The 288,358-nt window shown below is 38.2% G+C and overlaps 13 protein-coding genes across 17 annotated transcripts in view; 7 read left to right on the forward strand and 6 right to left on the reverse strand.

Moving 5' to 3' along the window:
• Positions 1-1,403: 1,403 nt before the first annotated feature.
• Positions 1,404-9,064, reverse strand: rnf41 (ring finger protein 41). Its single transcript, XM_028453241.1, has 7 exons — positions 8,940-9,064; positions 6,342-6,417; positions 5,074-5,183; positions 4,711-4,982; positions 4,378-4,513; positions 3,214-3,317; positions 1,404-2,000 (listed from the first exon to the last, which is right to left on the reverse strand). Exons 3-7 carry the CDS (start codon positions 5,161-5,163, stop codon positions 1,769-1,771), a joined length of 834 nt encoding a protein of 277 aa, XP_028309042.1. The 5' UTR covers positions 5,164-5,183; positions 6,342-6,417; positions 8,940-9,064; the 3' UTR covers positions 1,404-1,768.
• A 963-nt stretch (positions 9,065-10,027) lies between these two features.
• ankrd52a (ankyrin repeat domain 52a) lies at positions 10,028-37,907 on the reverse strand. 2 transcript variants are annotated; one of them, XM_028451894.1, is made up of 28 exons: positions 37,698-37,907; positions 37,093-37,176; positions 36,138-36,216; positions 33,346-33,416; positions 32,914-33,114; positions 31,906-31,993; positions 31,314-31,456; positions 31,010-31,222; positions 30,269-30,347; positions 30,079-30,193; positions 29,414-29,496; positions 29,203-29,320; positions 27,713-27,781; positions 27,432-27,632; positions 26,764-26,826; positions 26,571-26,682; positions 24,414-24,485; positions 24,140-24,341; positions 23,966-24,053; positions 22,577-22,694; positions 22,144-22,363; positions 21,984-22,071; positions 21,818-21,901; positions 20,638-20,783; positions 20,467-20,549; positions 19,440-19,522; positions 19,237-19,328; positions 10,028-18,648 (listed from the first exon to the last, which is right to left on the reverse strand). In XM_028451894.1, exons 1-28 carry the CDS (start codon positions 37,722-37,724, stop codon positions 18,377-18,379), a joined length of 3,294 nt encoding a protein of 1,097 aa, XP_028307695.1. In that variant the 5' UTR covers positions 37,725-37,907; the 3' UTR covers positions 10,028-18,376. The 2 variants fall into 2 exon arrangements, with proteins under 2 accessions (XP_028307695.1, XP_028307696.1); XM_028451895.1 differs by having other exon boundaries at positions 27,492-27,632; positions 37,698-37,906.
• Positions 37,908-40,308: 2,401 nt separating this feature from the next.
• On the forward strand, positions 40,309-44,881 carry coq10a (coenzyme Q10A). The gene is made up of 5 exons (XM_028453949.1): positions 40,309-40,445; positions 41,471-41,617; positions 41,721-41,913; positions 42,875-42,976; positions 43,722-44,881. The coding sequence occupies exons 1-5, from the start codon at positions 40,309-40,311 to the stop codon at positions 43,887-43,889; spliced, it is 747 nt and encodes a 248-aa protein (XP_028309750.1). The 3' UTR covers positions 43,890-44,881.
• A 2,103-nt stretch (positions 44,882-46,984) lies between these two features.
• On the reverse strand, positions 46,985-62,102 carry cs (citrate synthase). Its single transcript, XM_028452469.1, has 11 exons — positions 61,909-62,102; positions 54,891-54,941; positions 54,584-54,691; positions 54,130-54,195; positions 53,527-53,658; positions 52,314-52,502; positions 51,698-51,897; positions 51,218-51,347; positions 49,645-49,746; positions 49,366-49,575; positions 46,985-48,428 (listed from the first exon to the last, which is right to left on the reverse strand). Exons 1-11 carry the CDS (start codon positions 61,957-61,959, stop codon positions 48,258-48,260), a joined length of 1,410 nt encoding a protein of 469 aa, XP_028308270.1. The 5' UTR covers positions 61,960-62,102; the 3' UTR covers positions 46,985-48,257.
• A 1,386-nt stretch (positions 62,103-63,488) lies between these two features.
• Positions 63,489-105,272, reverse strand: LOC114466750 (inactive dipeptidyl peptidase 10). Its single transcript, XM_028452460.1, has 25 exons — positions 105,101-105,272; positions 93,313-93,427; positions 90,912-91,007; positions 89,891-89,985; positions 88,370-88,441; positions 80,861-80,913; positions 80,348-80,429; positions 79,707-79,827; positions 78,959-79,113; positions 77,564-77,661; positions 76,623-76,746; positions 74,838-74,879; positions 74,634-74,738; positions 72,647-72,738; positions 72,164-72,211; positions 71,739-71,857; positions 71,591-71,638; positions 70,681-70,779; positions 70,205-70,271; positions 69,914-70,123; positions 69,773-69,827; positions 67,552-67,651; positions 66,553-66,611; positions 66,400-66,472; positions 63,489-65,786 (listed from the first exon to the last, which is right to left on the reverse strand). Exons 1-25 carry the CDS (start codon positions 105,137-105,139, stop codon positions 65,563-65,565), a joined length of 2,391 nt encoding a protein of 796 aa, XP_028308261.1. The 5' UTR covers positions 105,140-105,272; the 3' UTR covers positions 63,489-65,562.
• Positions 105,273-106,297: 1,025 nt separating this feature from the next.
• On the forward strand, positions 106,298-121,803 carry racgap1 (Rac GTPase activating protein 1). The gene is made up of 17 exons (XM_028452462.1): positions 106,298-106,493; positions 106,661-106,760; positions 110,034-110,236; positions 111,919-112,067; positions 112,886-112,958; positions 113,041-113,094; positions 113,174-113,248; positions 114,306-114,426; positions 116,492-116,628; positions 117,456-117,620; positions 117,707-117,802; positions 118,726-118,924; positions 119,010-119,115; positions 119,801-119,933; positions 120,012-120,129; positions 120,502-120,595; positions 121,193-121,803. Exons 2-17 carry the CDS (start codon positions 106,676-106,678, stop codon positions 121,266-121,268), a joined length of 1,884 nt encoding a protein of 627 aa, XP_028308263.1. The 5' UTR covers positions 106,298-106,493; positions 106,661-106,675; the 3' UTR covers positions 121,269-121,803.
• A 620-nt stretch (positions 121,804-122,423) lies between these two features.
• Positions 122,424-128,243, reverse strand: LOC114466758 (uncharacterized). Its single transcript, XM_028452471.1, has 5 exons — positions 128,024-128,243; positions 126,581-126,686; positions 125,718-125,824; positions 124,200-124,372; positions 122,424-122,766 (listed from the first exon to the last, which is right to left on the reverse strand). Exons 1-5 carry the CDS (start codon positions 128,193-128,195, stop codon positions 122,488-122,490), a joined length of 837 nt encoding a protein of 278 aa, XP_028308272.1. The 5' UTR covers positions 128,196-128,243; the 3' UTR covers positions 122,424-122,487.
• bin2a (bridging integrator 2a) lies at positions 126,782-138,422 on the forward strand. Its single transcript, XM_028452470.1, has 13 exons — positions 126,782-126,937; positions 129,627-129,721; positions 132,357-132,437; positions 132,511-132,565; positions 132,639-132,733; positions 134,077-134,172; positions 134,262-134,369; positions 135,157-135,242; positions 135,310-135,385; positions 135,454-135,536; positions 136,375-136,948; positions 138,039-138,074; positions 138,155-138,422. Exons 2-13 carry the CDS (start codon positions 129,647-129,649, stop codon positions 138,173-138,175), a joined length of 1,386 nt encoding a protein of 461 aa, XP_028308271.1. The 5' UTR covers positions 126,782-126,937; positions 129,627-129,646; the 3' UTR covers positions 138,176-138,422.
• A 9,204-nt stretch (positions 138,423-147,626) lies between these two features.
• On the reverse strand, positions 147,627-152,517 carry dazap2 (DAZ associated protein 2). The gene is made up of 4 exons (XM_028452472.1): positions 152,362-152,517; positions 150,445-150,563; positions 150,128-150,376; positions 147,627-149,799 (listed from the first exon to the last, which is right to left on the reverse strand). The coding sequence occupies exons 1-4, from the start codon at positions 152,372-152,374 to the stop codon at positions 149,671-149,673; spliced, it is 510 nt and encodes a 169-aa protein (XP_028308273.1). The 5' UTR covers positions 152,375-152,517; the 3' UTR covers positions 147,627-149,670.
• A 1,143-nt stretch (positions 152,518-153,660) lies between these two features.
• On the forward strand, positions 153,661-166,590 carry pou6f1 (POU class 6 homeobox 1). 3 transcript variants are annotated; one of them, XM_028452464.1, is made up of 13 exons: positions 153,661-153,814; positions 153,890-154,013; positions 155,688-155,781; positions 157,069-157,132; positions 157,304-157,481; positions 159,394-159,500; positions 160,279-160,492; positions 162,330-162,532; positions 162,617-162,745; positions 163,935-164,174; positions 164,250-164,373; positions 164,444-164,618; positions 165,591-166,590. In XM_028452464.1, the coding sequence occupies exons 5-13, from the start codon at positions 157,313-157,315 to the stop codon at positions 165,931-165,933; spliced, it is 1,704 nt and encodes a 567-aa protein (XP_028308265.1). In that variant the 5' UTR covers positions 153,661-153,814; positions 153,890-154,013; positions 155,688-155,781; positions 157,069-157,132; positions 157,304-157,312; the 3' UTR covers positions 165,934-166,590. The 3 variants fall into 3 exon arrangements, with proteins under 3 accessions (XP_028308265.1, XP_028308264.1, XP_028308266.1); XM_028452463.1 differs by lacking the exon at positions 157,069-157,132; XM_028452465.1 differs by lacking the exons at positions 153,661-153,814; positions 153,890-154,013; positions 155,688-155,781 and having other exon boundaries at positions 156,308-157,132.
• Positions 166,591-169,048: 2,458 nt separating this feature from the next.
• tfcp2 (transcription factor CP2) lies at positions 169,049-180,373 on the forward strand. 2 transcript variants are annotated; one of them, XM_028452466.1, is made up of 16 exons: positions 169,049-169,355; positions 170,476-170,676; positions 170,758-170,909; positions 172,034-172,110; positions 172,186-172,291; positions 173,011-173,117; positions 174,091-174,243; positions 175,294-175,404; positions 175,473-175,594; positions 175,676-175,724; positions 176,741-176,849; positions 178,330-178,420; positions 178,498-178,610; positions 178,706-178,848; positions 179,772-179,823; positions 179,908-180,373. In XM_028452466.1, exons 2-16 carry the CDS (start codon positions 170,555-170,557, stop codon positions 179,943-179,945), a joined length of 1,545 nt encoding a protein of 514 aa, XP_028308267.1. In that variant the 5' UTR covers positions 169,049-169,355; positions 170,476-170,554; the 3' UTR covers positions 179,946-180,373. The 2 variants fall into 2 exon arrangements, with proteins under 2 accessions (XP_028308267.1, XP_028308268.1); XM_028452467.1 differs by having other exon boundaries at positions 175,473-175,561.
• Positions 180,374-181,403: 1,030 nt separating this feature from the next.
• On the forward strand, positions 181,404-190,137 carry csrnp2 (cysteine-serine-rich nuclear protein 2). The gene is made up of 5 exons (XM_028452468.1): positions 181,404-181,991; positions 184,671-184,843; positions 184,916-185,178; positions 186,487-186,777; positions 187,641-190,137. Exons 2-5 carry the CDS (start codon positions 184,684-184,686, stop codon positions 188,442-188,444), a joined length of 1,518 nt encoding a protein of 505 aa, XP_028308269.1. The 5' UTR covers positions 181,404-181,991; positions 184,671-184,683; the 3' UTR covers positions 188,445-190,137.
• Positions 190,138-224,664: 34,527 nt separating this feature from the next.
• The window catches only part of itga5 (integrin, alpha 5 (fibronectin receptor, alpha polypeptide)), a 66,864-nt gene continuing 3,170 nt past the window's right edge, over positions 224,665-288,358 (forward strand). Inside the window, 29 exon segments of the mRNA XM_028452458.1 lie at positions 224,665-224,984; positions 237,611-237,735; positions 249,307-249,407; positions 252,024-252,147; positions 254,901-254,962; positions 255,036-255,081; positions 255,150-255,275; positions 256,259-256,303; positions 256,652-256,695; positions 256,925-256,981; positions 259,569-259,621; positions 259,685-259,803; positions 259,806-259,854; positions 259,856-259,890; positions 260,803-260,994; positions 261,079-261,124; positions 262,921-263,034; positions 265,541-265,596; positions 265,887-266,044; positions 269,042-269,179; positions 278,925-278,992; positions 281,004-281,151; positions 281,241-281,333; positions 282,036-282,115; positions 282,369-282,449; positions 282,527-282,632; positions 282,750-282,908; positions 284,068-284,175; positions 287,016-287,129. Coding sequence (XP_028308259.1) covers positions 224,770-224,984; positions 237,611-237,735; positions 249,307-249,407; positions 252,024-252,147; positions 254,901-254,962; positions 255,036-255,081; positions 255,150-255,275; positions 256,259-256,303; positions 256,652-256,695; positions 256,925-256,981; positions 259,569-259,621; positions 259,685-259,803; positions 259,806-259,854; positions 259,856-259,890; positions 260,803-260,994; positions 261,079-261,124; positions 262,921-263,034; positions 265,541-265,596; positions 265,887-266,044; positions 269,042-269,179; positions 278,925-278,992; positions 281,004-281,151; positions 281,241-281,333; positions 282,036-282,115; positions 282,369-282,449; positions 282,527-282,632; positions 282,750-282,908; positions 284,068-284,175; positions 287,016-287,129 — 2,862 coding nt within the window. The 5' untranslated portion in view covers positions 224,665-224,769.

The following is a 288,358-nucleotide window of genomic DNA, read 5'->3' on the forward strand; positions in this document are numbered from 1 at the left end:
GGCCTAAACAATGTCATTAAAAATTAACAGACATTTGTCAAACACGTTCGTAACACTAGTTAATGAACCACTTAAACTAGTTTTTAACTTTTAGAGTAAAGCATTCAGCCAGATTTTCACATCATTTAGCAGCTTTTTCGGGCAAAAACACAACTTGTGCAGCTTTTGTTTGCTCTAAAGATCCAGAAAAAGTTAAAGATGATCCGTTTTGGTTTTCCTATTCAATAAAAACACACAAAATGACTTTAAATAAAAACGCACAAAAAAAACTAAAAAAAATACACAAAATAACAGAAAATCACAAATAAAATAAAAAATCAAAGATGACAAAAAATACAGGAGAGACCACTGACATAATTAAAATCAGTCCAATAACACAAGACGACAAAAAATAGAAAATATACACAAAATTGCAAACAAAAATACATAAAATGACTCAAAAGCACACAAAACATCAAATACAGACAAAACGAGAAACATTATAAAATATTGTAATGAAAAAAGAAAATAAATAAATGAAATATAATAAAGAAAATAATATTTCTCATTTTGTTCATGTTGTTCTGTATATTATAGAGAACATGAAACACAAAACAAAAAGTAGACAATGACTCCAACAAAATACAAAAACATTTGTCTGTTATTTCTTGTCACACACACACACTTCATAAAACTAATAAATGAAAATCTAAATGATAAATAAAATCTTTATGATCTTAGACATTTACCATGAATACTTTTTTTCACTACAAAGCAGGAAACAAGGGGGCGGGGCTTCAAATGTTTCAGTCTGTTGGTATAAAATAAAATGTGCTTTTTTAGGTTTGACGTTTTATTTCCTTCTGGTCGGTTCAACACGATACAAACAGAAAAAAAAAAAACAGTAACAGTGAAGCTTGTGAAGCGCACGTGTCGTCTTTCTGTCTGCTCATAAAAACTCCTTCACACAAACCATAAAAGAGTGATTTTGAAACGGGCGTCGGATACAATCTCTAAGCTGTGTCGTCGAAAAACTCCTTTAACGTCCACATATCCACGTGTCACTGAACGCCACATGGAGACTGAAAGAGTGAACGTTGACAAACGTAAAGCACAGAATGTTGGTTCCAAAGGCAGAAACACAAACATCTTCAACATGTCCGTGTAAAAAAGGCAACACAATAAATAAAAGCCATGGCACAGACGGCGAAACGAGCTCCAACGCAGGAAATATTCACAGGAACGTAAACGCTGAGGCAAGTCCGTGCGGCCACACACACACACACACACACACACACACACACACACACACACACACACACACACACACACACACACACACACACACACACACACACACACACACACACACACACACACACACACACACACACACACACACACAAAACGTGAGGCGTAAACCATTATATTCAATATAGTTTTAGTATTTACAGACGTTTGTATGTACACTCCCATCTATCAAGTCACATGATTCCACGGCACGCCGTCACTTTAAGGCAAAGGTTTCCCACAAGGTTCATTTAGTCCGAGAAGGAAAGAACGACGTTAAAAGATCTCCTCCACGCCGTGGTTATAAGATCTTCTCCACGCCGTGGTTATAAGATCTCCTCCACGCCGTGGTTATAAGATCTCCTCCACGCCGTGTTATAAGATCTCCTCCACGCCGTGGGCAAAGATCATGACGAGGCCCGGCTCCAGGATCATGTCCTCTCCCATGTGCTGGTTCTCACAGGCCATCACCACCACCGCCTGCTTGCCGGGGATGCGTTTAGCCACGTAGTTCTCGTAGTAGCGGCGGTTCATCTGGCGCGTCTCCAGCGTGGCGAGGCCCTGAGGCCAGTTGCGTTCGTGCGCGTTCTCGATCAGGTCGTTGACGATGGACAGAGGGCAGCCGCTGTCGATCAGGGAGCGCTTGATGACGGCCTGGAGGACGGCGTCCGGCGTGGAGATCATTCCGCCCCAACGTGTGACCCGCGCCGGCTGCATGGAGTTTCACCCACCTGATGAGACACAGAGGGAAAGGGGCGGAGCCTCAGCATCAGTCAACAGGAAAAACACGACAAACACAACCTGGCCACGGTTACATGATGTTTTTAAATTTGGAATAAATCATTCTTAATGAAATAATACTGAATTAAAGTGTTGCGTTTACATGGAAATAGTAATTCTGAATTGAGGTTTTGTTTATTAGCCTTTAATGAAATCCACTTTAGGTCTGTGGGTTGGGAAGGCTCTGATTGGACGGGGGGGAGAACGTGATTTATTCACATCTATCAGAAGAAAACATCGAATTTTTTCTTTTCAATTACAACATAGAAAAGCACATAATTCATATTTATTTTGATTGTAGTTTTGAAGCAGCAGCTGGACGATAACATATGGTTTATAGAAGATCGTACATAAATGTTTACAAGATCAAGGAATTATTTAATTCAGAATTAAAATCAGAATAAACCAGCCATTTACTACGAATTCATGTTTCATTCAGAAAATCCATTTTCATTCAGAATTAAGTGTTTACAAGGTCATCTTAAAGAGGATTGAATTTTTATTCTGAATTAAATGGAAATTAAAGGTTTCATGTAAACGTGGCCGAGATCTCGGAAAACAGACGGAAACTCACTTCCTGAAAGTTTCACTTCCAATACAAAATCAATACTTTAGCCTTGAGTGTCGACCAATATCGATACAATATCCACAGGAATCAAACATATTTTTCTGATTTAATTTGTGGTGATCAATAATCAGCAACAGTCGTAGGGATGAGAAAAAGTCACCCATTGATTATTAACCAATGAGTTACAGATTTTAACCTTAAAAAGCAGAATATTCTACAATTGAATAAAACAAATAAATAAATACATTATTTTACATTTTTAATGTATTGATTGTGATCTGAGTGGATCTGATATCTGATGGGGACGACATTAACACAAATGGCAATATTTTAATTATTATTTTAATTTGACAAAGACTGAATAAAACCTCACATGCATGTTCGTGATTTAATTAATGATGATTATAATCGATTCTTAAAATCATAAAGTTTGATTATTTAAATTTTTCCTCCTAATTCCAATAATTCTGCAGCCGACTGATGTTAAACAGAAGATTTATAATCAGCAGAAACCCATAATAATCGGTTTGTAATGGAATGAGGATATCGGGGCTGATTGAGCAGCCCTAATAGACATAGATGAATGAGTGACTCACTCCAGGATCTCGTTGTACTCGATGCTCTCCTCCAGGTTCTGCAGGTTTGGGTTTGCGCTGCGGATCGCCCTCATATAGGCCTTCAACAGCTGGATGTCTCGCTTCTGACAACGGAAAGCAATGACGTTAGAAATCTGAGCTCCCGATAAGCATCGTCATGGCAACGATCATCAGGAAAGGACGGCACACTGTAGACATTTCACTCCAGCACTTCAAAGCATCCAATAAATGATGAAATATTTCACAAATTAATTGCAATTTGTTGCCAAAAAAACACACAAATTTTCTAAAATCCTGCAATTTTCCTCAAATTATTCCACAAAACGTCCCCAAAATGAATTCAAAATGAAGGATGTTTAAGTTCAGCTCCTGCAGGGACAGAAATCTGTCTCTGATTGATGGATATTATCTGTCTCATACTTTTCATCTCATTAATACGTGTTTGTCCCACAAACGGAATGATTTTGACGGCGCTGCTTTACACCTTTATTTTCATTTCTTGGTTATTTTGTTTCTCCTTTTCCTGAAAAAATAAATAAAATAAAAAGCCGTGTTAAAGGTGGTGAAAAAAAAAAACATACTCGTAATGTAAGGATAAATCCTAAATCAGCTAAATTAAAATGAATACAGCACAGTATGTGCATCAATACTCTGTTTAAACAATACGGGGTTCAGGGACTGTTTTAGTGACACTTGTTTAGACGTCACGGTCTAAAAAGTCACCTCTATTTTTCCACTGTATTTATGATTTGAAAACTTGAATTATATTTTTAGTTTATATGTTTTTTAAAAATATATTTTGTGTTTATCTTTGCATGGTGATAATTTTTTTACGCATAACAGTTTGTAAAAGAAGAAAATATATTAGTTGAAGAAATTCTTGACAATTTCAATAAAAGAATAAGAATCTGTATGTTCACTAATCTGTTATTTTCTCCAAAATATGATCCATCATGTATTCAAATTCCAAAAAGTTAAAGTGCATCATTACAATATGATGTTTTTCATTTATTTTTTTAATAAATCATAATTCGTGTATCCTCACAGCCCTAATATTTTCAGTCTGATTAATGACATCATTTTCTGTGATTCACTCACTATGAATTGCATTGTAAACATGTAGTAAGTGTGTTGTCGTGATGTGGGTGAGTTGCATGTTCTCACTTGTTCTCCCAGCTGGTGTTTATGTTCTGCAGCGGTTTTCTCCAGCTCTGAGATCTTACTCTGCTGCAGCTGGACCACGCTGCGCAGATGTTTGACGCAGTTGTGGTTGGGGAGCTCGTCTTTGGGCATTTCCAGCCTGAGAGCGACACACACACACACACACACACACACACACACACACACACACACACACACACACACACACACACACACACACACACACACACACACACACACAACACACACACACACACACACACACACACACACACACACACGTCAAACGCACGTCTCACACACTGAACGTAGGCCACGCCCCTTTTTGTCGCTCACCCGCAGCCGTCCTCACAGTTGACGGGGCGTTTGGGGTTGTGCTCACAGTACTTGAGGTGCGACTGCAGCTGGTCCAGACGCAGCGTGGCAGCGCAGCCGAAGCCCGCGTTGTCGCAGCTGATCTGCAGCTTGGACAGCATGTTGCGCATGATGCGGGGCACGGGCCGGAGGTGGGCCAGCGTCACCACCGTCCGGTCCACGGGGCAGATCTGCTGCTGGGCGAACCACTGCGTGATGCAGGCGTTGCAGAAGGCGTGCTCGCAGTGCGGCGCCTGCCATTACAGAGTACAACCAGCGCTCGCTGAGTCTAACCAAACGTGGTTGCAGTGATCCACCAATCAGAATCAAAGTAAATAAACTCACCTGGACCGGTTCCTCCAGCACGCCGCTACAGATCGGGCACAGCAGGTCTTCATCAACCTCCCCTTGAAACCGTGTAACGTCGTACCCCATGGTACATTACACACAACCTCCTGACGAACACACACGCGTAGAAACACACGTCAGATCGCACAACAAACAGCTGGAGCTTCACAGCCACACCGTCCACTTCACTGCAACTCAATGTCCTTCAGACTTAAAGACGAGGTAAGTAATTTTCAAAACCTAGCATCATTTTAAAAGTTTTTACCCGCCCCCTCCCCTCTGTGCTCCTTCTAAAGCCACGCCCCTTACTCACATGCATGAGCGCCAGTGCTCCAATAGCGGACCTCAGCTCATCACTTGTATTGTGTAGAAACTACATTGTCTCATTCAGAGCTAAGTAAACACTAAACTTTATCATTATATATGTTAAAAAACGTGATTAAAAACTCAGTTTTAACTCTGTCACTGGTGACACGCTTTGAGTGTGGGCTCGTGCACGCGAGGGGTGGAGAACGAGCAGGGAGACGTGATTGGCTAAAAAAACGAACTGTCTTTTTTCATTGGTCAAAGATTTTACAGGCTCCGAGAGTAGTTAAGACACGCCCAGGCACAGCAGCTCCGCCCACACAGCGCTGCACAGTTCCACATGGAGCTGTCAATCAATGCTCACTGAGGAAAACAGTCCCTCCTCCCTTATTTTATAGGAGGGGCGGGGCCAACAGTGACAGCTCTAATCTCAGCCAATAGAAACATTCTACTGTAATAGCAGCGTTCAACCCATAGAGGGCAGTAATTTAATAACTAAAACATTATATTTAGATACTTGGACTAAAATGTGAAGAGTGGGACTAGGATCAATAAACTACATTACTTTATACATAATCATATATGGATTCAGCAGAAAAAAGTGGTTTTAATTAAAGTATACTTACACTTTAATTTAAAAGTGTTTTTTTTTTACACGCACAGGGCCTCTGATTTAATCGCAAATACCGAATTGACTTCCTGAATTTGAAACTGTAATATTGAATATTTTTTAATTATTATCAGCATTATCTTTAAAAACAAAATTACACAGAAATTGTAACATGAGACTAAATATAATCTAACAACGCATGTTTGGGGAAAATATTGCACATTTACATGTAATTTCTTTCCTGGAAAAGGGGGACAAATTGAATTGAAAAATGTGCTCGAATAACATCTCACATTTCACATGTTGCTGCGTTTGGTGATGATGTCACATCCTGTTCATTTTAACCTACCTTACTCACAAAAGGCCTCAAATGCTTCCATTCAGCTCCTGCTGTGCAGATGTTGTTCCGCTCACACACACAGACCCTTTTAAAATAAACATGTATTAGTACACAGATTATTCTGCTTTTAATGCAATGTAAACACATGTAAACAATGTCCGTTCGCTGCTTAAATTCAACACTGATGTAATCAGATAAAAAACAAGTCGAGGAAAATACGTCCCTCCAGCTCTTCATTTTCAAGCCCTGAGGTTTTATATTTGTCGCATATGTTGGAAACGTGTCGGAGCTAAAATAATAGCCCGTCATCTTTGTTGAACGTCATTTATAAACGTCAAGAGGTGATTTTTTCTTTTCTCTGTCATTTTTTTACTCAAGGAAACATCTTCATTCTTCAGGATGGATTGGATGCTTAGCGACAGGAAACTTCTATCACATTGGGCGGGGCCACAAACATGTGATTGTATCCAATGTGAGGGCCACATGATCAACATTCATGTCAGCATTAGAATAACTAGTGCAGTGCCCGTATGAAGTATGTGTTGCTATAGAAAAGTGGGAGGTTCAGTAGCTTTTTCATGGATGGTTTACATAGGAGCTTTAATTCCTCTATAAACTGACCTTGTAAACACTCAATTCCTAATGCAAATTTAATTCTGACTTACACATCCTGAGTTACCATGACTACCTGTCAACATTGAGCTGTTCTGCAAAGCTGCATTTAAGACAATTTTATAAAATAATTAGTTAACGGCATCATTGCGCCCAAACAAATCCAACGTTGCACACCCTTGAACCAAGCAGCAGCCATGTTGAAAGTCTCTGGTCAAATTGAGCCTGATTCACAGAGATATTTGAGGAAACACATACACACAGACACAAAGGTTCCCTGCTTTATAGATATAGATGACCAACCTGAGCATTACCACAGGAAACAGGTTTTTTTAAGTCATTTTTGTTGTCCTTTTAGAGTTTTTTTTTTTCTGTCATTTTGAGTGATTATTTTTGTTGTTGTTTTTTTGTCATTCTGTGCCTTTGCTTTGGGGCCGTATGTGAACCCCATGTCTGATCTAAAGCAACAGTAATGAGGAATTTAAAGCATTGTTATGGCAATTTTTATATTCATCATAATATCGTCAAATGTGTGTTCATGTGTACAATTGTCATGTTTTAATACATGATGACTCCATTACTCGTTGCACTTTTGAACAGCTGAGTCATGTTAGATTAAACAGTGCAGATCGTATTGTACATAGATAGCGTGGCGCCCAATCTTACTCATAATATACACGTCTTCATCATCCTCAAACGTTTTCCACTGTTGGGCATCTGATTCCCTCCCTTCTCCTCACCTCAGAGTGGAACTTTTTCTGTTATCTGTATAAAAGCTAAAGCTGTGAAACTGTTAGTGGGTCTTGCCTTTTTGCTCTGCCATGAGCCTTTTGCTTTTCATTCTTTCAGGATGGAAGCTTCTTTTTTACTCCTTTTTTAATAAATTTTATAGTAAATTTTTTTTTAAAAAAAATCATCAATGCTCCGACTGGACTCCATCATTCAACCAGAGCAATAAATCACGTCTCCAAATGAGGTCAACCGCAAATTTGCCGTGACAGCATTTATTTATATTTAATGGATAAAAGGATAAAAGCGTTATGCTCTACTGAACTGTCGCCTAAAAAATCACCAGAGCAAATGGCAAGGTTTAGAAGGAATATAAAACGGCTACTGAACATTATTTTTTTTAGATGTGGAGGGAGGAAACGTTTCATTAAAGGCAGTTCACATTTTTACATTAAACAGATGCATGTAAAATGTACCTTTATGGATTATTTGGTTCTACTCTGTAGATTTATTGTAGATTATTTCGATCATGTAAAAGACAACATAAAAACTGTTATAAAATAATAAAATAAATCAACATCAAGAAATAACAACAAAACAGTATCTTTTATCATTAATTTCTTATGCATCACAGTTTTACATAAACAAAAAGGAGTAGGGAGATGTATTAACTCATCTATTCTTACTCCTTTATTTGTTTTCTTTTAACAAAGTCTTAATTTACTAACAATTTGAAAACTATAATGTGAAGAAACAATCAATTATTTATATGTCTGTCAACAAAGTATAGAACAAAAGTAATGTTTGAAAAAGATGCTTAATCAGTGATGCACTTGGCTTTGTTTGTTTTTGGATGTTTGCCTCAATGTAGAAATATAAAAATCCAGATATATCCCCACATTTTGTGTGTGTGTGTGTGTGTGTGTCAGACAGTGATCGTTTCCTAACCTGATCATAACACCGCAGCTAAACAGTGATGATGTTCTACCATCACCATGTTTCCATACAAAGATCAGAAATACGATTTTAAATCCGATACTTTTCAGTTTTCACTAAAAATTCCATCACAACCTGTGAGTCACGATTGTTAAATGACGTTTTAGCGCGTTTTAGCCGCGTTAGCATCCGAGCTCCCGTTGCTTTGCCCTGTACATTAGCCACAGTGCTAACCCAGGCAAGCTCACCCTGAGCACATTGTTACGAGCTAAGGACGCTCACAGCCGTCAGAGTGAGACCGAAAACATCACAACAGGTTCATAAACTTACTCAAAACATATGGTTTTAAACCGATCTTTATGGTGGTTTCTGCCTTTTTTTTGGGGCGTCTCGCTCCAACTAGCGGCTCGTTTTTCCACGTCCAGCTTACGTCCTACGTTTACAGGGACGTCCTTACGCCGGAGCGCGATGACGTCATTCCGCACGGCTCATCAAATATTGAACAATTAAATAATAAAAAAAATAATTTAAAAAAAAATAAATAAATAAATAAAATGAACAATTAAATAAAATAAAATGAATATAATTATACATCTTTTTCTTGGTCTGAATACTTTCACTTCACATTTTAAATACATTGTGAGGACAAAAAAAGAGGCACTTTAAACTATTTTTAGACAATGGACATTCATAAAAATGCTGTTTTATTTGTTTCTTATGTTTAATAATCCTATCCACCTATAAGCTAATGTTTACCCCAATCCTTTGATACTACAGCATTTTAATTAAACATGATTAACGTAAACCCCATATCAAAAGGTTTCAACTTCAATAAGTCAGAAGGATGTATGTTTTATTATATGAAAGTAGATTTGTGTCTTTAAAAAAAAAAACTTTTTAAATCAAAAAATATTTATTTGAATAAAAAAAAATTCAATCAAAGAAAAGTGGTCAAATGCAAAAAACTATTTACGACTCAAATAATTGCATTTGGACACTTTTTTCTTTAATTGGAAATATATTTTTGATTGAATAATAAATACACAAACATAGTACCCAAACACAAAAAAGATGACTTCAATAAAAAAAGTCACTTAAATTTTTATTGAAGGGATTTTTTTTTCATTTAAGTAAAATACATTTAAAAATAAAACTTCCATCATCATTTATTTCTTTCAGCACCTTCCCATTAAAGTGTTTGTTGCACATGTTGAAACCATCCATGCTACAGTATCTGAGGTCTGTAATGACTTCCTGTTTGTTGGAATAAAAACCTTGGTGGTTCTCTCTCTTTTTTCATCTTTTGCAGTGTTTCACATCTTCTTATTTGACAGTTTTCTTGTACTTTGGGTTGAGTGACAGTTGGAGTAAAATAATCTCTGGTATCAGATATGAAACAAAACTCCACACACAGGAAGTATTTAGCAATAGCACTTTATTGAACACAAACAACCCTAAGCCACAATACTGAATGACAAGACCAATTGGCTGCAGCAAACATTTTATAAAATAGATTCAGGTTCGATGTCACTAAACAGTTTATTTTTTTTTTTTCATTTTTCCGTTTTTCTTTAACGTCAGAAAGACAGATGCAGGTTTTTCCAAAAAACAGTGAATGATCTTTTTTTACGTATTGAACATTCTGTAACAAATCATCATTCACGAGTTCACACAAAGGAATAACAAGGCAAAGTGCTTTCAGGATTGCATTGTTGAAAAACAAACAGAAATGAATGGCTTGAGGTTTTTGGTGAGACGGTAGCGAGCGTGTGTGTGTGTGTGTGTGTGTGTGTGTGTGTGTGTGTGTGTGTGTGTGTGAATCTTGGTCAGAAAACCTCAAACCTTTCACCTTGTCCTGCTCCCCCTGTGGTCTGAGTGTGAGATGTCGGGGCAGTGTTGAAGACGGACGCTGAGGAGCAGCGTTGGTTTGGGTGGTCGGATGGATTCAAAAGGCAACATTACAAATCCATCGTCATTTTCCACGTGACAATCTGTGATATCCAATAAACCTGCACGGCGATGACTCGCTGAGCCAGAATGAAGCTGGACACGTTTGACTAACGGAAACTACAAAGGTGTGAAAACGCAGGGTTGTTCCTTCTCTAATGGACAGTCGTGTGAGCGTTCGCCCGCTGAATGTTAAAGGGGAAAGACTATCATCATAATCTGCATTACAACATTTGTCTGGCTTCACATTCCAGTGGTATTTAGTCGTATAAATGCTTCTCATAAATAATTTTTTTACCCCCAAAACGTCAAAATAGACAAATACAAACACAGCACAACCAACCAAGCATACGTCATGTATCACTACCATTGCTTATGATAACTCTGTATTCCTGCAATGCGATACGTCACTTAAAAAGTCCAAACAGGTGGAGACGAACGAGACTCAGGCTGTAAACAAGGAGGTAGGAGAATGCTACGAAGAGACGGAAAGTGATGTCACGTTAAACTGAGAAAGTCCAGTTTAGTTTTTCAAAGCTGCTGCTGTCCCAGTCAGCGATTTGCATCAACATAATAAATGTTAAATCTGTAACGTGTGCACGAGCGATGAGGTGGAGTTTCGGTAGTAGTATGCGAACATTCCTGATATATCTTTATTGTGCGACTGGGACAGCAGCAGGTGCGGTGATTTACTAACTGCAGGTTTGTGTTCCTAAGAGGCCGATCGGGCCTGGAAAACGGTTCCCAACCCTTTCTTTCCCTTTTTGTCTGTATCAGATACATTTCAGCTTCCTTGGTCCTGTAGAAGTCACAGGTCTGAAGACTGCGCTGCTGGTGATGGCGTTGACTCCTTTGACACACAGTAGAGTAGTATATTTGCAGATTTGTAAATGAGGTAATCGGCATATAGGATAAATAGGGGAACCCCTGTCATTGACACGCCCACTTCAGACACGACCGAAAAAGGAAAGAAGAGACAAAAGAAAGTGAACGAGAACGAAGTCCTCCATCAGGACTGTGAACGATTCAATCAACTTTGGAATGTCGGCCTAACTTTTCCTTTTTCTCTTTATTTTCCCCACAAAGGTCCACGGTGAAACAGTTCGATTGCAACTCCTCACACGCCCTGATCCGACTCAGAGTCGAACATTAACAGACAAATCCATAATCTAAACATCGCTTCTTCTTACGCGCTTTGCAAAGACTTAATGTCGCGGCAGCGCCGGCTTTAAGTCCAGTCGTGAGAGGATTGTTTAATAGCTATTTGAGTCGCGATGAGGTGGCAGCGTCTACAGTGAAGCGGACTAAACGTAAACACATGAGAAGAAAACAAAAAATAAAACTAGCGCTACTAAAAAAAAAAAAAAAAAAAAAAAAAAAAAAAAAAAAAAAAACTTACCGAACATGCAATTTACATCCTTTAATTCTATTAGCACATTCAAAGGGGTATCCTAGCGGGAAAATTCTCGGATATGGCTCTGCTTTGGAGTAATCGAGCTCGGTGAGAGTCGACGTCCGCGGCGGTCGATAAGGTGCCTCCATCAGAAGGATCGTGCCTTTTGCATGACCTGTGCCGCGGAAATTACACATTTTCCCCCCTACTTTTCACCGACTTTTCTCCTGCTGGTGAAAAACAAGCGGCACTTCCAAGGGGAATGTTTCTCTAAAAACCACAATCACGGGGACCGCCGAGTAACAAAGTCTTAAAACACACACACAGGCTAATATACAGTAGATAGAAATCTCATGAGTTTTACCGAACTGTACAAGCTTTATTTAGGCTACACGCTGAAAAAGAGCGGGACACATATGAACCCTTCACGCTCAACATGGAACACAAATATAAGGCATTTTCATTTTTCCTTTTATCCGCACAGGCCGACTGACAGCAGGTCTAAGTATTATCGCAGAAAAACGTTTCATTCGAGGAAGAAGAAGAGAGAGGATGCATATACACATCTACACATGCAAATGAACACAACTAAGTCCAAACTACAACACCATTGGGGAAACGAAAAAAATTAAAACGCATCCCCCGCCGACTCAGATCCATCAGCCCACGCTTCAGAGTCGCACGCAGTCCATCACAGTTTTATAAGAGAAAAAAAGCCACTCGCTCCGACATCTAACGCCTTCAATCCATTCGCTCCAGACGAGTAACTTCGTGTCAGAATGCACACAAACACACGATAAAAACAAAGGGTGCGTTAGTTTCAAAACCGAGGAAGCAAAAATGAAAAAAGAAAAAGAAAAAAAAAAAGAGGTTATTGCACTTTTCATCTTTTGTCGAACGAGGGTCGGCTCCAGATAAGAAGATGAGTCATGCCTCAAAGCCGTGGCGAGACGAGGAAACGTCAACGTCACGTCTATAGAGTATAATCACACCGTTATTTAACACTGCACACAGCTACTACGTGTAGTCAGCCTAGCCTAGCCTACACAACACGGTCACAACAAACAGGTTCGCTAAGTTAAAAGTGGAACGCTGCAGGGTTTCTCCACCATTCAGAAGCAGCTCGGAACTTCCAGACAACGTTTTTGTGTGGTTTTTTTCTACAGTTGATGTGTTATTGACAATCGGGTGGTTTTTCAAACACTTCTTTGCCTAAAAACTGGTGGAAAGGCTTTTTTCATTTCGAGGAGTCAGCTGAGCCCTGGGTGCCTTCTTTGGATTTGTGCTTTCGTACTTATAATCCTCTGCAAGTTCATTAACGTCTGTATATCTTTATTCTGCCGCCTTAAGGGATAGCAATGGAGAGAAATGCTAATTTTTATATTTAGTTATAAAAAAAGAAAAGAATAAAGACCTCAGAGGGGAAGAATGAGTTTGTCTATTGTGGTGGTCACTTGTTGGGCGTAATTACTCGTTCCCATTGTAAGGCTTCTGGGAAATAAAATGGAAGACCGTACCTTTCGGCAGTAACAAAAAAGGCACCATGCCGCCACTGTGCTCCAGCCTGCAGGCAGGGACGGGGGTCGGGGGGTGGTTCCTATCCTAACCGAGATCTCAAGCAGAATCAGAAGCGGTCAAGTCGCGTGAGTCCGCACAGCGATGTCGTATTGTTTCCACTTAGAACGAGGTAAAGTCTTATAGCTACCTTCATCTCCAAACCCTTCACTTCACATGGCTGGATTCAAGACCGACGGTGATGATGATGATGATGAAACACATCTACTTCACTTTGTGCATGTTTAGTCTCCTTGAGTCTCACACACACACAAATAAACACACACGCAGTCACAAGATACTGGCATCAAGAAACGACAACAGGAGAATCAGTGCTAAAGTTCACTGATGAGGTAAAACTGCAGGTCCAATGAAAGGTGCAGACGGACGTTAGCGAGACGTCAGCCACTTCTACGCACACGTCTGATTCAGGCTTTTTTTTCTTTAACTTATTTTCAGCGCTCTATGCGGATCTAAAGACTGTATAAGTCGCGCTGCTTTTGAAAACCCCTCAGTGTCGTCTGGCTCTGGATCGCAGACAGCCCAAGTTGATTGTTTACGAGTGAATTTTGAATTAATTCATTCATTCACAGTGGAAAAAAAATCTATGGCGATATCCCAACAATCTCTGCACCATGGCAACCTTTGAGCTATGTGCTACCTCCTCTTTTTTTTTTGTTTAAACGTGTGCTTGTGGATGGCCCACTGAAGACAGAAATCAGCCAATTGGGTGTGTGTTTTCAGTAGCGACCCAAGCGTAGCATGAACGTATCAGGTAGTGCCAGCTATCGTCTCCTTAACTCAGCTTGTTTATTTTGTTTTTTTAAGGCAAAAGGCTCAACAGTGGATCAGACAGTTGAATTGAAATTTGCCATTTACTTCAAGTAAGAACCGAGACATCCATTGTGGCAAATCAATTCTAGTCTGTATACCATGATTTTTAAAAATTGTTATTTTTTTGGACATCAAAAGTTTTTTGTTTTTTTTTGGTTACACACACACACACGTACACAAACACACGCACGGAAATAAGTTACAAAGCTAGGGATTGCTCTGCAAAGGGTCCAACTATGTTCTTCAAAAAATTTCCCAATTACAAAATAGACTTCCTCTAACAGCTAATCATAACTGAATACTTGGATTAAGTTATATTTCCCATGCAAATATGTATGTTGTTTTTTCCTCTCTGGTGAGAGGACATGCAGCTCCAAACACAATAATAACAACTGTAGTAATCCTGCTTTATGAGTCGATGTGGTTCGTGTCTAAAGGCAAATCAAGGTTTCTATGGCACTAAATGGGCGTAGCTTAGGTGCATTTTTAGTCAAATATAGGCTTTTTAATGCGTGATGATAACCCCACCCAGACTGTAGAACTACTTTGTCCCTCATGAGTTGAACTGCGCTGTAAGGCAATCTCAATGGAATGAATGGTAACGTCCTCTGTCCACCACGTTAGGCTACGCTCTCTGCCGACAGAGAGAAAGAAAAGCGGAATAAACGAAGCCAGACCTTTGACGCAGGAAGACTACAATGCACTACATGCTACCTGTGTAATCGCATCTGCGCACCACAAATGAAGAGCAACGCTTTAGAGGCGACTCTAAAGCGACCCTACATTCATTTCAGTCAGAAAAAATCATGGCTCAGATTTGACGGTCAGACTGTAAACTTGCTCCAACGTTATGCATAAATCCATTTGTTGCTTTACTACGAGGAGTTTCCTCCTCAACACGTTTTGGCAAACAGGCCTTTTGTGTGTGTGTTTGTTGTGATGACATCTGACCCGCATCTTTTCAATCCTCCATTGGCATCTATGCTGTGGTTTACTAACTGAATTGGCCTGAATGGATGGCAGTGCAATATTTGTGCTGCACATTATTACACACTCACCACCGTATTGCTACAAATTGGACCTTTCATTGCTTTCCCGCTGCAAGTGTGTTTTTTTTTTTTTTTTTTTAATGGTCGCTCCATGCACACTCACAGGTTATTACTGGTACGCACAGTTTTTGTAAAGAGAAAGAAAAAAAAAAAAGCTTGTTTATAGGAATACTGTGAGAAAACACGAGGGATCTCAGGGTGAGAGCTCAGACCTGACTGTGGTCACTGCGCCGAGGTTTGGTTAACAGTTAGACTCGGTGATGTCACCTTTTTTTTTTTTTTAATTCTTTGAATTATGAAACCTTTAAAAAGTACAATTTTTGCTCATCTTTTACGACCCTTTTCTTCCCGTGCATTCAGCAGCAACACACACATGCATGTAACACAAGTACATACTTACATCTGCTCAATTTCGCACACTTAGAACCTGAACGTACTAAAGTGCGAGCTCGACTAGCTAATCATTAAGTGCTGTGGGATTTGAGTTGAAAAGGAAAATAAATCGAACAACGGAGCGTCTATTCATGATTGGATTAGTAAATTCCACCTGCTGTGTCAGGGCACGAATCCTGAGATTACAAATGAAATGCCAGCTTTCTCAGTCAGATATGATTTTTAAATGAAATGCAGACAACGATGAAGTGAGTGAGTAATAATAACTCCTCTGAAATGGTTCCGTTTCAAGTTTAAATACAACACTACGAGGAATAAGTCTCATCTAAGGGGAAAGTGACCAACACATCCTAAAGTAATAAGTCCTCTGCTCTCATCCAGTCGACTAATGTGTGCAATAGTGCCACTTCATTACCAGCCGATATGAAGTCCCCACGTCAATGATAACAATCTGACTCAGTGTAATATACCCACCACCGGCAAGCGGGCAGGTGGTTTCCCAAAGACGAAAAAATAGCATAGATAGAACATCGAAAAGTCACAAACAGCTCTAGTGGTCCGATACAATCATCTTTAGTATGCTTAGTACCAGGAAATGGAAAAGGAGATGATGAAACCAACAGCAAAAAGCACTTCTTTGTTCTTTTAATGATCTCTAAACGACAGGAAGTGGCCAAAGCAAAGATTTCTCCTTTTCCTTTTAGCCCTATTCCGCCCATCAGAGGTGCATGCTGGGACCAGTTTTAGTCGACACGGGCCGAATGTGGTTCAACGAAGCAGAAATATCGTCTTTTTGAAGTGAAACGATGTGTTTTGCGGAAGGCATGGGTCAAAAAAGGCATTTCATGAGTTGCCGCGAAGGGCAATCCAGTGCATTTGATTCCACACTGACAGTTGAATGCCCGGCGCACACAGAACCATTCGTTAAGTCTTTAGGTAATTTATCATGAAAGAATCAATAAAACACAAGAAAAAAAAAACCCAGGAGAACTCAAAACACATTCTAGGGAAACAAAAGCCCTTGTGACAGTGATGTCTATTCAATAACATTAAAACAAAAACCAAACCGGGAGGAAAAAGAAAAGGCCCAAAGAAAGAAAATATTGCTTGAAAACTGCCCGATAAAAACAGCAGACAATGCTCGTCATGTGAATACGAGCCGTTAGATGCTTTAAGACTAGTTTAGCAGCTCCTGAAAACACTCCTGTAGTAAGAGCTCATTTAAAACCACAACACTGAGGCCGCTTCGACATCAGAAACATACCACACAACATCATTAGTGCCGACAAAACCACAACTGATTGCTCTCTGTCGATAATCGGGCCATTTGGATTCTGTGATCTGTTTTTTTACCCTAACAAAAACAAAATAAACACTGGTAAAAAGATGGGAAACCAATTGAAATGGCTTGTTCATTTATGTGCTCAGATATATGATGCTTTGATGAGGTGTTTGTTGGCAGATATTACTAGTAAAGCCTTCATCTAGAAATGAACAAGGCCTCAGTCTCAGTCGCTATCCTACAGTGGTTCTCCTGTCCTACAGACAGAGAACGTCAGGCCTACGGACCCTGGGTGAAGATGAAGCAGCTGCTAAACGAGTTGACGAGGTATATCGAGATCTATTGTCTTTCTCTATACAGTACAGTTCATCTCAAATAAATAATTTATAGCCATAGTAGTGTCGATCAACTTTGGTCATAACTTATATGCTTAGAAACATTCTAGCTTAACAAACACGTATTTAGCATCGTTTAAAAAACATGAAGTCGGCGTCTGAGGCGCTGGCCCCGACCTGGCCGTCCTTTGGAAGGAGACATGCTAAAGTTTTTCAGCAGCGTCGCCAAATTATCGATAAAACGCCGACTGATTCGAGGCCGTACATTTAAAGTACACTAATGGAATTAACACTCGTCGTGACCCTTTTCCAGATTTCGGATTGTACTGTAGTACACACGCATTGCACTTAGCAAAAGAATTTAAACTTTTTTTTTTCCCTTGTGTGGTTCCTTCATAAAAATCTACACTTAACTGACAGTTAAACACAAACAGGGAAAAGGAGAGAGAGAAAGAAAAGGATATTTTTCTTTTTTTTTTTAAAAAAAAGGTGAAACTCTTTGATCATTCTTTTGGGAAGGTCGTACGTTCCTCTACAAGGTCACCGTCCCGCAGCAGCTTCACGTGATATGACTGCTGCACACACACACTTTCCATGCTCGTAACTGAATAATCAACATGGTTCTTAAAGGGTTAAATGGTTGAACGTCCAGATTGCTTGGTGTGGCTATGAATGCTGCGCGTTGTCATGGTGACCTTGTAGAGCAACGCGCCTGAGGATTGAGCACTACTAGGAGATGGAGGAATGGGATCTAATTGCATATTAGGTTTGACTGCACCTCGAGAGAAGACCGAACACTCATGCACGCACACACTCTCACGTGGACATGCCAACGCGCACACACACACACAGGAAAACAGACGTGTGGGTGGGTGGGTGCTCTCCTGGTTCTCAGGGCCACGTTAAAGGGAGGCGTCCCCCCTTCCCCTCCCCTTCCCGCTTCTGGTGGCGCTGCTGGTTGGATGCGTGCGTGCGACGCCTCACTCAGACAGGCAGCCGTCCAGGCCGACGGGCGCGCCGTGGCGGTCTTTGACATAGCCGTTGTGGAGGCCGTTGCTGGGCCGCGGGGCGCAGGTGGCCGTGATGCCGCAGTGCTTCAGCAGGTTGAGAGCCGGGGAGGCGGAGACTGAGGGAGGGGAGGCTGAGCAGGAGGAGGGGTCCCGCTGCGGGAAAGGCTTCATGGTAGAGAGGATTAGAGCCAGGCAGTCCGCCACGTCTTTGTTAGGAGCACAGGCCAGAGCCGGGGTGTGGCCTGTAGGACAACAACACAAACACACACGTGCGTGTAGGAGGTGCAGGAAACACACACTGCTGTTTTTCAGCTTTTTTTTCCTACCAAAAAGGATTGAGTTTTTGACAAGTACCAACCTGGAACCATGATAAACCTGATCAAGACCATTTGAAGACGAGCAATGAGTGGGTAACGATCTATGTAACCGCTGCTCTATGGTGCACCTACGTTACTCTTGCTTTACACCTTTTTGCACCTCCATCCTCATCACTATATTTATTATAAGGCTAAATGATAAAGTTCTACCTTTTCAGATGTTTTTAAGCCGTCATGTCAAGTGTTTCCTTCAGGGAGATGTTACAGATCAAATAAAAACAAAACAGGTCATTACCAGCTCTCCTTCCTCCTGCTCATCATTAGAATAAGGTTTAATTATTTAAGGTTTTGTTAAACTGCAGATGATTTAGTGACTGAAATAATTTTCATTATGTTTCATGTCCCACCTTTTCACACCAATACAAAGAGGATGTTCATATCTAATTGGAAACAAAAGCCTCTCTTCCGCTTCTGGAGGTGATGACGTCACAAAATGAAGAGAAAGAGTCTCACCTTCCTCATCCACAGCCAGCACCGTGGCTCCTCTGCTCAGCAGCGCCTGGACTACTGTGGCCAAACCGTTACGAGCTGCCAGATGGAGTGGCCTGGAGAGCAGAGCAGACGTTAGCACACACGTATCGTCTACCAGAGAAGGTAAACTAGAGAAAGCATGTGTATCATTGAGGACATTTATTTGTGGAGGGGCGGACTCTTACATTTGCAAAGCGCTGTTGGTGGCGTTTATCAGAGTCGGACTGTGGATCTCGCCCAAAATCAAGAGGGCGCACATCTCATGGGCCTGGGGAGGAGAAGGAAAAAACACTGTATTGGTACATCATCTGAGCTCAGGCTGTAGAAGGCAGTATAATTATTATTTACAATAAATACTCTGGCTTCAGCTCCACCAGGAGATATCTGACTCTAAATGTGGACTTAGAATAACGGTGTGAGGAAAAAAACATTGATTCAGCGATATATCACAATATTTCATTGCGTTATCATATCAATCCATAAAAAAATGTCCAAATTGATTTCTTTAAAGAAAAAAAACATGTAACTGTGCCAACATCTGTAGAGCACGTAAAGGCCCAGTCACTAGGTGTCCGTGAACGCACCATCAGACCTTGTTAAACTACCACACTCCTCAATGCATTTTAGCTGGGAGTTGATTGCACTTTATTTTCATAAAACATACTGGACACACATAGATGTATTTAGGTACTTAAAAAAAAAAAAAAAAAAAAAAAACAACTTACGAACTTAATCAGAATCTGTTGTAGAAGCGAAAGTTAAACTTTTTTGAAAAATGTAATTTGACAGTTTGATAAACATACCACTTGTTTTTAAAATTGGTGCTTGAATTACAAAAATATAATCTTTTACTTTTTTCATTAATGATATCACAATATATCATGATGTATCCCGTATTGTTTAGTCTTGAGATAAATCGTATTGTCAGATTCATTGCAATGCAAACCCCTAATTAGGACACCAGAAATTACACCAGTGTATGAATACTGTAGATACAGTATGTGTTTGTGATTCTGTAGCTGGACAAAAAGGTGTCTCCAGCCGTTTTAAATAAGGAAACTCCATTAGCAGAAGTCTTCTTACATTGAGCTGCTACACAGTATAGACGCATCTTTGTAATGATAATAAGGCATCATCAGTGTGAGCGATCAAGGAGCCTGTGCTGCTACTTTCCTCGTGCATCCCGTGTGTGAACATGCGAGGCGGCATTACCTTGCTGCAGGCTAAGTGCAGAGCAGTGTTTCTGTTCTCATCCAGCAGAGTGAGGTCAGCCTTGGCCCGGTGAAGGAGGATGGCTAAACAAAAAAAATATCCCATTCATTCTAATCACTGTAAACAAAGACGACAGCCTGGCGCGCAGCCATTGGCGTTCCTCGCACTCACCCACGGTGCCGCTGTGTCCCTTATCAGCAGCCACCATCAGAGCGGAGCGCCCGCTCTCGTCCACTGAGTTTATGTCTGCACCGTGACGAAGCACCAGCTGGAGTCCAGCCACATCCTCAGCAAACGCAGCAGCGTGCAGCGGGGTCCTACAGGCACCACAAAGACAGCTCAGCCAGTGAAGGGACGCACACTTCATGAAGAGCTTGATTACAAACATTTACACTATCATTAACGAGCACAGCTGTCAAAAATAACACAGCTGGAAATAAAAACACGCTTCAACCCATAGGCGACGAACCTCCCCAGGGCAGCCCGACCCCTCCCCTCTGTGTGCATCGTTCTGTATAAACGGTTGTAAAATAGAAACTACAGCAGCTAGAATATCATTCTTTTTGCTACAGAAAGCTAAAGACTTTTGCCTCCATCGTACGTTTCAAAATTACGCTAGTGATGTCATTACGTAAAGTCTACATACAGTGAAAAACACGTAACCTGCTGAGTAGCGGTTATAGCATGTAACAGCAGGTCATGCAGTGACAGCTTAAATACTGAAAGTATGTGTACTCAATGTACATTATATATGAATATGTTTAGAATTCATATATACATTTTATCTTAAAGTTGAAACAATATAATTGATGAGGAATATTTTGTTCAGGTTTCTATATTGGATTAGCAGTAGTGATCAAACCTCTGCACTCTGTTCATTAAAATGATCATATCTCAAAATCTCAACAGGTACATTGTTCAAATCACTACTGGAGTGTTCTGAAATGTCCGTTTCATTTTCTACATTCATTTTCGATCAATGTGTTTTGTGTGTTTATTTACTAAATATATTGGAAAAAAACATTTAAAATTTTTGTATTTTCCCATTTATAACACAATTTTAATACAACTACTGTTTATATGTATAATATGAATTCTAGGGGTGTAAAGTATTTGAAGATACTCCAATGAATGGCATCAGAATGAGCAAAAAATTACCCAAACCCTTATTAATGCAGTCTTGAGAAGGCTAAACTATTCATTTATTAAAAATAGTGTTTTAAAATGTATATAAAATATTAAAACAAAACTAAAACTAACACTAATGATGATTAAAAAACTAACTTCTCTGATTCAGAACGAAACGTCATCAGTTTCGTGTAAAACAAAGCTGTTACTAGTGAGCTCTTACCTTCCTTTGGCATCTCTGGTGTTGATCATGTGAATCCCAGCAGACTCCAGCAGCCTCTCTGCAGAAGCACTGTGACCATTCATCCTACAGCACAGAGCACAGGGTTAATAAACCACAGCCTCTGCAAGTTTTCACTCAGATTAAGACACAAAGGGTTAATACTCACAGAGCACAGTGCAGGGGTGTGAATGGGTTTCCATCTTCATGGATAAATGTTTTGAATTCAAGTAAAACCTCCAAACAGTCTTCGTGTCCTGCCAACAAAACACACGCAGCGTCACCGACAGCACTCGCTCTCAGAGGAACTCCAGCGGACTAAAACCCACCTTTGCAAGCAGCCCAGTGAAACGGGGTGTATAGTTTGTTGTCCAGCAGTTTGTCCTGTGGGTCGATCGCCATGGCGCCCTGCAGCAAGCTGGCCAGGATCTCTGTGTGACCTCTGGACGCAGCACAGTGCAGTGGAGTCCTACCCTGGGCGTCCCGACTTAAAGCGGAGGCTTTGTGCTGCAGTAGCGCTGCCACGCAGTCGTCGTGGCCCAACACCGCCTGTGCACCGTGGGTTGAGACAACAACACAATTTAGGACTTTGAGTTGTTCCACTTTTAGAACAGACTGCTGCAGACAGAACATAAAACACTTAATAATCATCCAATTGGTTCACTTCACCTATAAATCCCCCTTAATCTTGTTATTTAGAGGCTGCTCCAGCTTTCATGCGTTGGCTGTTTTGAGCGATGAATACTTGGTTTTTTCACTTACCCCTCTGTGCAAAGCCGTGCTGCCTCGCTTGTCCTTGTTATCGGGCAAGGCACCTTTCTCCAGCAGGAAGTGGACAGAGTCAGTGTGACCTCCTACGACAGCCAACATCAGAGGAGTCCTGAAAGTGACCCCAGCACACGCACGTTTATCAGAGAGAGAAATACGAAAAGATGGAGAGATATAGTTAAAGAAACATAGATGTATAGAAATGAAGAAAGCAATAAATAATAGGTAGACTGTATACAGACTATGTAGAGAGGAGTGATAAAAATGGATATCTATACAGTGATAGGGCGAGATAAGATGATACATACAGAATGATAGAGAGATCAAGTTAAAGCAATACATTTATAGTTAGAGTAAGAGAGATGGCATGATAGAGAAATAGAAAGAGAAAAAGAGGGACAGAGATGTAGATAGTGATGAAAGGAAATAAAAAAAGAAGGAAAGAGATAAAAATGAGTTAGAGATTAGGCATTACACCAATCTGATCAGCTATATTGGATCGGCCAATATTTTGCATTTTATACAATTAATGTGATCAGCTGTACTGTCTTAATTTGCCGATCTGATCAATGACGTCATTGTCGTGATGAAACTTTCTGTAGATGCCCCCATTGCATTGTTTTATCTATCTCATTGACACCGAAGAGTTGTTTGCTTTATGTGACACACGATTTTTTACTTCACAGCAGTCATTGAGTATGACATGGAACTCTGATTTAATTCAACAGCTGCAACGTTTATTCTGCCAATCATTCAAAACACATACAAACAAATACAGTTTATGATGGACCTGCTCCGATCACACACGCTCTCTCACTCCACACATGGTCGAGCGACTAGGGCATTCATTCGCAGTTAAAGGGCCACACACACACAGACAACAAATGTTATGTTCTGTTCCTGCATGGAAATTCTTCAACTCTGCCACTCCCTCACAGTCACAAGGCTCCATTTAGGTCCCAAAATATGGTACCGTTTGATTTTCCGTGAATCTGTATCAGGTAGTACCAAAAGAATTTGGTCGGTACCTTAAAAAAACAACCTGAATCCATATGATCGGATCAGTGATTGTTTCTTTTTTTTTTAAACTCACTGATCGGTGATCGGCCCAAAGATCCTGATCATGTAAAGCCTAATAGAGATAGATAAAGTGAGAGTGATAGATAGATTTTGAGCCTCACTGGTTGACATAAATGGTAAAGAATTAACTTTGCTCTGTATTCTGAATCTTTGGCACAACGTGAAAAAGAAAAAACTTTAAACTCAATCACAATGTTTACCTGTTTAAATAACAAGAATGTAAAATAAAACAGAATAAATACAAAAGTTTTTTAAAAAAAGAATAAATTAGGATTACTGAAGAGAACGCAGTGAACAACTCACTGGCTAAATTTGTCCACCACGTTGGTGAGATCTCCTTCCTCCCCGTAGTCGATCATCATGCGGAGGCAGTCTGAGTGTCCGTTGGCAGCTGGAGCGAACAAAGAGTGCGTTCAGGATGTATTCTCCCACATTGAGACTCAATGCCTCACGTTTTGTTTGTCTGCTGTGGTTTACCTGCCACGTGGATCGGGGTCCACATGAGGCGGTTGTCGTTGAGGAGACAGGAGGCGCCCTGAGCCAAAAGCACTTCCACGCAGCGCACGTAGCCTTTCTGCGCCGCCAGGTAGAGCACAGAGCGGCCGGCGGCATCCTGCATGTCCACATAGGCCGCCGTCTCTGTGAGGACTCGCAGTGCCTGCCAGTGGCCTCCGTCAGCCTGAAAGGGTGCAGGAAAATCTGTGAATACTTGAATCGTGTGAAAAGGTGAGAAACGTTGAGCAACACTTACAGCGAGGTGCAGCGGACTGACTGGAATACTGCTTTCTATGTCTCCTAGTGCATTAAAGGACATCTCCAGGAGCTGAAAGTGAAGGAGCACAGCTTGGCTTCAATGCAGTGGAAAAACAATTCAGACAATGAAGTTCTAATTTCATTAAAGCTTAAGAAAAACAAATTAACGTCTTAGTCCGATTGGGTTTTTAAATGGAAGTAAACAGGTTAGTTAGACTGGAATCAGACTACCTGGAGCTTGATTAACACACGCAGATAATGTGATTGACATCAGCTCGACGAGGTTTCGACACGGCACTCTGCGCATGCACCACTTTTTTCTCCAACAAAGAAGGAGATTGAAGGCATGCGAGAAGCAGAAGATGCACTTTTAAGAAGTGCGAAGAAACCAATTTAATGTTGCTAAAGCTAAATTAAATAAACATCTTAAGATACATGTATGAGAGAAAAACGCAAAACCCATTATTTTAAATGGTAACCAGTTGAACTGAAACATGAATGCAAACTGAGCTACTTTGAAGTAGCTAAATATTTAGACATGCCACTTACATTTCAGAGTGGCTCAGGAGTGAATATTGTCATAAAAAACGTTATGTTCACAGGAAGCGACCGAAAAGCTGATGCAATGTGTGGTCCTTTGAAGACAGAAGTTATTTTTTATTCTGTCATCTCTAAGATCAAAGTAATGGTGGGACTCAATTAAAGCTTTTGTAATTAATTAAACTTCATTAATCTAAATGAAAGCCCGAACTATTTGACACGAGAAGCAACCTTTTTTAAATTTAAGTGGATTTTGGTATATGACTGAATCAATTAACAATAAATGGGCTTCAACAACAAAATTGTGTTTATTTTTATCATTGTTCACAAGGCACAAAATTTAATTTAACTAAGCTATATTAATTTTAGGATTTTTCTAAACTTTCTAAAACAAATGCGTTTCTGAAAATAAAATAAAAAACAGCCACTTAGTCCAGAACATTCCAGAGAAGTGTAAACTGAACAGTGTAAAATAGTTAAAATATCTGTGGATATCATGAAATAAACAGAGCAACTGATGAAGATGATGAATTTAGTTTGAAATAGTTTTTCTAGATAGCAGTTGATAAGTTGGGTCAGATGATGCTATCTATAGCAGCGCTTCTAGCCCCGCCCACATCCTCTAACACCGAGAGTGGTCGACTGTCCATTACAATAATTTATCCACTGAAAGTAATTATTGTGACTCACCACTTGATCCAAAAAGAAACTGAGTTAGTAATTTAATTACACTATAATAAAAGTAACTCATTACCAAGGAAAGTAACTATTTGCATTACTGTAACAAAAAAAAAGTTGCTATATGTCAAAGCATTCAGATTTTTTTTAGATGCGTGTCGTTGTGAGGTGCTTCATTAAATTTGAGTTACTTACAACAGATGTGGACAAAGTCTTCACTCCTGGATATAATGAACACTTCACATGTACGTTCTTGTCTTTGACCATAATTAATATAAAGTAGTGTTTGCATCGCCACCTCAAAAATGACAACTTTTCATCGGACTACTCCACGCTCGCCATGTGTGCTATGTGTGTGTTGGCGCATGTGCTGGCACATGTGTAAAAACACTGTCTCTGATTGGCTACCATGAAACATGACGCTGCCTTAGCCAATCATAATCTCTCACCTTGTTTTTAACCCACCTCCTCACTACAGCTGTGTATGAAGCCAGGGGTGCTTTCAGATAACAGTTTATTCAATCAATGCATGTAACGCACCGCATTTAACGTTCAGTAACGGTAACGTCGTTGTAATTAGTTAGATTACCCCGTGACCAGAAAAAAACGCCATTACCTAACACCGTACCCAACTACAATTAACGCTCACAAAACACAGGAATGACTTCTCCGAGAACTCGTGAAATGAAAAAGGTTTCATGCTGTTTGAAGTGAGAAAAAAAAGAAGAAATTTACTGCGCAATTTTTCAATGCGTTATTCTTCTGTAATTAATTAATCACAAATAACTCGATAAAGTATCAACCCTAATAAAAAGGTGATTTCTCTTTATGTTCAACACTTTCTTTCATTGGTCTCGCCACTTTTAAACATCCATTATAGACACACATGCTAAGAAAAGAGTTCAAGGTAAATGGTAGTAATCGGTGCAGATCTCACCAGCTCGAGGTTCTGCTTGTTGCCATGATAAGCTGCATAGTGAACAGCACTGTAACCCTTTGAGTTGACCATTGATGGATCAGCGCCGTTATCCAGAAGATGCTCCAAGCAGCTGAAGCATAATGAACACACGTTTATTAACAACACTCAAGGATAAACAGTCCAGTCCATTAGAGACGAGAGGAAGACTCACAAGTACGATTCCTTCACTTCATCTTCTTCGTTCTGATGGTTCCCAGAATTATGACGATCAACTCTGCAAAATAACAAAAGCTCATATTTAAAATAACACCATCGTTTCACTGAAAGCAGAGACATAGGCCATCTCGTCAGATAATCCTAGAATTAATAAGCAAATATGCTCACTTCTTGGCTAACAGATGGGGAAAAAAAATCCTTCCTCCCAATGTTGTTTCCAAAAATGAAAAAAACAAAAAGGAAAGAAAGAAAAATCTAAATTTTTAGAAAAAAAAAACAAAAGAAAAGAAGAAGAAAAGAAAAAATTAAAGGGATACATTTATTAAAAGAAATAATAATTAAGAAAAAAGTTTTTTGTTTTTTTTAATGAATGGGAAAAAAGAAGAAAAAAGTATTAGACCAGACAGCAACATATAAAAGAGAAATAAAAGATAAAGAGATGAGAAAGAAAACAGAAAGAAAGAAGGAGAGGCTAAGAAAGATGTAAACAGAATATATATTACATATATAATAAAACTATAACTAAGTAGCTCTCACTGACAGTTACACCAATGGACTGTAGATGAACGATGATTAAAACAGGCTCAATGATAACAGTGCTCATAATGACATTAGTAATAACAGCATCATTATTCGTATTAAGTGCAGTGTAATGAGAGTAACCTGTGATTCTGAATTATCTGGACATTTGCCGTATATGGAAAAGAGAAGTCCTTCTCCGACCTGCTGAAGGCTTGGGAGGCAGCGGAGTAGTGCAAAGGCGTGCAGCCCATTTGGTCGGGCTCGTTAACCTCGGCGCCGGCGCTCACCAGGGTCACAGTGCACTGGTACCTCCCGTTAGCAGCCGCGTAGTGCAACGGTGTCCTGAAGAGGGTGACAAAACGGCGTTTACCAACACACGGAGCAGGGACACCCACTACAGAGCAACAAGGAGCGACACTCACCTTCCTATATTGTCCCTTTTATTCAAGTCAGTACCGCTGCTCAGAAGCAAGTTCAGACATTCAACATTTCTGTGGACAAAAGAGTGGATGATAATCCCATTATTGTTATTTAACTTTCAAATTATCCTTTTATAATGTATGATTTGTCACCAATCACAGCTTGTTTTACATCTAAATTTAAAAAAAGTAAAAATCTTCAGATGCAACAGTATAACAATTCTGTTTGGATAAATGAGTCGCACGTTAAATTAATACCTAAAAAAAAACTAATCAAGCTACTTATTTATCATATCTACACATGTTAGACAGTCATATAAATATAATGTATTCACATTTCCCAAACAAGTCTGTTTTAGTCTTCTATTATAGTTTAAAGAGTTTTGTGTTGGTAATAGTTACAACAAGTCTTTAAAAAAGAAAACAGGTAAAAGAAATATAACTTCATTAAAAATACATTAAAATAAAACAAAACTGGTAAATATATATACCACCACGGTAAAAGTAAACTAAAATGTCTAAAATGTCGTATAAAATCTGATTTTGTGCATTTCAATAAAAGAAGAAATTGCTTTTGTTAGGCTTTTTTTTTACACTACAAAAATGTATGAATTTCTTTTTCATTTGTTTTTATTTTTCAAAACTTTCTCTTCGGTGAAATATTTGCTTAATCCATAAACGTCACAATTCTGAGAGGATAGATACAAATTTGACACGTAAAAAATAAAAAACAAATTTGACAGTTAATAATTATTTTCTAGGCTAAAATTTCTTTTATCCAAAGTTTATTTCTAGGTTTTGCTTGAATTATCTATTTTTTGACATTTAAACACATACAACACCTGTTTTTTTTTTTAAGAAAAAGAAAAATGAGTAAATAAATGAGAACAGCATTTTTCAACCACAGTGCCATGACAGATCGTCAGATGTACCGTGGGAAATTATTAAATTTCACCTAATTGTTCTTGCAACGTAGCGCTGTAAGCACCTCGTCACATCCCTACACTACTGAAGGCGTACATGTAAAACCATGTGATGTGGAGTGAACTATTTTCCAAATGTTGATGTAACTATATGATTTATTTGTGCTATTTAGATTTAATTTAAGTGGCATGAAGAGTTTTTGTTCTATTATGTTTCTGTTATTTTATGTACCATGATGTGTATTTTTAAAGAATTTATCATTTTTTTTGTTGTTGTTCATTTGAATCCTATTAAAAACACAAAAATTACTGCAGATTGTTAATTTCACTTTTTATTAGAAAAAAGAAATATGAAATAACATCAAAACTTTTTTCTGTGTGTTTATTTGATTGCTTTTCAACATACTTTGATAAGAATTACTGTATATTGTTAATATAGGCTACAAAGTTTTATTTTTTTTTACATTTTCGGTTGGCGGTGTGCCTTGGGATTTTTTTTTCGATGAGAAGATGTACCTTGGCTAAAAAAAAAGGTTGAAAAACACTGATTAGTGTAAAGATTAGTCTCACCCTCCAGAGGCAGCAGCATGTAGACAGGTCCTCCCAAAGTTGTCTGGGGTGTTTATGTCAAACCCAGCTGATAGTACGTGCTCTTTACTCATGGATGAAACTATACTATACAGCTGACCTGCAAACACAAGCACAAACACTGGACAGTGAGGATCACTGGTCTGTGTGGACACGAGAGACGAACACTGTGTGAGAGAAAAAACAAACTAACCTGAGGAGAGTAACTTGCGACAACAGTCTGAAAACCCGTAGAGCACAGCTAAGTGCAAAGGGAACATTCCGTGAATTCCACGTCTGGAAAACAACATAACTCCATCAAAACTTTGACACATTAGGATTAAATCAGATGGTCACAGGCAGGAATTGGTTACTTCTGTGTTTTTGGGGGGAGCCTTTTTCTTAACGCTTTAATAAACGTGAGGGTGAACACCATACGGAAAAGGATTAAAATAAATATTCTGACTTTAATCTCAAAACATTCATAATAAAAAAAGAATTGGACCTTGTTTTTTTTTCCAGGGGCCCTAATCCTCTTCCGTACAAAAATGTACATTTTAGATATACATCAGAAATAATGTCAGAAACAGCAGATGCAGAGGCATGAAGAGAAAAGTCATGAGATCCAAAATATACAAAGTGCACGGCAAAAGATATTATAATATTTAATACAATATTTGGTTTTCCTTATTTTAAAGGTGATCAGAAGAAAATCAGGGATGTCCAGAAGCGTAGGTGGAGGATGGAATCACCTACTATTCTCTTTCTGGTTGCATTCTACTCTTAACATGTTCATAAATGATTCCATACCCCCTTTAGCACTGAAAGAATATCTCTAGCGAGTCCTGAAACGCTAGCGCTAAAGCCTCTGTGCCGAACCTGGCCGTGTCTGCTCCATTGGTCATCAGAGTGCTGATCAGCAGTTCATGGCCGTACTTAGCAGCAACATGGAGGGGAGTATTGCCATACTTATCCACGCAATCAATCTCACCACCTGACGGAGGACGAGAAAAGAGGTGTTAGTAGGAGAGAGAGTGAGAGAGACCGAGAGGCTGCTCTGCGTCATTACCGTTCTGGATGAGGATCTGAGAGCGTGTGAAGCGTCCGTGAATGGCTGCCATGTGCAGAGGGCTCTTTCCTTCTTTGCTCTACAGAAAATTATTACACAAAACTATGAAGCCGTATGTTGTACAGTCAGAGTCAACATTTGATTGAAATGACTAGAGCTTAAGGGGTTCTCCACTGTTTTTACAAATTTAGCCTAAAATCTTTTAAATGTACTTATTAGAAGATTTATATCTAACAACATTATTTAGCACCATATTTGTTTTACTGCCTTTTAAAAATGGGACTACTTTACAGTTTTAGAGCCTGTGTAAACCTCTTGTTTACAGAAAGAAAATAAAAACAGTTGTGACCCGAAAATAATCTGTGACCGCAGGGGGCGGTTTGGTAGTAGACAATGAAGCAGAGAAGAAGAGCTCTCCTGACATGCTTCTGTAAACAAAAGAGGTTTACATCAACATCTTTAACCTTTCCTGTTTTTATAGAGCATCCACACAAGTTGTTATTTTGACTGAAAAACCTGCTGTAGTCCCATCTTTAAAAGGAAATGTAATTATGATGGTGCAAAATAATGCGTTTTGTTAGACATAGATCTTCTAATAGGTACATTTCAATGGTTTTAGGCCCTATTTGTAAAAGCAGCGGAGGATCCCTTTAAAAGATTTGTGACAATATCTAAAATAGGGCCAACAAATGACCAACTTGTCCATTAAAGAGAAGGAAGGAGCAGCAGCTTTTTTCATACCTGCTGGTTGACATCTGCCCCGTTGTTGACCAGCAACTCCAGACAGAGGGCACCGTTGGTGGAGACGGCGGCGAGGTGCAAAGGCGTGTAGCCGCACCTGTTGGGCTGATTGACGTTGGCTCCGTGATTCACCAGCTCTGTGGCTACAGCCTCCTGACCCATGTAGCACGCCACGTGCAGCGCGGTGTTTCCAAAGCCATTGGGCTCATCGATCTGACGGACGAGCACAAAAAAAAAAAAAACCGCAATGGAACAAAGCATAAACAAGGTTTGACCGTTAATAATCAGCCAATTAATTCCTCACCTCTGCTCCCATCCTAAGGAGATACTTCACGATGTCTATGTGACCGCTCGCAGCAGCAGCATGCAGTGGTGTGTAGCCCTGCTTATCCTTGCAGCATTTGTCGGCACTGCGGGAAACTAGCAGCTTCACCACCTCCACGTGTCCTGTGGGAAATAACAGCAAACAAAAGTAAAAAAAATAAATAAATCAGTAAACAAAGGTAAAACTTTACTAAACAAAGGTAAAACATCAGTAAACAAAGGTAATACAAGGGAAATGTGTAAAAGAAAAAAAAAAAGAAAAAAAAAAGGAGTAAACAAAACAGAAAAAAGGTTTTGAAATAAAATAGAAAAGTTAAACGGGGGTAAACAAACAAACACACACAAAAAAGAACAGAAACAATGTGACAGAAGGAAACCAAGGTGAAAAACAGGGTTAAACCAGCGAGACCAACACACTCACTCGTTCATTCATTGAAGGACTGTAGTGTCCTCTACTCAAACACACACAAACGGTGAAAGTCACTGCTGTCTGTAATTGAGGAGCTTTAGCCGAGCGCTAACAGTGGATGTTTGTTATGAGCTGCAGAAACAGAGGAAGGACATGTGCTCACCCAAGTAAGCAGCACAATGGATGGGCTGTCTCTCCTTTTTGTCGATGGCACTGAGGTTTGCCCCTTTGTTCAGCAGCAGCTTCACCATCTGAACAACAATCCACAGAACAAACTTTAAACATACTGCATTAAAATGTTTCTAACATATGAAGCATGACTAAGAACATTTACAAGGCTCAGAACGCAAATAATCACTGTCCACTATATTTAAACTACATTAACTACCTATGCCAAACGCAAAGTGCAGAAGCCTTTGTGTGACGTGAAGAGCGGTAAGGTTTTGTTTTACCATCATTCTGTCTGACAGTTAGCAAGATAACTTGAAAAGTTATGAACGGTTTTGGATGAAATTTTCAGGGGAATTGATAAATGGGTCAAGAACAGGTGATAAAATTTTGGTGATGTTCTGGCTACCAAAAGAAAATGTATAAATATATCCCATCCACACTGTGGAAATTCTTGTTGATGATGTCATAGGCTCTCTCAGAACACGCTTCGCTGATGATGTCAGTGTTCCAATTAGAAAAAGAAAGAACAAAAAAATACAACTGGCCCTCACAGAGCATGATTTGTAGGGAATTAATTTATTTAAAAAGCGCTTTTTGCAAATAAAAATCACAAAGTGCTGTACAGAGCAGTGGAGAAATTAATACAACAGTTGCAACATCATAAAAGAATAATAAAACATGGGTGCATTTAAACCACAGGAGCAGCATCATAGAAGGATAATAAATTAAAATCCAGTTAACTAAAAGCTTTTCTGAAAAGTGAAGTCTTCAACAGTTTCTGTAACTAGGTTTCAATATTTTGATAACTATTTGACAATTAACATCATTGTTATTTCAAGGTATGTTTTGATTATCAATGAATCTAATAGTGTAAATAAAATCAATGTAGGACTACAACATAAGGTAAAAATCACAACATGAGTGGAAATGAGCTGCATGGCAGAGGTCTGCGCTCTCTCAGTGCTTTTCCAGTTAATGTCTAAAATGATTTTACACTGACCTCCTGGAAGCCGCTCTGCGCCGCGTGGTGCAGGGCGGTCCTGCCGGTGCGATCTGCCATGTTCAGGTTGCTGAGCTGGGCCAGCAGAGACTCAGCGCAGCGCGTGGCTCTGTTGGCGGCGGCCACGTGCAGCGGCGTCTGCCAGAACTTGTCGCGTGCGTTGGCTTCTGCTCCTCGTCGGAGGAGCAGGCCGACGGCTCTCTGAGGAGGATTCAGATCATTGATCAGCACGTTCTCAGCTTCTCATTCCAAGCGGATCCATCTGGATATGCTGCTGAATTTTACCTCCCAACTGTATTTATCTCTATCTGCTAAAATGCTGCAACTATGTGGCATCTTTTTAAACTAATATTTACATCAATGCACGTTGCCATTTTAGATGAAACAAATAAATACATTTAGAAATTAAAAATTAAATAAAAACAAACTTACCTCATTCCTGCAAGCAGCCGCTCTGTGCAACGGGGTTAACCATACATGGTCTTTAGCGTTCACACTGGCACCTAGAACACAAAAACACCAATAATTAGGAAAAACTTTCAGAATCTTTATTACAACAATGGAATTCGGGAAAAGCAATCTGACCACCACCACTGTAAACTGTTAACCCCAACCCCAAAGGGCGCCCTTCAGGTAAAAAATATTTTAAATGAAATGTAAGTAAAATAAATTATAGAAACTTTATGTGAGAGAAGAAGCTCAGTAGCTAAATGAGGCTCTTAGGATTTTTCCAAAGTGTGCCAACCTTTTTGAGCTGTCAGGTTTTAATGTATTCATTCTCTAGTCGAGCTTTGGGTGTACAGTTTGAAAATAGAGGATTCAGATACAAAGCTTTACGTGTTTTGGATAATTAGATCCAGACACTCTTTTTTAGGGATGTAACGATTCACTCAACTCCCGATACGATTCGATTCACGATACGATTCTCTCACGATTTATTTTACAAAATATGAACGTAGACAGATATTCCCTTATTTTTTGGGGGAAAAATACTCTACTATTTTCCTTTAATATTTAATTGTCAAAAGAATCCCTTGATAAACTATTCAAAACAATGCAATTTAACTAAAAATAAATCTTGAATGAAATAAAGGAATTACACAAATGAAGAAGAAGCCTATTAATTTAAATTCTGGTTCTATAGTAAACAATGCAAAACTACATAACAGTTCCTTTTCTTTTTAAAAGTGCAACTGAAAATGTATTTTGTGCCTTAACAATTGGACTTTAAAAAAAAAAAAACAGTCTGCATTGTATTTACGTCAGATATTTGTTTGAACCAGCAGAGGGCGCTGGTAACCCAGTGGTCGGCTGTCATGCAGCTTGAAGAAGAGATGCTATGCTAGCAGACAGAGCTAATAGAAAAACCTGACTTTTACAGATATTCACATAATATTACAGATATTCTTTCGGTGTTAAAGGGGTAAAGAATCATTTATGAACATGTTTAAAAGTAGATGGCGTCCAGAAAGAAAGTAGTAGCAGATTCCGCCCGCCGCCTACACTTTTAGACGAGAAGGATATGTAGCGCCCTCTGCTGTTTAAAAAAGTACTGCGATTCAATTGTCAGAGCATCGATGTGAACCGTGATACCTATGAATCGTTACATCCCTATTAATCATTACATCCCTACTCTTTTTAGAAGACAACAAAGTCTAATGCTACCAGACGTCTGGACAAGACCAACGATGCCAGGGATTGTAATATTCTTCTAATATTGTAAAATATTGTGGCCCCTAGTGGTGAAATAAGTGATGGATCCATTTATTTTTGTCTAATTATTACGATCTGGAATGATGTCATCAGGAGCATTTAAATTAAGTTGATTTAAATTGAATTGATCAAAACTTAATCAACATCAGATTCAGCAAACCATTGATCCCTGAGGGGAAATTAGGTGACATCAATGCTGCTCTCGTACATATTTATGACATAACTTATTAGTAACCCATGTCAGTACAACTTATATCTACCTTTGAATTGTAGCTTACACATTATTCTAATTTACATTTTTATTTTCTTTTTTTATTATTCCTCACAGGAGTTAAAAAACAAATACTTTTTGAAAAAATGTATAAAGGGCGGTGCACTTAATAAGCGGTCCCAGGAAACATTTTGAAATGAAATCCGCGTTAACTGGCTAGTTGGCTAAACTAGCATGTACTCAAGGGGATCATGTCTGCGCTGAGTTAATGCGTAAAGGGGTCCGCTGATGGCTAGGATTGTTTTGCTAGTTACTGTGATTTTAAACATAAGTTGTTGTTCACAATGTGTTGTTTTTCATGGGAAAAATGAGGCACGTCCCTGGGACGCATGGATAGTAAATTTACTGCGTCCTTTTAGATTTTTATGCGTCAGGGACGCAAGACGCGTACCTAGCAACATCACTGGACATAAAGAAAATGTATGTGCAAAACAAAGAATTTGAAAATAAATAAAATAGATTTTACAAATGATTTTTGATTATTGGATGTATGAGGCTTCCAATGTGTCTCTATCTAATAATAACAGTCTCCTGCACCTTTAAGAAGCTGAGAAAAAGATGACAAAATTCAAAGACCAGTAAAAACAAACCTCTGTCATGTTTGAAGCTGACAGTAGTGCACGCGTTCATTTGATCACTCAGTGTTTATTAGGAATAGTGAGATTTGTTCTTTAATGACGTGTTTCTCCTGCTGCTGCTCTGGTGTACACATATGCTACGTTCACACCAAACACATTCTGGGCTGGTCACCAGCGTCGAAGATGCTCTGGACACGCGTCCAAACAAGTTGGAAAGAGAGCGCGTTGAGCGCATTTAGGGGAGGGGCTTCTCTGTTGTCAGTGGTGTTCATACAATGGATGATATTGTGGCGATCAGTTACATTCATAATTCACCCAGTGACTGTGAAGCATCGACCGTGTTGTAGGCACTGGACTAACGTCAAAAGCTTGAAATCTCAAAAAGCGCCACACAGGAGGAGCGGGATGCGCAGCAGGACCTCTCGACGCTCCTAGAAGCACGTCCACCATATGTAAACCTGACGCTTTCAACACATTTGGTGTGAATGTGCCATAACTCTGAGACGTCAAGAGTGTGATTGGATTGCACACACGGGCAGGTATCTTTCAAACGTTTTTACGCACATATTCACCCCAAATTCACTCTTTCCTGAACTCAGCCTTTAGCCATCAAATAATCCTTTGGATTAAGTTATGATTTGAGGCGTGTCTCTGTCACTCACCCGATTCGATGAGGAGGTCCATCACATGGACGTCACCGACACAGGCAGCAGCATGAAGAGGCGTGCGGCGCTCTTGGTCCTGTCGGAAAACAAAACAACTAATTTATAGATCTTTAATTTTTAAAGCCCAAAGGAGCTGCTGGAAGTTATGATCAAAGCTACATGCTAATATCTTTATCTTAGTGTAGTTTTAGTCTCATTTCACACTGAAAACACATTTTGCAGCAGCCACACCCTCTTCGTCCTCCCTCCACTGCAGCTCACTCAAAGCTTTATTTAAAGGGACGAAATGATAAAATCAGATGAAAGTGCGTGATCATTATGCATTAAGCAAACCCACAGCACTGTGCGCTGTGTTTAGTGTAATGCAGTTGTAACATTTCATAGCAGCAGCTCGATAGGAGCGTTATTTTTAAAGCAGCGGATTAATCAAAAGGTCACTAACCTTCCTGGTAAGACTGAGTTGAAAATATTAAGATTTAAATTGTATAACACCTATTTTAAGAAAAAAATATTGAGATCTGAATTTCAGTCCATATCGCCCAGCCCTACTTTGAAATGTATCTGTCACAAACTGTGTAGAAAGCGAAGTGTGACAGCTGGTTATGTTTTTCAATCTGCCTTTAATTATGTTATTGATACACAATGTTCAGCTAAAGTCCAATTATTTAAAATATGATGTATTGCCTCACATATGTTTCACATTATACGTTCATGTATATGTATATGTATATATATATATATATATATATATATATATATATGAATGAACATTTAAATAAACACGGTAATTAATACATATATATATAACCTGTAAAATGTATAAAACAATAACTATCAAAAACATTTTAATCAGTAAATAATTCGATACCATTCACAGGTAAGACTAATTAAACGTTGTTTAGTGAAGATAAATTAGAATACATGTTATTAAACCTTTATGTCTTACACCTACCAGTGCGTTGACATCCTCCTTTTTGTGCAAAAGTAGTTGAACCTCTTCAGCATTTCGGTTGAAGATGGCCTGGACCAGAGGAGGCTGCGAATGCAGGGACATCAGTTAGCTTAGCTTGATTTAGCTAGCGATGCAGAGACTACGTTACGTTGCCCCGGACTAACAAAAAATATCACGTTCACGATAAAACAGCGAGACCTAAATCCCAAATGAAGTCCTTAAATATACAGAAACACGCAAACAGACACTGCAAAGATGAGAAAATAGTATTTTGAACGTTAACTGTAGCCAGCTGGGTGCATCTTTCCAGGAAATAAACGGAGCCTCAGCTGAGGCCTACAGGCCTGTTTCTCACTATCTACGTCAGCTCGTCCGGGTTTATTCCAAGTGCACAGCTTGGCTCTGCATTGCCAACACCAACTTAATCCTCACATAGCATTGCATTTACAAATAAATGCGTTTATTACAAAATTACACAATAGTAGCAACTCAAATGCACAGTAACCCCGAACAGAAAAAGGAAAAGAAACGTAATACACTGCGCACAACAGGGACGCCCTGCCAGGAAGTAGACGGAGACGCGGAGCGCTTTCTTCGAGCCGTACCTGGTCTGCGATGTTGAGGACTCCCATCTCCCAAACTCAGCCCGGACGGAGCTCCTTCATGAGGATCAAACTCGGAGGTATACTGCGGTACTGTGTCCGGCTCAGACTGCAGCCATGACGGCTGCTCGCAGACAAAAATGCGGTGTGGATGTGAGGCTGTTGTTGTCTGATCTGCCGTTGGTCCGCCTACAGGCGTGGCGGTCCGCGGTCCCCGGTACACCCGCCGAGAGAGAGAGAGAGAGAGAGAGAGAGAGAGAGAGAGAGAGAGAGAGAGAGAGAGAGAGAGAGAGAGAGATAGGGCGACACCGTGCGACAGAGACACGCAACTGCATGAGTTGGTTTGTCCTTTTTTGACGACTGTACTACAGGGGTTCTCAACCTTGGGGTCAGGACCCCATTTAAGATAGCTAGACACTGGGAGTGGGTCGCCAGATGCATTCAAGAAACTAAGAATATGTTTTGACCAATTTGAGCCCATTTCTGCTTATTTTTTTACCCTTTTTCTGCAGTTACACCAAACTTGCCACATTTGAACCTATTTTCATCTCTTTTTCTGTCATGCATTTTTGCTACATTACTCCCATTTTTTCCACTTCTACAACAAATTCCAATGCCTTTACTGGACTTTTTTTTTTCCACTTTCAAGACATTTCTGGCACTTATAAACCATTTCCACCACTTTTTCCACCATAAGTTTGGATTTCTATTTATTTATTTATCTCAGGCATTACAAAATGAAAATACAGCAATCATTGCTGACTTTTAAAAAAAAAAGAGCCTCAGCAATGTAATGATAATAATAATAGCAATAACGCTTATATAGCCCTGCCCCTACTTTCAAGCTATTTCACAATGAACAAAAGAAATCTGACATTTGAGCAAATGCGTGTATATACATATATATAAATACTAGGGTGGCAAAACACTTTTTCAAGGAAAGCCCCTCCCTGGGTGAAATGGTGTTCCTTTTGGGGTAAAGAAGCATGACAATTTTTTTCAGATTTTTAAAAAGATTCTCTAGGGTCCCACATGGCACTCAAATCTGACATATGTAACTGTTCATTACATAATAATATACGCATATGGATAACATTCATTTATGTCAGTTGAAATAACATTTAAATCATGCAGAATGTAAGAATTAGGTGAAACTCAAACATGTGGGACATGTTTTACAACGTTTTTTATTCACTTTTATTGCTGTCATTGTGTTCTGTAATAGTTGTAGTTTTTACATGAAAATTGTGAAATATGACAGTGTTAACACAATTAATTGTTTGCCTGTACTGGTTAGTGACATCAGGTGATAACTTTCCAATGACTTCAATAATAATAATAATAATAATAATAATAATAATATATATATATATATATATATATATATATATATATATATATATATATATTTGTCATTTTGTACATATTTCTGTGTTTTATGCTGTTGAACTGTTTTGTCTTTTTCTTGTCATTTTGTGTCTTTTTCTCCCTGAAGCAGTGAGTAGTGGTAAAGCATGTTTACAGTTGTTGCTAAACGCCAATAAACACAACAGAAGAAGATGAAGAAGAAGAAGAAGAAAAATAAAGAAGTATGCAAAGCATGTCATATTTTGTCTATGTTCACGAACAGCATTATTTGAATGAAAAATGCTGGCATTATGGAAAATAGAAATATTTATTTATAGTGAAGTATGGGCAGTGAAAGCGATTGTGTAACTTTTTGTTATAACTAACTCGACTCCCTGGCACACGGACACTTTTATTTTATTCATTTATTTTTGAACATGTAAAAACAAAAACGATACAAATCAAATAAAAGGAATGTCACAAAAAACAAAACTACTTATATACACACACACACACATATATATATATATATATATATATATATAGTATATACCGATGTATACATACATACATTAATATACATAAACAATAAAAAAAATATGAATTGTGTATAATTAAAGAAAGCAAAAGATAAATTGCATTGCAAAAAAGAAATGACCTACCTAGCTGGGTGAAATGAGATCAAAATGTTCTTCTTTTTATTCATTATAATCTTTCAAATGTTGCTAATAATCAATCAACGCACAAACAGTCATTAGCCACTTCGTGATCCAGTTGGAGGGCGTGGCCAGCCGGTGAGTCTTTTACGTCACAGCATACGTCATTGATGTTAATTTATTGATACGAAACGGCACATCACTACCCTCCAGGCCGCAGGGGAGCGCTGTTTCCCCGCAGAGATCAACTGAATCTACGGAGAGGAACGGTTTGTCCCACCGGCGCTTAATTTAGCCACAGAAGGTCGTCCGCAGCTGTGTGGAATTTAACCACAGATTTAAGATAAAAGTAAATAAATAACGGAGCTTTGGTGTGAGTTGAGCGGCGGTGTCCTGTAGTGATGTGAGTCTTACTAAAACGCTCCCTCAAAACGCGGCTTTCCATCGTGTTGATTGGCTGTTATGAAACCGTGCTAGCCACCGCTAGCCGATACACTGACGCTGGTTACCGTCGGAGACCATTGCCGGTAGATCTGCTGCGGACTTCGCTTCTTAAAGCCCCGCGGTGTGAAACAGGTCAGCGGTAGCAGCGGTGCTCGGTGCCCGGGTTGATGGCAGCCGCGGCCGGTGCCCGGAGGTTGCCCATGGGTGTTCGGACGTTCAGCGACTTCCTGCAAATCGCCACCGGCGGATCTCCACGGACGTGTCGCCCCGCGGTGCCTCGAGGATGTTTGCGGCAAAACATCAGGTGAGTTGAGTGTGTGTTCAGGTCAGAGTGTGTGTGTGTGTGTGTGTTCACCCACAGAAGGTCACAATGTTACACCCCAAACACATAATACATTATTATGATTCCCTTTAAACATGAACAATAACATCTGTGACTCACAGTCTTGAGACGTGTCGGTTTGTAGTTCGACAACAGCAGGAATTTAGTTCACTGAGCAAGACAAACGACTTTACAAGACGAGATTTTATTGTTTATAACAAATCTATCAATAGATTTCATGTCAGTTGTAGGACTGGGCGATATGGACCAAAACTCATATCTCGATATTTCTTCTCAAAATGGCGATATATGATATACATCTCTAATTTTAAATCAAATGAAGTCTTACCAGAAAAACAATTCAGGGTTAAATTTACAGATGTAAAATTCCACACAGGGACTTAAACATTAATGTATATGATGACCACTGACAGTAGACCATAGTAAAAGCCTAGTTAAGGGATTCTTCACATTTCAAAAGAATGATACATAAACATAAATTTCTCCAACCAGAGAATCAGCCTCTGTGACGTCACCAGATAAACTGATCACCAGTTCAGCTACTACACCATCAGCTTAACCCTTCTTTGTACCTTTTCACATTTGAATGCAGTCATAAAATAATGTGAACCAACACTTCAGAATGATGAAGCTTTTCAGAGGATCACAAGATTTTCACCTGATTATGAGCAGAGTTTGACATGTTTGTCTTAAATATGATAAATTGTTTGTCAATGTGTGATTTTGTCCCAAAACATGTATGTGAATGTGAGGCATTTCTGTGTCATGTTGGAGCCTATTTTTTGATATTTTATTGGCGTTATAATGACAGACAGTTTAAAAAGACCAGTTGTGTGTCTGATGTTGGATGTGTCACTGATGTTTCCAGCTGTTTTAACGAGCTTGTGTTTGACTAAAAGCAGCAGAGAAAGCTCCAGTGCTTTATGGAGATCCCTCTGGGACACTATATGTTGTTGTTGAGCTGTGTGTGTGTGTGTGTGTGTCAGACATCTGTCGTCATGTGGCATTCTGATGACCAGGACTCCCAGATTGCTCTGCCATCAGGAATGGGACACAATGGCCTCCTCTGCCCAGAGCAGGAGGTTCATCAGCTTCAACAAGAGGAAGGAGTATTCTGAGCGTCGGATCCTGGGGTCAGTTTCTCTTCTCTCTTCTCTCTCTCTCTCTCTCCCCCTCAGCGTTTCACAACCTGAGTGGGCGGAGTCACTCACTCACTCACACTGTTTGCTGTGGCAGGTATTCGATGCAGGAGATGTACGAGGTGGTGGCCAACGTGGACGACTACAAGCTTTTTGTGCCGTGGTGTAAAAAGTCCCAGATCATCATGAAGAGGGCGGGGCATGCCAAAGCTCAGCTGGAGGTGGGATTCCCTCCAGTGGTGGAGAGATACACATCTATGATCACCAACGTCAGGCCACATTTAGTCAAAGTAAGCACCAGGATGGGATTTCAGTCAGTGTGATGCAGAAGTGCTGACTCAGCGTCTACATAGATGGGGGATTAGATTAATTAATATAAATATCTATAATTATCAGTGTTGAAGCTTCACTGTGAGCAGGAAGACTGTTATAAATGTCACACTAACGTACTACACACTACAAGCTCAATGAGTATATACTGTTTACTATATACTATAGTACAGAGGTTCTCAACTGGTGGGTCAGGACCCAAAAGTGGGTCGCGTACATGTACTGGGTAAATACTTGATATCTATCATGTTGGAAAATATATAGAATTATATTTAAAAAAAAATTGGCTGGTTGAATTCTACAACAAAAAAAGTGGGTCACGATTTAATGACCGTAGCAAAATGTGGGTCCCAGGGTGAGACTCCTGGTATAGTGTATACTGTTTACTACAGTATACTACACCCTACTGTTAGGATGATCAGCGTTCCCACTGAAGTATACTTCCAAATTTCCCAAGATGCATCTGGAACCTACAGCGTTAAAAACCTTGTTCACACTGAGGCTAAATATCTCCTTTGATTCTCCACCTTTACTTTGAAAGTTCTGAAAACCTTTGAAGTGAGAAAGTGACAAAGTAGAATATCAACATGTGCTCATTTGATCCATAAAACTCACGTAGACACATTTCACACATTTTCAGAGACCCTCCATTGTGCTACTGGCTACACTTCCTGTTAACTTCAAAATAAGAACCCTATTTACAAAATAGTTTAAAAACTTATGGAAGGCAAGAAGAGATGCTTTTATTTTGAAAAGTGGATGTTTGACTTTTAGCTCGAATCCGGTCCCAGGACCATTTTACAATCTGCTCGCAATGCATCATGGGACGGTTTAATATGACTAGTGTGTCCACCGTGCATACTTAAAAAAATGTCCCCATATAGTGTGTTCTAATGTGTGTGTGTGTGTCGTCTCTTCGAGGCTGTGTGTACCAACGGAAAGCTGTTCAATCACCTGGAGACGATATGGCGCTTCAGTCCTGGCATTCCTGGATACCCTCGGACCTGCACCGTAGACTTTTCTGTAAGTGATGCTTTAGATGATGGTGTAAAACTGTGTGAGCACATGAAACTTTACACGTGAGCGTATTAAATTTACACAAATGTTCAACCTCTGAAGCTGTGAAGGTTTTACAAACATGTGTAAAGTTTCATAAGCTCGTCCGTCATTTTCCTGCGTGTGCGTTTAATGAAACGTACGAGAGTATTACATTAAGTTTGTAAAGTTTCATACGTGTTGAGCGCGCACACGTACAATTTACATAAAACTATGTTAATGCTGGTGTAAAAACGCGCTTCACTACAATGTTTAAAGTTATTCATTGAATAGATTTTTAGATTTCAGCAAATAAAATAACGAGTTTTAATACACAAGTATTAATGCTCACATTAACAAGTGTTTTTTGTTCTTTGTTTTTCTTGTTTTGTTGTGTCATTGGTCATTTTATGTGTTTATTTTATACATTTTTGTGGGCATTTTTTTGTGACTTTTTCTAGTCTTTTGTTTTTGTTTTTGTAATTTTGCGTATTTTTCTGTCACTTCTCTGGGGGCCGTAGATAATCAGACACGGGGCCACGTGCTCATGTCTGCTGTAAACTTTAAGTGAGCACATAAAGATAAAATGAAGAAACAGTGTACTTGTAAAGAGTCGTTGAAATGTTTTTAATTCAATTCCTCGTCACATTTTCATTTTTCTCCCGCGCTCTGTGGAAGCGTCTTTACGGTTGTGCTTCCTTTAGTGTTTTTCTGACTCCTCCTCCTCCCACAGATTTCCTTTGAGTTCCGCTCGTTCCTCCATTCTCAGTTAGCCACCATGTTCTTTGACGAAGTCGTCAAGCAGAACGTCGCTGCCTTCGAGCGGAGAGCCTGTAAACTTTACGGCCCAGAGACTCGAATCCCCCGAGAGCTGATGTTCCACGAGGTGCACCAGACGTGATCCTGGACACGCCCCCTTCCCCATACCCCCCTCATACCCCACAGAGCTGCATGACTACGCTGAGGATGAAGGACCTCCATTTACTTCACAAATGGCTGCCGCTTGGAACCAATCAATACGCTGTATTTACGCCGACTTTGTTCAACACAAAGTGAAGTAGAAAAACACCTCCTTTGCCTTTAGTTTGAAGCTTTTATTCTGTTTGTTTGACCTCCATCACTGACGTCCCTCTATAAGTTATTATTAAGCAGTGGTTTGTTGCACGTTTTACTGGAGATGATGATGATGATGGACTGACTGGAGCTCGTTGGGTTTATTTTCCTGCTGTGGATCAGTTTGACCTGCTCGTCTTGACCAATGCCTTATTTTACAGCCCAGGAGGAGAAATCACCATCTAAACCAGTGACCACAGCGCTCACAACACTGAAGCCATTCGCTGTTTGTTGTCCATTGTGGGGCTGTAGAATAAACCAAAATAAACCAGTGACATCATGGCTTTCATGTGTTGACGTGAGCTTTTATTGACGTCAAGACGAACGGATTTATTTCAAACATCTGGGCGTGTATGACTAAAGCTGATGTTGCACAAAGGGCTTCAGAGATTGTATATTTTTATGCTCCAGTAAAAAAAAAGCTGAACTTTAGCTTTGATTGACATTGTGTGAGATGGAGAAAGTTACAGGTGAAACTGTAGGTCAATCATTGATAACAGCTCTTTATTTAATGATCTACACTGTAATGGGATTATTTTTCTTTTAAGGAAATGTATTTTTATGCTAATACATTTATTTTTCTCGGTTCAGCTTCTAGAATGGTGTTGACATTTTAAGTTTTGAAAATGTCAGTTTTTTGGCTGTTTTAAATAAAACTAGAAAAGTTAATTGTTTGCGCTATAGCAGCAAAGTATCCACATCTGATTTAGGGGTTTAAATAAGCAAAAAGCATGAATCTGATTGTATTTTAGGTGCCAATAAAAAAAACCCTGTTCTTCACACTGCTTTCTTTGATGAAATTTTCAATCATTTACTGGATCTGACCCAACTGTGGAGGTCTGTCCTTCACCTGAGTCTCGTCTCCTGGAGCAGCAGTTGTTGCCCTGTGGAGCAGAAACCAGAGTGGCTGCTGGTATTTGGGGCACTTATTAATAACTCTGAGGTGTGTGCACGTGGTGAAAGGAACTCTTACGTGCACAGTTTGTGGTTCAAGTTCAAAGTGTAAAACTCCTTCAAATGACCCGAAACCTTTTCGAACATTAATAAAAAAAAAATTCTCAGGCAGAGTCTCAGCATTCAAAGATGTTTTACTCTTATTCAATTTCACCTTCAAATCCCATATTTAGCAATTGTTTTAGATTTTGTTCTTATTTCGATTGTCATTGCACAATATCGTATCAATACAAAAAATGTCCAAATTGTATTTTGCAATCATGTTTTATAAAAATGTTTACTTGCAGTAATCATAGCACAAACGCCAGGTCACTAGGTGTCAGTAAACGCATCATCAGCCCTTGTTAAACTACCATCACTCAGTGCATTTTTGCTTTATTTACATAAATCATACTTGGTACTTTTATAGGTGGATGAGGTTACTTTGTAAAAAGAATTTAAGAGCTTAATCTAGATTTGTTGTAGAAGCAAAAGTTAAACACTTTTGCTTCAGAATAAACATACCACTCGTTTCTGATGTTGGTGTTTGAATTATAATTACCATTTCCTTGTTCTTGCAAGTTTAAAAAAAAATGTATTGTAAACTGTATTGAATATAATTTTGTAAAGGTGAAATGGGTATACGATATATCGTATTGTCTAGTATCGTGACATGCAATTGGTGAACCGTAACGTCAGATTCATGGCAATGCCAATGTATTGTGATGTCTGATATCAGAATTGACCTAAAATAGACAAAAATATAAAATCAGAATGGGAAAAGTCATTTTATTTTTAACTTAAAATTGTAGATTTTAAACACCTTTTTGCAAATTTAGTAAAAACAAATGAGCACATGTTGATATTCTACTTGGTGACTTTCTCACTTCAAATGTTTTCAGAACTTTCAAAGTAAAGGTGGAAAATCAGAGATATTTAGCCTCAGTGTGAACAAGGTTTTTAACGCTGGAGGTTCTAAATGCAGCTTGAGAAATTTGGGAGTATAGTTCAGTGGGAACGCTCACCATCCTATCATACTATAGTCCAGGGGTCTGGAGCCTCATGTGGCTCCCTATAGCTTTAAAAAAAACCTATTGAAATAAAGAGTTGTTATTTTCCAACAGAGGCTATTATTGATTAATGACAAATAAAATCAAGATACAACAATTTGTTAACCTAAAAATAAATCACATTGTGCAATGACTCAGCACCTTCCTACTTCACTTCCTGCAACATCTACAGATCAACTTTCCTGCACCTGTGACTAACCTCAAGTTTTAAATCCCTGATAAAATAACTAAACCAACAAAAACACTATTCTGGAAGAAAACAGAGATTTTAATAATGTGGGGACAGATTCATTTAACCACCAATGTACAGGTTAAATATGTATGTTTTATGTGTGGAAAGAAATGAGAAATTAGCATGTGTTGATCACATGATCATGTGTTATCAAACTTCAAGTTACTATTTGTAGCCCTTTAAATACATTAACTAAAAATCATTTTCTTTATATAACATTGTGTTCATGTAAACTGAGATGTGTAAGAATTTGAAGATGCAAGATACTGTTTAGTTGTTATTTCTTGATGTTAATTTATTTCATTTTATTTTAATCTGTTTTTAAGTTGCCATTTACATGATCAATATAAATCAAATCATGAAATCAAACATTCTATGTCATTTTAACTGTATAGAATTTCATTCACTGTATTGTCTTCATTGAGAAGGTTTTTTTTTCCGGCTCCAGGAGGACTTTAATCCAGGTGAGATGAGGCAAAATGGCTCCTTTGAGAGTAAAGGTTGCAGATCACTGCTATAGTCTATAGTAGACAGTGTACACTCAGAGTTTGTAGTAGATAGTACGTTAGTGGCCTGTGTGAAGTTTCTGAACAGATCATCCACTACATGCGCAGTTCAAATTCCAACCAAAGAAAGAGACTAAACAGCTGTTATTAAAAACCTTTATTTTTCCGTTTTTTCTTAAGGTTTTCCAGTAATTCTCAGGCTTTTTTTTTGCCCTTTCGACCCATCCAGCCCCTTCATTTCCCATGAACTCAGAGTACGATCTTCACCCGCCTCTACGATCAAAACACCAGTCACTCACGGTCTAACCCACACGTTCACACCAAACTAAAGACACCTGAAGAAGAAAGACAAAATCAAACAGATGACAAAGAAAGGGGGAAAAAATGGAGTGCAGAGCCGACGGCGTCTTGAGAGCGAGCGTTAACGGTTGAAGCTAAAGAGCTACAAAAAAGAATAAAAAGAGCCCAGAGCCAGGCGACCATTGGTGCATGTACACGAGATAGCTGCAGCTCTTTGTTCAGTGGTCAAACTGCGAAACCTTTGTGGTTATTACAGGTGTGTGATCGCACGCCGCTCCTACATTCAACCTATACAGATATATATATATACCTATATACACAACGTATAAATAAAAGCACAACATCAGAAGCTAAGTATTATACGTTTTTATACAAAATACAAACAAAAACAAACAAACTCAGCCAACCAGGGAGGGGGATTCTACAGCTACTACTGATCAGGGAACGCAATCGAGCAAGTGCTTTGTCGGAGTAGTTGATGTTTTTTGGTGCCACCCAGTGGATGGAACCAGTACAATCTCAAAAAGACAAAAACAAATCTAACACAAAGCTTTCACCCTAATGTCCCATGCTTTTCCGTTTAAGCTCGCTCTCCAGGATGGATGGAAACGCCACTGCCCGTTGCTCTACACATTAGCGCGCACACACACACACACTGATTGTTTACTGTTCAGAAGAAAAAACAGGATGAAAACAGTTGTTTGATCGTAGAGATGTTTCAGGTCGACTCTGGACAGAAAAAAAATGTTAGAAAATAAAGATTTAAAGGGGCAGCATCTTTTAACAGTTTTTTTGGGTAGTTACTGGTTTAACTGGTGTGGACCTTCATTAGTCTAAAGTGGAGTGTTCGTTAGTGGGAGTGACAGTCAAACACTAAACATCTCCTGTTCACTCCCACATTTCCCTTTGGATGAGAGACTGACAGCTGGGAATACTGGGCCTACGATGGGGAACGTGTGTGTGTGTGTGTGTGTGTGTGTGTGTGTGTGTGTGTGTGAGAAAGGCCCTTCTCGTGTCAAACCACATTAAAAGCGTACTGTCTCTTTGAATCCCGGGTGCTTATGGAGGACAGGAGGGTGGACTTTGGCCGACTCCGCCTCCTGTGGGCATCGGCCTCAGCCCGACTTGGCCCCCACCAGCGTCATCAGTCCGTCCGTGCTCATGGACTTGGGGCGCTCCAGGGGGAACCCCAGCGCTCTGCTCCACACCAGCTGGGCCAACACGCCCAGAGCGCGGGAAACGCCAAACAGAACAGTGTAGTAGTTCATCTCCGTCATCCCATAATACTGCAACATAGAGCAAAAAACTATAGCTTCCTCCTTTCATCACCTATGATTCTCATGGATTGTGGAAAATGGACAGAAAAAAACATTCTGACACTAAAAATTAAATTTGATGTTTTTTTCTCTCTCTTTATTTAAAACAAGCCCAAAATGACACAGAAATGCCTCACATGCATGTTTTAGGACAATATCAATCATTTACACAGAAAGTGTGATAAATGGACAAATCCACCAATAATCTCGTTCAAAACTTCATGTTACGTGTTTAGGTTCAACTAGTGATCATGTTATCCTGTGACTGTAAATTAATGCAAAAGTGTGTTTTTAATGTGTTGGTTCACATTATTAAGACTGCATTCAAATGTCAGGTTTAGCTGAAGGTGTATTAGCTGAACTGGTGATCAGTTTACCTGGTGACTCGGTGCAGCAGAAGCATTAAATCACATGAGGGTAATTATCTGGTTGGCGGTAATTAAAAGGTTTCACAAATAAATGTTTTTGGACAAAATTTATTTAAATTGGATTTTTCAAGTTGAACAGGTGGCTGAAAGGTAAGCATTGTGGCTAACGGAATCCCACGTGATTTCAGCGTAACCATCCCAATTTTGTAAATCATCGAAAACAAATAAATGTATAATAATATAACAATAGTCGACTCTTCTCTATTTAGCATATTTGTTACGATTTCAGAGGTTAAATGGCAATGTTTCTAAAAAGGCAGAAATGATAAAATAGAGGAGTCAACTCTGAAATGGGATTTGGGAAATTCGTCATCCCAGTGTCATATTTTTCAAAATTAAAATCAACTACATCCAAACATAGTTGGAAATCTAAATTGTTCCTTCATCTGAGGCTAAAAAGCCTAATCATCCTGATTATGTAAATGTTTTTAAAGAAAGGCAGAAAAGCGTGACTTGCACAGATGTGTGCGTGCACTAACCTGCAGCAGCACGCCGCTGTGGGCGTCCACGTTGGGCCACGGGTTCTTGGCCTTTCCCTGCTCCAGCAGCACGTTGGGGACGATCTTGTAAAGCTGAGCCACCATCTTGAACATGGGATCGTTGGGCAGATGTTTGAGGGCGAAATCGCGCTGGCACGTGTAACGAGGGTCAGTCTTCCTCAGGACGGCGTGGCCGTATCCGGGAACCACCTACGACAGGAGGACATCGTCATCCTGCTCCATCAGGAGGAAACAGCAGCAGCTCAGATCCATCCTTACCCGTCCTGACTTCAGTGTGTTCCAGATGTAATCCCTCATCTTCTCGTCAGACACCTCCCCTCCCAGCTCCTTCTGCAGAGACGTGAGCCACACCAGCACCTCCTGCACCACGAAGCACAAACAACATGTGAATGCTCAACAGGTTCTCGGTGTTTTTGTTTATCCAGTACGACCTTTAAACTGGTGTGAAAGTGACCCTTAAACCAGAATGAGTTTGACACCCCTGAATTATTACAACAGTGCACGACAATGAGCCTCGTTGCTCATATCTTTAAGATAAAAAACAAAATCCTTTGTTACGTAAGAGCATTAGGGTTCAAAGTGTCATATCTGCTGCGCAGCAACATAGCGCAGCGTTTAAAAGACAATTCATGATTTTTTGGCTTCGTCAGAAGAACTAATGTTTCAAAATATTATTTTTACATTGATTTGTTTGTATGAAAGCAAAATTCAGCAAAAATGCTGTAAATTTTTTTATTTTGAGATAAAAATTTTATATTTTCCAATCATAATCTACCAAGAATTTTGTCATTATTTTTAATGAACATTGAAAGAGCTGATGGGATTATAGATGAACAGGTAGTGTGTCCTGTTTCCTTCACATGCACCGACTACATTCTTTGAGTCTGGGTGTTTTGTCTTCCCCCCACACCCCCCAACAGAAAAGTTTCAGAGCTTCAAACTCTCAATTTCTCTTTAAGCGAAGCCTTTTAACCTCAATCCTATTCCTGCTATATTTTTGTTATCATTTTGTGTATTTTTGTCGTTATGTATACTCATTTTGTGTTTTGAGGATAGAATGAAATACACCTCAGATATTCACATGTTGTAGCAACACAACAGAATAGCAGACAATAAATACAAAAAAAAAATATCCACATAGCATAATAGCGCAAAATGTACGACTGTAGGTCAGACATAAATGAGAAAAATAAATAAATATTCATTAAAAAACAACAACAGCAAATGTGCAAATGACAACTGAAGGAATTTGGTTAGTTTTGTTGTTATTTTCTACATTTTCCTGTATTTGTAAAGTGTTTTTTTCTTCTGTTTTGATTATTTTTCTAATACTTCTAGAATGTATTTATTTTTTGTTACTTTGCGTATTTGGAGTCACTATTTGCCACCAGTTGCCCATGCCTGGTTCAGGTGATCAACAAGAAGACGATTGAAGAGTCAAATTTTGCCTTTTTAGCCTCAAACTTCTGAAATAAAGTCATAACTAGAGAAAGCTGCAAGTGTCCCACATTAGCTGCTGTTGTAGTGACACTGTTAGCTCTTTTGGGACTAACAACACATCTGCGTAGCTTTGCTGTCAAACACTGTGTAAAAACCTGCTGCTGTTTAATGTCTGATCTATGATGAGCTGCTAACCAAACAGATGGAGCATTTCCTCTGAGGAAAGTGTGACAGTTTGAAGAACCAACGAGGCTGAAAAACAGTCATTAATACTTTAAAGAACCAGCAGTGAAGTGGAAACACTGAGGACTGTAAACTGGTCTTTGTAGATCAAACATGTCACCAGTATGTGTCATAATGGCCTCAGAATCTTGTAAATAAAAACACTAACCTGATTGGCCAGGCCGTGCAGGGGGCCGGCCAGGCCGTTCATGGCGGCGCTGAAGGACAGGTAGGGGTCGGACAGGGCGCTGCCCACCAGGTGACTAGTGTGAGCGCTGACATTTCCTCCTTCGTGATCACTGAAGGCGACAAAAACAAAAACACATTAACATCAAAAACTAATCTGTTAAACGTTTCAAAATGTTAGCTTTGATTTCAGTCAGAACAAATGTACGACTGGAGCTACAGTGAGACTCTTTGGACGCTGAACAAGTTTGGTTTAATCAAAGTGTTGCGACTACATTGATTAGAAATAAGGAATCATTAAGTTTGGCATTTGTAAGACCTTCATTTTCCATTAACGTATATATTATAAAGTGCTTATACCCTACAAATGTGAAATGTGGTCAGTTTCCGAGTTTGTAAAATTGTGTAAATACATTAATGGATTTTCTTTAAAGTCGTTTCGGGCTGTGGTCAGAAAGCAGACCTGTGGATGGTGAGGTAGAGACGCATCAGCTCGGTGAACTGGGCGTCGCTGTAGCCCAGCATGTTGGTGAAGTTGTGGGACCAGTCCAGGTTGGAGTCGATGGCGCCGATGCTGCTGCCTTCGCGGTAAAGGTTGCGGTAGATCTTGGCGGCGATGCAGGGCAGCTTAGCGATCAAGTCCATAGAGTCTTCATACACAAACTGAAAAAAGTGTACAAGAAAAAGTGCAAAGTCAGCACGACTTTAACCATTAGCAGGAGTTTAATACGATTAACATTCTTTCCTTAATTTTGGATTTATTAAATAGTGACGCTCGTTTTTTCTTGACAGTTTGTTGTTGACACTAATGTGGACTTTACACATTAATATTGTGGTTTTTCTATTTATTTTATGTATTTTCCAAGGCGTTCTATGTGTTTAAGACTCATTTCTTGTATTTTTGTTGAGTTGTGTGTTTGTGCGAGTCATTTTCTGTGTTTGTGTGTTTTCTGTGTATTTTTATGTACTTTCTTGGTGTTTGGGAGTCATTTTCTGTGTTTTTGGAGTTATTTTGTGTATATTTCTAGTTCTAGATGTTTGGGAGTCTATAAGGTCTCAGGTCTCTGATGAACACTCACCTCCCAGTACTTGGTCTTGTGGACTCCCTCTGAATAGGCCCGCGCGAAGCTGCTCTCGCTGTTCAGAGCTGTGATTGCAGCACTGAACTGAGACATCGGGTGCAGGTTTGTGGGAAAGTTGTCCAACATGGTGACAACGTGGGAGGGCAGGGCTGCTCGTTTGGCCCACTCTTTGGAAACCCAGTTCACCTACAGGGCAGGGACAGGAAGAACTCAATGAGGGCATGAAATCAGCTGAATGAAGAAAAGCAGCATCCAGTCGAAGCACGTGTGTGTGAAAAAAATGTTTTAAGAAGCAGAATCAGACTGTCCTCTAATGACCTGACAGAAAAACAACAAGCAGCAGTAAAAATGTCGCAGACACTTTGTCTTAGTCATAAAAGCATAAAAGTGGACATTAATCTGGAGTCACGTCCTCCAGCAGACACTGCCACAGTGTGGAGTTTATTACATTAAATGACACACCTTTATAAACTGTTGTTGCAGTTTTCAAACTGTCCACCCACTAAACATGTTGAAACCTCATTATTCCTGCTAATTTCATGACATCAACAAACAATCTTTTTCTAAATGTCGGCACGTTTTCTTTCTGCGATGTAAAGTGGGGCACAGACAGACAGACAGACAGACAGACAGACAGACAGACAGACAGACAGAGCTATGAGAGTTTGGGGAAATGGGGCGGGTGGGCTGTGATAACACCAACACTATTTTTGTCCTCATTTTCCTCCTCCTCAAACAAGGACGACAAATGTCATTATTTTATGTCTCATAAGTTTGTTATGAGATGATTCTGTGGTATGAGGTGTGATATCGTGGAATGGAGCCAATCAGTGCAGTTTCCCTCAACTTTCAGGTGTGTGAACACCAATGTACTGTGAAACAGTATATTGTGTATATTCAGGTGTGTTCATAATATCCTACATTGTTTACTAGACAAATGGCTCTTTTCTGTCGTATGCTTAGTGATTCTAAGGTGGTTTTGTAGGTGTTTAAAGACATTTCACAAAAAAAATTGTATAATCCAATATGGCGACCTTTTCGTGACATCACATTGTGCAAATTAGATGAATACATTTACCACATTCACCACTTTGTGTCTGAATAAATGTTTTCTTATTTACAGTACGAGTTCATATCCAACCACTATGTAGCTACACACCGTTTAAAATCTTCATATAATACTTGAACTTATGCTCGTCCTCCGTCTCACCTGCTCCTCAGTGGGAATCTGTCCTGTGACCAGCAGCCAGAAGAGGCCTTCAGGCAGAGGCTCCTCCCCTCCCGGCACCTTAGGCAGCAGCTTCTGACACTCAGGGATGCTGTAACCTCTGAAGCGAATGCCCTGTGAGTCCAAAAGAGGGGCAAAAAAACCCACAAAATGTAATGATGCAGAGCTGCTGATTTACCTTCTGTTAACATTTTTGCTGTGCCAGCAAGATGAAACAAACTGAAAGCAATCAAGCGAAGTGCTTCTCAAACTGGATCCCATCGAGCGTTTCAGCCAGGGGTGTCGCACATAAATGTGAACACATTATGTGTAATTATTCAATCAAAATAACTGCAATTATTCATTTTCCTTGGATTAGTAAGACTATAACGCAACAAAAAATTAACAGCAGATAGCAGAAAACTTACAAATCATTTAAATATAAATGGTGTAATTTAAAAGTTGTTGGATTAAAAGGTTTGGGGGGGAGGTTCCCGTAGGTCGACTCAATGGCCTCTGATCTACTCACTTACACTCACAATCTGCTGACATGGCGTAAAAAGCAGCAATAAAGTGAAGTCATATCAGTTTAGCTCCAACACTCACCTCGTCAGGATCCAACACAGAGGTTTCATACACCAGGCCTTTCATTCCTCTCATTCCTCCATAAACCTGCAGCACAGGAACAAGACAAGCACTCTGAAAACTGGCCCACAGGAAGTGTGTGCAGGGAAACAGGAATAGTGCAATCCTTTATATGCTAAAAAGCCACATTACCTTCTGAAATAACTTTTTCTCTTTCCCCCCAAAAAATACAAATTTTTGGGGGGGATAAGAAGGCAGTGATCTATACAGTGTTTACTGTGTGTGTGTGTGTGTGTGTGTGTGTGTGTGTGTGTGTGTGTGCGTGTGCGTGTGCGTGTGTGTGTGTCCATATTGTGACCTCACAGTAAGTTGACCCGGGAAAACAAAGCCAGACAGGCTGAGACGGATCGTTTGTGACTGATTAGCGTTAGTATGGATCGATGACTCAGAGTGAATTTATGACAAACGCACTCACCATGTCCACGTTGATCTGCCCTATGTTGGTTTTCCCGTACTGCTGTTTGAAGTTCTTGATCCTGGTCTGTTCTTTGGGGATAAGATCTGCCAAAATATCCTTAAGATTCTGTCAAAAAATATGAAATATTGTATCAGTTGAGCATTATTTCATATCAAGCACAGGTAAAGAGTTTCTAGTGTAAACATGTTCTGTCAGTAGAAAGGACAGAATCTTCACATTTGATCTCTAACGTAACGGTGTGGTAGAATGGGCCATTAGACAGAACAATACTTTATTGATTTATGATTTATTTTCATGTACTCACTGTTGTGGATGCGCTGGCACTTCGACTTGCCACAAAAAAGCAAGTGGCACTCTGTGGAATAAAAGCAGACACATAATAAGATCAGTCAATGTTTATTTTATTGTCTTCACATAAAATTTAAAGGAACGCAAAAAGAAAAAAAAAAAAAAAAAAAACATAATAGTAAGTAAGTAAGTAAGTAGCTAAGTAGTTTATTTATAAAGCGCTTTTTGCAGATAAAATCACAAAGTGCTGTACAGAGTCGTGGTAAAAGTACAAGTGCAACACAATAGAATAATAAAACAAGAGTGCATAAACATCATAAGAACAGCAACATTTAAGGATAAATATAAATTAAAATCCAGTAACTAAAAGCTTTACTGTAAAGTATAGTCTTCAGCAGTTTTTTTAAAAGTGTCCACACAGTTGAGCTCCCTGAAAGTCTGGGAGCTACAGCCTGGAACGCCAGGTCTCCTCTGGTTTTAAATTTAGTTTTTAATAATACACATAAACACACTAAAATAAGATACATCCTGTGGAAGGAACACAAAGGAAGTGCTGTGAAAGGGAGTTTTTGTTGTGATAACACTGATGTAATAATTGGTCCATTATCAGCCCAAAAAAATAAATAATTATCAATCTGCATTTAAAACATTATTTTATTTTATTTTTTAATTTAAGGGTCTTTTCATTTATTTATTTTTTCATTCATTCTATTTAATTGTAGAATATTATTCTGTTTAAGGTTAAAAGTATGAAAAGACGTAGAAGTAAAATCCTTTGATCAAAACTTACCAACATTCCACATGTCAAATAAGTGATAAAAGTATGTATGATTCACACTGCTATCGAATCAGATCATTATTAGTCATGGCCAATAATCAAGGCTGCAGTATTGATATGGTATTGGAAGTGTTACTTAAAGTGATTTTCACCGTAACGTGACCTCTGTTGGAGTCACTCCATGTGATAAACTGACTCCATTAGCTGCTGAAGAAATAAAACTGAACTTTCACAAGTCGTGGAAGTTCGTCACGGCTCATATAAACACTTAACTGGTGTGCCAGAGACACACAACCATTCCAGTTCTTGTCAAAGCACAAGTTTGCACAACGAGCCACTCCTGGCCTGTGCTGTTGCGGCATTCCTCATGACCACATCATCTTTGTCCAATGTATGCTTTTAACCGTCACTTACAGCTAATTTAAAACTGAAAATCTAAAAATTAACAGTTGTTAAGGGACACATTTTTCCTTTAACTCATGCCACTAAACTAATATTTTGTGTTATGCAACAAATTCTTCCTCCTTCCTTTATGTGATCATGTTTAGAGTTTTTTTTCTTCTCACTTTATCAAGTTCCTACAAAACGGAAATAAAAAATCTTTAACCAAATCCCAGTTGTAAGTTATTGCTTTTTGAAATATTTCATTTTACCCCATAAAGGTCTATCAGGCCTGTGATTAAATCAATGTTGGATTTCTCCCTGTTAAAAGGAAGTCGTTTCTTCCCACTGTCACTAAATTCTTGTTCATGTGGATGTTGTTGGGGTTTTTTTCCATCTTATTATGAATTTTATATTTTGATAGTGCTTTGAGATGACTGTTGTAATTTGCGCTATATGAATAAAGTTGAATTGAAATTAATAAAAAAAAGAAAAATCACTCAGTGTGTCACAGTGACTCCTCAGCCTGGGATTGGCGGGTAAACTGGGAGAAGACGATGGGATGTACCAGATTACAAAACCTCTGGCTCAGGTTCTGTCAGTGGAGGATGGTAATCTTAATGAGAGCTCAGACGCAGCAGCTACTGTCACAGAAAGAAGACTTCAGTGCAAAAATGTAATCTGAACAGATGCCTGAGAGCCTCGCCCGCCAAAACCACCACTGTGTTGAGTAAAAAATAAAAAACGACTACAGGGTTATAAAGACAAAAGGTAAAGGCTTGTGTCATTAGATGCAGCAGAGGGAGTGATTATGTAACAGCTCAGGGTTTAAATATAGTCAGACTTTAGCAGCAGTTAGCACGCAAAACCCATTGAGACGCAGCTAAAGCAAACAAACATTAAAATGATCAAATACCGGAGAATCACCCTCTCGTTTTACATTAAATCCCACACTGTATGAGATTTAATGCATCTGCTGTGACGTGTCACCATCTAAACTGGTCACCAGTTCAGCTAACACACCAGCAGCTAAACCCGTCTTTGCACCAGAGCCTTTTCACATTTGAACGCAGTCAGAATAATCTGAACCAACACAATAAAAACACACTTCAAATGAAGCTCTGCATGTATTTTCCGTCACAGGACAACACGATCACTAGTCGATCCGTTACACATAGTGAGAGATTTTTGAACGGGATTATTGGCAGAATTTGAGAATTGGACTTTTTTCAATTGTCATTTGCACATTTGTTGCTTTCTTTCTGCTGTTGTTTTTCTAATTTATATACCACATTTTACACTATTATCCTATGTTAGCATTTATTTTTGTTCTTATGCTCTGCTTATATTGTGTTGCTGCAAATGTCAATTTCCCCTCTGGGGATCAATAAAGGTGTTTGGGATGTCCCGATACAACTTTTTCATTTCCGATATGATACCAATATTGCAGCCTTGCGTATCGGCCAATATCAATATTGATCCAATACGATATCAGCATGAATATACATACTTTTATTACTTTTTTTTTAATACAAAAAAAATTGACTTATTTTGTAGTGTGGAATGTTAGAAAAGCCTTGATCAAGTGATGTTAGTCAAACAGAGAACAGTCAGCAACAGTAAGTATGAGAAAAACTGACCTATTTATTATTAACCAATTGAGTACATATACTGTATTTTAACCTTCAGCATAATAGCTACGGTATTCTACAATTACAATACAATAGAAAATATATAATAAATGAATTGGGGGGGAAAACGGACATTTTAATCCGATATCTGTTTTCAGGCTGATATGAAATCAATATTAATATCGAATCGTATTCTATTCTATATTTGTGTCACTTTCTAAACATTTTGTCACCAGTTTTCCGCTTCTAATGTAATATTGTCATATATCGTCATGTTGGGGTCGATTTTAAATAAAGAAAAATGTTTCAGAACATGAATTATTTAGTTTGTTTTACTTGATCAGAGGCCCTATACTTGATTTAGTTTAAAAAAATAATTTTATTATATTGCCATTCTGGTTTTTCCAAGTGAATTCTGTAATTTCCGAGATCACTGAAAATCTGAGGCCCTACAGATAAAATATGATTAATTACAAAACATTCATCTTAGTTTTCTTGGATTTTTTCTTAGTTTTGCATAAACACACCCCTGAGTTAAATCAATAAAAGAATGATTTTACAGTGAAACTACATTCAAGCAATTCTGTCCATCATATGATGCTGTTGTAAAAAAAATAAACGGTGAGATTTTACCAAGTTTCCAAACGGACATAATTCAAATGTAAACCCTATATTGACTGACAAAGCCAACACCATAGGTTTGTATCCCATGATCCTCAGCTGTAGCTGGGAGACAAACTTGTTGTAAAAACACAAAAACTGCTTAGTTAGAAGTCTGTGGAGCCAGTTTGATCACAAGGTGAGTGTGACACTTAAGTACAATAGCCCGCAGTCAGAAGTTCAAACGAGTACAATATATATTCCTCATATTGGCTCACCTTCAACATGATTATTAACACCAAAAAAAAGAACAAACCTCTCAATATTATCAGAAAATAAACTGTTAACTCTAAATTAACTTTTACAGAGAAGACTTTTCTTAATGTTCATGCAAACAAGGCAGTCAACAGAACTCCTATATGCACTATTATATTTAGATATGCTCTACTTTTTTTACAATAGTTTAGCTGTTTGCTTTTAAACTACCATTACACAGCTTAAATTTTCAATTAAATGACCTTTTCCTCTAAATATTGTATATTCCCAGTTTCTTTTATTTATCGTCTATGCTTTGCCAACTTCACTTCTTTATTATTATTTTTGAGTTTTCCTAAACAGATTTAAAGCACAGAGCTGAAGATCTCCTGCCCTCCCCCCACAAGCTCCAAACACACAAATCTGTCCTATAAACACATGCACAGACTTGCAGTTATTGATTTGACTAAACTGACAGGATTGAACACAGCACAGAATACAAGCTGCTTCCTTTATGTGTTTATTAGTATTATCTGATATTCAATGGTACATCTAAAGGTGATAGCAAGTAAAACTTATTTCAATCTTTTAAAAAAAAGTTTGTCTAAAAGATAATTATTGGGAAACAAAAACTGAGGATCATTAAATATGTCCTGACTTTTGACCAACAACCTCACAGTTTATCTACACTATTTTCTTTGTGTATTTATTTTACATATTCTAAATTAATTGCCTACTTCATACCTGAATATCTTAGCCAATTATATATATATATATATATATATATATATATATATATATATATTTTTTTTTTTTAAACATATTGTCTTACTACATTTATTCTTTGTCTTTTCGACTGTTTCTAGAATCCTCATAAATATTTGATTGTTTGAAAAGCAATGCACATTTATATTATATAAACTTGTAACTGAAACTAAAGTACATTCTACTAGTCTCTTTTGGCTAAATCTGGCTCATTTACAGTGTGTCTGTTCATTAATGTGCATTGTCCCTTTTAATTATAATCAATAAATTCAAATTCAAGATATACCTAAAGCAAAATAAGATACAACTACAAAAATGAAAGGACACAATGAAACAACTTTATCCAAGCAAAAGTTTTCACAAATACATTTTAACTAAATTATTTTTGCAGCACATGATTAAGATAGCACCGATCTCTTTGTTTCTAAGTAAAAACAATCTTATCTTCCAAAAATAGCTACCTCAAATAGATTTCTTTGTTTGTAGATGTGATTTAAAAAGGATATTGTTATTTTTAAGAGGCTCAGTGTTTCTATGGAGCGAACAATACCCAGCAGTGGGTCAAAGGTCAGCTGAGTGTGACTCATCCATTCAGAGGTCACAGGAGTAAGACAATGGGTCAGAGAAAGGTCAACAACAACAACAAGCACAAGAAACTATTCACGCTCTTCAATAACCGTAAAAAACAACCAAATTCACATAAAGTAGCCGGGATTCAAATTAAACATTTACTTGTATGACAAGATCTGAGCTAAAGCAATTAATGGGCGATATCGCAATATGAGAAAATGTATTCATTTCATTCACTATTATTATTTATATATTATTAAAAATAATCACATTAAATTGCAATATTGGGATGGAGGAATCCAATCTGATTATTTTCCAAAATAATTCAGTCTTTATTTGAGCCAGTAGGAATATTTCAGGACTTTGGTCAACAAATAATGGTTATAAAATAAGCACAAGGCATAATAAAACAATTACATGAATTTATATTAAATATAATATGCGTCTTTGTTTATTGACACCTTTTTTGACAAAGTTGATCTAATATGCCTTCGGACATTTAAACCACGTCATGTCAGGGAATATTTAGCAATATTAATTCAAAATAATAAAAAAAATACCTTAAAATAAATCAGCTTTTAAAAAAAAAAGAAAAATAAGTGTCAACAATATTCCCATCAGAGTGAAGATCCTGTTCAACAGAACATCTGTGGTACTGTTTGTTCAATGGATTATTCATGTCGTCTAATGTTATGGCTGCCAACTAGATGTGTCGCCGTCGTCGACTTATGTTTAAAAAAATAAACAAAATAAAATTAACAGCTGCTATAATTACAAATTGAATCAAATGATTAATACATTTTTGTATATTTATCTTAGAAGAAATTACACAAATAGAAGCAGAATTTGTCGGTAATTGTATATACTTCTGTATAAAAGCATTCACTAATTGTATTTAATTTGAACTACAATATTCATGTTGTCTTTAATTGCACGAGTGATGTAATGATGCAAAATAAACATTTTAGAAGGCAAACAACTGATTGTGCTAAACATTTATACTATATATTAGAAAATCCAGGTACATATATGAAGGCAAAGATTCAGAAAAAGTGTCCACTGTCATAACAACACGTGCAAGTGTTATAAGGCTTGATTTAGATGTTAATAACTAAAGAAGAAATTACCATTTTTATCCTAACGGGAAATATTTTATTGCATATTGTGTAACACAAAACTAAATTTGTTGAATAAATGATGCCAAAGAAAGAATTGATCAACTTGATTAGGATTGTTTAGTTCATATGTCTCTATGCTATTTTGGGAATATTGTGATAAAACACTTTAATTATTGCCAAATGCAAAAAAAAAAAAAAAAAAAAAAAACTATGAACTTACATTATTACTAAGGGCTTAAAATTTGTTGTGTTCACTTGATTAAATTGATATGACACTATCATGAAGTGCATAATAAGTTTAAAATTATTACATTTCTTAAAATATTGGGTTTTTGTTTGGTTTCTTGACTTCATCTGTCTGTAATTTTATGAATAATATTTAATATTGAACTCAAACTTTAATATATGTTAAATACACGTTGTGGAACAAGATGTTAGACTAAATTAATCTGTACTTTAGGATGAAGGGCCCAGCTGGGACGGAGATAATCGAGGGTGAGCCGGTTTCTTTGGGTGAAGGTCAACAGTGGAGGTGAATTAATGCAACGCTGGGTGAAGATGTCTGGGAACCCTCATGGTGTCTCTGTACAGTAGAACAATGTCGATGTTCACAGAAGCACACCAGACATGTTCGTCTGAACAACTAAAACCAGCGTGGACGACAACACGCACAAGTGAAGACAAAACCCAGGGTGACATGAGCCCAACGTGTCCCCCATTGACAACAGAAAACACCAAACAGCACATAAATAACATGTGTACAAAAATAAAGAAACAACATAATTAAAATGCAGTTTATTGTGTCATTGTAAAGTTTTAGCTGGGCCGTACGAGCTAACGTCACTAACTAACAAACTAGCATACTGTTAGCCAGCTAGCATAAAGTTAGCCTAGACCGGGAAACGTCAACGTCTTGAAGCGCAGAAAACGCCTTACCTTTGAATTTAAGAGTTTGGGCGCTAGCCTGCTGACGGTCAGGAACGACATGGTGTCTGTGTGGGGCGCTGGGTGCACTGGTAGCGGTGAGAGGCCGTAGTTAGCGGCTGGTGACGGGCTGAAGGGTTGAAGGGTTGAAGGTGCCCCTCCGAAGGAAGAAGGTTGAAGAGGGATTCAGGCCTGTAGCAATCCTCTGTGCTGATTGGCCGATAGGCCCGATGATACTGCGACGTCATCAAAGAGGCGCGGTCTGTCCAGGAGCTTTATATATCCACAGCGTCAATAATAAAAAAAAATGTATATTGTATAAACAATAGATAATTATTACTAAATAATAATAATAATCATAATTAGGATAAGAAGAAAGAAGACAAATATAAGATATACCTTTGTTTATTTTATTTTGGTGAAACATTTGTTATTATAGCAGCAAAAGTGCTTCACATAAATGACACTTAATTAATAATAACAGACAAAAAGGGTTAAAAAATAATATTCAATAACAATAATAATGATTATTCTAGTCTACTTCTGGCTTCTGAATAACAAAATGTTTGATACTCCTGCTTTACAGTGCTGTTTGCTACGTTAAATATAACATTCAGGGTTGTTTATAAAAAAAAAAAAACATTGCACAAACAAATGTATTACTTTGTAGTATAAAATTTCATGAATATACAAAACAGCCGTAAATCTTTGAGCTGTGGTTTTTACCAAGTCCTTAATGTTGTTTTGCTATCGGACACCACAAAGGACACACATACAGTACTGTATAATAAAGTAAGAACCATACCCCAACTACACTCCTTTTCCATTTATTTACTCATTTACTGATTCTCTACATGAAAAACAAGTTAACGTTTAATGATGATTCAATCCATTTAATATCTTTTTCTTAATATGAGGTGTACACAAATGAACTCCAATGCTTTAATGACAGGCAGAGGCAGCTTATCACTCCACAATGACTGTGGGAACAGATCACAGGCTTTGTATTTATCTACTCTGTACTTTGATGCACAGGCTGTTCCTGGATTTTGCCCCTTTGTCAACTCCATGCTAGATAAACCCGGCATAAGTTGGTGAATTTTTATAGATCAGATGTTTTCATCACGCTTATTTTGTGTTTACTTCTCCCCTGTGACCCTATTAGGACATTTCATCTCACACAGAGATCATAACACATTAAAAATGTGTTTACAATTCAAGCCTTTCATGATTTCCTGTTGAGCTTCTGAAAAATCCCTGTCTGTAGTCAACTTATATCTGTGTACTCGTGATTTTTTTGTTGTTGCTAATTTTGCACCTCTTTATTTACCCTTGTTCAATAATATGTTACCTATTTGTGTGCACTGTTAACATTGTGCATTTGCATTATTTTTCAGTTTTACTGCTAAATTTTAGCTTCTGGGAAATGTTTGTCAAATGAATTTTATTGTAATTTGAGTCCAAAATTTCACAAACACACACAAAATGACTACAAATGTACACAAAATGACTCATAAGACACAAAGCATCCATTTAATACACACAAAATAACATACAAAAATACAAAATGATGGATTCATTTCTGCCCCAAATATCTGTGCATTATTAAAGTAAAACTGACTGATCAGATTGTGTCTGTTTATTGTCTGATTAATTATTAATGTATAATATCTTGAATTTACACATTAACAAACTTTGCAAGCTTTTCCTACAAAAATGTGCGATACAAATACACGTGCCCTGCCTTGGTGACACTATTGAAGAATAAGGAGCTCAACCTGATCGATGGTTTGAAATTAAATTCTGAAAAAATGTCTGAGACGTTTGTCCAAAGAAATCATTTAATTCACAGCAAATGCTGACAATGTCAAGATGTGTAAAACAAACACACACCACGTCCAGCTTTAATATTCACAGCGGCTGGTGCTAATATTGTTGTGTACTTTGATCGTCCGAGGTGTGAGTAGCAATCCAAGTTGCATATTTTTAATTACATTCTGCAAATGAAAACATAAAAAAATCCATGTATTTGGCACATTTAGACACATTTTTTTGCCTACTTTATTTCACCGTTTTAAAGCCGAAAACACACCATTAGGAGGTAAAATGAACAATTTGAGCCATGGGAGTTAGAAGTGTGCGTGAAATGTGGCTTCACAAGTTTTGGCAATGCCTAAATCTGTCATTCTGAATAAATTATTGTAGTCATTTCATTTAGAAAGCAGCTCAAACTCTAATAACTCTATACTGAGTGTTCCAAAAAAGCCTGAAAGTGTGATTCCGGCTCATCACAGTCATAGTTCCAAGCGTATAAAAAAAAACACAGAATGTGATGTAAACAAACTCACCTCATGCAGCCATGACGACATGCATGATTCAGATTATTGTTATTTTTTGTAAACTTTTAGGCAGAGTCTGCAGCTTTCTAAGCTCAGGTGTAAACAAACGTGGCAGCAGGATGCAGTGACGTGCAGTGAAGTTCACAGCTATGAAGAGCCTGTGCTTTTATTTTGAAGGGGATATGTTAATGTGGCCAAGTGCATCTGTAATCTCTGTATAAAATCTGTACTAAAATGGGGAAAAAATATGCTTTACTGATACATACACTGAAATAAAAGCCTGAGTAAGTGATTATGGCATTTATTAAATTATATATATATATTAGGCAACTTGAGAGTTCTCTCAAATAACTCATGAGGACACATAAAAACAATTTGTAGATGTCTCTGATGCCTCTGAGGAAGACTGACAGTTGGCAGTCTAAACATGTCAGGAAATCAAAGTAAATTTCTTGAAAAATGTTGTCGGAAGCCCTGAATATATCATAATATATATTATGACATATTATTTAACAAAGAAGACAAAATTAACTTCGACATCGACTTGACCAGTGTTTCTCAAATGGGGGTACGGGATGGCACTACAGGGGGTACTTAAGAAAGAGAGAGTGGTCAATTTACAAATAAAAGCATGAAAAATATGGGTCTTTTAAAATGTATATTCTCAGTTTAAAATGGCAATCATAATAATAATGATTAAGATGATCTTGAGTAGAACATGAACTAACAATACAAGTGGAAATTAAATGGTAAACGGATTAAAACTAATCTATTCATGAGGCACTAAATACTGGTTCTTTACACTTATTCACAAAGTTAGGTTCTTTAAAATGTGTCATTCCTACCATTATTATGCTTATGGTTGTTGTTTTTATAGTATTCTGAGCAAAATGTTGTAGTTGGACAAAGGGGGGACTTGGATTTAGAAACAAGAGAACAGGGGTACTTCATACTTGAGCCAAAAAAGTTTGAGAAACACTGAATTAGACTTAGGAAAGTGAGGGAACAAGATAAAGTATTCAAAATATTATATATGTTTATGTGTCTTGCCTCCATATTTGAAAAGGAAATGAAAAAAGATGCAATTCTTAAATAAAGAAAACAATGTAATAAAATAAAATAAATAGCTGAGTAGACAAATGTCAACATTTGATGATTATATGTATTTTCTTCTGACCACACGTCACTGCCTGATGTGTGCAAACTGCTCTACAGTACGTGGATGGTTCCAGATGTTGGGGTGTGCTCCTGTGCCTGCTGGGAGGGGGTGGGATGGATGAGACGTCCTTCAGTCCCAGTTAGAGTCCTTCATCAGAAGAGTCTCAGCTCAGTCGTCTTCATCCTCGTCCTCCTCCTCCTCCTCCAGGTACAGGAGGGCGCTGTGCTTCAGGCAGCTTTGGAGGTAGTTGACCACAGTTCTCTGGAAGTGTTGCACGCTGCGTGGCTCCCTCAGCTCGTGGCCTTCGTCTGGATACAGCTGTAGGGAGTAGTTCGCCTCCACCTTCACCAGCCGGCTCAGCAGCTCAGCGCTGTGCTGGAAATGAACCCTGGCTGTGGACCAACACACACACACACAAGTGTTAACCCTCAGACAGCTTCCACATGTTCTCCCCAACTCAAAACATCCTTATTTTACACATACCTGAACTAATGTGTTAAAAAATCTGATGATCATTTATAATATTGATGGAATTTTAGACAGACACATGTTGTCGTGTTTATGACACAAACATAGAAAATTAACACAAGTTATTCACTGTCAGCAGGAGGTTGGGGTCCATAAAGTGGAGTACAGATCTATTTTCAGTGGGACGCAATGACCACAAATTCAAGAAAAAGATTCAGCGCTTTTATTGTGAAGGGAATTTGGGTTTCTTGTTGAAATTTCAGAACTAGGGTTTTTTCAGAACATGATGATTTTAGTATTTGCAAACACACGACTACTTTATTCTCTAAATTTCACATTTGGATGAATAATAGAAATAAATATGTGTGGCACAGTTATGAACAAAATATGATGTTCATTAGATTTCCATCCAAACGTTTGTTCTAAGTGGATGATTTTCTTGGTTTGGGTTAACAGCTCGTTTATCAGGTGTCGATGGTGAATCCTGGAGCCAAACCAAGTGAGAAGCGCTAATATTGACGTGAACTAAAAACGCACCGTCAGCAGTTCCGTGAAGAATCAGGAAGTTCTCATCCTTCAGCTTGTTCACCTCCTCCAGCAGTGAAGCCGTCTGAGGAGACATGAAGCCTTCTTTTTATGAACTAATCACAGAGTACGTGGACATTGGGTCATAAAGCTTCAGAGTCTTACTGAGTATGCGTGTTCCTCCTTCCCTGGTAAACCCAGGAATCGCTCTGCAAATGCAGCGGCTATAAAAAAAAGGAAATAATGATCTCTATCTATACACTATTGTTAATGAACTTGTTAATTGAGGTGTAAAATCTTATCCTTCTGTTTTTAGAGTTTGTTGCTGATTGTGCGATTGTGTAAATCTAAATTCTTGCAATTTTATCTGCGTTGAGCACTTTACTTTCTTACTAACGTGCAATATAGTCCGGAGCAGACATGAACAACTGGCGGCCGTGGGCCTCTGTTTAATTTTGTGCAGCCCCCACAAAACTAAACACACAGAATTACAGAAAAAATATACAACAAAATGGCAAAAAAATACCCCAAGTTACTACAAAAACACAAAAGATGATCACAAAAATACAGAAAATTCCACAAAAAGACAACAAAGATAAATAAAATCACCCCCAGAACAAAAAAGATGACTATACAAATACAGAAAAATAGAAAAGGACAAAAAAAAATACACAAGGACAACAAAATTACACTATTTGAGAATAAAATATACAAAAATTCATCAAAAAACACACAAGAAGAAAAAGAAAAACAACAGAAATATATACAACAAAAATAAAGTAAATGATCCATAACACAAACTCTTTGTTGTTCCCTGTATTAATCATCTGATTGGTCGTTATTATAAATGTTGACATTAAAGTTGATCATGTGACCCTCAGATCAGAGACAATCACATCTAGAGACTGAAGCAATGATTTGATGACTATTAAAAAACAGACAAAATGAATCTCGCTGGAACAACTGAAGCAATGATTGGTCACGATGCAATTAAATTTAGGAAGCCTCATAGGCATGATGATACCTCCTCCATACTGAACTGTGGACTAGCTAGCTGCTAGCACATTAGCTTCTGTGTGTGAGCACCGATGTTCAAGACAAACAAACCCTCTCTAAAGAAATAAAAAATTCAGTGAAATGTGTCAAAGCGCAATATGAACTCACTGTAAAGCCTGAAGTCAGTAATGGGTGCGACGGCGGCCGTGCACTGAAAGAGTTTATCGGTCGCTGCTACCATCTTTAGAGCCAGATAACCACCAAATGCCTGAAAGAGAAGAAACGACTGATGTCAACGTGTGCTTCAGATTTTCTCTGGGACTTTAATAAAGTGGTGTTTGTTATAAAAACTGTAGCGTAGCTATGAAGCCACTGGAGAACGCCAACAGCAATGGCTCCACGTTAGCCGTCATTATAGCAGAGATTGTACATAGCAGCTAACTATTGACTGTATAATCAGGATAACTATCACATCCATCCATTTATACAGACCACTACATGTGGCCTTTACAAGACAAAACCTCGTCTGACGTGGTCGCATTTCAGAGCATGGTGGAGGTCGCACAATGTTTAATATTAATATTAAACTAACCACTAGGAACGAGTGTATCATAGTGTATCATTTTTTTTCCTGCAGTCTGTGTCTTCTCCTCGCCCTCTGCTCTCTTTTCTGTTTCAGGTGTCTTGATGCTGGAGCTAGAGATTCCTGATCAATGGTTCACGGCTCAACTAAGTCTGGAACACTCTGATGGTCTATCCTTCTATTCTATTCTGTTTGTCCTTCTGTTCACTAACCCAACCAGTGGAAGCAGATGTTCTCCACCTCTGAACTTGGTTCCGCTGGAGATTTCTTCCTATGAAAAAGAGGGAGTTTTTTCTTCCCACTGTCGCTAAATGCTTGTTCATGTGGATCTTGTTGGGTTCTTTCTTTCTTTTTTTCTATGGACATTATATTTTGTTTAGCACTCTGTGATGACTTTGTTGTGTTTTGCACTCTATAAATAATAATGTTGAATTGAGAGTTGAGTAGAACAATGTGCAAGTCTTCCAGCATGTTAGTAAATATTATAGTGCAAACTATGAACAAGCTGTGAGTCTAAATGTCACAAAAATGTCTCTTTAATGTGATGAATGTGAAAGTTCGTCCTGGTGATTTACATGGGCAGAAGCTACGATGTGCAGTTAGCCCCAGGTTAGATGGCGTCCATTTTCTTAAAGGGATACTCCACTGTTTTTACAAATGTGGCCTAAAACCTTCTAAATGTCCTTATTAGTAGATCTATGCCTAACAAAATGCATTATTTTGCACCATATTCGTTTTATTAGCTTATAAAAATTAGACTAGTTTACTGTTGTAGAGCCTGTGCGCCGCCATGTTGAAATGATGTCATTGATGACGTAAATCGCCCCTCTTAGTCCATTGAGTTCTACAGGAGGTGAAGCACTCAGGATCATTTTTCAGTCAAAATTACAACTTCAAATCAGTAAAAGTTTAAAAAAAGTCGATGTAAACCTCATTTGTTTACCAAAATTTGATAAACAAAATCTGTACCCCGAAAAAATCTGTGACCACAGGGGGCGACAGTTCCATCTCTGCTGTTTCGTAGTTGTCATTTTGACTGAAAAAGCTGCTAAATGATCCTGAATGCTTCACCTCCTATAGAACTCAATGGACTAAGAGGGGCGATTTACATCATCATTGATGTCATTTCAACATGGCGGCACACAGGCTCTTAAATGGTAAACTAGTCTAATTTTTAAAAGGTAATCGAACAAATATTGCATTTTGTTAGACAGAAATCTACGAATAAGGACATTTCAAGGATTTTAGGCCACATTTGTAAAAAAAAGTGGAGAATCCCTTTAACATTTCGGAGCAATGACCAAACACAGTACGTGTCCGAAACTTTCATTTGAGACAGAAATTCATGTAAAATAGCATGTTCTATATCATTGTTAAAAAAGTGTACACATGACAAATAAATGTAAATGTTAAATCTAAATGTAAATGTTGAATCTAAATGTAAATGCCATCCATCCATCCATCCATCTTCTTGCGCTTTTATCCGAGGCCGGGTCGCGGAGGCAGCAGTCTCAGCAGAGATTTACATTTGTAAATATAGATTCAACATTTATAAATGTAAATGTTAAATTGAAATGTTAAATCGGTCAACATGTGTAAAGCTAAATGTTTAGGAATTATGCAAAGTGGGCAGGTCAGTGCCTGTCGTTCACACGGCACATTTAGATTTAACTTTTACATTTAGATTTCACATTTAAATTATACCTTCTACATTTAGAGGATTTAAGGAAGTTAAACCTGAAGCACGTCCAGGGGCCTCAGCTAAGCTACGCTAACAAACAGGATGTAGGTTGAGGAGACGCTAACCTTTCCGTAGAGCGCCATCCGACGATCATCGATGTAAGGCAGCTGCATCAACAGCCTGTGGAGACACCACCCAGGGCTTAGTGAGCTCCCACTGACACGTTACCATGACACACATGCTGAGCTGAGTGATGCTGCACTGACTCCACCACGCCCAGGTAGTCCTTCACCCTCAGAGAGACCAGTTTACGTGAATCCACAGGGGTGACCCGCTGCTGCCCTCGCCCGGCTCCGCCCCCAGCTCCGCCCCCAGCGTCCACCCAGGCCAGGGCCACACTGTGCATGCTGGACAGGACTTCAGGCCATCCCAGGTTAAACTCCTCAGTGACCGACTGAGAGCCAGGGAGGCCATCACTGTGGCAGGAGGAAGGAAAGGCAGTGTTTGAGGAGGAAAGAGGGTTAAAGAAATGACCTTAGATAGGCTCCGCCCCTTACACAAAGATCAGGAGAGGATGTAAGTTAGCCTCGTAGTTCTGAGGGAGAGACAGTCTCAGATGAAGATCTGAAAAAAGAGGAAAAATAAACGATCAGAGATAAAGATCATGAAAACACGTGTCATGGTTTAGATTTAATGCCCTTCTATTTTCTTATTTTCTTATTTTCTATGATATAGATTCTATATTATAGATTCTATATTATAGAAAATAAAAAAAGTGTATAACAATTCCTATACAACAATATAAAATCCATATTGTCGTATAGGAATGGTTTTACACATTTCATAGTGTTGGTTATTCCTACATCATATTGTTCTTTAAGGCTGTGCCATAAATCAGGGGTTCTCAATCTTGGGCTCATGACCCCATTTGTGTCGCGAGACACACTGAGATGGGGTCGTCAGATGCATGTGTGTGTGTGTGCATTACACACCCTCATACTTCTGTGTACATGCACAGTGGTGTGTGTGGTACCGTAGTTTTCTCCTGGAAGAGTCCTGAACAAAGTCTCTGGGAGTCTCTTGTCGTCCAGAGCTTTGGACAAAGGGCTGTTGTCCTCCAACGTGACGTATCCTGCCGGAGGAAAAACATCAATAAATATTATTTTATTGTTCTTTAAAACCAGCCAATGCACAGAGCCACAGACAGAGGGCAGTGTTCACAACATCTCTGCTACGAACGGAACCCGAATGGGCAACTTTTACCACAGCAGTGACTGTATCTGATCTGAGCAACATTTAGAATAACAACCAACTAGAGCATTCTCACAGGAAACAACAAAATATTTGTGTTTTTGTTGACCTTTTGCATATTTTTCTCTCATTTTGTCTGGGTTTATCATTGTTTAGTGTTTCTGGATTAATTTTGCACATTTTTATAGTCATGTTGCATTTTTTTTTTTTTTTTGTCATTTTGGACATTTTTTTAATTTTTGCTGAGGTTTCATGAGTTTTTGGAGCCATTATGTATATTTTTACTTTTGTTTTGTGTACATCATTTTGTGTATTTTTCTGTTATTTTTGCTGTCTTGTGTATTTTTCTATTATTTCTGTGTATTTTTGGGTTATTTTGTGTCATTTTGCCATTGTTTTGTGTATTTTGGTTGTAATTTTATATGTTTCCACTGTTGTTTGTGTATTTTCCTGTCAATTGGTGTATTTTTCTATTATTTTTTTGTGTATTTTTCTGTTATTTTGTGTAGTTTTTGCATTGTTTTATGTGTTTTGAAATCATTTTGTGTATTTTTACTTTTTGTTTTGTGTATTTTCCTGTTATATTGTGTGTATTTATGCTGTTGGATTTGTGGCTCTCTGCAGTTGTTGACAGCTGCTGTTTACGTGTGTTTTACTGTATATCATTCGTCACACACTGATGTAACACTCACTGGAAGGATCCTTTGTGCTGTGAACCGTCACTCTGGGGATTCCTGGACCTGAGGATTTAGTTTTCAAACAAGAAAAACACGAGAAAAGTCCACTTGGCTTCAAAGTGAGGTGAGTGTGTGTGTGTGTGTGTGTGTGTGTGTGTGTTACCAAGGCAGTAGAGGGTGAAGTGGGTCTGATTGGGGCTGAACAGAGCCTTCAGGTACTGGCATCCATCGATGAGGTTACAGGAGACACAGTGACGCTGGAACACGCCGTCCAGGTCCACGCTGACAAAGAAACAAAGAAACAGAATGAAGTTATTGACTGGAAGTGGAACTGGGTCGGACAGGTTGGAGATTTAGTTCCAAACATTTGTGCTGATCTGCAGCTGAAATGTTTGTCTCAGGAGGAAAGTGTTCAGGTTTGGGAAACCAACAAGCTTTAGTTCACTTATAGAAAGACGTGATACAATCCTAACTGTTCACAGCTTCAACACAACATACCAATAACTCACAATGTCAGACACAAAACACTGTATTGTATATTTTTGGACTGGTTTGACACTTTGTAAGCAGTTAAAGATGAGTTGTTACCTGAAGAGATGTCTGCTCTGTCTGGATTCCTCCGTGCTCAGGAAGTATCTGATACAGACAACAATGAGTCACACACACAGTATATTAGAGACGCACTGCATTTCAAGTTCAGTCTGCTTCTGCCGCACATCAATTATTCATGGTAAGACTTTTTCTTTTTTTTACATCTATTAACATATTCCAGTGCGGTAATTAAATCAGCTGGATTCACATGCTCAGCATCAGAAGAAGACGGATCAGACGTGATCACAATTTTAAAGAAACACACACACACACACAAACCGGCTGTAAGAGCCATAAACAGACATGTGCAACTGGTGGCTCGCAGGCACACCCCACCCTCCTTCAAAATAAAGACACAAAAGGACAAAAAAAGCAGAGAAACACACAGAATGACTCCAAAAAACAGACAAAACAACAACAGAACAACAACAAACAAAAAAAACACAGATACATCATCATATATGAAACACTTATACATACATTTTGCTAGCCTGCTCGTCCAGAGCACAGAGCGAGACGACGTCAAAGCTCCCTGATGTGAGGAAACGAGGAGGAACGGAGGGCACGGCTGACTGCTGCCACACAAGTAGAAGAGCAGAATAAACACAAAATATGTTTCAGGTGCAGGAAGGGAGAAAATAATTATTCAGAAGAAAAGACGAGATTATAAAGTAATAAAGGCTCTGCCTCTGTGACAACCTTAAAGCTGACATCTGGAGTTTCTCAGAAATCTATGTTTATGTATCATTCTTTTGAAACTCATAAAAATCCCTAACTAGTCTTTTACTATGGTCTACTGCTGGTGGTCATTCATATACATTAATGTTAATAAGTCCCTCCTTCATCCTATAGAACCCTATACACATGGAAATGATCGCTGACTGCACCCAGCCAATAGGCTTCCACTTCCTGTTTTTGAGACTGTCAATCAAAGTGAATGTGGAACTGTGCACGGAAACAAGGCAAACAGGTAAATATGAATTTGGCTCTTACATGACCCATAGACATATATCAATGTGACTTTGTTATGTTCTGCGATGTGCGTGCAGAAAAGCAGAGGCAGTGGTAGAAAATTTGTCAGAAAAGTAACTTTTTTGTCAGAAATATTTGTTGTAAAATATTCCAAAATATATGGAATTTCCCATTTTAATCTATAAATATAAGTAACGTGTGTGTGTGCGCGTGTGTGGAACGTATATATCTCCCTGACGCGATATCTGATGGAGCTGAAACAGCGTGCGCGAGGCCCGAGTGCATCCATTATTTTGGACTTATTTGGTGCTGCAAAACGTTTATTTTCATTTTATTTTTAAATCAACGCAGACGGACATGAGAGAGAGAGAGAGAGAGAGAGAGAGAGAGGGGGATGAGGCCGCAGCGTGGATAAAGTTGTTAAATCACCGCGTTAGGTTTGTTCAGGATCAATCGATGCTCTGGACTCTGAGGCTAATGGAGACGCTTCCGTAAGGAGGACGGACAGACGGAGCGGATAGTTCACGGTAAGAAGAGCTGGTTCCAGTACAAAGTGACCATAAAATGCTGTAAATGGACTGATATGTAGAAGTGGGGCAGTGAGGAGAGACTTCATGTAGTAAAGGAAACATCGGTTGAAACATGGACATTTCTGTGAAACCTAAGTTGAGTACAGCAGCCCGCCCCCCTGTCCATTCTGATTGGCTGAGTTGTCTGAAGGGCACTCTTTGGCAATAGGGTGCGGCCTATGTTAGGCTGCGGCATTTGTGTGGCTTTTTCTTAGAAAATTGCAAAATTATTGGAATGCGGCCAATAAAACAGTGCGCTTTATAATTACAGTATATCTCACGCAGAAATATTTCCAGAGATGTGTCGAGCTTGAATGTGTTTTTCGCTGGAGCCTGTGACAGGGGAGAGAGAGGGCTCTGCAGACACACACACACACACACACACACACACACACACACACACTCTCAAAACTTCAGAGCCCTTTACTACTATTACTACGACTATAACGTACAGGGAAAGATATGTAATTTTTATTTACCTTTGATGTAGAATTAAAAATTCAGTTTTAAATTTATTTTCACATTTTATTCCTTTTTTGTTTCATTTCACTTTTATTGTGTATTTTTCTTGATTTATTTCGTTTTCCATTCTAATTTTAAAATGTCTATTTATTCTTCTTTATCGTTTGTATTATATTTAATTGTTATTTCTTTTATTATATATTATGTTGTATTGTATTGTATTATATATTCATTTATTTATTTATTTATCTATCTATTTATTTATTCTGGGATGTTTGCAGTCGGGCGGTCCTCGGACAGATGTGTAGAAACTTTGACTCCGAGCTATAAAATTGTCATAAATATGTCCACTTCTTTTCTCTAAGGTGTTTGCATGTTCTCACTGGGCTCCCAGGTTTCTTCCCACAATAATAGAAAAATGAAAGTGTAATTCCCTGCAGCAGAGGGAGGTGATATAACCTGACCTGAGCTGTGAGAGCAGCGATGTGATGAAACTCTCCTCGAGCTCCTTGTTTGGCGGGAACGATGGTGTAAAACACAGAACCGTCACCTGAAAACAGCGGAACGTCCTGGCAACCAGAGACAAGAGGTTTATTAATTAAAATGGTCACAAAATAAAAGAACAACAACAGTAAGCAACAGATTGGAGGTAATGGGATAAAACAGACCTGACGTCTGTTCTGCATGATGTCCAACGCTGCTTTGTGTTTCTGGAAAAATCATTCACACACAATACAAACAAAAACACAACACACGGATTATAGCACAATTTTATTAGAAATCAACAATACAAGAAAGTAACAGAATATTTAAATTTTGGAGAAAAAAAATATAAAAATGGATATATCACATGACTATGTTCCAATAAAATTAGAAATTATCGGAAAAGGGGTCTCCGAGAGGCTCTTGACATCCACTCATAGAATATCGATGTGAAATTACAGCCTGATTCAACAAGCATTAACGGAGGAGTAGTCATTTGAACAATGGGGCCCCCGGGGGCCTGCTAGTGCCCCCGTGGAACATACGGCGTAATGGGCCCCATTCCAATATTAGTATGAGTCAATGTTTCAGTAACACCAACTGTCGCAATATTTGACTCACAAATAAATGACAAAGCAAGTTTAATGGAAAAGGGGCCCCTAATCGAATTGTGAGAGAATCACCTTTGAAACAATATATCACACGAATATGTTCCGATACATTTGGAAAAGACCGGAAATGGGGTCTGGGCCCCAAATCAAAAATTGGGCTCCGAGCGCCGATGCGTACACATCCATAATTTATAGCTACCAAATTTCAGACCGATCCGTTCACGAATAACAGAGGAGTGATTTTAACTAGTGTACACAACAACAACAGCAGCAACAACAACAACAACAACAACAACAACAACAACAACAACAACAACAACCACAACAACCACAACAGCAACAACAACAACAACAACAACAACAACAAAGTGAGAGCGTCTTTTGTCAGATTTTTTTTTACATATATATATATATAAATAATTAGAGCAGCCAATGATTATTGTAGAATAGTAATGTAGACTATAAAGTTTGGGAAATAAAATGAAATAATGTTGTTTAAGTCATAAAATAGAATAGTGAAAACCACTATCTAAAATGTTCTGTCATCTTAAATATACAAAAAGCACATTTAAATAAAGTTATAAGGAACGAAAAAATAAATAAATAAAATAATAATGAGAGGATTTTTTACTGACGCAAATCCACAATGACAACAAAAATAAAATGAACAAAATAAATACAATTTTAAATAATTCAATTACATTTAAACAGTAAAACATTAAAAAAGAACAATTTAGAATTTAATTAATGATATTAAAATGAAATAAAATTCAATAATACTTCGATTTTACAATAATGGTGAAAAACATATATATAAAACTGTGCAAAACTACTAACATTACCAACTAAGGAGATTTAATATGACATTAAAGAAATGGGTGGATCTTTTTAAGAAGGAAAACAGTCATAAATATATACAAAATCACGCAGCAGATTGGATAAAGATTGAATAATAATAATAATGACTTAGATTGATCAGAATCAGAATCATAAGTCCTTTATTTATTCTTTATCCTTTGTCCTTTATTTGTCTTTTATTTATCCCAGGGGGAATATACTGTATACATACAGTATATAGTGCTTTTTTCAAGGAGACTCAACGTGCGTACAGAAACCATTATTCACTCCAACCAATCATACCGGTGGTGGGAAGCTACAATGTAGCCACAGCTGCCCTGGGGCGTACTGACAAAAGCGACAATGACTTGGATAGAGCGGGATTTGAACCCCCAACCCTTTAGTTATTGTGTGAACAGGTTAAGATGATAGTGTGTGTGTGTGTGTGTGTGTGTGTGTGTGTGTGTGTGTGTGTGTGTGTGTGTGTGTGTGTGTGTGTGTGTGAGATTGATGACTTCTGACCTCTGAGCACGCGCCCGTTGTGGCCTCGCACACGCACAGCACTGATTGGTTCTGGGAGCGATTCAGCCAACGAACCGCGAGCCTGGTGCTGCTGATCCACGTTACCATGGAGACGTAGCCATCTCTGGAAAGAACAAAGGACAAATGCTTGTTTATTATTACCATTAAAGACTAGTTAGTAGTAGTTTGTGGCATGTGATCATCAGAGTTTCTATTAACGTTGTAAAGCAGACATGAAAGTCTTAACCTACACATAATATCACACACACAGCTGATTATTTCTACATTAATACACGTCTTTCACACGTACATATTTAAAGCAGGGGTCTGCAAACTGTGGCTCTCGAGCCTCATGTGTCTCTTTAACTCTTTAGCAGTGGCTCTCTACGGCTTTAAAATATACATTAAAATAATTAATTGCTATTTCTTACAGAGGGTATTGATGATTAATGACATTAACTTCAAATAAAATTATGATAAAACTATGTGCTAACCTTAAAATAAATCATATTGTGCAATAACTCTGCCACCTCCCTACTTCACCTCCTGCAACATCTACAAACCATCAGCTTTTCTTGCACCTGAACCTAAACTAACAGAAAGACTATTCTAGAAGAAAATACAGATTTCATTTTTAAGGAGAAGGATTTATTTGACTGCCAACATGCTGTCTTAATATGCATGCTTGATACGTTGCAAGGAATTATCAATTAACATATGTTGACCAACATTATCAAATTCAAGTAGTTTTTTGTAGCCCATCAAATCCATTAACTCATAAAATTATTTGGTATTTTTTCGGCTCTGGAAATACTTTAATCCCAGTGAGATTAAGCAAAATGGCTCCTTTGAAAGTAAAGGTTGTAGACCCCTGATCTATAGCATGTATCTATGTATAAATGAGTAAAGAATGTTCTTATATGTGAGCAGTAGAAGTTCACCTTCCTCTGAAGGATTCTGGAGGATTCATCTCCAGCGTGTGAGTCGGACCATAGAGGTTCACCACCAACAGAATGACCGACGGGATACTGGAGCCAGCCTGGGAACAGATGTGACTGTTAGAGCTAGTTTACATTATCCAGATGTGACTGTCAATTGTTAGCTTACATTATCCAGATGTGACTGTCAATTGTTAGCTTACATTATCCAGATGTGACTGTTAGAGCTAGTTTACATTATCCAGATGTGACTGTTAGAGCTAGTTTACATTATCTAGATGTGACTGTTAGAGCTAGCTTACATTATCCAGATGTGACTGTTAGAGCTAGTTTACAATATCTAGATGTGACTGTTAGAGCTATCTTACATTATACAGATGTGACTGTTAGAGCTAGCTTACATTATCCAGATGTGACTGTTAGAGCTAGTTTACATTATCCAGATGTGACTGTCAATTGTTAGCTTACATTATCCAGATGTGACTGTTAGAGCTAGTTTACATTATCCAGATGTGACTGTCAATTGTTAGCTTACATTATCTAGATGTGACTGTTAGAGCTAGCTTACATTATCCAGATGTGACTGTTAGAGCTAGCTTACATTATACAGATGTGACTGTTAGAGCTAGCTTACATTATCCAGATGTGACTGTTAGAGCTAGCTTACATTATACAGATGTGACTGTTAGAGCTAGCTTACATTATCCAGATGTGACTGCTAGAGCTAGCTTACATTATCCAGATGTGACTGTCAGAGTTAGCTTACATTATCCAGATGTGACTGTCAATTGTTAGCTTACATTATCTAGATGTGACTGTTAGAGCTAGCTTACATTATCCGGATGTGACTGTTAGAGCTAGCTTACATTATACAGATGTGACTGTCAGAGCTAGCTTACATTATCCAGATGTGACTGTCAGAGCTAGCTTACATTATCCAGATGTGACTGTTAGAGCTAGCTTACGTTATCCAGATGTGACTGTTAGAGCTAGCTTACATTATCCTGATGTGACTGTCAGAGCTAGCTTACATTATCCAGATGTGACTGTCAATTGTTAGCTTACATTATCCAGATGTGACTGATAAAGCTAGCTTACATTATCCGGATGTGACTGTCAGAGCTAGCTTACATTATCCCGATGTGACTGTCAGAGCTAGCTTACATTATCCAGATGTGACTGTCAGAGCTAGCTTACATTATCCAGATGTGACTGTTAGAGCTAGCTTACATTATCCAGATGTGACTGATAGAGCTAGCTTACATTATCCGGATGTGACTGTCAGAGCTAGCTTACATTATCCAGATGTGACTGTCAGAGCTAGCTTACATTATCCAGATGTGACTGTCAGAGCTAGCTTACATTATCCAGATGTTGCTGTATTTAGTCAGGGCTCACCTTTGGGTAAGGGAAAAACACGTTGGAGGGATAGACTCCGCCCAGGAAGTGAGGTATCTCCATGACGGGTGTGGCTGAGTTGTTGATGCTCAGGTAGGCGAGTCGAGCTCCGTCCATCGACCACCAGTGAGCAGAATATTCACCTAGAATCTCCTCTATTCACAGCACAGTGAGTGAGTGAGTGAGTGAGTGAGTGAACGAGTGAGTGAGTGAACGAGTGAGTGAGTGAACGAGTGAACGAGTGAGTGACAGAGTGAACGAGAGAGTGAACAAGTGAGTGAGTGAGTGAGTGAGTGAGTGAGTGAGTGAGTGAGTGAACGAGTGAGTGAGTGAGTGAGTGAGTGAACGAGAGAGTGAACAAGTGAGTGAGTGAGTGAGTGAGTGAGTGAGTGAGTGAGTGAGTGAGTGAACGAGTGAGTGAGTGAGTGAGTGAGTGAGTGAACGAGAGAGTGAACGAGAGAGTGAACAAGTGAGTGAGTGAGTGAGTGAGTGAGTGAACGAGAGAGTGAACGAGAGAGTGAACAAGTGAGTGAGTGAGTGAGTGAACAAGTGAGTGAGTGAGTGAGTGAGTGAACGAGAGAGTGAACGAGAGAGTGAACAAGTGAGTGAGTGAGTGAGTGAGTGAGTGAACGAGTGAGTGAACGAGTGAGTGAGTGAGTGAGTGAGTGAGTGAGTGAGTGAACGAGAGAGTGAACAAGTGAGTGAGTGAGTGAGTGAGTGAGTGAGTGAGTGAGTGAGTGAGTGTTACCTTCATACGTCCAATCAGAGAGTCCGTTGATCACGTGCTGCTGCTGCTCAGTGACAGTGAGACGTAGAGTTCTGCTGCTCACACTAGATCTATAGTAGATATCACTATGGTACACAAAGGCCTGGAACACACACACATTATACACACACACAAAACACACGTACGCACATGAAATATTTAAACAGAATAGAAAAATAAAATGAAATTAACTAAAATCTCTTCGGCAGAGGTAATAAATGAAACCAAATGAAATATATAAAAAATCAAGTAAATGAATTTGAAAATAAAAAAACAGAGTATAACAATAAAATAAAATGTGTTTCAGATATAGTCGATATATATAATATAAAGCATAAAGGTTTAAGCGTTTTCTAAAGCTTCAATAAGCATTGATCAGCCTGATATTGTTCTGCCTTCCACGCAACAAAGTAGTTTTGATTGGATACTTTCCTAAAAAAGGAACTTATTTCTGATTTTGTCGATTAGTCAATGAAAATATTAATGTATTTTGATTTAGTTTTCATTCACATGTATTTTAAAAAATATAAAGTCAACGAACACTATTACGAAAACTTATAGTCAACAAATGTATGCAACGAACTACTTTAAGAGCCAATCCTGTGCAGTAAAGGCTCACTCACCAGCTGGTTCCCCTGAGGTCCCCAAGCAGCAAACTGCAGCGTGGCCTTGTCACTGTCTGGAGGGTTGAGCTCCTGCAGATCCCTGAAAAACACACAAACACCCGGATATTAAAGATCAAAGCACTAGGGATGGGCGCTCAGATCCCTTTGAAGTCCATCCATGCCCTGCAAGGACAAAAGAACAAGATGCAAAGAGGGGAAACAAAAAGGGGGCTAATTCATGCAAGAATGCAACTTTTGTTTGTCATATTTTAGTCGCTCCGACACGTCGTCCACTCCAACAATAAAGTTCACTCAAGTTCAAAGGTCAGGCCTCCTAAACGCTGGCACTGGGCGTTTCCACGGATACATCATGGATCTCAGGCAGTGACGTCTGGAGCTGAGAAATAAACACTGACGAATGATGGCATGACAGGGGAAAGGGGGCGGTTTTCAACCCGCAACTCTGCTTGCATTGGTCACGCTCATGCCCGGTGCAGCCCATGCATGGTTGTCATTCAGGGTTTCACCTACCCATTAGCCACAGTGTAGATAGCATAGGAGGCTGTGAAGGACTGAGAGAACACCTGCAAGAGGAGGAGCACGTCATGCACACACCTGTTTTGTTATGTATGTTGTCAATTTTTGTATTTTTTTTTTTTTTTGCTGTTTATGTTTGAAGTTGTCAGGTGTATTTCTCTGTCATTTTGTGTGCTTTTGAAATTATTTTGTGTATTTCTTGTGTGTTTTTGTTGTAATTTTGTGTTTTTTTCTTGCTGTTTTGTGTGTTTCATTGATTTGGATTTTTGCTGTAATGTTGTGGTTGTTTGTTGTGTTTTGTGATTCATTTTGTTTCTTGAAACCATTTTGTGTATTTTTCAGTCACTGTGTATTTTTGTAGATATTTAGTGTGTTTTTGTTGTTGTTTTGTGTGTTTTTGTGGTTGTTTTGTGTATTTTTTGTGTTTTTTTGAAACCATTTTGTGTATTTTTCAGTCACTGTGTATTTTTGTAGATAATTTGTGTGTTTTTGTTGTTGTTTTGTGTGTTTTTGTTGTCATTTTGCATTATTTTATTGTTGTTTGGTATGCATCTCAAACATGAAGAACCAGACTTGGTGTTAGTGAGCGAAAACAACCAGAAGAAAGGAAATCAGAAGTGTTGGCGTTCCCATAACATTTTATTGGTTCATATATATTTATTGTCATTCTCTCCCAAACCGAGACAGAAACTGTTTGTGTAGCAGCTCTGATAGATTTGTCCAGATTTTCTCTATTATAACGCAGCCAATCGGAGCTAAGCCTGTTATAAACACTAAAATTACACCAATCATTAAACGTCATGGCTTTCAGCACTTGGTGCTGAGTCACCAAAGAAGTGGTAAAGTAGCAGAAACGCAGAGAGGGATTTTCCTATTAGAAAGCATCATTAGAACTAATGTCCTTCAGCTCACACAGGCGTCAGCAGCTCTGAATAATTCAATCAACACGTAGAAGAAGAAGAAGAGCGAGAGTTCTCCACCAAAACTGACGATGGATTCCAGCTCCTACATCCATCCAACATCCGATGGAAAAAGCCGCCACAAACACTGCAGCCGCCGCCGGGAAAAGCAGTCCCTGAAGAAATTAAATGTCACTTCCTCCGTATGGCACACTTAGCAGGGAAATTGGATTTCTCCTCGATGCTGTTGGTCGTTGTTGGGGGAACGAAAGGATGGAGTGGCAGAGCCGGGGTTAAAGCTGCAGGGGAATAAATTCCATCTGAACCAAATCACAATCTGATGGAAGTCAGAGCGAGAGAACGCTTTTTGTTTTTAACGACACCAGAAGGAACGATTGGAGTGGTTTAAAGTTAAGAGAAAGAGAGAGAGAGAAGAATTAAAGAGAATGAATGGTGGTCGTACGTCTTAGTCAGAGAATTGAAGCAGGAACTGCATCAGACCAACGCACTCAAAACTAACGAAAAGATCTGATATCATTCATTCATCAGTTCATATTTCATATTATGAAAAGTTATCCACATTAATTATTATCCATTCTGCCTTAATGTCGTCCATTTCTTCCTTCCTTACTTCTGTCCATCTTCCATTTTTTCAGCCCTTTTCTTCCTATTTTCTCTTTATCTTTCCATTTTTCTTTTTGTCCTTCTTTCTTTTCTTGCTTCCAACTTCCTATTCTTTTATCAATTTCTTCTTCATTTCTTCGCATCTTTCCTTATTTTCTTCTTTCCTTTTTCCATCATTTTTTTTCTCGTCATTCCTTCCTTCTTCTATCCTTTTTGTCCTTATTCTTGCTTCCATCTTCCCTTTTTTATCCTTTTCTTCTTTTTTAATTGCATCTTTCCTAATTTTCTCCATCATTGTATTTGAGTCTTTCCTTTCTTCTTTCTTTCCTTTCTTCCTCATTTTCTTTTGTCCTTTTTTCATTTTGTACTTCTATCTTTTCTTATTCCTTCCTATCTTCTGTTTGTAGAGTTTGTTAGTTTTTATGTTTATGTTTGACATTGATTTGAGTGTTTTTTTTCCTTCTTCTTTTTTTAGTGGTTATTATGGAACTTTGGTTCCCTTATTATTATGTTATTTTAATGAAATGTGGTTTGGAAACCAGAAACTGAGGAAAACAGAAAATGGAAAGAAGAAAACTACTAAATGTAACATCGTTATGTTTGTCTTCATCGTAATAGAAAAAAACAAACTCAATTGTTCCCATACTGGGCATGATTTCTTCTTTCTTTTGGGTTGCGTTCTAACCACAGTAACCTTTTGAAATGTGCACCAAATCTTTTCATGATGAAGAATGAATCTGGTACTGCTGGTTCACAATCAACCTGTGTGTGTTCCCCTCCCTCATAACCACAGGCTTCTCATCAGCACCACCTTCAATCTGCTGCTGATCATTTAGTCCATGAGGAACCAGAGGATGTTCTCTGTAATTTCATGTTGTGAAGCCGCCGGCGACGCTGTGTGTGTCTGAGTGATAACAAACAGAAGAGCAGGACGAGCACATCTGTCACAGTGAGGCAGAGTGAATTCTGCTCCTGACACAAAACGGATCATAAATCCTCCACATGTGCCACTCGCTCCTCAATCCTCAATCCTCCCACTCACAGATCAGCAACAAACACATCCAGAAACACAGAGCAGGTCATAAAACACATGGAGCACTTCCCTGTGCTGTAGGAATATTGATTTTTTTTTTCATTATTTTTATGGTTTTTCTGCAACTACACCAAACTTTCAATATTTCAACCTATTTTTTTATCACTTTTTCTTGCAATAATTTTGCTCCTTTTTATGCATTTTTGCTACATTACTCCCATTTCTGCCACTTCTTTATCAAATTTCAATGCCTTTTCTACACATTTTTTCCACTTTCAAGACATTTACAACATTTATTAACCCTTTCCACCACTTTTCCACCCAATGTCGCACATGTTGACCCATTATTTCATGCTTAGTTTTTGCCAATCTAACCACATTCACAATTTGTCATGCTTATTATTTGTCAGTTTAAACAAATTGTTCCAACTGCGTTTGTTTGCACTTCCACGTATAAATGAGATGTAAAGTATGTAAAGCATCGACATTATCCAATTTTGATTTTGTGAGCATTTTTTATTTCATTTGAGGACATTTTGTCGAATAGTTTGAGGAGTTTCACTGACTTTGTGTATTTGGAGAGACTGAGATATCTACAACTGATTCATGTTTATAGGTTCTGCTGTGGGACACGTTGGAAGCTCTCAAGGCCTGGATTTGGCCCTCAGACCTTATGTTTGACACCTTTGATATTCTGTGGCTGCGTCAGAATCCATAACAGTCGAATAGAAACTAAGTTCCAAAGGATCATTTTAAATTTAATAAAGAACATAATAGGTTGTGTACTTTCATCTCAACAACTCGCTTTGAATACAAAGAAACGGTTTGAAAACCCTCAGCTTTTAATCCTCTTCATCAACCGGAACATAATCATTGTTACGGCTGTAACAATCATACAAACAGGATTTAGAGGAACACATTTTACAGTAAGAAATCAGCGTTTCCTTCTTCAATGAGGCCAAATCCCCAACTTCAGGTCTCTGTGTTTGGTCTCATCAAAAAGCATTTATTTCCACGTCCATGAGCCTCGGCCTCACTGCAGAGCCCTCACACAAACCTTAATACATTCCAACCACTGCTGCTGCTCGGCTCCTTCCACCATCCAGCCATTCTCTGCTAATCATTCCGATTGATTCCAGTGTATCTGAGGGAAAGTGGTGCATATCTCATTATTCAAGCTACATGTGTGTGTGTGTGTTTGCTCATCGCTCTCTGACACTCTCTGCAGAGCGCAGCAGAAAACTGCTCCAGTCAGCAGAAATCCTCCTGAGAGGGACGACAAAATCTGAGCGAGGAGAACAACGCTCCCACGCATCAGGATAAGGATCAGGATAAAGATAGATCAGGATCAGGATTAGGATCAGGGATGAATAAAGTGATTGATCACAGGCTGTGTTTGAAATCACATACGAACGTAGTACACACACAATGAGTATATACTGTCTACTATATACTATTAGTATGATTAGTATGATGAGCATTCCCACCAGGGTTAGGGTTTATTATCATTGTAAGTACGTAATGGATGATTAATAACAATTATGGCGTTATTGTAATTGTAGTTGCAATTGAGCTCAGACAATTGACTTTGTACTTGTAATTGCCATGGAAAATCTATAGAAACTACAATTTGATTAAACGCAAAACTGTGGAATCATGTCACAGCTCTCTGTCTTAAACACGTGTATTTCACACTTATCAAATATGTAAATGTTTCATATCAAGAAGATTTCCCACTACATTTCATTATTTTTTAAAATATTGAATTCTTTGGGTATAGTGACAGAAAAAAGGCTCAGCAAAAATATTAATACCATTATTGTCATTGATTAGCAAGCCTAACAAGGTAACCAAGAAATAAAAAAACTAATTAAATAATAATATTTCACAGCTGATTGAAGACATGGGTCAAAACTGACCCGTTATCATAAGAGATGCTAACAGAAAGCTAACACAAGAAGAAGGTTATGTTAACCTCGCCCATCCCCGCCTCCTCTCTCCCACGCCACCTGGAACTTTGTTCTGAACTGGATCTATTCAAGGTCGTCACGTGTCATCAGACTGTAAGAAACAGAACTTAAGCAAAGGGATTATATTTCAACACCTCACAAGCCCTAAGTCCGCCCCCCCTCCCCTCCAGAAGAGGCTGCACGCCCTCGCCCCCCAGCGGCTGGAAATTAGTTTCCTCTTCTCCACGCTGGACCCAACCCCAAACACCCCTCCCCTCTTTTGTGACTGTTTTTTTTTGTTGGTGCATGTACGCTGAGGAGCATTTTTCCTAGTTTTATGCTGTCCTCAATAGGGAACTTAGTTTAAAACCTGCCTTTCCCCCTCACCTCTCTTTCGGTTGTTCTCATATTTTTCATCTAAATACGGGGCGCCGCCCTTGTGGCGAACCACAGTTCTCCCGCTCCTGTCCTCCCATGTTGTTGTGTTATATGTGATTTTCTTGGACGGGATGAAACTGAAATGAAATTTTGTTGCTCTGTAACATGAGCAATGACAAATAAAGCTATTCTATTCTATTCTATTCTATTCTATTCTATTCTATTCTATTCAACACACACAGATAAGACAGGGTGTGTAGAATCTGTGACATTTAGAATTTCTAAACAATACTAAAACATGACGAAAGAAGAGACTCACACTTCTCAACATCAGTACGAGGAATAAAGGACACAGTGTGAATACATGTCCTTCAAAATAAAAGCATGGGTTAACCCACTTATGGTTCTCCTCCCACCAGTGTAGAATCTCAGATCATAGGGAACATCAGGGCGTCTAATCAAAGACTTTAGAAACATTATGTGGGCGACACTCGCTCTGATTTCATCACATGCAGCACAGATTGTGAGAGATGTTCAAACTTCTCCTGACCACAAAAACTGATGTACAAAGGCAGACAGAGCACACACACACACACACACACACATACAGCTGTTGTCCAGCAGTTGATGCCTGAGTTACACGTTGAGCATACAGATGAGAGCACACATCTGATATCTATGCTAATGACACCAGCACACGCTGCACATCTGATTCCCACGAGATGATTGAACACGCACCAAAAACATTCAATAATTCACTCAGAATAGAGACGGTGTGTGTGTTTCACAGCAGCAGGATCTGCCATTAAACACACACAGTTACTCATAATCCACTGCAGAGATGGACAGATGTTATCATAGCGAGTCACAAACATGTGACTGTATCTGATCTGAGGGTCACATGATCAACATTCATGTCAGCATTAGAATAATGACCAATCAGAGCATGAACACAGGACACAACAAAAGCGTTGTGTGTTTATGGAGTATTTTTATTGTTTTGTATACTTGTATGTGTTTTTGTTGCCATTTTCTGTTATTTGTTGTCATTTTGTTTATTTCTGTTGTGGTTTTTGTATATTTTTCTGTTGTTCTTTTAGTCACCTTATGTGTTTTTGGAGTCAGTTTGATTATTTTAGTTGCCTTTTGTGTATTTTTCTGTAATTTTGTACATTTTTATAGTCATTTTGTGTATTTTTGGAGTCAATTTGTGTAGTTTTCTACCGTTTTGTGTATTTATGCAGTTATTTTGTGGTCACCTTGTGTGTTTTTGGAGTATTTTGGGTATTTTTTGAGTAATTTAAGCTGCCTTTTGTATATTTTTGCGTATTTTTCTGTGGTTTTGTAAGTTTTTAACGTCATTTAGTGTATTTCTCTAGTCATTTTTGTGTATTTTTGTACTTTGGGAGCTGCACAAAATTAGTCCGAGGACTGCATGTGGCCTTTGGACCGCCAGTTGACCATTTCTACTCAACAGTGATTGTTTGTCAACTTTGTCAAATACAACCCTTTTGTCTGAACATGATATTTAGTTCACTGAGATGTAGTTTTTGTCAAAGTCTATGTGTTATTTGTGGTGTAGTTTTTGTCTAGGGAAATTTTTTGTTTTACTGTTTTCCTTGCACGTAAATGTTCCAGCTGAGCCCAGGATAATGTAAAACAATGTTTTTTTAGCCTTTAAAAGTATTCTCCATTAATAAGTAAAGCTGGATTTGAGTGAGCATTAAGAACTTCATGTAACTGTATCTTCCAAGAGAACATGTGAAACTGTTCAAGGCGAGCACACAAATGTTTTGATTCTAGGGATGTTATATTTATAAAAGTAAACACATAGAGCACCGTACATAGAAGTGATGCTATTTGATAACATCAGACGGTTGAAATGTGTTTACAGCTCCTGAGTGACAGTGAAAAGCAGCTGAAAAATAGAAAATCATCAAAAATAGAGAGGAATAAGAATAGAGAATAAAAATATAGTAGAATACCAGACAATAAACCATGGCAACTCTTTCAGATCTCTGTATGAAACCTCATTATTTCCTGCTGTTTGATTTGTTGCATATTAAACAACCTGCACGTCCTTTGAGGGCAGAGTCAACACTTTATTAATGATGCAGGTGTTTGGCTAGAGAAACATGGATAGCTGCTGTTCTGAGCCGCAAGCCTTTCCTTAAACCAGCAGTGACTGTGATTCCTCTCAGAGTCTCTTTAAAATTCACCGCTGATGTGATTACTGCATCGTCTCCTCCTCCTCCCTCTCTTCTTCTCTTCTTCTCCCCATCCACACTCTTTCACTCCATTGGGAAAACTCACTCCAGGCTTTCCCTCAACATCTCACACTTTAAATATTCAACTCCTCATATGTTATGTTATCCTGGGCATTTGGCAGCAGCAACGCTATGTAGCTGAGGAGTGCTGCTGTAGCAGAAATATAGCACACACACACACACACACACTCCTATTCTCCCTGCGTCTCCACACGCTGAGGTTTGTGAGCAGTAATGGCCTGTCCTGCGTGTTTATTGGTCAGTTTTTTTTTAATCCTGGTCATTTTTTGAACGTTCTTGTGGGTTTTCTGGGGGTAAAAATAATGCTGCGCTGATGCGTCAGATGAACTCACCGGCTGGATGTTGTACGCCAGCAGGACAAACATCTTGTCCGCAGAGACGCTGAACCTGGTCTTGCTCAGATCCTGGAATAAACATAGAACAATAAATCATAATTAAACCTACTGCACTCTTATTACATATTGAAAGAGTGACTGAAATCTGACACCTTATGATAACCCTCCATGAATATCATATCAAGAAACACATACAGTAAAATGACTCCAATAACAAGAAAAATAAACAAAACTAATCCTATAACCGGCACACGGTGGCTTAGTGGTTAGCACGTCCGCCTCACAGCAAGAAGGTCTGGGGTTCAAGCCCTGGGGTGGACACTTGGGTCCTTTCTGTGTGGAGTTTGCATGTTCTCCCCGTGCTGCGTGGGTTTCCTCCGGGTACTCCGGCTTCCTCCGACAATCCAAAAACATGACTGTAAAGTTGATTGGAGTCTCTAAATTGCCCATAGGAGTGAATGAGTGGTTGTCTGTCTGTGTTGCCCTGTGATGGACTGGTGCCCTGTCCAGGTTGTACCCCCGCCCAGCGCCCTATGAGAGCCGGAAATTGGTACTGGCTCCCTGATAAACGGGAATAAGCGGGTATGAAGATGGATGGATGGATAATCCCATAACCGAAAACATAACAAGAAAAATGCACAAAATGACTCCAAAAACACACAAAACTGCTAAAAAAATATAAAACAAAAGCACAAAAAAACATAAAATAACATATGTATTTATCTCAATGTGTGCCGTGCTATTTTATTTTACTCTTCTCTCTGCTGTAACAAACCAAATTCCCCAATGTGGGATAAATAACGATTAATCTTATCTTATTTCTCTCAAAAATACACAAAACGATAACTAACACACAAAGCGATGCAAAAATACTAAAAACAACAAGAAAAATATACACAATGACAAAATACACAAAATGACTTAAATAACACACAGAATGACTAAAAAAACACACAAAATGACTCCAAAAACACTGACACTGAAACAGGTCCCGGGACTGAGCCCTGGAGAACTCCAAAGAAAAGCATCACCAAAAGCACAAACTAAACCGTGTTGTAAAATGATTCAGATGTTAGTTATGTTATAAATCTAAACTAAAGTTTCTGTAATATAAGGTATAGTATAAAGTAAAGTTTTGATTTTATTGGGTAAATATGGCTGAGATTGTCTCCTCACTTTGTTTATTTGAAGAAATCCCACTTCCTTTGTCTGTGAAACAATATTTGTTTGTGAATTTGAAGCGGGACCAGAGGTAATAAATTACATCCATCTTTCAGCTGCACAGCGGTGACCCACATTAGTGTGTCAGTGTGTGCAGAAGCGGCGTTCACCATCGAGCCTTGGCTGTGGAAAAGACACAAGATAGCGGCTCAGAGAGGAAGAGGAGGAGGAAGAGGAGGAGGAAGAGAACATTTCCTCTTTCATGGTCGTCTAACACTTTATTTCTCCAGTGCTCACACTAAGCCCAGCTGTCGAAGGAAATGGATAAATCAATAGATGTGTTACTACTGCACTCACCAGGGAGCTGTTGTCCAGCAGAGCCACGCTCACGTTGTTTGTCAGACTGAACGACAGGACGTGACCTTCTCTGGAGCGCAGAGCCACCTCGTTTTCTAGCAAAGACAATAAATCACACAAGCTTTTAAAAAGATGACCGAGGGTGCTCCGATCGAACGGGAGCCAACGTGATGATGTGATGGTTCGATCACCATAAAAACAAGATCCATGGAAGCCAATCACCCACGTTACGATGACTTGTATATAAGCTTTTAATTCAGCTGTCCGGTCACAGTACATAAAAAAGACAGGAAACTAATTAAGTGCAGCCCCAACGTAAATAAACAACATGACATAAATGAACAAAAAACACAAAAAATAGCAGAAGAAATATAAAGAAAGACAGAAAAAATGGAGAAATGTACAAAATTACAACAAAAATACACAAAATGACTTAAAACATACGACATTGCCAAAAAAGAAAAAGAACAAAAAAAGAAAAGGACAACAAAAATGTACAAAAATAACAAAATAATATTAAAAAAATAACAGAAATACACAAAATTAACCAAACATTGCACAAAACTTTACAAAACCACTACAAAAATACACAAAATGACAAAGCCTTTGTTCTTTCCTGTATTAATGCTCAAAATGATCATTAATGCTGACATGAATGTTGATCATGTGACCCTCAGATCAGATCTTTCTAAAGCAGCTTATACCCGACACACACACTGAACATTTTACTTCCCAGTGATGCACAAACTATGTCAAAGATATTGAAAATAAACACCAAAACAATATTTCAGACTCCATTATGAGCCTGCCGCTGACAGAAAACATACATTTTATGCTTGAAGATGCAGATTTGTGGAAAACTAAATGTTAAATTACAACTATAGATGTTTTTTTTATCTTAAGTTAAAAGTAATTTTTTGATCTTAGTGTTTTTTTTAATTATTATTCATGTGATCAGTAATCAATGATCGGCCATATAAAAACCCTGATCAGTTGTCTGACACAGTGTGTGATTCCTTACCGTTGAGCCACACCACGCTGGGGTCGTGCACTTTGAAATCCTCGCTCTCCAGATCGTCCATGGTGAGATGAGAGCGCAGCAACAAGTGAGACTCGTCTTTGAAAGGAGAACAGACAAAGACAAAGACTTATGGGAGTTTCATGATAAAACTTAAAAAATACGTTAAAGAAATCCCTCAAGATTTATGTAAAAAAGACTAAAAATCAAACACAAAACGTGCACACATACAGAATATAAACACTGATTCAATGCAATTAGTTTCTCGCCATTATTGTCTGATTAGGGCTTGATATGTCAAGATAAGATAATTCAAGATGTTTCAAGATCAGATAAGTCAAGATATGTAAAGACGTGTCAAGGTAAGTCAAGTGAAGATATGTTAGAATACATTAAGATAAGTCAAGATAAGATAAGTCAAGTTAAGATAAGGCAAGATGTGTTAAGATACATTAAGATAAGCCAAGATAAGACAAGATAAGATATGTCAAGATATTTCAAGGTAAGTTGAGATGTGATATATCAATTATGATAATTCAACATGTGTCAAGATAAATCAAGATCAGATAAGTTAAGATAAGATTTGTCAAGATAAGTCAAGATACGATATGTCAAAATGTGTTGAAATAAGATCAATCAAGATATGTGAAGATAAAGTTATGCTGAGATAAGTTAAGATATGTCAAGATAACACACTAAGATAAATTATGTTGAGATAATATAAGTCATAATAGGTTGAATAAAAACTGAGATGAGTCATGAAGCGTTAAGATAAGATACTGTAAGTAACGGTAAGATAATAGATTATAAGAAGTCTGTGTTTCCAGCAGCAAAGATTGATATGAAATAAGAAGAAAAGTCGTAAAAGAGGAAAGAAAGTGACATAGATGAGTGGAATGGGTTTTAGAGGTCACATTATTACACACCATGATCCTTCAACAATAAAGTAGTATTATTAGTATATTTACACATCGACATTAATAAATAGGTCAACATGTGAAAGCTAAGTGGCTAAACCAGTGTGTCTAATGTTGGGTGGTTTTCCTAAACACTGGAACCAAACGTTAGAAATAAAGTCCAGTGTTTGGTGGGTTTTATGATCTCTATGAGACCATTTCGCAGCCTGGTATCAACGCCCGTTGCCTGGCAACAGATCAGCGCCATAGCACAGGTTTTAACCTCGTAAAATGGGCACAGGTTGGATTTGTGTTTTTCTCTGATTATTGTTTTTGCTCCATAATAAACAAACACATTGAAAAGTGTCTCCTCGTTTCTTTTCCAGGTTTCTGTTTATATTTCTTTGTTGGATTTGCCTCATCCATTGGGTTTCTGCAGCATCTGCATCGTATCAGTCAAACATCTGTAGAACCTGCAGATGTTCTACTGGCACATTAAATACTTCAAAGCATTTGTTTGTAAAATTTTAACCAGGAAAACTCAGAACTTCCATTGAAATGAGCAGAGCACGAGTTACAATTACAAGTGTTGTGGTTCGACTGGTCGACATGTCATCTGGTGACAGGTTTCTCAGTATAATGACAGATTTTATATCAAACTAATGACAAATCAAAGCCATTATCTGAAGTGTGCTTTTTTCACTTCAGCTGTGATGAGTCACCAGTTATAACGATCACCAGTTGAACTATTACACCCGTAACACGTAAACTGCTCTTTTCATGCGCTCTATTTCCCTTTTCTTCCTTCTTATTTAAAGGTTGTTTCCACACGTTCTGACATGACGACCAAAGAGATGATGGTCACGGATTAACACAGCGGTGATTCCGATGCACTTCCTGTTCCAGGGTGTCGTTTGTTGGTCAGTCAGCATACTGTGTATCTGCACGCAGAATGAATGGCGTGATCGGAACTACATTGCTTATTTTTACCCTTTTTCTACATCTACACCAAAGGTGGTTAAATTGAAATGTAAGCATGAAAAATGGTGAAAAGAGGGTAAAAGTGACAATAATGGGTCAACATATGTGACATTAGGTGGAAAAGTGGTGGAAAGGGTTCATAAGTGCTGAAAATGTCTTGAAAGTGGAAAAAATAGCAGAAAATGGATTTAAATTCGATGGAGAAGTGTCAGAAATGGGAGTAATGTAGCAATGGGGCTTTGTATGTGCCACTGGGGCGCCAGGGGGGCCACATTTTTCAAATGACTACTCCTCTGTTAATGCTCGTTGAATCGGGCTGTAATTTGACATGGATATTCTATGAGCGGATGTCAAGAGCCTCTCAGAGACCTTTTGTTACTGGGTGGAACCGAGTCATTTGACTGAATTCTCGGGAACGTGGGACGTGCTATTCGGCGTGGAGACGTTTTGCAGGCCTGGCCATAGTTCATCTGAACTTGTTTAATAGGAAACCAATCAAAGTTTCTGTTCTGGTGACTTTTTCTTACCGGGCGTGAGGAGGACGACTGACAGAATGACCAGGGACATGACGGCCAGGATCACCACCATGGCGATCCCGATGCCCTTCCAGTTCCTGGGGGGTCCATCTGTGCTCCCCAGGTCCTGATGAAGAGGAGAAGCAGTGATGAAGAGCAGCAGGACATTAATGAAGCTCCATTCCCACATTCTCCCTCAAACAGCCCATAATAGTCATCCTGTGGTAATGAGAGCGAGCAGCCTGCTGCATCACAGAAACGTGGCTAAATTACAAAAAACACACAGTGCATGAAATTGCAGCGCTGGAAGAATCTGGGTTTAATCACGGTGACATCCGGAATCGTTTGTGATGTGAAACATGCACGTGTTCTTGTAAAAACACAGTGTGATGAGGAATGAGCACAGAATCACTCTGGGTTTCTTCATCCACTTTCATTTATCTCTCTACACCAAGGATGGTCGTATGCGGTTTCGTTTTGTGTGACCCATAATATACTAAAACCACACAAACTGAATCCAAAATCACACAATAAGACAGAGAACCAAAAAAAGTTATTAAAAAACACTCAAAATGAATAAAAAAAACACACAAAATGAATTCAAAACCACACAATGAGACAAAGAAATACACAAAATGTATCAAAAAATGCTCAGATTTAATTAAAAACCAAACAAAATGAATTAAAAAAAAGGCACAGATTGAATCCAAAATCTCACAAAACAAATAGAAACACACAAAATGACTAAAAAAATGCACAAATGTAAATTAAAACCACACAATAAGACAGAGAAATACATGAAATGAATAAAAACATGCTTGGATTTCATTAAAAACCAAACAAAATGAATAAAAAAATGCTCAGATTTAATTAAAAAACACAAATTGAATCCAAACCTACTTTGATTCCATCTGAAGTGAAACGTGTTAACGTAAAAACACAGAGTGATGATGGCTCAGGAATCAGCACAGAATAACTCACAACTCTGGGTTTCCTTATCAGAATCAGAATCAGAATCAGAATCAGCTTTATTGACCAGGTACAGTTTAGAACAATACGAGGAATTTGACTTGGTAGTTGCAGTGAAAGAAGACACATCAACACACCGGAGCAGCCTTTTGCGGCGCCCATACATATCCATACATTTTAATTTCTCTGTGTGTCAGGATTTATTCAGGATGAAGCCATAAGGGAAGAAGACGTCTGTTACGCTCCACACCACATCCTCTGAGGCAGCAGAACTTCCTGATGGAATGATTCTGCTCCTATCATTAATATATATCCAGTCTTTCCTGGATTCACCTCACACCGTGTCACACGTCCACACATCCTCCTGCTGTGAGGAGCTCAGATTAAAACAGATTGTAACGTTTCCTCCTGAGGTGACACCAGCTGCACCCTGCACTCCTATTGGACTGTTTACTGCTCACAGAAGAAGAGAGTTTGACTCACTGTTGTTTAGTTCACGTAGAACTGCTCTGGGTTCATTGTTTCTCTGAATTAGTGACTGCAGAGCTTTACTCTTATTTCATTCTGTCGGACCAATTTAAATGGGATGTATCTGTTTTTCACAAGATCAGAATAAAAGCCCCCTAATGCTGGGACTTTTTATTTTACCACTGCTGTAACATGTTGTTTTTAAAAGCAAACTCTTGGTCTCCACCAAAGATGGACACATGCAGTTTAGTTTGTACGGCCCCCAAAACAAATACCACACAAAATCATCAAATAAAGTACACATTTAATTAAAAACCAAGCAAAATTTATCTAAAAACACACAATAAGACAGAGAAATACACAAAATGAATAAAAAAATGCTCAGATTTATTTAAAAACCAAACCAAATTATTCAAAAACCAGATAATACGACAAAAAAATACACAAAATGAATCCAAAATTACATTTAATTAAAAACCAAACAAAATTAATTTAAAAATGCACAAATTGTATATCCAAAAGTACACAAAATGTCAACAAATACACACACTTCTATTTTAAAGTTGATTTGTGTTTTTTCTGCATTTGTTGTTATAAATAGCAAGTAGAAAAAGCGCTAACAGAAATATATTGATTTGAAAACAGCAAATATCAAGTTTAATTATCAGGTTTGTGCAATTTCTCCTATAATAAATAATTTAAATAGTTTATCCTTTTATTTAGAAAGGACATTGTTTATGGAGCAACTGTACATTTATTTTTTACTTCATCTGGCACTAGTTTTATTTTTATTTTTTTAAACAATCAAGGTGTTTTTTTCTGTCCATCTGCAGTACTGGAAATCATTGTTATTGGTACTTGTTTGTAAACTTACCATACATTAAAAAAATATTGATTGAAAGATGTGCTTTTATATTGCATAATTAGATTAAAACGTGTGATTTTCAACAAGTGTTTCTTGATATCAGTGAGTTTTTAATCTGCACAAACACTCAGTGGTTTTCCGTGTGTGTAATGTTGTTGATGATGCACATTTCACATGTTGTCACCTCCTACTGTAAGCGAGCAGCTTTAATTTATCCTGAAGGCCAGTTTGAAACGTCCAAGGACTGGAGAGCTCGACTCAGCCAAGGTCTCATGTTTAAAACATGATGAAAAATCACATGTTCACATTAAAGATGGACCAGCGAGGAACCCCTGTTTGAACCAAGCCAAGGCTGTGTGTGTGTGTGTGTGTGTGTGTGTCCACAAAATACAAATTAATATTAATTAATCATGGAGATGAAGGCATTAGACCAGGGGTTCTCAACCTTGAGGTCAGGCCCTCATTTGGGGCTGGAAAACACTGGGAGGGGGTCGCCAGATCCCTTCAAGAAACTATCATTTTTGAACAATTTGAGCTCATTTTTGCTCATTTTTACTTTTTTTCTGCAACTACACCAAACTTTCCATATTTTAACCTATTTTCATCACTTTTTCTTGCCATATTTTTGCTCCTTTTAATGCATTTTTGCTACATTTTTCCCATTTCTGACACTTCTACATCACATTTCAATGACATTTCTGCATATTTTTTTCACCATAAAGACATTTTTAGCACTTTTGTCATGCCCATTATTTGCCAGTTTAAACTAATTGTTCCTACTTTTTTAAATGACATTGGGCCTCAAAAATCTCTCCCCTTTATTCCCCCTTATAGATGGTCCTGTCTCCACATGACTGCTCTTCAGTGTTGTTCATGTCTGTGTTCAACCACCTTCAGCTACAGTGCGGGTCCCCGCTCTCTGGGACCTTTATTTTGGGGGTCATGAGCTGAAAAGGTTAAGAACCACTGGGTTAGAAGAACTAAAGTCACATGATGGACACAGACGGTGTGATTGAATCTGATTTAAATGATCAAAGATATTCTGAACAGTCGTTATTACTGAGAGACATGAAGACAGAATAGGCTGCTTTACGTGCATGTCATTGCTAATTAGTTTATTATTTTTATTTCATGTATGCCTTCACGCTGCTGATTGGTGGGATTCACTAAATAATGTTACTCTTCATCTTTACGGTCTGTACAGGAAACCAAGCCCAGCAGATTATGTGCAAATTGTTCCCTCGTAGCTATTAAATAGACCTTAAAGGTAACTTTATATCTTCAGAGGAACACTGTTATCGTAGCTTTATTACATTTATGATGATCAGCGGTCTTTTAAACAAGGTTTAATGTCCTCACAAAGGAAGGCCAGAAGTTATTTATGTCCGTCAAATGTGTTAATGTGTCAATTTTTCATCCTCAGCTCTGATAAAGTGTTTATTTAGTCACGCAGCATCGCTGCAGTGATGGTGGTAACATCGTTCTCAGCAGGAGAGCGTGGCTGCTGGAAAACACCACGTTATTACTGCTCACATTTGAACTTTGCATCACAGAGATGTGTGTGTGTGTGTGTGTCCTCTTTCCCCTCAGTGGACACACAGAGGAAAAGCTCCCTCGTCCCTTTTTCTCTCGCTGCTGATGAACGACATGAAAAGCTTTTGCTGCATTGTGTGCCAACGGCCTGAAGGAATGAGAAATCCAGCCTCACAGTGTCTGTAGCAACCAGTGCTGCTTGAAGATAAAACACACACAAAGAGAGCTTTGTGCTGCAGCGAGGACAGCCACAGACATTCCTCTGTGATGTCACCATGTAAGGAGTCAACAGTAGAGCTGTGGTGGTGACTCTTTCACTAAAGTTACAGTTACACTAATGATTTCTAATGAAGCGCTAAGAAATATCAACAAAGCAAAACACACGTGTGTTACTGGATAATCTATAGCTTTTCCCTTGTGAGCAATTACAGTGAGTCGTTAGAATGAGGGGCGCAGGGGTTCAATGGAGACTGTTTGTGTCTAATTTAGGAAAAAAACTGTCATTGGAACAAGGAAGGGAAGTTTGGAGAAATGCAAACCTACAACCAGGATCTGCCAAACAAAACAGCATCACGTCCCTCTGCTTCTGCTTCTATCTGAGGATTTAGGAACGAGGTCTCCTGAGTCTCATTTATAGATCTAAACAGTGTGTCTGATAAAATGCACATCCTGGATAAACTTATTCCCAAGTCGGTTCAACATTTTTCTACATGTTCTTCATCCAACTATTACAACAAGTCATTTCATTTGTCAGTTGACTTTTGGTTTTAATATTTTTTATTATAATAGTTTATATAAACATATAATATAAACAAAAATAACACATAATAAGACAATATTTGACCAATGAAAGTGAGAAGGCAGATGTTTATTAGGAATATTTTCCTTATTATTAAAACACTAAAAAGGTAAATAAAAAAAAAGTCTGAACTTGCTCATTATGACTGCACTGTAAGTTTTTTTTTGAAATACACAAAAAGACAAAGAATGACAGAAAAATGCAAAAAAGACCAACAGAAATTACAGACAAATATACAAAAAGTACAGTAAAATACATAAAATGACTCATAATGCACACCCCAACAACAAAAAAACACAAAATTACAGAAACATATACATAATAACAAAAAAAACACACAAAAAGACAACAAAAACTACACTTAAAACACACAAAACAACAAATAAAGCAAGATCCAGAACACATCAAATGACTACAGATCCATGCATTTACATTTGGTACTTAATTAAAATTAAATTTAAAAAGCTGTAATTTTGACAAGTTTGTAAAAAATAATAATAATAATAATACTGTGAGACTTCAGTAAAATAACTAAAAATCAAATGATCTATTAGCTACTTCAGGTCATATTCTACCAGGTGACTGATAGTGTGACAAGATTCTATTAGTTTATAAAATCTTCTGCTGGTTTTTAGTGACACACGCTGTTCCTCCTGCTGCTGCTCAGGTTAATAACATTCACTAAGTAAAGCCAGTCTGCTGCGTATTCTCTTTTAGTACCTCACTGATGCTGCAGGAGGAAAATCTCATCAGATTCTCATCTTTTCTCCCGATGCCACCAGCAGCCAATCAACTTCCATCACATCCCAGCAGCAGCATCAGCAGCATGAGCATCATAGCGTTGTCGTCCCGTGGGACGGCCTCTGTAACATCTGCAGGTGTGACAACCCAAGCCTCCCACATACAGTCTTCTCCATGTCTGATTTAACAGCAATGTGACCTTAAACGTGCTGGTGGCTGGTGACGTGCTGACGTATCGATCATTTCCTGTTTACGCTCCACTACTGTGTTCTGCTAACTCTAATCAAACTTGTTGTCATTGATATTTTAGCCTTGAAAACACTTGTTTTAATTTTTTACCATACAGTTAAACGTACGAAGGTTAAGTAAAAAGCAATCTCGCCTCTTATAGGCAGTACAATCTCCTTTAAACTTCCTTTTGTCCTTAGCTTAGCTTAGCACCTATGGCTTCTCTCTCCTCCCCTCCGCTCTCCTGCCCGGTGTGTCAGATGTTTAGTTACTCCTCGTCCTCCTTTAGGGACAATGGTAGTTGCATAAAGTGTAGCGTACTGTTAGATATGGAGGTGAGGATCAACAATCTGGAGAAGCTGTTCCGCACCCCTGATACCAAAACCGAAGCTAGCAAGCAGTACCTAGCCGGTGCGGACCGTGCTAGCTCTAGCTTAGCTTCCCCCCCGGCCAGCAATGATTGGGTTACTGTCCGTGGTAAGCATAGTCGAAGGTCAAAAATCGCTCGGGACACCACCATGTTCACGTCTCAAACAGGTTCTCCCCCCTCCGTGAGGACAACACACTCACCGGGGAACAAACTCTGATAATTGGCGACTCCATAGTGAGAAACGCGAAGCTAGCGAAGTCAGCGGACATCGTGAGGTGCATCCCAGGGGCCAGAGAGATTAGATTCTTCTTCTCACTTATAAAGCCCTAAATGGACAGGCACCAGTCTATCTCAAGGAGATTGTAGTGCCATACAATCCCCCCAGAACACTACGCTCTCAAAATGCTGGACTACTCGTTGTTCCATTCATCTCTAAAAGTAGTATAGGAGGAAGAGCTTTCAGTTATCAGGCCCCACTTCTCTGGAACCATCTACCAACCACGGTTCAGGGGGCAGACACCCTCTCTACCTTTAAGGTTAGGCTCAAAACATTCCTCTTTGGTAAAGCTTTTAGTTAGGAACCAGCTCATAGTTCATAATTAAGATGCAATAGGCATAGACTGCCGGGGGGGGGTCTGGCATGCTCGGTTGGAGAGAGGTTGGAGAGGGCGTTAAGAGAGAGGTCATTTAGGCTAGAGAGGGACCGGAGAGGGTCCCATTCCTCTTTCAAATACTCCCTCTATGTCTGCTTCTTCCCTTGTGTGTTTGCTCCTGTTCTCCTTCTGGCTTTTGTCTTGCAGGTCCGTGGGATCCTCAGTGTGGAGTTACAGAGACTCAACAACTCTGTCTCCACCCTTTCCTCTGCACACACCCAACACAGCATAACGTGGATGGCTGTTCATCATAGGAATGGGATCCACACAAGGTTCCTGCTGCTTAACAGAAGGTTTTCCTTGCCGCCATGATGAATTCATGTTGGGTGTGGGATACATATGTATGTGTATATACGTATATATGCATATGTGTGTATCCATAAAATGAAAAGTCCGTCCTTAAGACTGCTCTACTGTAAAGTGTCTTGAGATACCATTGGTTATGATTTGGCGCTATACAAATAAAAGATTGATTGATTGATTGATTGAATTGGAAGTTATACTCATATCTGCGCTCAGGGGAACGCCACGAGCGCTTCTTCCTATCAGGAAGGGATTCCTGGTACGTTCTCAGCTAATTAGAGCAGTGGTTCTCAACCTTTTCAGCCCACGACCCCCAAAATAAAGGTGCCAGAGACCGAGGACCCCCAGTGTACATGAAGGTGGTTGAAAACACAAATTCAGAAAACACACAATCGGGAAAAAAATGAGTTAAAAGTGACCAAAAAAGTTGGAAAAGGTGGTGAAAAGGGATTTGAAAAACCAAAGAAACTGAAATGTGATGTAGAAGTGTCAGAAATGGTAGAAATGTAGCAAAAATACATTAAAAGGAGCTAAAATATGGCAAGAAAAAGTGATGAAATAGGTTAAAATATGGTGAGTTTGGTGTAGATGCAGAAAAATGGTAAAAATAAGCAATCTGATGACCTCATCCCAGTGTCTCACAATCCCAAATGGGGTCTTGACCACAAGGTTGAGAACCCCTAAGTTAGGGGAAGGACTCGGAAAGGAAAACTCTGCTTTGGAACAAGTCGAGTTCGGGCCATTCTTAGGGCTGCTCCGATTGCGGTTTATATCACTGATTACAGTGATCACTTGATAAAGACATTGTTATAGCAATTATTATATTAATCACATCATCAAATGTGTGTTTATGTTGTCATATGTTTATACACAATGACTGCATTATATCGTTGTACTTTTGAACAGAGACGTTGCTCCTTTGCTGAGTCATGTTAGATTAGATTATCCGCAGTACAGACAGATTGTGCTGTATTCACAGTGCCAGCAACAAACAGTCTCTGCTGAAGGTCTCATACCAAAGCTCTGATAAACAGAGCTCTGTAACAGATTCTTGTTTTATGCCTTTCACAGGGTTTAGATGCTGACTCACATTCTTTCACTTCTTTCAATAGTGTTTAATGTTTCACCATCAGACAAAAGGCGTCCATGTTCATACATATATACATATATCAATACAAAAAGCACTTTTCCGAACATCTTTACAACTTGAAAAACAATGGACGGAGCTGCCGTTTGTGACCGTGTTGTATCCAGGGTTAGCTCCACCTTCTGTCTTTTAAATCCATCTTAATTTAGGTTTGGTAAGTTTTTCTACACATTTTCTTTAATATGTTTTCTTGAGTCCATTTCATTTCTGTTCATTGGCTTTGAGGACGTTTAGGAGTTTTTACCAGCTGTTTGCTAGCTAACATTAGACCATCCGTTTTACAGAGAAATATATGGTGGAAATGTGTGATATTGTCCTGAAATGTGTCGGTAAACAAGTCATATAACTCTTTCCATTTCAGAAGGTGAAGTCAATATTATGTGGTGAGAGTTTGTAGCAAAATTTTGAGCGGGATTTAACACTTAAACTCTCTTTTACTGGGAAAATTCCATATCAATGTGTAAAATCTTCCTGTGAGGGTATAATTAGTGTTATGTTGCAATTTCTGCTTGATTTGGTTTAAAAAGAATAATCAAAATAATAATAAATCAAATATTGCCATTTGATTTATTTACTTTGATTAAAAGAGTCATTTTGAGTATTTTTGTACACTTGTTACTTTTTGCGTTTTTGTTGTTCTATACATTTTTCTGTCATTTTATATATTTGTTTACATTTTATATGTTATAACTTTATAGATTGTAATTTTTTGTATTATTATTATTTTTATCATTTTCAATCATTTTGTGTATTTTTATTTGTTGTTTTTCTGTCATTTAGTGTAATTTTTTGTAATTGTATATATTTTTGTCTGTCATTTTGTGGGTTTTTTTGGTGGTATTCTCATATATTTTTCTATCATTTGTGTATTTTTGTACGCTTCTTTTGCGTTTCTGGAGTTCTTATTTTGTCATTTTGTCACTATGTGAAGTGTATCCATCATGGCTCTGCTCTGGGACATGTTGGTACAGGTTGTATTTAAAAGCTAGCGATTAGGGTTTGTTTGATCAGATTAATACAAAGAGCTTAACGATCAGGATGACACCTAACATCCAACATCTTTTACCGCAGTCGTTTGCACCAATTAGATGCCATTAAAGCTCTTCGTCTTCTCTCTTCTGCTCCGTCTCACCAGGGCAGCTTTGCAGTAACTACCCAATGATTGAATCTCGTTCCCAAAGAGGCCGACAGCTTGATCAGTAAATCACTTAAGCTACGAAGGTTATAAAGTGTTCAATATAGAAAGGAACGGGTTCAGAATCACATTCATGTTCTCTTAAATGTCACATAGTAATAAAGAACTAAGCGTGTAAAGCATGTTTTTTCACACCAGCCAGAACACATAATAAGTTATAAAAAGATTTCAGTGAGAATAAAACAAAAAAACACATTATGCATTCGTCTAAAGCAGTGGTTCTCAACTTTTTCAGCCCACAACCCCCAAAATAAATGTTCCAGAGAGCGGGGACCCTAGCTGAAGGTGGTTGAACACAGACATGAACATTGAAGAACAGTCATGTGGAGACAGGACCATCGAAAAGGGGGAATAAAGGGGAGAGATTTTTGGGGTCCATCCATAAAGTCAGTAAAATGATGGTCCATTGTTCTATGAATCTGTGATAATCACATTTATTTATTCATCTGAATAATTTCCACTGTTATCCAGGAACGTTTGTTATTATTATAGTCATCTTAAAGATGGAAATCATTGTGTTAATCACAAATAAAATGGGTTAAAAATGGTGGAAAAGGTGGTAAAATTGGATTTTAAAAACCACAGAAATTGGTTAAAGTTGCAAATTAGAGTGGATAAAAACAGACAGAAAAAGAGCTCAAAGTGTAAATAATGGCTTAAAAGTGTCAGAAATGAGGGGGTTTAGGTAATGTAATTTTGAAAATGAGGAAGAATTAGTTTAAACTAGCCAATAATGTGCATGACAAATACCATATTTCATAAGCATGAAAAGAGGTTAAAAGTGACAATAATGGGTCAACATATGTGACAATAGATGGAAAAGTGGTGGAAAAGGTTTAGAGGGCTGAATATGTGTTGAAAGAGGAAAAAAGGTGCAGAAAAGGCATTGAAATGTTTTGATTTGATTTATTTATTTATCTAAAAAATGAACCAATATAAACCAATCATTGCTCACTTAAAAGAGCCCCAGCATTGTTTGAGAAGGGGCAGAAGGAAGCGTAACACTTATCCAGTCCTGTCCTACTTCCAAGCTATTTCACAAAGAACAACATAACTGAATGTGATGTAGAAGTGTCAGAAATAAGAGTAATGTAGCAAAAATACATTAAAAGGAGCAAAAATATGGCAAGAAAAAGTGATGAGAAATGGTAAAAACAAGTAAAAATAGGCTCAAAGTGGCATCTGGCAACCCCCTCCTAGTGTCTCATGACCCCAAATGGGGTTTTGACCACAAGGTTGAAAAAGGGACTCCAAATCCCACAATGCAATGCATCAAACCTTTCCGACAATGGCAACGAACCGAGTGTTTACAGTGGAGAACAAAATATACAATACTTTCACCCTTTTAAATTTTTAGAGAAATGATTTATTGATCTATGATTAAAACATATGATCGACCAAAAAACATTCTTTCATTTATTCGCAGAGCAATACACACACACACACACACACACACACACACACACACACACACACAAACATGTTTTTGGGTACGGGGAGAACATGCAAACTCCACACAGAGCCATAAACAATGGACCAATGGTCACACACGCCTTAAATAGTGGAGGGAGGAAATCAGGGCCTTAGGCACACCTGAGTGGAGACATTTCTCACAGAAACATGATTTGTTTAACAGACAGGAATCCATTACTCACAGACACAGAATCAACTGACAGAACAGAATCAATGTACCAAAATAAGAGCAACTAAAGCAAATAAACAGAATAAGGACCAAAGGCTAACAGAAGATAAACAGGGAGACAAAACATTCTATCTTTTTTTTTGTTATTGTCAAGGTTTAAATTACATTATTTATTGTGTAATTAAGTGTTTTGTGTATTTTTAAATCAACTTTAACTAAATGAAGAGTTTTACAATAATGTAAATATTGGATAGACAGACAGACAGACAGACAGACAGATAGATAGATAGATAGATAGATAGATAGATAGATAGATAGATAGATAGATAGATAGATAGATAGATAGATAGATGGATAGATAGATGGATAGATAGATAGATATCTAATAGTGTGTAAATATGAATCAGGCTGTGGATCATTGACAGTGTGGCTCTCTGCGGCAGAGGATAATCCATCACACACTGCACTCTGTCACTGTGTGTGTGTGTGTGTGTGTGTGTGTGTGTGTGTGTGTGTGTGTGTGTGTGTGTGTATATGCATGGAGGGAATCATTCATTCATGGTCAAACCCTGCTGTGCATGAGGGTCTCTGCATGGGACGGAGAGGGAGACCCTCATCATCATTATCATCACCACCATCATCATCATCCTTCAGCACCGCAGTGCACGGAAACAAAGTGTGCACGCGCTGCACAATAGTCGACACACACACACACACACACACACGCGCACACACACACACACACACACACGCGCACACACACACACACACACACACACACACACACACACACACACACACACACACACACACACACACACACACACACACACACCTGCTGTGCATTAATAAGTGGTGATAACGCTGAGCGGGATTCACGCACTCACCAGCTCTGTGGTCATATTCTGCTGAGTTGTTGCGATCATCGTGAAGAAGAAAAAGAAGCTGCACGAGGCTCCACCGCGTCCGAAGATTCCAGAACCGAACCGAAGACGATCTGATGTAGCTCTGCTCTGCCTCCTCCAAGTTTACCTCTCTCTCTCTCTCTCTCTCGCTCTCTCTCTCTCTCTCGTCTATTGATCCTCCTCAAACTGATCATGACAAGGTGTCTCCTTTATAGATATACGATCAATGAGTGTCTGTAGTTTCAAATTAAATCTTATTTTAAATAAATTGGATCATCACAATTATTATTATTTATAAATACTGAGGTTTATCTTTGCCACTGTTTAAAAATATAATAATCTAGACATATTACATGGCCGATTATATATTTATTTGGTTTCATTAAATGTATTTATTTAGTTTTTTTTATAATAATTTTTATGTATTTATTGATTTGTTTAACCGTTGTTTAATTCAGGGGTTCTCAACCTTGGAGTCACGAGACATTGGAAGGGGGTCGCCAGATGGTTTGAGTTTTCTATTAGAAAAATTAGCTAGCAATATACATGTTTAGATATTTTATAGAAACATTTTATTACAGAAAAATTGTAGTATCTTTAGGTTATCATAGTTTTTATTTTAACTAATCAACCGGTCACAGATATGTTTTTGTTTGCTTTGTTTTCTTTACTTTTTTCTGGTTGTTTTCATTTAATCTTTGAAAGACATGGAGGAAGACGATGTAGACAACAGCATGGCATTTTTTCTCACGGTTGCTATTTGTATATATTATGTGTATATGTAAAGAAAATCTTATATGAGTATGTGGCAAGATGGGGGAGGAAAATAATTATTTTCTGCATATAATTGTTTGGTATCACCTACACCGGGTGATAATCTGTTTATAAATTAGTTCTTGTTAAAACACGTGTATTTATTCAAAAAAGCAGAACAAACTTCCACACAGCACATTGAGCTATATTTTCTTACACTGTAATTTTAATAAGAAGTCCAATATATTTTGCATCTCCCAAACCTATTTTTTTCTTAAAGAAACAAACGCTTATTACTTTAAAAGTCATAATATCCACCTGAACTTGTCATTTGTATTGTTACTTTGAAAGAACTGTGTTGTTTCCGCATTGGTTTCACTGCGTTTACCCTGACCGTTACAATGCTTTTATTTTGAAGGTAACACATCCCGTTTCCTTGACAACCCGCGGAGAGCTCTTCGCTGATTGGCCAGCGGGGAAGTTTGAATTCTAACGCGCTCACAGCGGTTTGGCTGCGGAAGAATGAGGACGAAGCTTCGCTGAGGTCGGAACCAAACAATTAAACCAAAAACAAGGGTTAAAAGCCGAAACAAATCACTACAAGGCGACTTTTCTTCAACGGGTAAGCGACTGTGCCCGGTTTAATGAAACAATATTCAACTTTAGGAGCTAAAAAGACGAGCGTGTTTATACAAATGCGGATTGTGTGGGACGTAAAACGATGAATTGAGGCAACTTCTGCTGCTATAACTGTTTGTATGTCGTTAACTAACCGTGTTTGTTTTATAGACTTCTTGGGACATCATGGACACTGCGGTGATGAACCTCCAGAGTTTATACGATAAAATGCGTCTGCAAGTTCACAGCCTGAACGACACCGTCGAACCCAGTGAGTATTAACTAGTTTAACTCTGCAGAGACAATGGAAGCGTTACATTCAGAGTTTAGAGGAGGAATAACTGACTAAACTGGGCCAAAAAGCAAAGATAATACACTTTTATCCCAGCCACAAAAATGTGTTTGTCTGGTTTGAGGGTCACGTGATCGACATTCATTGTTGTATTGTATTGGTTTATTTGAAAGGGGACAGTGCAATTTCATATAACCCATGAACAAACATGGTTAAAAAAAAAGCCAGAATTAGCCAGGAGGCTATTTTTCATCTGTAGTCATCTGGCCAAGATGTAAAAAGGCATTAATATAAAAGCATGACAATACATGTACAAGTCAATAACAACAATAACAGCACCTATTACAATATTAAAACACACAAGAAGCACGTGTTCAAAAGGCTACGTTATCTAGTACAATACAATGCAGCGCAGCATGCTCGACTTTTAATGTTGGCAGACGTACATGTTAATAAGACAAATTTTAAATTTTTTTGTAAAAGCGTTGTAAGTCGTTAGCGGTTTAACCTCCTCAGGTATTGAGTTCCACTCAGCAGCGCCCCTAACTGACCAGGCTGAGCGACTGAAAGCACTCCTGCGCAGAGGGATGACACAATCGCCTCTTACAGAACCTTAGAGCTGTTTCTTTGGCTGACAAACTCTGCCAGAGGAGCTGGGGCCAAATCATGTGTTACTTTGTATATGACACTCAGATCTGCAAATCTATGGAGACTGTCCCAATTTAAAACTCATATACAAACTATTACAAACAAAATTTCTTATCGCTTAAAATTGCTTTATCAATCAGTTAATTGTTTTAGTTACTCAGTTAGAAAAAGGATAATTTTACAATTGATTCTTCCCATTATTGATTACAGTGATATTATTTATCAAAACACCACTGCCACGATTCTCCAACCACTTAATGTCACTTACAATAGTCTGTGTAGATTTATCCTCCACTGTCCCTTCAGAACTCACCACTGCCAAATGTATGAACATTTGTCATGATTCTCTCTGGCATCTAGACGACAGCTTCACTGGCTATTATTTATATTTAAATGTATTAATTTAAGTTTTCCTGATTATTTAAAACAATATATAATTCCTTTCAGATCGTCATACAGTTTGCGTCATGCTGATCAACCATATCTAGTAGTCCCTAGAGTCAAAAAAGTAGTCGGTAAATTTTCATTCAAATATAAAGCTCCATTTGACTGGAACATTCTCCCATTACCGATCCGCTCTCTAACCTCTGTCTCTGTTTAAAAATGCTCTTATCCTCCATCTCCAGAATATCTGTCAGTGTTTTTGATTATAGGCTATGTAACCGAAACCTTTTTATTCATTTCATCTAATGAAAGTTTTTACTATCATTAGATAGCTACTATTAATGATATCACTATTATTACTTATTTATTTTTGTTTAAAATATTTACTGTTTTGAGCAACTGTTAAATGTATACTGTGTGTGTGTGTGGGTGTGTATGTGTGTGTGTCTATTTATATTTTGTTGTATTTATTATGTTTGAAATATTGAATTTTTGTATTGTCTGCTCTGCTGAAGCTGTCATTTTATGTAAGTTGAGGACCCCCTCGAAAACGAGATGTTCCATCTCAAGGGGCATATCCTCCAATAAATAAAATTTGAAAAATTTAAAAAGTGGTACTTTTTTAGGATTGCACAGTGATGATAGTGCCTTGGTTTTCTAGCCAAGACTTTAATGGCTTGTTTGTATAATGTTTCCAAAGGTCTTTTTGCACTCTGACTTGCCTGAGACAAACTTGTTAGGCAGTAGTTAAAGTGGCTGAAAATCATGGAATGTAGAAAAATTATTGCAGGTACGGTTGACATTTCATTTTGGATTGAGCGGAAATTTGCTAGATTAAACTTGATATTTTTACAGAATTTGCCAATATGGGCTTTAAAGGAGAGGTGAGAATCTATTACTAACCCAAGGTATTTGTATTGATTTACAATTTGTAATTTCTCTCCAGCAACTAGTATGTCAGGATTAGATGAGGCTCTATTGGTTTTACTGAAAAACATACCTACAGTTTTCGAAGTATTTAGCTGCAGGCAGTTCTCCTGCAGCCAGGATGTGACAAGAGTCATTGCTTTGGTAAGTTTATCTGCAACAATGTCCTTGGAGCGACCGTGAACATGTCATCATTTATAATTTATATTATCCACTGCCTTATAATAATGACCAATCTGAGGATTAATACTGAATAGAACATAGGATTTGTGTATTTTTGATTGTCATTTCATTATTTTTAGTCGTTTAATTGTTATTTTTATTTTATTTTTGTAATTTTCTTTTCTTATGCAGGCAATTTGTGTCTTTGTCAAGTCGTTTTGTGTGTTTTAGTGGTTCTTTGTCTCTTTGGGGTCTTTTTGTATGTTTTTCTTTAGTGTTTTTAGTGTATTTTGGTTGTTCTGTTTTCAGTCTATTTGTGTATTGTTTTATTTTTGTATGTTTGTTGTCATTTTATATATTTGTTTTAATTTGATATATAGTTGTAGCCTTATATATTTAATTTTAAGTATTTTCTTTTTTATATAAATTTTCTGTCATTTTCTGCATTTATGTTGTATATGTTTTTGTTTGATTTGTTGTTGTTTTGTAAACTGTTTTGTGGGGTTTTTTTGTATTTTCCCCTATCATTTGTATATATTTGTACTTTTCTTGTGTGTCTCTGGTGTACTTAGTATTTTTGTTGTCACTTTGTATGATTTTTCTGTAAGTGCCATGTATCATGTCATTTTCTGTAATTTTGTGTTTTTATCATTTTCTATTTTTTTCCTGTAATTTTATATATTTATTATGTATGTTTTTGTGTCATGTTGTCAATTTTTGTTTTGTTTTGTATGCTTTTTGTCATTTTGTGTTTTACTGTTTTTTGTTGTATATAATTTTCCGTCATTTTATGTATGCATTGTAAATGTATATATTGTAATGTGTGGTATTATTTTCCTGTTTTATAATTTCCTACCATTTCGTGGTCTTTTTTTGTGTATTTTTCTGCGATTTTGTGTAATTTATTCCCGTTTTGTATATTTATTTCTTTTTTGTATTTTTTTTCTTGGCGTGGACACATGAAAGCAATCGATAGAAGCGTTGATGCTTTCCTTATAAAATAATTTATAGCCGGGATAGGATTTATTGTTCAACAGATTTTTGAATGCTTACAGAGTCCTCTATAAATAGACCTTTTCAAACATAGCTTCAGGTTAGTTTATCGCGTTAATGGTGTCTTTTCTTACTCAGATTTTATCCGGATGGCTCAAAACTTTGACGACTGCCGTCAGAAGTGGCTGCGGGTAGAGCAGGAACTCGGTTCGTGCAAAGAGACCCTCACAAAGGCTGAGACGGAGAGAGGAGCGCTGGAGGTCAAACTGAAACATGCACGCAACCAAGTGGAGGTGGAGATTCGCCGCAGACAGAAGGCAGAGGAGGAGTGTGAGAAGCTGGTGAGTGTGAGAACGAAGCTTTGTTTGTATAAATACTCAACTGTCACGTTCTGGATTTTTCCTGGAGAAGTAGTGAATTAATGAAAATTTGACTGTATTTAAACACAGTGACTACATCACGTCTTTAGCAGTGAGTTGTCGATATCGTATTTGTGCTTGTTTGTCAGAAACATACATGTACACTTAATAATGAGAGACAATCGTTTGTCCTAAAAACACATAGTTTAGGGCAATATTCAATTTTTTTCCCAAATTCCGTGTTTTACACCTTTTTAATTCCCTCTTTTTAAGAAATATATATAAATCAATTTTTTTTAGAAAATATTGTCTTTCAACTCCTGTGAGGAAAGAAAATATATAATAATCAAACCATCTTGTATGTCAAAATAAAAGTGTAATTTAAAAACGTGTTAGCTCCCATTCAAAGGTAGATTTAACTTATAGTGATTATTGTGACTGCTCCTTTTTTATTATTTTCTAATATGTCATATAAAGATGTGTGAGAGCAGCATTAATGTCACCAAATTTCCTCTCAGTGATCAATGGTTTGTTGAATCTGATCAGGTTTATTGATTAAGTTTGGATCAACTTAATTTAAATGTCATCATTCCAGACAGTGATGATTAGACAAAATTAAATGAATTGGTTGATTCCATGATTCCGTCCACTATTTTGTTAATGTGCAAATTGTAGTGCCCTATAAAATCCACGTTAACGTCGAACAATGAAAATGGTTAAACGCGGAAATGGACAAAATTGGCATGAAACGCTGTCGCCGTGAAGCAAGGAAGGTTTTTTTGGGGTGAAATGTTTCCGAACACTTATTCAGTGCCCCGCCTGCCCCCTCCCATCCTGGCTGCATTAAACACTGCCTAAAACACCCCAAACAACATCTAAACTGCCAAAAAAAAAAAACTACGCAAATCATCACTGACTCCTAAAATCAGAGCTGACCAGTGCCCGCTTAACTTTGCTGTGTCTGTGAAGCTCCATCCGTTTATCGTCAAACGCTGCATCGCTCCATGAAAACATGAGTCAGCTTTAATCAGCTTCACCTGCTCAGAGCGTTTAAACATCTCATCAGAGCTACAGAAGATCTGTGGATAAAGTTCTGTTGTTGTGGATGAGATCATCGATACCAGAGATTGTAGAGTCTGAAACATCGTAGATTATTGATCACTTCTGATACTTTAAAATATTCTGACCCCTAGTGGTGAAATAACTAATGCATTCTTGTCTCTATTTGTTTTTGTTTAATTATTACGGTCTGGAATGGTGTCATCAGGATCATTTAAATTAGGTTCATTTAAATTAAGTTGATCAAAACTTAATCAATCAACCTGATCAGATTCAGTAAACCATTGAACCCTGAGGGGAAATATGGTGACATTATGCTGTTCTCATAAATATTTACGTGACATATAAATAATTAAAAGGAAGCAGTCAGAATAATCCATGTCACTACAACAAAACTAATATTTTATGAAAAAAAATGACTAATATTTCTAAAAAAAAATAATAGAATTTTAAAAAAAGTGGAAAACAAGGAATTTCTGAAAAAATTAAACGGAATTTGGAAAAAAATAAAACGGATTTTATAGGGCCCTACTAGTACTGGTTAAAGAACTCTGCACAGATGTTTTTAGATATGAAGGAACACCTCTTGTATTTCTGTGCTGCAGGACCGTCAGATCCAGTTGATGCGAGACCTTCTGACCAGTGAAGGATCCAGTAACAGCATCCAGCTGAGTGCAGAGCAGCGCTCCGCTTTGGCTTTCCTCAACACCAACTACAGAGCAGCACCAGCAACCAGTGGGAACACCAGCCAGAGGTATATTCTGCTCAGTTAGAAATAAAACTTATTCCAAGATTAAATGTTATATATACTGTATGTGATTGAATGCAAATGTTGAAATCCTCTTTATCCTAGGTTCTCAAGTTGTCATAGGGGGTACGTAAATAGAAATTAAAAACAGCGTGACAACATTGGAACCTAGAATATGAATAGACCAGCAGTCAGGAGCCTTCATGCATTGCCACAAATGACACATTGGAGTATGTAAGCCTGCCCTCTAGTGGTGACGTAAACTATGTGAGCTACATTCCTTTGTGCTAGCAAAACGTGCTATTAAGACTTTGATGCCTTTTGTCACCACGTAAGTGGATTTTCAGCTTTGACAAACATTATAAATAAAATACCGAACAAGACTTTGCCTGGAAAAAGATTGAAGACTCTTAAATTTAGCTAAACATTGCCGAGTTCTGTTTGTCTTCTCAACCTCACCTGTCTCTAGTTTACAGTGTCAGGGTGATGAAAAAAAAAAAAGATTTTTTCCAAACTGAAAATGCCATTTAATTAATCAAGTGATAATTCTAAATAATGTTTTCTTGTGTGCTTACAGATTTTTATTCATCTTTTATAATATATCATTTGTAAACAGGACAGGTAAAATTTAGCGACAAATTTCACTGTAGGGATGCATTGTATGTGACATTACATTTTTGTTTTTTAATTGTGCAGGAGTAGGGGGTTCATGGCTTCAGGTTAAATGTCTGAAGGGATACGGGATGTGGAAACTTTGAGAACAACTGCTATTATGTTTAAAATTCTGTTTTTGGTTTTAATAAAACTTTCTTTTTGCTGCACAGACTAAAGACCATCGATGAGTCTTTAGGCTCCATCCTGTCAGATATCAGCTACGATAAAACTGATGATTCTCTGGTGAGTTCTCCTCTCGTCTGTCTTAAACAGAGCTGCACTTTGATCATTTCGCTAAGTAAAACTCCTTTGATCATCTGGACAGGATTGGGACACCTCCGCTGTGAGGACGCTGCGTCTCAAGAAAAGACAGAAGCGGGTACGTGCACCAAAACTTTGAAGCTGAAGAAGTGAAAATGCAACACTGCAGATTTTTAAAGTTTCTTTTCTTATTCCAGCGTTCATCGAGGAACTGCGTGGATGGGCCTCCGTCCGCCTCCAAGAGGACTCGATCTACGGGGCTCATAGAGAGGGTGAGGAATGGATCACACCAGGACGACAACATTAAAGAACGTCACACACTAAAGCTTCTAGTGCACGTATTCACGGAGCTTCTCAGAGTCCCCTCAAAAAGCTCCTAATTTAGCCTAAAAATTCCTAGCAAGGAATCTTAGCTTAAAAGTGGTTCAGGAAGTTTCTGTGAGCAACTCTGAGCATGTGATTAATATATTGATTTAATTATAATAATAACGCATTAGATTTTATATAGCTGCTTTGCATTGATGTGCATTATTCTTTCATTCCATACACGGTGGTGGTAAGCTACTATTGTAGCCACAGCTGCCCTGGGGCAGACGTAGTGGCGAGGCTGCCATGGTGCGCCATCGGTCCCTCCGACCACCACCAACACATACGAGGTAATGTAGGTGAAGTGCTTTGCCCAAGGACACAATGACTTGGCTAGCGCGGGATTCGAACCCCCAACCTTTCGGTTATTGGACGACCCACTCTACCACTGATTCACGGTCGCCCCGAACTTATTGGTGTTATCAGTCCATGTTGGTAATTTTACCGCTTATGTATTTGATATTAATGATGGACACAGATGCAGCTGTCAGTGATTACTGGTGCTGTTTTAAAATGTGAAATACAAGTATTAAGAGGGAAACTGGGTCCTGTTCACGGCAGAGCTGGGAGCTCATTGCCCTGATAATCAATGTCGTTCCCTCTGTGTGCATAAGAAGTTACGAGTGTGAAGCACTGTTACCTGTTGGAATCAAATAAAGAGAAGGGAGCAAACAAATCATGCAGCAATACAAGGCTGTTATTACGTTACCACACTGTGAAAAAAGTCAATAGTTTTATTGCCAATTAGAGTTTAAAACATAAGCTGTGTCTGTTTAATACACTTTTATGGTTTTTAAAAGTCCTCCTCACTAATCCATTAGGAGCTCTCTTATCTTAGGCCTGAAGATGCTTTGTTAATTACTTTTATCCTAACAAGTATAAATTCTAAGAGTGATGTCACTAAGTGCTACTTTTAGCACTGAATACAGGCTCAGATCTTTAACTTTTCTTTATTTCTTGTAGCCAGCGAACGAGAGCCTGGTGACCACCACCACGGTGACGGTTCCTGCTAACGGAGGACCCGTGGAAGCTGTTTCTACCATTGAGTCGATTCCTTACTGGACCCGCAGCAGGAGGAAAACTGGTGAGAGTAACACAGTGAGCATCCATCATTTAATCACATGGGAGCAGATACAATACAAGAGCTTTTATATCTTCTTATTTTTGATTATCTGCATGAATTTGTTAATTTAATAAGGAAGTCAGGGTAACTGTCTTGATCCCTCTTTCAGAATACAGTAAATATATATACAAACATTTAAATTTGTAACATGACTGCATTGTTAACACTTTTATTTTCAAAATTTGAAGCTATTGTTTTATGAAATGAATATTTATTGTAACTGTTGAAATGAAAATCTATCAGAAAAATCCTCCATCTCAGCTCCATCAGGCCCATTAACTCCAACACATAATCAATCACATTCAGCCCTGAAGGCTTCTGTAAGCTTTCCCATCAGGATTTATAGGCAGATGTAATAAAAAACCACTTAAACCTCAAACATGTTTGTCCAACTGTGACGTAGTGTTGACTGGAGCACGGTTCTCACCAGGAATTTTTCACAGCATAGGGCGATCGCGTGGCACACGAGCGAGTGCCACCGGTGTGGAAATTTAAATTTTGAATTCTCTGAGGGCCAAATTTGGTGAAGTAAAGCTAAAGTTTGTTTGTTTTTATCGTTGTTCCCGCCTTACTTTAAAGCTATAAATTATTTGTGGAATTGGTGATGATGCATGAAGTTAGTTACTCATCCTTGGCATAGTTCCTCCACTAATAAATAATCACATACACTGTAGACAACACATAACATTTAATTCTAACACGCGCTTTTCAAATTTAAATCAGTTCAGTTTATTAGCCATTTGTAGTATAAAAACAACATTGGAAAAAATGTGCATGGAGCTCAAAGTGCACTGTCAACATTTAAAATGACATTTCACGACAGAATCATGTATAGTAATAGGCAATTGATTCCTTTTGTGACAAAAATAACAAGTTCATGTTTTTGACATGTTCAAAAGCAAGTTGTTTTTCTTACTCCATTGAACAACATTTTCTACCTCAGATAGTGTGATTGATCTTTTGAGCTGATAAGCCCATGATGGTTGTATCATCTGCATATTTAATTATCACATTACTTTCATGAGATGCTACAAGGTCGTGAGTATGCAACATGAACAACGGGGGGCTCAAAATACATCCCTGTGGGGAACCAGTGCTAGCACACAGCTCATCAGTAACACAACCATTGATTTTGATACTTTGTGGTCGGAAAAATAAATAATTCATTTACAAATGGCATCATCAAGTCCAAGGTATTTGAGTTTGAGAATAAGCTTTGTTGGGACCAATGAGGTATTATGTGGGACCTGCAGTAACATTGGAATACACACACGCGCAAATGACACACGTCTCTTTAAGCCTGAACACGTTTCAACTCGACGGTTTTCACATCCTTGCGCGACTGCGTGCATGTAGAATGATCCGTTGCAAGTTATAAACATGACTAACAAGCAGCTTCATGTGTCGCTACGTCTGGTTGAAGTACTGTTTATATTGGATGGTGCGCACAGGCAGCCTTGGGGCAACTAAAGGGCTGCAGGGGTCCTCAGGTAAAGGCTGGAGCATCCGAGCAGATGGCCTGTATTAAGTAGACGATGCAGTTGATGAATGAGTTTCTGGGTTATTTGGATTAAAAAAGAGTTAAAACAACCCGTGCACATCTGGATGTTCCTTTTGTGTCCAAGTATGCAACAATTATTACGATGGCACTGATTAAAACAGGAAAACAAGAGAAAATCCCCCCTACGTTGCTGAAAACCGTTGTGCCATTGCTCAGTAGGGGAGAAAAATGACAATGTCGGGGGCCCCTTCGCTCAACAGCACTGGCGAGAACCTTGCTCAAGGAAACGCGACTTCATGCAAGTCCGTTATCTTTTTTTCCTGTAGGGTTAGGGTTTGGGTACTGTAATGTTGATGACCTTATTAATAAGTTGTTATAACAAAACTTGGAGGCATTTTTTCAAGAATCTGATGCATTAAAGGAGTTTTCACACATTTCCAGTAGTTTATGCAAGTATTAGATTTCCCTATAGCTGCACTGTATTCCCGGTGTGAACCAGACGTGTGGTTTCTGTCTCCTGTTCAGCTGCCATGGAGTGGGACTCTGAATCCGTGAAGTCGGACGACATCTTTAAAGTTCCCGTGGAGCCAGAGCTCAAAGCTCAGCCCAGCACTCCACAGAACTACGGCACCGCTCGTCTCCACGACTTTATCTCCAAAACTGTAAGAACGCGCTCAGCACTGATGTTTGAGCTGGATTACAACTGGTAGCGATAAATGTGGCCTTCACACACAAACTAGATTTTCATGCTTGCTCACGATCAGTGTTGTTCCCCATGTCTCCATCAATGTAGTCATTTTACAACATTGGCCACTGACGAGTCCAAACCTTGGATTTGTGTCGTTCTGTGTGCAGAGCATCAAACCCAGTGTGTCTGAGTTTGTCACTGCTTTATTACCAACAGATGGTCCAACATAAAAATTTTACTGCTTGATTTTTGCAACAAGAAATAATTACTGTGAAAACTAGTGCCTGTAAAACTCAAGTGTTTGTTTTTTGGATAAAGTATCTGTGACTAAATGCTGAGCAGCTCACTTTAACTGCTGCTTAGTGATCAGGAAAAGCACATTTTCTAATGCCAGAAAGATAGAGTAGGTGTAATATTAGCCATATATCGCAGTTAATCAAAGAAACGGATGTAAAATGAAATATTTAGTTTGTTTTGGGCAGAAATGTCCAATTCATAAAGAAATAAGTTGTTTTTTCAGCAGATACATATGAATTAACATCCCCGACTATAAAAAGTAATTGAAGTGTAAGTGTCAGAATAAATTACGAGCACAAATTTTATGCCACATGCAAAAGAACCATAGAGCAACTATTGAGAACCTCTAGATTTGGAGTATAGTCCTGTTGTCTGTTTGATTCAATCATTTTATTGAGATTTCAGGCATGCGTGTGTGTGTGTGTAGATATTTATTTATATTTTACAAAATGATGAAGAATCATGATGAACTCTATTTGAGCCCATTCTGCTGCTGTTGTCTAGGTCATCAAGCCTGAGTCCTGCGTTCCTTGTGGAAAAAGGATCAAGTTTGGAAAGCTGTCCATGAAGTGCCGTGACTGTAGGGTGGTGTCCCACCCAGAATGTAGGGAGCGCTGCCCCCTGCCCTGCATCCCCAACCCCATCGGCACCCCAATTAAGATCGGAGAGGTGTGTGTGTGTGTGTGCGTGCGTGCGTGCGTGCGTGCGTGTGTGTCCTTCCTGCTGTTTAACTGTCCTCCGTCTCGTCTCCTCAGGGCGTACTGGCAGATTACGCCCCCGACTCGTCCCCCAGGATTCCTCCTCTGGTGGTTCGCTGTGTGAATGAGATCGAGCAGCGCGGCCTGCGTGAGGTGAGAATTGATCATTGCTGCAGTTGTTTGTTTTTTTCTTTTCTCCTGCAGACACGGAGCTGTAACTAAAACTTAACAATGTGTTCCTCAGAGATTGTGTGTGTGTGTGCGTGTGTGTGTTGAATGAGCTGCTCCCTCTTCTGTCCTTCACGTTTATCACCACATGCTTTGTTTGTGCTGCTTTCTGCTGAGCTAAACACATCAGACACACACAGGGTTTATGTTTGGAGATGAAATGACGACTCGCATCCTTTTAAAGGACAATATTTTGATGAAAATGCTGAGGTTTGTTTTGCAGCTTTCAGCCTCTAAACTTTGTGGTGTCAATAACATTATGATTACTGACAACTTCTTTTCACATTTCAGTGGGCTTGACAAGGCCGCTCAGATTGTATTTATCTACTATAAATATCTTTATTAATCACATGTATGTAACATTTATTTAAATAACAATGAAAATGATATTTTAACTGTAAGAATAACCACTTGACCCCACAGTGGGCGAAGCCCTGTTTATGAACAGTATCACATAATGTAATAATTATTATTATAATAATTACTTCATGTTTTTGTTCACTTTTAGACTCGTATTAAAAGCACAAGCTAATACAACAAACTAAATGGAGCTTTCCCTAACATTCACAGCAAAAACTGCCAAATATGAAGGTCAAGATGATACATGGAATAGAAGTGTTAGAAAATTCACTTTTTTTCTGCTTATTTGATCAGAAAGTGACCATTTACTGCCCTCTACTGTTAAATGTGTGATAGAGCAGCATGTTCCTTCAAAATAAGAGACTTGGACTTCATGTTATTGATCATGAGGTCCTGCAGCATCACAGAGAATATGAACATATTGAATTATTGTAAGCACACTATTATTATTATTACTAATGTTAGATTATTTGTTTACGCTCCTCCAGGCCGGACTCTACCGTCTGTCCGGCTCCGACCGCGTGGTGAAGGAACTGAAGGAGAAGTTCCTCCGCAGTAAAACCGTCCCCGTCCTCAGTAAGGTGGACGACATCCACTGTGTGACGGGGCTCCTCAAGGACTTCCTGAGGAACCTGAAGGAGCCGCTGCTCACATTCCGCCTCAACCAGGCCTTCATGGACGCAGCAGGTCTACTTCCTGTCAACGTTGGATCTATTTCTGTGTTTCTCAGCTTTAATTCCTCACAGTTTCTTTTTTTCCCTTTCATTCTCAGAGGTTGGTGATGATGATAACAGCTTGGCTTTGATGTACCAGAGCATCAGTGACCTGCCCAAAGCCAACAGAGACACGTTAGCCTTCCTGGTTCTGCATCTGCAGCGGTTAGCAGCTTCCCTCACCACACCTCATAAAGCTCATCGTGGAAAAAAAACTCCAGGCCCGGGGGCCAAATCTGGCCCTTTAAAACATTCAAATCGGCCCACACGGGAAAGTAAAAATGCCTGAGAAAACAGTGTAAATGACCAAATAATGTAGTTGTGGATACATCGGTAGGGTTACAAAGGGGCGTCGAATATCTGGCAGATTTTCACAGGAATTATATTATTTATTGAAATTAAGCAGAAATTGGGAGTAATTTTAAATCACTATATCATAACCAAACATAAGTATTGGCATCCATGCAAAATAAAACTTATATATAACATTTCAAAAGATTTATTTGGAAGTAGAACTTTATAATTATTTAACTCCACAATATTTGCAGGGGTTTGTAGTTTTTCTGTGTTTGTAGAAGACGATGGAAGTCATTTTTAGTCTCAAATTGTCGAAAGAAAATAATTATTTTTTCCAAAATCCTTCTCAATCCTCAAATCATTTGACAAGAATTCTTCAAATTAAATAAATATAGCCACTAACTGTCACCTATTGCTTGGATATTGTTGTAAACTAAACTAAAAATGTTGTAATTGTTCGATTCCCCACATCTGTGGCCCAGTTGAGATCAAACGTATCCATATTGTGCTTTAACAGACCAGTGATTTAAATAGCTGTGGTTTCCTCTCTCAGAGTGGCTGGAAGCCTGGAAACCAGGATGGACGTAAACAACCTGGCTCGTGTTTTTGGCCCGACCATCGTCGGCCACGCCGTCGCCAACCCAGACCCCATGACCATCCTGGGGGACACCAAACGCCAGCCCAAGGTCAGTCTGAGCCTCAAACAAACACAAACTCCAGCTGCGTTAGTTTTTCCCTCCGGTCTGATAGCGCTGTGTGTCCAGGTGGTGGAGCGCCTGCTGACCCTACCCACTAATTACTGGGACCAGTTTGTGACGGAGCAGCACAACTTTGATCACCTGGTCATTGAAAACGCAAACTGCTACGTGACTCCAGAGAGAGGTGAACCAATTAACTACATCACATCCTAGAGAGATCCTGTCCCGCATGTTCTAGACGCTCCCCTGGTCAACACATCCGTAGATCATCACTGAAACATGCAGGACAGCGGCTCTCCAGTACACATCATTTATTATATTGTCATGTCTTGAAAAATTGTATATTTGTTTTTACTCCCCAATTTATTGAATATTTAGAGATATTATTCATTGATTAGATATTTCAAACATGTCTATATTATAAATACAATGTTTGATTATTTATGTAGTATATATAATTATTATATTTTTTAGTTCATAAATTATTTTTGTACATTTCTACATGAATAAATATATTTATTTAGTGTGCGTTTATTTTATTTAAATGTTTGTGCAGTGAGTATGTTTGGACCTCTGACGACTCCAGAGTTCAACAAAACGCCCTCATCCAGCTCCTTAACGCAACGCATGAAGTCTACTCTGACACCGAGGTACACACACACACACACACACACACAGTCCACTTCCTCTTTAATAATCCTGTAATTTCAATATGTTTGTGATTATTGATACTTTCTTAAAAATTTAACTTTTTGTGGTTTTGAAAAAAAATTGTCATCAAATTTGAGCTGATTTGACTTTTCGCTGCTTCAAAAATTGAATTAACTGTTCAGCATTAGGCTTGAAAATATAAACCAAAAATCATATCTCCATATTTTTCTCAAAATAGATACATAAGATATATATAAAACTGTTATTGTTTGTTTTTTCCAATAAACTCTCACCAAAAAGAGGAATGTGGGCCAAAAGGGGTGGAAAAAAGTAGTTTAACACAAATAAGGTTTAAAATAAAATAATATAGTTTTAGGTGAGATTTAAATTTTCTATATCTCCTTAAATAGAATTCTAAATGCACCACCCAGGCTAAGTTTAACTAATTCTTTATCTTTCCACATTCTGCAGACTTTGTGCTTCTGTTGCTTTCCTTCATTCAAACTTTTTCAGCCTCATTTCCTCAGAAAATGCATCTTAAAAATAAAAAAGTATTTTAGTTTCTTAATGTTTGTGCTTCTTTGTCTCTGTTGCAGATTTGGGAGCAAAAGTAAATCGGCGGTGAACGTGGCTCCTCGTGGAAAGTTCTTTGCCTCTCCGTTGCTGAAGTAACGCCTGAAGTCGCTATATTTCACCGTTTACTCCAAACATGAAACCTAATATTGGCCAAAAAAAGCCTTTGTCATAAAAATCATTTATTTAGTTTTTTTTTTCTTTTTTGTAGTTGCATGTTTTATTTTGAAAAACCCAGCTGTGGGTTTCCCAATTGCTTCACATTCTATGTAGGCTGTGCTTTTATTGTGATGGTTTTTCAGCTCATGTGTCACTCAGCAGTTGAAGAACAGAAGGTTTGATCATTTTCTTGAACGTTTATGCTTTTATTTAGTGACTCATTTAAATGTTTTAACAACCGTACGTGTTTCTTTTGTTTTGATTTCTTCTCAAAGTTAAGTTAAAAACGGATTTTCAGGCTCCGTCCAACACCTGAACCGTTTCAAATCCTTTGTGTCTATGCTCATTAGAATTCTTGTTTGTCTTTTATTTGTCACAGCTTGAAGTGTGTTTGTACTTTGACAAATTTAGAGGAAGAATTCTCATAAGAGTTCATTTTGTACTTTAACTCTTCTATAAAATACATTCAACACGACGAGAACGTCTGCTTTGTCTGTTGAACTTGTGTTGCTGAGTGCATCCTAACCCAGACCTTCACCTAGCCGCACTACTGTATATCACCATTTTGAGAAAAAATATTGAATTTTATTTCATTCCTCCTGAAGAAATAATCCTTATGTTGCATTTCTCAACCTCCTGAGCAAGCTGATGGCTTCCTCAACAGTCGTTCTCCAAGGTCCATCAGTCAGGCCCACAGCGGCTCTAACAGGAAAGTTCCTGGATATTCTACTCAGAGGAGCTGAAGATACAAGGAGGTTCATAAAGTTCAGTACAACCAAGCTAAAATGACTTTATTCTACATCTTCTAACTGGATTTGATCCTTGTTTTTTGGCTCCTCTAGAATGTCAGTGTCCTTATGTAAAGTGATTCCGTCCCGAGTGTCTCTCCTAGAACAATAAGATGAAGAAAATGCAGAGCATGTCCTAGAAACTCCACCTCTTTAAACTCTTACCATAGTACACTTAAAAACAATCAGTATTATTTAATGTGACAGTCATCCTCAGTGGAGGTGTTTTACACCTTCAGCTACAGTGGGGGTCCCCGCCCTCTGGAACCGTGTTTGTTGATGTGTAATAATAATAAAACAGTAAAGATCTTGAAAGTAAACAATTTATTCATTAGACTAATAAATCAGCTGTGGCTTTCACCAAAGAACTATTAAAACTTGGGGAGGGGCCACAAGAGGGGGGTGGTCCTGACATAATCCTGGAATGCGGGGTCGGACCCCCACTTCTTCAGCGCCTGTTTCTCCAGGATGGGGATCCCACTGACGTAACGTAGCAGGAACCAGACAAACAGAGGAGACACTACGCTCACATACTGAGAACCTGTCATCACTGAGGAGGCGGAGAGCCAGAGTCCGGCCCACTGGAGGACCTCCCCCAGGTAGTTAGGATGTCTGCTGTAGGCCCACAGCCCGCTCTGGATGAACCTCCCCTGGAGAAGAGGAAATGAGGTTTGCATCTTAAAAAACAGGACCAATGAGAGTGAAGCCCCGCCCCCCTCAACAGCCAGGGTGCTGGTGCTCAGAAGTCAGTCATCAGTTAAAATGGACACCAGTTTCCCTAAAACACTGGTGAAGTGATTAATTTTCTTCTCAACCTTGGGGCCAGGGGTCCCCAGATGCCTTAAAGAAACTAAATATATTTTTTAAACCATTTTTGCTTATTTTTACCCATTTTCAGCAATTACACCAAACTAACCATATTTTAACCTATGGCCATTGAGAACATGTTAACATCACAACATGGTACACAGCGTGCTCAGCTGCAGACACATCATCACTACAGAAGACAATAACAACAGAAAACATCATTGGCTTCCATCACTAAGATATTGCAAACAACTGATATCACAGGAGAGCAAAAAAACATCGTCACAGAAACTTCTCACCCCAGTCATCACATGTTCACCCTTCTGCCCTCAGGGAGGCGATATAGGACAATCAGATCACACACACCACCAGACTCATCAACAGTTTCTTCCCTAAAGCATTCCACCAGCATCATATAGCACCTATAGAATAACAAATACTGTCTCTTTCTCAACTTGTGTGTGTACTGTATGTTTTATACACCAATGCACTTTTATTCTAATTAACTTTTATACTAATGAACCTTTTATTCTGAGAGACTTTTACCATACCTTTCTTTTTAATAATAACTGTCTGTTCTGGCTTGAATCTTTAAGTGTACTTTAATGTTTTGTGGGGGCATTTGCAATTTTGTTGTACTTTGTACAAAGACAATAAAAAACAATTCTGATTCTGATTTTCTTGCCATATTTTTGCTCCTTTTGATGTATTTTTGCTACATTACTCCTATTTCTGACACTTCTACATCACATTTCCATGTTTTTTCTGCACATTTTTTCCCACTTTCAAGACCTTTCCACCACTTTTCCACCTAATGTCACATATGTTGACCCATTATTGTCATTTTTTACCTCTTTTCATCATATTTCATGCTTATTTTTGCTAATTTAACCACACCATTCACAATTTGTCAACCCTATTATTTGCCAGTTTAAACTAATTGTTCTAATATTGACACTTCTAACCCTTTTTACCACTTTTTCTGCCTGTTTTCATTTAATGTGGTTTTTTAAAATCACATTTCATCACCTTTTTCGGTCACTTTTAACCCATTTTATTTCAGATTAAAACAATGATTTACATCTTTAAGATGACTATATACTATTTCACAAATAATGTCGATGGATCATAGAAGTGTTTTTACTTCATTCCTACTGAGATTTATTGTGTTTGCCCCCAAAAAACTTCCAGTAAAAGAAACTCACACTTTGTCTTTATCTGATAAAAAATATTGTCTCCAGCAGCTTTAAATACATTGTGGCATCCGTTAACTTACAGTATTTTCTGGGTCACGCTTGAAAACCCATTTCTGCTGATCAGCGATGGCCTCCGTGGCGAATCCCAGGCCCCAGATCGTCCATCCAATGTAGTCTCTGGTTCCCAGGGGAACGTCCCGCCTCTCGCCGTTCAGCATGAGCGTCGGCAGGAGAGTCATAAACACCCACACCGCTGACACACACACACACACACACAGAGTTAATCAAACACTCAGCTACACTGGGTGTGACCAGCAGAGAGCAGACAAATAACGGTGATTTATAGTGTGAGCTGCTCAGAATCTGTGTGTGTGTGGTTAGATTTGTAAGACAATCTTATTACACGAGGAAAGATAATTTGTGCTCAAGCAAGGATTAAACATGATGGAGGAATAAGAAAATCTGCATGAGCAAAAACAAAGAATATGTGCGAAAAACCTGAAATTTTGTGCAGCAACACATTCTGCACGAGCAAAGAATCTGTGCAGGTTAAGAAAAGTTGGTGTAAACTGTGCAAAAAGAAAGAAACTAGGGTAATTAATCTATGTAAACCAGTAGTTCTCAGTCATTTCAGCCCCTGACCCCCACAAAAGGACCATCTATAAGGGGGAATAAAGGGGAGAGATTTTTGGGGTCCATCCATAAAGTCAGTAAAATGATGGTCCATTGTTCTATGAATCTGTGATAAACACATTTATTTATTCATCTGAATAATATCCACTGTTATCCAGGAACGTTTATTATTATTATTATTATTATAGTCATCTTAAAGATGGAAATCCTGGTTTTAATCACGAATAAAATGGTTCAAAGTCACCAAAAATGGTGGAAAAGGTGGTGAAATTGGTCAAAAGTTGAAAATTAGAGTGACAAAAAATGGACAGAAAAAGTGGCAAAAAGTGTTTAAAGTGTCAATATTGGAACAATTTGTTTAAACTGGCAAATAATAGGCATGACAATCCGTGAATGTGGTTAAATTGGCCAAAAAAAGCATGAAATATGGTGAAAAGCAGTTAAATGTGACAATAATGGGTCAATATATGTGACATTAGGTGGAAAAGTGATGGAAAAGGTTTATAAGTGATCAAAATGTCTGGAAAGTGGAAAAAATGTGCAGAAAAGTCGTTGAAATGTGATGTAGAAGTGTCAGAAATGGGAGAAATGTAGCAAAAATACATTAAAAGGAGCAAAAATATGGCAAGAAAAAGTGATTAAAAATGTAACAAAATATGTTCTTAGTTTCTTGAAAGTATCTGGCGACGCCCGCCCAGTGTCTCATGACCGCAAATGGGGTACCGACCCCAAGGTTGGGAACCCCTGTAAATGCAAAAACCATAATGTGAGACTAATGTAGGAAAGAGGGAAAAAATGTTTAGATTTTTTATTTTCAGTCAATTTTACAAGATTGTAAAAAGAGACGCTTTAGGTTTATGTTTGTTCTACTTCATCACTCGTACAGTTTGTTTTCCTGGTTTGGATGTAATTGGACACCGGTGCAGGTTTATGTTAGGATTTAACGCCCTCGGACCACTGAGTACCTTGAATGGTCCAATACACAAAGAAGGTTCCGGGGCTGTCTCTGACGTTGTTGAACCTGCGATCGTGGCCGTCCTTCAAGATCCTCATGAAGAGAAAAGTTCCCAGTCTGCAGAAAAAGAGAGAGAGAGTCGTTAACGTTTACGCTCATTAACCACAGCGTTACTCATTAACTGTTGGTTACTGAGCAGCGGATCAGGCATTCCTCACCCAGGTCCCCACAATGTCACCAATCCTGGCCATAAAGGTTTTAAATCAATGAAAATAGATTCATTTTTAAAATGTGGAGGAAAAAAAACATCTATGATGAGAAACAAAATAGAAAACTTTAATTATATAAATATATAAAAACACTCCATGCTTTAGTTTTACATAAAATAAATAATAAAATAACTTTATCTTCATAAATAAACCCCACCACCCCAACAACAAATAAACAAGATATGAGAAAATAAAATTAAACCTCAAAACATGAGCCATAAATAATATACATAAACATATTTTAAAAATGTGAAAAATATTGTCATCTTTATTAAAAAAATAAATAAATAAATTGTAAACATAATTTAGAAAAATTAAGTCAACATTTTAAAAATGGAAAATAAATAAAATGTAAATAAATAGATAAATCAAATAAATTAAAAATAACAATATAAAATAATTACAAATAAAAATAAAACCCTAAAACATGCACCTTAAATATTATAAATATATAAATAAATAAATACAAATATTGTTATCTTTATTTAAAAAATTGTAAATATAATTTAGAAAAATTAAATCCACATTTTTTAAATGGAAAAAAAGGATTAGTGCACATAAATAAATAATTAAATAAATAATAATAAATCAAATAAATGTAGACCTGAGTCCCCATGCTGTCACCAATCCTGTCTGAACCTTCTGACGTGTGTGATCGGCTCCGCCCCACATCCGACTCAAATGTGCCAGTAGGATGAACGTCCCAGAGCCTGGAGAGAGAGAGAGAGAGAGAGAGAGAGAGAGAGCGAGAGATAAAGAAAGAGTGAAAGGAGGATGTGGGACTTGGAGCAACGTGACAGAACAAGGCGTGTCTAATAAATCTTTGACCAGGATCCTGCAGACGATTGGTTTCAAAGTTCAAGGTTAAAAACTAACCAGAGCTCAGAGCGAGGAACGAAGGACGAGTTCAGAACCAGAGCTCAGGACTTTTTACTTTGGAGATTAAAAAAGGTGTCGGCAGGTGAGCCACAGGTGAATTTAATCGTTAACGTGTGTTTTATTAATCACATGAACTTTTCCTTTAACTGAGACTGTGCAGGAAATCTGTAGAGTTTATGCAACATTTATTTAAAGTTTGAAAGTGTTTCATGCATTTTTGTTCTTCGTGTGTGTCAAGTTTCACAAAACAGAAATGGGTAAAAAGTTCAATCAGAGCCTAAATATTGTTTAATATATACTTTATACACACACACACACACACACGCACACACAATATTTTTTTCTTTTTTTTTTTAAAGCAGATTAAATACAAAATACCACAGTACCAGTGTATAACAATAAACTTTTTAAACCTGCAAAACCTGTACCATAAAAAAGAAAAATGTATTGCATTGTTAAATGAAACTAAATAGTTAAAATAAATAATCAAATTATATTAAAAACTCATAAAGTGTTTTATAGAAATACAAAAAAATTATTCATGATTTAAAAAAATGTGAAAATGCATGAGGTGGACTTAGAATTAAATAATAAAAAAATAAAACATTTAAATAAATAACTTAAATACTGTTGTCAAGCCAAAATAATATTCATAAAATAAAATAACTTAAAAGCCAATTCAAAATGAGTACAAAGTTAATACTAATATTAAAATAAAACGGAATATTTTAAATACCTTTAGATTTAAAGGCATCACAAAATGTAATTAAAGTTGTAAAAATAGATAAAAAGTCGACATATGAATTTTAATCTGTATTATTGAAAAAATAAAATAAAATGATAGTTGTCTTTTATTGAGAGGGAATTAATAAAGTGAGGCACCCGGAAATGCTCTGAGCGCTCCTGCTGACCCGTGCTCTGATTGGCTGCATTTTAATCTGAAGGCGGGGCTTATCTGGAGTTTCACAACAAACTCGTTTAGATAATAAAAGCTTTCATAACACCTTAGAGTTGCTATTTAACACAAAAAAAAAACAACAACGATAAAACTATCATTTACGTTAATTGCGTAAAGACCCACAGAGACGCCGTTCGCGAAACTTTACGCAGAAAAATCGGAGCTAAAGATGATAATGAGGAAGGATTTGTAGTATTTGTAGTTCTTTACCCATCAGGTCGTAGAACTTCTCGGTTCTCAGCGCAGCGGCCACGGCCCAGCCGCCCCACTGCAGCAGCAGGTCGGTGAGGGCGGACTTCACCAGCACGCTGCCCATCATGAGCTCCTTCAGCTCGGCTAACAGCTCAAAGAGAACCGCCCGGAGCTCCGGAGACTCGCTCATAGATATATTATTCACGCACAGGCTGAAGTTCAGCCAGATACGCCCACCCGCGGAACTCTGGGTAATGTAGTCACCTGGAGATCAGGAAGGAATGAGAAAATCTGCCCACAGAAATACAATTAAATATGATAAAAGGTACTGGAAAATATAATTAAAAATGTAATAATGATAATAACGCGCATTTAAACATGTATTAAAAAAGTATATATATATAAAGAACATTAAGAAATATGAAATAATTATTGAAACGAAAATAGACATTTGAAAATATAATTAGAAAAATGTAATAATAATAAATGACGTTTAAGCATTTATTAAAAAAACACAAACAAGCATTGAGAATTATAAAATGTTAATGAAACTATAATAAAAGGCATTTGAAAATGTAATAAAAAACATAATAATAATAATAATAATAATAATAATAATAATAATAAAACTAATAATAATAATAACTTGCACTAAAGAAATTATTAAAAATAAATATTTAAAAAGCATTTAAAATTATGAAATAATAATAATGAAACTATAATAAAAGGCATTTGAAGATATAATTTAGAAAATGTAATAATGAGAAAAGGCTTCTATTTAATATTGATTAAAAAAATAAAATATAAAGACAATAGAAGCATAATATAACAAGATCATCCAAGCTCCAAATCTCCTCTTTTTCAGGTAATGTCATGTATCTGGATCAATGATCCTGATCATGGAACCATGATCAATCACACTTTAAAGGCTTGGAAGAAAATTGTATTCTCAATAACCATAACCATACAGTAGGTTACAATGTACGGACACCCTATAACTAAAAAATAATAATAATAATAATAATAATAATAATAATAATCAAAATTTCAGATTGTAAAAATATAACAAATGTATTTAAAGTATCTTTTTTTAAAAATATATCTTAAATGCATTTTATTTTTACATTTTGACATGTTTTTCATTATTATTTTATAATCTTAAATGCCTTCTTATTTTTTTTAATATTTTTTTACATTTTCAAATGCAATTTCCTTAAATTTTTATATTTCTTATGAAATATAAAATGCAATTTTTCTATTTAAAAAAACTTAAATTGAAGAAAATTGTAATTGAAAATATAAAAATTGCGTTTAGAATTATAAAATAATGATAATGAAACTAATTGAAGGCATTTCAGAATGTAGACATAATAAATGGTCCAGGGGCCACGTGCAGCCTAATTTATGGGGCTCCCAAAGTAAATACACAAAACATACAAAATTAGAAACAACTCTTTGTTGTTTCCTATGTTATTGCTCTGATTGGTCAATATTGAATGTGGATCATGTGACCCTCAGATAAGACAGTCACAGTTTTGTGGCCCCGCTGTGATAAAAGATACCCATCTCTGCTGTAACTAAAACTTAATGTGTTTTAATGTTTCCGTTTTTTTCTTCTCAGGGATAAACACAGAGACAAAGATGTCAGACAGTCCCAAAGGATCCAATGAGTTCACCAGAAGAGTTCAAAGGCAGCTGAGCCGCGGCAAAGAGCGGGTAACACAAACTAACTCTGTTACCAACATTTGCATCACTCAGTGCAGAGTATTATCAAGTTTAAAATAACAGTAAACACCTGGTACAGTCACTCAACATGTTCATGATCCATAAGGTACGAGGAGAAGGACGTGGAGTGGGAAAAAGCACTTTTATCTGTTCAGTGTAACAGTTGAAGTAGTGACCATTATAAATGGTGGCACAGTAACCATGGTTACATAATGTTTTTTAATTCAGAATTAGTTATTCCAAATTAAATCATTCGGAATTAAAGTGTTCTGCTTCGTGTTTACATGGAAATAGTAATTCCCGAATTGAGGTTTCCATGGAAAACCTGTTTATTTGGCTTTATTTAATTCCACTTTAGGCCTGGGGGTTGGGAAGGCTCTGATTGGACAGGGGGAAAACGTGACGTATCACATCTATATGGAAAAACACACAACAAACCTTTTATTGTCGGCTATAACACAGAAGACCACACATGAGAACTGTTTTCACCTTTATTTCACCTGTTCCGTCTGCCGATGTCCGTGTGTCCGTGTGAATGTCTGCATTTTTATGCTTCCGTCCATCCACTCTTTTCATTATATCCATGTCTTCTAAGGCTGTTATTAAATAAATACTCTCGGCTGTATTCCGGCCCGCCATCTTAGATTGTGTCATCACCAGCGCGTCATCGTGGCAAGTTGCGCATGCGCAGAATAACCGGAATTAACTTAAAGTGGAATTAAGTGTTTACAAGAAACATGAATTATTTAATTCAGGATTAAAATCGGTATATACCAGCCAAATAATTTGGTTTTAAATTTTATTCTGAATTAAATTAGCATTAGGAATTGAGGGGCAGATTCACAAAAGGTTTAGGGGTATTAAAACGTATGCAAATGTCACTCCAAGCGCTAATAAGGAATACAAAGCCCAGGGAATCAGGACTGCGCAACTTCAGCACGTCAGAATACGCCCTCATTCCATTTAGCGCAATAATATGGGCGGAGGAAATGCAAATAAATTAATGCAGGGGACGCAATGCGATTCATGAAATCTGGAACTGTTTGCGGTGATTGTTTTAGTACGGAAAAATAGTACGACTGAGAAGCAGTTGACAGAAAACACAGTGGAGATGGAATAAAAGGCTCCAGTTGTGTGTGTGTGTGTGTGTGTGTGTGTGTGTGTGTGTGTGTGTGTGTGTGTGTGTGTGTGTGTGTGTGTGTGTGTGTGTGTGTGTGTGTGTGTGTGTGTGTGTGTGTGTGAGAGAGAGAGAGAGAAAAAAGAGGGTCCCTGTGCTCAGAGATGGTCTGCTCCACTGATCTCCTTTCTCTCCATGTTTTAACCGTCAAAGTCTCGTGTCGTGTTGATGTCAGGCCAGAATCAGCAGATCAGACCGTAACTTACGCATGATCACTAATAGCACAGTGGTGACATATGAGAGTGTGCGTGACATAGCTCTGCTCAGACCTACTGGATGATGGTCAGTAGATCATCTTCAAATAATACAGACTGATTGACAGACTGTGTAGCTGCATTAACTCAGATCAATGGTAGATCAATAGTACGGTTTATTTCCTAATCTGACTATTTTTCGTGCACTGATCAGAGCAAAGCTACAGGACCGGACGGAGCACCCCCAATAAATGAGGGAGAAAAATATCATTAGGTTTTAAAGTTGTAGTTTAAAAAAAACCCAAAAAAAAAACAAATTAAATTGAACTTCCTCAAATGTGAGCAAAACGCTAATTGAAATAGGGGTGGTCTGCACCAGTTCTGCACGTGCACTAATCATTGCTGCAATCATAGTGAATTCTGCGCAGCAGGTGAAGAAACTTTCACTAAAGGATTTAGGGAAGCAACTGAATTACCTCCTTTTATTTCAGATCTTAGTGAATCCGCCCCTAAGTGTTTACAAGGAATTAACTTTTATTCTGCTTTAAAGAGGAATCAAAGCTGCCATGTAAACGCGGCCATTTATTATGATATAAGTGAGGCTTTAACGCCGTCACTCAATTCACAGTACAATGAAAACACAGCTATGCATTCACTTACTGTTTGCCTTAGAATCAGTCACAAGATAACATGATCCCCAGTCCACCTGTGACACCAGCTGGTTTTAAGGGCTCAGAGTGATCCAGTTTCAGCTTTTTTCAGGCTCCAGAACGTACGCACGAAGAGCAAAGAAAGAAGAAAATCAGTTTATGTGTTGGATGTAAAAATTCAACTGGTGATCGTTATAACTGGTGACACATGACTCCAGAAGCGAGGCTTCAAAGCTGTTGTTCAGTGTCTAAAACTGCATGGACACAATTATTATGACAACCACGCGTTTATTTTCTGGTTCTTTAGAAATCAGTGGACATGATCAGTGGTGATGTCACAAGATAACATGATCACTAGTCAAAGCGTTACACCTGTGGGTACGAACTCTCAACGTGATCAAAGTTTCAGATTTTCTTGATTCAAAGGATGCCGGAGAAGGATGGGGTCACACATTTGAACTACCTAATGAACACTGTGTGCGTTAGATCACGCCGTTCATTCAGTGCGCACACACATTGACCGGGGGGGGGGCGGGACAGGAACAGCCCAAACTGTTCTCTGATTGGTTTAGAAGTTTTTAAAAAGTATTTCTTATTCCCTGCAGATGATGCAAAGGCTGGGGAAGAGCTCGGAGACGAGAGACGAGCACTTTGAACGTTGTCTCCAGATGTTTAATGACCAGCAGGTGACGTCAGAGCAAACATCTGTCATCGTCATGGTAACAAACATGTACTGACGCTGTGCTGCTGTTTCCGCAGACTGACGGGAGCCGGATCTACAAGGACATGAGGAACTACGTGGACGCAGTGCGAGGTCAAGTCCTCCACACACTGTGGTGCAGTTTGCAGGTTCTCACTGATGATGATGACTCTGCTCTTCCTCACAGACATGAGGGAAGCCTCCAGGCGTCTCTTCCAGTCTCTGTTTGACGGTTATGAAAGTGACTGGGTTGGAGAGGAGGATCTGGGAGCCATCGTAGAGGTCTGGGAAAACTGGAAAACTCTGGCATTCTCAGTTTAGATTCACATGCTATGAATCTAAACTAGATTTAACGTCACAAACTCAACGTTAAAGACTTTAAGTGCAACAAATCCTTTAGCCAACACTCAATCCTTACTTTTATCTGCGTTTAACTTAATCTGTGACAGACTGAGATATATACAGTATCTAAACTGACCATAACCAGAATCCTTTATTATTTTGAGTTTTGATAGATATTAGTTAGTGGATAATAGGTTTTTTTTGGTCTAAATTTAACTTCCTCTTTAAGCAACTTTATTAATTACTTGCTTCCTCTCTTCCTAAAACAAATAATAATAAATAAATAAATTCTCCTCCAATGTCTAAACATTTATTAGAGCAGAGGTTCCCAAACTTTTTCTTGTCGTATAATCACACATTTTCCTCTCAAACTAGTTTTTTGATCCTGTTTGTTATAATACGTTACAAATACAGAGGAGCCAGTATTAGTGCACAAACTGACAATAAGCGTCAGCTCAAATATTTTTATATTGCATTTTATTTTAACTATATTTATAATTGAAAAAGTGAAAGTATAGAAAAACAATCGTGCTGTTTTAATTTGAAAATATGAGCTGTCTTCCTCTTCCTGCACTGTATAATATTTTTTTTCAAAAATTTGTAAATAATATTAATGAGTAATTATTTTATTTTTATTAGAACATTTCAGAGGTCACAACCCCAAGGTTGAAAAACTCTCTATTAGAGTTATTTTTGTGTGTTTCTAGAGTGATTTGGGGTATTTTGGTTCTAATTTTCTGTAATTTTGTGCTTTTACTTTGAAGGGCTGCACTAAATTAGACTGAAAGCCACGTGTGGCCCCCTAACTGCCCAATTCTGCCTTAGAGTATTTTCTGGTAGTTATTTATTAAAACAATTACAAGTAACGGCATCAATGAAATGCCAAATTACAATTTGAGGTCAGTCAGTCTTACTTTTCTCTGCATTTAATAAAACTCTAATAGATTCTGATTATTAACTTAGTCTACTTAGAAAGTAGTAATTAGTATATTAGTAAATTACCACTTAGTATTGTTAGAAGTGTAACAGTAATCCAGTTAACTACCAGATGAATAAATCCCCTTCATAATAAAAGCACAGAATATGTACTGAACTCTTTTACTCTGAAAATACCACTGAAAACAGGCCCAAGACACACTTAAAGGCACTGACCCAGCTGTTGAGAACCTTTTCTGTGATGTTTCCACCTTCATCATGCACTGATTGATGATGATGATGATGATGATGATGATGATGATGATGATGATGATGGTTTTTCTCTGGTTGACCTTTGACCTTTGGAGGGTGAAGATCTTCTGTGGAACGACTACGAGGTGAAGCTGGTGGATCAGGCCGTTCGTACCATGGAGTCGTACGTGGCTCAGTTTCCTGATGTGAGGGTGAGTGGACACACACACACACACACACACACACACACACACACACACACACACACACACACACTGAAGCATTTCCTTTAACGCCGCAGGAGAAAATTGCAAAGCGAGGCCGTAAACTAGTGGACTACGACTGTTCTCTCCATCACTTGGAAGCTCTGAGGAACGCCAAGAAGAGGGACGATGTTAAAATACTCAAGGTACACACACACACACCTACACACACACCTGTAACACACGCATACACACAAACTCTCCGACCAGATTGCCAAACTACATTAAAGACAAAGAGCAAATTGAGTTTTTCCACTTTTTTCCCTCAAAGTTTATCACAAAAATAAACTTCATTTAACAATAACCTATTGTAACAAAATAATTCCAAATATTAATAAATTGTAACAAAAAGATTGAAAATATTAATAAATTGTAACAAAATAATTCCAAATACTAATAAATTGTGACAAAAATAAGTCAAAAATATGACTAAATTGTAACAGAATAATTCCAAATATTAACGAATACTAACAAGAACAAGTCAAAATATTATTAAATTGTATTTAATTGATTTGAGTTACTAAGATTGTTTTATTTGGTTTAAAAGATATTTAAATTAGTGAATACTTTGGTTTAATTATTAAAAGTTGTTATTAAGTTATTTAAGATGCAGATAAAAATGTAAAATAATTTCCAGGGCAGGGGTTCACTTGCTTTATAAACACAGTGGGTATGCTGGAAGGGTTATACTGACTCCGAGGGGGTATACTAACATATAACTGAGAGTTCTGAAAGTTATACTGACTCTGTACAACCCCTCAGAGTCACTATAACCCTCAGATTGTGTGACAGTTTCAGCATATTATATTCTCACTTACATTTTCTCCAGAAATGCCTTCATTCTTGTTAAATTGAGAACCCTAATAACTGAGATATTTCATGAGAACTTCAGGTCCTGGTGAGACGAGATGATGATGTGTTTGTGCTCCACAGGCGGAGGAGGAGAGAAACGCTGCTAAAAGTGTTTATGAAGGGATCAACAATGAGCTAAAGGAGGAACTTCCTGTTCTCTTTGATAAGTAAGAGTTAAAGTTCTGCTCCACAAACATTCACTGGATTTTAAAACCACTTCTTCTTCCCCTGCAGTCGCGTTGGCTGCTACGTGGGCGTTTTCTCTGCCATGTCCAACCTACGGGACATCTTCTACAAGGAGATGAGCACGGTAAGGACGCTCAGTGTGATGAAACACATCGTCATTGGATAACTCTGTGACCATCTTTCTTCTCTCAGCTCAACCTGGATCTGCAGAACGTGATCAAGGAGCTTCAGGCTCAGCACCCAGACAAAGTGTTCGCTGTGAGGGGGATGCATCGGTGAGTTCAGGCTCCATAAGGGAAAGTTCAGCTCATAAAAACTAAGAAAAAACAGACAGAAATGTGTTATTAGAAAGAAATGGATGAAAGAAGCACTGGTTCTAATCATCTTCACATCTCATGTTCAAAACTTCATGGATTTCCGTTATGTATCTCCTGTATTTCTGTATTTTTATTACTTCATCTTGTTTCCCTCCCCCTTTAAAATGTTTTTTTTGTTTTGTTTCGACTTATTTAGACATTGACTTATGTTATATTGTCTGGTCTTTTTTTATATTTGATTTGTCTTGTGTTGCCTCTCTTGTCTTGTTTGGTTTTCTTTTCTTTTCTTGTCATGTTTTGTTTCGACTTATTTAGACTTAGTTTAACTTATCTTGTATTGCCTGGATTTGATTTGTCTTATATTGATTTTTTTGTATTGCTAGTCCTGTCCTATTCATCTGGTCTTATTATGACTCGTCTGGTCTACTTTTGTTGGTTCTTATCTTTTCTTTACTTGTCTTAACTTTTTTGTTTCTAGTCTACTTAGGTTGACTTGTCTGGTCTGGTCGTGCCTGAATTGGATTTCTTTTGTCTTGGCTAGTCCTGTCCTTTTTATCTGGTCTTATTTTGCCTTGTCTTGTCATGGCTCGTGTTAATGTTTTTCTCATGTCTTGTCTTGTCTGGTCTTTTTTTATTGAGTCTATCTTTTATTTTCTTGTCTTTTTTTCATCTTAATTTGTCTTTTCTTGCATCTTTTCTTGACTTCATGTCTTGTCGTGTCTCATCTCCCTCTCTTTTCCTCTGAGTTCTCGTCTCGTTCATGATGAAGGTCACATGTTCTTTTCTGATTTTCCAGGTATGGATCACTGAAGCGACGGACGCTCTTGTCTCCAAAGGCCTGGAAGTCCAGTTTTTCTGACTTCCATCGTAGCTACAGTCCCAGAGTGGGTCAGCGCTCCAGTTTTAAAGCTAGAAACAGCAGCAGCAGCAGCTTGTCCAGGGACAACACCACCAGATCTGGCTCCTCCCAGTCCGTACCTCTGGAGAACCTGCTCTCTGAGTCCAGGGATGAGGAGGAGGAGGACCAGAGCTCTGCTCCTCCAGAAGATCCTCCATCAGGAGGAGCCAAGTTGGAGGAAGAGAAGGAAGATGAAGGCCTGAAGGAGAAGGAGAAGGAGGATGGTGATGGTGATGAGGATAAAGATGGAGGAGAAAAAGCTCTACAGAGCGACAGCAGCTCTGAACTGAACCAGTCATGTGACTCAGAGAGTCTGGAGATGCAGCTTTCTGCTGTGGACACGCTGCACATCGATGAAGACGAGGACCAGAGCCTCACAGAGCTTCATCACACCCACAGGTCAGAGGTGATGGAGAACGGGGACGTCTCCGCCCTCAGCTCTGACATCACAGACCAGGCGCTTCCTCTCAAGGTTAGTCCCACAACGTAAAACATAAATAAAAATAATAATAAAGGTTAGTCCCACAATGTAAAACATAAATAAAAATAATAATAAAGGTTTGTCCCACAACGTAAAACATAAATAAAAATAATAATAAAGGTTTGTCCCACAACGTAAAACATAAATAAAAATAATAATAAAGGTTTGTCCCAAAATGTAAAAATTAAATAAATAAAAAGATATAATAATAAAGGTTAGTCCCACAACGTAAAAATAAAAATAATAATAAAGGTTTGTCTCAAAACGTAAAAATGAATAATAGATAAAATAAAATAATAAAAGTTAGTCCCACAATGTAAAGATAAATCAATAAAATAAAAATAAAAGTTAGTCCTGGCTTTTTTCTGACTATTTTTTTTTAATTTTTTTTACTTTGGCTTATTATCTATTTTCCGTCATTTACTTTTTTCTTTTTTTCACCTCAAACATGTAATTTGTTTTCAATTTGTGTTTATTCTTTGTTTCGATGCAATTAGAATCTTATTTATAACTGCAATCATATTTTTTTCTTTTTAAAATGTATTTATTTATTTACTTTTTATTTTTACTTATCTTTTTTTTCATTTTTTAATTTTAAATGTTGAATTTTATTTTTTAAATTTTATTTATTTGCCCTTATTTACTTGTTTTGTTTTTTCAACCCAAACATGTTTGTCCTTTACTTGTTTTCAGTTAGAGTTTCTCCTTCATTTTGATGCCCTTAGAATCCTATATTCATGTTTGCAATCACTTTTTTAATTCTATTTCACATGTATTTATGTATTTTATTTGTTTTATTTATTTTACTTTTTATTTTTTTGCTTTTTTAATTTAAGTTATTTTTTAAACTTTTTTTTTCATAAGAACTTTATTTTTATTACATCTGTATATAGTCCATCCTCGTCCATTGATTTTTTGAATTTAAAATTTTTGTGTGAGTTATTGATTGTTTATGTATTTTGATTGACTTACTCTTCATCATGTTTTTGTGTTACTCTGAATGGATGATGATGATGATGATGATGATGATGATGATGATGATGATGATGATGATGATGATATCTTTCCTCTCCTGTTAAAGGCGGTTCCTGCTGATCTGGATCCAAAGGGAACGATGGTGTGAGACGTCCTGGTTGGTGTCACAGTTTTTATTCATCACTTCTTTCTACAACTCACATTTATTTCTTTAAATATCAGGACGAGTCGCACAGAAACTGATGGACTGATGTCACCTGGAGGGAAAAACGCTCTTTATTCACTCATTTATACACTGTAACCCCCCCCCCCCCCCCCCCCCCCCGAATGATATCATTACCACAATGAAGGTCTGTTGTGGATAAATAAACTTTGATGTATCCTTCACTCACTGATTCACGTAAAGATTCAAGTTTGTGTAAATTTTGTGTTTTAAAAACAGGTTTTCATGTTTCAAATCAAATGTAATAAACTTTCTTGTTCACATCTTTGAGAGAATCTGATATTTTGCTCATTCAACATCTGTAAGAAACTTATACAGATGTCAAGGCACTTTAATATGAATATTTGATGATTATAAACGTGTGCTTTTATTATCTTTATTCTTCTTTGTTTACTCTTTGTTTTTTTATTGTTGATTGAATGCAGTGTGACGGTTTCACTTAATATAAGATCAATAAAACACTAAATGATCGTTTCTTAGCTTACTTTAACTTATCTTACTTTATCTAATTATTTTATCTTAGCTTATCTCTTATTTTAACTAATCCTAACTTATCTTATTTAACTTGGTCTTAGCTCATTGAAACTTATTTTAATATCTGTATTATCTTGTCTTTTTTTGCCGTGTCTTGGCTTATTTATACTTTATTTAATACATTTTATCTTAACTTAGTTTGTATCTAATCTTAAGGGCTAACCTTGTATCTTATCTTAGACTGTCTTACTTGGTCTTATCTAATGTAAACACATTTTGTTTGAACAATTCTTACTTTTCAATCTTATTTTAACTTATCCTAGCTTTTCTTATCTTATCTTGTCTTATCTTACTTAAACTTGATTTAATAAAATCTATTTTATATCTAAGCTTTATGGCTAAGTTAACCCCGAAATTAAGATATCTTAGCTTATTTTGTATCTTATCTTCAACTAGCTAATCCTATCTTATCTTGTCTTTTTTTACTTGGTCTTATCAAATTAAAACATTAAAATATTTTAAAATCTAACTTTAACTTATTTCATCTGAACAATTCTTACTTTTCAAAATAAAAGCTAATTTGTAATTTTTTTATTTTTTACTTTGTGAATTTCCATCTTTGCTTATAAAGTTTGTTTTTCTTGATGGACCCTGTTAGTTAAACACCGGGCCGCACGTGGCCCGCGGGCCGCCGTTTGCAGACCAGCTTTGCGCCACACCGTACCGTGTCACGCGATGCGCGCTGACGTCACAGACGGGAGGGTCGGAAACACGCTGCGTGGGTTCACGGCAACTGGGAATCAAACCATAGACCTTATTATTAGTTTTATTATTCATGTTTTAGAGATTTAAAGTTTTATTCACGCGACCTTTGACGTCACAGCCGTAAAAACAAAGCCTCGTTTTCCTCGTGGGGGAAAGTTCCGGTGAGTCTGTGACAAACAATCACTGAAATCGATCAGCTGTTGCTTTAAAAGTGCGGAAAGTTTCCTCACATTTAATATTCTTCACTTCTGCTGTAATAGTTTTAATCTGATATCTTTAAATAGTTAATAAAAGCAGTCAGAAGTGTCCGTGTAACCGGTTTATTCCCGTTTGTGTCCGTGGTGGGTAAACGGACCGGATGCTGCGTTTGTTCTGAAAACTCTTTATTTCCAGGTTTCCGGTTCTGGAACCACTGGAACCAGCATGAACTGTGAGTAAGTCCGGCTTTAGTTAGCCAGGATCTGTGTGTGCTTAGCTAATCATCACCAGATATAGACATTAAACTCAACATTTAGATTAATCTGAACTTTAATACAGGGAACAACAAAGTTTTAGTTGTTTTTCTTGTCGTTTTGTGGCTTTTTGGAGTGATTTTGTGTAATTTATTCAACTTTTGTTGTCACTGTGTATTCCTTACTTTTATTTGTTAGTGGTTTTGTGTGTTTCAAGTCATTTTAAAGTATTTTTCTGTGTTTTTGGTGTCATATGTATAATTTTGTAAGTCCTTGTAGTCATTTTTGTGTGTATTTTAAGTTATTTCTGTAAATTTTTCTTTTCTTTTACAAGTTCTTTCTGTCGTTTTGTTTGTGAAGTTTTTTTTTTTTTGTATTTTTCTGTTGTCCTTAAAATTATTTTTGTACATTTTCTGATCACTTTGTAAGTCCTTATAGTCGTTTTTGTGTGTTTTGTCTACGTATATATTTTACTTTTATTTTGTACGTTTTTGTAGTCGTTTTGTGTGTTTCTGAAGTAATTTTATGTATTTTTCTTTGTTTGCGCGCGTTTGTTTTTTTTTTTTGTATTTTTCTGTTGCTTTGTGTGTTTTTGTTGTCATTGTGTGTATTTTAGTTTCTTTTTATAAGTTTTTGTAGTCACTTTGTATGTTTGCGAAGTCATTTTAGTGTGTTTTTGGTGTTATGTATACTTAAACGAAATACAAATACATATATAACAACAATACATAATGACTCAAAACAACAACAAAAATAATGAAATGAACTATAACGGATGGAACCCTTTGTTTTTTCTTGTTTTAATGTTCCAGATCATTATTTTCTGTTACATTTGTGTGTCAGTCACTGTTTATTTGTTAACGGATATAAAACACTGCCTCTCTGAATGTTATGGTGTGAATAGTCAGAACTCTGAGTTAATTTACTGAGTATGTGATTCCTGCAGCTGATCTGCATTAGTTTAATCAACTCTGAGTTTGGGCTCGACAATATGGACCAAAACTTATACCTTGATAATGTTTCTCGAATTAGAAATATACGATATACATCTCAATAACTTTGACCAGAAAAGACAAATATGGGTTACATTTGATAATCCAAACGCCACACAGGCACATTTATTAACAAACAGCTGTATAATATGTGGCACTTTAGTCCTTTTCTCCTCTAAGGGACAGCACGTGTGAGTGAGTTCTGTGGTGTGGCTTGTTTAGAGGAAGGTTTGGGATAGGACACACTCAGCTATCCATCAAACTGTGTTTTTATTGTTGTTCTGAGAAATATTGATAGCAGTGAACAAGTATTTTAAAACAAAAATAAGTTATATAAAAAATATATATATATACCGATATAGGCGATATTGTAAGTTTTCATATCCCCAAAGTAGAAAACTTGATATATCGCTCGGCTCTGAGTATGTTTATCGTAAGTTGCGCGTGCACAAACAATCTAAAGTTAATTTTTTTTAAAGAGGACATATTGTGTTATTTTTCACTCATCTGTATCTGTTCTCAGAACCCTAAAAACATACTATGTAGGTTTATTTTACCAAACTCACCTGTTTTCCAGACTTTTAGCCTCTGAAAAGTCGCTTTCTGAGCATTTCTGAAATCAGTCTGTTTTGGGGCCCACTTATGCATATTAATGAGTGGGTGTGTCTATAGATGCTCACTCATTCATCACCAAAGCCATTTTATTTTTGCTATCGACACACTGTTGTTATTGTTTTCAGCTAAAAAACTTCACATTACAGTAAAACAGTGTAAGTGAGTCCTTCTCAGCGCTTAGGGTCACAGCAGCCACGGCCATTTAAACTGCTGAGTCACTTTCTCCTCCTCTGCTCTTCTAACTACATGTGCATTTAATATGATAATCATTTGTTTTCTTCAACCGCTGCGTCGCACGATACATCAGATCAACAATACGAGGCGATAGAACAGGTTGTTGTGCTCCGAACCACAGAGTGGAGTCCACCTCCGCATGAACAAATAGTGCTGACGCTACAGTGTACGTCCACTGTGGAGGCGTGGCACCGGCAGCAGGACAGTTCTGTATTTAGTTTTACCGGTAGCCATCACTCCTTCGCTAGTGAGAAAAACAATGGTGGACTTTCTCAACAGTTTTCATGGGTGGAGTTACCAGTGGAGGGGAGGGTATTTTCTTTCTCGATTTCACTTGTGATGTCACAAATGTGTAAAATTTGAAACGGAGCAATAGACCCTTTGATTGTTTGTAAACATTATGAGGCAAACCACCATAGATATATATATATATATATATATGAACACTAGATGACTTACCCGCGCTGTTAGACAATAGGTAGCGACGTAGCAATGTGGCGGCCATCTCATTACAATGGTGCATGTACTATTTAAATAACCATAACTTGCTCAATTTTCAACCAATTTTCACACGGTAAGCAGCAATTTTAACATGTACAAGCATCCTATGTCATCCCTACGTATAATAAGGCAAACGTTAGTAATCAATATTTCATCGAGTTAAGAGTATTTTTGTTTAAGCTGATCACTCACCTTCTAACAGCTACCATAGAGCATGTCAGAACGTCAGTTGTCTGAGGTAAGATGGCCGCCGTTGAGCTACGCTGGTGAATCCTGCTTGTCATCGTGTTTATATATATCTATGCTTTAGTCAGCGGCGTTTCCTGTTTCTGCCTCCAGCCACGTCACTCTTGACGTGGGCCATTAAGGGATCAATTTTCTCTGTGTTGTAAGACTTAAACAGACCACAGACAAACGACTGGATGGATTTATTTCATATTTCTGTGCCGTGTGGACACGAGTTACCTCATTTAGGTTAAAAAAGACTGCAATAGTGGATTTTTTATAATATGTCCCCTTTAAATTATTATTTTCATTTAATTCTCTTTTTTTTCCCTCTCTTTGATGAATTTTATTTTGTATGTATGTATTAGGGCTTTTTAAGGCATTTAAAAATGACTGCAGACATCAGATCAGTGGCCGCTGCTGGTCTTTCATCCAGGGGAAGCTCATTTTCTGCCTACTTCAGAAAATGTATCTGTTTATTTAAATGTGAATTCTAGTAGAATTCACATTTTGTTGTCAACAACTATTTGTAGATTATCACACACGCACGCACGCGCGTAACTGCTGCGCGCTGGAGTGTGAGTGTTTGGTCAAAAGTCTCAACACAAGCAGTAACAGTCTCCACAAACACCAAAAACAGACACTAGGTTTGTCAGAAGTTGATGAAAACAAAGACAAATTCGCTATGAGAGGATCAGCAAAGTCTCCGTGTCAACACAGAGCAACGGACTGAAATATTTGAAAAACCCGCCTGTGTGCTTACAACGTCATACTCTCTGATTGGCTCATTTCGCTGTCAATCAAAATTGAATTAGCCTGAGACAGATCATCCAATCATCATCCATTATTCCAGCGTCCGGAACAGACAGATCCAGCCCACTGCTCCATAGACCTCCTGTGAAGCCCGGCGTCCGATGGGCGGGACTAAGTGCGTCATAACCGAGCATTTATCCAATGAGCGTCTAGTTTGACTGCAGTGGATCAACCACTAAATCCTCTCCCATTGAAGTCAATTGAAGCTGAACTTCACCACTGTTTATTAACACTGTGACGCTGCGGTAATGAATGAAGAACGTCACGCTGTCACTGTCAGTTTCCTGTTATAAGAAGCTGATTCTGAACTAAACATACATGTGTTCTGTCATATATTTAGTCAATGAAATGTACACACAACACTACATATTTGACCACTGATTTTAGGGGAAGCTGAGGTTCCCTTGTAGTCTTAAAGCATCCGCCACTGCATCAGATATATTGTCAAAAGTGCAACTTCATTGCTGTGATTGTCCTCAAGAGTGAAAATACATAGAATAATCCCAAAATAAAAAGTAAATGATTCTCTGTCATTCAACATGTTCAAGCTTTAATGCAGGTTTAAGCAAAAGTGCAACAGCAACTTCACAGTAGCTTAAATTTTCTGATAAAGAAATCATATAACTCCATATTTTATTACATTACAATTTAAAAAAAAAAACTCTTCCCTTCGCATCTCAGCATAGTGCGAATAAAAGATTAAATATGCCTGTGGCACACATATAGCTACTCAAAGGGTAAACACAAGTAAACAAAGAGGGGGCGGGCTAACATCGCGACGGTAACCCACAAGGACCAGCCCTAGTATGTATGTATATATATATATAAATATTTATATATTGTTCCTTTTCCCCACATATTTGACTATTAATAACCCTCTAATAGCACAATATCATTTTTATCCCCCGCCACAAAGTGTAGAAGAGTGATATACTGTCGGTTTGAGCTCCATCTGTTCATTCGTCCGTTAAAGTGGACGACTTTTCTCAGAAACCGTTTAAGATACGATAACCATATTTTGTGTGTGGCTTCAGCGTATCAATACTTTGATGGAGTTCGAAAATGAGAAGCGTGCAGTTATTTTTTCCGGAGGTATTGGCCTTGTTCCGTCTTTGGACTCAGTTGGACCTATCTTCAAAGGGGACAGCTTTTCTCAGAAACCGTTTAAGATAGTTAGTCATTTTATATTCTGATGTCATAATATTTTCTTATGTATACATCTAGGTTAGATTTAGGACATGTATGAAAAGGTTGTGAGTTATAATGAGAACCAATCACACACATGCACCCACAAGAAAATGAATTAATAAATAGATAAATTAATAAATATATACAATTCATCATCAATAACACCAGTCACCATGACAACAGAGAATAAAATATATCTAGTTTCTGTGTAAATGTAACGCTGCTGCAGCTGTAAAGGAAAGAGAACATTTCTACCCGAGTCATCGCGTATTGGAATAGATGAATATATACCTGAGTTTTCCCATAACCCTCTTTGTGGAACCCCCGTCCCCCTCCCAGTCAGATGTCAGATTATCTCCTGCCGTTGTGCAGCTGCACACGTGTCTGAGAGCTGAAGATAGAGCGCCACCACATTTCTCACATGCTTTCTGTCTCGCAGACACTGACATGTCTCCTGGGTCTGAGCTCGGAGCCAGGACCAACATCACAGAGGGTGAGCACACTGAGCGGGGGAGCCTCGTGTGGGTTGGGGGTTCAGGTCCCACCACTAACGAACCCGTTTGTTCTCCTTTTAGCTCCGGCTGCAGCGTCGCCCTCAGACGGCCCCACTCAGGCTGCAACCACCGCCATTCAGGGTGAGAACTGCAGATGTTTGATTGATCCGTGAGCTCAGATCATCCAATATCAGTAACTGATCAAATAATGGAATATGAAAACAAGAAGAAACAATACGCTCGTCTGCATTTTCCAAAATAATCGTAACTTTTATTTTACTTTTTAATTTTTTTTACAGTGTATCATTTTTATTATATATATATATTATTTTTTAACTAGAATTTACATTATTACATTTCCAAAAATATTCAGCATAAATTTTTCTTAAAATGAGGGGAAAACTTGTAAGTGTAAATATTTTTTCATTTATCTTTTTATTTAGAAAAAGAAAGGAAAAATGTTTAAAGTAAAAATTTTATTTTTTTTTATTAGAATTTACATTATTAAACATTACCCAAAAATATCCAGCATATAGTTTTTTTATTTTAATTGATCTAGAATAAAGAAAAAATAAGTTTTTATTTTTGTATAAGAAAAATGAAAAATGTTTTGTTTTTATTTTACCGTATTAATTTACATATTTATTTATTTTAAAATAAACACTCAAAAGGATTTTGTGGTTTTTAAATGTTTGTATAACCAAGAACATTTTAAAATAATTATCCGTTTTTTCCCCAACTTGTCTTATTTTTTAATAACAAAGATCAAATGTCCTTAGTGAGTATTTACTTTGTGTTTCTTCTTTTGTCAGTGCTGACAACAGCTGCTTCCTCCTCCTCGGTTACTGCGTTACATGCAGGTAAATGCCACGCCCACTTTGACCACACCCATTTAGCTGCCTTCATCACTGATGGCATCTATTTCCTTCCTTCCAGTGGTGATCGTAGTCTTCCTCCTGACCGTGGCGGTCGCACTCTTCCTCGCTTATCGATACTTCTGCCACGACAAAGGCGACTACCGGCTATCGGGGGAGGTGACGCCGTGGGAGGAGCCTGTCGACCCTGACTTTACCAAGTCCAGCAGTGAGAAGAAGGAGTATTTCATATGAAGGGGAGGCAGGGGCGTGGCCTATGTATGATGTAGGACTTGTTTTTATTTACTATTCTGAAGGAAGTCACTGTGCACTGAGCAGGAAAAACAGTCCGTTACTTTTATACCCAATGAAAGCTTTTATAAGGAAGTTAACTTTAATGCAGGGCAGCTCAACATCACAATCAGCTGTAGCGTTAGCATTAGCGCTTTCAGTCGCCAAAATAAGGCGCTATATAAATCCAATTCATTATTATTCTAATGCTGCAGCTCGTTTTCATTACCTCTGAGTTTGTGAAAGCAGAATTAAAGATGGATTAAAGCTGCCAATGTGTGAAGTACATGACTAAGTTTGTCCCTCACTGAGCTGTTAGCATCTTAGAAAACATGTTGGATCAGTGAAAAGTCCAACAAAAACACTACTGGGCTTGTTTTTAAAGTTTATTAATCCATCTTTGACTTTGTGTAAGTCAAAAAAATAAAAGAATACAACGTGACTGGTTAAATCAGATGTAAACAGTGCAGCTTTTTAGTTGCTTGTGAATGTGTTGAATAAAAACCTGCAGGACTGCAGCCCTCAAGGACCAAGTTACAACTCCAATCATGTTTGAATTCATCAGTCTGACACCGATCAGCCATAAGTTTACTGTAAAACACGCCATACATGGAGCGTTACCACGTTTCAACTAGGTTGTTTTTCAGCTTTATAGTAATCATCTAAAGCTTGGCTTTAGGATGAACAATCAATTTCAGCCCATTTTTTTACCCTTTTTCTGCAACTACACCAAACTTGCCATATTTTAACCTTTTTTCATCACTTTTTCTAACCAAATTTTTGCTCTTTAATATATTTTTGTTACATTACTCCCATTTCTGACACTTCTCCAAATTTAAATGCTTTTTCTACACATTTTTCCCACTTTGAAGATATTTTCAGCACTTTCTGTATAAACCCTTTCCACCTAATGTTACATATGTTGACCCATTGTCACCTTTTACCTCTTTTCACCATATTTCATGCTTATTTTTTTCTAATTTAGCCACATTCAGGATTTGTCATGCCCATTATTTGACACTTCGAACTATTTTTTTTTTTACCACTGTCTTTTTTTGTCCACTCTATTTTGCAACTTTTTAACAAATTTCTGTGGTTTTTAAAATCCCATTTCACCACCGTTTCCACCATTTTTGGTCATTTTTAACCCATTTGATTTGTGATTAAAACAATGATTTCCATCTTTAAGATGACTATAATAATAAACGTTCCTGGATAACAGTGGATATTATTCAGATGAATAAATAAATGTGGTTATCACAGATTCATAGAACAATAGACCATCATTTTACTGACTTTATGGATGGACCCCAAAAATCTCTCCCCTTTATTCCCCCTTATAGATGGTCCTGTCTCCACATGACTGTTCTTCAATGTTCATGTCTGTGTTCACCTTCAGCTACAGTGGGGGTCCCCGCTCTCTGGAACATTTATTTTGGGGGGTGGGGGGCTGAAAAAGTTGAGAACCACTGGCTATAAGAGCATTCATTAGATGGATTGAGTATTGCTCAAATAACGTGTGTATTCAAAGTTAAAATACCTGAAGAAAAAGAAAAAAAAAACAAGACACAAGTTTGAAATTTCCAAAATAACCTTTATTCTAAACTTACATTTTAAATTTTAAGTTTAGTATAAAAAAGTTAAGTGCACCTAAGTTCATTTTTTTTCACCTTTGACACTTAATCAGCAAACTGCAGTGACACTCACCTCCTTTAGTAATCTTAAAAGATAGAATGTGTACCAAAGCCCGTCACATCACTTTAGTACTAACAATCCATTTTTTTTACAAAACATTGTAAAGAGAATCCCTGAACTATGAGTGTCCATAATCCTTCAAACAAAGTGTGATGCGTTGGCCAGGCTGTGGTTGGGATTCTGTCCGCTGGTCCGTTTGGAACCACAGCTTTAGAATCTGCTGCTGATTCCAACCAGACCAGAGACGCAAAGAAAGGAAAACGATTGCCTTAAAGAAGGTGAAGTTCTGAGAGCTGTGGCCTTTTTTTGCTGATGAAACAAAGAACATTTCCTTAACTTCTGATTGGTTGTTCAGTCACGTGTGTTTGAGTTTAATAATAACACTGAAATGAAACGTTCCTCACGGCCACAGCTGTTAAAACTTGTCGGATACCCAGTGACACGCAGACGCTCGTTTTGTGTGTGTGTGTGTGAAGTGAACGAGCTGCGATCGCGCTGACAGTCATTGAGCCTCTTTGCCAAAGGTGCATTCAAACAACACGTCTAAAAAAAGAAAAACAACAAAATCAACCCAACGACGTTTAAAAATGTCACAGCTTCAAAGACGGAATCGTACAAAAAAAAAAAACAAAACCCTGGTGAGTTTTGTGCAGCAGTGCATTTCAGATCGAATGTCCCCAAAAACAAAAAGAAAAGAAAAACAACAACTTCTACGCAGCAAAAAGGTGCAAAACGACCGAAAAGTGACGCTAATGAACCCGTGAGACAGTGACACGACGACTTGTTTTTGATATGTTTGCTTTTAAATTGTGACGTCACAACCAAACATGAGTGCATCGCAGACCAGATCTTTGGTACAACCAGCTCATTGGTTATACTGACCAACATGTGACCAACCAGCTCATTGGTTGTACTGACCAACATGTGACGAGGTGAGAGGACGTCTTCCTACATTAGATTATGAAAACTCTGGGTATCCGACGACAAGAGGAAAAACAAAGACAAAAGCCTTAAAGTGACACCAACCACATCTTCCCACTCGTCTTCACTATTTGGATTAACTTTAAGTCTTTCCTTTAAGTTTACTGAAGTTAATTTGCTTGATTTTCGGGCTAAACCCCAGTGCTCTTTGGCACTTGACTATGTTCGTCTACAAGTCGCCCAACAAGGTACAGTAAACCACTTTAAATATTGCATTTTTATTAATTTTACTCTTTAAAATCAGCTTTTTTCCATTTACATGATTTTAAAAATCCAACACTGATCACTGTGCAACAGCTCTGCTGCGGGACTTTTACCCTCGATACTGTGCAAAAGACGAGACGTTTCTAGCTAAAAAGCATCCAGGACGCTGACTTGTTTTCCATGTTTGACTATTTGAGATCATGTCCTTTAATCTTATTTACACGGCGCTATCACACATCTACGCGTTGAACTACACTAAAAAGTTTCAAAAAAGACAAGTGGAGACTCTTTATCTTGTGTTGCTGCGTTTCACTTTCACCGTAAAGCTGCTAAACTAGGACGCACATCTGAGGGGGTCAACAAATACGTTTCAGGAGAATAAAAAGTGACCACAATGGGGGCGGGGTCTAAGCTAGCAAATACAGATGCCTGTAGGAGTTCAATCTGGAATGAGCAAAGGAGGTTCGACCCGATGAGGAATTGAGGATTTTTTTCAGATCCATTTTGAAGGTTTAGTTTTCCTCTGGCGTCGCTGGATTTTCAGGTTACAAGTGGAGTACTGTACCTTTCACAGGGGCTCTAGAGTATTACATTCTGTTAGGTGATATCAGTATTTGTGGCGTGGCCGGGCAGCCTGGAAGAGGGAGGGGGGGGGGGGGGGGCTTTGGGGCCAATGGGGAAGCATCGGGGCGTTACCAGGGCGATGGAGGGATGTCGGAGGAGTGCAGGAGTCGCTGTTACCAGATGGTGTAACCGCCGTTGGAGCCGCCCAGGAAGAAGTTGTTCTTACGCTGCGTCATTACTATGTTGGCGCCCTGCATGGCTGCCAGCTGGGCCGCGTTGGGGGGGTGACCAGGAGGAGGGGGCTGTGGGGGGCAGAGGTGACGATGTCAACCTTTACATTTCAAAATAAATCTTAACATCCAAACACATGGTGATAACTGTTTTATTGCTAACTGTATAATGCTAACAGTGAATACTCACAGGGATGGATGCTAATGCTAACTATATAATGCTAACAGTGAATACTCACAGGGATGGATGCTAATGCTAACTATATAATGCTAACAGTGAATACTCACAGGGATGGATGCTAATTCTAACAGTGAATACAATGATGGATGTTAATGCTAACTGTGTAATGCAGTGATGGATGCTAATGCTAACTGTGTAATGCTAACAGTGAATACTCACAGGGATGGAGACACTGCTGCCGGCTGTGAATCGAGCCCCGGCGTCAAACCCTCCTTCCATCATGACCGTTGAGCCCGGTGGGTAAACGGCGCCCATGGGGTAGTACGCCATGGGGACGTTCTGACCCATGTGGCCCACTGGCATGGTGGGCTGCATGGGCATGAACACCTGAGCGCCGGCGTAGGGTGAGGACATCTGAGGAACCTGCCCGGGCACCTGAGGTGGAAGCACGTATCTGGGCTGGTAGATCTGAGGAGGAAGAGGAGAATGAAGAGGTGGACTCAGGTGCTATCAGACGTCTGATTGGTCGGTGTTACCTCAGAGTATGCAGGTGGAGTGTCTGAGTAGGGAGGAGCCTGAGGAGACATTTGCATAGCCGGGGAGTAAACAGGAGCACTGCTCTGCTGAGGGTAGACGGCCTGCTGCGGATACGAACCTGAAAAACAACGTTTTACCTTCAAAACAAACACTTATCACCATAACCTGCCTCAGGTACTAGTTTACATGTTCTAATAATCAACTGGTTTTACTCGTCAAACATCCATCTTTATCAAAACATGGACTGTGATGAAACATCACAGCGACATTCTTTGTTTAAACTTAGGGCTGGGCAATATGGACCAAAATTCATATCTCGATATACGATATAAATCTCAATATTTTTAACTTAATCAAGTCTGACCAAAAAAACTATTCTGGGTCAAATTTCCTGATGAAAATACAATGTTTATTAACAAACAGCTGCACATTTGTGTATTGTTGTTGCCTTAACACATTTTTGTGGTCATTATGTGTATTGAAATTTTGTCTCTTGTATTTTTGGTAATTGTCTGTCTATATTTGGAGTAATTTTGTGACTGTTGTTTTTTTTGTAGTCCCTTTGTCATTTTGTGTTTTTTTTTTACTGGTGTAAAGTTCATTCACAGTCCCAGTGAAAAACAGCATTCCCTCACCTAAACACACGTCCAAAAATAATTAAAGGAATAGATAACAGTCAGTGCACAGACTGTTCTCATCTTTTACCGTTAAACAGCAGCAGGTCAAAAGTGCCCAAATTATTTGTGAATTTCATCATTTAACTTTCACAGTTACAGATCTATTCTTGATACGTCTTTGAATTAAGTAAAGGTTAATGTAATTTGAGAGGCACTTATTAAATGCATAATTAATAAATTAAATAAAAGACAGATTATAATATCTCACATTTTATTATGTAAAGAGTGAAGTGGAAATAATTTGTTTTTAAAGGATAAATATGGGGTGGAGGAGAAAAAGTTTTTATTGGCTCTTGAAGTTCAATATTATGAATTATCGTACTGATTAGAAAAATCTGTCACAGCATTGATAGCGAATATAAATAAATTGGCTACAAGTTGATAGAAATTATTACAAAGACATTCATTACAACAATCAGTAATACAAGTTGTATTATTTAGCTTTAGACCGATCATTTAAAGTACATTCATGTGATGGGTTGTTGGTATCACTTCAAATTTAAATTATGTCATTAATTTAGGAGGTTAAACTAGGCTACATGTCATGTACATTTAATTTAAAATTAGCTTTAAAAAAAAAAAAAAGATATTTACAGTTAGATGGAGGCTGTTTTATATTTTTAAATGCATTTCTGGAATAAAATATGGCTTTATTTTCGTTTAGAATGAGAATAGCTTGCGGTAAAACTCTGCTTTTTAAATGGCGTTCGGTTTGGGGAACGCGAACCTCGGGTTAGGAATCACTGGTGAGTTTGTCCCTGTGAAGCCCCGCCCCCTAAAGACATGAACCGCATGCCTGTAGGCGGACAGCGTCATGGCCCAATTACAATCTTTATACTATCAATGAATTAGTAAACATTAATAAAGGTATACGTTTATAACAGATGTTGTACGTTTTCCAGACGTTTCCATTGATTTCCGGTGAATAGCTTGTATTTAAAGGCGTTTTTGAGCGGAAGACAACAATAAAAAATGATGATTTCGCCGTAAATCCACCTGATAGTAGTTAAAATGAGTGATTTCGTGGCTAAAATGAGCAATTTGTGTGTTATTATGTAAGCGCAGAGCTAAATTTGCGAGGCCCGAGTGTGTCTGAGCGGTGAGTGAGTGCTGCACTGTCCCGGTTATTGTTATGTACGCAGCTCCAAAGGAGCCGTTAACCGAAGCCCGTCATGTCTGCCCCGAGAACCGCCGTCCGTCCACGGACAGACGAGCCGAGCTGAGCCGGGTTATCGCTACCTTTGTTGTTCATGGCTGCTGTGGATGCGAAGGCTGGAGGATTGTGTCCGTGTGCTGAGGCCTTTATGCTGCTATGCTCTGCTGCTGCTGCTGCTGCTTCACTGTCCGACACTTCCTTGTTTTTCCAAGCTTCTTGTTGTTGTGGAAGTGGTGACGTCACTCAGACGACGTAGCCGCACGACGTCCTGACGCTTTCATACGTGCACGCGCCCGTCTCCTTTAATCGCGGGATTAAAAGAAGAAGAAAACTAAACTCCTCATTAAAATCTTTTTTTTTTTTTTTGGGGTATTCTTATTTTTAAATTGTTACTTAAAAAATGTACAATAAAATTTTACAATTAAAACATTATAATAAAAATCCCATAAATCCGAGGCAACAACATCTCAATAGGTTGGTGAATTTTCACAGCAGCAGCACACAATACTTTTTGAATGTCTTTAATTTATTAAGAACATTTACAAAACAAATTTTAGATATCTGCACTTAGAAAATTGGCAAACTTAGGGTTGAATTATTCAGCTCTAAAATATATATTTAATATATAAATACAATTTTATTAATAATAATAATAATAATAATAATATATAATAATATAATATCTAATTTATAAATTTCAACCATTTATATATTCAGACTTTCATATATATATATATATATATATATTACAATTTGTATTTTGTATATTCAAACTTCCATATATATACACTTGTTGTTCTATCCTAAAAGTGTGCTAAAATAGTATATATATATAAATGAAATAGGAATTAATACAAGTACAAATATGGATGGAAATATACAAGAACAAAATATATAATGTCAATGTTAAATCTAAGATTTGAAGAATAAATCTAAATCTAAATGTTAATCTAATGCAATTACTCAGTCTGAATAGACCCCGGATAGCGCTTGTTCACGGAAATGAAATTTTATTTTGTTACTTTTGGCAAATTTGCATATTCACTAAATATTTTAGTTTTACCGTGACATTTAGATTTAACATTGACATTGTATTTTTACAAGTAAAGTAAATATCACCATTTTAACAAACATCGTTGTAAATCTGGTCAGAAGTAACATGAAAAAAATCACATACGATTTTTAAACGCAGTTTGTTGCTAAATGTTGCTGTTCATTTTAGCATGCGCATCTCTACAATCAGTGCAAGTACAAAAATATAATACAATATAAAGAGAGTCTAAATATTTGTAAATAAAGAAATAAAAGAGTTTTTATTCTAGACATTCTTCCAGCTTTAAATGTGCTGCGGTCCCTTTAAGAGCAGCTCGGCTCCTCTCATGTCCAGGCAGACATTTTTCAATGCAAGATTTTTCCTTTGCATAAATTATGTTCATGACGTAGTGCAAAAAGGCCAATTTTCGGGCTGATTTTGGCTCTTGTTTTCCCGCTGAGGGCTCGCTGGTGTCCGTGGAGCTCAGGTGTGACTGGCCTCAGGTATAGAAGACCTCCGTCATTAAATATTCACTCTCAGCCGCTTCTTATCAATGCAAATCCCTCTTTTGTGTGCAGTCACAGCGGCTGTCTGGAGCTGAGCTGAATATATAATGATGTGACTGACACACACACGCACACACGGTGTGACACACGGGGCTTTCCAGGAGCGCAGCGCCGCAGAAAAAGCCACATTTGGTCGGTAAGTTGTGAGCAGAAAACCCGGCGTGTGTCGCTTCGTGTTTGGCAGCGAAATGGCGAAAAGGAAATGAGTTTCAGTTTAATATGCAATGCTCGTAATTAGCATAATTTATATATTTATGATAAAGAGAAGGAAATACATAATGTTCTGTCTCTGCGGTTCTCCGTCGGAGGGGCGGCTCGTCCTGTAAAAAGTGGCCGGGCATGAGAGACTTTTATCGGGTAGGATGGGGGTGGGGAGCCCCGCTGAAGTTTGTGACAGATCCGTGTTTTTTAACCGGGGTTCAGGGCAGGACAGACACAGGCAAAGGTCTCACACACAACAACACACATTTGTTACACAACTTTTGTGTCTATTTGCATGTTTTATTTCATATAAAAGCCCCCAAACTGTGGCCTGTTTCTGGGCCCTTCACAAATATAATCACAACCTCATTACATTACACATGATTTTTAACCTGAAATAAAACTCTCCTTTATACTTAGATTATGGGAAAACATGATTTCTATGAAACTCCAACACTGTCTGTTGTCGAGACATTGACCTGTTATTAGTTCACTCAGTTTATTACAAATACCTGCATTTATTTATACAATGTTTAAACGTCATGTTTTAGTGTTTTTACATGATTTCACACAGTTCATACAAGGATACAGAAGCAGATCCACAACCCCAGATATTACAGACTACATGACATGTTTTTAATACCATTTTTTAATACATCTGCACGTGTTATTCACCATAAAAGGCAAAAAAAGCAGTAATAACACGGCTTCAAACCCTGCAAGGATAATGATGGTTAATAACAGGGAAAACAATGTATTAAAACATTTTATTTATTTATTTATTTTTTTAAGTTGAAGAGACATTGGCAACTGGTGGCCCAGGGCCACTTGATTACAAAAAAATTGTAATTCCAGACGTTCATTTGACATAAGAGAGAACAACAAAAAATGAAAATGACGACAAAAAGGCAACAGCAACCAGGGGTGTCCCGATCCGATAATGATATCAGATATCGGTCCGATATCTGCTAAAAAAAGAATATTGGATTTTGTCCCCGCCCTCAGTTGTTCCCGCCATATACTGACAGTAAAAACTAACTGAAGTGAACTTGAATTGTTGACTATTGTTCTTTGTTTGAGTAACATCACTTGATCAAGCCTTTTCTAACATTCCGCACTACAATATAAGTCAGAAAAGTATGTATGATTCGTGCGTATATATCGCACCGGATCTTTATCGGCATCGGTCAATACTCAAAGCTGCAATATCGGTATTGTATCGGAAGTGAAAAAGTTGTATCGGGACATCCCTAACAACAACATACAGAATGACTTTAAAAACACAAAAGACTAAAAAAAAAAACTAAATGAGAAGGAAAATTAACACAATTTGTGGCCTGTTTTTTCAGACACAGGCAACTGGCGGCCTGGGGCCCACATGCGGCCCTTAGTCTGATTTTGTGTGTCCCCAAACTGATTCCCCCAAAAAATGTAGTTAAAGGAGTTCATTTGACACATGACAGAAAAACAGAAAATGAAAGTAAAATGACAAGAAAAACATAGAAAACACTTTGGTTTTTCTAAATGCTGACATCAAATACAATCACACTTTTTGTGGCTCCTCCTCTGATTAAAGTTGCAAAGAGATTTGGTGTATTTGTGTCCCCAGAATGACAGGAAGTCCGTGACGGCAGCAGTGCTGAGCCATGACGTCACAGGATGTTCCTACATCCAAAGATGCTCCGCTCACCGTCAACGAGCAGGTAACGTAACCATGTTCACCTGTTGGTGGAAGAACCACAGCCGATGGAGGGGCCTGTACTACCAAGATACACACACACACACACACACACACCCAAAGTGTGTTTCATATCATAACTTTTTCTTGCCATATTTTTGCTCCTTTTGTTGCATTTTTTTTACATTACTCCCATTTCTGACACTTCTACATAAAATTTCAATGTCTTTTTTGCACATTTTTTACACATTCAATACATTTTCATCATTTTTTCACCAAATGTCACATATGTTGACCCACTTTTAACCTTTTGTCACCATATTTCATGCTTATTTTTGCCAATTTAACCATATACACTGTAATAATGATAAACATTCCTGGATAACAGTGGATATTATTCAGATGAATAAATAAATGTGGTTATCACAGATTCATAGAACAATAGACCATCATTTTACTGACTTTATGGATGGACCCCAAAAATCTCTCCCCTTTATCCCCCTTATAGATGGTCGTGTCTCTACATGACTGTTCTTCAATGTTCATGTCTGTGTTCACCTTCAGCTACAGTGGGGGTCCCTGCTCTCTGGGACCTTTATTTTGGAGGGTCAGTGCTCTCTGGGACCTTTATTTTGGGGGTCGTGGGATGAAAAGGTTCAGAACCCTTGCTTTAGAGCATCCATTTTGGACCACGGGAAAAGTAAAAATGACAGAAAACATGAATCAATTTGTTAATGACCAAATAATTCACTTGCACATCTCTCAGTCCCTTCAAATACACAAATGCAATTAAACTCCACAGTTTTACCATGCTTATATCACATGATGGAACTGAAATTGCTGAATGAATTCAACATTTTTACAAAAACCTGCAATTTTCCTGAAATTCTTTCACACAATTACCCAACAATAAATAAAGATCTGTCACAAAAATCAAGTAAAGTTTAATACATTGACCTTGTTATTAGCAGGAGTTACCATGGTAACGTGAGTAAAGTATCTAGCTAGCTAACAGTGTAGCTTGGTCTTGCAGGCCCCTCGTCCCACACCGTGCATGTGTTTGTTCCACTGCTTTGATAAACTCGTGCTTCTCTGCGTTTGTGAGGATGTTTGTAAGTACGACTCTGTTGTTGTGTTAATATTGTGTGGATGACATCATCCCAAAACTGAACCGACGCTCCTCACAGACGCTGGAGCTGCTTTTGTGATCACTTCCCGCTTCCTTCTCATCCGTGTCTCTTCTGTTTGTGCTTTGTGGTTTGTTTTGAGTGTTGGTGTCCTAACATGTGCTCGGCTTCTCTGTTTTTCTCAGCCATTCACTGTCTGACTGCAGAAGTGTTTTTTCAGCCATTTAAATCCCGCCCAAAGACGACCAGGTACGCATCCTCCTCTGTCCCAACCCCGGGTCGTCCCGCTGCGTCGCCGCATTCCATCAATCACCCCCGGAATTCTGTAGCGCGCATGCAGCATTATGTTTGATGATATCCTGTCAATCATTTACAATAAGAGCAAAGTGAGGAGTCACTTCAGTGCTGATCCCTGTGCAGGTGATCGTGATGTCAGGCCATGAGACTATCCGTGTGCTGGAGGTGGAGGTGGATTCATCTCAGACGTCGTCGACGCTGGAATCAAACGCTGAGGAAGGATCGACTCACACCACGAGTGACCCTGAAACTAACAACTTCCAGGAAAGTTCTGGAGGGTCCCAGAGCGGCCGGAGAACAGGTAAACCACCTCATTTTATCACTACGCCAAAAAAAATTCTAATTTATAAAACCGTGCTGAGCTCACCTGCACACACTTTTACCTTTAAAAATCACAGCCCAGCTAGATGTTCAAGTCATGTTACGCCCTCGACATGCCCACATTCTACCATAAATGGTCAAAGGAGCTCATTTAATTGAGCAGTGACCAATGGGATGCTACGAGAAGTGACAAGGAAAAGGAATTTCAGAACGAGATGCGTGTGAGTGATGAAGGCCAGAATAAAAAGGGATGTATTTGGTGGTCACAGTAAAGGCATAAATAAATGAAAACAAAATCATTTACAGCAGGCGTCACTGCAGTAAATGTGACAGAGGTGCCGCGTGTCAGGATTCATGGATCAGGTGCTGATGTCAGTATGAACCAAGTTTGTCTGATTGTGTTCACATTTTATGGTTCATGTAGCGGTACTATCTAATGTCTCACTGTTCACATCTATAACACAGCAGGCTTGGGTATGATTATGTGGATCTATAACTCTGATATGTTAGCATATTAAATTAAATTCAACTTTATTTATATAGCTTATATTACTACCAAAGTCATCTCAGAGTGCTTTCAAAATATTAAATTCTTAATAACAAATTCACATGAACAAGAATTTAGCGACAGTGGGAAGAAACAACTCCCATTTAACAGGTAGAAATCTCTGTTAGAACCAGGTTCAGAGGTGGCAGCCATCTGCGTGGACTGGTTAGGGTTAGTGGACAGAAGGACCAACAGAACAGGATAGAGAGATAGAACATCAGAGTGTTCCAGACTAGTTGAGCCGTCAACCACAGATCAGGAAGTGACATCATCAGCTTCACGACACCTGAAACAGAGCAGAGAGAGAAGGACGAGGAGAAGACACTGACTGCAGAAAAACATGATACATTATTATCATGTTGCCTGCATGTTGTTGGGCTTTGTTCCTAGTGGTTAGGTTAACGTTTGTTATAAAAGCGACAAATCTCTTCCCGTAGATTATTAGTAAGCTAGCGGCGACTCCATGGTCTGTAAAGAGGACCGTTACAGATGAGCCCATGTGCGCTCTAGTGGTTAGGTTAACGCTATTATACGGTATATGCTTTACAAAATAAGTAGGTTTTGAGTTTAGCCTTAAAGGTGGAGAGAGTAGCAGCCTCCCATACTAGGACTAGAAGCTGGTTCCAAAGGGGAGGAGCCTGGTAGCTGAGTGCTCTGCTTCCTGTTCTACTTCTAGACATGTTTGAAACTTCCAGAAGACCAGCAGACTGAGAGCGTAGTGTTCTGCCTGGAAGATACACAGGAGCTTGATCATGTAGAGCTTTGTATGCTAACAGGAGGATTTTAAACTCTATTCTAGATTTTATAGGAAGCCAATGAAGGGAAGCCATTACTGTAGAAATATGTTCTCTCCTGTTAGTACCTGTTAGTATTCTAGCTGCAGCATTCTGAATTAACTGAGATTAATCTGTGTTCCCACGTCTCCAAAGTGTCCGTGCGCCAGGTTCAGAGTTGGAGCTCCAGTGCACACATTCTTACGCTTACGTTTATTTTTATAAATCACAAACTTTGCTTGGAAAGTGGGGGACGCCAAGCTTTTTAAATGAGGCCCCTGATCTGCTTGGAACGCAGCATTAGATGACGTTAGATATCGTTTGATCATGTGAGGGACAGAATGATTCCGTGTGTGTGTGCTGAGATTATCAGAGCACACACACACACACTACGATCAAAGCTGTTTTATCCCTCATACTTTAATTCATTGTGTGTTTATCCATAGATTCTCTATGGTTGTCTTGAAGTGAGCACAACATGTAACGTTAATGATTTTGAAGAAATGTTAGTGTGTTAACCTGTTTGTTTGTGTGTCTCCCAGTTCATGGTGATCAGTCTCTCCTGTGTGCAGATGTTCCTGCTCCAACGCTCCAAACCGTCTCTCCTGCTGTTTCCAACAGTGTGTCCGTGTCCCAGCCACAGGCCGCCATTCCCATCTCTGTGCAGAGCTGTCCACAGGTACGCCCCCCCTCCCCCCACCACCTCTGTACCTCCCTCATTTATTTATTTTGTTTCTATTTTTGTTTCCAAAACATTCCATATTCACACGGCAACGTTTTCTAAACTATTTCTGTTTACATGAGACCGCGGGAAACAAAAAATAATGTAATAAACATGCCAGTGGTTTTTTCCCGTATTTTTGTGTGTTCATTTTGTGTACCACTTTTGGTTTGCTCACATTATCTAATCTATTGTCAGTGTTTAGAATAATGACCAATCTGAGCTTTAATATAAGGAAAAACAAAGGGTTTGATCTGTCATTTTGTGTTTTTTTTTTTAGTCATTCTGTGTATTTGTGTTGTTTTGTGTGTTTTCTATATTTCTGTTACTTTTGCATGTTTTTAAAGTCATCTTTTGAGTTTTTGGACTACATTTGTGTATTTTTGAAGTTGTTTTGTATGTTTTCGTAGTCATTTTTCACATTTTTGTTGCAATTTTGTGTGTTTTTGTTATCCCCTTGTGGATTGTTGTTGTCATTTCATATATTTGTGTTATTTTGTGTACCTGTTGTGTATTTTTGTTGGCATTTTGTATATTTTCCTGTAATTTTATATGGGTTTTTGGAGTCATTATTTGTATTTTTTAATGCATTTTTTGTATTTTTAATGCATTTTTTGTATTTTTAATGCATTTTTTGTATTTTTAATGCATTTTTTGTATTTTTTAAAAAAATAATTTGACTTTCTTAGAAGCATCAAGTGGTTCTCTGACTGATGTGACCTTTGACCCCCACTAGGTGCTGACCCAGGAGAGCCTGGCGTCCCTGATGACAGGTATGATGGCTCAGACGGGTTCTCTGGGCCAGCCGCTGCTCATCCCCCTCAGCGTGGGGAACCAGGGGGGTTTAGCGGTTCTCACTCTGCCCACCACCAACGTGGCCACTCTGCCCGCCTTCGCAGCCGCAAACTCAGCAGGAAACCTCCTGAAGCTGCCCTTCACCGGCCTGCAAGGTACCAGGCCCCCAAAGTGCTCCGATCACTGAGAGGATAAAACATTACCAAATGTTATTAATAATAATCTTTGACCCAAACTAAAGAGGAAAATTTGTTAAAAACTGAAATGAAGCAGAAGTTTATCAGAAATCTGAAACACATTTTATCACAGCAGGGACGACAAATGGGTCACATGATCATTTTGTCTACTTTTTAGTCTGTTTTTGTTTTGTTTTCTGGGTTTTAATGTCATTTTCAAGTATTTTTGTTTTTTTCATTTTGTGTGATTTTGTTGTTAGTAAGCGTGTTTTTTGGGGGATTTATAGTTATTTTGAGTGCTTTAGTTTTTTTTTTTGCGTAATTTAATATCATTTTGAATGTTTTTGTGTTTTTACAATAATTTTCAGTGTCATTTTTAAAAATTGTTTTTTGTATTTGTTGTAATTCTTATGTTTTTGTTGTTATTCTGTATGTTTTTGTTGTTATTCTGTATGTTTTTGTTGTCATTCTGTATGTTTTTGTTGTCATTTTGTGTTATTTTTTTTTGTTTTTCTCTGTTATTTTGTGCTTTTTCTTGCTGTTTTGTGTGTTTAAAGCTATTTTTGTGGGGGGGTTTGGAGTCACTTTGTGTGTAATAAACAGTACAAAAAAATGGTTCAGTAGAAAAACTCTTATTCATGCCTTAACTTCTGTAATTTACTGAAACAACTTTTCATCTTTTGTCCTTTAGGGGGTACACTACAAATCTAGATGTGATTAATCTACGTTAGCTGGCTTCAACTAACCAAACATTCCTTCTCAGTCACAAGCTGTACTACGAACGTCGATCACCTATGATCACAACACGCTAATATACGTATGCTAAGTGATTACAGCCTCGCTACGTGTGCGTGCACATGAAAGGGGTGGAGCTTGCAGCGTCTGACCAATCAATGGAGAGAACTGTCTGATTGAGCGTCTTTACAATGAATGAAGGAACAGCTTATGATCTTAAACATATATAATGAATATAAATCCATGATGACAGTGAAAAGCAACAGTGTTAGTGCAGCGCTCAGCAGGAGGCGGAGCTTTTATACTCTGTCAGATCTGATCCACTTCATAACTTTGTATCGACCAGGTTGCTGAAGTTTAAAATGATGATTAATTAAAATCCATAATTCAGACCAAAGACAACACTGTTGTTACAGAAAAGGCAGGAATAATAGAACTCAGACAGGAAGCTGCTGATACTGTGAATATGAGATTATTTATGATCCATTGGATGATAAACGGACAGCGCTCTGCAGTTAAACTTTATTACAGCACACACGTGTTTCTATTCAGGTAGACCTCTATCACACACTGGGATGAGAACACATTGTGGATGTTCCTGCTGATAATGTCAGCCCCAGCATATAAATTAATTAATTATTGATTTCAGCCGTCCACGCACACAGATCAACACACAGGCTTCATTAGCTGACTGTAAATCAGTCCATCAGAAATCTTTCCTAAAGGATGTCATTGGTAAATGAAAGGATTGCATTTATAAGTCATAATCTTTTTAATAAACTCAGCTGTCAGATTTGCACCAACCAGGATCATCTATCTATAGGAAGGTTGTTTTCTAAGAGATCTGATTGGTCAGTAGGCGGGGCTTTAGGCCTCGTTAACATCCAAACCATGGCCAAACTTGGTTGCAAACGGGTTAGCTGTTCAGCAATAGTTGCCATAGTGATTAAGCTCCAGCGAGCTTTGTAGACCAGCACACACTGATTAAATCCTGGAAGTTGGTGCGATAAGAGGTAATGTAGACTCGTAGCTTACCCCCTTAAAGTCATTATTTGTGCTGCTGTGGTGTGATGTGCTATAGCTGCTACGCTGCTGAACTCCATCCAGCCTCAGCTTCAGACCAACACGCAGACGTTGCTGCAGCCGGTGCAGACGGCCATGCAGCAGATGCAGACGCAGGTTTCCGCGGCGACGCCGGCCAACACCATCACCACATCGGCCTCTCAGACCAGCATCTCCCTAGCTGCTCTGCAGACGGCAGGACTGTCCATCAACCCCGCCATCGTAAGCACCGCTATCAGCCACATCAGTCACTTCCTGTTGGAACGTTTTCAACAGGAAATGTTTGTTTTTTTCTTCTAAACTCAGATCAATGCGGCATCTTTTGGAGCTCAGCCTCAGTTCCTCAGCTCGCTGATGTCCACGCCCATCATCAGCAGCGCCATGTCCAGCATGGCCGGCATCACCAGCCAGATCATCACCAACGCCCAGGGACAGGTGAGACCTGATCAATAACGACCAATCAGAGCATAACACAGGAAACAACAAACTTTGTGTGTTTTTGTTGTTCTTTTTTTGTATTTTTATGTCCTTCAGTTGGTTTTCTAGTGATTTTGTGTATTTTTGTTGTTTTGTGTATTTTTGGAGTTGTTTTATGTGTTTTTATCCTTATTTGCAGTATTTTGTCATTTTTTTATCTGTATTATTGTGCTTTTTATTGTTGTTTTGGGTATTTTTGTGGTCTTATTTTTTTTTATGTCTTTCTGTCATTTTGTCTATTTTTGTTGTCATTCTGTGGTTTTAGTTTCATTTACTTGGTTTTTGAGTAATTTTCTGTGTATTTTTGTTGTTTTGTGTTTTTAACCTTATTTACTGTATTTTGTCATTTATTTATTTTTGTTAATTCATCATTGCGCATTTTATTGTTGCTTATGTGCACCTTTGTTGTTCTGTGTGTTTTTCTTTTGTGTATTTTTACTGTTGAACATTGTGTTTTTGTTGTGTGTATTTTGGAGTCTTTTTGTGTATTTTTCGGCCGGGCTACCAGACTTAAAACGCCCTCATTTTGTTCTTCTTCTTGTTGTTGTTATTGTGTACACTAGTTAAAATCACTACTCTGTTATTCGTGAGCAGATCGGGATAAAATTTGGTAGCTATAATCTATGGACGTGTACGCATCGACTCTCAGAGCCCGATTTTCAATTTGGGGCCCCAAAAGAAGAAAAAATACTAAAGTGGATTTCTCATTTATTTGAGTCAAATATTACGACGGTTGGTGGTATTGAATCATTGACACATACCAATATATGAATGAGGACCTTTACTCCGTATGTGCCACGGGGGCATTTTTCAAATGACTTATTCTCCGTTAATGCTGGTTGAATCGGGCTGTAATTTGACATGGATATTCCATGAGCGTGTGTCTACAGCCTCTCGGAGACCTTTTTTTACTCTGTGGAACCGAGTAATTTCACTTAATTCTCTGGAACATGGTACGTGCTATTCGGCGTGGAGACGTTCCGCGGGCCCGGCCGTAGTTCATCCGAACATGTTATTGTTGTTCTGTCACTTATTTTGTTGTAAATGTTTGCGTTTCTAGGTTTTTGTGTATTTGACCGTGTGAGGAGCTGCTCTCTTTTATTTAGGCTCCTCCTCTTTCTCCTCTGATTGACTTCCTGTCCTACAGGTGATAGGAACGCTGCCCCTGCTGTTAAACCCCGCCTCTCTGACGGGGGCGGGGTCGTCACCTTCCCTCCCCCTCCAGGGTCTCCAGGTACAGACCGTGTCTCCTCAGCTGCTGCTCAACGCCCAGGGTCAGCTGCTGACGGTGGGAAACGGGCCGTCTGTGGCCTTGCCCTCGGCCTCAGTGCTGCCCAAAGCTGCTGCTGGGGCGGCGCCAGCCACGCCCACTAAACCCAACTCACCGGTACGATGGGCCAGCGTCACACGCTTTGATCTGTTTTTGATCAATAAAACACCAGAGTTTTGACTTTTCTTCCAGGCTTCGTTAGCGGCCGTGACTCAGTCACCGGTCGTCATCGCCCCACAGCCGCCCGCCATGAAGACGCCGCCTACTGGACCAATCACATGTGGCGAACTGGCCAAAGTGGGCCAGCTGGTCAGCAGTATGTGTCCCCACACACACGGCTCTAGTTTGTGTTTGTGTGTTTCTAACGCACCTCCTATGGGTTGCAGAGCCGCAGCACGGTGTCGCCATCGGCGCCGATGCAGGAATCAACCTGGAGGAAATCCGAGAGTTTGCCAAGAACTTCAAGATCCGCCGACTCTCGCTGGGACTGACGCAGACGCAAGTAGGACAAGCTCTGACAGCGACGGAGGGCCCCGCCTACAGCCAGTCAGCCATCTGCAGGTAGGACACGACCTTTGACCTACAGTAACCATGGCTCATTATGTCATTTAAACTAATTTTCAGGACATCCCATGCACTTCGTTCCCAGAAAATTCTGACTTTTTTTTACCAATTGATCCATGATTATTCAATAGGATGAATACCTTTTGAGATATGGACAATTTATTGAGGGGGGGTAAAAACAGACAGAAAAAGTGGTAAAAAGGATTCAAAGAGTCAATATTGGAACAGTTGATTTAAGCTTGCAAAAAATGGGCATGACAAATGGTTAATGAGGTTAAATTGGCAAAAAATGGGCATGAAATATGGCGAAAAGAGGTTAAAAGTGTCAATAATGGCTCAACATATGTGACTTTAAAGTGGAAAAAAATAGCAAAAAAAGGCATTGAAATGTGATGGAGTAGTGGGAGTAATGTATCAAAAATGGATTAAAAGGAGCAAAAAAAATGGCAAGAAAAAGTGATGAAAATAGGTTAAAATATGGCAAGTTTGGTGTAGTTGCAGAAAAAAGGTACAAAATAAGCAATAAAAAGGGTTCAAAGTGTCAATATTAGATCAATTAGTAGGAACAATAAGTTTAAACTGGCTAATAATGGGCATGACAAATTATGAATATCATGAAATTGGCAAAAATAAGCATGAAATATGGTAAAAAGAGACAATAATAGGTCAACATATGAGACATTTGGTGGAAAAGTGGTGGAAAGGGTTTATAAGTGTTGATAATGTCTGGAAAGTGGAAAAAAATGTGGAAAAAATGCATTGAAATTTGATGTAGAAGTGTTAGAAAGGTTGACCCCAAGGTTGAGAACCCCTGGCTTAACACATAGCAGCACTAACTGCATCAAACGATAAAGGGGCGGGTCCATTGGTTAAAATAGTTTTATTTCTACAATAAAAAATAATTGTGGATATTTTGGCGCAGCGATATTTGTTGTTCGTCACTAATAGAAACGTTTGTGTGTGCGTCAGGTTTGAGAAACTGGACATCACCCCTAAAAGTGCTCAGAAGCTGAAGCCGGTGCTGGAGAAGTGGTTGGCCGAGGCCGAGCACTGGAACCAGAAAGGTCAGCAGAACCTGATGGAGTTCGTGGGCGGAGAACCGTCCAAAAAACGCAAGCGACGCACCAGCTTCACGCCGCAGGCCATCGAGGTTCTCAACTCGTACTTTGAGAAGAATGCACTGCCCACGGGCCAGGAGATCACGGAGATCGCACGGGAACTCAACTACGACCGGGAGGTGGTCCGGGTTTGGTTCTGTAACCGCAGACAGACGCTGAAGAACACCAGCAAGATCAACATCTTCCAGGTTTAGTTAGGAGCTTTTATACATGAACTATCTGATTGTTTCTCATTTTCTGAGAAGAAGAAGAAGAGGAGGAGGCGGAGCTAATGCAGCAGCACTGACTGACGCGAGTCGCTGCTGATGCAAAAGAAAACTTTGTCAGCGATGAAGCTGAAAACTTGTTACATTTTAATCTGCATGAACCTCTTATTAGCAGTGAAAACATGTACGACACGTGTCACTTTGACCACGAGTTTATATATAGAATGAAGCGAGGGTTAATAATTAATATACACACAGATCAGCCATAACATTAAGACCACCTGCATTATTCTGTTTCTCTTAAACTAAATCTGCTTTAGACGTTCAATATTTGTGAGAACGAGAATAACACAAACTGCAAAAATAGTCCAGTTAATGTTTTTCTGATTTCCCTTCAAAATAAAATACATAGTGTAGCTCTATGATACGTTAGGGCAGACATGGGCAGCTGGTGGCCCGGGCCCACATTTGGCTCTTGGTCTAATTTTGTGTGGCCTCCAAAAGTAATTGTTTTACTGCAAAAAACACGGTCAAAAATACACAAAATAATACAAAAATATACAAATGAGTCAGCACACTAAAAAACTAAATTCATAAAAAGGCTCCAAAAAAAACAAAATATAAAAAAAACGTACAAAACAACAACAAAATACACAATACAAACAGTGAAAACCACAAAAATATACAAAACAAATAGTGAAAACAACTAAAATACACAAAGTACCACACACACAAAACAAAAGACTCCAAAGACAGATTAAACAAAAAACACAAAACAAACAAAAAAACACACTTATACAGTTTTCTAGCCACTCCCACTCAGTTTGAGTCATCATTAGGTTTTACATCTGTAAGGGATTTTACAGTATGTTTCATGCACTTAGTGGTAAAATTATGGCTCAGATTTGTTGAAAACTTCTTCGTGGTCCACGTGTGGCCCCTGAACCTAAGTGATTCTGACACTTTGTGGAATCTTTCTCGTTCCCATTTCTAGCAGGTTTCTACTGGAGCTAACTGACGTATCTCACCTGTGGGTGGTCCTAATGTTACGGCTGATCTGTGTGTTCATTCATGAGCAGCCGCAAAAACGCTCGATGGGTTTTATAACGAAGAGCTAGTGCTGATGTTTTCTTTGGTCTCTTCAGTGTTTGGAGACAATCTTCCTTTTGATAATCACAAATATTGACTATAAACATTTATTAATGAGAAAATGTCATTAACGACAAACTGTAAATGACCCGTTGTCCGATTCTGTTTTACGTGTTGGACTGTTGCCTTGAAAAACATGTTCTAAAAGCAGCTCAAAGATTTATTTGGAAGTTAATTACCGTATTTTCTGGAGTATAGGTTGATATTTTCTTTTATTTATAATTAAAGACGTGACTTATCTGTGGATTTTTCCAGGAAAATTGTACATTTCCTGTCCGACTTATAGTCCGAAAAATACGGTATTGATGAAATGAATGAAAAAGCGTTTTAGTGTTTTGCAGGAGGTGCAAAGCGAAGGCGTTTCAACAAAGTCTCAGCAGTTCTTTGCACTTTATCGAAGGTTTACATGAAGAATCTGTGCATAATGTAGCAGACTGTGTGTAAAGATCAGGCTGACCAGGAATTTGATGAAATGTTAAAGGGAATATTCATTTGGTAGGATTTTTTTTTTTTACAACAAGGTCAGAGTTTAAGTGTACGTTTACCTTTATACAGTATTTGCCTTTTTAACCCGTTTAACATGTCTATTATAGATCAAATGTTTAATACATGTAAGAAAAAAGGGATGCAGTAGAATTTAAAACAACGTAAACTAATATATATGTGAAGAGGCAGAAGTCTGACATAAACCAGAGGAAAAATTACAGTTTTTGCCAATTTTCTTTTTTGTTCAGAAATCAAATAAATCCTAAAACCTGCATTAATCAGCATTTACTGTGATGTGACTGTTTTTAAATAAACGATAGAACAATTAATATAAAAATGTCAAAATAAGATTTCCAACCATTCGTTTTATGTATTTGATGATTAATATTAACAGGGAGTGCATTTATTCACTTGTTTACTGTTATGTGTTCATTCAACAATTTGATGGCATTAATTACTTACTTTAGTACTATGTAATTATTACTTAACTCATAATCATGACATTTGTACACTTTTAACTTTGGCTCCAAAATATGACTTTTTATATTAATTACAATTTTTTATTACTACCCAAATCTCATTATTTTTGGTATAGTAATTGGCTTTATTTATTTATCACATTAATTCATTTATTATTAATTGGCTTTACTGATAATTTTGTTATGGGTAATTTTATTTATTTATTTGCAATTGTCAATGTTTATTTAGTTTTGTTGCCAAAGTAATTGGCTTTATTAATTACTTTTTTTGAAATCTATTAGTTACTGGCTTTTTTTATTTTTATTTATTTGTAATTGTCATTTATCTATTAATAATTAGCGATTTATATATGCTTTGAAATTGTCCAATTGTTTTTACAGTTTCATTAGTAACTTGCTTTATTTATGTATTTATTGGTAATTGTATTTATTTATTTGAAATTGATCTATTTGTCTATTAATAATTATCTCTACTTATATATACGCATTGGGATTAGCCAATAGTTTTTACAGCTTTAATAATTTTATATTAGCAACTGGCTTCATTTCTCTATAAATTTATTGGTAATTGTATTTAGTTATTGATAATTGTATTTATTTATTTGTAATTGTTTCTATTTATCTATTAATAATTATCTGTATTTTCCAGCCTTGATATTTATTTATTAGTAGCTGGCTTTATTAATTTATTGGTATTTTTGTTTATTTATTTGTAATTGTTTCCATTTATCTATTAATAATTATCTGTATTTTCCAGCTTTGATAATTATTTATTTATTAGGAACTGGCTTTATTAATTTATTGGTATTTTTATTTATTTATTTGGAATGGTTTCTATTTATCTATTAATAATTATCTGTATTTTACAGCTTTAATCATTATTTATTAGTAGTATGCTTTAAGGTAGTATTATTTGGTCAGTTGACCAAACACTGACCAGTAACCACCGGTAGATGGCGGTAATGACTCCTCAGTCCTCCATCCACGAAGAAGACCAAGCGGAAGTTACGATCCTCCTTTTCCCTGAAGCTGCATAAACAAACAAAAGCGATGCAATAATTTATATTTATTTGACAGCTTTGCGATATTAAACGTCCTCACTATCACACAGGAGGGATTCTATGAAACATTGAGGCGTGGTGATGTTTTAAAAGAGCAGATAAAGGCCGCCTGCAGCATCTTTTTTAGCTAAGTTAGCTTGACATGTTTATTTCAGCGCTGGGACGATGAAGCATCGCGACGTGACGGTGTGAAATATTCACCTTTAAAAAGACTTTCTGCACATTTCAGACACAGGTGAGAGCCGAGCCTCTGTGTGAATTTATTAGACAAAAATGTGAAGGAATGCTGTGTTTTTCAGTCTGTATTTTTATCAACATCTGTGAGTGAATGAAATACAGATGTTGGAGATTTTTCACAAGCTTTGAATCAGAGATGTTCAACTTCTAACTGCTCTAGGTTTACCTTTTCTAGTTTTCAGTCACTAATGTGAAGACAACGTAAAAATGTTGAGTCACACAAACAAAAGTGAGATAATTTTTTTTTTTTTTTTTTTTTAATTATTTTTTGGGCTCTAGTGGCCTTTATATGACAGTTGCTTGACAGGAAAGGGATCAGAGAGAGCAGGGAATGATTCACATTTAACGATACTAAGGTCCCAGCTTTGTGGAAACAGTTTGAAAGTTATTTCTTTATTTGAACGTACAAAAAGACCTCAACCCCATCCAGCTTCTCTGGGATGCACCGGATAACTAGGGCTTGTCGTCCAATATCAGTGCCTGACCTCACTAATCCTCTACAGCAGGGGTGTCAAACTCATTTTAGTTCAGGGGCCAAACACAGACCAGTTTGATGTCATGTGGGCCAAAGATTATAGGCAGGAAAAAGAGCAATTTTAACAATAATGTGCCCTAGATTCCAAAAAATACACAAAATGATTTCAGAAATAAACAAAATGCCAACAAAAATACACAAAATGATTTAAAAAATATTAAAAAAAAATGTTTTTTTTTTAAAAAAATATGATTTTATTTTGCACATGTACATGGGAAAATTGCAGATAAAGATTTTCACAGCATTATTTTTCATAAAATGTTTGCATAAATATATTTTTTTGAATTTAATGCAGGAGTCCTACAAAAAACTTAAGAAACCATGCCAAAAAAGGCAGAAAAGTAATTTTAAAGATGTTTCTAAAACAACAGTCGTGGTCGGACATATTTTGACACTTTGAATAACAGAATAAATAAATAGTTTTTTTGAAAATTCAAAGTATTTGTCTTGTATTGTATCATTTATTCACATCCACATTCCTTTTGTTCTAATCTTATCTAAAAATGTGAGATGTTTTCCTAGTTTCTCACTTTCTTTTTTGTATCTAAACTTTTCTCTTTCATACTTTTCCTCATGTTTCCAGCAGGTGGTGAGTAAAGGTGCTACTTTCGTCAAGTTTAAACCAAACCTACACTCCGTGACTCCGCCCCCTCGTCGTTACCATGGCGTGGGCTTTGAAACTGCCTCTCACTGATGAGGTGATTGAGTCTGGACTGGTGCAGGACTTCGATGCCAGTCTGTCAGGCATTGGTCAGGAGCTGGGAGCGGGGGCGTACAGTATGAGGTGCATCTATGATCACACAAACATCTATAATTAATAATGTGTGAATCTGTTGATTGATCGATGTGTGTTGTTGTTCTGCAGCGACGTCCTGGCCCTCCCCATCTTCAAACAGGAGGAGTCCAACCTGCCTCCAGACAACGAGAACAAGATCCTTCCCTTTCAGTATGTTCTGTGTGCAGCTACCTCGCCAGCCATTAAACTGCATGACGAAACACTCACCTACCTCAACCAAGGTCAGCATCAGAGACACACACACAGACACATTAATCAGCAGTTAACACACACACACACATTGATATACAGTCAGTATAATGTAGTAATTGTGTGTCTTAAGTTTGCAATGAAAAGAAAACATAAGAGGTTAAAGTGGAAATCTAATGTGTGCTGCATGGATGTGAAGTGTAGAGGTTTGTAAAGACAGGAAGAAGGCGCACACACACACACACACACACACACACACACACACACACACACACACACACACACACACACACACACACTTTGTTTCTAATATTGCTCTGATTAATCTCTGTTTAAGGTCACTGAAGTTAACCGATACCAACTGAGATTAGTTCATCTTTATTTTTTAATTTAAGGCGTCAGGATGGTTGTTGTTTTTTTTTTTACAATGATACTTGAGTTGATGTACATAAGGAATGGGCCTCATGCAGCCCCCAAAATCAAATACACACAATGACAACAGAAACAGACAAAATGATTTCAGAAATATACAAAATGACAACAAAAATCCACAAAATGACTCAAAAATTACACAAAACGATTCCAAAAATACACAAAATTACTCCAAAATAAAAAATGATTTCAGAAATATACAAAATGTAAGCAAAAATACACTAAATGACTCCAAAATTACATGAAATGTCAACAAAAATACACAATTATTTCAAAAATATACAAATTGTCAACAAAATACACAAAACAACCACAAAAATACACAAAATGTCAACCAAAATACATTGGTTATAAATGCGATCTAATTTTCCTCCCAAGTCACGTCACAACAAACAAACACTGCGTACTAAAACAAAACAATTTAATTTTTTCCTGTTTTTTATTGAAGGAAACATGTAAGTGTTCACTTTACTGTGCATGCTGATAAACGTGTCAGCACTAACCCTCACACATACACACATCTATTCACGTACTTTGTTAACTGTATTGATTTGGATTCCCTACGATGTGAGCAACAAACAGGAACAGAATCATTTTATTTTGCCTGTTCTAATCAGATATACTTTAATAATATAAATGTTGAGTCCTGATGGCGCACAGTGGAGTGCAGGTAAACAAGCAGTGTGTGATAGTGTGTTCCACGTTGTGTACTTTGTGTTTTCAGGTCAGTCCTATGAGATCAGAATGCTTGACAATCGGAAAATTGGTGAACTTCCTGAAATCACTGGTAAAATGGTGAAGGTGAGAGTGTTTCCACACACTGTAAACGTGTTTTAAATAAAGTTCTAAGTGAGTCTGGATCAATCCTCCTCTCAGAGCATCATCCGTGTCGTGTTCCACGACCGACGGCTCCAGTACACGGAGCACCAGCAGCTGGAGGGCTGGCGCTGGAACCGACCCGGGGATCGAATCCTGGACCTGGGTAAGAAGAACCTGCCTTTGTTCTTTATTCATTTAGTCTAGTGTGTGAAATCAAGTCACAGCAACATTTTAGCCCCGCCTACAAAATAACATCAATCATTATTAATAAATCAATGACATTAATTAAGAATAACACACACACACACACAGTAATATCACAGGCATGTGCATTTATATTTATTAGTTATATTGTTGAATGATGAAAAAGGTAAAAATTGAGACTATTCTTCAAAATTTATAAAAATAAATTAAAATGTGCATTTGTGCATCACTTATTTAAAAAAAATGATTATAAATTTCTTTGAGTGCAAAGAAAAAGTAATTTTCATGTTCAATTCTCAGCAATATAATATTTTGAATGAGAATTCACATTTCCATTTCTCGGACCATGTGTTTATTGTGAAAAAGTTCACGTAAAAGTGTAATATTTTCTGAGAACATTCATGTGAGAATATATTCAGTTTTGTTAATAATGAAATAATAATGAAAACTATAAATAAAAGAAACAACATTAACATTATCACCATTTTCCATTTCTATACATTTCTAAATAAATATATATTATAGTCCAGTGTGACTTATGGGGTTCCCCTCTTTATAACACATTCTTTGACTTATACAAGGAATAATGAATAACATCATTTGTGGATATTTTTAAAGTGTAAATGGATGATGGTAAAAAAGATGATCCTGCTTGGTTTGTGTTTCTTTTTCCTGCAGATATTCCGATGTCCGTGGGCATCATCGACCCCAGGGCTAATCCCACTCAGCTCAACACTGTGGAATTCCTCTGGGACCCCTCGAAACGAACGTCAGTTTTTATCCAGGTATACACTCACACGTGCTGTCCCTTAGAGAGAGGGTCACATGTTTGTGTAAAACTTTAGTAAGAAACAACGTCAAGATTTAACTTTTGGTTCATATCGTACAGCCCTATTTGTCTTTATCGGTTACCACCACATGTAATGAAATCTCTTCATGACAACGATATGTAATTTTTGTCTTTCAAAACATAAGTAAAAAGTTTATATTATTGCGTAGTTGTGTAGGTTTCTATTTCAGGGTTTTCCTATTTCTGTCACTTTACACTTTTCTGTTTCGTTCCAGTTTCATCATCTTTCCCTGTTTAGTTTAAATGACTTTAATGTATATTTAGCTTTCTGAATTTGTACCAAACATGCTAAATAGGGTTAATAGAGTCAACTACTGTTATTTCAATAATTCTATACTCCGTATGCTTTAGATGATTTAACAAAACAGGAGCGTTACGCTGAAATCACACGTTGGGAGACCTTAACATGTCTGTTAGCCGCACTGCTAATGCTAACCCTCAGAATAATCACATGGAAATGTGTGACATGGTCCCAAAACATTATTTGTGAAATTTATTACGTTTTGTTCAAAATCCCGCGCAGACTTGCGATTGTAGATGCTTGTTCTGTGATGTCTCACCAGATAAACTGATGACCAGCTCAGCTAATACATCATCAGTCTTTGTGTGCGTTTGGATGCAGTCATAATAATATGAACCAACACATCAGATGAAGCTCTGCATTCATCTTCAGTCACAGGATAACATGATGACGAAATGAACATGAACACCCAGATTATGAACGTGATTATGGAAAGGCATTGTACGGGTCAACCGAAGTAAAATTATTCATTATAGATTAAATACCTTTTAAAATGGAGTGAAATAAGATATTTTTTGAAGGACATCTCCTAACACTGGATCTATGAGTGTGTTGTGCTTCAAAATAAAAGCTGAATGTTCATGTGTGTGCTTCTCCTCTTCCTCAGGTTCACTGCATAAGCACAGAGTTCACCATGAGAAAACACGGCGGGGAAAAGGGCGTTCCTTTCCGAATCCAGATCGACACGTTCAAAGAAAACGAAAGCAGCGAGTACACCGAGCATCTCCACTCAGCGTCCTGTCAGGTCAAAGTGTTCAAGGTCAGAGGAACGACAGAGAAAGGAGGAGGAGGACTTCCACTGTGAGCTTAATTAAAGGGATCCTTCACTGTTTTTATCAATGTGGCCTAAAATCTATGAAATGTCCTTATTAGTAGATCTATGTCTAACAACATGCATCGTTATGCACCATATTAATTCAATTTCCTTTTAAAAATAGGACTACTTTACAGTTTTAGAGCCTGTGTTCCTCCGTCTTGAAATCACGTGATTGATGATGTCACACGGCCCCACTGCCTGTAAACATCCCATTGTTTTCTATTGGAGTGAAACATTCAGCCTGATTTTTAGATCATTTAGTAGATTTTTCACTCAAAATAAACACTTGTGCTATTTTTGGTTGCTTTAAAAAACCATGAAAAGTTAAAGATGCCGATGTAACCCAGTGCTGACACGCTCTGGTGGCTGAAGTTAGTGAGTGAATCACGGATCGTTGAAAGTAATTTTGGGTGGGGGTCCTTCAACAGTCCATGTATTACTCACTAACTTCAGCCACCAGAGCGTGTCAGCGCAATGTTTAAAGGAGAGTTAAGGTCCCTTAGGAGAGCTCTTCTTCTCTGCTTCATTTTCTACTATCAAACCTCAGAGTTGGAACGTTCGCCCCCTGCGGTCATAGAGTTTTTTAGCTTCTTTCTGTAAACAAAAGAGGTTTACATCGACATCTTTAACTTTTCGTGATTATTTAGAGCAACTATAAGCAGCACAAGTTGTTATTATGACTGAAAAAGCTTCTAAATGATCTAAAAATCAGGTTGAATGTTTCACTCCAATAGAAAACAATGGGATGTTTACAGGCAGTGGGGCCGTGTGACATCATCAATCATGTGATTTCAAGATGGAGGAACACTGGCTCTAAAACTGTAAAGTAGTCCTGTTTTTAAAAGCTAATAAAACAAACATGGTGCATAATAATGTGTTTTGTTAGACATAGATCTGCTAATGAATATATTTAGAAGATTTTAGGCCACATTTGTAAAAACAATGGAGGATCTCTTTAGTATAAATGATGGTGTTCACGTTCCTCTTTTTCAGCCCAAAGGGGCCGACAGGAAACAGAAAACTGACAGAGAGAAGATGGAGAAGAGGGCGCCGCAGGAAAAGGAGAAATACCAGTCGTCGTATGAAACCACCATCCTGACTGAGGTTAGCATTAGCATGTTGTGTTTGTTAGCATCAGAGTAGTTTGTTTATCACCTGTCCCTCCTCCTCAGTGTTCTCCATGGCCTGAGATCACATACGTCAACAACTCTCCATCACCAGCGTTCAACAGCACACACAACAGCTTCCCTGTGGCCGAAGGGTACGAAAACACGCCCCCTCTCACCTTCACCGAGTCAGTAACAAACGAGCTACACGCTAACACTAACGCTGGTTACTGTGGACTCTGACCTGGTTTCATTTTCCTCCTCTGCAGAAACGGTTCACCAAACCACCAGCCTGAGCCCGTTATTCAAGTAACAGATGTAAGTCACACTGTTTCATGTGAAACATTCTGACTAACAGCGTCACAAAAATCCTGTCATTATTTCATTTAACCTGACCTTCATTTTTAAAATGATAATATTGAATTTAGAATTTAAAGTCCTAAATTTTGAATGTTGACATGAATGTGTTTCAACAATATTCACTCCTTATGGCAGTAAAAAAAGGTCAATTTACTGCAGGGATTATTCCTTAAATTAGGGGTTCTCAACCTTCGGGTCAGGACCGCATTTGGGGTCGTGAGACACTGGGAAGGGCGTCGCCAGATACCTTCAAGAAACTAGGAATATTTTCTCAACAATTAGAGCTAATTTTTGCTTATTTTTACCCTTTTTCTGCAACTACACCAAACTCACCATATTTTAACCTATTTTCATCATTTTTTTCTTGCCATATTTTTGATCCTTTTAATGTATTTTTGCTCCCATTTCTCACACTTCTCCATCAAATCCCAATGCCTTTTCTGCACATTTTTTTCACTTTCAAGATATTTTCATCACTTATAAACTTTTTCCACCACTTTTCCACCTAATGTCATATATGTTGAGCCTTTATTGTCACTGTTGACCTCTTTTCACCATATTTCATACCTATTTTTTGCCAATTTAAACAAACTGTTCCATTATTGACACTTTGAACCCTTTTTCTCACTTTTTCTGTTTGTTTTTGGCCGCTCTAATTTGCAACTTTTAATCAATTTCTGTGTGTTTTTTTAATTTCACCACCTTTTCCGCCATTTTTTCAAAGTCACTTTTAACCCATTTTATTTCTGATTAGAAACCATGATTTCCATCTTTAAGATGACTATAAAAATAATAATAAACATTCCTGGATAACATTGAATATTATTCAGATGAATAAATAAATGTGGTTATCACAGATTCATAGAACATCATTTTGCTGACTTTATGGATGGTTTCAATAGGAAATAAAATGATGCAGTGTAAAATGTTCCGCGTTGACTGATTTTTAATGTGGTTGTTGTGTATTTGTGAAGTCTCTCCCTCCTCAGCATTTATTACCTGCAGCGACTCCTCAGGAAGCACAGCAGTGGCTCCACAGAAACCGTTTCTCACCCTTCTGTCGTCTCTTCACCAACTTTTCAGGTAAAAACCTGATTTTATTCACTCGTTCAACACATTTTTATCTCATTTCATGATCGTCGCGGTCAAAACGCTGCCATCGCTCGTGAAAAACCAACCTGAGATTTTAATGTTGAGATTATAAATTAGGGGTGGGAACCTCTGGGCACCTCACGATACGATACGCGATACAAAGCTCACAATAACGATTATCTCACGATATGACAATACTGTTATTATTGATATATTGGTCAGAACTCAATCCATGATAATCTATAACATAACAAGAAAAAAAAAATTAAGTGAAAAAATACAATTTTTATTTAATAAGACAATAAATATAAAAAGTGTCATATGAACAGTGACACTATTTTAGTGCAATATTTCTGTAAATAAGTGTCAACATACCAATGTAAATGAATAAGTATCTCCAATAGTGCTTTATGTAAACAATAAATAGGGTCTTTCTCACCAGTGACATCATTATAGTGAAATATTACAGTAAACAATATACTGATTCCTTTAACAAACAGTGACAACATTTCTGTGACGACCTACCTGCACATTTTAGTGAAAAAAGCAGAAAAGGTTTTGAAAATAATAAATAAATCTTAAATAAAAATAAAAACACATTATTTTTTAAATCAATACTTCGCGCGAGCACATCGATAATCAATTGTGCGAAAAAATATTGCAATATATCGCCGTATCGAGAATTTGTCACACTCCTAAGTACCATATCCATATCATGGCTGATGGAAAGTTAGCATAGCATGCTAGCAACAGCCTGATTACAGTAAACAATGAACACTAAACAAGAGCTGTAAGTCACAGATGGGACACTTTTATCACTGTGAGCTAAAATCTTTATTAACATTAATGTCAGCATTATTATAATGACCACTCAGATCATTAACACAGGAAACAACAAAGGGTTTGTGTTTTTTGTTGTTGTTTACTATGTTTTTCTCTCATTTTATGTGTCTTTGTTAGGCTTTTGTGTATTTTTCTGTGAAATTGTGTGTGTTTTTAAGTCATTTTCTGTGAAATTGTGTGTGTTTTTAAGTCATTTTCTGTGTTTTTTTTATGTTTTATGTAATTTTGTGTATTTTTGTTGCTGTTTTGGGTGTTTTTAAAGTTGTGTGTATTTTGGTTGTTGTTTTGTATGTCTTTTGTCATTTTCTGTGTTTTTTATGTCATTTTTCTGTGTCATTATGTGTCTTTGGAGTTATCAGTGTATTTTTGTTGTGAAATGTGTTTTTGTAGTTGTATATTTTTGTTGTCATTTTCTGTGTTCTTTTTAAGTCATTATGTGTATTTTTGTTGTTGCTTATTGTGCCATGAGTCATTTTCTGCATTTTTCTTGTCCTATTGTGTATTTTTCTTTCACTTTCTTCAGCCTATAGTGCACTCATACAAGAAGAGGCTGCAAAAACAACATGTACTTGTGTTGTGTGTATTGTGTGTTAGCTCTGAAGCTAACATGTATTCTGTGGCGTTAAAGGTGCAGACCTGTTAAAGCTGACCAGGGAGGATGTGATTCAGATCTGTGGACCAGCTGATGGTATCCGGCTCTTTAACGCACTGAAGGGACGGTGGGTCACGTGACCTCACATCTTTACTCTCACGCTTCCTTTTGTAACATGTTTTTTTCCTTTCTGCTCATGTCCAGGGTGGTTCGTCCCAGATTAACCATCTACGTGTGTCAGGAGTCTCCACAGTCTCGAGATCAACAACAACAACTGAAACAGGAGAACGGAGACGCGTCAGTGAGCACCTTCTTCAGTCAGTCCACGCCCACGCTCTATGTTTGTTGCTCCATCAGAGGGTTTGAGACGCTGTAGCAACTAAATGTTTGCTTCCTTCTGTCCTTCCCACAGTTTATCACGCTATTTACCTGGAGGATCTGACGTCAGTGGAGCTGACGGAGAAAATCGCTCAGCTCTTCAACATCTCACCCAGACAGATAAATCAGATCTTTAAACAGGGGCCCACAGGCATCCACGTGCTGGTTAGTGACGAGGTGAGAACATCAGCATCACTGTCACATCTCATGAAGGTTTTTTTTTATTTTTCACCCTTTTTTCTTTTAGGCAGAGTATTGCATTTTTGCTTTTAAAAAAAGATAGATATATAGATTTACTTCTCCCCCAGCACGCCTTTTGATTTAATCATTATTCTTTGCCTTTTGTTTTTATTTACTTTAGATTAATTCAGATTTTCATTTTTGCTTTATTTCTTTTTTGTTTCTTAATTAACCTGTTCTGATATTTTTTTTAATTTTTTTTTTTACCTTTTTTCTTTAGAAATTCTTTTTATTTATTTTTTTTTGCTTTTTAACAACTTTTGATTTTTGATTTCTCTCCATTTTTTTCGCTGGGTCTTTTGGGAGGTGTTGCATTTTTTCTTATTTGCTTGAAAAAACATAAATATATAGATTTTCTTCTCCACCTCTTTTGCTTTTAACTTTTTTGTAGCTTTTTTTGCTTTTAATTTTCTCATTAATTTTTTGCTTTATTTCTCTTCTTTTTTTCATTTGATTTTTTTTCTCTCTTTTTACATTTTTTTGTTTGTTGCTTTTTTGGTAACTTTTTTTTTTTTTAATTAAAAATTGAAATTTTTTTTTTTGCTTTGAAAAAAATTTGGTTTTTCGTTTATAATTTGTTTTATTTCTTTTCTTTTTTGTTTCAGGAATACTATGTTTTGATTTTTTTTCTGTTTTTGCTTTAGTATAACATTTAGATTTTATTTTATTCCTTTTTTATATACAATTTTTTAGCTTTTTTTGGCTACTTTTTTTTTAAAAGTTTAGGTTTTTTTTTACTTTTGTTACTTTTTTCTTCCTTTTTTTCTCCCTTTTTTGTTCAATTGTTTTGTATCCTTTTGATTTAAAGACACATTTAGATTTTCTCCTGCTGCATTACATTATCTCTCTCTTCTTACCAGATGATTCAGAACTTTCAGGATGAAGTCTGTTTTATTTTGGACACAATGAAAGGTACATCAGCTCTTAATCATTTCTAAAGTGATGAATAAGCTTTATTCTTTTTATGTAATGTCTGTTGCATCATTTCCTTTACAGACGACTCAAACGACGGATACCACATCATCCTGAAGTGACGTCCTTGTTCTTCTCCTGAAGTTCTGGAGTTAAATGACTCTTTTCCAGTTTGTCCTGCTGTTTCTCCTGCGATGAAACTTCCTCTCACACGTGTTCAGTGACGTCTAAACTGCTGCCGTTTGTCTGCAGAAATCACTGACATCAGCAGGGCATGATGGGAAATATTAGGACTCCATCTGTGCCGCAATAAGCCCAGGTTTGGTGCACGTCTGTGTTTTTGGTCCCAGCGCTAACGCTAGCGCTAACACCAGCAAGCCTCGTCTTCATCCGCAGCATCTTTTTTTTTTTTAAATCATGACGTTTCCTTTTTAAGTAGTTTTGTTTTAAATTATGGTCAGAATGAATCATTTATTTCTTTTTTAATAATCATTTTTAACGTGCAGAGATCCCGAAACATTACCAGATGATGTGATTCAGTCCTTTCATACGTGACAAACAATGCTTTAGATATCTTGTTGTTTTCACTGCGTCTCATCATCATTATTAAAGAATTTAACCATGAAACTCCTGCTGCTGTTCTTTTTTATTCTAGGGACCTTTGATTTACAAATATGACAGCTTATTAGGGCCACGTTGAATTAAATACAAATTTGGGCACTATGAGATAAAAGTTGAGATCGTAATATTTGGAGAATAAAGTTGAAATATATATATATATATATATATATATATATATATATTAAAAAAAAAGAAAGCAAATGAATTTAATATATCAACTACTAATAGACTACTAGAAATAAAATATAAATAAATAAAACACCTGACTAAAAATGATAAAACATCAGATGAAAAAAACAAATATAATATATAAACAAAGAGTATAAAATGTTATAAGTTAAAGATCAAATACCTGAATAAATATAAGATAGATAAATACATGTAATCCATCAAATATATATTGTATTGTAAATAAAACAATTAAAAATTAAAAATCAATAAATACTTTAATTAACAATAAACAATTAACAATAATATTAATATAAATATCAAATTAAATATTAAAAAGTAGCAAATAAATGTAATATATCATCAAATAATAGACTGAAATATAATATAAATATATATAAATTATAATAATGTAAGATATTTAAAAAAAAATAAATAAATGTAATTGTAAAAGTGGGTCGAGAAGCCACAGTTTAATAAATCAGTAACCTATTATGCAGCTATATTTCTTTTTTTTACTAATTTCCATGCGTGATCATGTTTTGTTGCCATGGAAACCAAAGCCATGGTACAAAAAATGATGCTGATAATATATAAAACATTTTCATAGGAACATATTCGCTAAAAATCTTCCGTGTGGTGCTTTTCAAATCTGCCTTTTTACAGGGCGAACAAAGTAACCGAAAGGTACTACATTACCCAGCATCCCTCTGCGCAGGGCATGCCTGTGACGTCACAATAAGTATAAATACAGCGACTGGGAAAAATTTCTTCCTCCATTGTTACATTGTAACAAACCGGGGCGACAACGGCGAACAAACGCGTCTTTATTTCTTTCTTTCCACAAAAAGCCGCAACAATTTGACGCAAACGGACCGGTGGGTTTTTATTAATAATAAAAAAGAAGCTTTTAATTCACCGAGGACTCCAGGAAGTGTTGAGTTGTTACCCAGCCGATGAAAGTCGCCCCGGTGAGGAGGGAAAAAAAGGATAAAACAGCACAGATGTCTGCAGATTTAACCCTTATTATCATTTTAAAGCTCATATTTAAAGATAAGACGCCTATTTAGATGATTTTGCTGTGGGTAAAGTTAATGGCAGGCAGTCGTACGACGCCCTTTTTTGTCCTTTTAATAGAAACGACATGTTCCATTTAACAGAAGAAAGCCACCGGTCTCACACACAGCACAGCCCCGTTTAAAATGCTTCATAAAGGAGCCTAATTACGCCGTTTAGAAGCACGTATTTAACTAAGACAATCAGAGGAAACGGTTCTCAGTGGGGTTTTAGCGGGTTGATGTGGGATTTGAGGCCGGAGCAGGCTGCACACAGGGCGGACTCGGAGGGACGGAGGAACGGCCTCAGCTGCTCGGAACCAGGTAAACTAAACGGTTTAAACCGTCACTGTTCATTAACCCACCTCTACTATTGTGTGTTACTGACTGAGGATGACGATGATGATGACAGATCACCTCACACTACACCAGCAGAAATATCAAACACATTTTAAAGACACGGTTTTAATCATCATAGACGTATACATTATACAATAACTCATTATTTTTCATTCATTCAATCAGAGAAACATGTTTATAAAGGTAAATACGTGAACAGTCTGTTTAATCTGCCTGTAGATATGAATTTAAATGCTCCATCATTCATTCATTCATCATTTATTTATTTATTATCTTATTTGATCTTTTTGAGAATGTGTTTTCTATCTATCTATCTATCTATCTATCTATCTATCTATCTATCTATCTATCTATCTGTCCAGACGTATACAAAAAATGAAAATAAGAATACACAAAAGGACAAAAAAAAAAAAAAAATGCACAAAATGACTCAAGAAGTGCTCAAAGCTTGGGCAAAAATTCACTGAACGACAGAAAAATATACAAAACGACAACAAAACTACAGGAAATTACAAAAGAATATCCAAAAACACAAATCTACAAAATAATCACACAAAAACGACAACAAAAATACACAAAACGACAGAAATATATACAAAATGACAGAAATATATACAAAATGACAACACAAAATAACTCCAGAAACACACGATGCCTGCGAAAATACACAGAATGATAGAAAATATACCAAACGACAATAGAAATACACAAAATGACAAAAACACTTACTGAAAGATAAGAGAAATACACAAAATAACTACAGAAACACACAAGGCACCTGCAAAAATACATAGAATGATAGAAAAATATAGAAAACCACAACAAAAATTAGGGGTGTCTCGATCAGATTATGATGTATGTTATCGATCAGATATCAGCCAGAAAATGAATATCGGATTGCATCTAAAATCTCTGATATATATTTTATTTATTACATTGTAGAATACAGTAGATATTATGTTGAAGGTTAAAATGTATGTAACTAATTAGTTAATAATAAAGGTCAGTTTTTCTCATCCCTACTGTTGCTGACTGTTGTTCTCTGTTTGAGTAACATCACATGATCAAACCTTATCGAACATTCCACACTACAAAATAAGTCATAAAAGTATGTTTGATTTGTGCTGACATCGTATCCTCATACTCAAGGCTGCAATATCGGAAGTGAAAAAGTTGTATCGTGACATCCTTAACAAAAATATACAAAATGACAACAGAAATATGCAAAACAACTCCAGAAAAACACACAACGCCTGCAAAAATACACAGAATGGCAGAAAAATATACCAAACGAAAACAGAAATACAGAAAAAGGACACAAACACAGAAAAATGTACAAACTGACTGTAAAAACAGAAAAACCTCTCCCACATCTTTGATTGATCTGCTTCATTTTACAAATTCACTCCTATTGATTCCCTCCTCGCGCTGCTTCCTCTCAGCGGTAACTTAGCTTGTCTTGTTGCCATGGTTACGCCCCCAGCCCTGATTGTAGCACAGTAAAAAATTCAGTGCGAGTTGGAGACAAAAATGATGGAGCTGGAATACAGATGAAAAGAGACGGAGAGCAAGCACTGTCGCATTTAGCTGCACGTCAAAACTAAAATACACAGAATAACAACAAAGATCCACAATATGACAATAGAAACACACAAAACAGCAACACAATCACACAGGATGACACCATAACCCCAAAAAAGGAAACTAAAATGAAGACGAAAACTCAAAATAACAAAAAAACATGCAAAATAATGGCGCTGGAATACAGACAAAAGTAGAGCACAAACAAAAATATCAAAATGTTGAGATATTAAAACGTCACAAGATTTGTTGTCGATGGTACAAGTGGTATCGAGATATTTCTGCATAAGTAAGTGAGCCCAGAGTTAGTCAAATAAAAGCCGGGTTATTATTCAAACTGCATTTTTTTCCACTTCAAAAATGTCGTCCCGTATCGTTATTGTCTCATGAACCTTGTATATTGTTCCACCCCTAACACAAACCCCTAAAATACACAGAATGACACCAAAACCAATCACATCTAAAATAAACAAGAAAAGAAGAAAAACTAAAAAACACAATTTGACACAAAAATCCACAAAATAACAACAGAAACTCACAAAACGGCAACAAATTGAGGACAAACGGCACAAAATAACATCAAAACCCTTTAAATTGACACCAAAAAGTCACAAAACAGTGACTGAAATAAAAAACTAAAGACAAAATAACAACAAAAACCCAAAAATGACAACTAACATAAAGAAGAAATGACAAAAATATTCACAAAGCAGCACCTAAAACAAACAAGTTGACACAGAAACCCACAAAACAGCAACAAAATGAGGACAAAGGGTACAAAATAACACAAAACGGTGACTAAAATAAACAAGAAACTCAATAAACTGCATTAGCTTGATCAGTACAAACAATAACTATATTAATAGTTTTTAAATAATGACTCATAGCTAGGATTATAATAAAGTGTTTATTAAAAGTTATAAAATTCAGATTGGAAGTTTATTTATTCAGATATTAAAGATAAAAAATTATTGGTCCACGTGTTTCAATAATGGTTGTTTTTTCCTTTTCACGTGTGTGTTATGTTGTCGTGGTGACTGACATGTCGCTCTCTGTCCTCAGACTCTGCGTTTCCATGGAGACGGGCGCATCGCTCGGCCTCAAACGACGATATGAAGAGGTGGACAACATCTGTCCATTCTCCATTCCTAAAGAATCAGACGATGACGTGTCCAGCAGTGACAGCGTGGACAGCTGTGACAGCCTCAACCCTCCATCTGGCTCCGCCCACACACGTACAGACCACACCCACACGTGTGAAGGTGCTGGTTAACATTATCAGTAACTCTCTCTACCTCCTCACTCAGCCACCTCCATCCTCAGACGACACACGCCCACTACGCGGGGGAAGCGTGTGCGCTTCGACGTGGTGACCGTCTACTACTTCCCACGGCGCCAGGGCTTCACCAGCGTTCCCAGTCAGGGAGGAAGCTCACTGGGAATGGCCCACCACCACTCCTCCATCAGACACTACACACTGGGAGAGTTCAAACGAGAACAGGAAACCAGTCACAGACACACGTTACTGCAACACCTGAGACAGGAGAAGCTCAACGCACGTAAGATGAAGGTAGGCCACGCCCACTTTTTACACAACACAGGGGTTGTCAACCAGGGCGTTTCCAGATGCCTCCAAGAAACTAGGAATATTTTCTCAACAATTTGAGCCCATTTTTACCCTATTTCTTTAACTAAACCAAACTCACCATATTTTAACCTATTTTCATCACTTTTTCTTGCCATATTTTTGTTCCTTTTAATGTATTTTTGCTACATTACGCCAATTTTATCAAATTTCAATGCTTTTTCTACACATTTTTGTTACTTTCCAGACATTTTCCTGCACTTATAAACTCTTTCCACCACTTTTTCCACCTAATGTCACATATATTGACCCATTATTGTCACTTTTAACCTCTTTTCACCATTTTTCATGATTATTTTTTGCCAGTTTATCCACATTCACCATTTGTCATGCCTATTATTTGTCAGTTTAAACTAATTGTTCCAATATTGACACTTTGAACCCTTTTTAACACCTTTTCTGTTTGTCTTTGTCCACTCTAATTTACAATTTTTTAACAATTTCTGTTGTTTTTAAAATCCCATTTCACCACCTTTTACACCATTTTATTTAAATCACTTGAACACATTTTATTTGTGATTAAAACCATGATTTCCATCTTTAAGATGACTATAATAATAATAATTATATTAAATATTATTTGGATGAATAAATAAATGTGGTTATCACAGATTCATAGAAACATCATTTTGTTGACTTTATGGATTATTGTTTTTATTGATTCAGTCATATAGCTAATTCCATTTAAATTGGAAAACGCTGCGTCTTTTGTCAGATACTGTTAGGACATTAATGTACATTGAGATGAATTAATTACAAAGTCTTTAATTCATTAAAAATATATTTTTATTTGAGTCCCACCTTTAAAATAAATAAATAATTTTTTAAAAACATGTTTTCCGTTAAGTTCTGATGTTACTTGTAGATATTGAGACGTGATGAGGTCATCGTTCTGAGATGAGGTCATCGTTCTGAGATGACGTGCACGTTAAACAGTTAAAATCGTGTTTCGAGAGTTCTTGGTCCTCCAGCTTTCTTTCTCTTTGATATTCCAGATCACTTATATTTTCCTGATGGACTCTAATCACACAATGCATCACTTTCAGCCTTCGGTTGCCTGGCAACGCCTGAGGTTTCTTTTATACTTCAGGTTCAGATTAGAGCAGAACTGCGTGAGAAAATACAAGAGTTCTGTTCTTATGGAGGAGTTAAAATGAAGAGGACGTCAGACTTCCTGTTCTGAGGCTGTGAATGAATGAATGAATGAATAATTGTTGTCTGTTTCTCCTGTAGCTGACCCGTAACGGCACGGTGGAGTGTGCCCAGGCCGACCTGCTAACCCTGGATGATGTGTCTGATGAGGACGTGGAGGGGGTGGAGGTAGACGACTGTTTCTTCCTCCAACCTCTTCCCACCAAGCGACGCCGAGCCCTACTGAGGGCGTCTGGCATCGCCCGCATCGACGCCCGTGAGAAGGCGGAGCTACGGGCCATCCGTCTGTCCAGGGAGGAGTGTGGCTGTGACTGTCGTCTCTACTGTGACCCCCGACACTGTGGCTGCAGCCAGGCTGGAATCAAGTGTCAGGTGAGTTATTATAGACGGAGGAGAGATAACGTCCTAGAGATGCACCTGATAACATAGCCCCGCCCCTTTGACCCAGCTCAGCCAGCGCTGCTACGTGCTAAGCTAAGCCAAACATCTGGGAGTGGTCTCTGGTATGGTGTTGACTGCAGTTTTTTATGGGGGACAAAAAATGACATAATTACAAATAAATAAATAAATGAATGAATAGATAATTAGATATATACTTGAATAAATAAATACATAGATACATGCATAAATACACAGCAGTAGTAATAGTAGAGCCGATCACATAGATTTATTTAGGACGGACCACATAAATACACGTATAACTCAGAAATACATACATAAATAAATGTGGAAATTCAGAAATAATTAAATAAATAAATGCAATTTTATATATATATATATATACACGCATAAATAACTATAGAATATCATAGATAAATACACATAAAAAAAGCATGCATAATTGAGGAAATAAATAAACAATATGGTAACAAAGACAAGTATTCCATTATTCATTTATGTATTTATTTAACCATCTATTTATTTTGTCATTCTCATTTTCACAGTAAAAAAACCTCTTAAAAGGAACATGAGGTTTGCATGTTCTCCAAAAGGTTTCAATCACAGCAAATTAAATTAAATGAAATTGGATTAGATTTTTTTTGTGGTAAAGTGTGAAACTAATAGTTATCGCGCGTCTAAGTTCATCGTGTGGTGTTTTGTGGTCATTGCACTTTAAAAACTGATTAGTTCCAGTTTTGGGGCCTTAAATGTGAGTTGTTGTGTTATCTAGACCCACTTCCTGTTCCAGAGACAGAAACACAGATGCTGATTATTCCCTGGGTTTTGTCTTCCAGGTGGACCGCATGTCGTTCCCGTGCGGCTGCTCCAGAGACGGTTGTGGTAACTCAGCGGGTCGTGTTGAGTTCAACCCTCTGCGTGTGCGTACACACTATCTACACACCATCATGAAGCTGGACCTGGAGCAGAGGAGGGTCCTGATGCAGGGGCCCGGGGACGCCTACGTGGACCCGTCCCCCGCCTCCTCCTCGCCCTCCTCCACATGCCCCGCCTCCCCAGACCTGTCGTTCCTGGAAGGGAGCGAGGGCCTCTTGGTGGAGCAGGAGACCCTGGAGCAGGAGAACGAGACGGCCGTGCTGCACCTGCAGAGCGCCGAGGAGCAGGAGAGGAGGGAGAGGGAGGAGGCCGGAGTAGAGCAGCTCCTCCTGCAGGGACACTTCCACTCAGGAGCCACCGTGCTGTGCATCGCCGACAGCCAGGAGGTTCCGCCCTCAGAGCTGCTCAAAGACTCCGCCCCCCTGCTGTACTACCAGCTCAGCGCCGTGGAGCCGGGGGCGTTCGAGGACGGGGGAGAACGAGGCGCTGAGACGGAGGAGAAACACGAGGAAGGAGAAGAAGAAACGAGTGAGTCTCTGACCAATGGGAGCCTGTGCTCAGCCATGGGGGCGGGGCCAGAACTCTCCAATGGGAGCCTGTGCTCTGCCATGGGGGCGGGGCCAGAACTCCCCAATGGGAGCCTGTGCTCTGCCATGGGGGCGGGGCCAGAACTCCCCAATGGGAGCCTTTGCTTTGCCATGGGGGTGGGGCCAGAACTCTCCCACTTGGACAAAGAAGTGGACCCTCCTCCTCCTGAGGTTTAGCAGCATCGTCTCTGCTCATATTTTGCACATTCGCGTCATCTAAGATGAACAAATAACACATTTCACATTCAGCTCTGATGAATATTCCCTCAGCGTCACCCCTGGTTCTCAACTGATGGTTCTCAGGACCTGCGTTCACATCAGGGTCGTCCTGGACTCGCCTGGAAGGAGAACAGCAAATAATGTCAACACATTCTTTAGCTCAGAAACAAATCCTGTCACATTTAAAACACGCAATCATTCGTTGGCGTGAAAACGACCTGAGAAACAAACTGATTATTCAGTTTAAAAATAAAAGATAAAATGGTGCATTTTAACTAATTACTGCCCCCTACTGTTAGAAATACAAAACATTCAACACTTTTCTCTTCAAGCCGTGACCAAAGTCAAAGAATAATTACAACTCCAACAAACAGTTTAGAAAATATGAATACAATACAATAAATGTATCACAATATCAGTGTTTATTATAGAAGAAGCAGCGACACTAAGGCTCACCACAAACACACAAAATGACAACAGAAAATACAACAAAGCTACACAAAATTACTCTAAAAACAAACAAACATGACTACGGAAACACACAAATATACAAAACCTCAACAATATTACACAACATGAGAGGAAAAATCACACAACGACAATAAAAACAGTCTTTTGTTTTTTCTTGTATTGAAGCTCGGATAAGTCAGAATTCTAAATTCTAACTGATCTAAACTTCAGTTACAAACTGTTGCTGGTGTGAATATGTAACATTTTGCTGTTTTTAAGCAAATCCAGAAACAGATGACTCAACACCCTAAATAAAATAAAGCTAATATCAGTATCTAGAAAAACAGAAAGTGCTGAAACATTTCCTTCAAAATAAAAGCACAGACTAAACCTTTTTGTCCTCGCTAATTAATGCATTCGAGCCACTAAAAACAGCTGGATGAGGGGGTCTCGACCCACCAGTTGAGAACCACCGGTGCACTCTGAGATGAGGAGTGATGCTTAAAGCACGCTCTGACCCCTCCTCACGTTTAGATGCATTTTAGAAGAAAACATTTCAGTGAGGCCTTAAAGGAGAAAAAAACACTCACTCGCTGAACGACCTTTGACCTTGACCTGATAATCCTGGAAATACTTGTTCCTCCGTGTACTGTAACGTACTCTACTCTAATGTACTGTACATGAGCTGTTCCTACGTTTGTTTGCACATCGGGAGTCCGAGTGCAGCTTTGATTGGTCAAAAATTGCAACGAAGAAGAAAAGGCGTGTGGGCGTGGCCACGAACCGTGAAGCGGCTGCTGCACTGTGATGTCACAGTCAGATGATCATATGAAGAAGTGTGTGTGTGTGCGCGTGTGTGCGTGTGCGTGTGCGTGTGTGTGTGTGTACTGTATTAGTGAGGATTTATATTCTATTCGTAAAGGTGCTGATGTTACAGATTTATGATGAACATATGTCAGAAAGTTACTCGCTGAGTGATGATGGAAGTGTTTGTGATGGAAAATCCACAGGAATTTAAGATGAATAATATTCAAAAAAATAGAAACTTTTCATGGGAATCATTTAAGGGAAAAATTAACTGGAAATGTGGATTAATTTTAAATGACTCGTGGATTTTATTCAATTGTCTTAATACAAACACTCTGTGTGTGTGTGTGTGTCTGTGTGCGTGTGTGCGTGTGTGTGTGTGTGTGTGTGTGTGTGTGTGTGTGTGTGTGTGTGTGTGTGTGTGTGTGTGTGTGTGTGTGTGTGTGTGTGTGTGTGTGTGTGTGTGTGTGTGTGTGTGTGTGTGTGTGTGTGTGTGTGTGTGTGTTAAACTGTTGGCTGAAATGGACACAAAGGTTTTTATATTGAAAAATTTAAAATAATAAAACACGTATTTGAAAAATGGAAGCCTTTCTTTGTGTGTGTGTTTTTATTTATATTTTGTATATTTTTCCGTCATTTTCATGTATCTGTTAACCATTTGTGGGGTAGTAACCACATACCCTCCCAAAAACATATTAAATCCTCACACATTAGGAACGTTAAGTGTCTATGAGACGGCTTGAACCTTTTTTGACCTCAGATTTAATTATTTTATTCATCAATTTCTGAGGTTTTTTGCTGTTTTAGATCATTATTATTATTGTTTTTATTTATTTATTTATTTTTTTTTTTAATTTAATTTTTCAATAGAAAGTGGAACAAGTCAGAAAAGCAAACATTTCCTCATAAGGTGGAAGTTTCAGTACAGCAGGTCTGACATTTGCCATTTTAGATTTTTCACTTTAACTTTTAATGTATTATTATTGATGAATGAGAAAAATGTGTTAACCTTTATTAAAAAAAAGGTTAAAGAAATTATTTAGAAACATTCTTCTTCATAGCTCATAGAAATAAGATAATATTTGCAATCACATATTTTAGAACAGCAGTGATAAAATTATTTGTGAGCAAAGAAAAAAAAATAATGACCATTTTCCACGATCAATGTTCAGTAGCGGCCCCTCGTGTTCCGGTGCACCCCGAGACAGAAAAGTGGTAAAAGGGGTTAAAAGTGTCAATATTGTTTTAAAAGTGGCAGAAATGTAGGAACAATGAGTTTAAAATAGATAATGGGTATGAAAAATTGTGAATGTGGTTGAATAATCATGAAATGTGGTGAAAAGAGGGTAAAAGTGACAATAATGTGTCAACATATGTGACATTAGATGGAAAAGTGATGGAAGAGTTGAAAATGTCTTAAAAGTGGAAAAAAAGTGCAGAAAAACGCATTGAAACGTCAGAAATGTAGCAAAAATGCATTAAAAAGAGCAAAAATATGGCAAGAAAAAGTGATGAAAATAGGTTAAAATGTGGTGAGTTTTGTGTAGTTGCAGAAAAAGGGTAAACAAAATAAGCTAAAATATTCTTAGTTTCTTGAAGGCATCTAGTGACCCCTCCCAGTGTCTTGCGACGCCAAATTGGGGTCCTGACCCCAAGGTTGAGAACCCCTGCCCTAACTAAGGGTTCACATACCCCTGGTTGAGAAACACTGTTTTACACCACCGTGCTGTCTTCCTTTTTTTGTGTGTATTTTTCTGAATATGTCTATGTTTTTGTAAACATTTTGAGTAGTTTTTAAGATTTTGTGCATTTACCACAGAAGAAAGTTCTCAGTGTTCTTTGTCTTCTCCCAGAGTTTAATGAGAACCTAAGAACTCCTTTTCCAACCTTTGGACCTTTTTGGTGAATCTTTAAAATCCATTTTATCCACTGAGGGCTTTATGAGCAGCTGCAGAACAACCTCCCACCACCAGATGGCAGCACAGCATCAGTTAAACCAGAGCCATAGAGAGAATCTGGGAGTTGTTCATAGGAGGCACGTGTGAGGAGAAATAAAGCACAATCATCAAATCCAGGTAATTATTATTACACAAAGACGAAAAAAGGAGGAAAATGTGTATCAGGTGTTCTGTGTCTATGGTGGGTTTCTAAAGGTCAGTGTTGTGTTAGTTACTGAAAATAAGTAACTAGTTACCGTTACTTCATTCACAAAGTAACTCAGTTACTATTTTGATTTCTTACCAAAGTAATGCGTTACTGGAAAAAGTAACTTTTGAGTTACTTATAATTAAAGAATGTATTATTAATTTTGGGTCATTTGTGTCCGTACAGCTTCATATTAGTGCTGTAATAATATAATAATCCATTGTTGATCAAACTGCTATAAAACAACCATAAATGATGTGCATATAAAGCACAAAACAGCTGCTCCAAAATTAAAACAGTCATTTTTCAGCCTTAGCACAGTAATATACAGTAAGCTGCATGTATTCCAGGTGCACATTCTGCTGTTGAAAATGCTTATGAAAATAAATGTGGAAAAACTAATTCACAGCATTTTTCTCAGCTACACAATGCTAAACATATCAGGCTAATGAGCTGCTGTTAGCAGTGACTCAGCAGTAGTGACAGACTTCTTATTTACAACAACATACAGTGCAATAGTTTGGCTGAGCTGTCCCTGGATAACAGTCACAGTCCGTTAAAATCCAGCCGCAGCGTTAGCTTAGCTTCACTGATGCATCTTTTGGAGACAAAAATAATGTGTGTATTTCTACTCTGAGAAGCTCGTTCTGTTCTTACATTGACTCGCCATGATTGGCGCACGTGATGTAAACAGAAACACGCTGTCAATGCTTCTTCTTCTACTGTTTTACCGTGTTTGGCACGGCATACCGCAAAAATACAGTATGTAGCGCCACTGTAAACAGGAAGTACACTGCAGCTAGCAAAGTAACGGTACCAGCGTTATTTTTTTAGAAATATATTGCGTTACAGTACGAGTTACTGTCAAAAGTGACGTTTGTTGGTGATTATTATGTCTGTCTACGGCACAAGTGTCCAACTCAAGGCCCGGGGGCCAATACCGGCCCTTTAGAGCAGTGGTTCTCAAACTTTTTTGGCTCAATTGCCCCTTTACCGCAGTGCGATAATATGCTCTTATAAAACTGTTTAAAAACAACTATCTCTCTATAAAAGCTAGGAAGTTGTGTGTGTGTGTGTGTGTGGAGCGAATTTCTCCTGTTCGACCTGAAACTTTATGAACAGCGCTCACGTAGCCCGAGTGTGTGCATTCGTTATTTTGGAGTAATTTGGTGTTACAAAAATTTCATTTTCAGAGAGAGTTGCAATGACGAAAGAGTGCCCGGAGGTTTCAAATAGTTCCCAGAAGTTGTTGCTAGCTAATAGCCGACCATACCACAAACTACTGCTTCTTCAGACAGAGGAATATAACTTTTATGTGAGCGGGTGGGTCATTCTATGTGTTTAGATGCTAGCAGCTAGCAGTAACAGTTATAATGTAAACGAACACACATGATTTAATCACCCCTGCACTAAGAAATGTTAAATGCTAAATAAATAGTTTTATTTGTACTAATTTATGTCTTTTATCACCTAAACCACTGCATTGGTGCAAACTTTATCTATCATTTTATCATATTCATGTTCCATAGAATTAAACCAGATAAATCACACACACTATTTTATTTAACACCCACTAATAAACCCCTTTATAACACTACAGAGTACAGTATGTACACCTCTTTGTACATCAACCTTCAAATTTTTCAATGGAAGTGAGAGAAGTGGTCATGTGACCAGGTACGTCACGCCCTGACGTTTAAAACAATGTAGACCCATTCATGGAAAAATCCATGTGTAAAAGACTAAAAATGCACACACAGTGTGCAGTGGTATATATGGTCTCTGAGGGGGTCACCCTCCCACATTTTGAAAACCACTGCATCTTAAAACTTTAAAACTACAGCTGTGCAGGAAGAAAAAGACTAATCTAACCTTTATTATCACTATAATGTCAATTATTTACACAAAAGTAGGATTTCCTCTTTATATGATGGCGTTATCTCACTGCAGAACTAATTAAGATAATAAAGTCCTGTAATTATTAAGTTTATTTTATTTTAACCATTATCTACTTGTGTTTGTATGGAAATAACCACACAAATGTTTTAAATATGCAGATTTAATGTATAAATGGTGGATTTTTCAGCGTTTGTGACAGAGATTCAAAGCTAAAATAAAGTTAGTTTATGGATACGTAGCTTTTAGTTTGATATTGTGCTGATTGGAAGTCGTCTGAAATCTTGTAAACTGAAGATAAGATGATTAAAGAAATCAGAAGGAAACACTCTGATAGTGCTGTAGCTAACGAGCTAACGGGCTAATTAGCGCTTTTATTTATTTTCCTGTTGTGACTGGACAAAAGAATGTGAAAGGAAACGTTTCTTTGCTCTCCGTGTGTTTGACAGCAGTGTTTTAGCGTTAGCAGCTATATATATATATATATATATATATATATATATACTGTATATTATATCTATTATATATACATAGATCACAGCCGTTCATTCATGAAACTAAAGCTCATCGTGTTTTCACAGTGTTTTACAGGCTTAAAGTTAGAATAATGTTCTCAGGAGAACCAATAAAAACACATTTTACTTTATTTGATTAATGCAGAGCCCAAAGCAACACCCGATGGTTCCTTAAACGGCAAAAAGGAAGTGGAAAAAAGAAACAATCGTCCAGTATTTCAACATAAAACTACTGAACTGATAAATTACACATTTTATCCTACATTTCAGTGAAAAACACATGACAGAAAACAATAATAACGACAACAAAATAACAATAAAAACATACAAAATGGAAAGAAAAGAGCAAATAACAGCAGATTTATTTAAATTTACAAAAAAAGCTCAGCAGTTTTCAAACCTTGATCATATATATATATATATATATATATGTATATATATATGTTCTCAACATGTGGGTTGCAGACAAAAAACAATGACAACTATTTTCTTTTACTTTGATTTCTTCAAACTCTGATAGTTGGTGAGTTTTTTGTTGTATTTTATAAACTTTTTTAATGTAAAATGCTTTTTTGGATTTATTTATTTGGAGTTTGATTAAAAAAAAAAAACACTGCACTTTTTCTTAATTTTTTGGCAGAAAATCAATTAAAAGCATATTTTATGAAGGTATATTAATGAATAAGTTAATGTAGAGTAAGTTTTTTAGCACTAATACATTGCCCCCCCCCCTCGCTCCAGAGGCAGGGTTCCTGTCACTGTTTCACTGTTAGATCTAAAAGGACGTCTACAGACACTCTGTGTGGTCCTGCTGCTGTCACTGTTTATCCCCCCCCCCACGCACACACACACGCACACACTCCCTCCACCTGCTCCACATTCCCATCAACACCAGTCAGAATAAATCCACTTCACAGTTACTTCACACGTTGTGTCACTCGTCGTGTTGTCTGTCTCGTCTCCTGCTTCTTCTGATCGTTTCTTCTTCACTCGTCCTTCTACCAACACGTCTCCACCTGCGGCCCCCATGTGGCCCCCAAAATGTATTTTAAGACATTTATTTGATAAAAGACAGAGAAACGGAAAACAAAATACAAACAATGACAAAATAACAACAAAAACACAAAATGACTTAAAAATACATGAAATTGTTCCAAAAATACACTAAACCACAGAAAAATGCACGAACATGAAGCAAAATAACAACAAAAACATGCAAAATGACTCCAAAAATGCACAAAATCACAGAAAAATGCACTAAATACAGAAAAAAATAACAACAAAAACACAAAGTGAATTCACAAATATAATAAATGATCTAAAATGTTCACAAAGACTTTGAAAATGATCATGAATTTCTACAAAAAGCATATAAAGTAAGTTGAGACCGACTCAGAGCTAATCCGATGGATTTGTTATATTTGCTTTTTTAAGCCTGTGTTTATATAGAAAGATTTAAGATGAGAAAACTTCAAAAGTGCTCAAATAAGTTAAAATATACAGAGCATCTCTAACAGTGAGTGCTTATATCATCTTATTATCTTTATATCATATGCTTTGTTATTGTATGAGCCTCCATATGATACGGGTGGGAAATGGAGGGATGTGTGTGTGTTAAAATCTGGGAAAGGAAGAAGAGTCACTTCCTGTTTCAGTGATGAACAAAGAAGTGAATCAACAGAAAAGTTTCACAATGATCAAACCTCATGTTTCCCCCCACATCTCGCTGTGTGTAACCCTGGGGGGTCGAGTCCAGTCCACGGGGGCCAACAGCCTGATTATGTGTGCACAAAAAACACAAAGGGTCTCCATTAAAAATACTAACTAGACTAAAACACAGCAAAAACACACAAAATGACTCCAAAAACACACAAAACTATAACAAAATCCACAAAATAATACTAAAAACACACAAATGGAGATAAATCGCACATAATGACTCCTAAAACACACTATTTATTTTATAGAATCCCAGTAGAATGTGTGTGTATCACTGAGGTCACGTTACCGCTGAGCGTCTCATGTTACTGTGATGGTGTGAGTCCAACAGGTGATGGAGGAATCTGTTGTTACGCTGATTGTTTCCTCAAACAGTCTGTGATGATGATGATGATGATGACGGTGGTGATGGTGATGGTGATGGTGATGATGATGATGGAATCAAACACACACACACTAGGGATGAGTCAGGACACGTTCTCCTCCCTCTCAGCTTTGATCTGAGAACAAACTGTTACTGATCAGATCAGATGAAACAGATCATGGATCAGATCAGATGAAACAGATCATGGATCAGGTCCAGCTGATGATGATGAAGTTCAGCTGGTGAAGATCAGGAATGCCGTTTACACCTCCCACCATTCCTTGAACCTTTTACGAGACAGGAAATAAAAACAAGTCAGTTGGAAAATAAGAGCATCATGTTCTCAGCTGTGGTTCTCCATGAATTCTTCTGTACGATGGTCCATATGCTGATATTAAACAACACTACATTTTCAATAATAACCAATACCAATATATACATTGATTGACCTCCTCCCTAAACCTAATTTTAGGTTGCATTACACACCTCTGCATAGAAACAATAGGTTCATACTTTTATTGTGAAATTGTTCCACAAATTAACATCATCTGTGCAAAAATAAAAAATGTATTCAACTTCAGTGATGGAATAAACAAACATATCACATGTAACTTATGCTATATAGTTTGTACATGAGGTGCAGATCGATTACGATAGCTAGCGAGTTAGCGTTGGCTTAGCGGTTAGCTGTGAGCCAGTTATATATGTACGGAACAGGGAACAATGTTATATAATAGTGAGTGAACTGACTGAAACACTTAATAAACACTGTTTACATCTGAAAACATTTACTGGTGTTACTTTAACATAAATACACGAATAATAAATACACAAAATAACTCCAAAAACAAAGAAAACTGTGACAAAAACGCATAAATTGACTCCAAAAATGCAGTAAATGACACAAAAATACATAAGATTATTCTGAAAACAAGCAGGAAAGTTGTAGTTTTGACAGGAAATGATCTGTATTGAAATGTCAGATCAGGAAACTCAAACCATAATCTTTTCCACCACTAGTTGGCGCTATAACACCATAAAAAGTTTAATGTAGAGCAGCACAAACTGATACGATGTTTAGCGATGTTACATTTAATGGTTGCTATGCACAGAACGTATTTAACATATATATATATATATCAACGTTTATAGTTAGATTCTGAAGGCCTCGAGGCAGGTTCCTTTGAATCTGTGTTGTGATGTAAATGCTTTCTCCAGAGGGAGGATTAGAGGCACTCAGAGGGAGATTAAAGCATCTTCCTCTAACGACCACACACACCAGCTGTTCAGAGAGAAAAACCTGCTGCTTCAGCACTTTCTACACATGTGACGGCATTCCCACCAAGAAATCTGATTTCCAGGGATCATCCTCCGTCTGAGCGTGAACCCAGACGGCCCAGGATGTGACCATGTTATAGATCACATCCTGGGAGCTGAGGAGATATTTCAATGGAAACCTAAAACGTTCCTCAGCAGATGAAGCTGTGGGAAGTGATAGAGGAACGTCTGAGAGGAGAAGAAACACTGCAACGCTCATAAATTACAACTGCATGGTGATGGTGGTCCTCGCTACGTCTCTATCTCATCATCTCATCCTCTCATCCTCTCATCTTCTCATCTTCTCATCTTCTCATCATCTCATCCTCTCACCCTCTCATCCTCTCATCCTCTCATCATCTCATCCTCTCATCATCTCATCCTCTCATCCTCTCATCTCATCCTCATCTTCTCATCTCATCCTCTCACCATCTCATCCTCTCATCCTCTCATCATCTCATCCTCTCACCATCTCCACCTCTCATCCTCTCATCTTCTCATCTCATCCTCTCATCATCTCATCCTCCACACTCAGCACACAAAGTTAAAAATATCGCTGATAGAGATTCAAACATCGATCATTCCTCCTGTTCTCACTGAGGAGACATTTGGACGCAGATATGGACAACATGCACAAAAATACACAAAATGACTCCAAAAACATGCAAAATATAGAAAACAATACAAAAAAGGACAACAAAAAATACACAAAATAACTCCAAAACATGAAAAATTATTGTAAAATATAGATAAGATATACTGAACGACAATAAAACATGCAAAATTATGGTAAAATATAGAAAAAATACACCAAATGACTCCAAAAACATGCAAAATTATGGTAAAACATGCAAAATGCTGACAAAAAATAAACAAAATTACTCCAAAAAGCATTGAAAATAACACAGAAACCCACAATGTGACATTTTGTGGGTATTGTTTTTGTGTTTTTTTGTCTGTTTCCAGAGTAATTTTGTATATTTTTCTGTTTTTTTGTGCATTTTTGGAGTAAATTTTTGTGTCTTTGTTTTGACTTTGGAGACGATCCAGAAGATACCGTAGATACAGTATCAGGAAGATGTTTGAAACTTGACAAGTGGCGTTTGACACAGTTTGTAACTTCTAAAGCTCCACCAGGGTCCTAAGCAAAAAAAACAGGAAATGTATTATTTGAAAAAAATAAGATAAAAAAAAAATGATTGGCTTTAATAATGACCTCATGAATCCAACACGTCGTATCTCATCGTATCATGATATCAGCGTATCGTCCCACTCTGTATGTATATGTATATATATATGTATATGTTTGGCCCCTCCCCCTGCAGCCCCTTCATTTTTCTTCTACAGAGTGTGTGTCCTCTCACCCAGGGAGGGGGGGGTCACCCCCCCCACCCCCCCAGGCTGGTGCTAATCACAGCCTCGTGCTCACACACACTCACTCCCCCCGTCAGCTGCAGGTGAATAAAAACCACCTGAGGCTGTTTTCAGCTGATTAAAGGGTGTGTGTGTGTGTGTGTGTGTGTGTGTGTGTGTGTGTGTGTGTGTGTGTGCGTGTGTGCGTGTGTGCGTGCGTGCGTTCCCACCCCTAGGAAACTAGGGGTGGGAACCTCTGGGTACCTCACGATACGATACACAATACAAAGCTCACAATAACGTTTATCTCACGATATGACGATACTGTGATTATTGATATATTGGTCAGAAATCAATCTACGACATAAGAAAAAAAAAAGATTAAGTGAAAAAAAAACATTTTTATTTAATATCTCTGAAAGACAATAAATATAAAAAGTGTCCTATGAACAGTGACACTATTTTACGGCAACATTTCTGTAAATAAGTGTCAACATACCAATGTAAATGAATAAGTATCTCCAATAGTGCTTTATGTAAACAATAAATAGGGTCTTAGTGCGAGCATATCGATAATTGATCATGCGAAAAAAATATTGCGACATATCGAGATATCGTGACGATCCTACAGGAAACCAGGAGAAATCATCATTTCATCCTGTTTTACAGCTTTTATAAAGTGCAGTTGTGTTTTTTTTACCCAAAAACCACAAGTTTATTGTTCAATGATGGTTTTCGTGGCCTTTAAATGTTGTGTTTTCCTGTGAGTTTAGCGCTTTGTAAAGCACAGCGTGAAGGAGGAGGGGGGGCGTGGTCTGATCTCATTTAGAGCGTCACGCTGTGCTAACGAGTGCTAACACGTCATAGCCTGAAAAAGACTTTGAAGTCGTGGGAAAGTTGAGTGAAAGAGTGAAAATGTGTGAAAATAAAGAGTTTAATCATTAGCCTGGTTTATCTGATCAGGTTAACTCTATTTAAACCTTTAATAACGTTAGGATGAGGTCATCACTTCTTCTTTAGCTGAACGTGTGTGTACGTCACACATGGACACACGTCACTGTAACATTTAGCACGGACTGTTTTATTTTCCCTTAACAACAAAATATAGAAACTGATTCAACTCAGAGATGGTTTTGTTGTTGTCTATTATATTAGAATAATGGTTTTAGATGTTATTGTGTGCAATAGTTGTTAATTATGTGTTTTTGCTGCCGTTTTGTATCCATTTGTTGCCATTTTGTGCAATTCTTAGTCAATTTGTGTGTTTGGAGTGAATTTGTGTGTTTTTCTTGTGTGTTTCTGTTAAGTTTTTGTGCATTTTTGGAATCAATTTATGTATTTTTCTTTATTTTTGGAGTAATTTTGTGTATTTCTCTGTCATATGATGTATTTTACAGTTATTTTCTCTGTTTTTATTAATATTTTGTGAATTTTTAGCACTCAATTTATGTGTTTTTAGAATATTTCTGTCTATCTTTCTGTTATTTTGTGCATTTTTGGAGTCAGTTTGAGTGTTTTTGTTGCAGTGATGTCAATTTTTGTCCTTTTTTTTGTTTTTTTCTATCACTTTTTTTTGCGTTTACTTTTTGGGGCCACACAAAATCAGACCGAGGGCCTCAAGTGGCCCCTGAGCCTCTGATTGAGGCCATCTGACAACGCGTTCCTTTACTTTGTGTTAATTTTGTTGAGGTTTAGTTTTAGTTTCCTCAGGTAGATGATAAATGGTTTTAATGAGAAGCTGTTTTTATAAAATACTAATAAAGTCAAGCTGTGAATCGTTTGGAATCATATTTATATCCTTGTGACATAAAATAAATACTTTTCTAAAAACTCTTCTCAATTTTTTGCTCCTTTGTTTTGCTGATTCTTTTATTTACGAGCAACAAACTTCTGCTTTTACACAAAATCCTTTTTAAAAATAATCAGATTTTGCAATCAGTTAAAGAAAAGAGAAGTAAAGAGTTTGAATAGCAGAAGGGCGTCCTGGCTGATGTGGGCGTGGCCTGAATGTTGTCATAACAAACACCCCAAAAAGGATTCCCAGCAGCTGAAACGGATCAATATCACAGATTTACACCAGACGGACCAGAATGACATGAATTAAATAAAAAATAAAGACTAAGAAATGATGATAATAATTTATGTAAACTATAAAATAATTCTAATGAAAAGAATGTTTTTATTTAAGCCAGTTCATTAACAAAGCAACTTATGTTTTGTATATTTTTTTGTCATTTAGGGATATTTTTGTGGTTTTGTTCGTTTTTGTTGTTCATGCATTTTAGTCGTGCTATTGTGTGTAACTGTTGTTGTTTTGTGTCGGCTTGTTTTTTTAGTCATTTTGGTGTTTTTTTTTGGAGTGATGTTTGTTTTTCTGTGATTTTATGTCTATTTGTCGGCTTTTTGTGCATTTTTGGAATCAATTGATGTGTTTTTGTTTTGAGTAATTTTGTCTATTACTATTTTTCTGTCTTTTGCTGTGTTTTTTGTCGTCATCTTGTGTCGGATAGAAAACTAGGATTTACATCTTGAACACGTGTTCAACCACCTTCAGCGACAGTGGGGGTCCTCGCTCTCTGCGACCTTCACTTTGGGGGTCGCGGGGTGAAAAGGTTGAGAACCACTGATCTAAAGAATAGATTTCTAAGTGACTTTTGTTCACAACGTAGATATATATTATTGATCTTCTCATCAGCACAAATGTTCTTATCTGTGTGTTAGCTTGTGTTCATTAATCTAAGGACGTTTCTGTCTTTTTTCTTTACGTAGAAAGTCCTTTTGTAACAGATTCGTGGCAAACGTTTCCCTCCAGCTTCCCGTGGAGGGCGTTTAAATCAAACATGGAGTCATGGGTGAAGTCACAGCATCCACCTCTGGATGAGTCGTTTAATGGATGTGAAACAGGCTCCGCCCTCAGACAGTGAGTAACACACACTTCCTCATCGTCTACATCAGGGGCCAAATATGGATTCATGTGCCCTGGTTATCGTATAAATGACATATAAATGACATATAAATGATAAAACGTGTGAGTGTTTCAGTCCCTGCAGGATCTTCACTTAAATTTCCCTGATTTGGGGAATTTGGGGAAATTTTGCAAAATAATTTGAGGAATATTTACCAGATTTAGGAAAAACTGAGAGTTCTTTCAACAATTTGAGATTAAAAGTTATGTGATATAAGGACTTTAAAACTGAGTTCTGCAAGTATTGTGGATTTAAATAAAATTTTTGTATTTGGAGGTTTTTTACTGTAATTTTTAGGGCCATATTTGATGCTCTAAAGCAGACATGGACAACTGGTGGCCCGGGGGCCACATGTGGCCCTTGCTCCTATTTGTTATGGGCCACACAAAACCACAACAAAAGAACACAAAATTATACAAAATGACAACAAAACAATGCAAACGTGCACAAAATCATAAAAAAAACACAAAATGAAAAAAAAAAAATACACAAAACAACCTAAAAAACCCCACAAATTGAGACAAAATAGAGAAAAATGACAGAGAAATTTGCAAAACGACAACAAAAACCACACAAAACGACCTCAAACATACACAAAAATTACTCCAGAAACACAAAATGACAACATATTTACACAGTGCACCAAAAAAACTCACAAAATGGAAGAAAAATACATAAAACAACCACAAAATAACACAAAAATGGGAGAAAAATATACGAAATAAGTAACACTCAAAAAAATAATAAAACACAAAATACTAACAAATGTACTAAAATGCACAGAATGAGTGAATAATACACAAAGTAACCACAAAATAACACCAACAACAGAGATTATTGGTCATTATTCCAAATACTGACATAAATGTTGATAATGTGGCCCCCGTTTTAGATGATCACATCTTTATTGGCCCCACCTCTGCTCTAAAGGGCCGTATTTGGTCCCCAGACCTTGAGTTTGACACGTGTTGTACAAACTATAGAAGAAGAAGGTCTGTAACGTTTGAAGCTCTTTGTGTGTCCACAAAAATCCTCAGTGTGACGTTTGTGTTTCTGCTGGAGTTCCTGGTGGTGGTTTCAGACGTTATGGAAACAGTGTGTCATGATGGGAAAGAGGAGGAAAACACACACACACACACACACACACACACACACCCATCAGTGCAGTGTCGTAGACGCTCAGCTGAGAGACGCTCCTCACAACCAGCTGTTCATCTCTGTTCCTCCTTCTGACCAACGTCAGCTGAGATAGTTTAAACTGTTTATTTATAGTATTTATCTAAAGTATTTATTTAAAGTATTTATCTAATGTATTTATTCATAGTATTTATCTAAACTATTTATCTAAAGTATTTATCTAAACTATTCAAATTATTTATTTAAAGTATTTATCTAAAATATTTATCTAAAGTATTTATTTAAGGTATTTATTTAAAGTATTTATATAAAGTATTTAAAGTATTTATCTAAAGTATTTATTTAAAGTATTTATCTAAAGTATTTAAAGTATTTATTTAAAGTATTTAAAGTATTTATTTAAAGTATTTATCTAAAGTATTTAAAGTATTTATTTAAAGTATTTAAAGTATTTATTTAAAGTATTTAAAGTATTTATATAAAGTATTTAAAGTATTTATATAAAGTATTTATTTAAGGTATTTAAAGTATTTATTTAAAGTCTTTAAAGTATTTATATAAAGTATTTATTTAAAGTATTTAAAGTATTTATTTAAAGTATTTAAAGTATTTATTTAAAGTATTTAAAGTATTTATTTAAAGTATTTATAAGAACAATCTCTAAAGTGTCAAAGCTCTGGATCTGTTTAATCTTAACGACACAGAATGAAGTAACGCCATAACACGACCATCAATGGTTTATTAGTTCAATCATGGGTTCTCAACCTTGGTGTCAGGACTCTATTTGGGGTCACGAAACAGTGGGAGGGGGTCGCTAGATGCCTTCAAGAAACTAATTATATTTTCTGAACAATCTGAGCCCATTTTTGCTTTTTTTATTTTCCTTTTTTTGCAATTACACCAATTTTAACCTATTTTCATCACTTTTTTGCTCCGTTTAATGTGTTTTTGCTACATTTCTCCCATTTCTGACACTTCTACATCACATTTTAATGTCTTTTCTGCACATTTTTTCCACTTTCCAGACATGTTCAGCATTTATAAACACTTTCCACCACTTTTCCACCTAATGTCACATATGTTGACCCATTATTGTCACTTTTAACTTCTTTTCACCATATTTCATGATTATTTTTGCCAATTTAACCACATTCTCCATTTCTCAAGCCCATTATTTGTCAATTTAAACTAAATGTTCCAACTGTTTAAATTACATTACCACCACTTTTCCTGTCTGTTTTGTCCACTATAATTTGCAACTTTTAACCAATTTCTGATTAAAACCAGGATTTCCATCTTTAAGATGACTATAATAATAATAATAAACGTTCCTGGATAACAGTGGATATTATTCAGATGAATAAATAAATGTGGTTATCACAGATTCATAGAACAATGGACCATCATTTTACTGACTTTATGGATGGACCCCAAAAATCTCTCCTTTATTCCCCCTTATAGATGGTCCTGTCTCCACATGACTGTTCTTCAATGTTCATGTCTGTGTTCAACCACCTTCAGCTACAGTGGGGGTCTGGGTCTCTGGGACTTTTATTTTGGCGGGTCGCGGGCTGAAAAGGTTAAAAACCACTGAGTTATATGACTTGATTTAGGCCGAGCATGTAAAGTAGAATTAAAAACATCTTTTCTCCATCGTTGGCACAATTTACTCCCTTTTTATGAGCAAATATATACGTTAACAGAATGTACGAGAACCACAAACAGGCAGTTTAACTTGATTAAAGCCAGGTTTGCTTTAAAAAGCAGAAAGAAAGACGTTAAAGAGAGAAAGTGAAACAAATGTTTATAAGACCGCTGCCACAGATCAAAACAAAGCGTGTAAAATTAGTGAAATAATACTTTATAAGCCTGACGTTACAGCAGGAATAAATAATGAGAAACAAACGGAGATTCTGAAACAGGTTTTGACTTTCTATCTTTATTTGCGTTGTATTGACTCAGCATTTTTTTTTGTGCACTTTTACACTTTTCACATATAGCAAGAAACGGCTCTGCTGGTTTTTTTTAAAAGCAGACATAGTTTGGAATCCATTTATAACAAAATAAAACAGTTTTAAAGATACAGGCTATTATATAATGATGTCTGTAATCATTAGAAGAAGCATTAAATTCAGCCCACAGGAGACAGTAAAAATTACAGAGAAAACATGAATTATTATGTAAATTACCAAATATTCCACTTGTTGAAACCTCAGATTCACAATATAATGAAACTCCTCAATTATTTTAGAGTCTTGGATTTTTTCTTTGTTTATATCACATGAATGTAGACATATTTAATTGCAAATTGTGGAAAAAACTCAAAATTTTGCCACAAAATCAATAATTTTTTTAGTGAAACTGATATTAAGAACTAGGGCACAATGATGTTAAAATTGTTCTTTTTTTTGCCTCTAAAATCTGTGTCACACTGGAGATTGAGGACGACGTCATCACTTCAGTCTGTAGCTGAACGTGTCCGTGTGTGCGTGTGTGTGTGCGTGTGTGTGTGTATGTACGTCATTAATGAGAACATACAGTCTGTGATTCAACAGATTTGAATTGATTATATTAAACTCTGGATTGTTTTGTTGTTGTTTTGCATATTTTCCCGTTAACTGAGGTATATTTTTGTGCATTTTTATTTGTTTCAGGCATTTTAGAAGCGCTGTTGTGTGTAATTGTTGTTGTTTTGTGTGTTTTTGTTGCTATTTTGTGCATTTATTAGTCAATTTGTATGTTTTTGTTGTGGTTTTGATTGTTTTCAGAGTGATTTTGTGTTGTTGTCTATGTGTTTTTGTCGACATTTTGTGCATTTTTGGAATGAATTCATGTATTTTTGTTAGTTTTTGGAGTAATTTTGTGTATTTTTCTGTTACTTTGTGTATTTTATGGGCATTTTCTGTGTTTTTATCGATATTTTGTGCATTTTTTGAGTCAATTTTTGTGTTTTGTTGGGGTTTTGCTTGTTTTCGAAGTAATTATGTGTATTTTTGTGTTAGTTTCTGTGCTTTTTTCTATCATTGTATGTGTTTTTGTCATCATCTTGTGTATTTTTGGAGTCACTTTTTGTGTTTTTGTTGCAGTTTTTGTTTGGTTTTGGAGTAATTCTGTGCATTTTTCTGTCATTTTCTGTTTTTTGATATCATCATGTGCTTTGTTGGAGTCAATTTTATTGTTTTTGTTGGGGTTTTGTTTGTTTTTGGAGTAATTTTGTGTATTTTTTCTATCATTCTATCCCTCTAGGGCACAATGATGTTAAAATTGTTCTTTTTTTCCCCCTCGCCTAAAATCTTTGGCCCACTTGAGATCAAACTGGACTGTATTTTGTCCCTGAACTAAAATGAGTTTGAAACCAATGAATTAATTATCAGATTGGATAAAAGCCAACCGTCACATGTTCTTTTCAGCCCTCGTTGCTCGTGTATGGCAACAGCTTCATTTATTATCACGCTTTTTCCTCTGAATGATCTCATGGGCGTCCATGAGGGATATTATGACAGAATCATGGAGGCATTTCTTTGAGGGAAACCCTGAGTCCTCTGTGATTTACACCTCAGCCAAATCCTGACGAATGAAGGCCTCGCCCACCACGTTGGCCCCTAAAGGATCTGCACTTAGTCATGGAAACCAAACGTGTCAGTACACACACGTACTGTATGTGGACTCAAATGTTCCGGCTTGAGATCTGATCCTGGACGCCGTGCGTGAGTCAAACTGGGAGGAGTGTGGGCGTCGTTTGTACGTTAGCAGCTCCCGTACCGAACGCTCTGAGACCTGAGCCAAATAAATAATAGAAACCAGACGCGAGGAGGAGGAGGAGGAGGAGGAGGAGGAGGAGGAGGAGGAGGAGGAGGAGGAGGAGGAGGAGGAGGAGGAGGAGGAGGAGACACAAAGAAAGGAGAAGAGAAGAAGAAAGTGGGAGCCTCCTCTCTCTCCACTAACAGCGTTAAACGTAAACACTGATAAAGAAACACCAGTGAAACACGTCATTTCTAAGTGATTTACAGTTTAGATTAAGCCTTTTTATTGCCTCTTAAAATTCATATTGTTGCACTTTCACTGTAAAATTTTAAAACTATTATCATCATTTTTACCTCATATTTCTTAGATTATTGTCTGATTATTGCATTTTTACCTCATATTCAGAGATTAAACAACAGATTATCGGATTATTTACCTCATGTTTTTAAGATGATTGTTAGATTGTTGCATTTTTACCTCATGTCCTGATAGAAAAGTTCAATAATTGCATTTAATATCATAATTATGGGATTATTTATTCCGTTTTCCGAATAATTCTGAGATTAGAGTTCATAGATTGTATTTTTTACCTCTTCATTCTGGGATAGAAATCTGGTATTTGCCTTTTCAAGCCATAATTCTGTGATCAGACCGAGTCAAATTCCTCGTGTGTACAACATACACTTGGCGAATAAAGATGATTCTGATTCTGATTCTGATTCTGATCAAAGTCATATTGTTGCACTTTTATTGTAAAATTCTAAAACTATTATCACATTTTTACCTCATGATTCTTAGATTAGTGTCCGATTATTGCAAAAACACACAATTGACGTTAAATACAAAGAAAACAAAAAAAACACAAAACAATTCTGAAAACGGACAAGCAACAACAAAACTCAAGAAAATGATATCAAATATGCACAAAATGAACAGAAAACACACAAAATGGTTTTAAAAACAAACAAAAAAACTTCAAAACGCAACAAATATTCACAAAATCTCCGAAAAATACAATAAGATGTCGTAAATATACAAAATGATGACAAAATACACAAATGACTCTAAATACAAACAAAGACAAAACACAAAACAAACAATAACACACTCAAAAAGATTCAAAACGTCAAAGAAAAATCCACAAAATGTCTCCAAAAACGCTTTGTAGTTTCATGTGTTAATGCTCAGATTAGTCATTTTTCTAAATGCTGACAAGAATATTGATCATGTGACCTTCAAATCAAATAATTACTCACTAATCTGTCGTATGTTTATCAACACGTCTAACTCCATCCTGTTTGAGATCAGAGTCTCCTCCAGTTCTTTGTCTGATCTTCACAGTGAGTTAGCAACGTTAGCGGAGGTGATAATACTCACCGCAGCCTTATTTAGAGCTGCTGCTGAATATGACCTGAGTCAGTGAAATAGTGCTCAGAGAGTGAAGCATCATCTCCATGAATGGACTGATCCATGTTCCATCCTCAGTGGGACATTCCACCTCCAGGCCGGAGGAAATGAGTCAGCAGATAAAAGAGCCACGCCCACTTCCTGGAAATGACCGATTTGACATTTGTTTCATCTTTTCATTGTAAATTTTTGAAGTCTTTTATATCGTCTGATATGAAAGCGATAAAATAACTATAGAAACGATGAAAGAACTTTATAAATATTACATATTTTCATTTATAGAGTAATAAGATAAAATAAAGTTGTGTTACGGTAAAAGTAAGTACCTATTTTTAACTGTATCTCCATGCATAATTATTTTCCCTTCAAAATAAAAGTACAACACATTGTTTTTCTTTTTTTTTTGGGTTCACGACTCGCTGAAAACTGGTCCACAACCCACAAGTTGGAAACCTGCAATCTACAGTATGCAAAGTCAGGACGTATAATGACTGAGTTACTACTTTTAGTTTTTTAGGGCGGGGCTACCGGACTCACAACGCCCTCACTTTGTTCTTCTTTTTCCTCGTTGTTGTTGTTGTGTTCACGAGTTAAAATCACTGCTCTGTCATTCGTGAACGGATTGGGCTGATATTTGGTAGCTATAATCTATGGATGTGTACGTATCAACGCTCAGAGCCTGATTTTTGGTTTGAGGCCCAGGGGGACCCCAAGGTGCCCCAAAAGAAAAAAACAAAACAGAAGTTGATTTCTGATTTATTTGTGAGTTAAATATTACGACGGTTGGTGGTAGCGGATCATTGGCACATACCAATATATAAAAGGGGCCCATTACCCCGTACGTGTCACATTTTTCAAATGACTACTCCTCCGTTAGGTTGGTATGAATATGACGCTCAACTTTATTCTTGAAGTAATACGACTTTAATCTCAAAGTGCCCACATTCTTGAGTTTTATTGTGGTAAAACATGCATATATTGTATATATTTGTGTGTTTGTCTTGTTTGGGGGACTATAGCTGCTGCTGTGTGTTGTCTGTGGTCCCTGACAAGCCCCCGGTTGTCTTATATTACCACTGATGTTAGTCAGCGCTACAGCAGGAATTAAATTAATGTAATTACAGATGGCTTACATACGTAAACAGAGTTACTGTGTATTTTACTGAACACAATGTGACTACCATTTGGTGCTCAGGTATGGCACAACAATGCACCGTACCTTTAAGAGCAGCGAGGAGAAAGCACAACATTCCTGCAGACAAATGCAGGAAATGGGATCATTAGTCCACAATGCAGAGCCGTGTTACCATGGCAACGTGCTAATAATGCCACACGGGGTGAATGTGAATGTGCCCCCAGTGTGTGTTATGTTATGATTCCCAATAATCAAAATCATGCAGAGCAGCACGAGGAGAGAGAACGTCAGTCCTCAGGGATTTATTCACTAGACAGAGAAGCAGCATTGATGGAGGAATCGCTGAGTCAGCACTCACAGGAGAGACTTTTTCCACTGAGACATCCAGAGCCAATAAAAATACCTTCCCCAACATTTAAAACACAAAGGCTTTTGTTCAATTTCACCACAGTTTAAAACTTTAAAAAGCTCATACTTTGATCCACACTCCACCACTACTACGACCATTAAAACCCTCAGAAACTGACATGTTATATAGGAATAAAAAGCTGTATTTCTCATTAATAAGTATTGACGAGAAAATTTGCCCCATAGTTTTTGTCTTCCATATTATTTTATGTGGCAAAAACTAGACTCTGACGAATTAAAAAAACACTTGTGAGCAACCTTGTTAGCAACCTGTTAGCACCCTATTAGCACCCTGTTAGCGCCATGTTAGCACCCTATTAGCACCCTGTTAGCACCTTGTTAGCAACCTGTTAGCACCCTGTTAGCGCCATGTTAGTGCCCTATTAGCACCCTGTTAGCGCCATGTTAGCACCCTATTAGCACCCTGTTAGCAACCTGTTAGCATCCTGTTAGCGCCATGTTAGTGCCCTATTAGCACCCTGTTAGCGCCATGTTAGCACCCTATTAGCACCCTGTTAGCACCTTGTTAGCAACCTGTTAGCACCCTATTAGCGCCATGTTAGCGCCCTATTAGCACCCTGTTAGCACCATGTTATCACCCTATTAGCACCCTGTTAGCGCCATGTTATCACCCTATTAGCACCCTGTTAGCAACCTGTTAGCACCCTATTAGCGCCCTGTTAGCGCCATGTTAGCAACCTGTTGGAACCCTATTAGCGCCCTGTTAGCGCCATGTTAGCACACTGTTAGTACACTGTTAGCACTCTATTAGCGCCCTGTTAGCACACTGTTAGTACACTGTTAGCGCCCTGTTAGCAACCTGTTAGCGGCCTGTTAGAGCCCTGTTAGAGTCCTGTTAGCGCCCTGTTAGCGCCCTGTTAGCACACTGTTAGTACTCTGTTAGCGCCCTGTTAGCACCCTGTTAGCGCCCTGTTAGCACCCTGTTAGAGCCCTGTTCGAACCCTGTTAGCACTTTTCTTTGCTCTGCTACAAAGAATCTAGCTTGTGTAAAACTAGCGACTAGTTGGACATCAAACTGTCTCAAACATCTCTACTGAACTTTGTTTCTGCCTCTGCTTTAAAAAAAAGCTAAGCTAAGAAACTAGCATGCTAATAGCCAGAAGCTAGCAAAGCTAGCAGGCCAAAGAAAATGACAACAAAAATGTACAAAATGAGAGGGAGAATGAGATAAATATGTAAAATGCGAATAAAAATACACATGATGAGAACAAAATAACAAGAATATGACTCAGAAAAAGGACCCCAGAAATTGACATCAAAAATATACAAAACAACATTTAAAAAAATATACAAAATAAGAGAAAAATGTACAAAAAAAAGAGTGCAAATCCAAATATGCTTTTTCCAGATATTCCAGATATTTTCTGGATCAGTGATCCATCGTTGCATTATTATCTGTACGGACACCCCCATTTTCTGAAAATCAGCTATCCTGATCTGGATGAAACTCTGTGGAATAAATAAGAAACCAATTCAACACAACCGAGTCAAATTTCATAAAGATCAGTTTATGACGAACCAAGATATTAATTTATGAATTTTTACCAATGATGAGAGATGGAGATTTTTCCATTTTTGAAAATGATCCAGAATCAGTAAATTGATCTGGATCCCCTCCAAAGTTTGATGGAATCTTCCGTTCAGTACTTTTGATGTAACCCTGCTAACTTAATGTAAGTTGGTCCAGCTTAATGCTGCAGGTTGTTTTCTACTTTTATTAATGAATGTCACTCTGATCTTTTCCATCATCACGTCTAAACAGGCTGTTGTTCCCTCCTTATCTCCAATCAGACGTCTTCCTGCCGTATTGTGTGTGATTTCCTCCCCAGACGAAGCAAAAAGCGGCGTAAACTTAAACTATGTGGGACTTTCACATCAACGGGTCTCCTGTAAACGTTAAATAAACAATGCTGGACGTAGTGAGTCACGTTAAAACGCCGCCACACCTCGCAAACATCTCCATCCTTATAAGTCCATGTTGATGTTAGTGCTGCTCAGACCAGTGAGGTGTCCCCACGCTGCACCGGCACCGCCTTATATAGACGCTATCAGAGCTTTATGATCAGTCGTTAGTGCTATCAGCTGCTCTGAACCTGTCATTCATCTACAGTCCAGTGGTTCTCCTACTTTTTTTACCTCAGGTTCCCCCTTTTCTCTCACTTTAGAATCCAAGTACCCCCTTTTTTTGACTACATTTTGCTCAGAATTCTGTGAAAAAACAATATTAATGGAATGAATAAGTGATAACACATTTTAAAGTATCTTATTGTGAATGAAACAGTATTTAGTGAGTAGATTTATTTCATCTCACGCCTGATGTGTGACCTTGTATATTCAGTTTATGTTTGAATCAAGATCATTTCTATCATAATTTGGTGTGTTTTGTTGTTGTTTGTCTGTTCTTTTTATTAATCAGTATATTTTTCTTTTATTTTCTGTGTTCTTAGTGTCATTTTGTGTATTTTATTGATGTATGTTTGCTCTTTTTTATTAATCAGTATATTTTTCCCTTATTTTCTGTGTTTTTGTTGGTGTTTGGTTGTTTCTCATCTCATTTTGTATGTTTTTTCTGTTATTTTTGTGTATTTTGTAGTGATCTTGTCTGTTTTCCTCTCATTTAGTGTGTCTTTGTTGTTGTTTTGTGTGTTGCTGGTAGTAGTTAGTATTTTTCTCTCTTAGTGTGTGTGTCTTTTTGTGTATTTTATTGTTGTTTGTCTGTACTTTTTATGATTTAGTATTTTTTTTGTTGTCGTTTTGTAAGTTGCTGGTAATAGATTATAATTTTTAACTAAAAATAAACATTAAACCCCATATTTTTTAATGCTTTCATTTATTGATTTTCCTCAGTCTTTCTCTCAAGTACCTCCTGTAGTGCCATCGTACCCCAATTTGAGAAACACTGATCTACAGTACCTCGTGTATGAGTTACAGGCATGTAAAAATGAACCTGCAACACAGAGAATATATTTATGTCAAATGCAGAAACCTGGGTAATAATAATATGTATGTACCTAAAAGTTTAGGTAACTTTATTCTCAAACGTTGTTGTCATTGTTTCTGGTAATTTTACTCTTTATTTACCCTGTATCTGTATTTCTAAAGAGATCAGACCTGATTGGCTCATTTGACATCCTGCCCCGCCCTGTCAGACTTACCTGCCCCCACCTCATCTTCATCCATTTATTAGACCTGTGGTTCTCAACCTCTTCAGGCTGCGACCCCCAAAATAAAGGTCCCAGAGAGCGGGGAACCCACTGTAGGGCTATAAGGGGGAATAAAGGGGAGAGCTTTTTGGGGCCCACCCATTTATTTATTTATCTGAATAATATCCACTGTTATCCAGGAAGTTTACTATTAATATATAGTATATAGTCATCTGAACAATGGGAATCCTTGTTTAAATCAGAAATAAAAATGGGTAAAAGTGATTTAAGAAAATGGTTTAAAAGGTGGTGAAATTGGATTTTTAAAAACCACAGAAATTGGTTAAAAGTTGCAAATTAGAATGGGCAAAAACAGACAGAAACAGTGTTAAAAAGGGTTCAAAGTGTCAAATAATGGGTGAATGTGGTTGAATTGTCAATTGTCGTCTTAAAGATGTAAATCCTTGATTTAATCAGAAATGGGTTAAAAGGGACCAAAAGGTGGTGAAATGGGATTTTAACAACCACAGACATTGCTTAATTACTGCTAAACATTATTTTATTTATGTTTCTTACTGAACTAGCTTCACGTGTTGCTTTAGTAGCTAAACCTGCTAGCTGTCCATGCAGCAGCAGGCGTGTAATAAATGATGAAGGGAACGTAAAGCGGTGTGTAATGCTCTATACTAGCTGTGCTGTGGGAACATCCACAGTGATTAAGTTCAGCTTCCACCACAGGAAGGAAGAGACGACTTAAGAACATGAAGCAGATGCATTCAGGAAACGTCTCATATGTAACAAGCCACAGCTGGCGTGAGGATGACGGAGTGTGTAAAGACCCCGTCTCATCATACTGCTCTTTATTTAGATGTTTTATTCATCACAGAGAAGCTTTTTCTGTTTGAGGACAACAATATATGTCTTTGTTCAGCTTGAACACAGTTAAAGTCACCTTGGTTTGAGTTTAGTGTGGTTTCAGATTCTCATCAAGTTATCTGGGAAAAACACAAAAACAAATTAAATATCAGACGTACAGTATACAGCCCTCAGTCAAAATCTGTGCTGCCCACAAACAGGCAAAAAGATCACAAAAATAAATTAAACGTTAAGGACAACCCACGAAAATACAGAAAAACCCACTAAAAGTGCACAAAATTACTCAACGACATACAAAATTAAAACAAAAATGCATAAAATGATAAGAACAAGCCACAAAAATAAACACAATTAATCATAAAAACACACAACAACAACAAAAATACACAAAGAGAAAGAAAAATACACAATGGAGAGTCAAATACACACAAAACCCAAAAGAAACCTCACAAATGACCGTAAACACACAAAACATAAACACAAATGCACAAAATCACAAGAAAAAAGACAGAAAAACCCATTAAAGCACAAGAAAAGTGCACAAAATTACTCCAGACATACAAAACAAAAGCAAAAATACTCAAAAACAATAATAATAATAAAAAAAAAGAAAAAAATCTACAGTAGGACAGAAAAATACACAAATGGATGAGAAAAACTCACAAAATTACTCCAGACATAAAAAATGAAAACAAAAATACACAATATTAATCATAATAACATACACAAGGACAGCAGAAATTCACAAAATGAAAAAGAACAAACCACAAAAAGACAAAATAACACTACAGCAACAGAAAAATGTACAAAATGAATCATAAAAACACACAAAAGGCCAACAAAATATTCAAATAAAATACAAAACAACTACACAAAGCCTTGTTGTTTCTTGTGTTAATGCTCTGATTGATCATTTTTCTGACATGATGACATGAATATTGATCATGTGATCGTCTGGTCAGAAAATCACATTTTCCCCGTGATAAAAGTTGCCCTTATCGATATAAAATAATACTTTCTTTGTTCTTAACTTGGTCTCCTTTTAATTTTTTGTTACATTAAAACCATTTTATGTTTAAAATAATCAATCAATGTGTGTGTTCTCGCTGAAGTGCAGTGTGTGTTCATCTTATGTAGCGACTCTTTTTCCACACGCATCGTTCCATGTGAATGTGAACAAAACGCAGAACTGGAGTTTTGTGGGAACCAACATTTATCTGAGAAAAAAACTGGCCTACAAAATAAAAGCTGACACAGCGTACGACTCCAGGACGTCATGGGTTCTTCTTCAGGAGTTACTTGACACTCAAAAATCACTTGAACTGAATGTCAAAGTCAGCTTTTAAAGGGTTAGTGTCTCGTACAAACACATTTGCTGATGACTCTGTAATATTTCTATGTAATGTTGTCGTACTAGAAACCACATTTTGAAGGTCTTGGACTGACCGGTTTGGTGATTTTCTGTTCAGACCTCCAAAAGGAGAAGCACAGAACTGTTCCTGATGAATTCATGCTGTAAGCGTTAGCATTTAGCGTTAGCTCACTGATTGTAAATCTTTTCCAGTGTTATATGTGTCGGACACCTGCAAACACTGGGACATCAGTCTGTCTTATTTCCACTCAGAAATCTCTATGAGAAAAACAAGACAACACTGACTACAGATGAGAATACACAAAAAAGGACTGTTCAGAACAACTCAAGAATGTTTGACCAGAGAGACATGTAAACCCGTGTAAATTTGCGATGGTAAAACAGGGGACGGGACCCAGATAAGCAAACTGTTTCTCTTGTCTCCTTTTTCGGCATGTACAAAAAAATGTAAAAAAAAAAAAAAAAAAAAAAGTGAATGTAACCATGTCGGAAATAAACTGAATATATTTAAAAGAAAACTCAAATTAAAGAGAGAGAGAGATATGCCCTTTAAATGTTCAACCTTGTTATGTTTTTTTAAATAGATTTTTATCGTATTAGTTGTCTCTGTGTCGACTCCTAAAGTCTTGGTCTTGGATGAACCAAAAGAAACGTTTATGACATGATGAATACTTTTTTATTAGCATTTAAAAACACCTTTTTTTATGGGGATTCGGGGGGTGGGGTTTGTGTCTGCTTGCACCGGAACGATTTAGGTTCATTTTCCAGATGTGGGAGGAACAACATCTGGTCTGAATATTAAAGGCAGTGATGACACATTGGAAAAGACCTGCTGTGATCCGACACCTTCGGTTATATTTTAATCTGCACAAATGGCGACAGTTATTATTATAAGTACAAAAAAACAGTATTTTAACTAAGTAACTTGTGCTTAGAGCTCCCCCTAAAGGTCCTTTTTGGTTATGTCACTGTCGTAAAAACTCCGCCCCCCCGCCCCCTGCTCCACCCCATAGCTACATCCACACCTTTGCTCTCCCAAGACAGTAGCAACTGATCACTGAAAAATCCTAATCCAACAGTGGCACTAAGGGTGCTTTCACACATATAGACCCATGTGACCAGTATGAGGAAGAGAGACAAGTAAAATAAATGAATGATGTGGGAGTAATACGGAAGGAAGTGTGGAAATGTGTGTGTGTGTTTGTTTGTGTGCTGAAAACGGATGGATGGATGGATATTTGTGTGTGTGTTGCCTGATGGAGCGCTGGGTTGAGTGTGTGTGCGTGCCTGTTGCCGTCACGACAGTGTGTGTGATTGCTGTGTGTTGCTGCTGAGCTGTGACTACATGGAGTCGCTCCGTTCCTCAGACAAAGGTCTTCTCTGCTTTTTTTTTGCTGGCTCCGCCCTGATATAAGTTTGAGAAAAGTGATTTAGTAGACAATCGTGTGCATAATCTAGCATTAGTTTGTATTGGGCTGCCGTAAAGCAGTACGTCTGCTACTGGGTCGGAGGCAGGAAAGTTGCAAGTGCTGTTTTCTGTCCAGAGACAGCAGGGGGGGGTGAAAGACCCCCAATCACCCCATAAACACTTATATTATCCTCACAGGGACTATGAGAAGGATTTATTAAGGTGAAAAAGTTACTTAGTTCCGCTTTAATAAACACATAATTCTGTTGCGACCCCCCCCAAGTCTTTGTCTCCTGTCCTAGAGGGGGACATTACATATGTGGGGGCTTGTTCGGAGTTAGAAACTGTCCTGTAACATCGGGATGGGCTCGTCTAAACGTAATCTCGGACAAGCCCCCAACTATGTTACTCTGGGACATTAGTCAAAGGTTTTGAGAGACTGCAACACTAAAAATGAGTTTTAAAGTGTTTGTTTAGCAACAGAAACATAAACAACATAATTTCATAATTTCTGTTTTTCAAAGAATATGTTATGGTTTCATTTATTCAGACAACTTTTTGTCCATAACTTCTGTGTAAAAATTCATTGTGTGGAATTATTACACAAAATCATTAAGCAAAGGACAAAGGATGTTTGCTGTCTTTTTCAATGTGTTTCTGTGTTTTTGGAATAAAACAACAAAGAGTTTGTGTGTTTTGTTTATTGTTTAGTGTGTGTTTTGGGAGTAATTTTGTGTGTTTTTATTGTTGTTTTTTGGAGTCATTTGGAAATATTTTTCTAATTTTGGGTTTTTTTAGTTCTGCTTTGTGTGTTTTAGTGTTGTTTTGTATATTTTCAATATCATTTTGTAATTTTTTGTCACTGTGTGTTTTTTTTAAATTGTTTTGTGTGTGTTTTTGGAGTAATTTTGCATGTTTTTAGGAGTTGTTGAAATGTATCTGATTTTGTGTGTTATTGTAAAAGTTTTGTGTGTTTTTATTGTCATTTTTTGGAGTAATTTGGTATCATTTTCTCAAATTTTGTTTGTTTTGTATATTTTAATTGTCATTTTCTGTGTTTTGGAGAAATTTTGTTATATTTATCTAAATTGTGTGTGTTTTTATTGTTTTGTGTGTGTTTTTTTGGAGTAGTTTTGTAATTTTCCACAAAATGAATTATTACGCACAAATTATAAACAAGTTGTCTGAATAAATTAAACCTTGACGTATTGACATGAACACCAGAATTACTCGTATTGTTTCTCAGTCCTTTTAAACATTGTGTATGTAAAACGTGGATGTTTCTTTTCCTCTGTGACTGTGAACACATGCTGATGTGATGTTTCTATCTACCACCTACACGCTGACTGTTGCTCAGAGCATCTCTGTTGTTTTTTTTTTACACGTCTCCTCGGTGACCTGGAACCAAAAGGATGTCAAGCATTTTACACCAGCTCTTAAAAAGCTGTGAGACAGAAGCTGCTGTAAACACACACACACACACACACACACACATGTCTCAGAGGCTGGTGTGTGTGTGTGTTATGGTCCATGTTGTTCACTCTTTAACAGACGTACATAACATGTTTGTTGGTGTTTTTCAACAGAGACCCAAACAATAGTTTCATTCTGAATCTGCAGTGACAGTAAAAGTTGATTAGAGGAAGTGATCATGTCCTTGTACGGAGCCTCTGGGATGATTCCTCCGTCTAAAACAATCGTATGATTCATTCACCAACACGTTGCTAAGAGCGTGTGTTGAAAACAGCCGCAACATGACAAACCATAGGGAAAAAAAACAGAATTCATGTTTTCAGTCTGAACCATTTTGACCTTTGTTTTATTAAAATGAGGTTCTAGTGTGACACAGAAATACCTCACATGTATGTTTTGTTATTTAGAGACGATTTAATCCCAGAAAACTAGTGTTTAGCAGCAAGTGTAGCAAACAGAGGACCTGATCTGAAGGTCACATGATCAACATTCAGAATAACGACCATTCACAGAACAAAAGAACAAAAGGTTTTTTCTGTTTTTTTGTAGTTTGTGTGTGCGTGTGTGTGTGTGTGTGTGTGTGTGTGTGTGTGTGTGTGTGTGTGTGTGTGTTTTCAGATCATTTTCTCAGTTCTTTTAGTAAAAAGAACAAAAAGTTTGTGTGATTGTGTTGTTTCGTCATTTTGTGCGTATTTTGGAGTCACTTGGTAACATTTTCTAAAAACGTTTGTGTTTATGCTATTGTTTAGTGTTATTTTCTGTATGTTTTGGAGTCATTTATTATTTTTTTGTCTCTTATTGTGTGTTTTTGGAGTCATATTCTGTATTTCTATTATTGTTTTGTATTTTTTTTGAGTCATTTGGTAACATTTTATCTAATTTTGTGTGTTTTTGGTGTTGTTTTGTAGTCATTGTGTATTTTTTTCTCTTACTGTGTGTGTTTTAATTGTTTTGTGTGTTTTTGGAGTCATATTGTGTATTTCTATTGATGATTTTTCTATTGTCATTTAGTAACATTTTATTTAATTTTGTGTGTTTTTGGTGTTGTTTTGGAGTCATTGTGTAATTTTTATCTCTATTCGTGCATGTTTTATTGCTTTTTGTGTGTTTTTTGGAGTTATTAAAAAAACTCCCATTATGTGCGCTGTTTGAGTCATTTTGTGTATTTTTATTATCATTTTGCTCTTTTTGGTGTCATTTGGTAACATTTTCTCTATTTTTGTTTTTTTTGTGTGTGTTTTGGAGTCATTTTGTGTCTTTTTTGTTGTATTTTTGCTATAGAAAACCAGTGAGCATTGTTTTTCTTGTCGTGCGAAGCTGATGAAGAGGAAGATTTTTCATCTGTAATGAGACGTGATTTGATGTCAGCGTGTAAATATGAACAGCTCAGTGTGAATTCTCTGCAGTCCATACAAAACTAGAGGGTTATTCACCAGTTGGTGGAAATGGAAATATCTCTGACACGGACTAAACTCTCACACAATGTCACACATTTGATATGATTTCAGGAAGTTTAATAGAAGTAAAGTCACTGAAATGTAGAGGATGATACAATGGAAATGAAACAGAAATGGTGAACTCATGAAACTTGTTGATATCATCCTCTCTTCCTCAGCACTCATGGGGAATGTCACAGAGGAGTGGACCGAAGCTGGGTGTGTGTGTGTGTGTGTGTGTGTGTGTGTGATGCTGAGCAGAAAAAAGCAAAGTTAGTGAAACAGGAAGCTGCGCCAGGCTTTTACATTGAGAGGCATTTCCTGCCTTTAAAGATGTGAATCAGTGCATTTCTACAGCTGAGGAGTGATGAAGAGGAGTGATGAAGAGGAAGGGGTGTGCAGGGCGTTAAAAACTGGGCTCACACTCAACGGGTCATGTGACGCGTTTAATTTTAAACTCAACAGAAACCTCAACTTCCATCATCACCGCGTGTGTGTGTGTGTGTGTGTGTGTGTGTGTATTCCAGGCTGTAAACGACTGTTTACTTTGTGACTTAAAAGGCAAACAGTTGTTTAATGGCATCCGCCACAGCGCCCCCCCCCCCCCCCCCCCCCCCCACACACACACACACACACACACACACACACACACACTGAGGCCAGTGTGACTGAAGGAATGGGGGAGACTGGGAATGAGGGTGAGGGTGGGATTACTGTAGTGACTAAAGGAGAAATAATCACTTTTTATTATTTTATTCATCATAACGGGCAACTTTAGTCACAAACGTGTTTGTATCTGATCTGAGGGTCACGTGATAAATGTTCATGTCAGCATTTAGAATTTTCTGGTTTTTTTGGAGGTAATTATTATGTATTTTTGTTGTCATTTTGTAAAATGTTCTGAAATTTTGTGTGTTTGGAGTTATTTTGTGCATTTTATTTGTCTTTTTGTGTGTTTTTCGAATCATTTTGGAAATGTTCTCAAGTTTTGTGGGTTTTTGGAGTCATTTTGTGTTTTTGGGATTAACTTTGTGTTTTTTTTAATGTATTTTTGTCACAAAGAAACAAGAAACAAGTTGTTTCACGTCCATTATGTAGAATTTTCTGTGTTTTTGGAGTCATTTTGTTCTCATTTTGTACATTTTCTCTAATTTTGTGGCATTTGGAGTTATTCTGTGTATTTTATTTGTCTTTTTTGAAATTTTGTGTTATTTTGTTGTCATTTTGAGTGATTTTTAGATTTGTTTTGTAAAGATTTCTCTTTTTTTTTTTTTTTTAGGTCATTTTGTGTGATTTTTATAGTGATTTTGAAAAATGTCTTTAATTTTGTGGGTTTTTGCTGTTGTTTTGTGTGATTTTGGAGTCATTGCTGTACATTTTCACCTAAATATTTCTTTTGATTTTGTAGTCTTTTTGAAAATTGTCTGTAATTATGTGTTTTCTTGTGTTGTTTTGTGTGTTTTTTGGAGTCATTTGGTAAAATATGTGTGTTTTGTGTATTTATGGGAGAAACTTGGTGCTTTTTAAATTGATTTTTGTCATTAAAAAAACCAGTGACCATTGTGTTTCTTGTTGTGTGAAGCTGATATAGATTTGACGTCTATAATGGGACACACTGGGGTTGACACCTTTACTTTTTGATATGAGCGTGTAAAGATAAACAGCTCAGTGTGACCTAACATTAGTCAGATCTACTGGAAACACGTGATCCGTGACCAGAAGGACAAAGTCTGCGTCTAAATGTGGCTCCTTCTAAGTGTGTGTGTGCGTGTACTGTACATGTCGATCATCCCAGAAGTGTCGGTGTGTCACGACTATATTTAAAGTTATGTGCCAGCTGCGTTGTGTCTCTTTAAGTGGTTTGGTAAAGCTGGATCTGTTTCCATGGCGACAGAGAGGTTACATCACACCAACAGTGTTCAGATTGAAGGGCCTTTGATTCTTTATTATCGTGGGAAAAAAAATGGAAATCACTTTTTGAAATGGAAATGGCAAATTTTGTTGTCATTATTACAATTACTAATCATTACTAATTACAGTAAGCAGGAATGAATCTGTCTACGGGACTCCACATCCCACAATGCAATGCACCAAACTTTTCTGCCAATATTAATTAGAGAATGTTTACAGTGGAGATAAATATTCAAGCAGCACTTTAAAACTTTGTACGTCTATTTTTTGAGCAAAGGATATTTAATTTTATTGATCTACGAGGCCGACACTATGTCTTTATGCACTATGGATACTTATCTTTATAGTTATTTATTTACTTCAAAGAGTTATTTAATATATTTATTTTTTTCTTCATAAATGTACTTACCTTACCGGGTTGAGCTGACTCGGCTTAAATTTATAAATGTATCTTATATGAATTTATTTATCTTCATATTTCAGATATTTATTTTATTTATTTATATTTTAGATAATTATTTTATTTTATATTTTATTGATTTATATTTATTATATATATATATATATTTGTATTTATTGATCTTTATATTTAAGATACTTATGGATATGGATATATCTTTACTGTATATTTAATATATTTATTTTTTTCTTCATAAATTTACTTACCTTACCAGGTTGAGCTGACTCGGCTTGAATTTATAAATGTATTTTATATTAATTTATTTTAATTTATTTATCTTCATATTAAAGATATTTATTTTATTTATTTATATTTTATATATATTAATTTATATATATATGTATATATATATACATTTATTTTATATTTAATATATCTATTTATATTCAAAAAACGATTTATCTTTACATTTACGTTATTTATGGATATTTATCTTTATGCACTATGGATATTTTATATTTATAAACGTCTTTATCTGATCAAATAAAAATAGTAAATGGCTAAATTGATGCAGAAATGACTCTTATGTGAAATGAAAATATGTCAAATAAAAATGATGTAAAATATGAAGCTCTAAGGATGGAAAATAAAACCTGTTCAGACTGGATCTGCTCTGGGATCGTGGACATGTCTGTGAGGACACACACATGTAGCAAACACACACACACACACACACAGCGAGCCCTTCAAAGGCATGTTTCTACTATCTATTGGTTAATTGTGATACTGTAACAGAGGTGTGTGTTTGTGTGTGAGCGATAAGAACTGAGGTGTCCAATAAAGAAGTCCATGACTAAAGGCTGATAGCACCTCTATCTCCCCATGGTATGTGCTTTCCCCCTCTGACTAACCTCCTCCATGAGGTCAGGGACCCGTGACTACACTCTGACCCCCAGAGACTCTCGCTCCGAAAACCCAAAAAATGACACATCGTTTAAAATGATCCCTCCATGATCTCATCTGGGAGAGTGCACGTGATGGGATTCTGGAAAACCGAGTCGTGACCTCAGCAGGACATGGAGGAGGACGACGCCAAATCATCCTGATGGCGTCACACTTCATAATCCATCTTTCTATGGAGCCTGGATTGACCTCTGACCTCCAATCACATGGAGCAGACCTAAAAACAGATTGGGAAGAAATGGACTCCACTGGGATTAAGACTTTGAACCATCAGGTGGCCCCAACAGCTGAGGCTCCTCCCCCTGTGTGTGTGTGTGTGTGTGTGTGTGTGTGTGTGTGTGTGTGTGTGTGTGTGTGTGTGTGTGTGTGTGCACGAGTTAAAAATACACGCATGGACTAAAGCAGGGCCGTCAAACTCATTTTAGTCCAGGGGCCAAATATGAACCAGTTTGATCTACTGTTGTTTTGTGTGATTTTTCTGTGTTATGAGTCATTTTTGCGTATTTTTATTATCATTTTGTGTATTTTAGTTGACATTTTGTGTTTTTGGAGTTGTGTTTTTTCTGTTGTTTTCAGGTATTTTTCTTTTATTTTGGATGATTTTTGGATTTGTTTTGTGTATTTATGTTGTTCTTGTGTATATTGTAATGTAATTCTTTTTTTTTTAATCGATTTGTGGACTTTTGTTGATATTTTGTATATTTTTGTCCTTTTGTGTTTTTTCTGTAATCTTTGGGTGTTTTTGGAATCATTTTGTGTGTGTTTTGAGACGTGTCCAACCAGTCCTACATGCTTGGGTTAGCTTAGCACGTAGCAACCAGTCCTACATGCTTGGGTTAGCTTAGCACGTAGCAACCAGTCCTACATGCTTGGGTTAGCTTAGCACGTAGCAATCAGTTCCACATGTTTGGGTTAGCTTAGCACGTAGCAACCAGTCCTACATGCTTGGGTTAGCTTAGCACGTAGCAACCAGTTCCACATGTTTGGGTTAGCTTAGCGCATAATGACCAGTTCCACATGTTTGGGTTAGCGTAGCACGTTTTTGGGTTAGCTTAGCATGTAGCAACCAGTCCTACGTGTTTGGGTTAGCTTAGTGCATAATGACCAGTTCCACATTCTTGGGTTAGCTTAGCACGTTTTTGGGTTAGCTTAGCATGTAGCAACCATTTGTACATGTTTGGGTTAGGTTAGCACATAACGATCAATCACACATGTTTGGGTTGGCACGTAGTTTTTAGGTTAGCTTAGCACGTAGCAACCAGTCCTACATGCTTGGGTTAGCTTAGCATGTAGCAACCAGTTCCACATGTTTGGGTTAGCTTAGCGCATAATGACCAGTTCCACATGTTTGGGTTAGCTTAGCGCATAATGACCAGTTCCAGATGTTTGGGTTAGCGTAGCACGTTAGCGGCAAATCAACTTATCAGTTTCATGAGGTTGATAAAATAAGGAGGAGTTTGAGCCCTGGCTCCTCCCTTACAGGAGTTTGCATGTTCTCCCTTTGTTTGTCTTCCTAATTTCTTATTGTCAGTGTCACTTTAGGTGATTTATTCCTGTCACAAACATCTTCAGGATGGTTTCACAGCCATTGCAGAATGAAATGCAATGTGAGAACATGCAAACTCCACACTGAGCAGCAGTGTTAACTGTGTGTGAGGTAAAGGTTCAGCTCTGATGGAAACATCCTCGGGTCGGGATCCCTTTTGGACGTGTTTTAGGGAATCACGTGCTGGCTCCGCCCACTGCTCTGTCCCAGCTGTGGGAAGCCCCTGGGTCGGGGGTCGGGGGTAGGGGGCGTGGGGATGCCTCTGTAGACACACACACTAACTTCTTCATCCACTCAGAGGAAAAACGAGGACTTTGGGACACTTCTCTGCTCACTTTGGTCACATTCAGGAGGATTACTGTGTGAGTGAGATGGGTTCGGAACCGGAGCGGCTGTGCGTAAAGACGCGGGGAACCGGAGCCTCCCTCACCCGCTCCTTCCTTTGTATGGTCGGACTGTGCTTCACTCTTTCCCAGCCTGTGTGCCAGGCGTTCAACCTGGATGTGGAGCAGCCGCTGGTTTACAGCGGACCTGAAGGAAGCCACTTTGGATACGCGGTGGACTTTTATTTGTCTGAAGCCACCAGGTGAGAATGTTTGATTTAAACAAAAATCATTGTGTTCTGCGTCAGACTGTGGATCATTTCCAACTCCTTTGTTAAAGTTACAGTTTTTACACAGAAACACAGTCTGATATAAAAACGCTTTGTGCACGACGCTCCACGGACGCACGCTTTACGCACAGCAACAGTTACTGTAAAATGATGGTCCATTGTTCTATGAATCTGTGATAAACACATTTATTTATTCATCTAAATAATATCCACTGTTATCCAGGAACGTTTATTATTATTATGTAGGGTCATAGTATATAGTCATCTATAAGATGGAAATCCTCATAAAATGGGTTAAAAGTGACCAGAAAAGGTGGTGAAAATGGGATTTTTAAAACCCCACATAAATTGGTTAAAAGTTGCAAATTAGAGTGGGCAAAAACAGTGTCAATGTTGGAACAATCAGTTTAAACTGGCAAATAATGGGCATGAGAATTTGTGAATGTGGTTAAATTGGCTAAAAAATACCCTTGAAATATGGTGAAAAGAAGTTAAATGTGACAATAATGGGTCAACATATGTGACATTAGGTGGAAAGGGTTTATAAGAGCTGAACATGTCTTGAAAGTGACAAAAAATGGTGACATAAGTGGTGAAATGTGATTTTTAAAAAAAACCCTCAGAAATTGGTTAAAAGTTGCATATTAGAGTGGGCAAAAACAGACTGGAAAGTGTTTAAAAAAAGGGGGTTCAAAGTGTCAATATTGACTTCAAAGTGACAGAAATGAACAATTAGATTAAACTGGCAAATAACGGGCATGACAAATGGTGAATGTGGGAAATTGGCCAAAAAAAAGGATGAAATATGGTGAAAATAGGTTAAAAGTGACAATAATGGGTCAACATGTGGTAGAAAGGGTTAATAAGTGCTGAAAATGTTTCTGAAAGTGGAAATATGGGAGTAATGTAGCAAAAAGGCATTAAAATGCACAAAAATATGGCAAGTTTGGTGTAGTGCAGTGTGGGACAGTCGCTTCAGTGGCATCTGTCATTGTGTGAGTGAGTGAGTGGTGGTGGGAGGGGCCGATGGCGCACTATGGCAGCCTTGCTTCTGTCAGTCTGTCCCAGGGCAGCTGTGGCTACAATAGTAGCTTACCACCACTAAGTGTGGAGTGAAAGAATAATCCCTTAATTCTATAAAGCTCTTTGAGTGTCTATGAGAAAGCACTATATAAAATCCATTGCATTATTATTATTATTATTATTAGTTGCAGAAAAATGGTAAAAATAGGCAAAAATAAACTCATTGTTCAGAAAATATTCTTGTTGCTTGAAGGAATCTGGGGACCCCCTCCCAGTGTCCCTCGATCCCAAATGTGACCCCAAGTTTGAGAACCGCTGCTCTAATACATCTGCAGAATTACATTCACGCTTTCAATGAAACTTTAAATAAAATATAATAAAAGGAACAAAAAGTGGATTTTCTGTCATTTAAAGGATTAATTTAATCTGGGATCATCTGTTTATCCTAATCTAATCCCATAATCTTAATCTAATCCTGTGTGATTTCTTATTGTCACTTGTGAATCCGTCTCCTGCACTGACTGGGGGCTTTGTGTCGCTGCTGCTCGTAGACGTGTGTGCGTGTGCATGCGTGTGTGTATGTGTGTGCGTGTGTGCTGTGACACGCTGAAGCATGTGTCTGCAGTCATTTAAAGAACGCGTTCCTGTGGTCAGCTAATAGTGAACCCCACACAGACGGGGGCGGGGGGGGGGGGGGTAAGTGAGTGTCTGTGGGTGCTGATGACCTCTGACCTCACTCTCAATAACACAGTTATTATTAAACCCCCCCCCCCCCCCCCCCCCCATGTCTGGCCCTATATTTCTCACTCTCGTGCAGCTTCAGCTTCAATGCTGTGATTTCAGTCGGACGTACCTTCCTCATCCAACACCCCCCCCCCCCCACCTCCTTCCACGCTGATGTCATTCTGCAGGGCTTCTTTCTTTAATTCATCCATCGTCCACAGTGCAGCCCCTCCCCCACCGTCTGCTCATGTTTGGGATCACACACGTCATCCCACAGATGACTTAATCTGAACTTTTCTCCAGCTTGACGTGATCACAGAGAGTGGATTATTAATCATCTTTACCATGTGCGACTCATCATGTCTCACACTTTAAACATTAAAACACATGAGCAGAGTCAGAGACGTTTCTCTTATCTCATGTTTAACCATCACTTTGGTCCATCGCCCACTCTTTCTTTGGAGGAACCCGGTGAGGTCGCTCAGGGTGGTTCTCACAGATTCTTCTTGTCAGGGGGAGGATGAGGATGAGCCGCGCTGATCCACCCTTCAGGAGAATTTATTGCTGCTTTTAAAACAAGCTTGTGTTCTCTGCTTTGGGATGGATGTGAACATGTGGACGTCCGGGTTACAACCTGTGGATCCACCATCAAGATTATTGTTCAAGAAAAATCACCTTAAAATACACGTTTATAGTCAGAAAGTGATATTTCCCAGACTATTATAGAGCACTCACAAAGCACCTGAGAACTTTTAAAATGCTTCTTTTTTCCTCTGAAAAACCAGAAAATAGTGCAGTAACTCCTCCAGTCCTGTGTGTGGCACTGCTGCTATTCAAGGTGGAGAAAGGTTGAAATTAAACAAACAATAAACGATCTCTTATTGACTAATATGTTAAGATTTTCGTTTATTCTGACACATTTTTCAATAAATTTACTTCAATCTCCTGAAATGTTTCGACTGTCAACTGCCAGTCTTCCTCAGAGGTGTCTGCTGATCGCTTTGATGTGTCTTTATGAGTTCTTTCAGCAGTCGCCTCTGAGGAAGACTGGCAGTTGACAGTTAAAACATGTCAGAAAATCAAAGTAAATTTCCTGTAAAAACTTGTCTAAGTAAAAGAAAAATGAACTTTTCTGGCATTACTCTCTTATTGACATTGTCGGGAAAGTTTCCTGCATTGCATTGTGGGATGTAGAGTCCTGTAGACGGATGCATAGAAGTGTTTGCACTTCATTCTTAACTGTGGTTTCAAGTGTTTCCCCCAAAACTCTGACAAAGTGACTTCCCCGAAACATTTCTGATGTTTTCACGTATTGAAAGTTGTGGCATACATTAAGTACACTGAAAGATCTGAATCTGGCCGACACTGAGGTTGCGTTCACACCGACAGATCCTAGAGCATTTGAAATGCTCTTGGATTTGTTTGTTTTGATAGTCCTCCCTGTTTGGTCGGTGTGAACACAAACCAAGTCTAGAGCGGATCAAACAGGACAATTCTAGAGCGATTGTTTCTGTCGATCGTTTCCAATCGAAGTCCAGAAAGATTAGGTTCTCGGAGAACAGATATGGATATGAGAGCGGTTCTGTTAACGGTGCTCCAAGGACCCATCGGTGTGAACGCACCCTCAATATCGGCTGGATTTAGATGTTTTGGTCATGTTTACTTTTACCACGACTTTCAATGCATGAAAACACCAGAAATGTCACTTTGTCAGAGTTTTTTGGGGAAAACACAAGAAATCAGTAAGAATGAAGTAAAAAATGCATCTGTCTGCAAGACTCCACATCCCACAATGCAATGCACCAAACCTTTCCAACAATGTGAATAAGACAGTGTTTTTATGATCTATTTTTGTCTTTATCTGATCAAAAATCATAATCTCCTGGATCTTAAATGATGCTGAGCAGATCTGATTCTTTGCTCTTCAGTGAATAAACTAATAAAGTGACGTTTGTGTTCCATCTGTAAAACGTGACAAACTGCAGAGATGTTTCTCTTCCTGTCAGGCCTCAAAACACAAAGTCTCACTTTCTTTCTCTACGTTTGACGTTGATCTCTGACAAGTTTGCGTTGGCGCTGCCTCGTGCCCTCTGGCCCCACGTAATGAAATTTCAACAGAACTCTCGGGACACCGCGGTAGAAAGCGCCCGAGGACGGCACTTGTTGAACGTGCACGGAGAGAGCGTGCACGTTCCTCTTCACAGTTCTTCCCCAAACAGGCCGTAATCCCAGCGATAAGTCCCTCCTCTGTGGGTGTGATGTGTGCCAGGCAGAGATCAGGGAGTGGAAGGTTCTCTGATGGAGGTCAAACATCACAGGCTGTAAATAATAACACACAGGCACTGACAGGACAGCTACACAGCTCTCAGTAATGTGAAAATGTTCAGAGCTTGACAGGGACACGCTGAGGTCAGGACGTCTATGTCCTGACTCTTTCTGTGTTTACCCTCTCCATCAAGGTTAGAGTTGAACCAATATTGACTTTGGACCATGTTCTCCATCTGACCACTAACGCTGGATGTTTTCTGTGCGTCTGCGCCTCCAGAATCATCTTCTAATTGTTTTCTCTGGTGTCTTGTTTAATGGATCTGTTTTCTAAATCAAACGGTGAAGTGTGTGACTTGTATATTTAGTTTTGAGTTTTCTCCGTCCAGGCTCTCGTCTGCAGACAAAGCGACTCTTTGTGTGTCTGATGCAAACCTTGTTGTTGCTGTTTTCCATCCAAACGTTTCCCACCACGGTTTACTTCTTTCTTCATTTATTGGGTGTTTCTCTTGTCAAAACGCTTTAAATGATCACAGAAATCAGTTAATTTCAAAACAATGCCTCTTTTCATACGTCACACACCACCATAAACCTTCACAGGGACAGATTTACTTCAGCAGCTCCACCGGTCTGAACACAGACAGTTCCAGGGAAAGTTATTAGTTTTGGAGGTATTTCAATAGTTCAAATCAATCAGAACTTTATTGATAAAGCATGTTTCATACATGGAAATGCAACATAAAGTAAAAACAAAAGTTATAGTTAATATAGTGTAGTTAACGCAGCTGGACTTCCACCTTTCACCCAAGACACTTCTTCAGTTATATAAAATGTAAGTTGATGACACCCCAACATGGGACCCCACGATTTGTGACATGGAGCCGAATGTAGCCAAACAGGAAGCAAGCTGGAACCAGACGTAAAGTGTTCAAATTCATTATTTAATTAACGTTTTATAGGATTTTTCCAGAGCTTCACTAATGACGCGCAGATCATTATAAAGTACGTTTTTTTTTCCTAAAATCAGAGACAACTATATTTCCAAAAAACAAAACAAATTTTTGAGAGCCCTAATTATTCCAATATACAACTACACAAAAATAATGATTTTTTAATTAATGTACTACTTTGTATGCACTCATTTCACAATACAGAGGCAAACTCTAAACCTACACTTTTTATTAATGTTTGTTAATAAATATTTCAATAATATAATTGTCTGTGACTTTTTATTCGGCATTAGTAAATAATTATGCACCTTTACAGATATTGTACATGATATTAGTGGTAATAAGTGTAATAAAGGTTATTTTGCACAATAGGTGTGGCTTGGGTTTAAATGGTATTCTATAATCTACGGCTGTAGACTTCAGATTCATTGTCTTTTTGTTCACGCTTGTGTGTGAATGTGCGATTGTGAAAGGTGTGTGTGTTGCCAACAGCTGCAGCCCCTCCCACGTCCCCGTGTTTAATACAGGGGTCTCTGTGTGCTGAGGTGTGAGCTCTGGACCCCCTGATGTGGCCATTGTGGCGAGGTGTGACCTCACACTGGGAGGATTTAGGATCTGTTGTGATTACGGCTGGGAATGAGAAAAGCCGTCACCCAGACCAGGAGTCGTTTCAATATTTCGCTCTTTGTCGTCGCCACTTGTGAAATAACTGGAGACGTTTGTGGTTTTAAGAAAACTGTTGCTGGTTTTACCCAAATTTCCTGTGAAAACATCCTCGAGGATGAAGGAAGATAAAATTACAGCCGCTTTTAAAGGTTGGGACGGAAAACAAGCATTTCTTTAGTTTTTCTACACGAGTGCAAATCTTCAGCTGATGTAACCACAGCTGCCCTTCAAAATAAAGCTCCTGTGCTGATGTGTCTCCAGACCACCTGTTCCACCTTCAGCACATCCAGATGTTTATCTTATCAGTTTTCTTTGGTGTGGTTCTTGTGTCTCTTTTTAAAAAAGGCAGGAGGCGGAAGCCATAAATTCCTCTAACAGACATGTTCGGCTGCTCAGACACAGATGTGTCCAGATGTGTTTTCCAGTGATGATACAGTAGACTCTGCTCCTCTCATCATCACTCTATTAATAATCCTGGCTCAGCCAATCAGCTGAGCTCACTTTAAAGTGCCACATGTGGCCGAAAACAACAATCAATACGACTTCAGTGTGACATCATGTCGTCTATGATTTATTTCCTGATGTGAATAAATAGTGGTGGAGCTCAGTAATGTAACGTTATTGATCCAGATGAACTGATGTCATCTGAATGTTAATCTGATTTTGGATCTTTTATCTACTCTGGGTCTAAAAACATTCACAAATGTTTACCTTTTCTGTAACTTTTTAGTTGATCTGATTAATACTTTTTGATATATAGACAATTTAGTGAGGGGGTGGTATGTGACGATATTACTGTCCGTTTTTTCTTACATTTTCATCTTCCAATATCTCATAGAAAAGGTAAATGTGGTATAGTAATACAGCTCCACCTACTCTCTCAGAATATATAAATATCTGTTTACATCCTATGGTGGACATGTCAGAACCAGATTATAGGTGGAAAAACAAAATAATTCAACAATAATATGCCCTACTTTGCACTTCCACCATAAAATGTAGTAAGTATGTATATTAAGTATGTAAGGCACCAACAATATCTAAGCAATTAGTGACAGATATTAGTCTGTGCAGGATCATCACCTACATTTACTTCATTCTGTGATTAATCTTGTGGAATTATTTGAGTTAAATTGCAGGATTTCCGGGAAAAATTGAGAGTTATTCAACAATTTGCTTTTTAAAATTACTGCCATCGTGTGATATAAACATGTGAAAACTGGCAAATATTGTAAAGTTTCATTGAATTTGTGTGTTTTTAAGGGACTATAAAATCTACAAGTTGGTTAGTTGGTAATTTACACATTGATTTTTCATGTTTTTTCTGTAATTTGGACTTTCTCCTACGGACCGAATTTGATGTTCTAAAGGGCCGGAATCGGCCCCTGGGCCTTGGTTTTGACACTGCTGTAAAGTCTTGGTCTTGGTGCATTTTGTTCCTCAGCTCCAGCTTTGCTGAATATTTACTAAATGGATCTGTTTGTATTTTCTTCCTCCAACATTTTGCACGTTCTGGCAGAGAACATTTCTTGACTTTGCAACTAATTTTCTCAACATTTTTATTGTAATATGTGAGAATTCTGTGGAATAAATTGCAAAAATGTTTCCATCTTTTTAAAAAAAAAGTATTTGCCATTTTAATATCACGGTAAATAATATAGTATTGCAACCCCCATCGTATATTATCTACAACTTTACAAAAAGACCAGACTAGATGATCTGGCAGGCCGAACTTGGGCCGCGGGCCTTGAGTTTGACTTGAACATTTAGCGTTTGCATTTAGCCTTAGCATTTAGTGCTAATATTTAGCATTTGCATTTAGCCTTAGCATTTAGTGCTAACATTTAGCGTTTGCATTTAGCCTTAGCATTTAGCATTTGCATTTAGAATTAGCATTTAGTGCTAACATTTAGCGTTAGCTCACCAATTGGAAATCTATTCCAGTGTGTTATGGGTCAGTTCATCTTATTCCTCGTCAGAAATCCATCTGAACACTTACTTTAAAACCTCGTTCACCTCATTATTAAACATCTCATTTCAATAATTATGGACTCATCAGTGCAGGCGCCAATTTTATTTTTTAGTTTAGTTTTCACAAATTTGCAAAGATGGGGCTTAATAACAGCATCTAATTTAAAGCCTGTTGAATTTTTGGGGATTTTTTTGAGAGCAGGTCAAGAGCTTGTATTTAATTTTTTTATTTTTTGGCGTGTGTGTCATAGTCCGTCAAACTGTGTTTATGAGCACACATGGCCACTGCAGCTGCTTGAACAAATGTTATTGTGATATTTTTTCTTTCCTTTTTGGCTGAAAGCTGTTAATAGTGTTGAGGTGACATCAGCTTTGCAGCTGGATGAGGACAATTAAAGCAGGATGGGAGGGAAATGCCTTGCTAAAGAAGGGGGCGGGGGGCTGAGGAATTTACCCGCTGACAACCTCCATGTGTAACCTCGTCATAAACCGTATTAAGCGTGACTGACTGCGGTTATGTCACATCAGCAGTTTTTTCCTGCTGCTCATAAAGCCGTGGTCACAGGCTCTCGCTAACGTTTCCACTCATTGTTTGACCTTAAAACGAGACAAACGTCGTCTTTGGTTTACAGTAAAGCTGCACTTTAGCATTCCTCACACTTTAATTGATGTAATTATCTTGGATGTTAGTGGTAGACATAATGTCCCTAATGTTGTCCTGAACTCACCTTTTCTCTGCACTTACAGTTAGAGATGGACGATAATATCAGACGATATTTGGTATAAAATGTACTATTGGTCGACATCGGTATCGGTTTTTCGACATGGAAAAATGTGTTTTTCTGCCTGAAGCTTTGCTTTGTTTGTGGTGTTACGGCACCAACTAGTGGTGGGAAAGAACATTGTTTGGGTTTCCCGCCCTCACCCTTCAATACGGGTCATTTCCTGTCAGTATAGGAGACAATTGGTAGACAGAAGCTGTTTCCATCACAGTTTTTAGCAAAATAAAGCAACATTTCTAAAGTTGCGACAAAGTTTTACTCGTTCTTTGAAGGCGTTTCCATTGAAGGTTGTTTTGGGGGAGGAGCTTGGTGAAATCTCATCCCATGAAATTCTCAGCAGGATGATGGACGATCATAACCTTCTTAGAACGCTCTGCATTCCTTTGTTGTTTCACTAATAATTATAAAGTCTAATAATAAGAAATGTCTACGTCTCCTCTTCTGTTCACATGTCATGTGACCAGGTACGTCATGTCCTGTGATGGGAAATTGCAAAAAAAAAACTGTTTCTATTGAGCTTGAACCATAATTATTATTATTGTTTTTTATTTATTTTTTTTTAACCACACAGTTCAACATGGAAACGTCTGAGAAAATCTCCTCATGAAAGAATAAAATCTTTTTCAGTGATATTTGACTGTTTTTTTTTATTACCATTTTAGAACTATTTAGATTTTGTGTCTTTCCAAGAGTAATGGAAATGCAGCTACAGTTTATGAAGTGTTTCATTCATTTTGCGTTCTAATATAGATCGTTGTTCCCTGTTTCGTACATATTTAACTTAATAATTAGCTCCCAGGCTAACTGCTAAGCTACAGCTAATCGCTAACTATTGCACCACATGTTCAAGTAAACTATAATTTACATATTTGTTGCAGAGTGTTGAAATTGACTTTTTTCTGTTAAGATTTGTTTACCCATTTTCATCTATTTTTTTTTTCCTTCATTCGAAATAAATAAATAAAAAAGTGATATTATTCTGTATAGTTACACTTTGTGGACAAACCAGGGCCAACACAGCTGCTGTTTGAGTTAAATGTTAAAAATGAATGTTGCTTTATCCGTCACGGATCAGCTGAGGTTCACAAGCTCTTACATATTCATTCATTCTCAGCTGTTTGTCATGCATCGCCCCATTCTCCCAGTGTCAGCAGCAACGTAACATAATAACAAATGGTCCCGTTATGTGAGAAGGTGAGGAAAGACGCCCCCCAAGATAAAACCTATTAAATGTAAATCAGTCCTCATTTACACAGCTGTGGGATCTGTGTTTTGTCACGAGCTCAGCATCCAGCAGAGTTCCTCAGTTGTAGTTTTACTGCTTCCATTTGTTTTCTGTATTTCTCATTCCCTCACGTGGAAAAATGTCGGCAGGGATGCAGCGCCGTCCAATTTCCTGGAGATTGTTACTGTGCGGATAAGCCATGAATCTGTTTACTGCAGATGTTTGAGCGTAAAAAACATTAGCTTTGTTTACTCAGAGCAAGAGCAACACATCATGTAAACCGTTTAAAGTTCCCCAAAATCAATCCTCAGTGATCAGTGTGTTACAAGTCATTACTGATCACATGACACCATTAAGCACTATTTCTCATTGAACTAATCTCTCAAACAGACATGGGCAACAGGGGTCCACATGTGTCCTAGTTATAAAGTTGTGCGGCCCCCCTTAAAGAAAATACACAAAATAACTCGAAACATACACAAAATGAGAGGAAAGGACAAAAAAATTACTGAAAAATATAAGAAATGCTCAAAAATGCACAAAATGACAACAATAATCCACAAAATGCCAATAAAAATATACAAAATTACAAAAATACCCAAAAATGAAAAGAAATTCAGAAAAGAACGACAAAAAACGAGTAAAATGACAACATTACACTAAAGGACAATAAAAAAAATACACAAAACAACAACAAATTCATAGATGATGACAGAAATACTCAAAATAACAGCAATATACACAGAATTACTATAAAGATACACAAACAACAAGAAAACAATAACAAAAACAAGCAAAATAACAACAATACACCATATGACAACAAAAAAGCACAGAGCGATGTGATTCTGAGGTCATGTGGTCAGACAATCTCTGACTCTTGTCTGTTCAACTTCAGCCACGTCAAACATTTCTGACAAATAAAGGACAACATTGTCACATTTCTTACTTTATCCTGCTGTCAGATTGAAAACATGCGTAGAAAATGAATTAAACGATTCAAAAACACAACACAAAAACAAACCGGAAAATTCAGGTGAAAAAAAGTGATCGTCATTTGTACTGATATGAACACATTTCCACTGCTTTAGCTTGATCAGAGCATTTGACTTGTCACTAACAGACAGTGAGTGAACGTGTGTGATAGAGGGAAGGAATCCTCTCTGTGCTTTATTTATTGGCGCTCTCTCTCTCTACGCTGTGTGTCGGCTTCTCTCTGAGTTGAACTGATGTTTCTTTTCCTTCTGCTCCACATTTGGACTATTGGCAGCTCTCCTTCCTTCTGTTTATGTGTTAAGACTACAGCAACACCGTAATATTAAACTCTTCTCCTGTCAGCCTGTCTTTGGTCTCACTCACAGTTTATGCATGTATTCATAATATCAAAGATGAAATGGTTTAAAAAAGACCACCAACAGCTTGTATAGAGATTTAATAAGAGACAACTTCAAAAGTTTTCAAAAAAAAGAGAATTGATGGCTTTAAATATACAGACCACTATACTCAAAAACACACTACAACTCACAAATGACCTCCAAAACACCACAAATAACAACTAAAACTCACAAAATGCCTCCAAAAACACACAAATAACAACTAAAACTCACAAAATGACTCCAAAAACAACACATTACGACCACAAAAACGCACAGAATTAATACAAAAACACACAATATGACTCCTAAAAACACACAAAATGACTCCAAAAACAACCTAGATGACTACTAAAACACACAAAAGGGCATCAAAAAACCCCAAATGCAACAACAAAACCCAAAACTTGACTCTAAACACACAAATGACAACTAAAATGCACAAAATTACTACAAAAACACAATTGGACAACAAAATCACACCAAAATTACTACAAAAACACAATTGGACAACAAATCACACAAAATGACTCCAAAAACACACAATATGACAATGAAAACACACAACTTGACTCCAAAAACACACAATACCAAAAAATCCACACAAAATTACTTCAAAAACACACGACAACAAAACCACACAAAAATTAGTACAAAAACACACATACAATAACTAAAACACACAAAACGTCTCCAACAACACAGAAAATGACTCAGAATCACACCAAAAGACTCCAAAAACACACAAAATGATTTCATATACTGTACATAAAAATGACTCACTGTTAGCATGGCTACATAAGCTAAGCTAGCTCATATTTCTGTCACACATCTGTTACTGTCTCAGATACTCCTTCACTGTGTAGTCGCCCTAATTTTATCTGCTTCTCAGCCTCTTATTTCCACCCGTTCAGTCATTGCCCTTTAGACAGGATGCTAACTTTAGCCAAAATGTAAACGTTGCTGCGCAATTGGAAGATCTGCAGCAGGAAAGGGTGGACACTTCCTGTTTTTAAGCCCCCTAGATACCGTCTGGTCTGCTTAGTGCCATGTCTCCTTCACCCACATGAAAATATCTTTAACTAGCGTAGCGTACGTCTGAGAAGTTAAGGGTCAGGTGGGTTCATTATGAGCTAACAGCTACTTTTTAAACACTAAAACAGGTTCCCGTGTGTGTGCTATTGTCCACCTGTAAGCACACAGTTTGTGTACATCTGTTCGCGTGTACAGTGTAAATGTAAACGATGTTTAGTGTGTGGTGTGTGTCACAGCTGTAGAAACACCAGTGTGACTCCACTTAGCCTGTCTGCCCTGTTGTTTTCCTATTGAATTCACCCCACAGGGATGTGTGTGAGTGGAAAAGCAAACATGTGCACATGTAGCAGCTCTTTTCCTATTGGATTATCTACAAACAGAGCTGTGGTCTGTCAGAGGAAACATGTAACATGTATTATCGCTTGTTACGCTGTAAATGTGCACATTGTGTTACGCTAACGCTGTGTGATGAAGACCTGCAGTCGGAGCAGAAACCTAGATCTTTATAAATTATAGATTTATATATTTGTTGTGTGTAATAATATCACAGATAACTGATTTACTTTGTTTCTTCCTTTCTTTACAGTCTGGTTATTGGAGCTCCTAAAGCCAACACGACACAAAGCAACGTGACAGAGGGAGGGTCTGTGTTCTACTGTCCGTGGAGTCTCAACCAGACAAACTGTCACCCCATAGAGTTCGATAGCAACGGTAAGATTTGAAAACGTAAACGGATTCATTCACACAGACTGAGTCTGAATGGGTGAAGAACAGCTGATAAGTTCATCTATTTGGTTTGTCTTGGTTGCGTTCAGAGAACAACTTCTGATCTGCTCCAAACAACCTCTGGTGCAGTTCTATGAGCTAACCACTTACGTAACTAGTTACTGTAACCAGTTCTATGAGCTAACCACTTACTGTAACTAGTTACTGTAACCAGTTACTGTAACTAGTTACTGTAACCAGTTCTATAGCTAACCGGTTACTGTAACTAGTTACTGTAACCAGTTCTATGAGCTAACCAGTTACCGTAACCAGTTACTGTAACTAGTTACTGTAACCAGTTCTATGAGCTAACCAGTTACTGTAACTAGTACTGTAACCAGTTCTATGAGCTAACCAGTTACTGTAACTAGTTACTATAACTAATTACTGTAACCAGTTCTATGAGCTAACCAGTTTACTGTAACTGTTACTGTAACCAGTTCTATGAGCTAACCAGTTACTGTAACCAGTTCTATGAGCTAAACCAGTTACTGTAACCAGTTACTGTAACCAGTTCTATGAGCTAACCGGTTACTGTAACCAGTTACTGTAACAGTTACTGTAACCAGTTACTGTAACCAGTTCCTATAACAGTTACTGTAACCAGTTCTATGAGCTAACCAGTTACTGTAACTAGTTACTATAACCACTTACTGTAACCAGTTACTGAAACTAGTTACTGTAGCTAGTTACTGTAACCAGTTACTGTAACCAGTTACTATAACAGTTACTGTAACCAGTTCTATGAGCTAACCACTTACCGTAACCAGTTACTGTAGCTAGTTACTGTAACCACATACTGTAACCAGTTACTGAAACTAGTTACTGTAGCTAGTTACTGTAACCAGTTACTATAACAGTTACTGTAACCAGTTCTATGAGCTAACCAGTTTACTGTAGCTAGTTACTGTAACCAGTTCTATGAGCTAACCAGTTACTGTAACCAGTTACTGTAGCTAGTTACTGTAACCAGTTACTATGAGCTAACCAGTTACTGTAACCAGTTACTGTAGCTAGTTACTGTAACCAGTTTTATGAGCTAACCAGTCTAGGGGCCGTTACTTCTCTAGACAGAAGCTGAATTTCCATAACCCTTGGAAATGTACAAAAATCTAAATATCTCAATAAAACTGGTCATGGAAACACCCTAGTTTTTATGTTTAATGAGGAATAATTTCAGATGTTTCGATATTGTCACAAAATCTCTGCAATGGAAACACTTTTTCCTCAAATATGACGACAGACGTGGTACGTGTGGACAGAAGAGCAGACGGAGACATTTCTAAGCGTTATACTTAACAATGATAACTGCCAGATTAGACGTGAAGGAATGCAGAGTTATACGGAGGTTTGGAGCGTCCGTCTTTTTGCAGCAAAGTGTCGCGGGATGAGATTTAACGGTAGTTACGAGGCTCCTCCCCAAAACAACATTAAATGGAAACACATTCAAAGGGCAATTATACTTTGTCGACATTTAGAAATATTGTTTTTATTTTGCGAAAGTCTGTAATGGAAACGTAGCTAGAGAAACAGAAACCTGAAGAAGAGGTCTCATCTATTGGTCAAAGCTGTAGAGTTCACAAACATATTATGTCATTTTTTACCCATCTTCATTTGTTCTAAGAATGCCAAAAACATAGTATTAGAGGTTTATTTTCCCAAACTCGATTGTTTTAGCCTCTGAAAAGTCACTTTCTGAGCATTTCTGAAATCGGGCTGTTTTGGGGCCGACTTATGCATATTCATGAGTGGGCGTGTCTATAGACGCTCATTCACTTCAGGTCTCGCTCATAGACTAGCTCTTTTACAGCGTGATCAGTGATCACCAAAGCAATTTTATTTTTGCTATCCACACACTGTTGTTATTGTTTTTAGCCAAAAAACTGTACATTACAGTAAAACACGTGGATAAGTCACTTTCTCCTCCATTGTTCTTCTAACGACAGGAATTGTGCATTTAAGGTGATAATCATTTGTTTTCTCCAACCACTGCATCGCATTGTGTCACAAACACGTCAGATCAACAATACGAGGCGTCAGAACAGGTTCGTCAATGCGACGAACCACAGAGCGTAGTCCACCTCCGCATGAACAAATAGTGCTGACACTACAGTGTACGTCCGCTGTGGAGGCGTGGCACCGGCAGCAGGAAAGTTCTGTATTTAGTTTTACCGGTAGCCATCACTCCTTCGCTAGTGAGAAAAACAATGGTGGACTTTCTCAACAGTTTTCATCAAGTTGGGGGTGGAGTTACCAGTGGAGGGGAGGGTATTTCATTTGTGACGTCACAAATGTGTAAAAATTGAAACGGGAGAAATTTTCTCTGTGTAGTAAGATTTACACAGACCATAAATAAACGGATGGTTTTATTTCACATTTTGTGTGCTAGTGGACACTTAAGTTACCTCGTTTGTGTTCAAAAAGACTCCAAAAGTGGATTTTTCATAATACATCCCCTTTAAAGACACATTTTGCGCCATCACTTGCTTGTGTGCTCTACGTCATCTGTTACTTCCTGAGTTTGATCTGTTCCTAGAGCGGTTGCGTTCACAGCGCTCTAGACTTAGATTATAAAAGCTCTGAGACCGACAGAAACAATCGCTCCATAATTCTCCTGTTTGATCCGCTCGAGACTTGGTTTGCGTGTTCACACCAACCAAACGAGGCGGACTATCAGAGCAAACAGATCCTAGAGTGTTTTAACCGGATCAATCAGTGTGAACGCACCTCAACATAGTGGTTTACATTAAAATTCTCCATTTCCCACAATCCTTAGTGCTTCTCTGTAGTCCTTGTACTCCTGGGACGTGTTTTAAAGGTGTTTCCACTTTTGTAGTTCCTCTAAGCTCCTGTTCATCTCTCTCTGGTGGAAATGTCTCATTCTTGTCCAACTCTTGACCTTTCAGTGTTTTTCAATTTGTCGTATTTTGTTATAAACCTGTAAGAGTGACTGCCCGCTATGGGTTGAAACCTGGCTATTAGAATACATTTTGCTATTGGCTGAGAATGATGGTAGAGAAGCCAGGACTGTTGGCCCCGCCCCTTCACCTATGGACTGTGCGATCACGTCTCTTTGGCTGGATTTGACTCATTAATGTTTGGATTAAAGTGCGATTGAATGTTTTTGGGTACAGTGTGGTTGGTTGTTTGGGTTGATTGAGTAAATAAATGTTGCACTTCTGTGAACTTCACGTCACGCTTCAGTCGTTCAGAGGCTGGAGTTAAGTTTTAACCTGGTGAACTTTATCTTTAAAATCAGACAGAGCTCGTTCTGGTCCGCTGAGCTGCGTCTCCTCCTGGATGTCACGCTGCCTGTCTTTAGGAATAAAGGAATGATGATGGGGTGCTGAGGAGGTTTTTAGGGGGACGCGCCTTCCTTCCTCTCGCTGGTGTTTTGTTGGTAGATAAAGAGCCGACAAACAAACAGGTCACACAACGAGCCACAGAGTTCGTAGGATGACGTCTAATGAATGGCTCAGAGTTTCAGTCGTTGACAGATCACACATCAGTCTGAGCTGCACAAAGAACTCATGCTGAAGTGAGGAAAAGGCCACTCTAAGATAAAGGAACATACATACATACGACCCACACGGTATGTATTACACATACTGTAGAAAAAAAATAGAACTGCGTCACTTTTGGCTTTTTTCCTACAAAAACGAACCCATAGCACTACAGGGAAATTTAAAGTCCCTGATTTACTGTCCTTAATGCATTAAAAGAGAATTCCAGTGAGTGTTTAACAAGCCTCTCTTGTTTTATTGGGACTCCACTGTGGTGCACTATGGCTGATGGCTGAGAGCCATCAATGATGATGTCATGCACAAACACAGAGGCCTCGCTAGTCAAGGTCCAACAGCGTCCTTCACCTTTAAAAAAAAAAAAAAAAAAAAGGACTTTGATGGAGCGGATCAGAGCGTCAGAGCTGGAGCTGACATCTGGAGAACGCACAGAAAACCAAGCCTCGTGTATAATAGAGACAAACCCCCAACTGTTTCAGGACCTCCCGCTGATACACTAAAGTATGCCTCGTTGCTCCGGTGTTGAGTGATCTGATCAGCAGCCAGTCCTGAGAAAAGCTACAAAGGAAACAATTATAAAGACAAAATCAAAGATTAAAGGTTAGAGGTTAGAGGTGGTTTCAAGAGAGACAAGTATTACTTTGATAAAGGATTTGAGTATGGCATGTGTTCCGTTCAGTAGACATACATAGAAAAACAAGAATGTGGACAATGATTACTGATACTAAATATCTTAAAAAGCCTTTTGAAGCTCCACCCGATTTAAAAACCAACAAACTTTACAGATTCTTATTCATCTGAATTAAAACAGCACATTATAACAGGGAGCTTCTGTGTTTTTGCTCACATTATTTTATTTATTTATTTGTTTCAAAAAATGTAGGATGGTTTTGGATGAAGAAATATCCCAAATGGAATAAAGAACAAGTGATCAGATTTTCGGGACGATCCGGATCAATAAACTGATTCTGAATCAGTTTGAAAATTGATAAATCCCCATGTTCAGCTCTTTCAGGCCATTCTACAACTCCTCCTGCTGGTGAATTTGTACATTACATGCTCTAGTAACAGTAAGAGCCATGGCTCTGTTAAGCCTTTAAACTGTGAATGATTATGGTACTCATTGATCAGGATTATTGATCCAGATAACTGAGAATATCTGGAAAAGAGGAAATTTGACGCTTGGCGGAGGTTTGACTTTTTAAAGTACTTTTTTTATATTTATTTGTTAGCACTTGAAATCTGGCCTCATGGTCATTTGAAAACGTCCGGTTCAGAAGTTCAAGTTGTTTGTTTTGAAGTTCAGAGCTAGTGTGTACTCGCTCTACTCCAGTGCATTAAGAGAGAGAGTGTTTGTGGTGTCGTTATAAATGCACTGATGATATTTCTAAAAACAAAGTGGTGTCAGAGGTCTCAGTGACTCTCTGAGGGTCTGAGCTCTGACCTGGGGGCCACAGACTCTCTTAATTAGCCAAACTAATTGGGTCAAAGTGTCCAGGAAACCCCTCCCACCCACTTCCTCTTCCACGGAGATAAGAGCCTATCTATGGATTTAAGGAGGAGAGGGAGTGCAGGAGGGCACCTATGGGAGGGGGTAATGGAAGGGAGGGCAAGACAGGGTGATGGGGGGGGGACTGGAGCCTGTTCCACGCCCCTGCACCTACCCCGACCAGGCCTCCTGCTGGCTGTAATCCCACTGGACCAGCTGATGTGATGAGTGAATTTGGCCATTTGTCTTCTGCCCCATTGACACACACACACACACACACACACACACACACACACACACACACACACACACACTTACCACTAATGGCCAAACAGGAGTGAGGGGCTGTAGATGCTCTCCAACTAAATGTCACACAACTATTTGGTTTAGGGACAATATTTGTCCAGTTATTGAATATCTCTGTGCCATGAAAACTGTGATGATGAGTTTAGGGAGCGTTTATGAGCGTTTATGAGCGTTATGAGCGTTTATGAGCATATAAGAACTCTTTCTGTGGTAGAGACTTCTCTAGGCAGAGAAACAGAAACCTGAAGAAGAGGTTCTCATCATGGGTCAAAGCCAGCGCTGTAGAGTTCACAAACTTCTTCCTTCTCCGTTTGTTTTTTTTTTTACCAACATTCAACAATGGAGCAGCAATAACTTGCCATACTTTTGGTGGTTCTACTGACCACAATACCACGCACACTACGTCATCTCAGATACTTCCTGTGTCTAGATTTCTATTGGAAACTCTGAGACCGACAGAAACAATCGCTCTAGAATTTTCCTGTTTGATCCGCTCTAGACTTTGTTTGCGTGTTCACACTGTTGTAGGTTCATACTGAATACCAGTATATATTTTTGTTATTATTTGAATTTTTTAATATACCGCCGTACTGGTGTGTTTGATTACACAACTTTCGAAACGCTACGCTGCGCCGCGTTTCAGACCGGACCCTTTTCAACGTTGCACTTCTAAATAAGAAGCTAAACAGTAGCGCTCTGATGTTAGCTACGGTGTAAATAATACGTGTAAATGGATAAAAAAGACACAATTGAAAGCTCTGAAGCTGCATGTGAGCATGTGCCTGCGTGCGCATGCCTCTGCTACAGGAGAACAACACTCACGGACACGGTGGCACGGTTAGCTTTGCTACCTTATTCACCATAAGAAACCACCACACCACTGAGTATGCAGCATTTAAAGCTAGAAATCAAGCTAATGCTAAAGCTAAGCTAGCACAGCAAAGAGCCATTGGGCTACTGTTACAAACTTGTATTACTACTAGTGTGGAATTATTCTCTAATATTCACTCATCATGACATTAAAAAAATACCGTCATATACCGTGAAACCATTAGAATTTAGAAAAATACCGTGATATACATTTTTGGTCATACCGCCCAGCCCTAGTTCTAAATGCATCTTGTGAAACTTGGAAGTATACTTCAGTGGGAATGCTCATCATCCTAATCATACTAATTATATAGTGAAAGTATATACTCATTGAGTTTGTAGTACAAGGACAAAAACCTTGTTCACACTGAGGCTAAATATCTCTGTTGATTCTCCACCTTTACTTTGAAAGTTCTGAATACATTTGAAGTGAGAAAGTGACCAAGTAGAATATCAACATGTGCTCATTTCATCCATAAAACTCACGTATAAACATTTTATTCACACATTTTGGAGATTTCCATTTTGTCCACCATTTACTACTGAGAAAACTTCCTGTTAACTTCAAAGCAAGAGCCTTATAGTGTTCACAAAATAGTTAAAAAACGAATGGAAGAGATGCTTTTATTTTGAAAAGGGAATGTTTGATTTTTAGCTTGAAGCCAGTCGCAGGACTATTTACATTGTGCTTGAAATGCGTCATGGGACGGTTGAGTATGGCTAGTGTGCATACTTAAAAAATGTCCCCATTGATATACATCCTGGTATTTCTCACATACTACATTTTTTTATACTGTCTAATGTGAACGCACTACATACTCATTTAGACGTCACACTCAGTATGATTAGTATGTTATTATGAGTAGTACGTTAGTATGAGTAGTACGTCAGTATGAGTTGTACGTCAGTATGAGTAGTACGTTAGTATGAGTAGTATGTTAGTATGAGTGGTATGTTTGTATGATTAGTACGTTAGTATGAGTGGTATGTAGTATGAGTAGTACGTTAGTATGAGTTGTACGTCATTATGAGTAGTACGTCAGTATGAGTAGTACATTAGTATGTAGTATGTTAGTATGAGTGGTATGTTAGTATGATTAGTACGTTAGTATGAGTGGTATGTTAGTATGAGTAGTACGTTAGTATGATTAGTACGTTAGCATGAGTAGTACGTTAGTATGAGTTGTACGTTAGTATGATTAGTACGTTAGTATGACATTTACATCACGTCTCGGACCCCTGGCCCCATGTCACCCCCCACCTCCCAGTAGGGCGGTGACTTTGGTCAGAACTGATCTGTTCTGTTGTGCTTATCTTTATATCTAAGGATATATTCCACATGATCCCAGATGGCTCACAGACAACAAACACTACTTTTCATCGTGCACTGACGGCGACACAGAACTAATGCTGTCACGTGAGAACCTGGCCATCTTCTTCACGCTTCCTCTCTCTGATTCTGGAGCTCATCGTTTAGAGTCAATAGTAGGAGTTCCTTCACCACCGTACAGTTGTGTCCTTGGAGCAGCATTACACAAACCAGATGAATTAGAGTGGAGTTCTAGTTCTAGAGTGGTCTTTAACAGGTCACGTTGACACAGGAGTTGAGCTTGATTCCCAAAGAAATGGACGGAAAATCACTTCATTAAGATGTGAGTTTGGAGGACTTGACGTCGTGGCCGTTGGATGAAAGGGAAAGACTTGATCGACTTTTAGGGACATCTTTGTAGCCTGTGCTGTGAATTGGCTTTGGTTATTCACTGCAGCAGAGATCTGAGTCCAAGGATCATTTCTTCAAGTCCAAAACAAAGTAACCACTTCAAGACTTTCCACATGAGAAACGTAGGAAAAATAGGGATATTTAGGAGGAAGAAGGGGAACCAGTTTCAAGCCAAACCTGAACCCCGTCACATAAATAAACATAGTGAAGAAATACATGATAAATAGCCTTTTATGAAAGCCTGTGAAATGAAATGCAGATATTCTCCACTTGGGTTCATAAACTGACGTTTGATTACAGTGACTGTAATTTGCTGTAATAATCGTAGCATTGTTGGTTTTAATTTAAGTTTCCCTCAACCTGTTCTTTTGGGTTTTTTGTATTATTGCTCTGTCCATGTAACGCCATGCGTGTGCTCATACTTTCCAGTTTCCTTACAAGTAATAAAAAACTGGGATAAATAAATAGTGTGATACATTGCATAGACTTTTCACACTATTATTGTTGTATTATCATCATTATTATGTTTTTAAATAACATTTATCAACATTTTTTTCATTAAATATCAGATTTGACCAACCTTTAGAACAGGGGTTCAGGGGCCAATCAGGGACCAGTTTGATCTTAAGTGGGATGCAGATTTTGTGGGAAAAAGAACAAATTCAACATCAATGTGCCCTGGTTTGCACTTCCGCAGATAAATTATTATGTAAACGATAAAGTTTGTGAGTATATCAGTCTCTTCAGGATCTTCACTTAAATTTCCCTTATTTTGCAAATTTGGGGAATAATTTGAGAAAAAAATTCCAGATTTTGGAAACATTTTGAGTTCCGTCAACATTATAAGATATAAAATGACAACTGTCATGTGATATAAGAACTGAAAAACTGAGCTTGGCAAATATTGTGGATTTATTTGATTTTTGGAGGAGATATCTACAACTCAATTATTTGATAAATTACAAAACGTTTCATGTTTTACGAATTTGATGCATTGAGTTAGACACATGTGCCCTAGCCAAACAAACTCCGATGTTATGTGGGAAAATACCACGTGGCTAAAGTGAACAAGCTAATGTAATAAGCTTCAAGTGTTTCTTGAATAGTAGTCGGCTACTGTAATTGTATTAAAACCTGTGATTTATGATGTCATTAGACTCGTAATGTCAATTATTGGAAAGATTAATGTGACACGTCAAATGTGAGATGTTTTAGAGTTTAAAACACTATAAAAGAAGTGTTCCCCCAAACATGGAAAACTAAGAAGTTGCTGTAATGAGACCGGGTCAGTCTGTGTTTTCTTTGGACTCACTTTGACTCTCTCACTGTTTCCAAAGAAAGACTGACTGGAGACACAGTTAGAACCATTACTCACACTTCTTTCTTTAAACTCATTTAAAGGTCACGACCCTTACCTGACCCCTACAAATGTCTGCGTCTCCTTCTCTGAGCCATTGTCTTGTGTTTCCTTCTCTAATCATTGGTCCACAGCTGTAACATCTGCCTTTATATCAGGTTGTGTTACTTTAAACTTGACGCCTCACTCACACCATCTGTCACGTCACCTGCTGTAGCTAAAGATTAGCGTTCCTGACCAGGACCAGGTGGTCAACTTGTGAGGGGGGGTCACAAAGGTTAAGCTAACCCCGCTAAGCTAAGACATCTAGCATGGAAGGAATGAGTCATTTGATGGAAAAGTTTGGTGCATTGCACCATGGGATATGGAGTCCAATGAGGGATGCATTGAAGTGGTTTTACTTAATTTATACTTACATCAAAAACTTTATTTTCACTGAAAATTGCAGCAAAACAATGGAAGATGTTTATTTTAGGGCTTATTCAGAAAACCAGGCAAAACTGAATGTTTGGAGTGAGGTGACATCACTGGGAATACTGGGAACAAACTAGAGCAAAAATGGACTCAAGCCAATCACTTGCTGTGTTTCTATTTCCATTGGAATCTAAATAGTTCAATAAAAAGTAATGGAAATGCCTTGAAAGTGGAAAAAATGAGCATAAAAGGCATTAGAATTGTATGAAGTGGCAGAAACAGGAATAATGTATCAAAAACGCATTAAAAGGAGCAAAAATATGGCAAGAAAAAGTGATGAAAATAGGTTCAAATATGGCAAGTTTGGTGTAGTTGCAGAAAAATAGTAAAAATAAGCAAAAAACAATATTCTTAGTTTCTTGAAGGTATCTGGGGACCCCCTTGTCCAAGGTTGAGAACCACTGTTATAGATAATAGTGTAGGCCACATCAATTAATAAATCTAAACACTCCTATTGACAGTAGCTGTTTCCACCACTTTTCCACCTAATGTCACACATTTTGACCCATTATTGTCACTTTTCATCTCTTTTCACCATATTTCGTTTATTTTTAGCCGATTTAAGCACATTCACACTTTCTCATGCCCATTAAGCCAAAATACGGCGCTTGGGAGCACTTCCATCTTCAAACTTTGGAACCAGAGTCTGCGCAGTAGGGTCAGGTGGGAGGAGCCCTGGTAACACGCCCCGCCCATTTAGCATACTGCTCTGATGGCTTATGCAGCCCAGTTACGCCAAGAACATAATTATCTTTCCTGCTGGAAATTCTACCAACGTCTTGTTCAGATCATAGAGGTTAGTACAAAAACATAAATATTTAGTTAAATGGCGTCTCAGCTTTCCTTCACAACATAACTTCTATTCACAAAGAGAGCTACGCAAGACCCGCGGCTGTCAATCATCGTCATATATAACGTAAAATCCTGTTTTACAACCTCAAATAACTTATTTAAAACAAAGTTCACAGAAAAATGAGCACTTGAACACAATGTAGGGTGATAATAACTAAGTTTAGGTTTAGAAAAAAATGATGTGACGAGTATTTTAACTTTACAGTTTGACCCACATCCCATCTGTTATTATTGAGGAGGCGGGGTTTATGATCTATACTGCAGCCAGCCAGCAGGGGGAGCTCTAAAAATAAAAGCTTCACTCCACCGGGGAGCTTGTCCTGTCCATTCTTTTTACAATCTATGGTTTAAACTAATTGTTTCTACTTTTTAAATTACATTACCTCAACCCCCCCCCCCCCCTCCATTTCTGCCACTTTTAAGCCAATATTGACACCCTTTTTACACCTTTTTCTGTCTATTTCTGGCCACTCTAATCTGCAACTTTTGACCAATTTCCTGGTCATGTGACAAAGGTACGTCACGTCCTGAAATTGTTTTCATTGAGCTTTTGCAATACATTTCAATATCGAAACATCTGAAAAACTTCATTTTGAAAGCGTAAAAACGTTTTAGCGATATTTCAGTATTTTTTTAAAATTCAGGTGTTTCTATTACTAGTTAAGATTTAGCGCATTTCCAAGAGTAATAGAAACGCGGCTACTAGCTCGTTTCTCCTGTGCTTGTTCACTCTGCGGCATCAAAAACAAGCCACTCTGTAACTGACTGGTTCTCCTGTTGTATATATATATATGTATATATATATATATATATATGTATATATAGAGAGAGAGCGAGAGAGGGACTGGGCGGAAAGGGAAGGCAGAAATGACTCCATATTTGATTGTGTCTCTGAAGCTCAGTGTTGTCTTTGTGTTTCGTTTCCCAGGGGATCGAATGGTTTTGCTCAACGACACTGAACACCAGGCCGACTTCAAGTCTCACCAGTGGTTCGGCGCCACTGTGCGCTCTCACGGCGACACGATCCTGGTAAGTTGACCCCCATCCAGGATGCTTTTAGGGGTTAAACAAAGAGAGAAAGCTACTGCTGTGATGAGCAGATATTTTAGGGTAACCTTTGTCCAAAAACATGGCTGAGAAACAGCTGTGGTCTGGGACTTTTCAATGTTTTTCATAAATATTGGTTGAGATGATGAATCTTCTTTGACATGCACGTCCACTCCAGTCAGAGTCAGCCATACTCCAACTGAAAACAAGATTATATTAGCTACAAAGTTATCTGTTAAGATGTTGGAACATTTCTTAATACTTAAGAGAATATATTCACCGATTTATGTATAAAAGACGAATACCATATTATCTGGAGTATATGTTTCTATACTTTATTTGAAGGCACCCAAAACCACTTTCTTCTACTGAAAACCAATGTTTTTGGTCTGAAATGAAGTCAAAATGACAGAGAAAACAAGAATCAAAGGCTTTGTTGTACATGTCATACTAACGTAGGGTTAAGCTAGGGTTAAGCTAACCCTAACCCTAAATCTGACGTCTATATGAGTATGTAGTGGGTTCACATTAGATAGTATGAAAAGATTGAGGGCATGAGGAATATTTTTTGGACAATTTGATTCAATTTTTACCCTTTTTCTGTTTTTTTTTGCCATTTTTTTTTCCTTTTGATGCATTTTTGCGACTCCCATTTCTGACTCTTCTACATCACATTTCAATGCCTTTTCTGCACATTTTTCCCCCTTCATGACATTTTCAGCACTTAAAATCCTTTCCGCCACTTTTTCACCTCATGTCACATACAGTATGTTGACCCATTATTGTCACTTTTCACCTCTGTTCACCATATTTCATGATTATTTTTGCCAATTTAACCACATTAACCATTTGTCATGCCCTTTATTTGCCAGTTTAAACTAATTATTCCAATATTGACACTTTGAACCCTTTTTTCAATCACTTTTCTGTCTGTTTGTCACCTCTCGACTGGATAATTGTAATTCTTTTTAGCAGGCTGCCTGAGCAAGTCGCTTAAGACACTTCAGCTGGTTCAAAATGCTGCAGCACGTGTCCTGACTAAAACTAGGAGAAGAGATCACATTACTCCTGTATTAGCCTCTCTGCATTGGCTTCCCATAAAATATAGAATAGAATTCAAGATTCTTCTTCTCACTTATAAAGCCCTAAATGGACAGGCACCAGTCTATCTCAAGGAGCTTGTAGTGCCATACAATCCCCCCAGAACACTACGCTCTCAAAATGCTGGACTACTCGTTGTTCCATTCATCTCTAAAAGTAGTATAGGAGGAAGAGCTTTCAGTTATCAGGCCCCACTTCTCTGGAACCATCTACCAACCACGGTTCGGGGGCAGACACCCTCTCTACCTTTAAGGTTAGGCTCAAAACATTCCTCTTTGGTAAAGCTTTTAGTTAGGAACCAGCTCATAGCTCATAGTTAAGATGCAATAGGCATAGACTGCCGGGGGGGGGGGTCTGGCATGCTCGGTTGGAGAGAGGTTGGAGAGGGCATTAAGAGAGAGGTCATTTAGGTTAGAGAGGGACCGGAGAGGGTCCCATTCCTCTCTCTAACACTCCCTCTATGTCTGCTTCTTCCCTTGTGTGTTTGCTCCTGTCTCCTTCTGGCTTTTGTCTTGCAGGTCCGTGGGATCCTCAGTGTGGAGTTACAGAGTCTCAACAACTCTGTCTCCACCCTTTCCTCTGCACACACCCAACACAGCATAACGTGGATGGCTGTTCATCATAGGAATGGGATCCACACAAGGTTCCTGCTGCTTAACAGAAGGTTTTCCTTGCCGCCATGATGAATTCATGTTGGGTGTGGGATACATATGTATGTGTATATACGTATATATGCATATGTGTGTATCCATAAAATGAAGAGTCCGTCCTTAAGACTGCTCTACTGTAAAGTGTCTTGAGATACCATTGGTTATGATTTGGCGCTATACAAATAAAGACTGATTGATTGATTGTTTTTGGCCACTGTAATTTGTCACTTTTAACCAATTCCTGTGGTTTTTAAAATCCTATTTCACCACCTTTTCCACTATTTTTGGTCAGTTTTAACCCATTTTCTTTTTGATTAAAACAAGGATTTCCATCTTTAAGATGACTATAATAATAATAAACATTCCTGGATAACAATGGATATTATTCAGATGAATAAATAAATGTGATTATCACAGATTTATTTTGCTGACGTCATGGATGGACCCCAAAAAGCTCTCCCCTTTATTCCCCCTTATGGCCCTGTCTCTACATGACTGTTCTAAGGGTTAAAACTGAGGCAGCGACTTATACGTCAGAGCGACCCTTTGATTTCACTTAGTATTGAAGCGTATTGACTTCTCACTGATCTGTGAACCAGATTCAATCCTGTTTACATTGGACAGGAACGTTTAGTGTCCCTGTTTGACGTTAAAGACGAGCTGCCTGTTCTGACCAGGGTTGAGTTACAAACCAATTCTGCTCCAGATGTTCAACTGATCTCCACCTGACACCCCCGCTGAGCTCTCCAGTGTGTTGTTGCCACTGGAAAACACATCTCCATTCCTTCAGCTCAGCCTCTCCCTCCCTGTTTTTCCATCTCATCCTCATCCTCTCTCTGTCCCACAGGCGTGTGCTCCTCTGTACTCATGGAGGACCCAACAGGACAACCCCAGATCAGACGCCACAGGAACCTGTTACCTATCTGTGCACAACTTCAGCAAGTTTGTGGAATACGCTCCCTGTCGGAATGGTCAGCATCTAAAAAAGCAGCTCCAGAAAAAAGAAACAAGTTGTTTTCATAAAAGAACTGACTTGATGAAAACATTATTTAGTCATTTCATGTCATTTCAACACATTTTCAGGACATCCTGCACATTTCAGTCTCAGAAAATTCTGAATATTTTACCAATTAGTCCTTAGTTATTCAATAGCCACACTGTAGATGTTTAGTTTGATCGGATGAATACCTTTTGAGATATGGACAATTTAGTGAGGGGGGTGTGTTTTTATTTTCTTGCATTTTCATCTTCCAATATGTCTGTAACTCCATCACATAGAAAGGTAAATATAGTGTAGTAATAAGCTCCACCTACTCTCTCAGAATATAGAAATAGATCTGCTATACATCCTATCTGGTGGACATGTCAGCTCCTCTCAATAGTCACAAAGTCAGTGTGTGTTTGGGTCTGGAACATGTTTGGGTCTTCAGTAAACTACTTAGTATATGTCTCAGCTCCCTGTAATGTGATCAGCTTAGAGCTATGAACATAGACTGTTCACATCACTAATGATTAGTCACAGATATGCATTGGTTCTAGGGTGACACGGTCTGAAAATCCCCAAAAAATTTGATCTGTTTTAATTTATAGTATAAAGGTTAGTCTTTCTTGGGATTTAAAACTATTTTTTTTCAATGCAACTTTGTGTTTTTTAACCACTCGCCAATATTGAAAGTCATTTATAGGTACATGAGGCCATTGTGGCGTGCCTCTGTGTCTTATATTATTATCATCACCAAAAATTGTAATTCAAGAAGTTGGAAGGAAAATGAAGCCCAAAATAATACAGAAAATAACTCATAAAACATAAAGGGCCTATGCTACGACTCTACATTAGCTCTTATCACGCTAACGTCCAGGATTTAATCAGTGTGTGCTGGACTACAAAGCTCGCTGGAGCTTAATCACTATGGCAACTAATACTGAACAGCTAACCTGGTTGCAACCAGGTTTTGCTCTGGCTTGGGTGTTAAAAGCCCCGCCTCCTGACCAATCAGATCTCCTAGAAAATCACCTGCCCATTGATAGATGATCATGGTTAGTGCAAATCTGACAGCTGAGTTTATTAAGAAGATTATGAATTATAAATTCAATCCTTTCATTTACCAATGACATCTTTTAGGAAAGATATAGATTTATATCTGATGGACTGACCTACAGTCAGTTGATGAAGACTGTGTGTCGATCCGTGTGCACGGAGACGGCTGAAATCAATGAATGAATTAATTCATTCATTCATTGATTAATTCATATGCTGGGGCTGACATTATCAGCAGGAACATACACAATGTGTTCTCATCCCAGTGTGTGATAGAGGTCTACCTGAATAGAAACACGTGTGTGCTGTAATAAAGTTTAACTGCAGAGCGCTGTCCGTTTATCATCTAATGGATTAATATCATAAATAATCTCACGCTGTTGCGCATTCACAGTACCAGCAGCTTCCTGTCTGAGTTCTCTCATTCCTGCCTTTTCTGTAACAACAGTGTTGTCTTTGGTCTGAATTCTGGATTTTAATTATTCATCATTTTAAACTTCAGCAACCTGGTACCAAGTTATGAAGTATAAAAGCTCCGCCTTCTGCTGAGCGCTGCACTAATTCACTTTTACTCTTTACTGTCATCGTGGATTTATATTCATTATATTTATTTAAGATCATAAGCTGTTCCTCCATTTATTGTAAAGACGCTCAATCAGACAGTTCTCGCCATTGATTGGTCAGACGCTGCAAGCTCCACCCCTTTCATGTGCATGCGCACGTAACGAGGCTGTAATCACTTGGTTTAAATTAGCGTGTTGTGATCATAGGTGATCGACGTTCGTAGTACAGCTTGTGACTGAGAAGGAATGTTTGTTGTTGTTGAAGCCAGCTAACGTAGATTAACAGTATACAGAAAATAAATAGATAAAAAAAAGGATTAACGTCATACAAACTTACAGATACAATAAAGTAAAATCATACAAAACATACAAAGACAAATAACAAATTACAAAAAATAAATACATTAATTAATTGATTGGTCATACAAGACATGCAAATACGATAAACATAACGTAGAAAAATAAAAAAATAATTAATGAAAGTCATAGAAATAATACATAAACTAAGCTCAGAGTGAACTTTGTGCTCCTGTGTGTTTTTTACAGGTGCTAACGTAGATTAATCACATCTAGATTTGTAGTGTACCCCCTAAAGGACAACAAAGACAAACACAACAACCACTTAAACACAAACACACACAAAACAACAACACGTTATAGAATAACTCTAAAGACAAACAATTAACAAAATGACAGGAAAACAACAACAAAAACGCAGAAAGTGACAGAAAAATTCACAAAATTATAACAAGAACACAAAAAAATAACAAAAACACACATAAGCTCCCCTTAAACACACGAAATGACTAAAAACGGAAAAACAAAGACATAACCCTTTCCCCCCTGTGTTAATGCTCTGATTGGCCATTATTCTAAATGCTGACATCAATATTGATCATGTGACCCTGGGATCAGAGACAATCACATGTTTGTGGCCCTCGCTGTGATAAAGTTGCCCATCCCTGATATACAGTGTGCCTATTGAATAATCACGGAACAATTAGTAAAAAATTCAGAATGTTTTGAGACTGAAGGGTGTGGACCATTTGTTGAAATGACCCATGTAGCATGTGACAGTTTGCTGATTGCTGATTGGCTGTCATGTTTCCTGTGTGTTTAACAGAGCTCAGTGAACCTGAGGGTCAGGGCTACTGTCAGGGAGGATTTAGTGCTGACTTCACCCAGGTGAGAAGAACTACGACCACGTGTAGTCGCTTCATAATTTACCTTTTCTGATCTGATGTTTTTGGTCCTCCAGGACGGTAAAGTGGTTCTCGGTGGGCCAGGAAGTTACTTCTGGCAAGGTGTGTTCCACAGAAACGATGACGTAAAGTGTGTTGTTTTTTCTTATAGTTTTATGTGGTTTTTTCAGGTCAGGTGATCTCCGCCCACAAAGAAGACATCATCAAAGCGTACTATCCAGGGTATTTCATGCAGGCAGTGGACGGACAGCTTCAAACCAAACAGATGGAGGCCAAACATGACGACAGCTACCAGGGTTAGCACGGCTAGCACATCTGCATTTTATTATACACCTCGTTTGTTTGTTTGTTTACTCGTTAGCTTTTGCAAAGCTGCAGCTTTTCTGCCGGGGGCCAATAAAATAAATATAATATAATACAGTAAAAACTGTACACAAACAGTCAACAAGAACATCAACAAAGTCACACAAAACATACAATATATGGGATAAACAGATACTAAACTAAAGTCACACAAACATACAAATACAATAAACAGAATACATGATAAATAAATGAACAAAAGTCATACAAAACATACAAATACAATAAACAGAATACATGATAAATAAATAAACAACAGTCATACAAAACAGATAAAATATACAGAATAGTGGAAAATTATTAATGTCATACAAACAATTGGTTGAACAGTATATAGAAAATAGATACAAAAAATAAACAAATTAAAGTTATGCAAAGCATACAGGTACAATAAAGAGAATAGAGAAGAAAAAAGAAATGATGAGAATTTAATTCATTAATGTCATACAAAACATACAAATATGAAAAACACTATACAGAAAATAAATAGATAAAAAAAATAAACTAAGTCATTCAAAATAAACAGATGCAATAAACAGAATACATGATAAATAAATGAACAAAAGTCATACAAAACATACAGATAAAATATTTAGAATAGAGAAAAATAATAACGAGAAATTAATGAATTAAAGTCAAACAAAACGAAAAAACAGTATACAGAAAATAAATAGATAAAAAAAGGATTAACGTCATACAAACTTACAGATACAATAAAGTAAAATCATACAAAACATACAAAGACAAATAACAAATTACAAAAAATAAATACATTAATTAATTGATTGGTCATACAAGACATGCAAATACGATAAACATAACGTAGAAAAATAAAAAAAATAATTAATAAAAGTCATAGAAATAATACATAAACTAAGCTCAGAGTGAACTTTGTGCTCCTGTGTGTATTTTACAGGTTATTCTATCGCTGTGGGAGAGTTCAGTGGTGATGAAGTTGAAGGTGAGTCACTATAATGTTTGGTATGAGTTCAATTATGGCGACAAAGGGGCGGAGCTTAGCAGACAGCCCGTCTCTCACAGGACAACACAAACATGCTCAGATCTTTAAATGGTACATAGACTTGATTTATAAAGCGCTTCATCCCGTAGTCTTTACATATCAACTCATTCACACATTCACACATCAGTGAAATCGAACCCCCAACCTCTCCATCAGAAGACTACCCCTCTACCAGGATGAATGTGAATCTCCTCCTCCTTTTTACCATCTGTCTGCTCTGCATATCCTGATGTGACCCATTCATTCTCCTAACGCTAACGTCCCTCTATTACTCTGTGCACTCTGCAGATTTCGTAGCGGGGGTCCCTAAGGGTCTGATGCTGTACGGCTCGGTAAGAACATCTGTCACGTCCTTTACTTTGGTTCATTAAAGTCACTTTAGACTGAAAGTCCTGGGCTTCAGAAGGTGTTATAACTCAGGAATGTAAAGCAAAGAAAACAGCCTGAGTCTGTCGTCACAGTGGGACGTGTTTGTCTAATAAATTCCTGATGAGAGACTTTACTTGAGTTACATTAGTGTTAAAGTAGAAGATGTTGAGCAGATGTGTGTCTGTGTTACAGGTGTCCATCCTCAACGGAACCGACCTCACCACCTTGATCCAGTACACGGGAGAACAGGTGAGTCGCAGAAGATCACTGCTTTGTGCGACATGATCAACATTCATGTTGGTTTGTGTGTTTGTTTTCTGTAATAGTTTGTCATTTTGTGTATTTTTGGAGTTATTTTGTTTATTTTTTGACTAATTTTGTGTATTTTTTTTTATTCAGAAGAAAAATTCATTTTTCTCCGAGGGGCAATTCATTTTCAGATACATCTCGACCAAGAAACATGAAACACAAAAACATATCACATGGGGGGACAGGTACGGAGTACTGGGGGGCAGCCACAGCAGAGCAGCGCTCCGTTTCTTAGACGAGAAATATGAAACAATGGGTAGAAAGAAACTAGGCCCTTGTAGAGAGGGGCGGAGTTTGGGATCATGAAAATACTCTTCAGCAAACAAAAAAAAAAACAACAAACACAACATTCAGTTCAATGCAGCAGCGCTTTGGCACAGGGGATGAATCTTTGGATGGGTAGTTCACAGGTCGGCCACAGGATGGCGCTGCCCTTACGGCCTCGCTTCATGCTGCCTCTGTAGGGAGGGAGGAGGGGGGGGGCCAGAGGAGACGGTGAAGAAACAGGTTGTGTATGTAATAGGTGAGTGAAGTGTTCAGTGTTAGTTTGCGTTAAGCCTGTTCACTGAGACTCTGCTATAGTCTCTCATAGTTCTCCAGCCCATGACGTGGGACGGCGTTGCCATAGAGATGACCTCGATAGTTTGTTAGCCGAGCCAGATTGTAGGTGTTCATGTAAAGTAAGGGAAAGGTCAGAGTGTCAAATCAACATCCATCCATGGAGAGTGTGGAAGAAGAGACCTCGACAGGCTGTTCTCAGCGGGGTCGAATGAGATAAGAGAAGATGTTTTCAGACGGGCTCGCACAACATGACTGCCAGCTCTTTTGTTTCTGGTTAGTCGATCAATAATCCAATAATGTGGCCATTTCCTTGAGAAGAACTCTCCACTCCTCTTAAAGTTCACCACGGTGGAATCATTAGAGTTCTGAGAGTTCGGCCCTTTCCATTGGTGACAAGCGGCTTCTAATATTGCTGCAACGTAATCCGAATTTTGCGATAAATCAGGAAAATGCCAGATCCAATCAGCAGAAGACCCATTATCATAATTCCAATCTGGAATAATTGTTTTGTATATTGTTTTAGTCATTGCATGCATTTTTATTATTGTTTTTGGAGTCATTTTGTGTATTGTTTTAATCAATTTGTGTATTTTTATGATTGTTTTGTGTATTTTTGGAGTCATTTTGTGTATCTTTTTGCCCATTTTGTGTATTTTTATTATTATTTTGTGTATTCCTGGAGAGGTTTTGTGTATTTTTATTGTTTTGTGTATTGTTTTAGTAATTGTATGTATTTTATTATTGTTTTGTGTGTTTTTTGAGTCATTTTGTGTATTGTAATGCTTGTTTTGTGTATTTTTTCAGTCATTTTGTGTATATTTACTGTTTTGTGTATTGTTTTGTTAAGTCGGTGCGGCTGCACATTTAATATCATGTTGTGGTTATAGCTTTGAGCCCAAAGTTCAGTGGCAGTCTGAGTGAATGTGTGCGGAAACAGAAACACTCGTCTGTGATTTAAAGCCTCAGCTGAATAAGTAAAGTCAGGTTTGAATTTACATTCTTGGTTTCATTTCAACAATCTGCAGCTTTTTAAGCCAAAAGAATTTGTTTTAGCTCAACTGGAGCATGACGGCCTGGTATCCAGGCTCACATCATTCAAACCATCCAGTTAAAAAGAGAGAATTACATTTATTATTAACAGGGTTTTCACAAGTTGTCATTTTCAAAAGATTAAATGTAATTACAGTTTGTGATTGTTCTGTGTACTATTTTCATTGTTGTTTTGTATATTTTTGGACTCATTTTGTGTATTTTTGTTTTTGTTTTGTGTTTTTTTATTGTCATTTCATGTATGTTTGGAGTCATTTTGTCGTTTTTGTGTGTTTTTGAAATTATTTTGTGTATTTTTAAATGGTTTTATGTGTATTTTAATGTGTCTTTTTGAAGTCTTTTTGGGTATTTTTTGTTTAATTTCATGATTGTTTTGTGCATTTATTGAGTCACTTTCTGTATTTATATTGTGTGTTTTTGGAGTCATTTTGTGTATGTATTGTTGTTTTATGTGTTTTTGTAGTCATTGTGTGTATTTTTTTTATTGTGTTGTGTATTGTTTAAGTCATTTTGTGTAATTTTGTGATTGTTTTCTGTATTTATGCAGTCACTTTGTGTATTTTTGGAATCTTTTTGCATGCTTTTAATAGTAATACTTATGTTTAATTTTGTGTCATTTTGAGTGTTTTTGGAGTTATTATATGTATTGTGTTGGATTTCATTTCTTCCAACTTCTGAAATTAAAGCTTTTGGGGGAGATTTGTCTCATTGAAAAGTTTTGTGTCACAATATAAAATATACAGTGAAGTATAAGTGTACAAAAGCGGAAGTGGGGATTTTTTCAAAATAAAACACCAGGAAAGAAAGAACATGTATAGTTTCTATAACTTCATTCTTTTGTTGTGACCCAGCGTTGAATAAAAGCTTTTCACTCTGATCTTTTTGATGTTATGAACACTGTGGTCATCTCTTCCAGATGGGGTCGTACTTTGGTTACGCTGTGGCCACTACGGACCTCAACAGTGACGGGTGAGTTTTAAACGTTGTGGTGTTTTCTATCAAAGCCTGGTTTAACTAAACACGTGGGTTCAGGATGGTGGACCTGCTGGTGGGAGCCCCCATGCTCATGGTTCGAGACTCTGACGGACGTCTGGAGGAGATGGGTCGCGTCTATGTTTATCTACAGCGTGGTCCGATGGACCTGGAGCCACCCCACCTCACCTGACGGGCACCCAGGTGTTTGGGAGATTTGGCACCACCATTGCCCTTAGGAGATCTGAACCAAGATGGTTTCAATGGTACGAGCTGTGTTCCACAGTCAGAGAGCTAGCCAAAGTTAGCATTTGTACGCTAATGTGTAAGTTAATGTTGATGGCTGGTATTTTTGTTAAAAATATCTTATTTGCAGTTTAAACAGTGGTTCTCAACCTTTTCAGCCCGCCATAGTTTATAGTCATCTTAAAGATGTAAATCCTTGTTTTAATCAGAAATAAAATGGGTTAAAAATGACCAAAAATTGTGGAAAATTGTGGTGAAAAGTGCTTAAAAAGGTGCAAAGAGTCAATATTAGAACAACAACAAAATAATTAGTTTAAACTGGCAAATAACAAAAACAAAAGTTGCAAATTAGAGTGGCAAAAAAAACAGACAGAAAAAGTGGTAAAAAGTGTTCAAAGTGTCAATATTGTCATAAAAGTAGCAGAAATGGGGTTGGGGGGGGTTAAAAAGTCAGAACAATTAGTTTAAATTGGCAAATAATGGGCAGGACAAATAGTGAATTTGGTTAAATTGGCAAAAATAAGCATGAAATATGGTGAAAAGAGGTTAAAAGTGACAATAGTGGGTCAATATATGTGACATTAGGTGGAAAAGTGGTGGAAAGGGTTTAAAAGTGCTGAACATGTCTGGAAATGTGCAGAAAATGCATTGAAATGTGATGTAGAAATGTCAGAAATGGGAGTAATATAGCAAAAATGCATCAAAAGGAGCAAAAATATGGCAAGAAAAAGTGATGAAAATAGGTTAAAATATGGTGGAAAAATGATAAATATAAACAAAAATGGGCTCAAATTGTTAAAAAAAAATTATTCGGTTCATGAAGGCATTTGGTGACGCCCTCCCAGTGTCTTGCGACCCAAGGTTGAGAACCCCTGCTTTAAAAGACTTTGTTGAGGGACTTCTCTCTAAATGGTCTTGTGTCTCTGTGGTAGACGTGGCCATCAGTGGTCCGTTTGGAGGAGAGGACCACCAGGGTCTGGTCTACATCTATAACGGTTTCCTCGATGGACTCAGAGAGAAACCGTCACAGGTGATCAAAGGCCAGTGGGCGACTGGGACCCTCCCCGCCTGCTTTGGGTTCGCCCTCCGTGGAGCCAGTGACCTGGACTTAAACGGTTACCCAGGTAATAGAATGTGAAATAAGTGATTATGGTCACATGTTTTATTTGTTTATCTTTGTTTAAATTCAGTTTTTCTTCCATTATCAGATCTTATTGTTGGAGCCTTTGGGGTGGACAAGGCTGTTCTCTACAGGTATGTTGTTTCAAAACCAAATAATGTGAAGCAATGTGCTCTGAAATCATGATTAAATGAGATAAATGTGTTCTCAAATAGAGTTATGAGCAAATACTGTATGTAATGTCATCTACAACACATAGGACGACAAAAAACAAAGAACTTTCCATCCCCAGCTAACCTTAACAACATTCCATTCTCCATTTGTAAGTTGGAACAAACTGGAACTGGATAAATAAATACAAATATATGCCGCACTTTACATTCTTGTGTGTCAAACAGCAATTTTCTAAGCCTAATAGTAGGCTATTGTTGATTTAATTCTAAATAGACACACATTTAAAGTAAAAATGCCAAAGACTGGAAAAGCTACTAGCTTATGTATATGTTTGCTATGCTAAGCTAATGAACTACAATGATCTCTGTCAAAAAAGATTTCTATGAGTAGCTGTGATGTTTTAATCTGGAAAAACTGAAACTAAACATCCACCAAACACTAATATTTATGATGAAAATGTCAGATATTTGCTGTATTTCATCCTCAAAATGTAAATCTGGTCGACAGATAGCATTGCAGTTTATTAGCTTAGCATAGCAAAGAAATACAAAAGCTAGTAGCGTTTCGACATGTTGACGTTAGATTAATTATGATAAAGGTTTAGTGAAGAGTTTATTTTCATTTTAAGTAATAAAACAATAGCCTTCAACTCATAATAACCTAGAGACTATAGGCCTAATTGTTGATTAGCTCAGCATAGCAAAGAAATAAATAAGCTTGTGGTTTTTCCTCATCTTTCACATTTTCATCATAATATTGAAGTGTTTGGTTTTGTTCAGTATTTCAGATGAAAACATCATAGCCACTCATAGAAATCTGGTTGACAGATAGCGTTGCATTTATTAGCTTAGCATAGCAAACAAATACATCAGCTAGTAGGTTCTTCAATCTTTAAAATGTATTATTAATTTGATAAATTCATACTGAAACAAAAGCTTTACATTTCGAGGATGAAAACATTGATAGGCTGCAAATCATTACAATATGGTTAATAATTTAGGATTTAAAAATTAAAGAAATACTATTTTATGTATGTCTTTGCTATGCTAAGCTAATAAGCGATTAGGCCTATAGTAACCAGATTGTTGTGGTTGAAGGCTATTATTTTATGACTCAAATATAAAAAAAACTCTTCTAAAACTTTATCATAATTAATTTACCGTCAACGTGAAAGAGCATTTGTTTGGGATGCTAAGCTAATAACCTGCTATGGTAACTGACGACCACATTTTATTCAATAGTGTTAGCTACTAGCCTATCATGTTTGTTTGCTATGCTAAGCTAATAAAGTGCAATGCTAACTGTCAACCAGGTTGTTATGAGTTAAAGGCCATTGTTTAATTACTTAAAATGTTAAAAAATCTCTAAACCTTTATCGTAATTAATGTAACAACATCAATATGTGGAATATCTACTAGCTTATGTATTTGTTTGTTATGCTAAGCTAATAATCTGAAATGCTAACTGTCAACCAGATTTCTATGAGTGGTTGTGACGTTTTCATCTCAGAAACTGAAACAAAACTTCTACCAAACACTTAAATATTTCTTATGAAAAGGTGAAAACTCTTCATTAAACCATTATTATAATTAATGTAACAACACCAACACGTGGAAAAGCTACTAACTTATGTATTTGTTTGTTATGCTAAGCTAATTACCTGCTATGCTAACTGTGACAACTGCATTTTATGAGTTTCAATGTTTTTATTACAAAATCCTAATATATCCTGTGTTCTTTGTGTTTGTGGCCGCAGGTCGCGTCCAATCGTCAACGCCACGGCGTCTCTCACCGTTTACCCCACCATGATCAACCCTGACGAGAAGAACTGCTTCATCACCAATGGAAACGCCAGCGTTCCTGTTTCCTGGTGAGCGTTTCAAATCCTCCTGAGTCAGTTTCCTCTGACTCGACAGCAGCGTGAAGCTTGAATGTCTCTATCCTGACAGGAAGCTGTGATAAGGACTATCCTGACATCAGCAGTCTTTTATCTGACCTTTAGGTCCAACATGTCTGTATCACACGTTCTCAGGCTGCTGAATGGAGGCTTTGTTGCTGTAAAGGTCTGAAAGTAGGAAACAGACGTTCTCCTCCACATGTTTGACACCGCGCTGGCTGCTCATGTGTCTTTCTCTGCCCCCTTTTTTCTCCACATCCTGATCCATGAAGGAAACTCTTGTACACACTCACTGCTATACACTACACATGTGTCTTGATTGTGCTGCTGCGTTGCCTGGAGATGAGGAGCTAGTTTTTTGGGTGGGGGGTGTACGGAGAGCTGGGGGGGAGGCCTTTGCACACTTGCTTTGAATGAGATATTGTTTGGTGGTGGAACACAGCTGGGAAACATCAGGAACGCAGGAGAGAGAGAGTGTGTGTGTGTGTGTGTGCATGTTTGTACAGAAAGAAAATTACTAGAAGTTATTGCAACTGCTCCAAAAAACACTACTTGTTCTCCATGTTTCCGTCTCACATCGCCCCTGTTTTCTTTTTTTTCCACTTCATAACATCCAAACATTGGGATTTAAAGGCGTAAACAAAGGGCGTTTTTAAGAAACACAGCAGTGTGTTTCTATAGCTGATGTCATGGGAGAAAAACTACAGGGAGCGACTGGTCAGCAGTGAAACCTGAGCCACTGGCTAATTTCACCCTTCTTAACTCTGCTATTCCTCTGAGTGTGTGTGTGTGTACGTGGGAGGGAAACACACACACTTTGATTTATCAAACGGGGTCACACGCTATAGGCTGTTTCCAAACATTCTCATTGAGCCTCGTGCCTTCAACCAGGCTGTAATCATTCCACAAAGTTCATTTTGTGGTAATTTTCAGGTGGTAAAAGTGATGGAAAGGGTTTCTAAGTGCTGAACGTGTCTGTAAAGGGGAATAAAATGTGCAGAAAAGACATTGAAAGTTGATGGAGAAGTAGCAGAAATGGGAGTAATGTAGAAAAAACGTGTTAAAAGGAGTTAAAATATGGCAAGATTTCTCACCTGATGGGCACCCAGGTGTTTGGGAGATTTGGCAGCACCATTGCACCCTTGGGAGATCTGACCAGGATGGTTTCAATGGAATGAGACGTGTTCCACAGTCAGAGGGCTAGAAAAAGTTAGCATTTGTACGCTAATGTGTAAGCTAATGGTGATGGCTGGTATTTATGGTTAAAAACTGTTTTAAACAGCGTGTAATGATTGAGGACCCCCAAAATAAAGGTGCTAGAGACCATCATAGTATATAGTCATCTTAAAAATGGAAATCCTTGTTTTAATCAGAAATAAAATGGGTTAAAAGTGAACAAAAATGGTGGAAATGGGATTTTTAAAAAAAACCACAGGAATTGATTAAAAGTTGCAAATTAGAGTGGACAAAAACAGACAGAAAAAGTGTTAAAAAAGGGTTCAAAGTGTCAACGTTGGCTTAAAAGTGGCAGAATTGGGAGGTTGGGGTAATGTAATTTTAAAAAGTAGTTACGATTAGTTTAAACTGGCAAATAATGGGCATGACAAATCGTGAATGTGCATAAATAAAGCATGAAATATGGTGAAAAGAGGTTAAAAGTGACAATACTGGGTCAACATTTGTGACATTAGGTGGAAAAAGTGGTAGAAAGTGTTTATAAGTGCTGAACATGTCTGGAAAGTGGAAAAATTGTGTAGAAAAGTCATTGAAATGTGATGTCGAAGTGTCAGAAATGGGAATAATGTAGCAAAAATACATTAAAAGGAGCAAAAATATGGCAAGAAAAAGTGATGAAAATATGTAAACATATGCTGAGTTTGGTGTAGTTGCAGAAAAATGGTAAAAATAACCAAAAATGGGGTCCTGACCCCAAGGTTGAGAACCCCTGCTGTAAATGACCAAATAATTCAGTTGTAAATTGTTGTTGAAAGATATTTGAATACAAACAATACAATTATGAAATATTATTTTGTAACACATCAGTGAGGATCAGGTTGTGTTACCTGCTCTGTAATAAACATGTTTCATTTTGTATCAAAAAGATTCTTATAAAACATTAAAATTAGCATTAAAAACATTAAAAGTTAAGAACCCTAAACATTGTAAAAATCATAAAGCATTACATAAAAGCTTTTTATGCTGCAACATTCACACACAGTGGATATAAATCAGCTTGCGCACATTACTTATTATTAATGTTAATTTAATGTTTTTACTGCTGCAACTCCCACCATCCAAACATGTCAACACACTGATTTTAATCGTTTTTACTGCTGATTTTAATGCTCTTATTGGTTTTTGAACTGTTTAATGATTTGCACTATTTAATCATGTAAAGCACATTGACTTCCCTTGTGTGTGAAATACGTCTCCCTTTCCTTCTCTCACTAAGTTCTGTTTCTTTTTCTTTCCCAAACAGTGTCAACCTGAGTTTCTGCGTCTCAGCCGATGGGAAACACCTCCCAACAGACCTGGGTGAGCCACTTTTTACACATGTGCACTTAATTATGAGCTGGGAAACGCTGAAGAAGCCACTGGTGGTAATGTTTTAAATCTCGCAGCGTGGGTAGGGTTCAACACTCTGCGAGATCATGTAAATTTGTGGATTATGTTATTGAATTAGAAGAGTGCAGAACATCCCCTTAAGGATCAGCGTCCGCCTGTTAGTGATAAAAGCCTCTCTAATGCTAATGACAGTAATGCTAAAGCCTGACCTTTATTGGGCTTCTTTATGGAGCTGTAACTTTATCTCCACTGTGCTGCAGATTTCCAGGTGGAGGTACGCCTCGACAGTCACAAGCAGAAGCAGAAAGGAGGCGAGAGGAGAGCTTTGTTCTTTGACTCTCAGCAGCCGTCGCTGCAGAGGAACGTCAGGGTGCGTCACGGAGAACGTGTGTGTAACCACACCAAGATCTACCTGAGAGTGAGTTCTACCTTTAACGCACTAACGTCTATGGGGCGCACATTAGAACGCTGCACATGCTAAAATAAACAGAAACTACGTTTCAAAAACTTATGTTAACTTTTGTACGATACTTTTTACCAGATTTACAGCAATATTTAGAAATCTAATGTCAATTAGGGGTGTGTACTGCCTGGCGTTTGGCGATAGGATTTGTATCCCGATACATAGGTGACGATACGATATATCCTGATATTAAAGTATAAGGCAATTATTGCAATTTTTTTTTTTTATATATATATATATGACTTTAGAAACAACTAATCTGTAAATGTGTACACCTTCATGAGAATATTATGTATGAAATATATTTTATTGGCATATTTTACACTCAAAACAATGGCTTTAACATGCCATGTGCCAACAACGTAAAATAAAAAAAATAACATACTGTGGCTTTTAAACCAACTTTGACTTTAGTGCAACTTAACTTTAGTGCAGCTTAACTTTAGTGCAACTTAACTGAGGTTTATGTCTAGAACAACAAATAAATACAAAAAGTACTTTATTTTTAGATTTTATTGATAAAACACAAGCTGGTCAACATGTCCAGGTTTCAGCTCTTCTTTGTTCAGTTATAATGTCTCCTGTAGTGGAAAAAAACTTTCAAGGTTAAATAAAGGTTAAAAAAGAAAATAACAATAAAAAAAATTAACATTTTTTAAAAATTAATATGAATTTAGAATCGATTCGAGAATCGTGCGACGTATTATCGCGATATATCGCCTAATCGATTTTTCAACACCCCTAATGTCAATATTAAATCTAAATTTGAATTTTAAATCTAAATGTTAATTTTAAACTCAATTCAATTCAACTTTTACTTATATAATGCAAATTACAACAAAGTCATCTCAAAGTGCTGAACAAAATATAAAGTCCATAGTAAGAAAGAAAGAACCCAACAAGATCCACATGAACAAGCATTTAGTGACAGTGGGAAGAAAAAAACTCCCTCTTTTTTATAGGAATCAGAATCAGAATCAGAAATGTTTTATTTGCCATGTACAGTTTTGAGGACAGTACAAGGAATTTGACTTGGTGGTTGGTGCACAAAACAAGCAACAAAAAGAAATAAAAGAAATAAAAACAAAACAACAAAGAACAACCCAGCAACAATAATAATAATAATAATGATAATATAAAGGATGAGGGATAAATAAAGGATAGATAGAGAATAAAGGATAAATAGGATAAATATAAATATATATATATACAGTGCAGCATGCTATCAAGCTGGTGGAGGTGGTGATCGGGTGGTGGGGGGGGGGGGGGGGGGGGGGGGGGTTCAGTGGGTGACTTGGGGTGTGTTCATGTGGATGGTGGCAGAGGGAAAGAAGCTGTTTTTTGTGTCTGGAGGTTCTGGTCCTGATAGACCGAAACCTCCTTCCAGAAGGGAGAGATTGAAACAGTTTATGACCGGGGTGGGAGGGGTCGGCCACAATCTTTCCTGCAAGCCTCAAAATCCTGGAGGCGTACAGGTCCTGGAGGGAGGGCAGATTGCAGCCGATGACCTTCTCTGCAGAGTGGATGATACGCTGCAGTCTGGCCTTGTCCTTGGCCGTAGCTGCAGCGTACCAGATGGTGATGGAGGAGCAGAGGATGGACTGGATGATGGAGCTGTAGAAGTTCACCATCATCTTTGTTGGCAGACTGAACTTCTTCAGCTGCCGCAGAAAGTACATCCTCTGCTGAGCTTTTTTGATAAGGGAGCTGATGTTCAGCTCCCACTTGAGGTCCTGAGTGATGATGGTCCCCAGGAAGCAGAAGTACTCCACAGAGCTCACTGTAGAGTCTCCCAGGGTGAGGGGGGTGAGGGGGGCTGGGTTCTTCCTGAAGTCTGCTATCATCTCCGTTAGAACCATATTCAGAGGTGGAGAACATCTGGTTCCACTGGTTGGTTAGTGAACAGAAGGGCAAACAGTTGAATATTATATCTAAATCTAAATGTTACATACTAAATCTAAATGTTACATTTAAATCTAGATGCTAAATGTTAAATATAAATGTTAAATCTAAATATAAATCTTGAATACAAATGTTAAATGAAAATCTTAAATGTTAAATGTAAATGTTAAATCTAAATATAAATGTTGAATACAAATGTTAAATGTAAATCTTAAATGTTAAATGTAAATGTAAATCTAAATCTAAATATTAAATATTAATGTTGAATGGTAAATCTAAATGTAAATGTTAAAATTTAAATCTACATGCTAAATGTTAAATCAAAACATAAATGTTAAATGTACATTTTAAATGTTAAATCTAACGCGAACGAGCTCGGGTTAATGGGTTTTTTTTTTGGTACTTCCGGTGAATTTGCATTTTGGCTAAATATTTAGTTTCATCTTGACAATTAGATGACATTTAACATTTAGATTTAAATTCAACATTTGACATTTAGATTTAAATTCAACATTTGACATTTAGATTTAAATTCAACATTTGACATTTAGATTTAATTAACACATTTGACATTTCGATTTAAATTCAACATTTGACATTTCGATTTAAATTCAACATTTGACATTTAGATTTAAATTCAACATTTGACATTTAGATTTAAATTCAACATTTGACATTTAGATTTAACATTTAGATTAAAAATTTAAGATTTACATTCAACATTTAGATTTAAGATTTACATTTGACATTTACCATTTAGATTTAACATTTATATTCAATATTTAACATTCAGATTTAAAATTAACATATTTTTACCAGAAAAATATCATCACAAATATTGCCGTAAATCTGGTTAAAAGTAACATGAAAAAATTCACGTATGTTTTTTAAAGGTGGTTTATTGCTAAATGTTGCTTAAAGTAGCGTTTATTTTAGCACGTGCTACTTTACAATCAGCGCCCCCTACACGTAAACAGTGAACTGAAGCTGCTGTGAGGTTGTGTTGATCCTGCTGCTGATGTTGTTGTTGTTGTTGTTGTGTTACTTTAGGAGGAAAAGGACTTCAGGGATAAACTCTCTCCGATCTACGTGTCTTTGAACTTCAGCTTAGATCCTCAGGCTGCTGCAGACGCCCACGGACTGAGGCCGGTCCTCAACTATCAGACCACAAACCTAATAGAACAGAAGGTACGTTAGCTTCCTGTTCACGTTGGTACACTGTGTGACTGCACATGATGAGTGGAATTAATAAGGTACATGTGGTTCAGAGCTGCACTCAGTAATAGATTCTCTACCAAACAATAACTATTCTCTGATGAAAGAAAGAATCTGTTCTTTGGAATTAAAGGATGAATAACTCGCCTGGGAGGAATTCCAGGAAAGTGTCTGGAAAGCGTGTTTAGAAAAGGAAAATGTGAGGGAGTAGGGACGGCCTTCCTGGCCTGCTTAGCTCCGCCCCCAAACTAGGGAACAGTTGGTACCAGGATGGACAGTTCACACAGTAAACACATCAACCCAGTAACAGGACCAGAGGTGTATAAGTAACCTGACAAAAGTAACTGAGTAAAAGTAACAAAATACAATAAGTATAAGTAAAAGGTAAAGGAGTGCACGTCAATGAGCTTTTATTTTGGTACTTCGGGTGAATTTGCATATTAGCTTAAATAGTTTAGTTTCACCGTGACATTTAGATTTAACATTTAGAGTAAACATTTAACATGTTGATTTTGATTTAACATTTAGAGTTAAATTTGATTTAAGATTATATTTAGATTCAACATTTAACATTTAGATTTAACATTTTGATTAAGATTTATCATTTAAAATATAGATTTAATATTTAGATTTAGATTTAACATAGTTATAAACAACTAAGTAAAAGTACAAAAATACTTAAAACAGCTCACATTTAATATACTTAAGTATTAAAAGTATAAGTAAAAGTAAAGTTTTTTTTAAGTTTTAGTTTTTTAAAAAGATCAAAACAGCTATAAATGTTCTCTCCTTGATCTCTTTATTTAAGAAATTAAAAAGATGTGTGTGATAAAACGTGTTCCTGAGATGCGTTCAGGGTCCCTGGGAAATCTGGACATTTTGATGAGTTTAGAATCTGTGCGCAAACTGGAAGTTGTTCTTTTCATGCTCTTGGACACGCCCATTCCAGATGATCTATATTCATATTTCAATTTGTAACGAGTAAAAAGATGGCAAAAATAAAAGTAACTGGGTAAAAGTACGTGTGTTAACAAAAAGTTACACACTTCACCGTACAATAACGATTAGATGTCAGAGGAAATGCTAGGTGCGGCCACTCGGTTGTAGTTTTGACCATAATCGTGACCAATCCAAAGACTCCCACCAGCATTCCATCGACCAATAATGACCAACGTCGTTGATATGGAAACACAGGAAGTGCAAGGAAAACATTTACGCTAAAATTAAATCACTTAGGGTCTGATTTACATAAAAAAACATGTGCTAACACGTGTTACAGATGATCTACTAACCATTGAGGACTGTCTGTCATTAGCAATTAGCACGTTAGCCTCTGATGAATATGTAATCTGGGGATTCTGTCACGTCGTGCGTAGTATTAAGAGGAAGAGATGAAAACAGATCAATTTAACACACACCAATGTGGTTTGTCAATATAAATGTAATTTTACATAGTGTCCGATTCAGCGCTTTTTATTTAGTATCTCAGGACCTTGAGGGAAAAACCTTTAGAAATGAACAAGTGCTCCTTATATTTATATGTTAAGTAGGAGAGTGGGAGATGTCAGCCTGCCAACACGTTTCAATAGTTTGGATTCATAAGTGCGAATGTACGGAACATTAACACGGAACGTTAGCATTAGCCTCCATCACACACATGATGCCCATTGACTTTCCACATGTGCTTGGAGGATGTGCCAGTCGTGACTTTCTTGAGCTAAAGTGAGAACGAGCGAGTCTCTCTTCATCTTAACGTGTACCACATGTATAAGAGATGATCTGATTGGAAACTCATAATCACAGTTTCTAACACCAGAAAAAACAGCAGAGTTGGGTTTGGATCAACATAGCAGCAGATTATTCAGATTAGTAACGCTCACAATTGCAGGATTAAGGATTTTCATGTATTTCATGTATTAGTGTTTTTACCTTTAAAGCTGCTGGAGACAATTAAAAAAAAAAAAAAAAATCAGAGAAAGACACAGTGATGGCTTCATCGATCAATAAATCAAAGATTGAATCTTTGTTTTAATCTCTACTGTAAACGCTCTCTTATTGACAGAGTTGGAAACGTTTGGTGCATTGTGGGATGTGGAGGCCCATAGACCAGGAGTTCTCAACCTTGGGGTCAGGATCACATTTGGGGAGAAACTAAGAATTTTTTAACACTTTGAACTATTTTTTGCTTATTTTTACTCTTTTTATGCAACTTTTCATATTTGAACCTATTTTCATCACTTTTTCTTACCATATTTTTGCTCTTTTTAATGCATTTTTACTACATTACTCCCATTTCTGACGCTTCTACATCACATTTCAATGCTTTTTTGGGAACATTTTCAGCACTTATAAACCCTTTCCACCACTTTTCCACCTAATATCACATATATTGACCCATTATTGTCACTTTTAACCTCTTTTCACTATATTTCATGCTTACGTTTGCCAACTTAACCACATTCATGATTTTCCCCGTCTATAATTCCCATTTCTGACAGTTTTAAACCAATATTGACACTTTGAACCCATTTCACCACCTTTTCCACCATTTTGGTCACTTTGAACCCATTTTATTTCTGATTAAAACAAGGATTGAAGATGACTATAATAATAATAATAAACGTTCCTGGATAACAGTGTGTGGAAGGCAAGGCAAGACAGAGGCGCGGAGAGAACGGAGTAGATGCCAGCGGTTTATTGTAGGACTTCACTACAAGACAACACCACCATATATACAAGACTTCCTGATTGTGCAACCAATCCCACCGTGACACATACCCTGGCCAATCTGGCGATGAGTGCCCCTAGTGGACCGCCACACAGGCCCCCCCGAAACGACAGAATGGGCACCAGGCACAACAAAACCCGCACCAACACGTCAAAGAAAGGACAACATATCAAAAAACAAAACATGAACCCAGAACGGGCAAAAGCACCTCAAGTCCCCCGAGGAGGGTCTAATAGGACGACCATAACGGCTGACTCGAAAAGTCCCAGGAGAGTCAGACACCAGCATGCGCGGGGGGCCGACCACGACGGCGGCGGGCTTGACCCGGACGATGGGGCACACCCGGCAACAAAACCAGGCGGGGAACAGAGTCCGTAGCAGCAGCAGGAAGCAGCAGAAGCAGGAACAGCAGCAGGAGCAGTAGCAGCAGCAGCAGGAGGACGACCCCGGCGAGGAGGCAGGGCCGGAACCATCACCCGTCGGGGTCCTGGTGAGCAGGCTTCAGACGATCAACAGAGACCCTCTCCAGGCGACCACCAAAGTCAATGTACAAAGTTCTTAGGCCCCGCCTCCACAACCGAAAGGGCCCATCGTATGGAGGGTTGGAGCGGGGAGCGGTGGCCACCATGTCCGGGAGAAACACAAATCTCGATGACAGGAGATCCCTCGTCACTCGGAAACGAGGCAAGACAGTGGTGCACAGAACCGGAGCCATCGCCCCTTCGGCCCCCTCAATGGGCAGACGAGGGGCCTCGGACCAGCCGGAGCCGAGGCAGCAGGCAGGAAATCCCCGGGACCTCAGAGGCTGCCCATACACCAGTTCAAGCGACAGAAGACTGAAAGATCCTCTTTGGGAGCAGAGCGCAGGCCCAACCTGACCCACGGCAAAGCGGTCAACCCAGCCCCATCCGTGAGGCTGGCCCGAAGAGGCGGCCTTGAGGAGCGATGGAAACGCTCACAGAGGCCATTCGCCTGGGGGGTTGTAGGCCGTAGTGCGATGGAGCCGCACCCCCAGGCCCACAGCCTATGGCGTCCCACAGCCCCGATGTGAATTGGCCCCCCTGTCCGAAGTCAAATCCGCAGGTGTGCCGAACCGCGGAGACCCAAGCAGAGATGAAGGCCCGGCCCACCACGTCGTCGACGTAGATTCCAGGGGCAACCACCTCCGGCCACCGAGTGGTTCTATCCACCATAGTCAGGAGATGCGTGCAGCCACGAGAAGGGGGCAAGGAACCGACCAATCCACGTGCACGTGGTCAAAAACGCCTTTCCGGCACCAGAAAAGGCTCCAGCGGAGCCATGACGTGTTGGTGGACCTTAGCCCGCTGACAAAGGCACGCAGGCAGCGGCCCATCCTTTGACGTCTCTGCGCAAACCCTGGGCCAGACGAACTTAGCGCTCACCAGCTTCACAGACGCCTTAACACCCGGGATGAGACAAGGCGTGAACAGCATCGAAGATCCTGCTACGCCAGCCTACAGGAACCAGAGGCCGCGGCTGTCCGGTGGCCACGTCGCACAGCAGAGTGGTTCCATCCTCATGGCAGGGCACGTCCACGAGCTGTAAAACCCGTCACAGCAGAACGACAGGCCTGGAGATCTGCATCGCATCCTGATCCACCGCCATAGCCGAATAATCCAAGCCTAGATGCACAGAGGAAACCAACACACGAGACAGACAGTCCGCCACCCCATTGTGCTTACCAGCAACGTGTTGAATGTCCGTGGTAAACTCTGAGATTGCGGCCAGCTGCCGCTGCTGGCGGGCAGACCAAGGATCCGAGACTTTGACCAGGGCAAAGGTCAACGGCTTATGATCCACAAACGCCGTGAACCGGCGGCCCTCCAACAGGAAACGGAAATGACGAGTGGCGAGGAAAAGAGCCAGGAGCTCCCTGTCGAACGTGCTGTATCTCCTCTCTGCAGTGCGGAGCTGCCTGCTGAGAAAGCGAGGGGCTGCCATGCTCCAGCCACCCACTGCTCACACACCGCGCCCACAGCAATGTCCGACGCATCTGTAGTGAGAGCCAGTGGAGCCGAGGGAGAGGGATGCGCCAACAAGGCAGCCCCCGCCAGAGCGGCCCTGGCCGCCTCGAACGCCTGCAACCTGTCAGAGGACCAGGCCACTTCCTGCGACCCCTTCATCCCGCGAAGAGCCTCATACAGGGGATGCATGAGGTGAGCAGCACGAGGGATGAACCGATTATAAAAGTTCACCATGCCCAGGAACTCCTGGAGCTGCTTGACAGTAGACGGGCGTGGAAAACCCGTAACTGCCTCCACCCGTGCAGGTAGCGGAGCAGCCCCCAGCGAGGACACCCGGTGGCCGAGGAAATCAATGTCAGAGAGCCCAAACTGACACTTTGCTGGGTTGACAATCAGGCCATGAGAACTCAGCCGCCTAAACAACAGACGCAGATGCTCCAGATGTTCGGCTGCCGAAGCACTGGCAACCAAAATGTCATCCAAATAAACAAACAGAAAAGGTAAATCCCGTAACACAGAGTCCATGAGTCGTTGAAAGGTCTGCGCGGCCCCCCGCAGGCCAAAGGGCATCCGCAAAAATTCGAATAATCCAAATGGGGTTATAATAGCAGTTTTGGAAACATCCGCTTCATGCACAGGCACCTGATGGTAGCCCCGCACTAAATCCACTTTGGAAAAAACGGAAGCTCCAGCGAGCTGCGCAGAGAAATCCTGAATGTGCGGGATAGGATAGCGGTCTGGTGTGGTGACAGCATTCAGCCGCCGGAAATCACCACACGGCCGCCACCGCCCCCCCGGCTTGGGCACCATGTGCAGAGGCGAGGCCCATGGACTGTCGGAGCGCCGTACGATCCCCAAGCGCTCCATAGTTGCAAACTCCTCCTTCGCCAGGGACAGCTTAGCAGAGTCCAGACGCCGCGAACGAGCAAAGACGGGCGGCCCAACTGTAGGGATGAAGTGCTCCACGCCGTGCTTAGCGACTGCTGCCGAAAACGTCGGCACAGTCAGATCAGGAAACTCAGCGAGGAGGCGCTGATATACATCCCAACAGCGAGAACCCGGGGCAGGGCCACCGGTTCAGCCCCCCCCAAAGAGCAGGGGTAGGTGGAGAACGAGACAGGGTCAATCAAACGGCCATTAGACACATCAACGAGCAGCCCATGAGCACACAAAAAATCTGCACCCAAAATAGGCACAGCGACTGAGGCAACCACAAAATCCCACAAAAACTGACGTCCAGAAAAAGAAACAGTCACTGACCTGGAGCCAAACGTACGGATGGTAGTACCATTAGCCGCACTCAGCGGGAGTCCCCGGCTGTCACTCAGCACATCGACGGCAGACGCAGGCAGGACGCTCCTCTGGGCGCCGGAATCCACCAACCAACGCCGTCCCGACACGTCATCCACGACAAACAGCAGCTTGGCCACCCCGCCAGCGCCCACAGCCGCTACTGAGCACTGGCCCTGGCGTTTCCCTGAGCCAGAAAAGCACACGGCGGCACGCAGCGCTTAGCCTTAGCACCGAACCGCCGATGGTAAAAACAAAGCGCGTCCTCCCGCCGGCGACGGTCCGTCACCGCGGCCACAGCGCCCACCTCGTCCGGCGCCGACCAGGAAGGCTCAGGAAGCAGGGCATGCACGCCGCACGGCCGGTTAGCCAGCAGAATCCGGTCCGCCTCCTCCGCCAAACCCCTGTAGTCCTTGGTAGCAACCAGCGGCGAGCTCGCCAGCGCAGTACGTACAGGAGGCGGCAGCTGACGGAGGAAAAGCTGCACAAACAAAAAGGAAGCATCCCCCGAACCGAGCAACGCCAGCATGTTCTCCATCAGCTCCGTCGGCTTACCATCCCCCAAACCGTTGAGGGACAGGAGCCGGTCGGCCCGCTCGGCATCCGACAGCTGATACAGCCTTAAAAGCAAAGCCTTAATAGCGGCATATTTACCGTCCGCCGGGGGTTCCCGCAACACGCACATCGCCCGACGCGTAGTCTGAGCATCCAGAGCAGCGACAACATGGTAGTAGCGGGTGTCATCCACAGTAATCCCACGAAGCCGAAACTGAGCCTCGATATGCTGAAACCAGGGCTCGGGGTCGTGCTGCCAAAACTCCGGAAGCTTAACAGTAGCCGCATAGACCGCAGGAGCAACAACCGGCGCAAGCGGAACGGCATCGCCAGCGGCAAGCGACATGGTCGAGAGCGGAAAAAGAAACTCACGTCGAGGTCACCAATGTGGAAGGCAAGGCAAGACAGAGGCGCGGAGAGAACGGAGTAGATGCCAGCGGTTTATTGTAGGACTTCACTACAAGACAACACCACCATATATACAAGACTTCCTGATTGTGCAACCAATCCCACCGTGACACATACCCTGGCCAATCTGGCGATGAGTGCCCCTAGTGGACCGCCACAAGTGGATATTATTCAGATGAATAAATAAATGTGGTTATCACAGATTCATAGAACAATAGACCATCATTTTACTGACTTTATGGATGGACCCCAACAATCTGACCCCCTTTATTCCCCCTTATAGATGGTCCTGTCTCCACATGACTGTTCTTCAATGTTCATGTCTGTGTTCAGCCATCTTCAGCTACAGTGGGGGTCCCCGCTCTCTGGAACCTTTATTTTGACAGGTCATAGCCTGAAAAGGTTGCGAACCACTGGCCTACAGGACTCCACATCCCACAATGCAATGCGTTAAACTTTTCCTACAACATCAAAGTCAAGGGATAAGGACTAGAAACTAAATTGAACCAAAGAAACATAAGGGATTTATTCACCTGCTGTCATCAGTCGTGTTGGAATTCCAGGGTCTCGACGTGCACCGTTAACGTGCGCTGTGCACGTGTGACCAGTTAGCATGCTGGTTACTCTGGTGTCCATAATTAGAGCCTCTGTCATGGAGTAATGAGAAGGCTGACCCAGCGCTCTCTCTAATCTCATCTATTTATTATCCTCACCGTCCTGAGCGTCGTCTCATCTCACTGTCACCATCGCCACGGCAACCCACAGGGCCTCCCTTGAAGCTGCTCTGCCACAGGTTCAGTGGTTTCTTTCTGCACTGTAATCTCACACAGATATCCTCTGTCAGCATGTTGTTGCTCCACGCTGTAGGCCCCGCCCCCTCTGCATGATCACATGGTGGTGGTGCAGTGTGTGGTGAGTGTGTGGTTGGCCACACTGGGCTGTGATGTGGAACGGTGTAAGTGCAGAGACTCACTCACAGGTTGAAATGCTGATTCATCTGTGAGCAGCGTGCACACTACACACTACACACTACACACTGCACACTACACACTACACACTGCACACTACACACTACACACTACACACTGCACACTACACACTACACACTACACACTACACACTGCACACTACACACTGCACACTACACACTACACACTACACACTGCACACTACACACTACACACTGCACACTACACACTGCACACTACACACTACACACTGCACACTACACACTGCACACTGCACACTACACACTGCACACTACACACTACACACTACACACTGCACACTACACACTACACACTGCACACTACACACTACACACTGCACACTACACACTACACACTGCACACTACACACTACACACTACACAATACACACTACACACTGCACACTGCACACTACACACTACACACTACACACTGCACACTACACACTGCACACTACACACTACACACTACACACTACACACTGCACACTGCACACTACACACTACACACTGCACACTACACACTACACACTACACACTACACACTGCACACTGCACACTACACACTACACACTACACACTACACACTACACACTGCACACTGCACACTGCACACTACACACTACACAGCTGTTACACGTGATGACCTCACCAGGTCAGAACCCGTCCCTCTGAGTCTCTGTGACGTACTCTTATGATTAGCCCAGGTGTGTGTGTGTGTGCGTCCGTCCACAGGAGGAAGAAAGAATTAGTCACACACACGTCCAGTCGTGTAACTCAGCCTGTAAACATCTGATATTTATCTCACAACTATAATTATAATTCATTCCAAATGTAGAACGAGGAGCGTGTTTGTAACGATGTGTCATCGTTCCTGTTCCTGTGGAGCTCAATCATTAAAACTTCCTGTTTAGTGATTTTAAAACTCTTCACTGTTGTTTAGAGAAAAAGAACAACTTTTATCAGAATAAATGTGATTGTATCTGATCTGAGGGTCACACGATCAACATTATGTATTTATTTATTTAGAATATTGACCAATCAGAGCATTAACACAGGAAACAACATCATTTTGTGTGTCTTTGTTGCTGTTTTATGTGTGTTTAGAGTCTTTTAATATGTTTTTGGAGTCATTTTGTATGTTTTTTTTGATTTTGTATATTTTACACTTATTTTGTGGTTTTTGTTGTTGTTTTGGAGAAATTTTGTATTTTTCTCTTTAATTTTGTACATTCTTTCTCATTGTCTGTGTTTTTGTTGTCAGCATTGTATATTGTTGGAGTCCTTTTGTATATTTTTCTTTCATTTTGTATATTTTACTCTTATCTTGTGGTTTTTGTTGTTGTTCTGTGTGTTTTGAATACATTTTGTGTGTCTTTGTTGCTGTTTTATGTGTGTTTGGAGTTTTTTTAATATGTTTTTTATACATTTTTCTGTCGTTCTGTGTCCTCATGTTGTTGTTTTATGCATTTCCTGATTATTTTTTGCCTGCTTTTGTTGTCGTTTTCTTCATTGTTTTATTTCCACTATCTACAAAAAACAAATTCCTTGTATTGTGAAAACTCTGGTTGGGAACAAACTTTTTCTGATTCTGATTTTGCTTCATTATCTTCATCAGTGACTTCATTAGTGGGTGTATGTAATGTTTTGTGTGTTTATTCGGTTCACCAGTGAATTGTTGTATTTCTCAGTAGGAAAGCTGTGTGAATGCACATCAGTAAAGCCTGATGAATTCATTAATGGAGTGATTGATTGATCTTTTAGACCCAGATCCTTTTGGACTGTGGAGAGGACAACATCTGTGTTCCTGACCTGAAGCTTCTCGTCCAAGGGTGAGTCTCTTCATTTTCTTTTACAGGTTTAGAAAATAATTTATCAAAAAGCAAATATTAACACTTAATGAACTCTTTGCCTCAGCTGAATGAGAATATTGGAGTTTTAGCTTTGTTTAGCGACACGGTGAAGGTAAAGACGAACAGATGAACGTGGTCTTCTCTCTGCCACACTCTCATTGGAACAATCTGTTTGCATTTTCCCTCAGAATAACAGCCTCCCTTCACTGCTCTGTCATTTTGATTTCACATTCCTATATTTATCTACCATCTGCCTTGGTTTTCTTTTATTTTTTTCCACCCTATCTCTGATTTATCACAACCTGCTCCGTACGACTCAAACTCACTGTGAAATTATTCCCTATTGTTGTTTCTGCTGCTCTTCAGTAAATCCTGCAGCATTTCAGCCGCTCTAGCTTTGGTTTCCTTTGAAAGTCTTCCTGGTTTGGGTCAGAGTGAACATGTAAACATAGTGTAGAGAGATTCACAGCTCTGACAGAGACGCTAGTAGTGTAAAAACACCGTAAAACATCCACAATGGAGAAATATGGATATCTGTTTGAGCAGAAATGTGACATCAGTGATAAGAACCAAATTAAACTAGTTTACTAATACGCAAGTAGACTTAACTAGAAAGTGTCATTAGTACTAGCAGTAAGAACTAGCAGTACTTCATTTGTATATGGTCTGCTAGTGCTACTAGTACAAGTTCTGATGAACAACAGCCGGGCCCAGAGAACATCTCCGCACCGAATAGCACGAACCGTGTTCCAGAGAATTCAGTCAAATGACTCACTTCCAACGAGTAAAATAAATGAAATTGTGTGACGTGAAATCTTAATCTACATTGAATTGCCTTTGAAACGATATATCACATGACTATGTTCCAATAAATTTAGAAATTACCGGAAACGATATTGCTACTCTTTAAATGTGCCCACCCCCCATTTACGGTAATTTCCAAATTTATGGGAACATAGTCGTGTGATATATTGTTTCAAAGGTAATTTCAACGTTGATCGTGATTATGCCTCACACAATTATGATTCGGGGCCTCCCCCCCTTTTTTTTTTGTCAATTTCCATTCCATTTCTCATTTATTTGTGTCACATATTGTGACGGTTGGTGGTACCAAATCATTGACACATACCAACATATGAATGGGGTCCATTACTCTGTATGTACCATCTTTCAAATGACCACTCCTTCGTTATTGCTTGTTGAATTGGGCTGACATGGACATTCTATGAGACCTTTTTTTACTCATTTGACTGAATTCTCGGGAACATAGTTCATCCGAATTAGTTTAGGCGACCTGCTTTCTAGTAAACCAAATCTGGGTACTAGTAGCTTAACTATGGTTGATATGACATTTTTGCTCAAAGATCTTTCCAGAACGTAAAGAGTCAATAAACAGGATGTTTAGGACAAGTTTTCACTGAGCAGCTCTGGAACTGTCAGGCTCTTCCTGACACTTTAAAGTGTCTCATAAAGTGCTTCGTGAACTTAAAGTGATCCAAACCGAGGTGATTAAATCATCCTGAGTCTGGGTCTATTTGAGTGTGAAATCAGCCTCAGACGCTGCATGTGACGGTTTGAAGTTGTGAGCTATGAGCTGCTGCTCCTGTGCTGTAGATCCTGTTCAGACGACTTGTTGCTCCCTCAGGAGCTGCTGCTCAGGACTCTGTGTGTTTGAGACTTTCAGCCGTCGTTTTGTTTCTAAAGCGTGATGCGGACTCCTGGGTCATCAGAGGATTCCTCCTCCCCCTCCTCCTCCTCTGGAGCGAGTACAGGCTGTAATTAAAAACATCTGGGAAGACTTTCTCATTGTTCTTTAGTCGTAGAGAAAAGGTTTGGTAGAGAGAACATGAGTTAGAATCTTGGGCTGTATATTAAAGCTGTGGACGTGCTCGTAATTATTAGTTTTTGGTCGTTGTTCTGAGTTCTCATGTTCCTCTGATTAACGACTGAGGGCTACCGTCTACTTCTGCTCCTTCTGTCTGTCCCACAGCGACAGGAAGGAAGTCTTCCTTGGCGATGACAACTCGCTGACCTTGACCTTCAACGCCAGAAACGAGGGAGGAGGGGCTTATGAGGCAGAGCTGTATGTGGTTCTGCCCCCAGAGGCTGACTACAGCGGCATCGCCCGAAACAACGAGGTGAGAGAGAACAAAATGCCTGGAACGCTGCCCGTATGTGGTGTTCCTCTGCTGATGTTTGAACCGTGTGTGTGTGTGTGTGTGTCCAGAGCCTGACTCAGCTCACCTGCAGCTATGACACTGAGAACCAGACCCGGTACCTCAGCTGTGACTTGGGAAACCCCATGAAGTCTGGAACCAATGTGAGAACCAATGCTTTTTATTAATGAATGTGATGTAAAGTTTCTCTACCTGTGTTTAGGCGAGAGTGCAAAGGTCTTGTTGCGTTTTGGTGCTTCCACGGCAACGGCGTTTTGGTGCTTGAAAACAGAACTTTTTAAAAACGGGCTCCTGAGTGGAAGTTTTTAAAAACTCTTCCCTCTCTGTCTCCGTGGAAACAGGAACCCATTCACGTTCATCTCTGAATTTTTCTCGCTCTAATCCAAACACGTCACCTGACCGTTTATTCATCTCAGCCTCTGAGCCGAGTTCAACCAGAGTCTGTGTTTAAAAGATATCAGCATCTCTCAGAGGAGGAAGTGTCTCTGCTCATACACGTATTTTGGTTCATTGCAAATCCACACCTCCATCTATTGGCCTGGCATGTTTACTGCATCGTTTTTTATGCTTCCCATGGTCTCATGTAAACTGAGTTGTTTTGAAAACATTGCGGAACTTTTTGGGAACAGAAGTAAAACATTGTTTTTTTTCGTTACTCTTGGAAATGTCGTATTTCTCTCTCTTTTTGTGTTTCTCTCATGCTTTTGTCTGTTTACGTCATCATTTTGTGTGTTTATTATTGTTAAAACACTAATCTACTGAAATCAAATCTGTATTGGAGGTTGTTGTGAGTCCATCGTGTGTCGATGATGTTTTTGTTTTCTAATTGTGTGGTTTTTTTGCAGCTCTGGGCAGGTCTGCGCTTTAAAGTTCCACGGCTGAAGGACACGCACAAAACTATTCAGTTTGAGTTCCAGATCCGCAGGTAACGAACCATGTGTGAGGCAGAGGTTCTCAACTTATGGGTCGCGACCCAAAAGTGGGTGCGGACTACATTCTAGTCATACAGTGTTAAATATAAAAAAGGTGGTTTTAGGGTGGTCTTACACTGTAAAATGTATCACATGGTCTTGAACAGTTAAATAATTGTATTTTTATGAATATTAGTCCCTGATGATGTGAACATCTTCCCAGTTTAAATGCTAACTGCTAGCTCCACTGTTCCTTTGTGTTTTCAGTAAAAATGAGAATAACTCCCACAGTGAGGTGGTTCCCTATAAACTGGAGGTGGAGGTTCAGGCTGACGTCATCCTTCAGGGGTCAGTGAAGCAGTCAGAGTTTAATACTTTGCATTTGTCCACGTGGTCTCACTCTCGTTCTCCTCGTGTCTTCCCAGAGTTTCCAGACCTGATAAAGTCTTTTTCCCACCGGCGAACTGGAGGCCGACTAAAAGCTACGCTGTGGAGCAGGAAGTGGGGCCTGCTGTGGAGCACATCTATGAGGTAATGAAAGAAACCTTAATGAATGAGTGGAGGAGGTGGTCCTTAATGATGGAAACAGCTGCTTTTCTCACCACTACGTTAAAGTTCCACCACGTGTTGTTTCTCTGGTGATTTTAGCTCCTGAACAACGGGCCGAGTCAGATCAGCTCCACGCTGCTGGAGCTCAGATGTCCTCTCAGCGTCCAGGGTCAGCAGATCCTCTACCCGCTGGACTTCTCCACCAAGGGACCCATCAACTGCACCGCAGACAAACACATGAACCACCGACACCTGAAGGTGAAACAGTCAACAAATACAAACTGTGATCACACATTAATAACGTGTAATAACATTATTCTAAATAGCGTTTAGAATAATGAGCGATATGAGTACGAACACATGGAGACATCAAAGGGTTTGTGTGTTTTTAGTCATTTTCTCTATTTTGTTTGTTTATGTCATGAGTCATTTTGTGTGTTTCTGTCATTGTTTTGTATGTTTTTGGAGTCATTTTGTGTGAGTTTTGTTGTTGTTATTTTGTGAATTTTGATGTTATTTTGTGTGTTTTTGTTGTCATTTTGTTTTTGTATTTTGTTTCTCCTGTTTGGAGTCATTTTGTGTAGTTTTGTGTGTTTTTATCATTGATTTGAATGTTTCGGTCATTGTTTTGTATGTTTTTGGAGCCATTTTGTGTCATTTATTATTTAGTGTGTCTGGAGTCATTTTGTGTTGTTTTGTTCCTCTGGTGCCAATAAAAAGACATTTCTTACATGAATTAGTATCAAAGTTTTACTATTAATCTTGAGATCAATCATTTAAAGTAGATTCATGGGATGATTTGTTGTCTTCTCTAACTTTGAGCATGAATTTGTTTGTTATCAAAGGCTGTAGAAGCCTTTCATCCCTGTTCAACCAATGAAAGACGAACATCATCTCCAACACTTTACTGAACTTTTCCTGCTAAATAAAGATCATGGAGTATGAAACATGTGCATGTCAGTGGTGAGATGAGGTTTCATCAGCCAATCACGTGTCAGCGTGCGTCCCCATGGTTGACACACGCCTCTCGGCCACGCCCAGAACGACTTTGATGTCCCAGCTCATCGCGGGCTGAACGCAGCGTGATAAACCTCACTCTCTCCATCTTGTGGGAAACTTTCAGTTGTTTGTGTTTATGTTTAAAGGCTGACAGATGTTGAGCAGTGGACATCATCAGCCTCTAACTGTGACCTAATGTCCCCCCCCCGCCCCCCTCCCGCCCTCCCTGGAGCATTTTTTAGCACTGCTGTATTTCTGCTGTCCTTCCACTCACATGATGCTGATTAATGACTAACAGCTTCAGGGTCACGCTAACATTGGGCTTGATATTATGATATTGACAGAGGGTGTGGCCCGCCTCCTCCTCCTCTGAGATCACGCTGACATCACTACATGTGTGATTATTTTTCTCCTTTAGCTCAAACGAACGTCCACAGACTCCCCGGTGCTGGCACTGAAGGCCCACGAGCACAGGCTGGAGAGAAGGGACGTGCACAAGAATCAGCTGTCTCACCTCACCAACCTGGTACGAAACTAATCACGTTATTCACCAATAACTTCCTGTTCTTCTGTTGTACGCTCAGCAGGAGCCACTAGGGGCCCCTAAAGCACCGTAAAAACACACATAATAAAACAAAAAATACAGAAAAATGACAGAAAATACACAGACTGACTGAAAAATACAAAAAACACCATAAGAATTACAACAAAAACACACAAAATGGCAATATAAAGTCTTCAAATTATTAGAAAATTACACTAAATGACTCAGAAAACACACAAAAGGACAAAAAAACCTTACTAAATGATGCAAAGTCTAGAAAAGGACAACAAAAATACACAAAGTGACAGAATGCTACAGAAAGCCAACAACAAAATGACCTCGAAAAACAAACATAATAACCACAAAATCAAGGAAAATGACAGAAATTACACAGAATGACTGAAAATCTTTCAGTGGAAAATACACAAAATTACAAAAAAAACCCACAAAATTACAGAAAAGTACACACAATCATAAGAAAAATACACAAAATACCTCCAAAATTACATTGAATGACAAAAGGACAATTAAACCTTACTCAATACTAAATGATGCAAAGTCTAGAAAAGGACAACAAAAATACACAAAGTGACAGAATACTTAAATATCTTTTGATTTTGGACCATTTTTTATTTAATTTGGGGAGATTTTGTGAAATAATTTGAGAAAAATTACAGGTTTTCTTTTTAGAAAAAAAATTGCAGCATTATTTACAAGTTCTTTTTAGAGTTCTTTCAGCGACAATTTACACCTGAATTATTTGGTCATTTACACAATCATTAATGTTTTCTGTGTCATTTTCACTTTCTCCTGTGGGCCGAATCGGATGCTCTGAAGGGCCGGATTTGGCCCCCGGGCCTTGAATTTGACACATGCTAAAAAAAATCTCCAAAGGACAATCTATGCTATGCTAACTAGCTACTAAATACTCACTATTTATCTCTATTCACAATTCTCTGAATCCGACCTACTCACCACAGATTGTAGAGTCCACATGTGATAGTTTTATAAAAGGGGCGGGGCTAATAGTGACATAAAAAGACCTAAAAACGTCACAAACCAACAATTCAATTGTAATAGCTGGTTTCAACCTATAGAGGCAGTCAGTCTTACATTTTTACAACAAATTAGGCCAAATTAAAATTCTAAAATGACTAAAATGTGAAAAGTTGGAATAAAATCCTTCTCTGAGATCTTTGTGGCCTCCTATTGGTTAACAGATAAATCTATATTTTATCTCGTGACAAACCTGTCTCTGTTTAGTGCCTGTGTGTCTCCAGGCTGTGTGTGATTCAGTTATGATGTTGTGAAAAGCCAGAGGTCAAAGATCACATGCTTGTCCTGTTGTGGGGATTAAACATTAAAGAGTAACTGTAGTGGAGCGGTAAAGAGGAGACATGTGACCTGGGGGGGGGGCTTCATGGGACGCTCTCTAATTTGTGGCCTCGGGTGTTATGAGGGGCCCCCAAAAGAGCCCCCACACACTGCTCCCATTGATCCACCCAGCAGCAGGTGCTAGCACGTTAGCTGTTAGCATGTGTTCACCTGGCTCCAGTAAAGAGATCTTTGTCTGTCTGTGTTCGTTCATTAGATGGGTAATTACGTGTTCTTATTTTAATAATAACCACAAAAATACTGAAAATGACAAAAAAATACAAAAAGGACCAAAAAAATAAACAAAGTGACAGAGAAACAGACAAAACAACTCCACAATCACAACGAATTGACTCAGAAACCAAACAAAAGGAGAACCAAACATTACTAAAGGCCAGAAAAGGACAACAATAATACACAAAATTGCAACAAAATATAAACCAAATAACAGTAAGAATACACACAATTACACCAAAAATACAAAAGGACCACAGAAATGTACAGAATTAGAACAAAAATAGCCAAAATCACACTAAATGACAACAAAATCAAACTAAATGATGCAAAGTCCAGAAAAAGAAAACAAAAACATACAAAATGCCTCCAAAAATACACAAAATGACAGTAAAATACAAAAAACGACAACAAAAATACACAAAACAACTTCAAAATCACACTAAAGGACAGTAAAACATACTAAAAAATGAAAAGTCTAGAAAAGGACAAAGAAAACACGCAAAATTCCTCCAAAAATACACAAAATGACAATAGAAAATAAACCAAATAATAATAAAACAATATCAAATTTCTCTGAAAACACAAAAGAAAGACAAAAATATACTAAATGACAGAAAACCCAGAAAATGACAATGAAACAACACAGAACAACCACACAAATGGGTCTAAAAACCACGATTTATTCCCTCTAGAGATGAAATATTTGTTCTTTGGTTTAAATAAACACTTTGATCTCAAACAGTAAACATGTGTTTAAATGCGTTTCCTGTTTCTACGTAAATAAAATAATGCGTCTATGGACAGAAACGGTATTTATCAGACAGAAGTAAACTGGGAGCCTCGTGTGGCTCGTGGGCCGTTGCTCTCTGAGTTTCATCAGAGGAGGTGAACTGAATTTTACGCCTGATGGCGAGCGCCGTGCAGGGGGCGTGGCCTATTCCCAAAGTAAATCAGCTCAAACCTCAGTGTGTGTGTGTGTGTGTGCGTGCGTGCTCTGCCTCTGATTGTTTATAATGTGGGATCTAATTAGGACGACGGATCGGCCAGCTCTGAGGAAAAGGGGTGGAGCTTAGCGGTTAGCCAATAATGTGGCGAGCTGCTCCCAATGAGTTTTTATTGTCTCGTCACATTCTTTTAGTGTAATTGGAAACAGACGTTTGTAACAGTGTGTGTGTGTGTGTGTGTGTGTGTGTGTGTGTGTGTGTGTGTAGTCCTGCTCTAACGTAGAGTGCTGGGTGCTCCAGTGTAAGGTGGGTTTACTGGAGAAAGGAACGACCGCCATCCTCAACGTGCGCTCTCGTATCTGGGCCGAGACGTTCACTGAGGTTAGTGGATATTTATATTAATATCACGTCTGTGTTTGATCACCACTTTAATTAAAGTGAAAAAAAATCTTTAATATTCATCAATTGATCCTTTATTTAAAGATGATCATGTATTTTTATCAGATAAAGACAAAGTTTGGGCCTCATAGATCAATAAATAAAGATCTGTTGCTTTAATAGAGTCAAAGATGTAAAACAGGGGTTTCAAACTCACTTTAGTTCAGGGGCCAAAAACAGACCTGTTTAAACTCTGTGGGCCACACATTTTATCCAGGAGTTAAAAAAAAGAACATTCAGTATCAGTTCAATTCACTTAAAAAAGTATTGATTTTATTACCAGTTATTGTGTAATTTACAGAACATTTGTGGAATTATTTGTAAAAAAAAACTATATGTGTGGCAATATTTTTTTTTTCTCCAAAATTTGCAAATAAAAATGACTATTCATGTGATACAAACAAAGGAAAAAGTTAAGCCCCTAAAAATATTGTGGAGTTTGATTAACTTGGTCAATTTAAGATTTCTACAACTGGATATTTGGTCATTTACACAATAATGAATGTTTTCTCTCATTTTTTTGTTCTGGTGTGGGATGAATTAGATGCTCTAAAGCAGGGGTTCTCAACTGGTCTCACTAACCAAATTAGTTTTTTTTAAATAGCTGTTGTAAACACACATAAGTAATCTTTTTTTATACATAAATCTATATATTTTCCTATGTAACATGCATTTCACAGCATGACTGACAAATGAAAAGACAAGTCCAACATGAGAGATATTAAGTATTTATTTATTTATTTATTTTTGACCAGCTGTCCGCGACCCACTTTTGGGTCCCGACCCACCAGTTGAGAATCGCTGCTCTAAAGGGCCGGATTTGGCCCCCGGGCCTTGAGTTTGACACATTTGATGTAAAAGGTTGAAAGTTCCACTTCAAACAAACACAATAAATCACAGTAAGAATGAAGTAAAAACACTTTTATGGTCCGTCTACAGGGACTACACATCCCACAATGCAATGCACCAAACTGTTTACAGTGGAGGTCAAAACTGACTCTCGAGCGACTATTTAAAACTTTTTGATTTAAAGCAAATGATCTTTATTTATTGATCTATGAAGCCACAGTTTTAAACGTTATAATCTCTACAGATTTAACTTCATAAATCACATTTATCAACATTTATAATGATCTGGATTACTTTATTCAGCATCTATAAGTGTATTTACT

Source organism: Gouania willdenowi, chromosome 7, assembly GCF_900634775.1.
Source record: "Gouania willdenowi chromosome 7, fGouWil2.1, whole genome shotgun sequence".
Classification (NCBI taxonomy): Eukaryota; Metazoa; Chordata; class Actinopteri; order Blenniiformes; family Gobiesocidae; genus Gouania; species Gouania willdenowi.

Bases quoted from the DNA above. Each gene is read 5' to 3' on its own strand.
- bin2a (XM_028452470.1), top strand. From the start codon at position 129,647: ATGTCAGACAGTCCCAAAGGATCCAATGAGTTCACCAGAAGAGTTCAA. The intron at 134,173-134,261 runs GTGAGTGGACAC...TTAACGCCGCAG, and splicing joins CTCAGTTTCCTGATGTGAGG to GAGAAAATTGCAAAGCGAGG. The intron at 135,537-136,374 runs GTGAGTTCAGGC...CTGATTTTCCAG, and splicing joins GCTGTGAGGGGGATGCATCG to GTATGGATCACTGAAGCGAC.
- dazap2 (XM_028452472.1), bottom strand. The intron at 150,377-150,444 runs GTAACACCGACC...CTTCCTCCTCAG, and splicing joins CTCCACCTGCATACTCTGAG to ATCTACCAGCCCAGATACGT. The intron at 149,800-150,127 runs GTGAGTATTCAC...TGCCCCCCACAG, and splicing joins GCAGCAGTGTCTCCATCCCT to CCCCCTCCTCCTGGTCACCC.
- racgap1 (XM_028452462.1), top strand. From the start codon at position 106,676: ATGGACACTGCGGTGATGAACCTCCAGAGTTTATACGATAAAATGCGT. The intron at 119,934-120,011 runs GTCAGTCTGAGC...CTGTGTGTCCAG, and splicing joins ACACCAAACGCCAGCCCAAG to GTGGTGGAGCGCCTGCTGAC. The intron at 120,596-121,192 runs GTACACACACAC...TCTCTGTTGCAG, and splicing joins AAGTCTACTCTGACACCGAG to ATTTGGGAGCAAAAGTAAAT.
- rnf41 (XM_028453241.1), bottom strand. From the start codon at position 5,163: ATGGGGTACGACGTTACACGGTTTCAAGGGGAGGTTGATGAAGACCTG. The intron at 4,983-5,073 runs GTGAGTTTATTT...CTGTAATGGCAG, and splicing joins TGCTGGAGGAACCGGTCCAG to GCGCCGCACTGCGAGCACGC. The intron at 3,318-4,377 runs GTGAGAACATGC...TTCCGTTGTCAG, and splicing joins AACACCAGCTGGGAGAACAA to AAGCGAGACATCCAGCTGTT.
- coq10a (XM_028453949.1), top strand. From the start codon at position 40,309: ATGGCAGCCGCGGCCGGTGCCCGGAGGTTGCCCATGGGTGTTCGGACG. The intron at 41,618-41,720 runs GTCAGTTTCTCT...TTGCTGTGGCAG, and splicing joins TCTGAGCGTCGGATCCTGGG to GTATTCGATGCAGGAGATGT. The intron at 41,914-42,874 runs GTAAGCACCAGG...CGTCTCTTCGAG, and splicing joins TCAGGCCACATTTAGTCAAA to GCTGTGTGTACCAACGGAAA.
- LOC114466750 (XM_028452460.1), bottom strand. From the start codon at position 105,139: ATGATCGCAACAACTCAGCAGAATATGACCACAGAGCTG. The intron at 89,986-90,911 runs GTAAGGAATCAC...TGTCTTTGCTAG, and splicing joins CAGCGTGGTGTGGCTCAACG to AAAACGAGGTGGCTCTGCGC. The intron at 70,780-71,590 runs GTGAGTGTTACA...TTCCTCCGGCAG, and splicing joins CAGCACAAAGGATCCTTCCA to GATACGTCACGTTGGAGGAC.
- cs (XM_028452469.1), bottom strand. From the start codon at position 61,959: ATGTCGTTCCTGACCGTCAGCAGGCTAGCGCCCAAACTCTTAAATTCA. The intron at 51,898-52,313 runs GTGAGTGTTCAT...CACTTTTTTCAG, and splicing joins ACAAGACCAAGTACTGGGAG to TTTGTGTATGAAGACTCTAT. The intron at 48,429-49,365 runs GTTAGTGCACGC...TCTATGTTGCAG, and splicing joins ACAGCGGCGTGCTGCTGCAG to TATTATGGGATGACGGAGAT.
- pou6f1 (XM_028452463.1), top strand. From the start codon at position 155,725: ATGACGTCACAGGATGTTCCTACATCCAAAGATGCTCCGCTCACCGTC. The intron at 159,501-160,278 runs GTACGCCCCCCC...GACCCCCACTAG, and splicing joins CTGTGCAGAGCTGTCCACAG to GTGCTGACCCAGGAGAGCCT. The intron at 162,746-163,934 runs GTGAGACCTGAT...CCTGTCCTACAG, and splicing joins TCACCAACGCCCAGGGACAG to GTGATAGGAACGCTGCCCCT.
- csrnp2 (XM_028452468.1), top strand. From the start codon at position 184,684: ATGGAGACGGGCGCATCGCTCGGCCTCAAACGACGATATGAAGAGGTG. The intron at 184,844-184,915 runs GTACAGACCACA...CTCCTCACTCAG, and splicing joins ATCTGGCTCCGCCCACACAC to CCACCTCCATCCTCAGACGA. The intron at 185,179-186,486 runs GTAGGCCACGCC...TTTCTCCTGTAG, and splicing joins TCAACGCACGTAAGATGAAG to CTGACCCGTAACGGCACGGT.
- LOC114466758 (XM_028452471.1), bottom strand. From the start codon at position 128,195: ATGAGCGAGTCTCCGGAGCTCCGGGCGGTTCTCTTTGAGCTGTTAGCC. The intron at 126,687-128,023 runs GTAAAGAACTAC...CTCTCTCTCCAG, and splicing joins GAAGTTCTACGACCTGATGG to GCTCTGGGACGTTCATCCTA. The intron at 125,825-126,580 runs GTCTACATTTAT...CTTTTTCTGCAG, and splicing joins GTGACAGCATGGGGACTCAG to ACTGGGAACTTTTCTCTTCA.
- tfcp2 (XM_028452466.1), top strand. From the start codon at position 170,555: ATGGCGTGGGCTTTGAAACTGCCTCTCACTGATGAGGTGATTGAGTCT. The intron at 175,595-175,675 runs GTCAGTAACAAA...CCTCCTCTGCAG, and splicing joins CCCCCTCTCACCTTCACCGA to AAACGGTTCACCAAACCACC. The intron at 178,611-178,705 runs GTCAGTCCACGC...TCCTTCCCACAG, and splicing joins GTCAGTGAGCACCTTCTTCA to TTTATCACGCTATTTACCTG.
- ankrd52a (XM_028451894.1), bottom strand. From the start codon at position 37,724: ATGGGAGTCCTCAACATCGCAGACCAG. The intron at 33,115-33,345 runs GTAAGTTTGTTT...AATCCTCCTCAG, and splicing joins CGGCTGCTTGCAGGAATGAG to AGAGCCGTCGGCCTGCTCCT. The intron at 29,321-29,413 runs GTTAGTTTGTTT...TTGTGTTTGCAG, and splicing joins TCGCAAGTTACTCTCCTCAG to GTCAGCTGTATAGTATAGTT.